Source organism: Ostrea edulis, chromosome 4 (assembly GCF_947568905.1).
Source record: "Ostrea edulis chromosome 4, xbOstEdul1.1, whole genome shotgun sequence".
In the NCBI taxonomy this organism is placed as follows: domain Eukaryota; kingdom Metazoa; phylum Mollusca; class Bivalvia; order Ostreida; family Ostreidae; genus Ostrea; species Ostrea edulis.
In genome coordinates this window covers 64634751-64879750 of record NC_079167.1, presented here as the reverse complement: position 1 = coordinate 64879750, position 245000 = coordinate 64634751, and the positions used below count along the sequence as shown (strand labels likewise).

General features: G+C 36.1%; 9 protein-coding genes and 3 long non-coding RNA genes across 22 annotated transcripts in view; 6 read left to right on the top strand and 6 right to left on the bottom strand.

Annotated features, from left to right (window-relative positions):
* Nucleotides 1-6293, top strand: part of LOC130054260 (uncharacterized) — a 20591-nt gene extending 14298 nt beyond the window's left edge. The window contains exons 3-4 of one of the 2 annotated variants that reach the window (XM_056163456.1): nt 4255-4384; nt 5249-6293. The gene's annotated coding sequence lies outside the window, so the exon portion shown is untranslated. Of the gene's footprint in view, nt 1759-4254; nt 4385-5248 lie in introns of those variants that run through there. The other variant, XM_056163457.1, reaches the window with a different exon arrangement.
* Nucleotides 6294-7339: 1046 nt separating this feature from the next.
* Nucleotides 7340-7999, top strand: LOC125669100 (uncharacterized). The gene has a single exon (XM_048903546.2). The coding sequence runs from the start codon at nt 7340-7342 to the stop codon at nt 7997-7999; it is 660 nt and encodes a 219-aa protein (XP_048759503.2).
* A 5346-nt stretch (nt 8000-13345) lies between these two features.
* LOC125670976 (uncharacterized) lies at nt 13346-18119 on the top strand. 2 transcript variants are annotated; one of them, XR_008802560.1, is made up of 3 exons: nt 13346-16339; nt 16668-16801; nt 17053-18119. It is a non-coding gene; the product is annotated as an uncharacterized LOC125670976 (long non-coding RNA). The 2 variants fall into 2 exon arrangements; XR_008802559.1 differs by having other exon boundaries at nt 13346-16363.
* Nucleotides 18120-22425: 4306 nt separating this feature from the next.
* Nucleotides 22426-42835, bottom strand: LOC125670972 (mucin-22-like). The gene is made up of 9 exons (XM_048906436.2): nt 42726-42835; nt 37980-38125; nt 37573-37702; nt 35208-35374; nt 34656-34858; nt 34216-34551; nt 28183-28269; nt 23633-24238; nt 22426-22720 (listed from the first exon to the last, which is right to left on the bottom strand). Exons 1-9 carry the CDS (start codon nt 42774-42776, stop codon nt 22686-22688), a joined length of 1761 nt encoding a protein of 586 aa, XP_048762393.2. The 5' UTR covers nt 42777-42835; the 3' UTR covers nt 22426-22685.
* Nucleotides 42031-64236, top strand: LOC130054258 (uncharacterized). 3 transcript variants are annotated; one of them, XM_056163433.1, is made up of 6 exons: nt 42031-42147; nt 44124-44213; nt 52231-52345; nt 52553-52623; nt 61143-61175; nt 61358-64236. In XM_056163433.1, exon 6 carries the CDS (start codon nt 61364-61366, stop codon nt 63644-63646), a length of 2283 nt encoding a protein of 760 aa, XP_056019408.1. In that variant the 5' UTR covers nt 42031-42147; nt 44124-44213; nt 52231-52345; nt 52553-52623; nt 61143-61175; nt 61358-61363; the 3' UTR covers nt 63647-64236. The 3 variants fall into 3 exon arrangements, with proteins under 3 accessions (XP_056019408.1, XP_056019410.1, XP_056019409.1); XM_056163435.1 differs by lacking the exons at nt 52231-52345; nt 52553-52623; XM_056163434.1 differs by lacking the exons at nt 42031-42147; nt 44124-44213; nt 52231-52345; nt 52553-52623 and adding an exon at nt 58861-58882.
* A 5785-nt stretch (nt 64237-70021) lies between these two features.
* Nucleotides 70022-161613, top strand: LOC125672416 (microtubule-actin cross-linking factor 1, isoforms 1/2/3/4/5-like). The gene is made up of 87 exons (XM_056163415.1): nt 70022-70582; nt 78174-78235; nt 81557-81604; nt 82413-82502; nt 84561-84638; nt 85053-85145; nt 95114-95277; nt 95632-95747; nt 95882-95988; nt 97478-97597; nt 98612-98707; nt 98801-98931; nt 99427-99684; nt 100018-100222; nt 100445-100573; nt 100723-100800; nt 100929-101090; nt 102197-102229; nt 102988-103092; nt 104027-104392; nt 104638-104792; nt 104904-105018; nt 105125-105299; nt 105618-105769; nt 105925-106085; nt 106517-106655; nt 106852-107036; nt 107284-107443; nt 108282-108365; nt 112265-112486; nt 113700-124532; nt 125283-130424; nt 133048-133194; nt 133480-133635; nt 133926-134108; nt 134225-134308; nt 134421-135731; nt 135853-135976; nt 136066-136221; nt 136675-136910; nt 137196-137325; nt 137437-137636; nt 138000-138332; nt 138532-138694; nt 138867-139033; nt 139146-139475; nt 139683-140003; nt 140283-140489; nt 140770-140883; nt 141002-141115; nt 141759-141971; nt 142319-142480; nt 142888-143058; nt 143185-143511; nt 143613-143697; nt 143826-144049; nt 144253-144459; nt 144584-144703; nt 144845-145171; nt 145432-145638; nt 145820-145939; nt 146046-146154; nt 146302-146528; nt 146724-146948; nt 147099-147200; nt 147351-147521; nt 147663-147818; nt 147960-148283; nt 148377-148547; nt 148712-148867; nt 149026-149232; nt 149422-149541; nt 149814-149980; nt 150175-150334; nt 150550-150744; nt 152106-152234; nt 152703-152846; nt 153011-153199; nt 153377-153531; nt 153723-153867; nt 154119-154281; nt 154601-154830; nt 156069-156186; nt 156775-156807; nt 158225-158406; nt 159483-159639; nt 159917-161613. Exons 1-87 carry the CDS (start codon nt 70468-70470, stop codon nt 160177-160179), a joined length of 31116 nt encoding a protein of 10371 aa, XP_056019390.1. The 5' UTR covers nt 70022-70467; the 3' UTR covers nt 160180-161613.
* A 7996-nt stretch (nt 161614-169609) lies between these two features.
* Nucleotides 169610-191340, bottom strand: LOC125669744 (receptor-type tyrosine-protein phosphatase kappa-like). 2 transcript variants are annotated; one of them, XM_048904475.2, is made up of 14 exons: nt 191070-191340; nt 177054-177245; nt 176739-176927; nt 175218-175925; nt 174931-175021; nt 174354-174639; nt 174087-174174; nt 173321-173397; nt 173087-173123; nt 172047-172147; nt 171584-171700; nt 170557-170705; nt 170211-170346; nt 169610-170122 (listed from the first exon to the last, which is right to left on the bottom strand). In XM_048904475.2, the coding sequence occupies exons 1-14, from the start codon at nt 191128-191130 to the stop codon at nt 170033-170035; spliced, it is 2322 nt and encodes a 773-aa protein (XP_048760432.2). In that variant the 5' UTR covers nt 191131-191340; the 3' UTR covers nt 169610-170032. The 2 variants fall into 2 exon arrangements, with proteins under 2 accessions (XP_048760432.2, XP_056019407.1); XM_056163432.1 differs by lacking the exon at nt 175218-175925 and having other exon boundaries at nt 191070-191300.
* Nucleotides 187859-188596, bottom strand: LOC125667305 (uncharacterized). Its single transcript, XR_007367124.2, has 2 exons — nt 188440-188596; nt 187859-188142 (listed from the first exon to the last, which is right to left on the bottom strand). It is a non-coding gene; the product is annotated as an uncharacterized LOC125667305 (long non-coding RNA).
* A 3303-nt stretch (nt 191341-194643) lies between the features above and the next one.
* Nucleotides 194644-211963, bottom strand: LOC125669487 (receptor-type tyrosine-protein phosphatase alpha-like). 2 transcript variants are annotated; one of them, XM_048904014.2, is made up of 12 exons: nt 211699-211963; nt 211431-211466; nt 207841-207943; nt 204284-204551; nt 204028-204115; nt 203760-203836; nt 203405-203441; nt 201268-201368; nt 198257-198376; nt 197360-197508; nt 197052-197187; nt 194644-196555 (listed from the first exon to the last, which is right to left on the bottom strand). In XM_048904014.2, the coding sequence occupies exons 2-12, from the start codon at nt 211453-211455 to the stop codon at nt 196466-196468; spliced, it is 1194 nt and encodes a 397-aa protein (XP_048759971.1). In that variant the 5' UTR covers nt 211456-211466; nt 211699-211963; the 3' UTR covers nt 194644-196465. The 2 variants fall into 2 exon arrangements, with proteins under 2 accessions (XP_048759971.1, XP_048759972.1); XM_048904015.2 differs by lacking the exon at nt 211431-211466 and having other exon boundaries at nt 211699-211806.
* Nucleotides 204492-209268, top strand: LOC130054266 (uncharacterized). Its single transcript, XR_008802563.1, has 3 exons — nt 204492-204599; nt 205040-205081; nt 209199-209268. It is a non-coding gene; the product is annotated as an uncharacterized LOC130054266 (long non-coding RNA).
* Nucleotides 211964-226158: 14195 nt separating the features above from the next.
* On the bottom strand, nt 226159-235508 carry LOC125670713 (uncharacterized). The gene is made up of 3 exons (XM_048906059.2): nt 234568-235508; nt 229017-229169; nt 226159-227448 (listed from the first exon to the last, which is right to left on the bottom strand). Exons 1-3 carry the CDS (start codon nt 234788-234790, stop codon nt 226931-226933), a joined length of 894 nt encoding a protein of 297 aa, XP_048762016.2. The 5' UTR covers nt 234791-235508; the 3' UTR covers nt 226159-226930.
* Nucleotides 235509-243357: 7849 nt separating this feature from the next.
* LOC125672178 (FK506-binding protein 5-like) overlaps nt 243358-245000 on the bottom strand; it is a 26464-nt gene continuing 24821 nt past the window's right edge. For all 5 annotated transcript variants that reach the window (XM_048908298.2, XM_048908299.2, XM_048908302.2 and 2 more), the window contains one exon: nt 243358-245000. This exon is cut by the window's right edge and continues 709 nt beyond it. The gene's annotated coding sequence lies outside the window, so the exon portion shown is untranslated.

The window sequence follows — 245000 nt, the reverse complement described above, 5'->3', positions numbered from 1 at the left end:
TAAAAATCTTCTTCTCAAGAACCATTGGGCCAAAGAAGTTCACATTTACATGAAAGCTTTCTGACATAGTGTAGATTCAAGTTTGCAAAAACCATGGCCTCCAGGGGAAGGTTTGGGGCCATAATAAGGACTACGGTTTTACATGCAAATAGATATGGAAAATCTTCTGATATGGACCAAGGTGACTCAGGTGAGCGATGTGGCCCATGGGCCTCTTGTTAAAAACAGTCATCACTTATAAAATCGTCTCTTTCGTCTGTCCCGGCATTTTAAAAATTCCCATCAACATATACAGAACCCATACCTTTATATTTACTGATTGAATCTTCTAGTAATTGGAAAATACAAGTATCAATATCGTAATGGTCGTAAAAAACACTCGTGTTCAGGTGGTAAATAACATAAAGCAAAATGTATATCTTTTGTCTCGATACCAGTTTTAACTCTACACCATATAATACTATCATGAATATTTTCGACAATGAAAATATTTGGAGAAAGATGAGTCTTATAATACACAACTATACCGCCACCTTTTATCAATTTTCTTGGGAAAATAAGACTATCTTAACCGTTAATTTCCACAGTATCGTTAGAGTTAAGCCAACACTCGCTAAGGAATATCAAGTCGTAACCGTTGATCATGAAGATTAAGTCTGGATTTGTCAATTTACCACCAAGTGACGGACAAATGTTCCATGATATAACATTAAGTTCACTTACCGGACACCCCTATGCCATGGAACCACCGCGGCCAAGAGGGGGGTTTATAACACGAGACGTGATCTGCAGATCCGGTCCAGCGACTCGGGATCGTTCAGACAGCGACTGGGGGCGGATCTTGCAGAAGACGGTGGAGCCGGATCAGGAACTCAGGTGCGCTTAGAATTCGAATTTGGCACGGATCTTGTAGCGTCACTGTAAGTTCTCGCTGGCTATGCACCATCAACATGCAGCCTCATGCAGTTTCCCATTAATAAAGAGTTTGTCTCGAACTAGTTTCGTTTTCTTTCCTGCTTGTCTAAAGCGTTTCTGAATGGGATACAGCATTCGGCGCCTATCTTCAATTTCCTTGGGGAACTGTTCGTGTACGCCGTGTGGTTTTCCTTGTAGTTTATAAGCGTGTTTCAAGATGTTAATTAAATCGCCATGGTACAAGACGCGAGCAACGATGGGCCTGTCCTTTCCACTGATGTAGCGTCCGAAGCGATGTACATTGCCGAATTCTATGTTCTTTTCAATCTCGAGTTCATAGTATATGAAGTCTCGGAGTTTTCCTTCAGTATCCTCATGAGTGGTCTCTCCACCAAGACCAGTGAATACCAAATTGTTCTTCATGGATCGACACTTCAAATCCAACACTGCGTTTTTTAACTTATCGGACTCATCGCTCACCTCAATTTGTTGTCCCATTCCTTGACTGAGTCCAACTTTGAAATCGTCACGATCTTTTTCCTGTGCTTGTTGTTGTCCTTGTTTAAAATGTTTAAGCTGTATGGACATTTCACATGACAAGTCAGTACATTTTCTGTCAAACTCATCAACCTTTTTGGACACAAACTCAACAGTGTTTTCGAAATCTGACGTTTTCTCTTCTAAAGTTTTGATCCGCCTCTCCATATGCGAAACTCTTCCGTCTAGTCTGTTAATAGCTTCCATAATACTATCCAATGCATCCAGCTTTTTCACAATGTAGTCAAGTTTGTTAACTACATTCGGAGTTGAAGTTGGAGGTAAATTGTCGGTATTATTGTCACTGTTATCACTAGAAACGGGAACATTTTCCAGCGTTATATTTTAATTATCATTGATAATTATCTTAATTGCAAAGTTTTCTGCCTGACGTTTATGGTCTAAATTATTTTGTATTGATGTTGTCTTTTCACTGATGTAATTGAATTTTAGGTGAGTTTTAACGACTAAGACCAATTTACACGAAATTTTCTAACTGTGTTGAAGTGTTTGAGCAAGTGTTAGGGGATCTGACCGAATGCTATATATCATTTAAAGCAGAATTCATGGCGTCATCCGATAGGCTATATAATTCTAAAAAATTATCTGTATAAAGAAAAAATATTGGCCACTTTTTAACCTCTCCTCACGGAGGTCTACACTCTCCATAGTAAATTGCCATAAGAGTTGATTGTACTCTGGGTTAAAAACACGATTGTATCCTGCGTAGGAATGGTTGTATCCAAATAATGTTTGGCCACGGTGTAAACGGGGTAATCCGTAGTCAAAACCAGTATGTCAAGAATGCCTTGACAATCGGTATACATCACGCCAGACAGCATTTGACCCAATGATAGATTGTATTGGCAAACTAGATCATTATAACGACCATAGAGTTTACGAAATGAATATATCTAATTCAAGATGTTGTAAGACATCATGGACCTGACAGTGGGTTTTTTCTGCAGAGTTGTTGAACTTGATACCTGTAGTACATATCTATTACTAACAGTTTGCATGCAATTGGGTGTTATTGACACATGATATTTCGATCAGCGATGCGTTTCATTATTTATTTTATGTGTTTTAAAGATGATTCTGACAGATACAGCGTAGAACCATACACGAGTCAACTTTCACGTTTTACACTGTGTATAGGATTTTATATGTCGTTGAAAAATATCCTTTGTTTGAACAATCATTCTGAATTCATGATAGTTTATGTACATGCTCAATCTAATTAGAATTAGATGTTAGATACTCGTTTACATACTTTGTGTAAGAGAGTGTGTGAACGGATCTAACATCTAATTTTAATTAGAATGTGCACGTTTTGTTTGTGTCAAAATCAGCTGATTGTAGCTGATAAGCTGCAGTCTCGTACTTGGAATATTTTGAATGACATTCCATAGCAGACTGGGTCTAATGTTTGGTCAGAAACACAAGAGATTTGAGGTATTCCCACGAAAATTGCGAGGAAGTTCAGTTAAAGAGGACTCTGAGGTTCGCACCTGAGATTTGGGAGTATTGTCAATTTTTGGGAAGTGTATCATTTATACATTGCCTGTTTCGAGGGAAAAAAGTTTTTGAAATCATTTTGAAAATACTGGCGTTATTACGGAAGCATATAAGATGGGGGTATTTTTATTGAATTAAATTTTTAGTGACAAATTGACAGGTAATGCCCCTTTAAAGGGACTGGTTCACGATTTTTGAGAAAAACATTTTTCATTTTTTAAAAATATTACTCATTTAATGTTGACAGCCAAAATTTTGACTTTCTGAATGCAAGAATAAAAGCAATATTTTAGTCTTAAATCTGTGTTATGTAAACAAAGACTCGAGTCTTTTAATGTATACAAACAAACCAGTGAAACAACAATTTCGTAATATAAAGCATATTAATATTGCAGAGTCACAAATTTTTACTTTTAAATGACACATTTTACCCAAAGAATGGTTGAACTGTGAAAGATATGATAAACTTTGATCAATATCCATTTCTTTTGAAAATTTTGGAAACAATAACATACCACAATCTTTGTTTACAAAAAAAAAAAAAAAAAAATGATAAACTCCCTAAAATAAGATTCTGTGATAATGTATAACATTAAATTTTATGTGAAATCTTTTAAACATATTAGACAGTAGAAATTGAACATTAAAAGTGAAAAACAAAATTTTGGGGGAAATCGTGAATCAGTCCCTTTAACATTCAGAAAAACCAGTAACAATAAAACACACGCTGTGGACATGCAAGGCGCGAATCAAAGTTTTTTTTGCATGGGCGCTTATTATTGGGGGTCCAGACCTACGTGCAGTAGAATTTTTTTTTTATACCAATATGTGGTTTCAAAATCCCCCCTGCCCCCGCTGGATCCGCGACAGAGTGCAAGTGCGCAAGGTACCCGGCGTCACTAATATTGGCAGATCAATTATATATCATGACGTCGCCTGTTTTGAAAACGTCATAGTTATGTTATAGTTATGTTATGTTATAGTTATGTCGAATTTACCGTGGCAGCGAAAGGGTTAACGAGAGCGAGAATTCAATTATAGCTTGAATCAATTCAGCGGAATAATTAACGCTATCAACGCAATAATTAAGGTATGAAGATATCATTAATTGTAATTGAATTGTTACACGCATCAAATGAATTGATGATTTCTTCAAATGATTAAAGATATCTTCAATTATTTGAGTTTATGTTATTATGGCGCTCCATAGACGTCATACAAGAAGTTAATTTCGTATAATTAATAGGTATATTCAGAAATATCTCTATTGTTTGTATATTGTAGAGGGCGAAGCCCAATCTCGGCTGAGATTCGGTTTTGCTTAAAATATTTGAACTGACGCCTTTACAGAATCATGGAGCAGTCCTTCACATTTCTGTAAATTCACATTCAACTTCAGCCGCCTGGTTCTAAGGTGATGCACACTTATGCGATACTGCTGTTCGCTTTAATTAAGTGTTTTTACTATAAAATTAATTCTCTGTTACTATTAATGCGGCAGTGATTACCACCAAGGTACAAAAATCTTTAAAATAATATGAGTCACTAAATTTTCCGTTCAACATGTTCAAATGTAGCCTAGGTCACGCAAGCCGTTTGACTTCCCACTCATTGACAAACGTGTAGGTGACCTAGACTAGTTCAAATGAAGACTCCTGACATAATTATTTACGGTACCTGACCATAAGTCGGTCATCATTTCACGTTTGCTTAATAAATTTAATTTAAAAATACTTTTAAAATAGTTTTAGAAATTACAAAAAAGACGTCTTGCAACTTCTTTTTGTAACTCACTTTTATGGACACAAATATGATATCATAAAATACAAAATTATTTGTAGTTTCCTCACATAAGCTCAAAATAATTTTATCTCTAAGCGTTGTGGTGATATCACACGCCAAATGCGAAATTGAAATTTTATGTGAAGAAATCATGCTATTTTGAGGTTAGAAATTTTCCTTTTCTACAGAGAAGCAGAAAAACCCCCAGATTTCCATTTGTCACCACTACCAAATTATATATGCAGTCATATATTCCTGTAGACTCCAAAAATCTCCCCAAAACACCCACTCCAGAAAGCCTACTCCAAAACACCCACTTCAGAACACCCACTCTAGAACACGTACTCCAAAACATCCACTCAAAAACACCCTCTTAAAACACTCACTCGAAAACTCCCACTCCAAAGCACCCACTCTCGATGAATATTCCCCAAACCTTTCCACTGAAATGTTACTTTTCTCTTTTTATAATAATATTTTTCATTTACTTTTGCAGGGGATCTTGTAAATCCAGCCCGAGTTCCACCCAGTGTAAGCACGAGTCCCACCCAGTGTAAAGTCTAAACACCGTGTATAACAACAAAGAACAATCAATGGAGCAGACGAAATCAAGACTTGCTTGCTCAGAAACTTTATTGTATCAAATGCATTTTTAAAGAAATATGATATAGATGATTCATGGAGATTCTTTATACAGTTATATATTGAAAATTGAAAATTACATTAAGACAAGGTTACAGCAAACATAGTTATAAAGAATTCACGTTTACAGCGAAGTGATTTTTATTACTTGTAGTTTTAAAACAAATTATTAACTTATTGGATATAACGAATTATGTTTCCAAAGAATCAAAATTGTTCGTCCCAAGCACTTCGCCAGAAGCGTGAAATGCCCAGCAGGTTAAACTTTTTTCATTTAGCAAATATTTATCATAGATTTGTATTCACTTTTGACTATTAATCAATTTGTATTCACTTTTAACTATTAATCAATTTCTAATTTTTTGCCCGTCTGTCTGTGGTAAATAACATTAAGATAAAAATGTTGTCCTTAACTTTTGAGATCGAAGATGAAGACCAATACGATTCTTTGAGGGGGGCGGGGGGATGAGGGATTTCTATCCTTCAGTACAACTTCTAATAATCTTTTGATCCCCATAAAGACTTTCAAATTCCGTACTGTAAAACATTTAAATACGGTGGACTGCAACATGGTGTTGTACTGTTGTTAGAGGCTTTCGTGTTTCACATAGTATACCTGTATTGTATCTTGATTTTATATTTTCATTATTTGCCTTTATAACAGATTTCGGTTTTCGTATTTCTGTATCTTTTTATTTATTTTTTAAATCAAGGTGTTTTGAACTGATAATTGGCTTTACTTTTGTCTAATTTTTAATGCAAATCTGTTTACACTTGTAAGTGATACAACTTTTCATTTTTTATAAAATCTATTCATATTTTGGTTTAAAAATTCTATATTGATTTGAATAATGTTGTAAATTGTAATGTACTTCGAAATTAAAACAAAGGCTTCATCACACGTTGTTCATATATAACTATTATTTACTTGCATGCCTCTCATCATTATGACTGAGGTTGGAGATCATATATGGAATTAAATCACGTTTTTTCAGTGAACATGTAATGAACTGCTGTTGGTCTATTGACATATTCCCCGGCGTTCATTTGTACATCATGGAAAATATGCCAACAGAGTTATTGCAGTTAATTTAAAATAATTTCATTCGGAGATCACGTGATACGGGCAGTGAATGGACGGAAAAATTTACCTGTCCGTGTTTTTGATCATTTTCTTTGTCAAAATCAGATATTTACCTGGATTATTTTGACTTAGAGTGTTCCTAAAGGTAAAAGGTAACTATACTTTTTGCTTTTTGCAATTTTTCTAGTAGCAGAAAACTTTTTGAAGCAGATTTCTACCTAGTGACTCAAGTGAGTAGATACTCACATTTGTGTATATTTGTGTTATTACAAACTGGCAATGGCAGTGCCAGCCCAGATGTTGAAACCAGTGTTCTTGAAAAATAGTGAAATACAAAATGATAGAAATAATAAAATCTCTGACTTTGAGATTGCAGTACAATTGTCAAAAAAGATCGATGATGTAAAATGCATTCAATTAGACAGAGACCTGTGGCGGATCTATGTGGATTCTTTAAGCAGTAGATCTAAACTGGTCACCGAAGGATTTGATCTTAGAAGTAGGAACGTACAGGTATATGCAAACAATCCGTTTTCAACAGGTACCGGCAATCCAAATAGCAGGTACTTAAAATTACAATCAAAGGCGTTCCTTTGTCCGTCGACGACTCTGCCGTAAGAAACATGCTTGATCAGTTCAAAGTTTCTCTATGCAGTGAAATAAAATACGAAAAAATAAGAAATCCCAGTACCCTCAGAATGACAGAGATCTTGAATGGAAATAGATTCGTGTATGTTAAACCCTTTAAAAAGGGGGAGTTTCTACCCCGATCCTGCGTGTGCGCCGGGATTCAGTGTTTGTTATTTCATAAGGGCCAACCCTCTCTCAAGCGTTCTCCTAGATGTACAAAATGTTGGAGCAATGAACACTTTACAAATCAGTGTGATAGCGTTCAGTGTTGCAAAGCCTGTAAAAAACCCAGGGCATAATCCAGGAGATGAAATGTGTGAGCTCTATACAGAGGCGGATCCTAATATTATTCCATTCAGTGGAAAAGATGACATCCTTTCAAATTTTCACCTTAACGATATCAAAGTATTCGGTGTTGAACACAAATCATCGGAGCATGCATATCAGTACGTAAAGGCAGTGCGTTCAGGTGACATTCCATGCGCGACGACTATCCAAACTGCACCCACTGCCTTAGATGCCAAACAAATCGGTAACAACATTTTGGCTTCTCAACATTTCATTGATTCTCAATACAACATCATGAAGGAAATCGTGGAAGCTAAGCTAGCTCAAGTTCTAGAATTTTACGATGCTTTGAAAAGTGCACCCCCAAAAGCCTTGTTCGTGGAATCCACCTACGACGATTTCTGGGGATTGGGGCTTAACAAAACTGGTACGATGCACACTGACAAATCTGATTGGCCTGGTGAAAACACGCTAGGTGATATCATTACCAAGCTTTCCAAAAAGGTCAAGAAAACAAAAAATGCACCCGATGCCAGCAAAATGCGACACAGTCGTAGAAATCGGTCACAAAATGAAATCCTCAATTCTGGAGAATCAGATTAGAACTTTAGTGTAATGAATGATTTATCCATTATTTCCCTCAATGCTAGAGGGATGAATAGCTATGAAAAAAGACAAAAAAAATTCGATTGGTTAAGAGACACTAATATTCATATAGCTTTAATTCAAGAAACGCATTTTGTTGAGAAGAATCAATCGAAGTATAACAGCCGTTGGTTCGGCAAATGTTTTCATGCTTTTTCGAATTCACCCCATGCACGGGGTGTTTCAGTTCTATTTAACAATGTAGATATTGATGTAGAAAATGTACACAAAACTCAAGATGGTAGAATTTTACTACTTAATATAAATTTTCAAAATAATGCATACACAATTGTCAATATTTATAGTCCAAATTCAGAAACGGAAAGAGTGTCTTTTTTCAAAAAGCTAAAAGCTTATATTTCAAAATATGCCTTACATGAAGAAAATATAATTCTAGGAGGCGATTTTAATTGTGTTTTTGATAAAACGGATAGGAAAAATAAAACTACGGCTGCAGATAAAAGCACAAACATTTTGATAGAAATTTTAAATAAATTCAATCTTAATGATACTTGGAAAAAAATTCAGGGGTTAAAACCTGGATTTACGTGGTGTAATTCAAGCAACAAACCCGTAAGTCGTATTGATTATATCTTTTTAAGTCAAATCATGTTAGCTAAAGTTCACAAAATACGTTTACAACAAGTGCCAGGAACTCATTCTGATGGAATCAGGTTAAGTGATCACAAAGCTATTAAACTCTCTGTTACTGTAAATGAAAATGAAAGAGGTAAAGGTTATTGGAAACTTAATACGAGTCTTTTGAACGATAAGAAATATAAAATGATTATTAATGATTTAATTCATAAATATAATGTTAAAATAGCAAATTTGAATACTATAAATGTACATGATCTTTGGGAACAACTTAAACAAGAAATTCGTAGCTTAAGTATTTCATATTCAAAATCACTGTCAAAAAGTTACAAAAAGTCTGTCATGGATCTAGAAAAACAAATACAGGATATAGAAGATAAACCTGCAAATGAAATTAATATGAAAGAAAAAAGGACCCTTGAAAATGAACTAACTCATCTGTATGACAAAAAATCAAGGGGGGCACAGATAAGATCTAGAGTAAAATGGATAGAAGAGGGAGAAAGAAATACGTCCTATTTTCTCAGATTAGAAAATTACCATCAATCAGACAATGTGATTAGAAAAGTAACAGAACAAACAAAAAGTGTTTATAATGATAATGATATTTTAAATGAAATATGTTAATTTTATGACAAACTATATGAATCAAAGCACATTGATGATAATGAAATACAAAGTTATTTAAATGAAGTAAATATTGAACAAAAATTAGATGAAAATGGAAGATTATTTTGCGATGAAATGTTTACTCTTCAAGAATGTAAAGAAGCGGTAATGAATCTTAAAGATAATAAATCACCCGGGATGGATGGAATTCCTAATGAATTCTATAAAACCTTTTGGAATGAAATTAAAGACATTTTTTATGCAACTCTTGAATACACTTTTGAAACTGGTAATATGCCCTTTACACAAAGGCTCTCACTTTTATCATTACTGCATAAAAAGGGAGAAAGAGATGAGATAAAAAATTATCGACCGATTAGAATGTTTATTATTAGGAAAGCTTAAAGGAACAAAAAAAAAAAAAAAAGAAATTCTTAATCTGAAAGTAAATGAAAATTCAATTAAAGCATTAGGTATCCACATTGGTCATAGTAAAGAAGAGTGTTTTGAAAAAAACTGGATACGGTATCAAAGAGATATAGAAAAATTATTAGATTCATGGAGAACCAGAAAACTTACAATATTTGGAAAATGCTGCATAATAAACTCTTTGGCAATATCAAAATTAGTATATGCAGCAACTTTATTACCAACTCCTGGTGATGAATTTATCAAAGAAATAAATAAAATAATATTTAATTTCATTTGGAATAAGAAAGACAGGATTAAAAGAAACACCCTGATAGGAGATAAACTAAAAGGAGGAATACACATAGTTGACTTAAAATCCAAATTCAAAGCGCTTAAAGCATCATGGATCCCAAAAATAATATCGTGTTACCATAAATTAAAAGACTTTTTCCAGAGTTTCTGTCAAAGGAATCAATATGATATTTACTATCTATTAAAGACAAACGACTCATTTTTGAGTGAAAGTGGAATGTTACATAAATACGTACCCTATTTTTATAGAGAAATTATTACATATTTCAATGAAGCTAAGGGCAATTCGACAACATTACAATTTTCCCAAAATATTTGGAAAAATAAAAGATTTACTTATAAAAATGAGACACTTTGTTTTACAAATTGGATGAAAAGTGGTGTTTTAAAAGTAGATGATCTGTTTAATGAAATTGGATTCAAGGATATTACTGATTTTTCAAATCTTACAAACAAACATAACTAGTTGTGTGAATATAAAATACTAAGAAATGTTTTTAAAAAAATAAGTCATAAGACAGAATACCATATAGAAAAAGAAAACGTGTTTTTATTTAAAAATGGAAAAATTGAATCTATAATTGGCAAATCTTGTAAATTCTTTTACGACATTTTTGTTGATGACAAGTTTCAAAGATCATATATGGAAAGTATGTGGGAAAAGACTTTTATGTTGGAAAAGTCAGACTGGACTAATATTTATAGAAATAATGTATGTAAAGTTGTTGATAAAAATGTTGCTGAATTTAACTACAAACTTTTGCACAATCTTTTATGCAACAATTATCTACTTAGCAAATGGAAAAAAGATGTTCATAGAAACTGTACATTTTGTGCTGATGTCATTGAAAACAATGCACATTTAATTTTTGAATGTCAAAATGTAAGACAGATATGGAATACTGTTGAAATGGTGCTTGAAATTGACATTCGATGGAAACATATTGTTCTTGGCTTTTTTCATGAAGATAATCCTAAAGTGCATACATTTAACTTTGTGATTTCATATATTGCTTTCAGAATTTACAAAAGTAAAATGATGTTAAGACTTGAAAACAAAACTGAAAGTGTGAATAATCTGTTGATACAGGTTAAATTAAACTGTTATAGAACATACTTAACATTAAGAAAATCAAAGTACGATTTCCTAGATCACAAATTATTTGAGAGACTTTCTTTGTTACTTTAATGCTTTATATTATAACACATGTATTGCAATAATCTGTATGTACTATGTATCTGATATTCAGTTTCCAACAATAGCATTCCACCAGTACTTGAGGGTGACCTGTTCCTCAGTACTTGTTGTTAGGGGAATGGTGAACTGTTTGTGATTGTGTCTTCCCTGCAACAATATGGATCAATCATTGCTTTATATGTATTAAGTAGATCAGATTTTGCATACTGATATAATTTTGACACCTAAATATACTTTGCTTTTTTTTAGTTGAAAAATATTGCTATCTAGCATGTAAATCTTTAAGTGTAAAAGAAAAACAATATTATCAACTATACTGTTTGATATCATGTAGATATATTTCATAAATATGCATACATGTATAGTTAACACATATATATACATATATCCAATCCATGGAGCCCCTGGCACCCTAGGTGAGGATTATTCGGGGGTTTCTGCGGAGACATTACCCCCAAATATCAAATGTATGTTAGCTAGAAATAAAAGATATTGAAAGGAAAAAAAAAAAAAAATTTCATTCACAAATAGTGAAAGGGATTGGGCAGCAGGTAATTTTTATGGAAACGAGGGGTTTATATATATTCAGTCTTTCCTATCCCCCTCGTTTCTGTCCAAGCTTTCATACGGTATGTGAGGAATCCGTCGCGCTTCCGTTTGAATTTATTTCAGATTACATTTGATGTGAATCGTTCGAAAACTTGCATAGCTCAATCCATGAATGGTTTTTCCGCAAGTGAATTCAATTGAAACCATTTAAATCCACACTAAACCGACGATAATCGTCGTCATTTCAATAAATACATGTCAAAGTCGCCTTCATGATAAACATGATGACTTAAGCGCATGCGTCACCTCATTTTGTAAAATATCTTGAGGCCCAAGAGGGATGTAAATTGTCTTACTTTAGTAAGTCGCACAGAAATCTAACTTATATTCAGTTGATTTCTCACCACATGCATTGTATTTCTGTGAATGGACTTATTCTTCTGAATATGAAAATAATGAATTACCGAAAACAAAATAATTAAAAAGGCAATTGTAATTAAAAATAAATAAATGAAAAGACGATTCAAAGTGCACATTGTGTACTGTATTCATGAAATGGGATTAGATATCATTATATTCCTTCATCTTTATTTTCATTTTTTGTCATTATATTTATTCATTTTATTTTCATTTTTTAGAAGGGGGGGGGGGGTATTCTTATAGGGAATTAATTTCGTACCTGAAATCACTTCTGAAGGTACATAAAACCGGCAAGACTAAATCATTTTAATTAATTTCGTAATTGAAAAACAACAAATCTATGACAGAACAACAATCTTTATCTGTTTATACAAACTGTTAAATTGCAAATCAGCATTGAAAGGAGATTAATTTCAGTCTACTTAATATTTATTGGTGGATCTAGAGGAAGTTGCAAGGGTTTTTATTTTGGAGAGAGAGAGAGAGTATTTACATGTATGTGGAAAAATGACAAGCATTCGTCTACGTCTCTCCGACACGAGGTTAACGCTTGGAAACGGAAGTAGTCAGTCGTAAATTCAGTCGTTGCAAAGTGGAATGTTTGTCGAAACTCAATGGAGACATTTTCCAACCTATAACAAATAGTTATGGGGAGGGTTCAAAACCCCTCTAAGTTTATATAATACGACATCGATTTTCATGTACACTTATTATTATTTTCATCATCAAATTTCGTTTTTAAGGTGTAGGAAATGTTAATGAAGACTGTGAATTATTTAGATTTTAGTCAGACATTGAACCTTTATCAATAAACATTGTAAATTCGTTTATCATTTTTAATTCTTTTTTAAAAGGATGTTTTAATCGGTATCTATCTTATAAAACTCCATGCAGACGATGAAAAAGTACAAAACACATATGGTATCAACAACAGTCAACAAAACCCCCCGCCCCCTTGGAAATCTTTTAGATTCGCTCAGGATACTATAATAACCAGTGAGGGTATTTTTTTTAAAGGGCTTATTTTGAGTTATTTTGGACTTTAGGCGTATGCAAGACATTGTTGACGTGCATTAGAAAGATTTGCAACAAAAAATAATTAAATCAACTCATGTAGCTTATTCGGAGGGGGGGGGGGGGTGAACCCAATCACCTGTGATTTCCCACATACTTTATGAAGGCTTGGACAGAAACATGGGGGATAGGAAAGACCAAATATAAATAACACCCTCGTTTCCACAGAAATTAGACAGCAGGCATAGCCTATTTTAGCTTGCCATTCTCAAGTTCTTGCAGTTAATATCATTAAAATCTCTGAAAAGAGTATTTAATGAATATATTTACATCTGTATCTGTATGGGTACGTCGAAGGTAGCAATTCTGGCTGCTTTTCTACGACGGTGAGAGAGCTAGTGTCGGTCTTCTTGACACAGGCTGTCGAGGGCGGTCTTGAATGCCTCGACAGTTTTAGCCCCCACTGTATGGTCTTTCCTTTCGATGTTATTCCTCCAGCTCCATTTCCTTTGGATGTTATTCCTCCAGCTCCATTTCCTTTCGATGTTATTCCTCCAGCTCCTTCTTTATTGGCTCAACATATCAACAAGTAATGGTTATGTGTAAAACAAATAACAATGATAGTAATGACATGGCAATAGTGTTACATACTTATGATAATAGTGACATTGTGTATATACGTGTGTCTGTAAATGACAATTATGGCGGATAACACACACACAAACACACACACAATAATATATATACGAATATATTAACACATAACCAAGTTACAGTTCTTGTTCATAATTAACACCATAAGAATACACATGCGTGTACAAACATGGCCAAACTTACATGTGAACTTTGTCATTACATTCTCAATGGTAAACAAGTTTACGATAATGTTAACAGTGTAAAAGTAGTTTTTGTCGGTTAGCATTTTAGGAATTCTCTACGGTTAAGACAATTAAAGATGAATGACTGGCTCGTATCTACGTATATGCTGTACAATGTAATAAATAATGTTCTTCGTCTTCAATGAATTTGGGTTTGCAGGCATTACAAAAACAATTGCATCTTGGGATGTTTGAATATCTTCTTTTTTCTATAGCGAGCTCGTGAGCAATTATTCTAATTTTGCAGATCATTGACCTATCAAATCTATTTGTTAATTTATCAACATAGTCTGGTCGTTTATTCATGTTATGTAGTTTACTGAAAAGTGTTAACTTGTCAGAGTTGTGGATATTTGCATTTTGCATTTGCAAACATTTAAATAGAGTGGATAGAAGGTTTTACATCACCATCTTTTTAATGAAAGAAAATCCTAAACTATGTAAATTTACAGTAAGGTTTTTTACCCATGGATTTGATATTTTAACTGTTTGATATATTCTATTAACTAAAGATTCATCCTGAGTTTGAATGTGATCTAAGAGTTTCACACAAGACTGTAAGATTACATTTGTTAAAGGTAAACGATTGAGCTCTGATCGGCATGCATCATTAGAAACTTTACAATGAAATCCTAAAATTTCTTTTATAAATTTGAAATGAAAATTTTCATCAGATTCCGATTCTTTATAATTCATTCTTAAAAGTCCCCAATTTCAATTCTATAGAGTAAAATGGGAACAACCAATGGTATCAAAAAGTTTTTCAAGAAGTTTACATGGATTATTGAGGCCAATTACTCTTTTAATCTTAAAGAGGGCTTTTGTTGTTTTGTCAGCAAGAGATAGCAATATCAAAATTTCCATTGAACTTCATAGTAATTCCAAGATACATGTTTTGTTTAACAGTTTCCAATTACATGTATGTGTCCGAAAAATGAAATTTATTTTGATAAGAACCGGAACATGTAAATACAGTGTCATATATTGTTCAAAATAAATTTTCCAGTTATATTTACAATAGATGGCTCTTCAGAAAATAACATGTAAATGAATTTTTGTTCACCATTAAGTGTAGTAAAACATTTTACTGTTTTTTCTATAACATCACAAAAAGATTTTCTTTCATCAACAAACTTTTCACATTTAATCAAAAAATGAATCTCATCACCCAATGAAGTTGCATTTGTTACAGATTCGTTCATTCCTAGTAATACCAGAATATCTACCAACTTCAATCATTAATCCGACTTAACTCACTATGAGTTAAGTCCTGTTATTGAAATGAACAGAACAAGTATTTGTTGTTCAGGCAAAGAAACATAACTCTTGCAATCAATTGAATTGCACGGTTTTGACACTATCCCCCCAAATACCTATTATGACACTTTCCCTCTTTCTAATCCCTGGGTATATATAGTGCGCAAGCGCTAATTGCCGGTCCTTTTTGAGTTGCATGTCAACGAAAATCCAAATTGAACAGATCTGGAATTTCAATTCAACACCATCACCCCGTCCTCGACTGATTCACCATGTATTTGGGTATAGTAAAAACATATCTAAACTGCGGTACGTATTTACGTTCAATTAATTTTGATTAATTTGACAGCTTAACGTTTTTCTTCATGGGTTTTACCACAGGGGCTCAGTTGTCAGATATTGAAGTTTTGTATTATTTGTTCCCGAATAATAAATTATATAAATAAAATCCACCACCAAAATCCGCTTTTTTAGAGGTTTTTAAAAAAAAAAAGGTGTATCATGTGTACTTTAAAAAAAAGTAAAGGGACGACACTCGCCATCTTGGATTTCTAGGGGGCCCTCGATTCACGGCTTGTTTTTAACAATTTCTACTCTCTGCCTACCGGTTTCTGGCGAGATCTATGTTGGAAAAAGATCCAACGACTTCTCCCTATCGTCTGCTTATGTCTACATGCCGTATTAAAGATCCAGTGACCCGAAACATCCTCGATACCTGTCCCTACTTATCGAAAGCAACGGAAGTTTGCATCGAGTGACACGACGCCTACCGGAGCTCTCCATATAATCACTGGGGTGTTCCGAATAGGGTCTGTAAGTCTCGTCATGTGATTGCCGAGATTTAGCGAGATTATTAACTTCCGGGTACATCAACATCTCAGACTGCACTGTGTAGAGAGTGGTATACATAGATATAGCGTTATCAATCGATTATGTGGAGGTTTTAACGAGATAAACATGGGAATTGAAGCATTAGTGGAGTGGTCGAGGATTCTTCGCTTCGTGTTTGACGAATTACGTGTAATAACCGCCAGTGTACAAGCATCGACGAGGGTACGTCTTGCAGATGAAGAGCAGGTTGGTAAAAGCATAATCTATGAACTAGAGAGATGTACGATACGTTTTTATATTCTCAAATCATTCCAATTGAAAGTATATTAATACTTGAAAATAAAAACGGATTATGCATAAAACTTGCTTTGTATTTATACGAACGTACTGGGGAGATCGGAAAAGGGGGGGGGGTTGAATAACGATACATTTAGGCACCTGCAGTGTACAGTTGTATATTCAATAAACAAAGCGCATTAAATATGCCTATCTATATCAGTTACATCACAGATGGGTTAAGATTGTTTAATATTTTAAAAATATTTTATAGATATGCCTTGAATCTGAGGATAAAGGTGTTGTTCATTGTGCAGTCATCATTAATGTGGATGTCTGATGCCAGTATGCCCATAATGGGGCAGTATAAGTGTCGATCTTCATATGACAGCAAATTTTCAAAGGCAGGTACACAATTTAAAGATAAAATAATGTCAATACATGTTTGGATCTATATCTATTATGATATAAGTTTATATGTTGTAAACTTTCTTTCTTTTTAGAAATTTCTTTCTTTATAAACTGTCTTGCTGTTATGCCCTCTGGGCCCAAAATTGGAATAAACTTATCTTATCTATACCCAAAGTAGGTAATAAATGGGTTCGAACTGTGAAGATAAATTTTTTACATGTAGATATACATGTATTGGAATTTTTCAGATATAAGAAGGCAAATAAAACTGTTCAATGTAAAATACGCCAGTAGTTGGATAAAACATCCAAAGTCGGCACAGTCAAAGTTCACAACAACAATGGAGGAATTAACTGCATCCTCATTCCGCAGGGCAACAGGCCATTTTCAGCAACCCCTGAAATTCTTAATTGAGGCTAAGTGCCCATTTTCAGCTCAAACAATGACAATTAAATAGGCCTGTGCAAATGTTGGGATTTCCCTCTTGGTAAGTCAGCATTATAGATTGAACAATTATGTGTATGTGTACCTAATACATATACATTAGCTGTACATATATGTATTCATATATATCACTATGGATGTATCCAAGTTTATTATAATTTTAAAGTAACATTTTATGAATGAAATACAAATACTACTTAGGCTTCATTGTGATATTGAACTGCTAATGTTCTTTATAAACTTTACTTGCATCAAGTTTTGAATACTGCAGTACATCTATGTCAAAATAAGTATGCATATTGCAGTATAATACTTTCACCACTAATCAGAGCACTTGTAAATCATGTATATTTTATCAATACATGTAATGACATTTGCCATTTTAGAATGTGATGCAAGGGATGGTTCGCTGCACCTCAAAACAAAATTTGAATATTGGCATCAGATTCAAGGACAACACCACCTGAAAGACACCCAATGCTGTGATTTGCTAGTGTGGATTCCTAGTGACACTCAAATAATTCACATTGACAAAGATGTATTATGGTCAACCTTTTAAGCGTGATAGAGTTTAATTATAATAATGAAGTATTTTTGCTGTCTAAAATACACACACATAACCACATTGATAGATGCACCACATATACTTTATTATGATATCAGTGGTACATCTATCAAAGTTATGTAATTACATGTATATTTATTGAATAAACATTATAGACAGAGTTTTTCTTATTTTAGATGAACCAAAATACATATATATATAGACACAGTGTCCAGCTTTACAAAAATCATTCAATTACATGCATTTACTAAAACAATGGATTTTACTTCTTTTTTAATAATGCAGATTTGAAAACCTTCAGAATGAGAACAAAAGGCTTTATGTTTGATTGTATATTGTTTAACGTTCCTTTCGAGAATATTTCATTCTGATGGAGACGTTCCAAAGGGCTTTATATTCATATGAATATAAAAGGCTTTATATTTATATAAATATGTAGAAAAGTTATATTGCATATATGGTATTCATTACTTTTAACTTTAAAAATTCAATGTGGCAGGTATGTGCAGATTTAAGGTATATATATACATGCAATTAATCTAATAAGTTTGTAGGATTTATCTGCAATCTCCTTCAAAAGGGGAACCTGGAAATTCACATGATCCACACAAACCTGAAATATTTTGTCAGATCAATATCTATACTATGATAGAATATGGCAAAGGAATTTTAAAAAAAAATTATTCTCTCATTTTCCCATCCAACATGGATTCTGCATCTGGAAATTTTATAGCAAAGTTGTGCATCCTCTTTTGAGAAGTGGGATTTATTTGTAAGAAAGAATGGGATATTAAGTGTCATGTCATTTGGAAGTTTGTCAAATATACAAGATCCTTTGTCCACCAGGAATATATCACCAACTTGTAACTTCTCTAAAATGCCACAATGGTTCACAATTGCCAAATTAGATTTGTATCCAGCATACAGAATGGAAATAAGCTGCATTAGGTGTAATACAAATTAAGGTCTTTTCTTTGTGGCGACTCTTGTCATTACTGCAAGCGAAAAACTGGCTATTCATATCAATTTGGTCATATTAGGTCACTTGTGTTGCATCCATTGCAATCTTCAATTCTTCTGACTTTTATATTTCAGTTGAATGGACACTCCCAACAGTGTTCATGATCCCTTCAAACAAAATTTCATGAATATATGAAAAATATCCACAGAAAATGGTGTATACAGCAACATTTATACCCCCCTAAAATTACTAGGTAATTGAATATTGTGAAATCTGCGCTGACCTGTGAAATTGATAACTAGTCAGTGTATAGAAAGTGCATTGTTAATTTTTCCTTAACGAACCGCTAAAACATACCTTTCCAGGGTCTTTCAATTATGATGTTACCAATTGTCAAGGATGGTTTCCTTTAATTAAGCAGGTATATTTCTCACTGCAAGTTTACAACATCCTAGTCTTCAAGGGAAGCTGTAAGAACAAAAGCAATACCATTATAGTATTTGGTGTGCCTATAAACTTAGATAACACTGAAATGAGAATGAAGAAAATACAGAAAAACCACCTGACACTAAACTTAACAACCGTTGTAACTTCCTGGTTTGATGTACTAGAATACTTGTATCGTGCACTGTACCTTTTTAAATGTTGAGGGTTTGGTGCTGTATACTCGTGATCATGTAGATGCACTTCATTGTTGTCTGGTACAGATATATTGGTAGCAGTATCAACTTCGGTTCCTACATGTACGTTTGAAGCAGATGCTTCTGCTTCAGCAGGTTTCGTAACTTTGTGTCTATGAAAAAAAAGTAATATACCATAAGTTGCTGTTTTTATTGACTTAAAGTGGCTCACTACACAACAAAGTTGTAGTTTCTGAAATAAGCACAGAATATGAGTGTTACAATCATTCTTTTCAAGGTCATGCGTCACTTTTACATAATTATACAATAAAGATATATGCCAGTTCTCTTGAAACACAATACAAAATTTAATCATGCAGAAGCCTATATAAAGGCAAGTAGTATCAAGGGTGTCCTGTCAACCCTTTCCCCTTTTCCTAGCAAGGTTATTTTTTTCTATATTGATACAATAAATAAGTGTTCCTTCCCCTTTTCAGACAGAAGGGAATTATGTAGTAAAAGATGTTAATAAATGTTGAAATCAATAACGAAGAAAAACTTACCCCCCCCCCCCCCATTTATGAAATTGTAGTACATGTAATTTTTTGCTCTTATTATTTTATTTTTATCATTTCGTCTGTCAAAATCTTTTGTAGTAGGCCTATCCCCTCTGAAATATCTAAACAACACGTCCAGTATATTCTATCAGTTTATACACACGTGTGTTAATTTGACATGATTATTCGTTGAATTGTGATATCACGTACCTACATCTTTGTATCCACCGCTTCCTTACTGTAGCATCGACTAGGAACCTAAATAAACTACATGGCAGGGTTTTCCCAGTCTCATGTATGCAGCCGATCGCTTAACAATACACCAAATTACATATTAGCGCCGATTCTCTGTTACGACTTTGTATATTCCACATGTTGTTGTACCCGGAAGTAGTAAAACCGAAAGTGAAACCAAACGAGACTTACAGACCCTATGGGTCAAATGGTGATGATTTTAATTTATTCCATGAACCTATGTATCCATCCCATATTTCAGAATTATATGATAAAATTGATTTTATTGTGTGGTCAGAGGATGAATACTTGTTAATTCCTGTTGCTAAACATAAAAAAATATACCATTTTATATGAAAGTGTGGTATTTCAAATTATGCAAGTATTTAGTGATTATTTTGTACCGAAATTGCAACACACTTTCACAAATATGCTACTGAATACCTAATTGGGCAATACAGTGTACAGAAATACACAGAGAGGGATTTCTTGATATATGCAACACCAGGTAGCGCTGTTCATCTGACACGGAAGCCCGTATTTTTTGACAGTGAAAGCAGTGACTTGGTACAGTACTATTATATAAATGATGTTTTCTACTCAAAACAAGACAATGTAACAAACTCTGTAACCTGGGTAAATTTAATTCCATCACATAAGCTATTGATAAATGCAATCTCAAAATCATTCACATAGAGAAAACAAAACGGGGGACAACCCCTCACCTTGCATTTACTCTGTTTGTAAATGAGAAGAAGTTCGATAACTCAGATTGAATTTTAAGTTACTATATAGTGATTTGATAATTGTAAGTAGTTTACCAGTGATGCCACAGCGTGATGATAATTTGTTTCGATTAACATTATCGAAGGCCTTTTGATAATCAAGGAAAGGTGAGGATAACGAACAGTGTTCAATCTCATAACTCCTCTAATTGCCAATACAACCAATCATTGGGTCAAATGCTGTCTGACCTGTTTCATATCGATTGTTAGACCGTTCTTGGCACACTGATTTTGACTACGGATAACTCTGTTTACCTGACCAAGATATAGGGCTCATGGCGGGTGTGACCGGTCGACAGGGGATGCTTACTCCTCCTAGGCACCTGATCCCACCTCTGGTGTGTCCAGGGGACCGTGTTTGCCCAACTATCTATTTTGTATTGCTTGTAGGATTTATGAGATTGATCACAGTTCGTTATCTTCACCTTTCAAACAGCTACCACACACTAAACGTCTATTGCAAGATAATTGACCTTACAATTATAAAATTCTCAAAAAACAGGAGCCTCCAAAAACACGTCCACACACCTTGAAATCTGTTCACTTTCAAAGTCTACATGCACCTTTAGGGTAGGGTAATAAATGTGAAGGTCATTCATTCTCCAAGGTAAAATTGGTGATAATATAACATGGTCGTGCCCGTGGTACAGAGATCCACAAATACATCGACGCCTCCACAGCTGCTTTGTACCTAGATACTTTACTGAAAATAGATATTAGCGGTAAACTAACAATTCAACTATATGACAAACAGGGTGATTTCATCGTAGTCCGTTCCCTGTGGATGATTTCACCTTGTCGTACGAGTGAAGTCTTACAACGAACTGATCAGTACTCACCACGACCTGAAAGTAATCGCCATGGTGAAAATATTTACATAGAACATATTTATTTTTCCAATCAAGGGCCCTCAATGAGCAGCATGAAAATACAGACAAATACTGTATATATACATGTACCTACAGAAGTAAAGAAAGAAGGGATAACGTAACAGTTGCATGTAAATACAGTGTCATTACATATATTGTTCAAAGTAAATTTTCCAGTTTTTAGAATAGATGGCTCTTCAGAACATAATATGTAAATGAAGTTTTGTTGATCATAGAGTGTAGTAAATTTCTTTCCTGTTTTTTCCCCCTATAACATCACAGAAAGATTTTCTTTCATCAACAAACTTTTCACATTTAATCAAAAAATGAATCACATCATCTAATTACGGAAGCTAATAATTGCCAGGCCATATAATTGATATCAATACTTAACCTATGAACTGGCGGCCGCCACTTAATTTATGTGGCGGCTGTCACTTAATTCATACATAGCGTCTACCAATTTCATAAACAATTTAATTAATATTGCTGAGTGATTGGTTTGGAAAGATTTAGATAGTACGCAAAAACGTAGCATCGTTTTTCAAGGTGTAATATGACAAGAGCAACAAGATAGACACTGGTATTGAAAAATTACATTTTATTCTGAAAATTTCTATACATATAATATATATAATATTCAAACCGGGACATTTTCATTCTAAATGGCCGAATTTAAAAATGGACTAATATGAAATTAAAATTAATTTGTTACATTAAAATAGCAAGATACTAGTTTTTAAGAAAATGTTTTTCTAATTTTGCGATGGGCGAATGTAATTTGGGGCGAAAATATCCCTCCATAGAATAGATACAAAACGATCATGTCTGTAATGTGAACGTATTCTACTGCAACTCTTCTTGCTTCTTCATCTTAATGACTGAAATGAAATGAAAATCAAACTAAGTGAGATTAGAGAGCAAGTTAACTTTAAATTAATCACAGTAGAGGCATAGAGAAATAGTTTTCCTAGTAAAAATTGGAAACACATTACTTGAAAATTTCTGAACACTAAATTCATAACATCTATTTCTTTTGTGGCTTGTTTAATTCGAGTTCAACCTTTCAAGAGATAACACTATATAAATCACGTGGGAGTTTCGGAAAATAACACGTGTTCCTGTGGGTTGTTTTGAAGATAACGTTGCATAGTTGTGAAAGTAAACACTTCTAGGTTTGGCAGTTGCAGAATTGGAAGTACAATCCAGGGTGTGAATTTATCAATTTGAAATTTTTTCGCGAATAATAGGAGTTATGAGATTGATCATTGTTCGTTATCTCCGCCTTTTATGAAGTAGGAGATCATTGTAACATGTACACAGACGTAAACGTCATTGATGTTTTTGAGATACCCATTCTTCCAAATGAAAGGTCGAAAGTGTTCAACGAATTTATATTGTCAGATAAAGGGCTGTATTTTTTTGTAAGTGTAATATTTCCTGGGATTATGAACATCAATTACGTTTGTCGAAAATACTGGCAGATTTTTGTAAACATTACGCTCATTCCTTTACCAGAGTGTAAAAGTATCATTTGTTCCGTCTCGGTAATTATAATTCCAGCATTGGTGGTGAGAAACCTTCATATGCTACTTTGTTTGAGTCTTGATGTCGTCTAAAGTATGTGTGTATGGATGCTGAGATCAGTAAAAGCTAAAATCAAGATCATAACTATGGGCTCAAGATATGATAGTACACACACACACACACACACACACACACACACACACACACACACACACACACACAGAGAGAGAGAGAGAGAGAGAGAGAGAGAGAGAGAGAGATTTTACCAAGAATATTGATGAAAATATTTTCCTGGGAAATCTGAAGGGCAGGTGTTGATGCTATTTTCCTTGTGGTAGCTTTATTGGGATGTGGCGAGTCTGTGGTGGAACTTGATGATTTTGTGATTCCTGGCGTTTTGGTGAATTTTGTGGTGGTAGACCCTCTCTTTGTTTGTCCTGTGGTAGATTGGTGTGTTGTTGTGGGAGATGTTTTTGTTGTCATCAGTCGAGATATGGGTTCAGTCGCTGTTAGTGTAGGTTGTGTAGTGTGTGTTATTATTTCTAATGTTGTAGGTTGTGTTGTGGTAGTTGTTGATTTTGTTGTCGTTTTTTGTGTCGTGGGTTCGCTGGTGGTTGTCGTCTCTTGTGTTATTGTAGGTTGTGTTGTTGATATTGTTGTTTTTTCTGGTGTTCTTGGTTGGGTAGTGGTAATTGTTGTCTCTGCTGTTGTTTGGGTAGTGGGTGTGGTTGACTTTGTTGTTGGTTTCTGTGTTGTCTGTTTTGTAGTTGTTGGTGCCTCTGTTGTTATTGTTGTTGATGGAGGTGTTGTAGTACTAGGTGAAGTGGTCGTTGACTGCATTATAGTGGTGGTTGATCCACAATATGAAGAGGCTGAAAAAATATTAGATTATTTGGTACATGTGTTGTTGAAAAGAAATTAAATGCAAATTAATCCGGACCAAAGTTTGCTACAGCTAATTCATCACCTCTGGAATATATGAACATGTGAATTAACGATAGGTATAAGGTATAAGATTAACATTTTGAATGTTAAAAAAGTTGAAAAGCTTAACTTCAGAACTGGCTATTTGTGATTTTATTTGGCATACACTCTTACATACTTTTATTTCTTCATTCACTGAGACATAGCTTGAAGATGAGCTTCCTTTTAATCTAAATTTTGGGGGATGCATTTATATTTTAAAAGAATGCTAATCAAACGAGAGGTACTGTGAGCAATGCTCACTAAGAATACCCCCCGCTTACCCCAATCTCCCAAAGGGTATTGTTAATAGGTATAAATTACCTCTTTCCTGAGTGTAAAAATATGGTATGCCTTTGTAGAAGAAAATGGAAGATATAGTCCGAACACAAATCCATGGCATAAACCTATAATTTTGACCTTGAGATCAAAGGTCAAGGTCATAAAGAGGTCATGAATGTACATAACACATAGTCTCATGGTGATACACCCATGTCTTATGGTATGACTATGTCAAAACCCTACAATCAATTTTGACCTTGAGGTCAAAGTTCAAGGTCATATAGAGATCATGAAGGTACCCGACACATCGTCTCATGGTAATACACTCGTGTGTCAAATATGGTATGCATATGTCAAAGAACAAAGAAGTCATGGCCCTGAAACGAATCCATTGTAAAAAAAAAAAACCTTTAATCTTTACCTTGAGGTCAAGGTCATATGGAGGTCATGAAGGTACATGACACATGGTCTCATAGTGATACACTCATGTGTCAAATATGGTATGCCTATGTCAAAGAACAAAGACGTTATGGCCCGGACACGAATCCATTGTAAAAAAAAAAACACTTTAATTTTGACCTTGATACCAAGGGTCAAGGCCATATAGAGGTCATGAAGGTACTCGACACATCGTCTCATGGTGATCCACCTGTGTGCCAAATATGGTATGTCTAAGTCAAAGAAAAAAAGAAGTTATGGCCCGGACACGAATCTGCACAGACAGACAGACGGACAGACAGAGTAATTCCTATATACCCCCCTGAACTTCGTTCGGGGGGTATAATTAAATTAGAAAATTATATATGAATGCATCAGAAATATATTTCAAGTACAATTTTTATCTTGTAGGTATAAAACAATTGAACCATGGGTGATTTGTACCCGCAAATAAACTAAAATACTGAATAAGAGCACAGTAGATGCCAGTCAATTAATGGTCCTTCCATTATATTAAACTTATCGTAAAAGTCAAATGTTAAAGGAAACGTTTTAACAAGAGGTGCATCCCACTTGCGATAATTTATTCATTCAGAGAAATATAAAGAGAGTACTTATTGCAGCACCAACAGTGTAAAATAATGTCAAGTCTAAAATTCGATTGGGGCGTTTGCTTCACGGGTCATGAAATGACAAAAACGGATCTTGCACTACAAAGAGATGCTTGTATGTCAATTAGACAATTGTACCCTTGTGATTCCTGAGAAGCCTCTAACACATTCATATGTAAAACTTAATCCACCGTTGTGGTACTATGCTGGCCCCAGAGGTCATGGCTTGAACAAAAATGAATATACATTATACTTGTTCATTAAGAGTCTAGCATAGTTTAAAAGTATAATGTGCACCCTTTTGCTTCTTGAGAAGATTTTCTATTTTGCTCTCATTTCATACAAAATAATTCGCTTTTGTTTTTTAGGTCACCTGAATCATTCAGGTGACCTATTGCTATCTGTTTTTGTCCGTCGTCGTGCGTTAACATTTGAACATTTTCAGCTTCTTCTCTAAAACCCCTGAACCAATTTCAACCAATTTTGGCATATAGCATCTGTGGGTGGAGGGGAACAAAAATTGTGAAATTCGTGGTCCCTGTCCCCCTGGGGCCTGAGGGGTGGGGCAAAAACCATCAAAATGAGTGTAATTTTTAAAAATCTTCTTTACTCCTGGACATCAAGAAGCCAAACTGTGGGCATAATTATAATGAGCGTTGAGCCCTCTACCAAAATTGTGAAATTCATGGCCCCTGGGGCAGGGGTTCTTGTGTTAGGGTGGGGCTCTATTGGTCATATAGTGAAAATGTAGAAATTCTTTGAAAATCTTCTTATATTGGTTTTATCTAAGGAGTAAATAACCCTTTTCTTTATGATGTCTCAGACCTAGGTTTTTTAAAAAGGATTATTGATTGAACATAAAAATGACACATGTACTTCATGACCACATAGCTATTCAATGTTTCTTCCATCCAAAAGTAAAATTCTTATATTTAAACACAAACCTAATTCAAACATTGGAAGGTTGTTACATGATACTCAGGTGACCTATAAGGCCCCTGGGCCTCTTGTTTTATGTTTTCCGCCACACTCAACAATTTTTCAGTTATCTGGTGACGCCCAGTTTTCTGTTGGTGGAAGTACCTGGGAAGAGACCACCGACCTTCCGAAAGTAAACTGGGAAACTTTCTCACTTACCGACGCGAGCGGGATTCGAACCCGCGCCGACCAGAGGTGAGAGGCCGTGTGATTTTGAGCGCGATGCTCTAACCACTCGTTCATGGAGGCCCACTTGATAGCCAAGAGAAGCATACGAGATTCTAAGAACAAAATGTGTATCCGAATGGAAAAAAATTATGTCTATACTGTGGCGCCGCCATAACACCTAGATCATGGTCTGAACAAATCTGAAGTTACACTATGCAAGGTGAAGATAACGAACAGTGATATAAGGAGGTGTTTATGCACTTTTAGCTTCTCCGGGCAAATATTTCTTCATATGAATATTCAATTAAAACACAACCCTATGTGTTTGTTTGGAATAAAGTGGGATGTGGCGCTTTGTTTAAGTAAATTCGAATGTCTTTATCTTATGAATGCTTTGTAGTAAATCTTATTGGTTGTTTTGGAGAAGACGTTAAAAATGTGAAAAGTTAATGACAACAAACGACGAACAAATTTTGATTAGAAAAGATGAAAATACTACAAGAATTTGTACACGATTAACTTTTTTTTACGGTTTTTTCTAGCCTCTAGTCTTTGAAAGGGACTTGCATCTTTATTTGTAAATCTAAACATTCTTACACGTGTAAACCTGGTTGATAATGGGTTGGTGGTTTCTGAGAAACATAAATCTCAAGCTGAAGCAAGCTGTATATTAAAACAGGCAACTCGACGTTTAATACTCATTTATTTATTCATATATGAATTCGATATATCTTAATGTACTCGAAATAAAAGACACCACAGTGGCTTCCACATCTACTTCATACTTAGATATTTTATTGAACATATATGTTAACTTTAACGGCAAACAAACTCAACTTTATTGCGGTATGACTTCAGCTTCTGCATCGTGAACTTCCCATATTTGTGTAGCAATATTCCACTATCACCTGTTTATGATGTTTATATCTCTCAACTGATTCGGTACGCAAGAGCTTGTTCTGCATATGTTCAGTGGCAGGCTACTGATAAATAAGTTGAAGGTTTTCAACAATTTCGTTTAAAGTCAGGATTTCCCAAATTCTATGGTCGTTATAACGACCTTGTTTGCCAATACAACCTGTCATTGGGTTAAATGCTGTCTAACATGTTTCATACCAATTTGTTAGGCCATTACACACTGATTTTGACTACAGATTACTCCGATTACGATATATGAGGTTCATGTGGGAGCGGTTGACAGGGGGTGCGTACTCCTTCTAGGCACCTGATCCCACCTCTGGTTTGTACAGGGGTCTGTATTTGCCTTACGCTTAATTTTGCAGTCTTGATAGGATTTATGAGATCAATCACTGTTTGTTATCTTCACATTTTCATGAAGTATTTATCTATTTCACAGATCATCCAATAGAATGTACCTTTATCACCACCACAACAACAGTAGTATTCCTCCTTCTTTTGTCCATATCTCACACAAGTCCCAGCTCCACATTGGTTCAAATAAGCTGAAACACACTTATTATTTAAAGAATGAATGTCTTCACAAAATATAATATGATATGCTCATGTAGTACTAGTATGACTAGAAGACAAACTAACTGACAGAACTATCACTATGAAATAGAAAGGAGAATTACAAATTGATTGATAGACCAAATCAATAACTGAAAACAGCACATAAAACTCTTGGGAGATATTCTACCAATTCTTACGAACCACACGCATTTTAGGCGTGTGGAATATTTTCAGATACAGAAGAAATGGTTATATGTACAGCATGTACTCACAAACTTACAGAAAATTCACAACACTTGTAGCAGCTGAAGCTGCAATACTCTAGATAAGTTATTCACCAAGGAAAATCAAAACAATTCATTGCAAAAATACCCACCATGATGACAAGAAACAGATATTTCACTCATGTAATTTATGTTTGGATAGTGCCGAAAGTTAATTTGGAATAGATACGCCTCAAGTAATTCTAGCTGATCCCTCACTTTACTAGTTAATACAGCATCCACAGCACGATTTGTAGCGTAAATACATACGTAAACACATCTGCAGATCAATGTACTTAGTCTAGTAGACAGATCAATGTACTCAGTCTAGTAGACAGATCAATGTACTTAGTCTGATAGACAGATCAATGTACTTAGTCTAGTAGACAGATCAATGTACTCAGTCTAGTAGACAGATCAATGTACTTAGTCTGATAGACAGATCAATGTACTTAGTCTAGTAGACAGATCAATGTACTCAGTCTAGTAGACAGATCAATGTACTTAGTCTAGTAGACAGATCAATGTACTTAGTCTAGTAGACAGATCAATGTACTTAGTCTGATAGACAGATCAATGTACTTAGTCTAGTAGACAGATCAATGTACTCAGTCTAGTAGACAGATCAATGTACTTAGTCTGATAGACAGATCAATGTACTTAGTCTAGTAGACAGATCAATGTACTCAGTCTAGTAGACAGATCAATGTACTTAGTCTAGTAGACAGATCAATGTACTCAGTCTAGTAGACAGATCAATGTACTTAGTCTGATAGACAGATCAATGTACTTAGTCTAGTAGACAGATCAATGTACTCAGTCTAGTAGACAGATCAATGTACTTAGTCTAGTAGACAGATCAATGTACTCAGTCTAGTAGACAGATCAATATACTTAGTCTAGTAGACAGATCAATGTACTTAGTGCAGTAGGCAGATCAATATACTTAGTGTAATTAGACAGATCAATGTACTTAGTGTAATTAGACAGATCAATGTAATTAGTATAGTAGTTTCTTTGAATTATAACTACCACAAACGTTTAAAAGTATCCTGGTCAAGCATCCAGTAAAATGGTATCATAAGTAAAACATGGGTCACATACAGCAATTGAAGCAGAGCTTAGTTCCTGATATTCATGCCTAGTTGCATCGTCAATGCTAGCCCAGATAAGGTATGACTTATACTTCCAAAATGATCTGCTGCAAATTACTGCTAACAAGTAGCATGTAACTTATAATTGATAGTATGCCAGGCTTGAGAATGGACCTGTACCTTTAAGTCCTGGGATGTTGACAATAACACCGAGATGTCAGACATAGTAGTAAACTTATATGTATTGAGTTAACTTCTGAGTGATAATAATCAAAACACTTAAACCATGTTAATAAAAGGTGAAGATAACGAAGTATCTTAATACAAACTATTTATAAGAAATATTTTACTTGACTAAAGACTTCTTTAAAAAGGGAAGAAATGAAGTGCGTATCAAAGCTGACATGAATTGATAAATACGTACACATTTCTCATCTTATCCGCCATATTTCTCTCAGGTAGCCTAATTTACTCAACCCGTATATACCCTAAATGTCATTGTCACACCTGAGTGATTTTCTAGCTGGACTCGACCAGTGCACAATTCTGATAGTTATGTATAGGGAATGTAAAATGAATAAATGAAATCACGTTTTGAAACATCATGCATTGCTCAAAATCACAAAATATATTTGTGTATCAGTGAAACATTCTGAAAGTTTAGATAATTTAGACCAAAATGCGGAAAAAAACCTTTTCTTGCATACATGAACTTGCATGCATTGCAAGTATTTGCAGTTTATTATGAAATAAATGCGGAGAAATCATTTGCTAATTATATACTGAGAGAATGGAAAAAGCAAAGAGCATAAAATATATATTTTGCAAAATACAGGTACATGTGCATAATATGTAATGCACATAGCATACTCGCCAAAAACGCATCAAATGCGGACATCTATTCAACAGGAACCAGAGATATGCACTTACCGAAAATGTTAGATTCTCTTTATTCTGATAAATCCACGGAACAAAATGATAAACGTTTGTATATCTACAGAACTTTACAACACGTTGTCATTCCATTATACGGACTGCGACATACTTCGCACGTGCCAATGAGGATGTCTTCAATCAGGGGAGATATCAGAGTCAAATAATCAGAAATCTGGTCATGCACGTACATATACACTGAGTATCTGGTCATGCACGTACATATACACTGAGTATCTGGTCATGCACGTACATATACACTGAGTATCTGGTCATGCACGTACATATACACTGAGTATCTGGTCATGCACGTACATATACACTGAGTATCTGGTCATGCACGTACATATACACTGAGTATCTGGTCATGAACGTACATATACACTGAGTATCTGGTTGAATACATTGCACGCACAATTCAAAATTTTGATCGGATATGTACATATGGGTGAAAATACGGGTATCACATTACCAAAATATTACAGTTGATTACATAAATATATATGTATAAGGGAATATATGAATGAAAATATAATACAGCTTCCAAGATTCATTTTCTCTTTGGGAATCTCATATGTATTTACGGTCACTTTGCATGTACATAGTCATTGATTAAACAGAGAGAGAGAGATAGAGAGAGAGAGAGAGAGACTGTCCTATGTACAATATAATTTCACAGAAGGAAAGAAAATTGATCACTGATATAAATGCAAGCTTACAAGCATTAAAAGAGTTTATCTATTCTAAAAGTGATTGACAATATATTGGAAACCAACAGGAGTTGCATGGGTTGTTATACATGTACATGTAAAACTTATACGGTACCAATTTTGATGCACCAGATGCGCATTTCGACAAATAATGTCTCTTCAGTGATGCTCAAGCGAAATGTTTGAAATCCGAAATAACTATGAAGTTTTAGATCTAAATATAGCCAAAAACAGCGTGCCAAACAAGTGGAGCCAAATTCGTCCAAGGATAAGAGCTATACATGAAGGAGATAATCCTTAATTTTGAAATGTAATTTAATTTACCGTTAGAAATTAAAAAAATATAATTATATTAGTAAGAACTTTACATGTAGAAAATACGGACTCTGTATGTTAGAAAAAAAAATTAGAAACATGTGCTTTCGGTCAGAGCAGAAATGAATTCATTTTGAAGTGCATCTACATGTAGATTGAACGCAAATGTGGGTTTCTTTCTTTTAATTTCATCAGACTCATTAGGACCCCCCCCCCCTCCCGAACTATGCAGCTTTGTTTTTATTGATATCTAAATCAGTATATGAATCCGAATATGAATTATGTAATGTTTTTTTCGTGACCATATAGATATTGATACTATGAGTCAAAAAATAAAATGTTTATAGCTTTATCTTTTCCAAATACCACTTATGTATAATAGTATACTGACATTGTATCATATCAAATAAAACCCCAACACGAATTTCATTAATATCTTTTCGAATACATTTGAATTTGAAATTTCGACGAACAGTGGTATGCCTATTTTCAGTATATATCCATTGGACCAGATCTAGGAAATGAAAATATTTATGCATAAATTACACTCAAGCCTGAAAGTAATCATTATGGCATTTTACAGAAACGTTAAAACACACACATGCTATAGTCCTGCAATGCATGCATGCAATTTTTCTGAATACATGCATTTATACATGTATATTCGTGAATTTTTACACTGTAAATGAAGGAAAACTTGGTAAGGGGTGCAATTCTACATCATACAATCAATATACATGCATGTGTAGCAACGCAAAGTGTAATAACCAGGCATGTATCGTCATTTTCAAAGGGGAAGGGTCGGGGGGGGGGGGACCGAAAGGAAAAAAAATGGAAAATTGGATTCTTCAAAGATTTTGTCATTCAAAATGATAATTTAAAAAAAAAGATGAACAAAACAATGATAAAACAAAACAAAATACCCAAACAAACCAAGATGTTTCGTCCGATGTTCAAAGTCCTAATTCGTGGGAGGGGAGGGTGTGAGTGAAAGAGCCTTTTACTTTGAATGCCTCAATAATCCCCCACACTTCATTGTCCTCAATCGTTGGAGGTTAGGGGTGGGGTGGGGTGAATAGAGTCCTCTACTATGAGTGCCTCATAGTTTTTTTTTTTTTTACCCAATCTTCATTTTCTTAATTGATGGTGATAGTGGGCGTTTTCTACCATTATATTAAAAATTTCATGCTAGGCCCAAGTGGGAGTCACACAATATATATTTTATGTGCATATTACAAAACAACAAATAAACAATTAATAATAAAGGTCCCCTCCCCTTGATTATATGTGTCTGACAACGATGCAGAATATGATAAACTCAATTATTACATTTTGCATTAGTACGATTTGCGTCGAGTTTAACGCAGAATGTAATAAAGCAAAATGTCATAGCTATACAGGATCTATTGAGCGCCAAATTACTGAAGTAATTGAAGATAATTATAGTTTATAATACATTTTGAGTTGTTATCACATTTTGTGTTGCTACATGCTCTTTTTATGAAATGACATAACGATCATGAATTTTATATCTATTTTTACTAAGACATATTTTCTTTTTACAGAAAGTGCAAGGGCATAATACCGTTATCTGCACCGCGATTTAGGCATCGTTTGAATCTCTCTCTCTCTCTCTCTCTCTCTCTCTCTCTCTCTCTCTCTCTCTCCAACCCCATACGCTTGTACAGTGTTGTACAGTATATGCAAACTATATGATCATGCGCAATTTATGATTTGTGTAGCTAAATGATTTCCCGATTTACAAATCTGCAACACTCTGGCCAGTAAATCATACGATGTAAGGATTCATGCACAATTCAGGGTAAATATTCTACTCTGATACTTTTCCTGATTGAAGATAGCTGATCGGCACGGAGTAAGTGTGTCGCGGTCTGTACAAGAAGTGACAACGTCTTTACTATGGAATACAAATGGATTTTATCGTTTTGATTCTTGAATTATGCAAATAAAGGAAATTTTTACTACTACTTAGAGTATTTTCGGCAGTGTACACGTAGATCTGCGGTCCTTTACAGATATTACGAGTAGACCCAGGTAAATAGTCGTCCGCATTCGATGCGTTTTCATGGTCAGCATACATGTCATGTGCATAAGTTACAGTAGTATTTATGTATTTGCATGTTGCTTGAAGTGAATGTAAATGGCATAAATTTTTATGCCCTTTGCTTATTCCATACTATCAATAGATAAAAATATTTCTTAATTTTGACATGTTTACTGCAACTGTACAGATATACATTCACGTAAAGAAAAGCCATTCTAGATTTATTTATACAAAGCTTTTGGAATGATTTACTACTGTATGATATTTTTATTGTAATTTGGAGCACTGCATGGTGTTCTAAAATAGGATTTAATTTCTTTGCCATGCCCTATACCATAGTATCGGAGATGTACGTGTTACCTGTCGAAGTTACCCGCACAGGTAAATCGGAAACACTGAAGTGAAGCGTAGCAAAACGCACCCCTTATATACAATGCAAACGCTGATGATATAACAATAGAATATTCATCTAATGTGGCGGATAAGCAGAGAAATGTGGCGGACACTGAGAATTCTACTATATTTATTGATTCATGTCAGCTTTAACTTTACTTACATTTTCGCATATTCAGAACTACAGTACACTTCTTTTTCCCTGATGATTTTTGATTGATTTCCAGATCCCCTGACATTGAGGACAAATTCATAGGTGGCTGTGAACCATGAAATATGACATCAGTGATATTGCCTTGGTTCATTGTGCCCTGTGTGAGCAGTTGTCTATATCCATAAGTCCCTCTAGTAGTAACCGAGATCCCAGCAAAGGATAAAACTGCTGAGGTGAATATTTCATCTGCATTTCTTGGAATTACATTCATCTGTATTACCTGTGGCGACTCACCTGGGCAGGTGTATGTACCTACCCATAAGCTGGGCAGTAGCTCCGTAGAATCTACGTACAAATTAGAACAGCAATATAACAGTTAACGTATATATTTTTACGACATGGATTATAGAATTATTCCCAATATTTTTTACATGACTGTACAGTCTCACCTCTGTAGAATCCACAGTCTCCCTCTCCCCCCGTGATCTGTACATCACAATCTGTACCCGTCCAACCAGAGTTACAAATCTTCTCTCCTTTAGCCCCACATTTATAACGTCCATTACAACCAAAATTCTCAGCAACACAGTTGATGTCACAGTTTTCTCCATAGTAGTTCTGATCACAGTATGACGCCACACTTACATTCAATCTGAGACCAAGCAATACATAAAAAGTAAAATGTTAACCGTGTGAATTCTGTACATAAATTCCTTAATTTTTCTAATTATTATAATTGTTTTGCTATGGGTTGATTCATTATTTGATATCTTTGTTCTTTAACATACATAATCTATCTCCCAGAATAGATACTCGTGTACTAAGCTTAGTACATTGCAGTAAATATTTTTGCACACAATCAATACCATCACTACTTGTAATGCTAATACATGGAAACAAATACGTACACAATTTAACTCTTTGACGTAGTTAGATTTTCTCAACATAGGAACTCAACTTGAATTATTATTTTTGAAAAACATAAATTACTAAATGCTCACTTGGATGGATGTTGTGTTCTTTCTCCTGTGATGAGATAATCCGTATACTCAATCACTGTGTCGTTATAGTAGGCAGCTGAGTTGAAGACTAAATGGAAGGAGTCGACCATCACTGAGGAATCGCCCGTATCCTGATCTGTCACATTCACTCTTATAAACAAAGGATCCTATAAACACACAAAAATAAACATCAGCAACAACACAAAAAAGAATATTAAAACATCAGAAAAATAAATAAATATCAACTCATTAGCGACAACACAAGAAATGATATTAAAACAAAGCCTAAACATCAGAAAAATAAATAAACATCAGCTCATTAGCATCAACACAAGCACATAAAAATATACTAAAAATAATATTAGAACGAAATCGAAAGATAGGAAACAGCAGGACGTAATGCGAGGTTCATTCAAAACTACGTAGACAATGTCTCTCTCGTATATATATTTTTTGAAAAATAAAATTCAACACATAATGGGATTTGAAATCATTTATTTTATCAACGTGGAATATTTCATCCTGTTTGATCAAATAGTATCCGTGATATATAATTTTTAAAAAAACCCAGTATGTTCTTTCACCACGGAACATCGTTACGTCAAAACCCAACGACACAGCGTCGCGTTTCCCAGTTTCTCAATATATTCTTCTTTACATATTACACAGCCTGTGGTGTCTTCTAGCTTTACCGTCTAAATATTTAGCGAGCTGCAACTCTTCTCATTTCCAAATGCTCAGTAAGAATATTGAAGACGGTGCCGGAGGTAACATCAAAGAGATCTGATAATTCCGCGACAGCGACGCGGCCATCATTTTCCATAGCGTTACTTATTCAACAAGTTCTTCACAAATGATTCAATTCCTACGTTCGTCATCCAATACAGAGTCTCTACCACTACACAATCGTCTGTCATTTGTACACTAAAACACGACTCTCTTTTGACATATAACCCGTTTTTTCCCCAGCATTTTAAGAGTTTCCATTGGATATTTCCGGAGTGCAACACAGAATTTTATGGCCATTCGCTGTTTTTACCTTCACGAAAGATAACTACCTACTTTCTGTAATCGATTTCCATGAAACGAATTGACATATTACGTTAAAACTTCCCTAATAAAATGAAGTAATGATTCTCTACAAGAATGCATAAATTTTATTCTGTTCTAGTGTCATTTTTGATAGATCAGTCGTCGAAACAATTACTTTGTTTAATACCACTCTGATTCCACGCACAAGTACTCTGAAGTTGAATTAAAAAATATGTTAAAGTTCCTCATTAACAATATTTTTGTGGTCTTTAGTGATCAGGTCTTTCAACAGTCTGTTGGAATTCCCATGGGCACGAATTGTGCTCTTTTATTAGCTGACCTGTTTTTATATTCAAATGAAGCAGAATTTATTCAGAAACTTCTACGTGAGAAGAAAAAATATCTTGCTGTGGTCTTCAATTCGACATTTAGATAAATTGACGACGTTTTATCTATCAACAGTAATAACTTTCATTCATATGTCGATTCGATATATCCCTGCGAGCTCGAAATAAAAGACACCACAGAGTCGTCCACTTCTGCTTCATACTTAGATATCTTATTTAAAGTAGATATTAACCGCAAACGAAAAACTCAACTTTATGACAAACAGGATGATTTCAGCTTCTCCATCGTCAACTTTCCATATTTATGTGTGTGTTCAGGGGTCCATGTTTGCCTAACTATCTATTTTGTATTGCTTGTAGGAGTTATGAGAGTGATCACTGTTCGTTATCTTCACCTTCCATGATGCATTTTTGTAAATAACAAAATTTTACCATGGCCTGTGCACTCATTTTTCGGCTTTAAGTTTTAAAATATTTTCTGATATATCGTAACGAAATTATGAAAGGCGAAGATCATTTATTGTCTGATTATAACTACCAATTTTGTATATAATATGACGTTCAGAAAAAAAAGTTAGTCCACGTATTATTTGAATCTTCAAACAAAATCTAAACATCAAGAAATAAGAGCGTACTAGAAATAATGATTGATAAAACAAAATCTATTCGTAAACACATAAGAACGTACTGTTAACACACAGTGTGAACATCAACGCATCAAGGCGTACTGTTAACATATAATGTAAACATGAACACAGCAGTTAATATTTTAACATCAGGACAGCAGGACGTATTAAAGATGATATTAAAGTAAAAATCTAAATAACGTACTAAAATAATGTTAAAACAAAGTGTAGACATCAACACAGCAGCACGTATTAGTAATTTTGTCATACTAATTTTTTTTTTCATTGGTACAATGGATCATTCAAATAGAATTCTTAGATAAACAACGAAATTATAGAAAACGGTGTGCTGCTTGATACCTTCAGGCTGTTTGTGATTGGAAAGCGGAGGATGTGATCCTTGATATCATTGAAGTCGATGTTGTTCAGATTTGGAATAGCGATAATCTGCTTCTTTCCATAGGTGCAGTCATGCCCTCCACGATCTTTTCTATACATAAAGAAATGGACATGATAGGAAATGATGCAATATTTACCGCCATGCACTTGTCATAGAGAAAGCGGGTAATAATTAAAACAGATGCAAGCTATTTTTTAAGGAATGAAGTGCTTAGAAAAGTATTTTCAAATTATAATTCTGGCCGTGAAATTCCCTCTGTTGATTCACAGGAGTAGACAATCCTCTGATTTCATATTTTCCAGGACTCATTTCTGCTATGAGGTAATACTACATGTAACAGGACACCTCTCCCTTGTCCTATACTTACCCTATACATATATCGAATTTAAAATCACACTTGTCCAGTTGACATTTAGCGACATCAGAATCACAGCAGGTTCCATCGTAGTCCGTTCCCTGTGGGTTTTCGTACGAGTAAAGTCTTACAACAAACTGCCCAGTACTCACCACGACCTGAAAGTAATCAACCGGCGTTTAATTCTAATAGGTCGAATATTGGCAATTCACTAAGATGATTAAGTAGATTGTATGTACCGTATGCCAAAGCAGATAACGAAAGTAAACTTTATAACTAAAACAAAAAAATCATCCTTTTAATTTATATTGGTTGAAAGTTCAAAATAAAAGATAGCTACATTAGTAAAATAACTATTTAAAGACATTGATTTACTGTCAAATACCCCACACCATTTCAAAAGTATTTGGATCAATTCACCTACTTTAGAATTGCTACAGGCATTGAGGCAGTAACAAAAATGTACATCAGTGTGAGCGGCAGAAATGTAGCTGCTTGTGAAAAGGAATCAGTCTCTCCCAATTATTCAGAGAGCCACAGTTCTGCCGCTACATCAGTGGTACTTCACTTCAACTGCGACTTTGTCCTGATGCTTTTCTACACAACCTTTCAACATTCGTATTGACTTAGTCACTGATGGATTTGTAATACAGACCAAGGAATATGTATGAAATGGATTGATTGTATCAACTATAGTACTTAGTCGTTATACCCTAGCCAACCATTACGAAAAACTAGCTATATACTTGCCCTTCCGCTTTCCCTTTTAGCTGACACACTCTGAGAAGCCAAGATGCATCAACGTAATAAGTTTGATGGATCTAAGCCACTTCGTATCTGAAATATCTAAATATAGCCATGGAATTCAAAAAGTATATCACAGTGACCTACTTCTTAATTGACACACTCCTAGGACTCAAGATACATCAACTGAAACAGGTTCATGATTCTAGGCCTCTTAGCATTTGATTTAGATATAGCTTTGAAGTTAAAAAAGCAGATCAAGGTGACCTAGTTTATAGTCTGCACACTCCGAGGACTCAAGATACTTCATCTGACAAAGTTTGATGATGTTAAGTAAAACAGTACCTGGAAATGTAAATGTAACTGTCCAAAAGTAGGTCACGGTGACCTACTTTTGGTCGACACACTGAAGACTCAAAATGCATCAACTGACAAGTCAAATAGTATTCAAATATAGCCGTCAAATTCCGAAAGAAGGCCACAGTGACCTACGTTTTGGTCGACACACTCCAAACACTCAAGATGTATCAACTGACAAAGTTTGATAATTGAAGTCAAATATTATCTGAAATATTCAGATATAAACGTCAAATTCCAAAAGTAGGTCACAGTGACCTACGTTTTGGTCGATACACTCTGAAGACCCAAGACCCATCAACTGACAAAGTTTGATGGAGTCAAACACTATCTGAAATATTCAAATATAGCCGTAAAAATAAAAAAAATAGATCATGGTGACCTACTTTTTAGTCAACACTCTCTGAAGACTCAACATACATCAACTGACAAAGTTTGATAATTGTAAGTCAAATAGTGTCTGAAATATTAAATTATAGCCGTCAAATTCCAAAGGTCACGGTGACCTACATTTTGGTCAACAAACTATGAAGACTCAAGATGCACCAACTGACAAAGTTTGATGATCCTAGCTTTCATAGTGTCCAAAATATGCATCTAAAATTGAAAATGTGAAATTTGAACGTCTGCAAAATTCTAAAAGTAGGTCACTGTGACCAACGTTTTTTGTCTGCAAAATTCTAAAAGTAGGTCACTGTGACCAACGTTTTTTTTTTAAATAAATATGTTTCGAAGCCTCTAGACGTATCAACTTACAAGGTTTGATGATTCTAAACCTCTCGGTATCTGAAATAACAACCTAAAATATATTCATAAATGATTAGCCATACAATTCAGAAAGTAGGGCATGGTGACATACTTTTCACATGACGCATTTTAAAGTCCCATGATCCATCAACTGACAACTTTTGATGATCATAAGCTCAAGAGTGTCGAAGATATGCATCAAAATCCATTTAATAATAATTACCTGCGAAATTCAAAAAAGTAGGTCACCATGACCTACTTTTGAGACATGATATCAGGTCCTAGGGTGCATCAACTGACAAAATTTGATGAACCTAGTTCTTACATTTTAAAAGCAAAATAGCAAAGTTTTAACAAAACAAAATTTAAGGTCAACTTTGAAGTGACTTTGAGATCACAATGATGCCTTGAACAATTTTTATCTATAACCTATCCTCATCCTTATGCATAAGTTTGGTGATAATTTGCCCAGTGGTTCTTAAGAAGATTTTTTAGCAACCACTACTTTTGTTTGCATTTTCCTAATTATCTCCCCCTTGTTAAAGGGTCACAACCCTAGTTTTAGTACAAATGAAAGCCCTTGGGCCAAGAATAACCTGTGACAAATTGGACAAAAATTGGCCAAGGGGTTCTTGATCACTGTTCGTTGTCTTCACCTTGCATATAGCCCCTTTTCCAAAAAGTTGATGCACACCACACACCGCACGCCAGACATATGGCCATATGATTAGCTCTTTGAAGAGCTAAAAACTGTAAGGATGGATTCATTAACTTTTAAACAATAAAGGAAGGGGTATGTTTTAAAAAGAATTACAACGGGATTTACCATACGTCACCGTTATGAAAAACCCAATATCAAAAAATGACATTCTAATTAAAAAAACTGTAATACTTAAAAATCATTCCAACGAACCTATTTCAAATCTTCACCAGTTAATTGACAGGTTAATGAAAAGGGTGAAGATAACAAATATTGATCAGTCTCATAACTTCTATAAAGTATACAACATTCAAATTAGGTCAACAAACGACCCCTAAACATACCAGGACAAACCAAAGGTGGTATCTGGTGCCAAGGAGGAGCAAACATTCCCTGTACATCGGTAACATCCACCCCGAATCCTATATCTCGATCAGGTAAACGGAGTAATCCGTAATCAACATCAATGTGTAAATAACGACCTAACAATTGGTTTGAAACACGTCAGACAGCATTTGAACCAATGACTAATTGTATTGATAAATCAGATCTTTATAACGACCTTTTCATTTGCAAAATGCTGACTTTAAACGAAACTGTCGATAGCCTTGTAAACATCAATTTTTCAGTAGCCTACCTCCACTTCAAAACTTACCATGCGCAGAACAAGCTCTTACGTATCAAATCAGTAGATATGCGTTATCATCATATGCAGGTGGTAATGGAATATTGCTACATAAATATGAAAAGTTGACGATGGAGAAGTTGAAATCATTCCGTTTTTCATAAAGTTGCTAGTTTACTGTTAAAATTTATGTGCAATAAAAGATCCAAGCATGAAAAAGATGTGGACGACTCTGTGATATCTTTAAATAGATAAAACGTCGTCAGTCTAACCCAATGTCGATTAGAACACCGTAGCAATTTTTTTCTGATTTAGAAGCTTTTGAATAAAATCTGATTCGTAAGATTTTATAATAAAGGACCACAATTCTTGCCCATGGGGCTTCCAAAACAAGATCGACAAAGAAGGTGAGCATCTTTTAATGTCAACTTCAGAGTACTTGTGTGCAAGGCGAAGATAACGAACAGTGATCAATCTCATAACTCCTATAATCAATACAAAATAGATAGTTGGGCAAATACGGACCCCTGGACACACCAGAGGTGGGAACAGGTTCCTAAGCATCCCCTGTTGACCGGTCACACCTGCTGTGAGCCCTATATCCTGATCAGGTAAACGGAGTTAACCGCAGTCAAAATCAGTGTGCCAAAAACGGCTTAACAATCGGTATGAAACAAACAGCATTTGATCCAATGATAGGTTGTATTGACGAACTAGATCATTATAACGACCGTAGAATTTGCGAAATGCTGACTTCAATCGAGACTGTTGAAACCCCTGTACCATCAATTTGTTTGTCAGTAGCTTACCTCGATTTGTGTGTGGAATCAGAGAACAATATACTCTTTTTGGATAACCGATCACAAAATATGAATATTTTCTATTTCTAGTTTTATTGGAGAAGCAGTTGTCTATGACGTTGGAAAGCCTAGTCTTGAATTTCTTATGAGGAATAGTTGTTTAAAGTGTTGAATGTGAAAAGTTTCGTTATCGTCAATTTGAGAAAGGTTTGTGGTTTCAAATTTACTAAATTTCGTTAGATGTTTTTAGAATCTACATTTGGTATACATATGTCGTGGTACAATACGTATGAAGTTCCTCCTTGACAACTGCTAATATTTTCGTGACGAGGAAAGACAGGGATTTGGTAAAACATTTACTGGATCCAGCAATATATCTCTGTCAGGGTTTTAATGAATAATGATTCCCACTTGCAAGAAGATAATGACCGATAATGTGACGGATTAATCGTAAATGCGTATAAACTGTCAAGTCATTTCTTCTTGAAGCAAAAGACAACATAAGCAATTCTACAAGAAAAAATATGTCTTTTCCTGTTTATCTATTCATTGATGCTATCATTATCAAAATATTATAAGCAGGAGACACAAAACGTTAAAGAAATATACAATATGCAGATGTTTGCAGTTTCTTTCCATATGATATAAATTTGTTTTTTTTTTTTTTCATCCAATATATTTAGAATTTGTTATTTACACCCAATTTACATCCAGTATATTTAGAATTTAATCACTGTATGTAAGAATCAATGCCGTCTTTGCTTTTCTTGATCATGAAAACTTACCTCCAACAAACACGAGAATATGAACCCTTTAACGAAAAAGACTGCCTTCATTTCGACACCACAATCTGAAATGAGTAGTATGTTCGCGGACTATTGTTTTACTATTCCATAATGTAGGAACCTAAGAATGCTTGTAAATATATGAATACATAAATGCTGCGTTCAAACAGTGGGGTTGGTGATAAATACCTCTCAAAAAGATAATTCTTAACTTTATTATTGATTATCAGACTTCAAGTCCTAGTTCTTCGATAAACTGATTGACCACCAAACATTTCCCCCCAATCATAATCTTAAAGCTGACATGAATTAATAAATACGTACACATTTCTCATCTTATCCGGCATATTTCTTTCAGGTAGCCTAATTTACTCTACCCGTATATACCCCAAATGTGATTGTCACACCTGAGTGATTTTTCTAGGTGGATTCGATCAGTGCACATCTCCGATAGTAATATATAGGGAATGTGAAACAAATAAAATCACATTTTGAAACATTATGCTTTGCTCAAAATTACAAAATATGTATTGTATACCAATGCAACATTCCGAAAGTTTAGATAATATAGAACAAAAATTGAAAAAAAGAAGCTTTTCTTGCATACTTGCAAGTGCATGCAAGTATTTGCAGTTTCTTATGAAATAAATTCGGAGAAATCATTTGCCAATTACCTACTGATAGAATGGAATAAGCAAAGAGCATAAAGTATATTATTCATATCAATTCTTGCAAAATACAGGTCCATGCCATATGCATAATATGTAATGCATATGACATATTCGCCAAAAAAACCCCAAAAAACAAAAACAAAAAAACAAACAAACCAAAAACTGTATAAGTACGGACGTCTATTCAACAGGTATCGGAGATGTGCACTTACCGAAAATATTAGATTCTCTTTATTTTGATAAATCCACGAAACAAAATGATGAAACTCCATTTGTATCTCGCTAGAACTTTACAACACGTTGTCATTCCATTATACAGACTGCGACACACTTCACCCGTGCCAAACAGGGTGTATTCAATCAGGGGAGATGTCAGAGTCGAAATTTTTTCCCTGTATTGAATGCTTGTCTGGTCGAGGTTTTGCAGTTTATAGAAATCGGGATTCTAATCATATACACTGAGCATTTGGTTGGATATATTGCGTGCTCAATTAAAAATTTATCGATGATCATATACAAATGTGGATATACAAATAAGGAAATAATGATCGAAAATACACATCTGTTTAAAATTGCGGGTATTACATTTGCAATCCATAATAAACAGTTGATTACACAAAGACACATATAAAAGGAAATGTATAAACGAAAATATAGTTTTATTGTTTCTTTGGGAACCACATAATTATTTACGGTCTCTGTATGTCCATATTCATTGATTGAACAGGAGAGAGAGACAGAGAGAGAGAGAGACTGTCCTACTTCGATGTACAATATCATTTCACAGAAGGAAAGAAAATTGATCAGTGATGTAATGGTAAGCTTACAAGCATTAAAATATTCCAGCTATTTAAAAATTTGTTATTGACAATATATCAAAAACTTACAGGAGTTGATGCTTATAATTGAATTCATTGCAAATTAAAAGAAAATATCAGTTTAAACTGTGCATGTAGAAAATACTGACTTGTTAGAATAACGGAAAAAAGTAAATTGTCAAAAAAGTGGGGAGAGCAGACCAGCCCAGCCTCCCTGCCCACCCCAACCCCTGTATACATGCCTGAAACAACATATTAATTCGTGTTGAAATGTGCATATCTGCATTTCATTAAATTCCAAAGGAGCTCGAAATTATGTGTTCCCTTATTAATCATTTTGTATGCAAGATTCGTTCCCGAATTTAGAATCATGCTTTCAGTCAGAGCAGAAATGAATTCAATTTGAAGTACATCTAGTTTGAATGCAAATGTGGGGTTCCTTCTTTTAATTTCATCAGACTCATTAGAACCCCCTCCCCCAAACTATGCAGCTTTGTTTTTATTGATATCTAAATCGGCATATGAATCCGGATATAAATTATATAATGCTTTTTCGTGATCATATAGATATTGATACTAGAAAATGTTTATACTCTTGCCTTTTGCATATCCTACTAATGCATTACAGTAGATTGACACTGTATCATATCAAATAAAACCTCAACACGAATTTTACTGATTTATGAATGCTAACATCTTATCGAATACATTTGAATTTGAAATTTTGACGTACAGCGGTATGTCTATTTTCAGAATATATCCATTGCGCCAGATCTACGAAATGAAAATAATCATTATGGCATGTTACAAAAACGTTAAAACACACATATGCTAGTCCTGCAATGCATGCATGCGAATTTTCTGAATACATGTATTTATGTATTAGTGAATGAAGTTCCTACGCTTAAAACTATCTTGGCCTTTATGCATTTTGTTTTGTGATTTTGGTTTACCATTCCTTACACTGTGTAAATGAAGGAAAACTTGATAAAGGGTGCAATTCTACACCATACAATTAGTATGCATGCATGTGTTGAAAAGCAAAATGTACATCTAATAACCAGACATGTATCGTCATTTTTCAAGGGGGGGAGGTACAACAGGGAAAAAAAATGGAAAATTGGATTCTTCAAAATTTTTTGCCATTCAAAATAATAATTAAAAAAGATGAACGAAAACAGCAATAAAATAAAACAAAAAACCCAAACAAACGAAGATGTTTTATCCGATGTTCAAAGTCCTAATGTGGGGGTGAAGGGTTAAAAGAGTCTTTTACTGTGACTGTCTCAATAATTTCCCCCTACACTTCATTTTCTTCCATCGTTGGGGGGTGGGCTGGGGTGGTTAGAGTCCTCTACTAAGAGTGCCTCATAATATCTTCATTTTCTTAATTGGTGGTGGTGCAGGGGCGGATCCAGGAATTGTGGTTAAAGGGGGGGGGGGCACCTTATGAGGCAGGGGGTCTGGGGCTCATGGATTTTTTTTTATAGGGTAAGAAATATGTCTCCTATTTAAGTCGTTTGTACTATTTTCTATCATTTTTAATAAGGTGAAATTAGCCAAATGACGCAAATTTTAAAGGGTTTTGGAAAAAATTAAATTCTCCCAATAACGAAATTCAAAAAAGCAAAAGATTTTGTCATTTATTTCTCCGGGAGTGGAAGAAATTATTGCTTCTTTTATCGTTTAGTACATTTTTCTAAACAAGATACCACAATTTACCTTAAATTTGAAAATTTTAGGGGCGCGCGCCGGCTGCGCCCCCCTCCCCCTTAAATCCGCCACTGGGGTGTATGTCTTCTACTATTATATCAGAACTTTCAAGCTGGGGTCAAGTTTGGGGGGGGGGGGTGTCATCCAATATATTTTTTACATGCATTACAAAATAACGGCCTCTCACTTCTGTCGGTGCGGGTTCGAAACCCGTTCGCGCCGGTAAGTGAGAAAGTTTCCCAGTTTACTTTCGGAAGGTCGGTGGTCTCTTCCCAGATACATTGTATCTGGTTTCTCTCTTTCACCAAAAAAAACTGGACGCCACCAGATAACTGAAAAATTGTTGAATATGGCGGGGAACCCCCCCCCCTCCCAACAAAATAACAAAAAATGGATATTGTTATCAAAGGTGGGGGACAGACGCTTGTTCTCTCCCCTTGATTCTATGTACCTTTGTACTTGACCTTTGTATTTGGGAGAGGGCCAACATAGGCTATGCCTTTTGCCCAATCCTGTTGAGTTTCTCAATAAAATATGTTTATATTAAAAAAAAATCTATGTGCTTGATAACTACGCATATGATAAACTCAAATATTACATTTTGCATTACTACAATTTGCGTGGAGTTCAACGCAGAATGTAATAAAGCAAAATGGCATATATATATATATATATATATATATATATATATATATATATATAAGATCTATTGAGCGACGAATTAGCATAAAATGAAGTAATTGAAAATAACATTATTTAAAGATATGTTTAATTTTTAATTATTGTGTGCTTTAAATGAATAAAAAAAATCTGTATTATCAATTAATGAGAGCAATACTGAGTTACTGTTCTCTTATATTGAATTAACGATATCATTTGTCTTAATAAGAGCGCGATTATTACAAGATCATCGTTTTAATCCTCTCTCTCTCTCTCTCTCTCTCTCTCTCTCTCTCTCTCTCTCTCATCCCATACACTCGTGCGGTGTTGTATATATGCAAATTATCTATGCACAAACAATTTATGTACCTAAATGATTTCCTGATTTTTAAATCTGCAATACTCTGACAAGTAAATCATACGGTATAAGGATTCATGCACAATACAGGGTAAATATTCTACTCTGATACTTCCCCTGATTGAAGATAGTTGATCGGCACGGGCTAAGTGTGTCGCAGTCTGTACAATGGATAATGTTGTTTACTGTTGGAATACAAATGGAGTGTATCGTTTTGTTTCATGGATTATGCTAATAAAGGGAGTTTTACTTCTACTTTGAGTATTTTTGACAAGTGTACACGTACATCTTCGGTCCTTTACAGATATTACGAGTAGACCCAGGTAAATAGTCCACATTCGATGCTTTTTCATGGCGAGCATACATGACCATGTCTTCTTTATACATACAGTAGCATTTATGTATTTGCATTTTGCTTGAAGTAAGTGTGAATGGTATAGTTTTGATTATTCCATTTCATCAATAGATCTAGATAATAGATGAAATATTTCTCCGCGTTTTTGTATAGTTTTGACATATTTATTGCAAATGTACGCACATTCACGTAAAGAAAAGGCATTCTATATTTATTTATCCAAAGCTTTTAGAATGATTTACTACTGTAAGATATGTTTATTGTAATTTTGAGCACTGCATGGTGTTTCAAAACGTGATTTCATTTCTTCTTGATGTCCTATAAATTAGTATCGGAGATGTATGTGTTACCTGTCGAAGCTACCCGCACAGGTAAATCGGAGACACTGATGTGAAGTGAAGCGTAGCAAAACTCGTCTCCTTATATACCATGCGAACCCTGATACATATACCAATAGAATATCCAACTAATATGGCGGATTAGCAAAGAAATATGGCGGATATATAGAATTATACTATATTTATTAATTCATGTCAGCTTTAAGACGGCTCGTAAAACCGAAATTTTAATTCATCGTGTAAGAACAACGTTTCTAATGCAAGGTGAAGATAACGAACAGTGATCAATCTCATAACTCCTATAAGCAATACAAAATAGATAGTTGGGCAAACACGGAGCCCTGGACACACCAGAGGTGGGATCAGGTACCTAGGAGGAATAAGCATCCCCTATTGACCGGTCACACCCGCCGTGAGCCCTATATCCTGATCAGGTAAAGGGAGTTATCCGCAGTCAAAATCAGTGTGCCAAGAACGGCTTAACAATCGGTATGAAACACGTCAGACAACATTTGACCCAATGCGAGGTTGTACTGACGAAGTACAGGGCCGTAAATTACATGGAGGCGGAGGAGGCAGCTGCCTCCTCCAACTTTTGAGCCCAAAAAAATTTAAATTTAAAGTTCATTAGAATTTATGTTGTTTCCAATAACTAAGAACATGATACCTCCCTTAAAAAGCATTCCAAATCTTTCTTTTAGAATGAGTTAGTCAAGTAACATCTTAGAAGGCCCTAGAATCAAGGATTTTGCACGAAACGTGTTCAGTGTGCACAAAATGTGCAGACCCCCGACTAATTTCCTGCCTCCTCCAAATTGAAGGTTAATTTACGGCCCTGAAGTAGATCGTTATACACTATAATATCGCTCACCATCGCGCACCATACATCGCGCAGGTTTTTTTTTTTTTTTTTAAATCAATTACCTGTCTTAATGATGAGAGTAGCGTTGCACAAAATGTTCCGGGTCCTATCCAAAACTAATGACGAGCTAAAATCGAGTTTTGTCGTGATAAAATAATTCTGCCGGTGATTACGGATGCAATATCATCAGCCGAGATAAAAATAAGACTATATGCCGCGTTTAAACAATAAAATCTGAATATGTTGCAAACAGGCCTTAGACAGCGAGGGGTATCGTGACGTTTTAATGTTCATCTCTGTACAATAAACCGCTTGTTGCAACGGTATCATTCTGCAAGGCCGAATAAATGATTGTCCAAGATCTGATCCACTGTTTGTATCGACCCAACGAGTGTACACGTACGGACAACGGGATAGGCTTCTGGCTGCTACGATTACATGAACCAAACTATTGGACATCATGGTGGTTGATTCATCCTAGAACAATATCCACAACGCCATGGGGTTCGCTGCAGAAGACATTACAAACAGTTACAAATGAAACTGTATCACCGACGCTACATTGAGCAGTGGGACAGACACATTTCACACAGAATCCAGATTTAATGTTAGTAATACAGATGACAGACCTCGCGTTTACCGTCGTGTAAATTAATGTTATGTAGGCAATTGTGAACTTTAATGTCATGTGACCGATTTAGCCAAGGCAATGTCATGGTCTCGGGTGCGATTTACACGTTATGTAAATGAGACACATTAGTCAAACGGTAGGTAGACGGAATTTCGTAGCGATAGTCAATGTGTTAATATATTTGATGCAACAACATGGGCAAGGGAATGAGTTAATCTTCAGCATCTCAGAAAATAACAAATTCAATGGATATTAGACTTTTAGCTTTAAAAAAGTGTATACCACAAATATTTGTGTATTGAATTAACAGATAACATAAAAATACGCCGTTGCATTATTCAAGTCTGCCAATGTATTTTACGACGATTAATAAACAAGGTCTACAACTTATTTTAATGTTTCTCATCGGCTCGAATATTGGTACTTAGGGGTCAGTGATGTAGGAGGGAACCGGAGGAAACCCAAGTGAACGACCACAGTGCCTTATCATATATAACCCTATTGACCAGCTACACCCGCCGCGAGCGCTATATCTTGATCGGGTAAACGGAGTAGTCCGTAGTTAATATCAGTGTGCAAAAAACAGCTTCAATTCGTATGACAGTACTCTACCAAATGATAGGTTGTATTGGAAAATTAGATCGTCATAGCGACCATATGATTTGCAAAATGCTGACTTTAAACGAGACTGTCGAAACCTCAGTAACTTCAACTCATTTGTCTGTAGCCTGTCTCATTTTCAAAATTCACCATAGGCAGAACAAGCTCTTGTGTATAAAAGGTGAAGAAAACAAACAGTCATCTATCTAATAACTCCTATAAGCAATACAAAATAGATATTTAGGCATTCACGGACCCCTGGACACACCAGAGGATGAATCAGGTGCCTAGTAGAAGGAGTAAGCATCCCTGTTGACCGGTCACACCCGCCGTGACCCCTATATCCTGATCAGGTAAACGGAGTTATCCGCAGTCAAAATCAATGTGCCAACAATGGCCTACCAATCGGTATGAGACAAGTCAGACAACATTTGATTCAATGATAGGTTGTATTGGCAAACTAGATCGTTATTACGACCATAAAAGTTGCGCAATCCTGACTTCAATCGAGACGATTGAAACCCCTGTACCATCAATTTGTTTTTTCAGTAGTTTACCTCGATTTGAAAACTGATCATATGCATAACAAGCTCTTGCATATCGAATCAGTTGAGAGATATAAACACCATATGCAGGTGATAATGAAATATTGCAACATAAATACCGGAAGCTGACGATGGAGAAGCTGAAATCATCCCGTTTGTCATAGTTGATTTGTCAGTTTGCCGTTAATATCTATTATCAGTAAAATATCTAAATATGAAGCAGAAGTTGAGGACTCTGTGATGTCTTTTATCTCGAGCTCGCAGGGATATATACAAAACTTTGAGTAAATTGATTTAAACTTTTTAAAGAATCGGTGTTCTGTTTGGAAAATACCAATTACATTTAATGAATTACAACATTTGAACTAGTTCCAAGTCTCAGCTACTTGTATCATATATTATAAAACTCAAATGCACGTGTACATAGGAATATAAGCAAAGAAGATATATTGGATGAAACAGAGAAACTGTAATATCATGCAGATTCAGAACTTTATGATTAAAGGGAAAGGCAACCCTTACCACATTGTTGCTTTTATGAATAAAGTATTACTTACTGATATCGTAAATGATAGTCTTTAACAAGAAAAGTCCTTGCTTAACGATTAAATCAATATTAATCATATATTTTAAATTACACAGTTACACTAAGAGAGCAGCTATTAAAGTTTAATTTATGACGTCACACCGTCGGTTCCGGTTTATTTCATTTGCATGACAAGTCACAAACAGTTAAGCTTGGAGCCGTATTGATTTGAGCCATTCTTTCACAAGGAGAAATTAAGAAAAGAAGACGTTTAGTCGAGTCGCAGACCAGGCAGACGGAACGTTTCTTGATACAAATGCCTCGAACCCCAACTTGTCATTACGCAAATGATGGATCCACAGTTTACATAGTCTTTTCTTTTCAGATGATTTGGTTGGGTTAGGAATTTGGAGAAAAAAAAGCCCCAACTTTTTTCACCTCTCCCCTTCGCATTAGTCTATTTGACTGCTTGACAGGAAGGCAACAACCTAATTATTCGTAAATCTACCACATGCACATCTTTTTCATCAAAACCGGAATAGACGGTGTGACGTCAAAATGTTTGATTTTTGTGGTCTTGAATACAAAAAAGTTCCACATCATGGCAGCCTGTATAGATGGCAGGAATTTCAATTTCTAACGTTTTCAGGGTTGTCTTTTCCTTTAAACAATTCTTCCGCCACAAAATATAGTCCCTGTAAAAACCCGGTCAAAATTTGACACAATATTTTTCACATGGACAGGGCTCAGTAATAGATGTGTAATATGTTTGCATCAATTGGATCAGTATTGAACCAATATAGTTATAGCATCCGGCGTAGTTGTGCTCAATAGCTCAGGAGCTAACTTCCTTAAAGGGTTGTAAACATTTTAACTATTATAATTTTTGATTGATGATTTACTGAAACGATTTTATATATATATATATATATATATATATATATATATATATATATATATACATATGTGTTGTAATTATGCCATTGTAGAAAATCTTGGATGTAATTTGTAAACATAAAGGCATAATATAAAGTATCCACACTTTCCAAAGAAAGTTCAGGTTGTTATCCTGGTCTGTCCGTCAGTCACATTTCCTCTTCCTCAAATCCCCTTTTTATTTTAAGCAGTAACTAAATAATCTTTTTGGAATATAATAAGCGGTGTCCTGTAGATGTACAATAAGGTTTCGTAATTTTCAATTTTATCCTGGGGGCAAAATGGGGATAAAAAAAACTCCGTTTTTTTTTTCTTTTAAAAAATCCCTGGTTCCTCATACAATTTACACAAAAGCCAAATCATATTTTGTATGTGTGTATGATTATAATCTTAAAATCTTATTTATCTCTCATATTGATTGCATCATTTGATCTTTTGTAACATATATTGTGCATTTTCAATATTTTTTCTTCAATATTTCTATGATTTCAGATCAGTGTGGAAGCTTACTAGATAACTATCAGTGTTCAATCTCATAAATGCTATAAAGAGAACAATGTTGAGAATAGGACCTACAGGGACAGCCCGAAACCCCAGGTGCCAAGGAGTAAGCATCCTTGGTTGGTGAATGATTGCGATATCATTCATATATATCTTGTACATTTGTATATCAGAGAACAGATGTCTGGTTTTAGAATTCATTCAATAGAAAATGCATTAAAATACAGGAGAAAACGTGTTAAAAAGCACAAGTAAATAACATCCATCAGCTAAACGTTTTACATTGGGTTTTAACCCTTTTATTCCTCCATAGAGAGTGCCACGAAAATAAATACATGTACGAAAGCGAAAGTAGAATATTGAGACGTTGAGTGCATGAGACTGGTGAGTATCTTTTCATTATACATAGTTTTCTGAAATATAGATATGTAGAAACATTTCTCTACTGTAAATACGGAGATTGCGAATGATTGATATCGGTTTACATTACTGCTGAACGACTACTCCTTTTACATGGCACTGTTTAAAGCGAATGAATGAATAAGTAGTAGTTACCCCATATGATATTGTTGGTTCTGTGCAGATACCCGATGGGTGTGGTCATAATGACACGAGGGAGCTACGCTCCCTCGTGTCATTATGACCACGCCCATCGGGTATCTGAACATAATCAACAATATTATATGGGGTAAGTGATTTGTACCATAGTTTAATATTATTCATTATATTTTATTATAGCTTTCGGAAGCGCGGTCGCCTGTTTACAATATGATGCCAATTGTTATGTCTTTACATTACACTTTGAACACCATATATTTCTATCATAATGACTTTCTATCACCGAAAAATGTATGTTCATTAATTGTTTTTAAAAAGCCGTTTTTAAAGTGCATATAAATGTTTGGACTGTTGGTTTTGATATTTTTATTTTAATACATATTTTGACTAAATTGGCTGGAAAAACGTTTACATGTATATACAATAGATTTTTTTAAAAAAAAAATGGCGAAACCATAAGAGAAAGAAAAAAAAAAAAGAATTGTAAGACACGAAACCATAAAAGAAACACAAGTCTGATTCACTCTGTCCGCTAAACAAGTTTATCTCTCAAACGTGTTCTTATCACGTGACTGGGTCTTTTATAAAACTCTTTATAAATGATACCCGTATTTCTACTTACACGTGTTTCTCGACTTAAGAAAAATATGGAACTAGAAAGTCTTTGGGACGAGACCATTGACGATATTATCTTGTATCAAGGTTTAAGTGAGATTCAGTGCGAATATCTATAATGTATTTGGAGAACTTAGTCTGAGTCAGTTATCCGTGTTTGATATGTGCAATTTTGATCTGGAGGAACTTCATACAGTGGACAGTGATGTTGTTTTGTTTTTGTTTTTTCGAGAATGTGGGCGGGGTTTGAAGAAAAGTGTGGGTTATGTACAGATAACCCACACTTTTAACAAAAGAAAGCACGCCAAGCTATGGTACAAACCATATATAGATCGGTAAAGTTGGTTACTAGTAACCAGCTACTAGTAACTGGCTACTTAAAAAGAGAAAAGTTGGCTACTAGTAGCCAGCTACTTGAACCAGGAAAAGTTAGCTACTAGTTGCCAGTTACTAGTAGCCAGCTACTAAAAGTAAGAAAAGTTATCTACTCGAAGCCAGCTACTACAAAATATAAAAGTTATAATTAGTGATAGCTCGCTACCAGATAAAGGTTAATGAGTTTGAAAATTATTATCTATCAGATTTATTTCTAAAAAGGACGAGGAGTCGTGTGATATTTCATGCTCAATTATCCCCAGTTACATAACGTTGCAATGCAAAATACGAATAAACTTTTTCAACTGAGTGTTTACTTTAAAAGTGATACGGATTGAATTCAGACCTTCAATCATTTGATATGCCATCGATTTTGAGATATCTGCTACTTTTACAATTTGATTCGAGTTACCCTGAAATTTCAACATAAGTGTGAATACCGTAAGAAACTTTATGTTTGACTTTATGTTTGTATTAGATATCTAACGAATTTACGACTATACATATGGCAAGAAGTGATAGATGGTGTTTTGGTACGCCACGAATATTCAGATATCGCTCTTTAGGAAATCAGTTACTTATACATTTTGATTATCGGTACAATGAAATTTCAAGATCCGTGTGAACACCATAAGGAACTCCGTGTTTATATCATATATTTAACTAACTTACAACGATACGTATGGCGAGTAGTGATATTGGGTATCGTGATATGTCATAAATTTTCAGATATCACGCTTAAGGAAGTCAGCTACATATACCTTTTGATGGCAGGTAAACTGAAATTTCAAGTTTTTCGCAAATATCTTAAGGAACTCTGAGTTTGTATAAGATATCTGACTAATTTACAATTATCAAAGTGAAGAAGAGTGATATTAGGTATCTTGACATGCCAACAATTTTCAGATATCACCCTTAAGGAAGTCAGCTACTTATACTTTTTGATTCCTGGTATCCTGAAATTTCAAGTTTTTCAAAATATCTTAAAGAACTCTGTATTTGTATTAGATATCTGACTAAACTACTCACGGGAAGAGGTGTGATATTAGGTATCTTGATATGCCATCAATTTTCGGATATCATACTTAACGAAGACAGCTACTTATACCTTTTGATTCCAGTTTTCTACCAATATTTTAAGGAACTCCTTGTTTGTATTAGATATCTAACTTAATTTACAATTATCAAAGTGAAGAAGAGTGATATTAGGTATCTTGACATGCCATAAGTTTCCAGATATCACCCTTAAGGAAGTCAGCTACTTATACCTTTTGAGTTCTTTAAGATATTTATGAAAAACTTTGAAATTTCAGGTTACCTGGAATCAAAAGGTATAAGTAGCTGACTTCCTTAAGCGTGATATCTGGAAATTTATGGCATGTCAAGATATCTAATACCAGTCTTCTTCACTTTGATAATTGTAAATTAGTCAGATATCTAATACAAACAAGGAGTTCCTTAAAATATTTGATAAAACTTGAAATTTCAGTTTACCGGCAATCAAAAGGTATAAGTAGCTGACTTCCTTAAGGGTGATATCTGAAAATCGATGGCATATCAAGATACCCAATACCACTCCACTTCACATGGATAGTTGTAAACTAGTCAGATATATAATACAAACAAGGAGTTCTTTAAGATATTTATGAAAAACTTGAAATTTCAGGTTACCTGGAATCAAAAGGTATAAGTAGCTGTCTTCGTTAGGTATGATATCCGAAAATTGATGGCATATCAAGATACCTAATATCAGATTTTGTCATATGTGCATTGGTAAATAAACCAGACATTTAAAACAAAGACAGAGTTCCTTAAAATATTTTCTAAAAACTTTAATTTTCAAGTTACCTGGAATCAAAAGGTATAAGTAGCTGGCTTCCTTAAGGGTGATATCCGAAAATTGATGGCATATCAAGATACCTAATACCACTCCACTTCACATGGATAGTTGTAAATTAGTCAGATATCTAATACAAACAAGGAGTTCTTTAAGATATTTATCAAAAATTAGAAATTTCAGGTTACCAGGAATCAAAAGGTATAAGTAGCTGACTTCGTTAAGTATTATATCCGAAAATTGTTGGCATATCAAGATACCTAATATCATACTTCTTCACGTAGATAGTTGTAAATTAGTCAGATATCTAATACAAATACAGAGTTTTTAAATATATTTATGAAAAACTTGAAATTTCAGGTTACCAGGAATCAAAAGGTATAAGTAGCTGACTTTCTTAAGCATGATATCTAAAAATTGATGGCATATCAAAATACCTAGTACCACTCCACTTCACATGGATAGTTGTTAACTAGTCAGATATCTAATACAAACACAGAGTTCTTTAAGATATTTATCAAAAACTTGAAATTTCAGGTTACCAGGAATCAAAAGGTATAAGTAGTTGACTTCCTTAAGGGTGATATCTGGAAACTTATGGCATGTCAAGATACCTAATATCACTCTTCTTCACTTTGATAATTGTAAATTAGTCAGATATCTAATACAAACAAGGAGTTCCTTAAAATATTGGTAGAAAACTTGAAATTTCATGTTACTTGCAATCAAAAGGTATAAGTAGCTGACTTCCTTAAGGGTGATATCTGAAAATTGATGGCATATCAAGATACCTAACACCACTCCACTTCACATGGATAGTTGTAAATTAGTCAGATATCTAATGCAAACAAGGAGTTCTTTAAGATATTTATGAAAAACTTGAAATTTCAGGTTACCTGGAATCAAAAGGTGTAAGTAGCTGTCTTCGTTAAGTATGATATCCGAAAATTGATGGCATATCAAGATACCTAATATCACACCTCTTCCCGTGAGTAGTTGTAAATTAGTCAGATATCTAATACAAATACAGAGTTCTTTAAGATATTTTGAAAAACTTGAAATTTCAGGTTACCAGAAATCAAAAGGTATAAGTATAGCTGACTTCCTTAAGTGTGGAAATTGTTGGCATGTCAAGATACCTAATATCACTCTTCTTCACTTTGATAATTGTAAATTAGTCAGATATCTTATACAAACTCAGAGTTCCTTAAGATATTTGCGAAAAACTTGAAATTTCAGTTTACCTGCCATCAAAAGGTATATGTAGCTGACTTCCTTAAGCGTGATATCTGAAAATTTATGACATATCACGATACCCAATATCACTACTCGCCATACGTATCGTTGTAAGTTAGTTAAATATATGATATAAACACGGAGTTCCTTATGGTATTCACACGGATCTTGAAATTTCATTGTAACGATAATCAAAATGTATAAGTAACTGATTTCCTAAAGAGCGATATCTAAATATTCGTGGCGTACCAAAACACCATCTATCACTTCTTGCCATATGTATATTCGTAAATTCGTCAGATATCTAATACAAACATAAAATCAAACATAAAGTTTCTTACGGTATTCACACTTATGTTGAAATTTCAGGGTAACTCGAATCAAATTGTAAAAGTAGCAGATATCTCAAAATCGATGGCATATCAAATGATTGAAGGTCTGAATTCAATCCGTATCACTTTTAAAGTAAACACTCAGTTGAAAAAGTTTATTCGTATTTTGCATTGCAACGTTATGTAACTGGGGATAATTGAGCATGAAATATCATACGACTCCTCGTCCTCTTTAGAAATAAATCTGATAGATAATAATTTTCAAACTCATTAACCTTTATCTGGTAGCGAGCTATCACTAATTATAACTTTTATATTTTGTAGTAGCTGGCTACGAGTAGCTAACTTTTCTTACTTTTAGTAGCTGGCTACTAGTAACTGGTTACTAGTAGCTAACTTTTCCTGGTTCAAGTAGCTGGCTACTAGTAGCCAACTTTTCTCTTTTTAAGTAGCCAGTTACTAGTAGCTGGTTACTAGTAGCCAACTTTACCGATCTACCATATATTCCTATATTCAATCGATTTATTCCATGATCAATAAAGAGACCAAAAAAATTGTAATAAAAGAAATGTTTGATTTCGTGTACATAACAACAGCACACATGTATGAGGCACCGTTTCAGTATTTATTACCATTCAATGACATCTCTTCAAATAACAGGTAATATCACTTGGGGGTATCTCCATTTCGAATAGGCGATATAGTTGATTGGTTATTCAGTTTATTGGTTATTCAAATAGTAAACATCAAAGGCGATTACATCGTTTGGATTCCATTGTTAGAGTTAAGGTAATAGAACTCTAAATATTGGGTACCCAAGTTCGCCGATGAAAAAACAAAAACAATAATAAAGCAAATGGTATAAAACTATACTCTATATTCTGATTTATTCATACATAATCAATTTACATCACTACCAAAGTTCATTTCGAAATTCCGAACACTTCCCAGGATATGCAGAAATGAATTCACAAAAATGCCACATTATTTTTGGTCGAATTTAAGCTGGGTCCTGGCACTAAACAGAATGTTTGAGCATTGCAAAAAAGCTATTACATAGAATGTGCATTTTATTAGCATTTGAGTCTCTAAATCGTAGTGGGTTCTTTCATCCTTTTTGAGTAAACTAGTGGCACCGGTTAAAATGGCTGTGATAAGTGAAAGTGCATACGGTTTTACAATTTTCAGTCACTTTGAGCTATTATGGATTTCAGTTTATGAATTGCGGTAAGAAATTAAACCTATGTATATACATGATATCTAATGTTGTGTCTGGAATGGTAAAACAAAATAAATTAAGAAAAACAAACTTTCGAAACGGTACGTCATATTGAAGAATTAATGCATAATTCGTATAGAACCGTGACCTAAAATAATCTCTGACCCAAAACTTAAAAATATACCCCTCACAAAACATTCGTTCATGATCATATGTAGCACCAATCAGCGGGGAACCAGTTTACGTTTGACGGTGAAGATTATATCCGAAATTAGTAATTCCGACAGTTTATGTTCAATTATTAGTAGATACAGGATATGAAATAAAACGATCTAACATGGAGTGCGGTGTACTTATTGATATTGTGATACTGAAATTGCGTTGATCCTTTCCCACCATGCCCCGCCGTTCTTTGGGAGTGGGGTGGCAATAAAAACATTGGGGATTCGCTTTTACCGCAGGGAGGATGAGGTAAAGTTCATTCGTCTGAAAATCAACAGAAAGACAGGCCACAGATTTTTTGTTCTATCTGTAACCAATATTTGAAGGGGCATGGGCATGATTGAGCTGAAAATTTTATTTTTCCATTTGTAGCTCACCTGAACCGAAGGTACCGAAGGTTCAAGTGAGCTTTTCTGATCACATTTTGATCGTCGTCCGTCTGTCTGTCTGTCCGTCTGTCTGTCTGTAAACTTTTCACATTTTCGACTTCGTCTCCAGAACCACTGGGCCAATTTCAACCTAACTTGGCCAAAAGTATCTTTAGGTGAAGGGCTTTCAAGTTTCTTCAAATGAAGGGTCATGTCTCTTTCAAAGGGGAGATAATCACAAAAATGCAAAAATAGGGTGGTGTCATTTTAAAATCTTCCTCTCAAGAACCACTGGGCCAGAAGAGCTGAAATTTACCTGAAAGCTTTCTGACATATTGCAGATTCAAGTTTGTTCAAATCATGGGCCCCGGGGGTTGGATGGGGCCGCAAGGGCTGATCAAAGTTTTACGTACAAATAAATAGGAAAAAACTTTTAAAATCTTCTTCTCAAGAACCACTGAGCCAGAAAAGCTGATTTTTATATGAAAACTTTCTGACATAGTGCAGATTCAAGTTTCTTTAAACCATGACCCCCGGGGGTAGGATGGGGCCACAAGGGGGATCAAAGTTTTACATACAAATATATAGGAAAAATCTTTAAAAATCTTCTCAAGAACCACTGAGCCAGAAAAGCTGATTTTTACATGAAAACTTTCTGACATAGTGCAGATTAAAGTTTCTTCAAATCATGGCCACCGGGGGTAGAATGGGGCCACAAGGGGGGGGGGTGTCAAAGTTTTACATGCAAATATATAGGGAAAAACTTTAAAAATCTTCTTCTCAAGAACCACTAAGCCAGAAAAGCTGATTTTTACATGAAAACTTTCTGACATAGTGCAGATTCAAATTTGTTCAAATCATGGCCCTCGGGGGTAGGATGGGGCCACAAGGGGGATCAAAGTTTTACATACAAATACATGTATATAGTTAAAATCTTCTTCTCAATAACTACTGAGTCAGAAAAGCTGATATTTACAAGAAAACTTTCTGACATAGTGCAGATTCAAGTTTGTTCAAATCATGGCTCCCGGGGGTAGGATGGGACCACAAGGGGATCAAAGTTTGATATATCGACGAAGTTTTGTCTATTAACAATAATAGCTTTCATCCATATGTCGATTTGATATAACCCTGTGAGCTCGAAATAAAGGACACCACAGAGTCGTCCACTTCTGCCTCATACTTAGATATTTTATTGAAAGTAGACATTAACGGCAAACTGACAACTCAACTGTATGACAAACGGGATGATTTCAGCTTCTCCATCGTCAACTTCCCATATTTATGTAGCAATATTCCATTATCACCTGCATATGGTGTTTATATATCTCAACTGATTCGATATGCAAGAGCTTGTTCTCGTATAGTAAGTTTTTAAATCGAGGTAAGCTACTGACAAACAAATTGATGGTACAGGGGTTTCATCAGTCTCGATTGAAGTCAGCATTTCGCAAATTCTATGGTCGTTATAACGATCTAGTTCGTCAATACAACCTCGCATTGGGTCAAATGCTGTCTGACGTGTTTCATACCGATTGTTAAGCCGTTCTTGGCACACTGATTTTGACTGCAGATAGCTTCGTTTACTTGATCAAGATATAGGGCTCACGGCGGGTGTGACCGGTCAACAGGGGATGCTTACTCCTCCTAGGCACCTGATCCCACCTCTGGTATATCAGGAGGTCTGTGTTTGCCCAACTATCTATTTTGTATTGCTTATAGGAGTTATGAGATTGATCACTCTTCGTTATCTTCACCTTTCATCATTAAAACCTTCCATCAGAAATTGTATGTCCAGTGGTCCGTATTTGCCGAACTCTCTATTTTGTATTCCTTATAGGAGTTATGAGATTGATCACTCTTCGTTATCTTCACCTTTCATCATTAAAACCTTCCATCAGAAATTGTATGTCCAGTGGTCCGTATTTGCCGAACTCTCTATTTTGTATTCCTTATAGGAGTTATGAGATTGATCACTCTTCGTTATCTTCACCTTTCATGCAATGACTCGGCCATTATCTGTAGATGAAAGTATATGTAGCTGTAGCAAAGATAGATAATTTGAAAAGCAAACTTTCGTGTGGCTTATTTCAAAATGCCAAAAAAAAATAAAAATCAATTTCTTTTTCTTATGTTTTCAGGAAGTTCGTGAATTAAAGGTCGATTGAAGATTTGTGAGCATACAGTTATTTACTTCAAAATAACTTTATATCACTCTTTGAGCATATCTTTTGATTATTTTAATCATCCTTTTACAGATCGATAAATTTGATTTTTACAGTAGTTTCCATAGAAGTACATCTGTAATAGACATAAACAAAAATAAAAAAGCGTATCTTTCTACCTTCCTTTTCAGTGACAAATGATGGAGAGAATAGATTTTCTACATGGTGTGGTATTGCTAGCAGTTATCCTCTTGTCTCCATTTGTTCTCTCTCTCTATGGATATTTAGATGAACCTACCTACGTTCCGATCTCTCGTGCGAATTCTTTCTATGGAGAATCAACAGAACCCATCCGTCATTTTAGACAATACAGACTGTTTTTAAATGCTGTTTATTTTGTTTTGTACAGTATAGTAGCTTGTCTAGCGTTGGAACCTATATTCAGGAGAGTCTCAAGGCGTCAGACACTGTATTATCGACCTTACTACATTTACCATAGTATGGTTTGCCTAATTCCTGTTGTTATAAGATACGTAAATATGAATGCTGGGATATCAGATGACATTATGCTACAAATTCAATGGGAAAACCTTTTTTTTACTATATCTTCGGTGTTCCGCTTTATTTTTTCTTTTTGTATGGCCATATTTCAAAGATACAAGAAATGGAGGTTGCTTTTGTACCTACTTATTACAGCTTTTCTTGCATTTCTTTTTTCTTACGTATTTTGCGTACTATGCTCAACTGTGGTAGAATTAATAAGCGTAATCAGGAAAAGCAAAGGAGAATTTTTGACAAGTTGGTCTTACTTCGACTATGAACAAGTGCCCGATGAATTAAATGTTAGCAAAGTGAACACAATTCATAGATATTATACTCTGGATCAGGATCAGTTCCTTAAAACATGGGAAGAAAAACTGCAGTCACCAGACAAACATGGAACATTATTTCCTTATCATCGTAAGGTGTATGTTAATAGTATTGGAGAAAGTGTCAGGTTATCGTGTAGTGCCGTCGTTAGTAATTGTGACTCATCAAGTATTAAAGTTGTATGGAAATTTAACGAACAACATTCAGTGAGTAACCAAAGCAAAATCAAGACGGAGTTTGAGAAGATGCGAAACGGATTGGAGTATGTAAGCAGCAACTTGACTATTGATGCTATCAAAAACTCTGATTTTGGGAATTATAGTTGTTTCTTTTGTGATTATTCAAAGGCAGTGACACTCGCACACTTTCACAGATATGCTTCTGAATACCTAATTGGGCAATACAGTGTACAGAAAAACAACGGCAATACCTTCTATATATATGCAACACCAGGTAGCGCTGTTCATCTGACATGGAAGCCGATGTTGTTTTACAGTGAAAGCAGTGACTTGGTACAGTACTATTACATAAATGATGGTCTTTACTCAAAACAAGACAATGGAACAAAATGGAGATGCTCAGCATTGTCATATCTCTATATTCTATATGGGATAGCGATGGAATGGTTTTTTCTTCCTGAATTGACACCATCCTCCTCAGACTTTTTTGTGAATACATTTGGTTCTTATCAATCATTCTTTATCGAGTGTGCTGGGCCCAGTGTGTTTGGAGTTCACAGTATTGAATATTTCCGTCGAATGTACGACGAAAAGACCAAATCATTTGTATTAATTGAAGTAAAACATCCAAACACATTGATTGTTCTTCCTGATCTTCCTTACTTCCTAAAAATGGACAACGTAACAAAGACTAAAAAGAAGTTGATGATACAAAAACTGCAGCAGTCAGATTTGGAATATACTTGGTTTGAAAATACTCATATATGTGTACTAGTGGCACGCGTTTTTGTCGAACTAGTTTTTGTAATTCTCATAATTCTCATTTTAATATTTTGTGTGTGTAAAGTTTGGAAATTATACTTGCTTGCTGTACAACAGCCAATCAGAAATGTGTGCTTGGGAAGATTGGCTTGGAAGACTTCAGATCCGTGCATGGAACTGGGATGTAATAAATCATATACATGTTACATACTCTGTAGCAATGACGATAGGGAGTCTGTCTACAGCAGCCTAGTTCTTCCACTAAGGACGGGAAATATCACAACAGGGTTTAATTTTGAGGAGTGTGATATAAATCGAAGTGGAAAGTCTGAATTCGACATACACTGTGACATACTTAAACAATGTGACCATCTGATATTTTTTATAACATCCGCGTATTTGGAAGAGGAGGCGTTTGTCGGAATTCAACTAGATACTGTTCTCAAGTGTATTCAGATGAAAATCATGCCGGCAAATTGTGTGTTAATTATACGCGCAGATTCTTCGGTTGTAGACAAATTACGATATAATCTACCCGAAGCTGTTATTCATGACTGGATCACAATCACGGATGCTAAAACAAGACTTCGACAAATATTGGAGTGGATAAAAAAAGATAAGGCAGAGAAACAGTCTGCGATAGCGATATCTACAGCATTTTTCGGGTAAAAACTTATTACCGTTAGTGAATATATTTTCTAAACATTTTCATGTAATATCGCTTTCTGATATTGAAGCAATATGATATTCGAATTAACAAGGACTCTGTAGCTGTCTTTTTGTGTGTGTGTGTCGTCTCGAAGCATAATGACACTTCAAGATCTTACTTTGTCCATTGTATGTCCCTCTGTCAAATCCAAAAACTTTATAGCTGTAAGTGATGGATTTTTATTATGTATCATGTATATTACTTATGTGATGGATGTTGGTTGGTTGTATGTTGTTTAACGTCAGCTCGAGAAGTTTTAACTCATATGTAGACGTTACCATTGCCGGTGAAGGGTTGCAAAAAGGCCTACGTTCGGCGCTATGACCTTTGAGCAGAGAGGGATCTTTATTGTGCCACACTTGCTGTGACATGGGGGCTTAATTTTGCGGTCTCAATCAAAGGACCGCCCCATTTAGTCGTATTTTTACGACAAGCAAGGGCTACTGATGACCTATTCTATCCCGGATCCCCACGGGACTTATGTGATACTCATTTAATGTATACCTAATATATAGTAAGAGTAAAATTGCCATTGCAGGCGACACATCTGTTCGTTGGAACACTCTAGTATTTGAATTGCGATGGAGAGGATTAGAGATCATGCCGTATATCGGCTGAAATACTTTTCAAGTTATCTAGCTGTCGTAAACTGTAGATTCAGCGTTACTGAAATCCCAGAGGCAACGTACAAATTACACCGTTGAATATTTATTACCTACTATTGGTATGATTATTTTGGTGATTTTAACCAAAATAATACGGCACTGAGAGCAAAGATCCGGAGGGGTGGGGTGGGGGTAATTGGTTTTAGTCTGTATGTATGCCCTGCTGTTTTGTTTCTTTACATTTCTGCAACTTTAAACGTGATCATCTCATTTGATCTATGAGAGAAACACAGGTGCTTGTGGACAGGACTTCCGGTACCCCCCTTCTTGTATTTTTAAATGTTCAATTCCTTGGATATTTCGGACGTATTTTTGATAAAATATGTAACTTCAGAGTTTATATATTTCAATGGAATACACAAATCTCGCATAGAAACCGTTTTTAAAAATGTCATATCACCGATCATTATGATTATGCACAAGTACTCTAGATTTGATATTAAAAATATGCTGGAGTTCCTCAATGACAATATCTTCGTAGGTCTTTTAACAACATGTTGAAATTCCCATGGGCACAAATTGTGCTCCTTTATTAGCTGACCTCTTTTTATATTCCATATTATATAGACAGAATTTCTTTAAAATTTTACATGAGAAAAAAAAGAGCATTTTTTATGATCAGTTTTAAAAATCGAGGCAGACTACTGACAAATATACTGATAAAATGGAAACTCATAGTAGTACTTTTTTGCCTTTGCAACAACAGCTTTGTATTACATGGGGACGTTCTTGCTTACAATGTTCTTCGTCGGAGATAAAAAGATTTTTTTGCGAGATTATTTCAATTTTAAAGAATGAACTTATTGTTTTGGGGGTAAAAGGCAAATGTCACCTGGTCATTCGTGTAAGATGATGTTACACTATCGTCGTTATAAGGATCTAATTTACAAATACTACCTGTCATTAGATCAAATGGGGTGTGACGTGTTTATAACAATTGTTAGGCCGTTATTTACATGTGAAATTTTACTACAGGCTACTCTATTTACCTGATCAAGCTATAAGATCGTTCAACAGGGGATGTTTACTCCTCCTAGACAATTGGTCTCATCTCTGATATGTCTAGGGGTCCGTGTTTGTCCTACCCGTAGTTTTGTATTCTGTATAGAAATTATGTGATTGATCACTGTTCGTTATCTTCACTTTTTTTGGTGTACATTGATATGAAAGTTTATTTTCCAGAGTGTTGTAGCAGATCATCTTAAAGATCACCGAAGTCGAATTTGAGTTTTCGACAGACTCAAGAATGTGTCTCTGTGTTCTTGCAATGATTTTTAAAGTATTCACCAATATGCCGTATGAAAAGTTGAAGATAAGGAACAGTGATCAATCTCATAACTCCTATAATAAAAAATTATCAGTTGGGTAAATACAGACCCATGAACAAACCAGAGGTTGGATCAGGTGCCTAGGATGAGTAAACATTCCCTGTCGATCGGCCACACCCGTCGTGGGTCTATATATTGATAAGGTAAACGGAGTTATCCGTAGTCAAAATCACAATATGAAGAACGGCCTAACAATTGGTATGAAACACGTCAGACAGCCTTTAACCCAATGACAGGTTGTATTGGCAAACTATATCGTTACAACGACCATTGAATTTGCAAAATGCTGACTTTAAACAAGTTGAAAACCATGCAACATCAACTTGTTTGTCAGTAACCTGCGTCGATTTAAAAACTAATCATATGCAGAACAAGCTCTTGCGTATCGAACCAGTTGAGTTGGTTAGTTGCTTGTAGGTTGTTTTATGTCCCGCTTGGGAAATGTCCACTCATATGGAGCTGTCACCATTGCCGGTGAAGGGCTGCAAAATTTAGGCCTATGCTCGGCGCTTAAGGCCTTTGAGCATGGAGGGATCTTTATCTTGTCACACCTGCTGTGGCATGGGACCTTGGTTTTCACGGTCTCATCCAAACGACCGCCCCATTTTCTCGCCGATTACGATATGCAAAGGTTACTGAAGACCTATAGAGGCCTAAACACTATATGCAAACTACATAAAAACCCTTACAAACAAAGGTACGTTGCTGGAAACAGTAAGTGCTTTACCAAGCCCCTATTTTTGCTCCTCGCGAAAATATTAACAGCTGTGAAGGAGAAACTTCAAACTTACTGTGCGACTATATATGCCAGAAATGTTGTTAATCAAATGTGGATTCTAAAAAATTCTAAAGAACTTATAGTAAACGTGAAATCGCAAAACTTTTCCCAAATCAATATCAAAACCTCTGATTTTTCAACACTATACACGATCATTCCTCACGATAAATTAAAGACTATACTTTTTGAATCATATTGTGATAATGTCCAAAGAATTTGCGCAATTCTGGCTTTAAACGAGACTGTTGAAACCCCTGCAACATGAACTTGTTTGTCAGTAGCTGACCTCGATTTAAAAACTGATCATACGCAGAACAAACTCTTTCGTATCGAATCAGTTGAGAAATATAAACACCAACTGCAGGTGATAATGGAATATTGCTACATTAATATGAGAAGTTGACGATGGAGAAGCTGAAATCATACCGTTTGTCATAAAGTTGAGTTGTTCATTTGCCGTTGATATTCATTTTCAATAAAATATCTAAGTACGGAGAGATGTGGAGAATGTGGTGTTTCAAGTTCACAGGAATATATATCGAACCGACATATCAATGAAAATGAGTATTGTTAATAGATAAAACGTCGTCGATATATCTAAATGTCGATTTGAAGGCCACAGCAAGATATATTTTCTTCTCATTTAGCAGTTTTGAATAGTCTACTTATTCCACCGATTGTTAAGCCGTTCTTGACACACTAATGTTGACTACGGATTACTCCGTTTACCTGATCAAGCTCACGGCGGGTATGATCGGTCGACAGGGGATGCTTACTTCTGCTAGGCACTTGATCCCACCTGTGGTATATCCAGGGATCTGTGTTTGCCCAACTTTCTATTTTGTATTCCTAATAGGAGTTATGGGATTGATAACTGTTCGTTATCTTCACCTTTCATTGACCATATAATGGTTCTTTGAGTTTCGTTATTTCTGTCATGGAAACTATCAAGGTGGAATTTCTTCTTCTGTACCTTTTCCAGATCGATACCTATGGCCGTGTTGTATGCTGTGATAATTCACGTCTGTAGGAGTTATCTGAAGGCAAAGAGATTATTCTAATGAGATGATGTCACTCTTAATTTGCCTCACTTGTGTAGATCCCTAGAAAGATAACGTGACATGAGTTGTATAGAGGACCTCTTCACGATGGAGCTCCAACGTCTCAGGAAGCCTCTAGAAACCGGCCCTATATTTGGGGTGACATTCAGACAAAATGACGATTTATTCACAGTGAATGATAAGAAATCTTACCGGGTACGAGCTGATTTTTGCAACGAGTGCCATCATCTGAGAATAATTACATCATTAATCATCACTTCGCAAATTGTGAATCACCCCTAATTCACTCCCTAAAAGTTAATCATATGAAAGCCAAAAACATTAAACATACAATTTTGCAGTGTAAAACGTGTGTAGATTTTGTATAGTTTTATAGCTAGCTTTGGGGGTTGGGGGTTGGGGGGTTGGGTTGGGTTGGGTTTACATCTTTAACTATCTTTATTCTACTTCTGATCCGAAATTTGACAATCTCTAATGATAATGATAATAATAATAGTCTTTATTTTTCCAGGATGACACAAATTAGCATATATACGTGTAGCTAGTGTTCCTGTATTAAAACATATACACCACATGAAATTAACATCTAAAATTAGTATCTAAACATGAATACATGATATAAAAAGAAAGGGGGAAAAGCATAGCATAATACACACCTAATTAGTAATAAAATTAGTATCATAAATATGAATACAATATATAAAGAAAGGGGGAAAAGGCATAGCATTATACACACCTAATTAGTAATAAAATTAGTATCTAAATATGAATACAATGTAAAAAGAAAGAAGAAAAAAAGCATAGCACAAGACACACTTAATTAGTAATAAAATTAGTATCTAAATATAAATACAATATAAAAAGAAAGAAGAAGAAAAAGCATAGCATAATACACACATAATTAGTAATAAAATTAGTATCTAAATGTGAATACAATATAAAAAGAAAGGGGGGAGCATAGCATAATACACACCTAATTAGTAATAAAATTAGTATCTAAATATGAAAACATGACATAAAAGGAAAGAAGAAAAAATAGCATAAGACACACGCACACACAGAGTCATATCACAACTACATTATTTGAAACACCTGGACAAAAAGAGGAAAGCACGATGTTTAAAAAATGCCAACCGAACCAGAGTTTCGAACATTTTGAGAGACAGTTTGTTTCAAAGAAATGCAGAAGAGTAGCTGTATGAACGCTTATAATTTTCAGTTTTAGCTCTTGGTAAATATAATAAATTAGACATAAAATCATTCGACGTGGTTTGGCGGCAATTCACACCTCTTGTATATTGAAACAAGTTTAGGTAATTTGGCATTTGATTGTTTAAAACTTTGAACAGAAAGTCAGGCAACCTTTCTAAACATAAAATGATCCTTAATTGGCATCCAGCTCAATATTAAAACCTTTATAAGTGCATTTGGTGGCATAAAATAACTCACAGCAAGTTTTCTTAAATTACAGTTTTCTTTGAAATAAACTCCACGTGTGCATCCCATAATAAAGTACTCTCTCTCTCTCTCTCTCTCTCTCTCTCTCTCTCTTACGCAGGCTGTGTTGTCACAAACTAGTACGATTTGTCTTTCTTGGTATACCTTAAGGCTGTTTCTCAAATATTTGTCGTGCAGCTTTTTCCCCCCGCGGTAAGCATATTGTCATTTTTTTTAATCTTCGAAGTATCAAAACAGATTAATGTCCAATTCATACAAAGATAATCAAGTCATGCAATATAATTTAGCATACATTTTCTATATACAGGTAATTAGTTATATACATAGCAAGATGTTTGGATAAAAGTACATTCTAAAATATTCAAACGGAAGTGTCAAAGGAGACGCTTTCTGCATTTGTACTGAATTTTTTCCATTTATACAATTTTATCATCTTTTCATCGTCTCCTCGCACATCTTCCTTCTTGTTCCTATGTACAGTTACTGAAGTGTGGACATATGCTGTTGTTCATTTAAAGAACGATTTAGAATGTTAAAAGGTGCACGCGTCCTTTTGAATAGCTGTAAAAGGCTCTGTAGCTTGAAAAGTTATGTAATTTTGTACGTGATATCTAGTCTATACGTGCACATTTTAATGTATGGCGATTTAAAAAAAAATGTCTGAAAGCTCTTGAATTTAAGACGGTGTTGATTCAAATTATTTGAATCAAGAAATTTTCAGAAGTCCTTGGCCTTTTTGTAATGTTCGAATTAATTAAGGGTTCTAAACTTGAAAAATCTGTCACAAGAGTCACTCGATCTGTACTAACGATCACATTTTGAAAAAACAAAAACATACTTATGGTTTCATTATTATTATTGAGCATATTATCAAATACCGGTGTATATGCACTTCAAAAACAGCCACGCTCATTTTCAGGCAAGAAAGAATACACTGACAAGGTCAATAATTTGTAATAAAAAAACCCCAACAACGTATATGATAAAGATATTATCAAATCCTTGTTTTTTGGCAAGAGTAAGATACCAAAAGTTGTGTAAACATAATGCATGTACATATTATGCAGATCGATAATAGGCGGCTGATACACAGCGACCTGGCGAGGATGACATCACACTGCATGCATGCTGTTGTAGCGGCCATATTCACGGAATAACATGTATGATATCTGTGTCTGATTGAAAAGATGCCTGTGTTGTAATGACCCTAATCACAGAGTAGTGCTCAAAACGTCATTTTTTCAAGCGCCCATTGTTGTCCGGGGAGAAGTAAATTATCTGGCTATTTTTACACGGGAGTCAACGAACAAGAATTTCTGTATGTTTCATGGATTTTATCGTAATTACTGGATGTTTTCAATCGATTTAAGAATATAAACTTGACCAATGAAGGATTCTTTTCAACGAAACATATGATATTGAAAGTTGGACACGACTGAGAGAGGAAAGTGAATGAATACGATCTGACGCATCGATCCGAATTTCCTCGCCATGGCGTCTCATACACCGGATTACTATCTAAGAGAATATGGAAGTGATCAAGTTCCTTTAAGTTTAGGTGCCCTTCAGTTAGAACCAGCAGACCGAGCAGTTTTGAAAATCGCAGGTAATTTGAATGAATTATGCTTTCTATATGATTTATTGACTTTTGATATTACCCCTGTGTTGAATAGAAGGAAAATGCACGTGCACAGGATTAGTCACGAGCAATACACATGGCAAACACAATATAAGATTTATGATTACCTGTAGTTTTTATATGTTAATTGATATATATTATAAGTTGGTTTTATATTTAATAAATCTACCTAAGCCTTTTCCGGGCCGGGGTCTATTCAATCCGAATCGGATGAAAGTTTTACCTTTGAACTACGTCACACAGCTCAGGTAAAGGTGTATATTGGGAGTTTTGATAGACACGCATGGTTTGACCTATGAGTGACATGAATGAATTATTCTTTACCAAGAGAGCAAAAGGAGTTGTTGTGATGGCTTTGAACCTTACCGACAATTTAACGTCGAGGGGATGAGCACCTGTTTTTTGAACTGTTTGGATTTTCAATATCTAGCATTCGTCGACATGTGAAATTGAACCGATATATCGTCCTACTGTTAATGTACTGTGTCTTTAACCCCGTAACGACACTTTCGATAAATAAATCAGGAATTTAACGTGCGGCCGTTTAATTACAATGGGGTTTGTAGTATAGGTGTTGTGTCACGGAGTGTAAAATCATGGCAATAGTATTCTGATAATGGACCAAACCATGTTTAGACCTCGACAGGAGTCCAGCAGTGATGAGCCCCCCTCACCCACTGCAATGGCTCATTATGAGCAAAACAGGAGGAAAGAGACAGGTAAAATAAAACAAAACTATCAACATCAGGTAAAGATGCCATTCTAAATGGTTGATTGCAAATTGAGAGAAAACTTGCAGAACGGGTGTTTTTTCCTTAGGTTGAATTCCACATGCATGAAATTTTCTTTAAATAAGTTTTAATTCATTTTTGTGGGCACATTTTAAAGCGTTTGGCATTTTGTGTGGATAAAAGATTGTGAAGTGTTGAAAAATGTGTCACAGCATGGGTGATTGATGCTTAAAATGCTTTGCTAATTATGAAAAAGGTGTGGATTTATGGGTCTTCATTGGGGACAATCAAATATAAAAAAAAAATTGTAATCCATTTGATAAGATCAGCATTGATCTGTACCCTTCACCCAAACCCTTTTTTGTTGTAGGTATTTAAATAACCCCCAATGATGTTTGTAATGGAATTTAATTAAACATATATAGAGAGGGTAGGTATGATTTCAAAACAGCATTGCTTTTGCAAAGGGAGAGAGACAGCAAGAGAGTATAGTTTTATAGTGCAAATCTATTACTTCACCTGAATGCAAAACTCGCATGAAGTGTCACTGTGATTCTTCTTGGAACTAGTTGTTCCATTTTGTTTTATGTGACAACGAGCTCCTTTGATTTGTTTTAACCTTTCTTTCTTCAAGGAAATGAAACTTAATGCATCAGGCATCTTAAAATGTATATTGTACATATTTTTATTTTCTTAGTGAAAAATACCAAATTTTGGAGAATCACACATTCAGTGGAGCCGCTCACCACAGATAGTGTTTTCACAGCATTTAAAATTGATTGAAGTTCATGGGTTTAAAGTAAATATGTGAATATCACATCAATGGTCTAAAAACTGGTTCCTTGATGAAATCAATGCAGTTTTTTTTTTTTTCATTATGGGACTTACTTTATGCTAGAGTACCTCTGCATGATAGATTGGGTTGAATTTTTTTTTGTTTTTCAAAACTAGAAGCAAACCTGTTTGGCTACATTATATATATATATATATAAAAAACACCAAACAACCATGATGTTTGCATATTTAATGTACCTTAACCCAAAATGTCTTCTAAATATGTAAATTGTTAGAGAGAAAATATGTGGAATAATTTGCATTTTGTTTATTAATAGCATTTGTGCGACAAGCCAGTATTGTATATACTACTTTGATGATACAAGTTAGTATTGCATGTTTTGAATGGTTAAGTGAAGTGGATATTTCTATGACTTAAGAAATAATACTTTGAGTATATATAAAAAATGAATGTAGAAATATCAGATAAAGAATTGCATAACATTCTGCACAAATTCTGTAGCATTATCAGAGGTGCCTTTTCTATAAAGCTGCAGAGTTATGCAATCAGAATTTTAGGTGGGAGGATAATTTATACAAGCATTTGAATTGTTGTAATGAAGTATGATTACCTTGACCTGTAGTCATTTAAATGCTTTGAAGTATTGTCCCTTTTATGCATTGATGTGCTCTTTATGAGTTATATAATTGATACATGAATACAGCATTCTGTGTGCTGAGACATGTTGATGTCATTTTCCATCAAGGTCAAGAACATTTCAGCAACCCTGTTTAGTAAATTTACTAGCATGGTCACAAACTGAAGCAAGTGATTAACAGATCAAGAAAGAATTTTATGTAGCCCAGTCTGAGACATGTTAATTGTTTAATTCCATTCAACATGTACAAGGTCAAGGATGTTGCAGCAGTTCAAACACCAACATGTTGAATTAACAAGCTGAATACAAGTAAATCGCAGTCCAGTTCTTCATGTTGAATTAACAAGTTAATACAAGTAAATCGCAGTCCAGTTCTTCATGTTGAATTAACAAGCTGAATACAAGTAAATCGCAGTCCAGTTCTTCATGCTGATTTGACTTAATGATCATCTTGTTACATGTGTCATTAAAAAAAATCAATGTATTGGTTGTGAGTCACAAGTCCAAAACATTTCATGTGAGCAAGGTTTAACTCGTCATCGCAAACCATGGGTTATAATGGGAGAGGGCCTACATAGGTTCTGTCTGTTGCCCAATCCTGTTGAATTTCTCAATAAAATATGTTTAAATTACGGGTTATATTATATTTCCATTCTACAAATGTTAGTGGAATGGAATGGAAACAATAAGCCTTGGTTTGCGATGATGGATTTCACTTAAGAATTTGAATAAATGTCATTTTTGAATATACTAGAGGGTATGAATTGTGACATTTCATGCCCTCATGAACTGCAACATATTCGTGAGGAAATGGCTATCATTACAATTTGTAGAGGTATATACAAAGGCAAAGACATTGGAAATGCTAATATTTTCAAATAAACTTTTCTTTGCGGGGGCATGCATGTTACATATCAGCCTGGCACATGAAAGTTTGGACATTTTATGTTACTGTATCATACAAGTAGTACGTAGAGAGGACTTCATCGACTTAAAATGTAGTTTTTTCAATTAGGCCCCACAATTTGTTGTCTTTAACATGAACTGCTGCTACTGCCCAGGCCGAATAGAATGAGAACATGGAGACTAAATGAAATGAGACTGGATAGTTATAATGATGAAAGAGGAGTGTACAGTATGAAACATCATCTTAAAAAGTAATTTGAAAGTTGATATATTATGTATTTTTTCAGCTTGAACAAACACCTTTATACAAAGATTTAATGTGACTACAGTGGGAATCCATTAACTTGTTAAATTTTGTATTTAAGATGTTTGGATCTTAAGAAAAAAATCACCCTCCCCACTTTTGGAAAAATGCACACAAATGAGGCCCATGGGCTTTCATGCTCACCTGAGGTCCTTACAACAAGAATCTCTTTTCTTGCAACTATAGGACTATTATGTGTTTGTGGTCAAAATGACAATCATCAAAATACCACTATAATGGCTTATGATAAAATTTATCAAAACCGAAACATTTGCATGTGGTAACCTACATGTACCTCACCCCACCTTGTCCTTAGGGGCAATCATATACTCCTTTCAAAAGTCCTTTCTGAAAACATGTCACATGATCACCTTTCTAATAATTTGATTTTATTGCACTTGATGACCTGCTAATCCTTGGGCAAAGTTTTAAAGAACACTCACCCTAGACCATGAATTTCACAACTTTGTTAGTGGCCGCCTTGCTTATCATGAATATGCACCCTGTTTTTGCCCCATCCTAGGACCAGAATCAGTGACCCTTGGGCAACAAATTTCATGACTTGGGAAGAGGTCTTAATGCTCATTAGTACTGGTATGCAACCTGTCCAAGAGGATTTCAAAGATTTATTGCATTTTCACTGCATGCCCTATTTAGCCCCACCATAGGGTCTGAAGATCTGTGTCACTAAGTCCATGAATTTCACATTTTGGTATACGCCTTATAGCTCATTTTAATTATGCACTCAGTTTGCTTATTCTTAAAGGTAACACAATAGGTAAAAATTAATTCAGTATAGTTACAGGGAGTGAAATAAAAGTTTAAGAATGATGCACAATGGACAATTGACAAATGGGAACGGATAGTTATAGGTCACCTGCATGACTCATGTAATCTAGATATACATGGCAGGTTAAGCCTGGGACTTTTTTCTCCATTTGCTGGACCCAAAAGTGAGGGTTGTTAATCCCATGGTAAATATAAAGATTTAGATACACATGTAAACAGGCAAAATTTTAATTTCTCATAAGGAAGAAACCATGTAACTCATAAGCCAAACTATAATGTGGCCAGTGCATTAAACATCCTTTTGATAAGGATTTTGTCCATTCTCGTACACAAATGAATATTTCTTCCTGTTAACTTAAGTAGATTCCAGCATTAGGGACAACAGTAGTTTAAAAATGTTTATTTTTACAAATGCTGTGAAACCCTTTTCGTCTACGAGGTCAGACTTCTTGAGCAGTCGTGTTATATTTGCACAATTGACAAAACAGCCAGAGATAACAGAAAAAAAATTGTTAGGTTGCAACAGAAAAGACTGAAACTTGAAAAGTTCAGAATGGAGTCAAATGCTTACCGTGGTATATAAATTTTGAAATGAAGATTCAACAATTATATAAGGAAGAACCAGAGATGTCATTCAGACAAATGAGTGGTCAATACATTTGTGCAGATGATTTGAATAAATCTTTTGTTCAATGGATTGGACATTGAAAGTAATGTACATGCATTGGTGGCCCCATCATTGTCATCATGAGCATTGATTCTCCTTCGAATCCTAAAGCAATTTGTGAGGAATCTCTAGCTTCCACATTCAGGAACATCTCTGTTGACATTGCAACTTGATCTGGTTCTCCTGCACTTGTAGAGAGTCTGAGGATACTGCCAGTAAACATCATACATTATATACAATACAGTGTAATACATGTACAGTACCAGACAATGCACCGCCAAACAACGCAACACAACACGGTGCAATTCAACGCACCGCCAAACAACGCAACACAACACGGTGCAATTCAACACACCGCCAAACAACGCAACACAACATGGTGCAATTCAACGCACCGCCAAACAACGCAACACAACATGGTGCAATTCAACGCACCGCCAAACAACGCAACACAACACGGTGCAATTCAACGCACCGCCAAACAATGCAACACAACACGGTGCAATTCAATGCACCACCAAACAATGCAACACAACACGATGCAATTCAATGCACCACCAAACAACGCAACACAACACGGTGCAATTCAAAGCACCACCAAACAACACAACACAACATGTGCAATTCAACGCACTGCCAAACAACGCAACACAACATGGTGCAATTCAACGCACCGCCAAACAACGCAACACAACACGGTACAATTCAACACACCGCCAAACAACGCAACACAACACGGTGCAATTCAACGCACCACCAAACAACGCAACACAATACAGTGCAATTCAATGCACCACCAAACAACGCAACACAACACGGTGCAATTCAACGCACCGCCAAACAATGCAACACAACACAGTGCAATTCAACACACCACCAAACAACGCAACACAACACGGTGCAATTCAACGCACCACCAAACAACGCAACACAACACGGTGCAATTCAAAGCACCACCAAACAACGCAACACTACACGGTGCAATTCAACGCACCACCAAACAACGCAACACAACACGGTGCAATTCAACGCACCACCAAACAACGCAACACAATACGGTGCAATTCAACGCACCACCAAACAACGCAACACAACACGGTGCAATTCAATACACACAATATGATATCAATCTTTGTTTGCAATCATGTAGTCCATGTATATTTACAGAAACTGATTTACGTACTTAAACATGTTCTGTTTCAAGATTTGAACAGTAAATATTATTTCACTTTGAGGGAATACTTTGTGTTGTTATTGTGACAGGGTATTAGGTATGTAAGGGATTTTTACTGACTAACCCAGCTAGTTGGAATCTTTTGGTCGTGTGGTAACGTTCCTGATTGTAATCCGCGTAACCCAGATTCGGTCTTGAATACTGGCATGTTGCACCACGCTCTCTAATTGTGTTGTACATTGTTAATTCGTACTGAGATAGATTTAGTCAACTTGGGTCCTCATCAAAACCGAGGTTGTATCTCTCCAAATCTATAAACGTACTACGTGTGCAAGTTCCAGAATTCTGATTATAAAGATATTTTTGTGCTTGTCAATAGACCCAGGGGAATGAACATGTAAGTTCAGCCATGGTTTGACAAACTTTTAAATCAGTATTTAAAATTGCACAACGCACAAGAGGTAAAACGGCAATAAACAGGACAACAACCTGCCTTTTCTAACAATGACTGCTTATATAGCAGTAATTCACACCTGTCACACTGCCAGGTGCCTCTGTTTTTATTCTGGGTAGATGTCCATGAGTCCCTATAAGAATGACTTCACTCTAGATACATGTTCGTTTTACATAATCCTTTACCTGCCAGTCTTATAATGAAATCTTAAGATAAATACATGCAGTAGTTTTGTGTTTGGTACATATAGTGAATTATATAACTAGTGCATGTAGCGGAGGCTAACATTGAAAATTTTCACCCAGAGAAAACCAGTGTCAATTTGAAGTGCAGCCGAGATTGAGGGTAGTTTTCGAGATTGAGGGTAGTTTTTGAGATTGAGGGTAGTTTTCGAGGGGTGAACGTTTTCAGTGTTGTCCTCAGCTTTATGAACTATTTGTTTTAGTGTTTTGAATGTCATGCATTGATTAGATATGATAACAAAGCACAAAAATTCAACTGAATTTCTTTTTTAGCTAGATAATAAACATGTAAGAAGAATATTTGAATGCAGTGAAAATGATTCAAAACGTTATTTTCTATGATAGTTACATGATGCGGGTAGGCACCAGTATTACCTGACAAGCGACATTTTTCTGAAATCTTTGGTGAACCATTGTCGCGTCAATTTGATGCATGTGATAGTTTTGTATAACACCTAGACACTATCACCCTGAAGAATGTGGCTTTTTACTCCTAAAGGGAAACATGTTTTTTTTAAACATTTCTTGGCCAACCAGATTCGAGTGAAAGTATGATAAATGGAATTGCTCAAGATACTTGCCATTTTGTTATATCACCATGTCATATTTGCTCAAGTGCTTAAAATGAAAGAAAGAGGGTGCACATGTAATTTTGCAGCATTAGCTTGGTATTTTTTAACCTCTCTTGCATCTTTGCATCATTCACTGGTGCATGGTTAAAGGTTTATGTGGTTGTATGTAGGATGTTAACCAAATCACAGACCTTAGGCTGTTTTGCATCAGATGCCTAATTTGTATGTTTGTCAACTCGAGTGGTGTAATATGTTTTTTAAATTTTTGTCATTCATTTCATTGTAGATGAAAGAGATGCTGTACAAAAGAAGACATTCACCAAATGGGTCAACAAACACCTCCTGAAGGTAGATATACCTATGTAAACAAAATATACATTTCTGAGAAATCTGCTTTCTCTCAAGTCAAACCTGTAATTTTATCTTCAATGAAATTAAAAAGCGTGAAATTTACACTACCTGTCAACAAATTTAGTCAGTACATGAGACAGAGATATAAACTTCATTTTATTCGAGTTTATCCTTTGTTGAGCAACCAACCATATTTAAAATGAAATACAATGTGGGATGATAAGTCGTGTTGGATTATGGTATAACCTACAGACCTTGTCTGTTACTTCATACTTTAATTGAAAGATTCACCATTCAATGATTTTGTAGAAAGTTACTTCGGTATATATGAAGGTTTGAATTATTTTATGCTAAAACATTGTTGGGAGGTTACTATCAAAAACTGAGTACTTGTGCTGGATGGCTTTCATGAGTTTCAATGTATAAACACTTATTCTCTTTCCTCTGCATCTGTCTGACAAAAAATTCAGTAATAAAAATGTACATCTACTCATGCACACAACTTTAATTTTCATTTGTAAATGAAATTTTTTTTTACAGAGTGTCAAAGTTGTGATGATGATGGGTTAAATGTTTGCTGGTTTGCCATTTTAATCTCATTTATGCAATAGTTTGACCCGAGTCTATTGAAATCTTTTAAGACTTATTAACGTTTCATTTTAAAATTAATACTGTGCCTTCCATGGCTTTTCATTTGTTATCTTGCCGGAGGTAACAGCCATTTATAAACTAAAGTGCCTAATCAAGATTAGCAAGTACTCTGAAAGTATTTGGAGGAAATTTCCGGGATCAAAGAATGCGAAGCTTAAAACTAAGGTACTGGAATCTCTTGTGAATAAGCAGGTTTACACACACATACATTACTTTTTCCCCCCTGTGAAATATGAAGTCCCATGAAAGTGAACATCTGTAGAAAATAAAAGTCATGATATTCCATCTTTGACCTCAGAGTGTTGTCTAATTCTGCAGCAGCAATGACTGATTGGTGCCCTAGATAATGCAACTAAAGGTAATAAACTGGCACACCAGGCTAAAAAAAAAAAACAACCCCAGAAACTATAACGACAAACTACTGGATCTCGCTAGAACATAGCGAAATATGCTTTTTATTGGAGCCAGGCTATAACTCTACCGTAAATTCCCACTTTGTGCGTTGGTTAGGCAATAATTCAGTTGTCAGATGGTCCACTCAGGTGCGCTGGGTGGACCAGTGTTTTTGTATGGCCAGCAGCTAAAGGCCATCACACATCATTAATTATGAAGGTGCGAGCATTCAGCTTGCAGGTCAAAACACTAAACATACAGGGAGTTTGCTCTTTTTAGCCGGTTTTGTAAATGGGGTGTAAATAATGCCAGTATCTATTGATGCAGTACACATTTAATATTGATTTGAATACAGCATGATATTTTTTATGCTCACAGCAGGGTAAGGTGATGGAATTTAATATGTTATCAACACATAAAAGTATCTGGAGTGGTAGTTCATATACACAGAAGCTTCTTAGCCACAGGCAGCGTTGGTCAAGATTTTTTTTTTTTTTGCAGTGGAAGAGTGATATTTTCTGTTTGTGTCATTTGATGTAAGATGACTACGCCAGATTTATAGACATTTTTTCCCGGTATCTCATCACTTAGGAAAGACTACTTGTGTTGTTGTGGAGTTGTATACTTGTCGCCCACTACCCCACCCACAACCATACTCAACGGGCAGCAATGGGGACACACCCACAACCATACTCAATGGGCAGCAATGGGGACACACCCACAAATTAATGGCTTATCATAGAGCACACTAATTCATTCTCACTTTCCATTCTTCAATCTACAACTGAATATAACACACATACCAATACTGATACAGTACTTTGTACTCAGTAATTAAGGGGGAATGTAGTCACTCCATGACCTATAACCAAGGACTCCTGTCCTTGATGGAATATTTTGACTATCGTAGTCACATGGCCTACTAGATAAATCATTATACATATGTGTAGCTGGTGGGGGGAAAAAAATGAATTACTGTAGCATTAAAAAATGCCAACATATGTTGTCAGTGTACACCTTTACGGAAATGAAATTCAAATATAGATTCAAGAAGTGTTTTCATGCCAATAAGTGGGGGTAGTATACGTCATGTTTGACACAATCAATCAGAATGAAAGGCTGGCACACACCCAGGCACCAAGTCAAAAGAATGTTCAAACATATGGTAAATATGCCCTACAATTCATAAAGCCTTCTGCTGGTGTGGTGCTGGATACAGGAAGGGATATATATAAATGAGTACAATACGATGTAGCATTATTTCGGAGATCCTTTTCTCAGCAGGAAATATTGTTATGGCCGAGTATAAATATTGATGAAGTACACATGACTTTATTGTTACCCCATACAAATAAGTGTTGATCGAATCACTTGACTATTATAAACGTTGGCTGGTATATAATTGATTAAATAGAAATGGGGAAAAAAATTCATGGATCAAGTATTGCAAGCAGTACAAAAAAATGGACCATGTACTGTTTGTAGCATTTAGTATGTATTGTGGTGCGTGTAAACTATATGTACAACTGTAGTGATAGCTGTAGCAGCTAGGTCAACCAGACTCCCACCAAAACATGACATTTTCAGTATTTGTTAAACCTTTTCTATACTTTTGCCATCAAGGGTCTGATAAATTGAAATTAAGCATGTTGATGACATTTGCAATATGTCCTAGTTGTCCGAACTGACATTTTATTAGACTGTCTACGATGCACTGTATAAATCAATATAGAAAGTCAATCCTTAAATAATGCTGGATTGAGAATCTGCATAATGACAATGCAGACTTCATTTGAACTCTGTATTCAAGCAGTTTGTATGACATTCTGGTATCTTGCCACAAAATATAAATTGACTACACCCCCTAAAACAATTCTAGTAATTTGATAATATTAAGAATATGTCATCTTGTTTAAGAGTGTATATTTCACAGAAATGATACACCGCTCTACCATTTTGAGCAGACCCCTACATGTTTAGTAACAAATCCGAGGTAAAACAAACTAATGTGGCCAGTCTGTTGAAGGCTGTAAGTGGTTGTTTACCTCCTTGTGGCCACGATAGCTCTGCTTATTTGAATCATTGCCAGTTAGATAGGAGAAGTCTGTAAAGGGAGGCTACTCTGATAGTCATATTATTTGATAGAAAAAAGTTTTAAAGAGTTGTAGCTCCTTGCAGATTGTATGTAACTTATGCCATTCTGTATTCAATAAGTTATGTATTTAGAAAGTACAGGTTAGGGCATATTAGTACTCTGTATATACTGTTACACAGTGGTCTCCCCTTCCTGTTGACTACATGCAGCATTGGAGATTTTCGCAGGTTTGTTCAATTCCACAGACGTGTTGCATGAGTTGTGTGTTACAACCCAAACATTAAATTGTTCAGAACCATATATATATATATTATGTAGAATTCTTTTGTTATATTGATTGTACAGTGTGTTCATCCATTATTGACCTTACAGATTAAATGAAGTTTTGCTTGAAAATTTGTAGCATTTTTGTTGCTTGTTGTTCAAGAATCTTTTTTAATTTTCATATTTGTTTGCATGTATTATTTAATAGATTCAGGGAAAATTATTTTGAATTCTAAAATATATGAAATGCAAAATTTTCAACTTAAAGAAAATATCGGGTAATGTGGTTTTGAGTCTTTAAGACTTTTCAGCTGATATGTGTATTTTTGAATTACGTAAGGAATGCAGTTGTTTTAGAGGGTCAATTTAGAGTAATTTTCTGTGGAATGTACATCAAGTAAATAGAATTTGCATGATGTGAAGCATGTCCGTCTTTCTGTGTACAATGCCAGTCAATTGTTTTACCTGTGTCGAAATTTGAATATTGTGGTTTTGAAACTATAGTTCACACTACATTTTCATTCATTATTCGTATCCAGTGTTCAGTTTTTCCCATGTTTACAGTAAATGAAAAATTGTTGGAATGTATTTTTTGTGATGCTTCATTTTTGAATCGGATTTTCAACATACATATGCTAATTATTGTGAAACTAGGAATGCGTTGTAATTCTCTGTTTAAAGATTTTACATATATTAAATTTACTCCAAATGAAGTAGTTTTTGTAATGAATAAAGAAGACACACTCTGGAGCATACATTGTTTATTTGCAGGCGGGTAGACGAGTAATTGACCTATTTGATGATCTTCGAGATGGACACAACCTGATCTCCCTATTAGAAGTTTTGGCCCATGATACACTGGTAATGATTATAATTAGATATTTAAAAATATTCATTATACATGTATATACAGTGTATATATATATATATATACATATATTTGCCAATATTTCGTCAGTAATGAACATTTGCTGTTTTATAATGCCCCTCTTCAGAGAAGAGGGGTACATTGCTTTGCACCTGTCGATCTGTCAGTCGGTAAACCACATGTTGTCAGATCAATATCTTGAGAACCCTTCACTTGATCATATTGATATTTCATATGTGGGTTGGATAAGAGTAGAAAAGGACCCCTATTGATTTTCATTTCAATAGGTCAAAGGGTCAATCCACTCTGGACATAGGAAGACACTGTCTGCTCAATATCTTGAGAAATCTTTCCCTGACTGACATCAAACATGCTACACTGGTAGATTGTAAGGAGTAGTTTTGAGGTCACATGGTCTAAGGTCGAGGGTCAATCTAGACATAGGAATATACTATCCACTCAATATCATGAGAACTCTTTGCTTGATGAGACATCAAACCTAGAACACTGATATATCCTAAGGAGCAGATGACCCCTATTGATTATGAGATCAAAGTGGACATAGGAGGATACTGTCTGCTCAATGTCTAAAGAACTCTTTGCTTGACAAACATCAAACTTGTAACACTGGTACATCCTAAGGAGTAGATGACCCCTGTTGATTTTGAGGTCACATGGTCAAAGGTTAAGAGTCAATCCATTCGGGACATAGGGAAGATATTGTCTGTTCAATATCTTGAGAACCATAAGGAGTAGATGACTCCTATTAATTATGAGTTCACATGGTCAAAGGTCAAGGGTAAAATTTGACATAGTAATATATTGTCTTCTATATTTTAAGAATCATTTTGCTTGATTTACACCAAACTTGGTACACTGGTACATCCTATGGAGTAGATGACCTCTATTGATTTTTAGGTCTTATGGTCGAAGGCCAAGAGTCATTCCTTTCCGGACATAAGAAGATATTGTCCTCTCAATAACTTGAATTGTCTTGGCACTACTATTAATCAAATGATGCATGTGTATATCCTTTTTCAGTTTTTAACTGCAGGGGACATATATGTTTTACAAATATTTCTTGTTGTATTATCATTTAGAAATATAAGCACTGACATCTTTCAGTTTGACATCATAGAAAACCTTTATTTATGAAAGAATAATTTACAAAATATGAATGTAAGGAATAAATATCAAATTTGTATTACAGGGCATTTGAAATCAAAGGAAGCATTTAGGTAATTTCTCCATAATCAGCTTTGCAGTTTATGCAAATTGATTCATGCTTCCATTCATTTTATGCCCTGATCATAACAAACTAGACATTCAATCCAGGTTTGTTTTGTTACTGAATCTTTTATGTACATGTAGATAGGTTTTTATGCTGTCAAGTTGAAAAGTGACTTAATTTCCTGTCGGTGTTTTTATGGAGATTATAGTTTAGATATGCAAGTTCAGTACTCTTCTTTGAAGCTTGATAGAATTATATTGGAAAGATAGAATTTTTAAATTGTTATCAATAAGACAGTGATGTGGTCAGATTTAAAGGAAAATTTCAACATTTTACTGAGTTTAAATCATTTAAACTTGAGACAGTTGTAGGCCAGGATGTTTGTTTTTCTGGATTTCAGATAACATTTTTTAGATATTTAACCAACAAAGATTACACAGTTTTTAGACATTTAAATTTGATTTGTTAGTTTATGTTAGATTAGTGACTACATGACATAAAATCCAAGTTGTACAGTGATAATGAGAAGGATATGTTATCTGTCTCCCTTATCTAAATCACTCAGCAAAATGTCATCTCTTATTGAGCACATGAAAAAGTACAAAGTGAAAGTTTAAAAAATTATATGTACATGCAACATTTTCTTTAAAAAGAATGGGTATTTTATTAAAAAGATAATGATTATACGTATAATGATGCTTGAAATCTTCCCAAACTCATAAATAGATGTTTGTAATCCTTACACTTTCACACTGAAAGCTGATATTTACATGAATTGATCAAACAAAATCTGTATGTACAAAATGTCTTTGTGTTTTAGCCCAGAGAAAAGGGTCGGATGAAGTTCCACAAAATCCAGAACGTACAGATAGCATTAGAGTACTTGAGTAAAAAAGGGGTAAATATTTTTACTGTGTATTTTCATACTCTGTCTTTGTGTAATAGGTATAGATTTATTTCTGAGACTCACAGAGTGTAAGTGATACTGCATGCAGAAAAAGTTTTCAATCTGTGTTATATTCGCCCATACACAGTAGAAAATGATTTCGTCTAGTTTTGAATTCACTTGAGGCTGTATTTTGCCACATAGAAGTCATGAATAAAATTATATTTCCCCATTCAGATAATGGTGAAATGGGTTTATTTGTTGCAATAGTATAGATGTTTCAGTCATGTGTATGAAATATTACTGAATGTCTGTTTATGAAATCATGAGAATTTATTGGATTGAAGAATTACAATTTAGTACTAAATGAAGGATTGATTGTAAAATAGAGTAGATTGAGATATAGAAAATCTTTTTATGCAACAGATTCGACTGGTTAACATTCGCTCCGATGAAATAGTAGATGGTAATCCTAAGCTGACTTTGGGGCTGATCTGGACCATTATTCTCCACTTTCAGGTAAGTGTCATGGCTATAATGTTCTCACAGAATGACACATCCTCAAGAAAAACTTTCCAAACACCCTGTAAACAATTAAGACCGCATGTGATTCACATGGGTCTTTTGTCATTAAATCTGGAAAAGTCAAAAGCGAAAGTGAGGATATGAGGAGAAAGTTAGGTATATATAGCAAGACTCTTTATCATGCACAAAGCCATGTAGACATACCCATGCACTTTGTCTTTTGATGGTGAGGGATATCTAGGCTAGGTGTGGCAGAAAGAATGTGATTTTGTCTCCCAAAGATATGAATACCGCTGTGTTTTTGATTAATGTACTAGACTTGGTATAAACATTATATATATTGACATTGGAAGGAATTATTTAGCTGTACAACAAATATACTATTCTTGGAACTTTTAGGATACTGCAGCCAATTTTATTTTTCATTTGCTTTTTAAATTGCTGGGGGAAGAGGCCTAAGGTCCTATAACCCAGGTGCTGGGTATCTGTTGATTTGATCTGTGTATTTGATGTCAAACTATGGAGATAACCACATGTCCTTGATGGTTTTCAATGTTAGTTTTAACTGTTGGTGTGATCTAGAGATGCATCAGTCTGTTTTAAAAAACAACCTGTGATGACTTGTAGAATTTTTGAAGTAGATTAGAAAATGATGACAGTTTTAAGTGTTTTTAGTTTTTCGTTGCAAGCTAAGTGATTGCATAAGATCACACTTGTTTAGTCTTGTTTCTTAGTTTATAGGTAATTTGTAAGGAGATTTGATGTTTATATGAAGGAATGTGTTCCTTTGATCTCAATATATGTGAAAGTGTAAATATCGACCTTTATCTTGGAGGCAATTTTTTGAGTCATTAAATCAAAAACTGGGAACTTTGTGAATCAGTGTTGAGGAAAAATCATATTAATATTCAATTCTTATCTCTGATTTCCTCTGTCAAGTAATTTCAAGAAGGTGCCAATAAAAAGCAGATTTTAGACTCTCCACTGCGAGACTGAGGCTATATGGCTAAGATAGATGCACCAGGATGATATGATTAATGCAGGGGACTTGCTGTGATACAGTCAAATTACAAACCCATTGACTCATCATTTTTAATGACGGATTCAGCAGAGTCTGAGATAGGACCGAGCATGCTTCAATCGATAGCAATTTTACTGACTAAAAAACCCCATGCATTGAATCCATGTGAGTTGTATGTGGTCTTGGTTGCGTGGTGTTTGGAAAGTTTTTCTGCAAGAGTATAGCTGTGTTTGGTATTCCCATCTCTGGAGACAGAAAGTTTGAGCTTTCTGTAAGAAATCTTTATATGATTTTGATTTCTGATGGAGATAACACAGCTGCAGATGATTATAATGTTTGATGGGAAAATGATACATACATAAAAATGTTGGGTGAAGATTTTGACATATTGTGATGATGTACTAGGATGCAAACCCTGCTCCCTTTTCCTCGGGCAGCTGATATCTGGAGCTGATTTCTCCTCTCTGAGTGACAGAGGAAAGATATCGGCTTCCTCTTGTTTGTAATACTTGTATTGTTGATGAAGTTGGTGTCATATAAAATTCAAATAAAAAAGTATAGATATCTCAACATTGAACAGAAGTTGAACGGAAGTCGTAATTGCTAAAACAAATTGGCCACTTATTTTAATGTTGTAAATGTTCTTCAAGTAAAGTTCAGTTTTGAAAAACAGTTGAAAAATAGAATCATGATGACATCATCTTAAAGATCAAAACAGTATTTTTTTTTTTTTTTTCAATAATTAAAATATGATTATATAAATCAACACTTCTTTATCTAAAGTTATACATTTATACAATAGATAAAACATATATTTACAAATTCACAGCATGTGGTAATGTTCAGAGAAGTGTTTTGGTGTAGCAATATCTCACAGCGAATAAATGTTGACCTCTGTGTGTAACTTATTACAAGTACAAATTTTTTTTACAGACATTCATTTCCAATAATTTCAAATTTATGCCTTTGATACCAAACAAAAAAAAAAAAAAAAAAAACCACAACAACAACAAATACATCATCACTATCATTCTTTATCAGAGTGTGATCAGAAGATTTTCATGTTTTTCACCCTAAATGCCTTGATGAAAAATCACCAATTTTTCATCTTCACATTGCTTATCAATGAGAATAGATAGGTGAAACGGTAGGGTCTGGGCAGTGATTGTATAATTGAGCTATCAGAAGGTTGGCTGTGTTGTGTTTTTATCAGTTGATGAAGCATGTGATAGCTTTTCTATCCAGACGCCGCCGTTTTCTCCTCCCCAGTATAGCACCACACAGTTTACTTTCCCCACAAAACAAAAGTTTGGCATGACCCGTAGTAAGGTGAAAAATCCGATGAACAGCAGTCCTTTCCCTTCCCTGCTCCCCCAAAAAACCCCAGAGTCACTGAAACGCTTGACTTTTCTGTGTGCTAAAGTCTGGTTCTTCCATCAGTGATTTGAGTTGGGAGGTCAATGTTTCATTGTTATGGAATATCTCCGGAAGTATTTTCGTAGTGTTAAGCTAATTTTGACATGGCTTTCATTAGAATCTTGAGTTTGTGAAATGTGAGTTTTGATTATAAGCCAGAGATATGAACAACCTGGACAGAACATTTTAGTGAACTTGTATAGAAAGTAAAATTGTACAGTGTGTCAGTGAATTCTCACTGTGCTACAAGTATCGTTTTCATTCCTCACGGATTTCAATGTTTGTGGAGTAATTTAATTTCTTTGACTACTGAATGGAGCCTGTAGGTGGTGCACTGCTGTGTTATGTATAATATTATGTAACCACCAAGCAACTTTATCTTCCGGTACTCCCAAGTCCCTCAGCACTAGATTACTAGTCGCAAAAATACATGTGCTTTCAGCAGACTGGATTAATTGAAAACATTGGATTATTAGTTGTTACCCTGACTTTCTTTACACATGATACAGCTGTCCTTTTATCTCATGGATTGGAATTGCTTATTTTTGAGAAGATGATGAATTTTACCTATAACCTCAAGCAAAAATTCAAACAAAGGTTCTCCAAGAAAAAGGTAATGGTAATGTGTGTTGTCCTTGTTTACACTAGTCACCTGTTGTAGCTGTTAGGATTACTTGAATGTTGTAGTTTCATCAGTATAGCCGTTGTAACATTTTTTGAATCTATTTTACAGTTAAATATATAATATTCTGTTAAGTCTATTTGACAATGGATGGAATCAACATTTAACGTCCATGAAGACAAGTTTTATTCGCATATATATTAGTTACAATGCATCTCTTGTGATGTAAAACTATTTCTAATAGGGACATTCACAGCATCAATGATGTAATTACAATTTGATGGGGCTTTGTGGGTAAGAGGTTACCTTTGTTCTTGAGAATCTTTTGAAGCTGTTGAATGACATTATTTAGATCTGTAAATAATTGCGCCAAATTCTGCAATAGTACATTTGATTCTTCCCCAGATGAAGTATTTGTTTAGCTCGACTAACATCTGTTTTAAAGATTATAGGAAGTACGGGGAAAGGGGACATGTTCTGAGATAAGTTTTTTTTATTGGGAGAGCGCTTGTTTTAGCTTCATAAAATGTTATATTTGTGAAAGAACATGCATTTAGTTATAAAGTCTTCAGCAATTTTTTTTTAATAATGATTGATATTTTTCAAAAACATGAAAGTGCAGCTGTGTTTAGTGGTGTTGGGACTATATATTTCTTATCATAAAGATCACTTACCGATAACTTATCAGCTGAGAATTCATCACTCAAGAATGGCAAAAAGATGGGTATATTTCAGAATTTGATGGATTTTTATGGCCCATTCTCTTTCATTAGATTCTGTATTTTATTTTTGAGTTTGTTGGAAAAACAGTTAAGATAAAGAAATTATGAAATTAAGAAGAAAATTTGGCACCTGATGCACCAAATGTATATGTTCTGTTAGTCGTAATATTTCAAGTCTCTGCTTTTTGGTGTTTTAAGAAATCGACAAGGAAATCATGAAGTAAACATTCCAGTTTATTTTTTTCCTTATGATATTACCTGCCCAAAATGATAAATGATGATACACAGTTTCTCTGCCGCCCCATTAACACAGGGATATAATGAGAACAGGATGATATAATGTTCCAGATTGTTGAGCATGGGTTTAAGGAACAGTAGTAGTGTACCGAAGCATCTCCTGTTAAGTTGTGAATTATAAAGGTTCAATCCAATACGTCTTCTCATCTGACAAGGTCCAGTCAATGTGTGGTTCCAGTCATAGTGAATTGATCCCCAACAGTATGAAAAATCACGATCTTTTGACCCTAAACAGATTTGATGATCACAGCACATAGATGTACATTCACGACACACCTGTTGTTCACAGGTAGGATGCCCTGGTGGAGAATTACTGTTTTTTTGTAAACTTATAACAACCTATTTGGCACACAAAAACAGCTTCTTTGACACACAAAGCATTTATTGTTTTCAAAACGTTTTATCTTATATTAAAGAGAAAACCTGTCTTTGTTGTAAACAAGATAAATATTTTCTTGAGTGAGTTAATGTAAATGATCATACTGTGTAAAAGAATGCTGATCTCTTTCTCACCTGGAAATCCAGAAGATATATAGGCCACGACATGACCCGAAAAACACAAATATTGTCATAAGTGGCCCTAACAGACTATTCCAATTGTCCACGCAATTGTTGTCTATCCCTATGAAGAACTGGGGTATTGTTAAGCCCTGGGATCAAGATTCTAGCCATTGGTGTACCTGAGAATACCTGTAATTGGTCAACTGACGGAGAGGATTACTGTATCAGTGTGTAGTGTTTGTTCAGTACGTACCAGTAAAGCAGCCCACGCCCCATAGTCTAGTTCACACAGCCACAATGTTGACAAAGACCACCTAAAGGAACGGCTGTTTTTGGACTTTTTTCATTAACAGTGTGTTTTGGTGGGGATCAATTTACGCGGAGGGTCGGAATACTCTGCATTGATCAGGCCTCTCTTTAAAAAGCTTGATTAACTGACAATAGAATTGGATTAACTTGCTAATCTGTTAAAAATTCACCGCGGTGTGGCGGAGGGTGATTTATGTGGATCACACTACATTTGGCACCAAATCGGATCATTTGAATACACTAAAAAAAGAAATTGTATATTTACATTTAGCAATGTATTTGATAGACAGATATTATGTTCGCAGGCTTTTGTGGTGTTATTCATGGGTAATTTTGCAAACTTTGAATGGAAATATTTAGCGTGCATGTGAAATTACTTATTGGAGCAGAAAGGACTTATAGGATTTCACGGGGGCACCAACCTGTGCTGAAGATGGTCTTTCTATGATGTGAGGGTTGGAATAAAAAGGGGAGGAATGTTTTCGTGCTTCAGGAAAAAGAAGAAAAAATTAAAGGGGAAACCTCCTTTGGCTGCAGAGGCAGCTGTGTCTGAGAGAGAACCCCCAGAACAGGCCACGCAACAGGTAAAACAAGATCTTTTGTATGCGGAACAGACAAAAGTCCACAGAACAGATCCGTAAAGATTTAGATCAAGTTTGAAGTTTCAAACATGATGTATGCCAAAAATATCGGACATGGTTATTGAGGTGGAAATTTTCTGAAAAAACAACTTATTTTGATCTGTTATTATTTTGCATTGGAATGCAATTATGACTAATTTCCTGGATTGTTTTGTTTTTGCAGCTTGTAAAGGGTTTAGGGTAGAGGGGGTTAGTGTGATCTTTGAGTAGAAGTTTTGTAATGTGATATTTAACGATGAAGGTTTGAATTAAAGTCCTTTACTTTAAAAACTTGTAAATAAATATGAAGAGCTGAAGGCCCTATTTTTCACATGAGAGAGCACACTGTGCTGTCTTTTTTTTTTTATCTGATTACAAAGAGATTTAAATGTTGTCTGTTCAGAACCTTTGTTTTAATATAACAGCCAAAGATTTTCATTCCAAATATTCAAGTCATTGTCATTTTAATTTTGCACCTGGTTTAAGTAAACACAATGTTGAATGATGTTTGCTATGTAAATGAAATGAAAAAAATTCTATAATTAACCCAATTTCTTAACTCTTATTAAATTCTCCACGTCTTTTAGTCAGGTATTCTGATTTTTTTTTATTTGTATTTAAAAGTTTCTCACCTATTACTATACATGTGTAGTGTTGGGTGGCTTTGTGAAACTTTCATCGAATGATCGCCTCTTAGTGTGAACACATATATAGTTAGCAATTGAATCTAATTGAAAAGCAAACTGGTTTAAATTAGTTTTAATTTATCTTCATTTTTGTAAGAGGAACAGCTATTTAGTGACACTTTTTATGTTTTGGATTGCCCATCAATATCGTGTGTCAGACGCTTCACTTTCATATATGTGTGGCTTCTAATTTTAATTACCAGGTTTAAACAGGAAGAATAACTCAGAATCATGTAGCTTTGTGAACACAATCTGCTAATGAGAATTGAAATATACTTAGCATGGAGACCAGATGTTGATTAGAGCTCTGAATAGGTGAAGCAGTCAGAATACAACCATATGGTTCGGTGAAGGAGGCAGTTTAGGTGCAGTGTTTAATGCACCAGGAAAGAAATGAAATCCAAGACGGAAGTTTTTGTTTTCATTTTTGATTTAAAGCAAATTGGGCCAAAATTTGATATGGAGGAAGATTTGCATGTATACTGTTTCTCTATTTAATGAAGCAAACATTAATTGGAATAATGAATATCGTGTAACTTTTCTTAAACGAACCTCAGTTGTGGATAGTTTTTGATCTCTCCTTATCTGGTCCACACCAGCATTTTAAATTAATTCGGTCTCCCAATAAATTGACAAATGATACTCAAGTAGTGCAGTATATCGTCTGGCCTGCTGAAATTATTTGAAGATGATCCTCTTAAGGTCATGGTTCTGAAAATTGACGAATGGTAGCTATAATTATCACAGTTTACTGGGTACTACTGATAAAGTGGGAAAGTGTTCATGATTTATAAAATAGCTGATATCTAATATTGGTTTTGTAGATAGAGTACTTAAATAGCAAGTGCTACCTAAGTATTACCTGAACAGATCAAATAAGTGATTAGAAGAATTCTGCACAAGTGTAAACTCCTCAATTTACCTTTGTGAATTACTATGCCCTCGCCAAAAACGGGGAAATAACCTTTATGTCAACAGAGGGGAGATAACTCAATACCGGTTGTTAACAGAGTGAGAATTTTCCCCAATGATTGGATAAATAAATCCTGGGAACTTGGTGATAACTTCACCTATATCAAGTTAATAGGAGATGAAAGGTTGTTTATGTACTTGTTATGTGTATATAGTGTAAGATTTAAGGAAGGCAGACCAGACAGGGCAATGAAGGACCTTGTAGTAAACATTGGGTGCTCCTACCTTACAGAAAGGTTATGAGAAATTTGTTAATGGCAGTGCAGACTAAAAATGCTTTTTTAGCTTGCCTGAGAAATTATCTGAAACGCTATTGTCATTCATTAATGCTCTCTTTTACACTCGGTGTCATTTGCGGACAGCAGGATTTTCAAATTTTTCATAGGAATGGTCTTTTTTCAAGAAACAACTGACCCTACATATTGTTCCGATTGTGCATTCATGAATCTCTGGATGGCAGACAAACAGTGACCATGCATTCACGATTCTGCATTGTATTGATATTTCCCAGGATTGACTAGACATGTTAAAATTATTTGCAAGTATTCAGAGAGTCCACATCCTAGAATCATTTAACCTTTCATGGTTCAAACTTGCATGTATGATATAGCTATGGATGCACACAACCATCCATGAATTGGATTCTGCATCTGACCTATATTTTCAAGTTTTTGCAGCAGGTCCCTTCCTCTATAATAGTATCTGCCATGCTTTGTTATAAGAAGCAGGTCCATTCCTCTCTAATAGTATCGGCCATGCTTTGTTATAAGAAGCAGGTCCATTCCTCTATAATAGTATCGGCCATGCTTTGTTATAAGAAGCAGGTCCATTCCTCTATAATAGTATCAGCCATGTTTTGTTATAAGAAGCAGGTCCATTCCTCTATACCGGTAATAGTATCGGCCATGCTTTGTTATAAGAAGCAGGTCCATTCCTCTATAATAGTATCTGCCATGCTTTGTTATAAGAAGCAGGTCCATTCTTCTATAATAGTATCGGCCATGCTTTGTTATAAGAAGCAGGTCCATTCTTCTATAATAGTATCGGCCATGCTTTGTTATAAGAAGCAGGTCCATTCCTCTATAATAGTATCAGCCATGTTTTGTTATAAGAAGCAGGTCCATTCCTCTATACCAGTAATAGTATCGGCCATGCTTTGTTATAAGAAGCAGGTCCATTCATCTATAATAGTATCTGCAATGCTTTGTTATAAGAAGCAGGTCCATTCTTCTATAATAGTATCGGCCATGCTTTGTTATAAGAAGCAGGTCCATTCTTCTATAATAGTATCGGCCATGCTTTGTTATAAGAAGCAGGTCCATTCCTCTATAATAGTATCAGCCATGTTTTGTTATAAGAAGCAGGTCCATTCCTCTATACCGGTAATAGTATTGGCCATGCTTTGTTATAAGAAGCAGGTCCATTCATCTATAATAGTATCTGCCATGCTTTGTTATAAGAAGCAGGTCCATTCTTCTATAATAGTATCGGCCATGCTTTGTTATAAGAAGCAGGTCCATTCTTCTATAATAGTATCGGCCATGCTTTGTTATAAGATTATAACCATAAGATAATTACAGATTTGCATCATGTTTTTTAAAATGTGTAATTCCCATTCCAATATCATATGAACCCCATCAGTTCATTCAGGGAGCTTTGGCAGGATTGTGACACATGGACTTCTTTCTCCACCGTTTGTTCGCTGGTGAGCTCTGTTGTCCTCTGACTAGAACACTTGTTATCAATTTCAGATAATGCTGGCATGAACGTGCAGGCATGTCTCATTAGTTTCCGTTTCAGAAGAAAATTTCACAATCAAATCAAAATTATTTCTTCTGCCTTCTCAATTTTCTGTTTTATTTGATAGGGATTAGACCAGGTACTAATTTCATGCTATGATTAATAAAATAAATCCGCAGGACCTAAGTAGTTTCCAAGAAAGTTAACTGTGTTGTGTGAAGAACCTGGAAAACTACGGTTTAGTTGTGAATACCATCAACACAATTGCGGAATAGTCGATGGTGTTCTTGGGCCAAATTTGCTGATGATGTTATGAGTTTATGAGCTTTTGTATGGGATTCACAAAACAGATACTGAGGGACCTACCAGATCTGAGGGGTTTGCTGGTTTGTGAGGTCTATCCTCAGGACTATATATTACCATTTCTTGAATGACATAACTGATGAATTAAAAGTGCACTTTTTCTCTTGGCTAGTGCTGTTTTTTAAAATCCCCAAAATGCTTATTAAAAACATGAATAAATGCTCTTTGAACTCATTTGAAAGGAATTACTGGTGATGAAAATACCTATACAAAAAGAAGATATTGATTTAAATATTTTTTTAACACATTATATTTAAATCTCTTTTGATAAATATTGCGATTGTGCACCAAATCGGTTAATAGAAAGTAATATTAAAGGTGACTTAAGCATGTAATGGATGCTTATCAAAGTATGGTAATTGACTATCGTACGTTAACCAAGCATGAAAAACCCTGTTGTAAGGTTCAGAGTGTAGAAATACTGTGTACTATTTTATGAAGGATTTGAGTTTACAATTTTCAATTATATGAAGCTCGGTATGCATCCATCTTAAAATGTACATGCTCATTAACGATGAAAAGAAATAGGCATGCCGATCAATGTAAATGTCATGGTTGTTAATGAACATACTCCACTGATAAGTTGTATCAGTGTCTTGATAACATGGACTCCTTCGGGTCAGAGGTACATCATAGAAACATTTTGGATGCTACGCTGTGTAGCCACGCTTCAATTGAATTTTTCTGTTTCAGATCTCAGATGTGGTTGTGTCGGGACAAGAGGATCTGTCAGCCAAGGAAGCTTTGCTTCTGTGGAGCAGACGAACAGTTGAAGGGTACCCGGGGGTCAAGGTCAAAAACTTTTCCAGTAGTTGGCGAGATGGACGGGCATTTCTTTCAATCATACATAGACACAGGTACCCAATCATATTTCGGTACAATTTTGGTTAAACTCTCAGGGACAATGTAAGACTAAGCGAGGAGTGATATACAATGTATTCAGTATTCATTCAGTAAATGCCCACCCACTCCTAATAAGAACCACAGTGAGCTCTATCTAGCTTAGTGTAGCCCAGAATTTTGGTTAGTGGCAGAGACAAACTGAACATGAAGTGGTTCATATCTCAAAATTACAGTGCAGCTGGAAAATAAAGGGGGGAAATGTATGGTTTTAAAGAGTATCTGTGGACATAATTTCATTAAAATGTACACTTTATTGTAATTGATGTTTAACATTGAGAACTTATATTGGTACATTTTCTATTAACCAGACCTGACTTGGTGGATTTTCGGAAGGTACAAATAAGCACACCAAGGCAGAATCTGGAACAGGCCTTCAGTATTGCAGAGACAGAATTTGGGGTCACAAGATTGCTAGATCCGGAAGGTATTGCATATTGAAATCATTCTGTTAAAGTGAGTGCAATACTATCAATGAACCAAAGAGAGAGAGAAAAATTTATGAGAAATTTTAAAGATGAATGTGTATGAATTGATTGGTTGTATAATTTGGCGTTGTAGATGTTGACGTCCCAGAGCCGGACGAAAAGTCTGTGATTACCTACATTTCCTCATTATACGATGTCTTCCCAGATGTACCCAGTGTAGAAGAAACTCTCAGGGACAATGTAAGACTAAGCGAGGAGTGATATACAATGTATTCAGTATTCATTCAGTAAATGCCCACCCACTCCCAATAAGAACCACAGTGAGCTCTATCTAGCTTAGTGTAGCCCAGTGAGCTATTGTGAAAATTAGCACTTTTGAGGGTTAAGAATTAGGATTTGTGAGCTCCAGTACCAGTAGAGTTTGGTGTGTTTAACAGACATGATTCTTCTAATATTACAATAAATGACAATTATGAAGTCATGATAGTAGTATTGATTACCATAACAACCAAAAAAAAAAATTAGCACCTTCTGATATAAGGTACAGGTGGGTAGTTAAGAGATTCTATAATGCTTATTAATTCAATTTCAAAACATGCAGTTTGATTGGTGGATGGGCATTCTCTTTTATCATATTTCAGTACTAGTAGTTGTATAGTGCCCCTCTCAACAAGTCCTTGTGGATCTGGGTGAATATGGTATACTTTAACATGTTTTGTCATGTTCATCGATTGTAATGAACAGTGTTTTATGTTTAATTCATGTGTTATTATTTGAAATCAATACATCGAATTTCGACAACATGATATTAACTTGGGAATGATGTGTTAGTGCTATAGAAAGTAACAAGATTTAATTTATGCTGAAATTGGTGTTGAAGATTTACATTTTAATTGATTTTGAAAGTTTGTTTGATATTGCTGTTAAGAAGAAGAGACTTCATACTTTCATGAGCTGTGAATGTTTTCTTCTGAGGGCTCTGCTTGCAGGAAAAACGGAAAGTGAACTTTGCTGTGTTCATGGTTTTGTGGGAAATAAACATTGCACTGATTTTCCATCCCCGACTTTTAAAAGTTTTTGAATAATGAGCACAGTCCACTATTAAAAAAATGATTGATTTATTACAGTTATCATAAACTGGGTTTTTTTGGCCCCTTTTTAAAAGACGTCTTACTACAGCATATAAAACTGTTGAGTTTCTTGAAATGCTAAGGGCCAGGGTCCTTTTGCAGATTTTATGCTGTATAGATAAACGCGTGATTATCTTCACCATGTACGTGCGTGATGACATCACAAATACAGCCACACCCCTGTGTACACAACCCTATATAACTACAGGATTGACAGAAAGCGAATTACTATTGTATATGAATGATAACCAAACCAAGAAACATTTGTCACCCCGTGGGGGATTATTTTGGGGGTCTCCATGTAGGTTTTGCCTAGTAAAATTAGGCACTTGTTTGTAGAAGGTGTATGTATTTGGTACATGTAAGTTGCCTGTCTATTTGGGGAGCACAACTTTAACTCTGTTTTTTTCATAATCAGTCTGAAGATGTGCTCAATGATAACTCATTTAGATTTATCATCATTCCACTAGTTAGACAGTTAGACATTATACTTGATGATTTCTTATTGGAAGCTTCACAGACAGTCCTTTGTTAGCTAAGCCCCCCCTCCCCCTAGATTGTCTGTACATTGTTTATTTTGTAATTCTTTATCTTCATAGGAAAGACAATTGAAGATAGATGAATACAGAGATTTGGCCTCCTCTTTAATTTTATGGCTTCAGCAGACAATAATTGCCATGAAAGAACAGAAACTTCCTGCCACTCTGATAGAAATGAAGGTGAGAGTTTAACAGTACCGGCTGGGTGTGTGGACTGCCCGGTTCTTATTCCTTATACAGAAACAGTGTCTGGTTCAAGTCTGCCTAAAACAGCAATACTCAGTCAATATATCTCATCAAACATTTACGTAACTTGCTCAGTCACTCGTGTGAGAACTGGCTGAATTTGAAGCATTCAGTAGAAGCTGAAAGTGAGTGTGAAGTCATACTTAATGCTAAAGAGAAATTATGCGAATATATCTGTCAAATGTACTGAATAAATTGGAAATAAAACAAGAAGTGCAGATCATTAGAGCTCATGTTAGCTTCTGTATTTAATGTTTGTCTAGTATCTGTCTGTTGCATGACTTTCCAAATTTCTTAACCTACTTTGCCAGAACATTTGGACCAATTTCAGCTAAACTTGGCCCATATTACATTGTTGATATTCAAAGGAGATATCAGCTTTTTACGAAGAGGAGATAAGTGACTGTGAAAATAGAGCATTCTTTCAGAAAACTTTGCCAGAACTGATAGAATGGATAGATACCTCCATAACAGTTTGTTCACACCATGACCTTACATGCAGGTGTGGGTCACAGTAAATACTCAATGTCTTATATGTAGTAAATGAACCAAAAATGTAAGAACTGCTGATAAAAAGCAAGAACGCTACAATCTCAATTCATATGTAAACATGTATGATGAAGAGTAGATTAAAGTTTGTTGGAATGAGGGCCCTGACTTGGTGTGATTTGTGAACAAGGGGACTCTGGTAAGCACTGCAGCCTGTATACCTCTTGTTCACCTCTCTCGTTCACCTTTCTTGTTCACCTCTCTAGAGGAATATCACAACCAATTTTCCTCTAGTCTTGTTTTACTGCAGTCTAGTCATACAATTTGTTATTTCTGAAAAGAATATTACTCAACTGCAGAGTTATATTAATTTGATGTTTAAGTAAGCATACCTTTATGCATATCTTTATGTGTATTCTTTGGTAAGATTTCATCACAAGTTTCTTGTTTTGGTTGCAGACTCTGCAGACAGAGTGCAGTAAATTTAAAATTGAAGAAGTTCCTCCACGGCTGGAAATGAAGAAAAGATTATTTCTCATTTATGACGAAATTCAGGTAACTAATAAAATTCTGTATTTGTTATTATTTGTTTGAAATTCAGAGGTAACTGCTCTGAAGAATAATAATGTGGTGTAATTTTTATTTCAGGGTTTTCAAGGGGGAACAGCATACTTAAACATACCTGAAGAAATTCGTCCAGAGAGTATGAATAGATTCTGGGAGAGATTCATTCTACAACAACAAGAACGTGACAACTATATACAGTCTGAAATCATTCGGTAAGGTCTTCTGTAATGGAATCTGAGTGCATTTTTCTCATTGTAAGTATTTATTGTACATTAGTGATGTGTTTTGTCTAAAGACCGTAAGTGAGTTAAACCATTAAAATGGAGTCTGTACTGTTTGAGGAATTGTTGATGAGTGCTAGGAGAATTAGAATCACTGTTCAATTGAAGGAATTATTGATGAGCTCATCATACAATACATGTTGATGTAAATTTTGTAGATTTCCAATTGTGAAGTTTTTGTACCATTTTACTGTAAATTGTACATTTTTATACGCTGTAGTTATTTCCGCAAAGTCCATGGTCACATAAAATCCGCGTAATGTCATACCAGCAGACTTCTAAGTATGTAAACTAATTTCATGTAAACCATATGTAGCTCAGTGGAATTTCATACCTGTGAACCAAACCAGAAATGATGATGTACAAAATTATGACTCTGTGGAATTAAATACAGCTACAGTATTTTGATTACGATTTTTTCTGTAGACTGGAGAGACTACAAAGATTAGCAGAGAAGGTTCACCGGGACTGTAAACATTGTGAGGACAGTTTGGAGGACATTGGTCCTCGTATCCGTGAGGAGCAGACCCGAGTAGAAAAGATCCACCCACTGGAAGCCAAGCGAAACTGTGATGCCATAGACCGATCTCTTCAGACGGTGGAGGAGACAGCCAGGAGTGCATTCAGAGACATACAGATGCTTCAGGAGGGAAGATTTGCCACTTCTGATCAACTCTACAGAAGGTCAGTAATACTGGCTATAGTTAACACACAAATATTTTTTGTTAAAGGAAGTACTATTTTGAGACATTAAATTTGACAAAATCAGCAAGCTGAAATCAAATTACAAATATTAATAGTCATTAATAACTTATGGCCCTCTTTCTCTAAAGTTTTGAAGAAATTAAAATCAGTTATCACTAGTCAGTTATTAATTGAAAATGATAATCATATATATAACAAAGTGTATGTTTTGTAATAATGTCTAGTAATAATATATTTAATCATGTTTTAGTCTACATTTTACTTTCAACAGACAGTAGTGACATTAAATTCACACAACACCTTATTTTTCAGGGCTTCCTCAATCCAGTCCCGAGTATCTGAACTGAGGACTCTTTTGTTTGGAGAGGTAATCCAGAAACTCATCAGTAAATCGTATGTCGAGGAGAGTTCCACCCTGACCAAGAAGAAGGAAATCGTCACAGAGATCCGTTTGATTGAGACCAATCCTGTCTTTCAACATGTGCAGGAGTGTGTAAACTGGATAGAAAATAAACAGGTGTGTTAGATTTTTTCCTGGAATTTTCAAAGGAATAGACTTAATTATACATGTATTATAAGAGATGTTTTGCTCCCCTATTTTCTCTCTTTAATTAAAGTGTTTGTTAGAATCCACTGTCACTTCTTGGGTACTGTTAAGTAGGTAACAGATTGAAACATTGAATTTTAAGTTTATTAAGTTGTTTTGAGAATTGGAGAAATGTTTGGGTTTACTTTTCAGAAATCATTGGAAGATGCAGAATGTGGAAGTGACCTTGACACAGTTCAGAGTCTGACTGAGGAACATGAGCAGCTGCATCAGGAAGTCCAGGGATTTCGACGAGAAATAGAGAGGTGCATCATGGATGGGGTGAGTGACACAGATTCAGTGACTGAAGGAATCTAAGGGATGAAAATTTACAACTTTTATCTGCCGCCTATTACAGTAGTATTCGTTCACTAGTGAAATACAGACTATTGGTAAACATCTTTCCAAAATGTGCGGACTTTCTTTTTCAGAAATCTCTACCTTTAGAAGAGAAAAAACTATACACTCAATGGTTGTCAAAAGTGGAAGTAGCATATTCCCTGTTAGTTGTAAGTAGTAAATTTTTTATTTTCAGGAAAAGTGAAGTAATATAAGCTGGTTAGGATTTCGCCCATTTTCAGTATATACCTGTACAATGCCCATTGGTACAAAGTCACAATTCAATATTTTATTTCAGAACACATCGACCCGTAGACACAAATGCTTAGAGTCTCTCCAAGACTTCTTACAGTCCGCCACACAGGAACTAGTTTGGCTCAATGAAAGAGAAGAACTCGAGATTAGCCGGGATTGGAGTTCACCAGATGCTGACATGGAGCAGACGGACACAGCATATAAGGTAAAATGGAGGAGAGGGTAAATGATAGAAGATGAAAAAGAGAAGGGTGATATATGGTAGCTGTAGGGCTTATTGGCTTATGATGGTCATAAGCTGAAGGGTGAGGAGAAGGGGGGGGGGGTATTCTGATGAGGTTGCTTAATGGCAGAAAGGTTTGGCTTTCTGTGTTCTCATTTGTTGGAAATTGAGATAGTGTTAAACAAGAGTCAATTTTTCTGATTATCAGACAGCTAAAGAACATTGAATACTTGTGTAGGGCCAATCAGAAATTAGAATTAGAAAACCTGTTAAGAGTTATTTGCAAGTTCAAACTAGAAAAACCCGTTCAGGGTCATTCGAAAGTTTGAATTGAAAAATCGGTTCAGGGTTGTTCAATATGTTCTTGAACGGACAACCATTAACGTTTTAGAACTCACAGTAACATTGAATGACCATACAGTTTTGCATATTTTCAATGAATTGTACTGTTGACAGATTTCATGATTTTTCAATACATGTACAAATATTCTTGTATGTCATCTAATGTCCTAGAATGTATCACAAAATATCACTAGTTGTAAAGCTTTTCCTAGTAATGCTATATGTTGAAATATATTTTTTGAAAATTTTTTAACATTTAGTTAATGCTAATGCCATGCCAAGCCCATAGGAATGAAAGGAGGCAGGGCATGAACAGAATTCAAGAAATATTGCATAGAAATACATAGTGAAAATTTGTCTAAGAGTATTTCTTAGACCCCACCCTATATTCTTTCCTCTTTCTCTCCCCTCCCCCCTCCAATTTCCATAAGTTATCAAACATTTTAGAAATTTGTCAAGTATATAAGTATGTACATACCTCCAAAAACACGGGAGTAGTTTCTGGAATTTAATTCACAGTACACATTTTTTGACCTGCTCTGCCCCCCCCCCCCCCACCCCCCTCCAATTTTTTTTGTGTGTTTTAACTATTTTACAGTTATCAGGGCACATATACTGTAAACTTAAATTTTATTCCTTCTAAATTTTAAATCAAGTTTATATGATTTCTGCAAGCTGTTGGGACATCCTCACCATCTGGATTGAATTTGATTCCTAGTACATGTTATGTGTTTGTTTGTTTCCAGGATTTTTATGGCTATGAGGCACTTTCCAAAGAGGTTTGAAACCTGATACATTATGCTGAATGCATTTGTGTAAAATAACATTGATTGATGATGTTGAATGTCAAAAACATAATTAAGAGGCTGTTTACGAATTTGAAAGGCCTTAAAGCATGAAAATAGACACCATATTGCTGTAACTGTTTACATAGCTTATAAAACACTCATACATGTACATGGTATGACTTGAAATGTGAAGTCTTTTTGCTTGTAACTTTCAATGTATGATCTTCTCATTGTTGGAGAAACTCCAGGTTGATTCCCATATTGCATGGATATTTGGATTCTCCATTTTGTTATCAAAACTGAACAAGAAAAAAAATTAGAATGTAGAATATTGGAATGCATGAGGCAGTTTAAATGTCATGTCAGTGATAGGTTTTTGAAAGGAATCTGTTGCATTCTTGGTCATACTGCATCAGAGTTCTGCGTGGAAAATCAGTAGGTTCTTAATGTTAAGTACTGAATAATGTATTCTCTATTGCATGACCTTGACATATATGTATGTCGTACAACAGACCTACTAAATCACCATATACAGTTGTTGGCATGTTCATTAACATAATTTTTAACATGTTACAATATGTACCGATTGATAGTTTAAAATTTGAAAATGTTATTTATTTCATTTTGAATTTGTGTCAACACATTCTCATATTGTAAATTATCCATTTCATCACCTCCCCTTTAGGTAGTGTTTTAGGAAGACTGTAAAAATGGAAGATCGGAGAATAATCGGTTGCTATTTTTTTTAGACAATTCTGCGTGAGCTGGAGGCGCGGGAAGCCCAGTTTAACTCAGTCCAGGATCGTGGGTCTGCCATGGTGTTGGACAGGCACCCAGCATCAGAAAGCATTAGGGTAAGGAAATAACATCCACTGATGTAGACATGTAAGAAGAAGAGGGGAGCCATGCCTGAGTCTAAATGTTTGTGTTAGACATTACAGAAATATTGACTGGAGAATGTTTGTGTTAGACAATTACAGGAGATATTGACTGGAGAATGTTTGTATTATACATTTACAGGAGATATTGACTGGGAAATGTTTTTGTTGAATAATTACTGGAGATATTGACTGGGGAATGTTTGTGTTGAATAATTACCAGAGATATTGACTAGAGAATGTTTGTGTTGGACGATTACAGGAGATCTTGACTGGGGAATGTTTGTATTAAACAATGACTGGAGATATTGAGTGGAGAATGTTTGTGTTGGACGATTACAGGAGATCTTGACTGGGGAATGTTTGTATTAAACAATGACTGGAGATATTGAGTGGAGAATGTTTGTGTTAGACAATTACAGGAGATATTGACTGGAGAATGCTTGTTTAAAACAATTACAGGAAATATTGACTGGAGAATGTTCATGTTAGCCAATTACAGGAGATATTGACTGGAGAACGTTAGTGTTATACAATTACCCGAGATATTGACTGGGGAATGTTTGTGTTAGACAATTACAAAAGATATTGACTGGAGATGCAGTAATGCACTGTGATGCATGTAATACTGTAATGCAGACAAATGGAATATTTATTGGTTAAAATCCATGAAATTTTGATTCACTTTAAGATATCAAACTGCTCATCTCACAAGTTAAATAGTTACCAAACAGGCAGTGGGTTGTGACTTATTATAACATAAGACTTGGTCAGATATATTAGTACTTTAGCTCTGTGATAGTACTTATACCATTGTAGTTCTATTTGTTAGCAAAGAATGTTGACATATTTGCACTGTTCTGGTTGGTCTACAATTCTATGTCATATTAAGGTAAGCTTGTCATTGCAGGCGTACATGGAGGCCATGCAGTCACAGTGGTCCTGGTTGATTCAGCTGACAGTTTGTCTAGAGCAACATGTGAAATTCAAATCTCTGTACCACCAGTTCTTCAAGGACTGCAAGGCGTGCGAGGAAGACATGGACCGGCAACAAGAGATGCTCTCCTCTCGGTACAGTCAAGAACATCTGGATTCAGACGAGGCCAAACAGAGGGTAAAGGAGCTCCAGGAATTACAAAAACACTTGACTAGTCTACAACACCATGTGGAGGGCCTCCTACACAGGAGTGGGGATGTTCCACCCCTCCAACTTAGGTCCTCGAGGGTCCAGAGTCCAGTTAGGGTCCAGTGCCTGTGTACCTACAGACAACCAGAGGTAATTAAATTTTCTCAACAAAATACTGAGTTTTATTGTTGTGATTAGGCCCGGTAAAATATGTAGAGGTTAGCAGGCTTGACGGGATACTTCACTATACTTATTCCTGGACTGACAGATGCACCAGTGTGTATATACAAGGGAGGGGTTGGAATATGCTGACGTTGCAATAAGCACTATGTTCCACAATGAAGGGATTTAGAATTTCTCATAAAGCAAATGAATGTGGGGAATTTCTTTTGTAGATGATGTTAGAGAAAGGCACAGATTGTCTTCTGTTAGACAACAGTGACAGTGTCCGGTGGACCATCCGTAACAGTAGTGGACAGGAGGGCCGGGTTCCAGCGGCCTGTTTCATCATTCCACCCCCCAATCACAACGCCATCCAGACAGCACAAAGGTCCGACACCTTTACAGCATCAATTCTCATGTGCATTTTTTGTGTAAATTACTGGTATGTCTTCAGAATTTACTGTTGAAAAACATTTATTATGAAAGTGTTTTATTTTAGCTTAAAATCAAAGTTAGAAAATCTGTTGGGCAAATGGAAACTTCAGTATAGAACTATGAGATACAACATGGTGCTCGCAACAATTCAGAAAGTGAAATCATGGGATCTGAAGCAGGTATGATTATCGTATCTTTGGTGAAATTTTCATTAAAAGCGTTGCAATTGTAAACATGTTTCAAGGAAGTTGGACGTCATTATTGAACGATAAAACACAATTTTAGTTTATGCTTTTGGATCCGTCTCGGAGAGAAGCATTTTGGAAAACTTTGAATGATGACACAAATTCCCTGATGCGGGAAGTTGGTGAATCTGCGCCAGAGATGAGGAGACTCCGAGAGGAACTTGCCAACTGCAACCAGATCTTTCTCAGCCTGTCCGCATCGGCCATGGAGTATGGTTAGTAGCTAGCAGTCATTTTATCAAGAAACTTTCAATGAACAGGTTTGTGATTTTTCCTCTTTTCAGAGGAAATCCTCTGATTGGCTAAATTTTTGAAATAATGAAGCCCTCTGGGTTTGATTTAAAGTGGCAGAAAATGATATTATTTTAGGTAGGGTGAGGTGACTAGTCCTCCTCTGATTTCTTAGGAATTCAGTCACAGGCCTGAGTGAATGTACATGTAGATATAACTGTTACTTTTGATGTTTTCAGACAAATTGGTTGATACAATGTTACACGTTGGATATTTATGACATGCTGTGTGTTTATTAACAGAAATAAGCGAGAATCAATCCCCAGAGCAGACGTTACTGCAGGATCTGGATTCTCTGAGCCATGGACTAAAGTCATGTGATCAGTCTCATGTTTCCATGGAGACAGCTGCTTGGGACAGAGTCTCAATAAGACATGCATTAGAGCAACACAAAGTGAGTTGTGGTCATCCAGATTTTTAATTTATTGTATAATTTGATGTTTTGGTTCTTAAACTTCATTTACCAATATACCAGTATTTCTTTAATGCAGAATTATAATGAAATGATGAATACTAGAAAATTGTTTTCATATTTTTATTGTTACGTAGGCGTGGGAGAGAATGTTTCGGACCTATGAGGGAGATTTAGAACGGGTCCGTAGAGTGTATGCCACAATGCCGAGGAGAAGCCATACTCTTGAAGTCAAGTATTCAGATGTCATGCAGAAATGGGACCAAATGTTAGCTGTTGCAGAATCCAATAATGAGAGGTAGCTAAGTGTCCAGTTGAACGTCAGTATGTGAAAGTCTGCAGGACTCGAGAAAATCTTCAAAGACATTCAAGATATCAACATCACAATGATTTGACCTATGTTTGTCTTCAATGCAAACAACTTGATTATCTTTCTATTATGTTTTATGCAGTGCATGTACATGCAATTTCTTTATTAGAATGATGCAAGTATTGTTTGAATTGATATCTTAGTTATCTTGCATCAATTTGATCCAAAGTCTTGAGATTGCTGCAAAACCGCAAATTTTATGCGTCTCTATTCTGCCATAGATCAACTTTTAAGTAAAAGTAGAATCTAATATCTGACGTAGGTATTCAGCTTCATATTGCTGACTATATAAATTGTGGTTCCATTCTGTCGTTCATGTACTGTACATTGTTTTGAAAGTTTATTAAACTTGTCTCTAGATTAAAAGAAGTGGATTCTGTGCTGTCTGGTGTGGAGTCCATGAAGCAAGTTGTAGCTGACTTTGAAATTGCCTTGGTTTCCCAGGATACCATGACCTCTGACCCCTTAAATCTTCATCAACTCAGGGAGGAACTACAGGTAATTGTCACATCTTACAATTAATCATAATTTCTTTTCGAAAAATAATCCAGAAAAATTCCAGTTGTTGTTGGATGAATTGAAAAATATTGTATATGAAGACTCTTGCTAAGTTCCCTTATAACAGATCTAACAAAGTTCCTCACCAGGAATGAGGTCTTGTGACTGTTAAGAATTCAATGCATTTGTATTACAGGACTTGAACAGATCCACACAGCAGCACCAGCCAGTGATAAACACTCTCCAGAAGGAGGTGGTGTCCCTGGCCAGTAGAGAGAGCCACTCCCAGACGCACACACCGTACAACATCGGTCTACTGGAGGAGGAGGTGACAGCCATTAAACAGCGCTGGGACAATGTCTGCAGACAAGTGTCGGAAAGGTATTAAATGGTTACAGGTCATGTATTATAAACGAGTACTTTTCTAGACACATGATTTAACCAATTTTCCATGTAGAAGTTTTACAGTTTGAGTAGATGCATATGACCATTCTACCTACAACAAAAGTAACTAGGAAATATCATGTTTATAGATTGCAGAGCACAGAGGTTGCAGGAGATATGTTATCTAAATATATATGACCATTATACCTACAACAAAAGTAACAAGAAAATATCATGTTTATAGATTGCAGAGCACAGAGGTTGCAGGAGATATGTTGTCTAAATATACAACTGGTGTGCGAGGAGAGCAGACATTTGTTTCAGAGATGCAGAGGGCAAAGGACAGACAGCCATCTTTATCTTTTGAAGTGGAGGAACTAAAAACCTGTATAGAGCCAACCATGGTGAGCTGAATTATTGATTTTAGTATTTGTTGATGTAAAACAAAACTCCAACACAAAGATTATATCGCTGAGTTTTTGCATTTTAACTTTATATTTTCAGAAAGTTTTTTTATTCAAATTAACAATTTAAAGTAGTTCTACCCTCGTGTGACGTCATAAGATTTTGCAAAATCAGTAATTTATTTAGATTTATGCATGACAGGATTTTAAATTTTGTTGGAGTCTTTTCCATTAGTTATTATTAAAAATTCCTGTCAAGCATAATATATTTCAAAAGTCTAAGTTATATATTAATAATCAATGACACATTTCAAATTATTGAATCCAAGGGCAATAACTTTGTTTTCATTGAATTCTTTATCAAATCTATTATGTGATATATTTCCTTTATATTTCACAGACATTTTGTATATTTTTTTAAAGGAAACTGTTTCATGAAATTGTTATGAGTACTATTGTATCGTTTAATGGAACCAGTTTTTGTGAAATTTTTATAATACTGTTTAAGAAAAGCTGCAATTTCCTGAAGTTGATATAAGATTCTGTTTATGTATGTCTTGTATCTTAAAAAGTGCAATGACCTATATATTTTATTGAATAATTTATTATTTTAACTATAATAAATGGAAATAAATACACTTTTCATAGTTTTTATCAGATAAAACTGCAAGTATGGAGTTTACCTTAAGGATAGACTTAAAAGAAGTACTGTAACAGTTTCATAAACAAGTTTGATATACTCCAGATTAATGCTCAGTTCTGATATTAATAAACACTAAGTTATTTAATGGTGGTGCTGTGATTTTAATGAACTGTAAGGAGTTGTTGGTGGTTTCAGGCTATCTACAACAGTCTTGGAGAGGAACAGTATCAGATTGAGGCAGTGAACAGAAATGGAGGACAGTTCATCCGAGAAGCTAAGGTACAGCATAGCTAGCACCCACAATGCATTACAGCATTCTGGCATGATGATGGCATCGTGGCTTTTTCTGGACAAAACTAAGTCGTGGCAACAAAGCTGCCATAGGATTATAGCTCTGTAGAGAGGAGAATAGTTTGGTCTGACTGACCAGTTTACTACTTTTTTAAGCATGAACAGATTTTTTTTGGTGAGAGAGAGAATGAATGAGAGAATGTCCATGTCCTCTTTTCTATGTCACCTTAACACCTAACCTCATATTTCTCTGTCATATGCTTTCCCATCATTTCGTATTGTGTTTTTCTTTCTGTAGTACAACATTCCAGCTTTTTTGCAACCCATTTTTCCTCTTTACCAAGATACTTTTTCATTGAGGTAACTTGGTTGAAAATCTAGACCCACCATTGAATTGCCTTGCATATCCCAGTTTCACTATTGCAATTTTCTTATGCAGTAGAAGACATTTTGTTTTCTGCATAGCTCTCCTGCAACATGTTCATGATATATCTCAAATTGATAATTGAAAATATCTTGCAGGGATATCTCTTCCTCCAACATTTATGTTAATCAGATAGCTCTTTTAGCGCATAATACAAAGCAGTTCAAGCTAATTTTGTCGGTCATTTGGTGAGTACAGAATCTCATGACCTCCATTTAAAAAATCTCATAATTACCTGTATACATGTACCATGGAGCCTACATGACGTTTTGATTAAAATAATGCATTTGAAGTAATGTTAACCATTTAGCACCACTGCACACAGCTACATCTCATGTTAAATACATGAACATGGGCTGCTTGCTTGACTGAACTGGTCTGATCGACAATCCGAAATGAGAAGTAAGTAAACTATGACAGCTTTGTAGTGCCATTAGATTAACCTGCTTGTGGGGACGGGTGCCAAATAGCGGAGTGGTTTCTTTAAACACTCACTCTGTCAGCAATGCTTCCGAAACAGCATTTCATATCTACAGTTTTTTACTTTTCAGAGAAAATTTTTAAAAAGATTTGATTTTTTTGGAAATATCGCCAAGGGTTGATCCAGAAGTTTGTACACTTTGATTATTTCTGATTGAAGAGATGAGATAGGAAGAAATATACATGCATGTAGTTTAAGAAAATGTGCATGCAGGTTAAAAAAGTTGATCTTTCTGTGATTTAACAATATAATATAATATTGCTGATGTACACTAATGTTTGATGATACTACATTCTTTCAAACACTTGTTAGGCAACCTGGGACCCATTACAGCATCACACAATTTCATTAGAGCACATCAATGACATCACAAACAGATCGTCTATCATTCTGTATTTATCATGATCACCAAAAAGCTTCATCACCGTATCAAATACGTCCATGTATCAAGTATTGCTGAACTCGGTTTCAATCTTTCGTGGATGCATAGAATGGCAGATAAGTAATATTTCACGTGATACACACACAGTAAGACTCCATTAAGGCTCTTTACTATACCCACCAAGCGATACCAGACAAATGCAGTTCAGCCGCGACACTCCTCCTTCACTGACTCTCTCCCCTTACAAAGAAATCCTCTGCTGCATCTACATCCAGATTTTTCTTGACGACAATTGCCGAATACATTTGTGTTGGTATATCCCTGGATTGTCACAGATTAATAACCAAATTCCAGTGTTGTCTGTAGATGTAATAATATAAGGGATGCCCACTGTGAATTCATGAAAATAACCTGTAGAAATAGAAACTTAAAAGAAATGATGTTAGAAATTTGAAAAGTGTTTATTGTGTCCTTATTTTAGCTATAAGAAAAGTAGAACTTTTCCTGTATAGTATCGGTCAATTAACTTTATATCGGTCTTGCAGATTTAAACGTTATGATTGATGTCCTCAGCCTGCCAAACATTGGTTCCTATTATAATATTGTATGCCAGGCTGATGAAAATTGTAGTGTAGTTCTATTTATCTGAGACTGATCAATCATTGTTGTAAATATGAAGAATTTCATATCAAAACGTGGGGAAGAAAGTTCTACCTTATAATAAGCAAAGTGTGGGAACATTTGGATCATTTCTGGTAGAAGTTGATAACCTTTCTGTTGACAAATTCTACCAAAATTTGTTTTGTTTTCTAATTGGATTAAAAATTCACTGACCAATTTTAAAAGGGGGCTATTTGTATTTCATAGTGAGTGTTTAAAGACTTGGATGTTGAACTGAATTATAAAGGCATTCAATAGTAATATATTTATCAGATGTGTAGGTGTTGGTATTTTTAAGATTTTATTTTCTACAGTTTACTCCATTTTATGATACATGTAATGATAATATAATTACATATTATATGCAAGATTGCGAGTACTATTTTATTTACTGTTCCAACTGCTGCTTTTATTTGCAGCCATGAGTGTCACATTTCCTTTGTTCTTCTGGGGAATAGAAAATTATTCCAAGTTTTACAATGAAATGAGTAGGTGACTAAAATCAAGTCATAGACAATAGAAAAGTATTTGTGATCTTGCATATCAACAGCTTCACTTCCTGTTTTTATTAGAATATTACTTTAATTGAAGAAATTTAACCCATGCTTTGATTTCTTCAGAGTGAATTGACATTTGCTTTTATTGGGTCATAAAACGCCCATTTTTCAGTCATACAATCATACTAAAATTGAAATTAAAAAGATTTAAAACAGAAGTTTCTGCTTTTTTCCCACCTTGCTTTTCTTGTGATGCCATGCTTGAGTGATGTATGAAAAACTACTAAAAGCATCTTTTGTGTGCTGTATGCTGAATTACTAATAAACTTAGGAAGAAGTATGATTATATGATGGTGTGTTCATCTCATTTGTAGTGGATAAGGGTTTCTTTGAACCAGTTCATGGTTTGGAATTGTGATTGATTAAAAGATTGGAGGGCAAAGTTTACTGTGACAAGTAGAAGTTGTACATATATGTATAGAGGATGAGGTCTCCTGCTGTGTTTGTTAGATATTAAATAGTGCTGTATCATGTAGGGCTTCATAGTCTCTGAAATAGATTTAGTAAATGATTGTACAGAGAGATGCTGAGGGTCCGTGTGGTAGAGATGTCTTAGAGTTGTGTATTTGAGGAAGCACTTAGGGCTGCATGAATATTTCAGATGCAATGTTACTTGTATCGTGTGTAGGTTAGACACGAAATAAAGGCATGTAAATTTTGTAGAGTCAAGGCATATGAAACAATGTGCTATTGACTGAACATGTAGAATAGCTAGCTAAAGTACATGTATTATAGTGGTGAGATGTTATGGGTTGTAGATGATTTTGTCGGTGTAAAATTGATATTGATTAGAAATATTTCATTTTCGGTCACATCAGTAACAAAGCAATAACTCTCAAAAACTTTTGAGTGACTGTTTTTCACTTTGACTAAGAAACAGTTGTAACATAAAAGAAATCTACAAAAATCAAGAACTCTAGATTTATAGAATGTACATTGTATTTATCACACTATGTATCTGCTATTGCACAAAGAGAGTATTTATTGAAGAAGCACCAGTGTCCAAATATGTAACAGTTTTCAAGTCAATCACAAGATTTCCGTTAATGGCAAATGGGAGGAGAATCTGTTGTGTAGTGGGGGTATTTTTGTGGTTGACTGTAATCTGGCTACAGCATGCTTACAGGGGTGCAGTGCTCTATGGTTTACATTGCACTAAACCTGAACTTCAAACTACAAAAAATTACTACATTATATATTTATTCATAACACCAAATTAATAAAAGGTACTCAGATTTTAAAAACTTGCACTCAGATTTCTGTAAATTTTGAAAAAATAGATAATTCAACAGATTTATTTTCCAAGCAGGACTGGTATATGTGACATTTTATCCTTTTTGTTTGGATTTCAGTATCTGTGAGACATATTTTCTTCTTCTTCAGATATATGACAGGCGGTTGAAGCAGTACAGGAGTAGTCTGGAAGACATCGATGCTGCATTAATCCAGGGAGTCAACAAACGATTTAAACGACAAGACGGAGCAGAAGTCATCAAAATAGAACTGGACGAGCTTAACAGACAGTACATTTCACTTGTTCAGTGGACCAAGGATAGACTTAGAGAGATTACTCGCAGGCTCTCAGAAGCCAATGTGAACATTCAGGTAGGAACTATCTAGATTCTTCTTCTTACTCTTTTGTTAGATATGCATGTACTTCTGTAACCAAAATGGTCATCACAAGTATGTGAATATCTGTCAAGAGATTTTGCTATATTCATTCTTAGAAGACCCTGGGGCCCATTACCAGTATATTTCAGACAATTACTGTAAAAATGGATATTTATGCTTAGGGGAAATTTACGTTAATTACGAAATCATGTAATAAGCATGTAAATTTCCCCCATGTGTTTTGTTATAGGTAGTTGATATAATATATATTATATTCAATTACTGCATCTCTCTCTCTCTCTCTCTCTCTCTCTCTCTCTCTCTCCCCCCCCCCCCCCCCATAATGTTTGATGTGGAAAAACGTGTACTTAACCCCCAGCATAAATAATCACTTTTACAGTAAGTTGACAAGAAATTGAATTTTATTTTATGACTGCTGTTGCTCATGTTTCAACCAAGAATAAAAAAAGAAACCCCTACCTCCCTCCCTGTTGAAAATTGCTTTGAGAAACATTTAAGAGGGTGTCCATTGTGAAATCAGGTAGAGGTTGGCACATGCTATCTCTTAGCTGCAGAACTGCAGCTCTCCGAAAAAAAAATTATGTTGACAGACCGGAGAGCTACAGTGCCACTCCTAGTAAAAACTGTATATTTATTGCGCACGAAAAGCTGCCCTCGGTTCTAGGTTTATTTCTCCAACTTCTTACACAATCTACCCAAAAGCACGAAATGAAAAATTCCTCAGACATTTATCAACTACTCTCGTCCCTTTACAAACCTTACAAATGTTTTAAATGGCTCTGATCAGTCTCGGAAAGTCATACGTTCGAACTTTTCGCCTATCGACAGTCATGTTTACTTGTAAGCGAGATCTCGTAAACATTTGTAAGGTTAGTAAAGGGACGAGAGTAGTTGATAAATGTCTGAGGAATTTTTTCATTTCGTGCTTTTGGGTAGATTGTGTAAGAAGTTGGAGAAATAAACCTAGAACCGAGCGCAGCTATTCGTGCGCAATAAATATACAGTTTTTACTATGAGTGGCACTGTAGCTCTCCGGTCTGTCAACATAATTTTTTTCGGAGAGCTACAGTTCTGCAGCTAGCTATCTCTCAGATTTTCAAACAATTTTGGTAGCAAAATGCTTTTGTGCCATATTATATGTATTTTGTTTGATGTATGTGATAATGATTAGTATTTCTTCTCGCAGTTTCAGATGGTGATCGATGATGACATTCCACTACTTAGGACTTTCAGAAGTGAACTAGCCAAACGTTCATCTATACTAATGGATGAAGATCTGCAAGGGTTCTTTGAGGAATTATCCGATTATGAGGGATATACAGGCACTCCTGGTCAGTTCTATGGAGTAACTCCAACACAATTCACCACAAAAGCCACAGCTTCCACAACATTCCACAAGTCGGAAGTACCTGAGCCATTGTCGAGGGTCAAGGTCACAAAAATGGAGATCGAACCTGAAAGACCTGTTCAGAAGCCATTAGAGGTACATGTGAAGAGCCGGATGATTTCTTCAGTCCCAGAGCAGAAGAACAGACTTTCATTAAAACTGGCAAGCATGACTGGAGTGAGAGCCCAACAGCCTACACATGAAAAGAGTTGGAAACCTCCAAAAGTTTCCCAGACTCTTGTGACCGTAAAACAAGAAAATGTGGTACCTACGTCACAATTCCTACACAAACCTGGTGTGTTGAATGTCAAAACAAACACACAGTTGACGTTAAGTGAAGCAATTAAAACTGGATTATTTAATCCTAAAACTGGGTGTGTTTGTGATCCAAGAAATCAAAAGAAATTATCATATGCAGAAGCGTGTCAGTCTGGATTTATCTCAAGAGAACTGAAAGAAGAATTGGGAAAATCATCCGGAATTCGTAATGTATTAACGGGACGTCCATTCACCATTTTAGAATCTATGCAGAAAGGGCTGTTGGATCCTGTTCAAGGAACTATAAGAAATCATTCCACAGGTAGACCGCTAGCTGTCCATGAAGCTGCCGCACAAAATGTTATTCCAGTGGAAGTTGCAGAAAGGTTAATGGGACCTGAAGTTTCAGTGACGACGATCACGCAGTCACAGGCAATGTTTGGCGAAGGCAGCTTGGACTCTATTGATGTTCCATTAAGTTTAGCAGAAATGTTAGAAAAAGGTTTTTATGACCCATCAACAGGTAGATTACAGGATCCAATATCAGGAGCCCAGTTGACCATCATTGATGCAGTTGAAAAAGGATACGTGAATCCTTCCAAAAGAGAAATCAAGGATGCAGTTAGTAATGAGTTTGTTACTATTGTTGAAGCAGTTGGAAAATCTCTTCTTGATCCAGAAACTGGACTGTTCAATGAAAAGTCAGCACTTGCCAAACTTAAGCTTGACGAGGCACATGAAAGGCAGATACTTAACAGACCACTCACTCTCGCTAGAATGGTAAGAGATGGTATCCTGAGTGACAGAGGACAGGTGACAAATCCAAGAACAGGGGAAGTGATGTCCTTTTCTGATGCCCTGGACATTGGATTGATAGATGAACATATGAAATGTGTTGTAAACCCTAAAACAAATGATATTCTATCAGTGTCTGAAGCTATTGAACAAGGTTTCCTAGATTCCAGAGGGTTGTTTGTTCCACCTGGAGCAGCACCAGCCATTTCAATATCTGAAGCTCTGGTTCAGGGTTACTTGAAGCTTGTACAAGAAGAAGTTATCTTCCCGAAACCATGTGTATTAGATGCAACGACTGGGACCAGAAAAACAGTTCCCAATGCATTGAGACATGGTCTCGTAACAAGTTCAGGAGAGTATGTGGACACTAGTTCAAATCGAAGGATTCCTCTAGGGGCTGCAGGAGGTCAAGGCTTCATAGACAAAGATATGGTAGAGAAACTCACCAAAGACACCTCTCTGAAAGATGCAGCAAATAAAGGCATTTCATTAATGCGTGCAATTCAGATTGGAATGGTTGATGTTGAAAAAGGCCAAATCTGTGACTTCAAAACGGGAGACATGTTGAATTTGCAAGAAGCTGTTAAAGAGGGATTAATTTCAAGTGAGGATGCAGAGTGCTTGATGGAAGTCCTAAGTTCTGCAGTCACACATACAACTGTGATAACCAAAGTCCAATCTAGTTCTGAAGAGTCCAGTTTTGAACCAATGACAGTTTCAGAGGCAAAACAGCAAGGTTTGATTAATGAATACACTGGGAACTTTAGGAATCCAAACACTGGTGTAACAATGCCAATTGATGAAGCTTTGAAGAAAGGATACCTCATTCCTGATAGAGAAGAGATGAATGAGTATATTGTAGAAGAAGTGGAGGATGAAAAGCAACTTCAGCCTTTGGAAGAACTGGATGAAGAAGCAAGGTGGCTTAAAGAAGTGTCACAGAAGCAGGTACAACTTTCACCAGGAACTTCAGCTACCGAATCAAAATTGATCAAGAAAGGAGATACAGGCTTCTCGTTCACAACCACAACAGTATCCAGGCCTGCAGTTTCAGAAAGTTTTGTGTCAGAGACGAGACATATTGCTGTACAAAGTGCTCTAGATCCAAGAACAAAAGAGCGAATATCTCCTCAAGAAGCTGTTAAACGTGGTCTGCTGGATATGCAAAGAGGATGTTTTACCCACCCAGCAACAGGCAAGAAATTGACTATTGTTGAAGCCATTAGTCAAGGCTTTTTAACAGGAAAAGATGTGGATGAGGTCGATGCCCAAGAAGGATCTGCCATAAGTGAAGTTAAGGCATTTTCCATCACAGGAGTTATACACCCTAGGACCATGCAGAAGATAACAATTAGCCAGGCAACAAAAGAAGGAATCCTGCACTGTGATAAAGGTCTTTACATTGGTAGAGATGCATTTGGAAGGGAGAAGCCTATGAGGATTAGTGATGCTGTCAGTGCTGGTTTGATTTTAGCAGATACACTCACCCAAGATGCTCCTTCAACAGCAGAACTCATCAGAGAAACCAAGCAATTCACAATAAAAACTGTTGTTCACCCTCAAACACGGAGGCATGTTCCTGTGATTGAGGCTGTAAGAGATGGAATTATAGATGAACACAATGGAATCTATCATGATTTCAGAACTGGAGAGAAACTTACAATCATTGAGGCCATGGAGAGAAAATTAATTGAAGCAGAGTTGACATCAGTGACTTCAAATGCAGAAGGTGGAGGTAACAAGATAATCACTACAAAATTGACAACATTGATGGTGTCATGGGTTGTGGATCCAAGAACTGGAGAAACCATTTCCATTTCAAAAGCTATAGAAGAAGGAATCATTGACCATCAACATGGTTGCTATCATAATCTTGTAACTGGTGAAATATTATCCATGAATGATGCCATCGAGAGGAAACTAGCTATTGCCAAATCTTCCACTCAAGATTCCAGTGAAAGTGGTAGCATTCACAGCATTCACATCACTGACGAACAGGAGTCTTTTGAAGCTACGTTGGTTGAGGATATTCATTCAGAAACTGTGACCTTTAGCATCAGCAGTGTCATTGATCCACAGACAATGGAGATGATTTCCTATGATGATGCTGTGGAAAATAATATCCTTGATATTGCTAAGGGAGTCTATCGTAATCCAGCCAACGGGGAAGAAATACCAATTAATGAAGCGCTGAACAAAGGCCTTATTCATGCAGATATCACAGGTAAAAAGAGAGAGGAAGAATTGATGAGAAGTGCATTTGTAGCTGAGAAGATTGACTTTCCACTGAAAAATGTCACATCTGTCATAGATCCAAAAACAGGAATGGAAATGTCTGCTATCAGAGCAATCCAATTTGGACTGGTTGATTTGGAGGATGGTATGTTCTTGGATACCAGAACATGCAAACGTATTCCTTTGAAGTCTGCCTTGAAACAGGGATTCATCACAATGTCCAAAACAACAGATCCAGCAGAGATTGAAAGATTACAGAATGAATCTTCAGATTCCATCCATCCTCCTAAATTTTCAGAGAATGGCCTTTCACCATCAGTAGTTGATATGAAGCTGGAAAAATCTGGTACTCGAGAAAGTAAAACTTCAGTGTCTTCATATGCAGAAGAAGTACTGAATTACACAACAGACATTGAACAGAGCATGGATGCAAGCTTTAATGATGATTCAACAGATGGGAGGATCATGTTTGATGTTGCTGACAAATTACACATGGAAAGAGGTGCCCAAGGCTTTGGTGTTGAAACTCTGACCTTTCCTACAGGATTCTCATACACTGAAGCTGTGAAAATAGGTTTGGTGGACCCAACCTCTGGGAAAGTTCGTGATCCCTCATCACAGAAGTTAATATCATTGCAAGAAGCCATGATGGCAGGAATCATCAACCCCAAGAAACCAGCATTAGTGTCAAAGACTGGAGAATATCAACTCACTCTGCAGGATTGTATCAGACAGGGATATATAGATCCAAAGACAGGAAAGTTGAACTTTAGTAAATGTAGTGAAGAAGAGATTGTTGTGAGCCCACATTTTACCTCACACTTTTCTAAACCCGGCCCACTGAATTTACTGGATGCTGTGAGAGCTAATCTATTTGATGAAATAACAAACACATTCCTGGAGCCTCTCTCTGGAAACCGATTAACCCTGCAGGAAGCAGTGAATAGAAATGTGATTGATGGAAATCTGGTTACCATAGAAAACTCAGAGACAGGCAGGAGACTCTCCCTTAAGATGGCGTTACGTCAGGGATGGATTGATGGCGCCACAGCAAATGTGAAAGACTTTGCATCCAAAACCACAATTCCTCTTACAGAAGCTGTGGATAGAGGACTGATTGCAAATGCCATTGATGAAATGTCTGGTACACTATATGATACCATATCTGGAAAAGACATACCACTAGAAAAAGCACTGACTTCTGGACAAGTGAAAAAGGATGATGTCATGGTGTTGGACAAGGTGACTGGTGAATTAGTACCACTGGAGACGGCATTCAGGAAAGGACTTGTTCAGAGGACTTCAGGCATGGTCTCAGATACCAAAACTGGAGAGAAGATGAAACCACAAGAAGCTATCAAAATGGGTTTACTTGCAGTTGTTGGTGCCCCTGTACTAGGAGGAATGGCTTTATATGATGCAGTGAAAGGAAGTCTTTCCCAGCCAGAGGCAGTCAGCACCCCAAAGTCAACAATGAAGAAACAAAGAAAATTTTCAGAGAAAGATGACTATCCAAATATTCAGGAACCCAAAACTAATGGCCATACAGAGACACAAACTAATGGCCATTTAGAGAGAACAACACAGAAAATTGAGCAAACACCACTACAAACAACTGTAGTGTTTGCAAAACCAGGAGATAATATTCGACCTTCACAACCAACATGGACATCCGAGAAAAAAGAAGATGAATCATTCACCAGAGGCAACTTGGTAAGTGAGGAACAGATTACTGAAGATGCACAAGAAATATTTAATAGGATGAGAGAAAAAGATACCAAGACAGGAGTTAAATTGCATACTAATCTTACTCCCCTTGCTTCACCTAAATCTCCAGCTTTCAGCTTTCCACCCCCTGCTTCTGAAAAGGTAAAGGATTCTGCTTTTCTTCCCTCTGCTTCTATTTCTGAAACTATCCTGCAAGAAGCCCCTCCTCCTTCTCCCTCCCCTCCACCTACTATTCTTTCTTCTCTCACAATTAAAGACAATATCACTGTTGATTGGCCTGCTGGCAAAGTTATTGTGAAAGACTCGGGCGAAGTTGTCAATGTTACTGAAGCTGTTCAGAAAGGATATTTGGATTCTGAAACTGTTGAAAAGTTGGCTGAAGCTGCACTCGTTGAATCAAAGTCACCTGACATTGAGATAAATTGGAATGATGGAACTATCATTGTGAAGGAAACAAAAGAGAAAATATCCATCGAAGAAGCACTGAAGCGTAGATATATCAATTTGCATATCCATGAGACACTGAAAACTGTAATTGAAAAATTGGAGGAAATCAAGAAGACAAACATTGTATCACCAAAAGAAACAGTAACAAAAGTGAAAAGAAGTTTTGTGACAGCCCACGCAGAGCAGCCTCAAGTGTCAACAGTCAAAACCGAGCGACAGCAATTATTAAAAACAAATGTTTCAGAGATTCATGTTCCACGTGATGACAGATGGCAAGAAAAGACCTCAACAAAAGAAACAGCTTATGTTGTGCACCATCACCCAAGCTCCCCAGTTCCTCAACAAGATTTACAGAAAACTACAACAAAGGAAATGGCTTTTGTTGTTCAGCACCACCCAAGCCCTACCCTTTCACAATCTCGTGAAACATCTTTTAGACACGAGAATTTTTCAGAAGGCCCATGGTCCTTAAATGAGCTGGTGCAGGATGATAGGTGTACAACATTTGATGGAAAGTTTTATGTCCCACATTATAATGCCCCTATCACCATCCAAGAGGCTATAAATCACCACTTTCTGAACATCGATACGTCATGCATCATTGATCCGCGAACTGGAGTTGTCATCAACTTGTGGGAGGCAATGAAGAAGAATATTATCGATGCAGAGACTGGAATCATTGTCCACACTGGTACAGGAGAGAGAATAACTCTAAAAGAAGCAGTATATGAAGGCCTGATTCCACAACCAGGCTACAACTACACATCGTTTAGTGAGGAAGTGGTGGGCATCACAGGTGGATCTTTACATCTCTCTTGGAAAGACGCAGTGGACCAGGGACTACTGAATCAGGAGATGAACACCTTCCAGCATCCCTACACCAAAGAGGTGATGTCTGTTTCATCAGCTGTGGAGTATGGACACATTTACCACCCAGGAAAAGAGAAAGTTACCATTGAAACAACAGAAGTTCAGCTGAAACCGATGAAACTGAGTACCATTAGCTTAGGCAACAATATTTCTTTCACTGATGCCATGCAGTATGGTATGTTGGATTTAGAAAGCAACAAATTCACGGAAACTGACACGGGAACCCAGATGACTATTCAAGAAGCTATTAAAACTGAGAAGATCAATCCATTAGTGGAGACGTCAACAGAAGCTAGGGTGGAGAATATGACCCTCACATATGCCATTGAACATGGGTATTTCAATGAGCAAACCGGAGTATTCACAGACTCAAAGACAGGGCAAACATACACCTTACAAGAAGCAATAAACCATGGATACATTGATGGAGACAGTCAAATTTATGATGTGGAACACAAAAGATTTATGACTGTAAATGATGGCCTGAGTCACGGACAGATAGACAAGAAAACTGGGAAACTGAGATACAAAGAAATAGAGCAGTACTCTTTGAAAGATGCAGCTAAGATGGGGCTGATTGCCTTTGTAGGAGGGCCAATTTTGGCAGCTTCTAAGATTCAAAAAGCCATGACGGGCAAAAGGACAAAATCAAAAACTTCACCTGTGAGTTCACCGGATGGTAAAGAAGAAGTATTTTTTCAGACATTCCCACGAGTTTCTAGTCCTCACATTACTCATGATTCCCAGCATGTTGAACAGCATGCATCAAAACAACTAACTCACTATCCAGATTCTACTAACAGTCTTCCCTTACCTAGAAAAGAAGTGTCCATGAATCTTCATTCAACTGTGATAAATTTCATATCACCCGAGACTTTGGAAATAATACAGTATACTCACCATAAGGATGGTTCATGCAGCAAAAGTACAAGTAGGATGAAAGTGGATTCAGTCAGAGATCTTGGAACAGGCAACAACATACCGCTCCACATAGCAGTTGATAGAGGAATCATTGATACTCATGAGGGAATTTTTAGAAACACATTGACTGGGCGCACTTTCAGCATATTAGATGCACAGCAAAGAGGTTACCTTATGGGGCATACTGTGAGCAACTGGGCAACAAGAACTGAACCCCAGCAGAAGAGTGTGAAAACTGATGTGTTGTTTTCAGGCAGGAAAAGCCTCTCTGTGGTGTCTGTACTGGATACCTTGTCAGGTGAAAGAATAAGTTTTCAAGAGGCTTTGGAGCGTGGAATAGTGGACAGAGATGGTAAAACCTACATAAACCAGAGAGCAGGGGAAATGATGCCCATTACAGAGGCAGTCTGCAATGACTTTGTGATTGTCAGAGATGTTGATGTTAGTACAGCTACTGCTAGACAGACGGACTCACTAATGCAGAATACCATTACCCAGTCTCATTCTTTGAAAGTTGACACAGTGGTGGATCCAGCCTCGGGAAATGAAGTACATCTTCAATCAGCCATCAAATCAGGAGTTTTTGATCCCAGAGCAGGAGTTGTGAAGAACAAGAGGACAGGGGAAGAAATCCCCATCAGTGAAGCTTACCAAAGAGGCTTACTGAAAGGGGAAGCAACCACACGTGAAGACGTTACACAGCCAGTTGAATTTAATGAAGACAGTGTACACATGAAGTCAGTGTTTGACTCGAAGTCTAAACAGTTTATCCCTGTCAAGCTGGCTTTAGAGAAAGGCATAATAGATGTCCACTCTGGAAGCTACAGACAGGAGGATGGAAGAAAAATCTCCATACCACAAGCTGTGAAAGAAGGTCAGATTAAAACTGCAAGAGATAGTAGGGTCCACAGTTTGGGAAGAGTGCGACAGCATGACATCATTGTTGAAAAACCTCACAAAAGTGGGGGGTTTATGCAGTCAGATTCCTTTGATTTTAGAAGGTATAAGGGAGGCAATGAAATTATTGTGGGGTTAAAGAGATGTACAGTAAATTCTGTTTTGGATACCAAGAAAAGTCAAAGGATTACTTTGGAGGAAGCTGTAAGGAGAGGCATTGTCGATCATGAGTTGTGCAAGTTCCTTGACCAAAGGACAGGACAGACTCTCGATATGTCTGAAGCTGTTGACAAAGGTTTCATTATTCTGGAAGGTGCCCCTCAGGTTCCACTCGTGACATCAACATTCCAAGATGTGTACTCTGTGAAGTCAATCCAAGACCCAGTTACTAAAACAGATATTCCCTTAGAAGAAGCAATTAGAAAGGGGATATTCAAGCCTGAAAAAGGACAGGTCTTGAATATCAGAACTGGTCAGATGATGTCCACTGAGGAAGCCATTAGTAAGGGAATCGCAAAAGTTGATACGTCAAGTAGGACAGCAGATGATTCACTGATTGTTAAAGGTCAGGTACTTGAGAGTGTTAGAGATCCAATGTCTGGAAGAAACATCTCCTGCAGTGAGGCCCTGAGGAAGGGCATTTTAGATGTAGAAAGAGAACTGTATTATGACCCTAAAACAGGGGTGTCAATGTCACTAGTTGATGCAATGAAAAGTGATTTAGTTAAATGCAGAAGTGAAAGATCCGGTATCTCTGATAAGACAACAAAAGACCAGAGACAGGTGAATATTGGTCTTGTGTTAGACACATTGACAGGATTGGAAATCCCAATACATGATGCCATTCAACGTGGAATTGTAAATCCAGAAATGACAGTCTATACCAACTTGAGAACTGGAGAGACCTTATCAGTTGAAGATGCCTTTCATAAAGGCCTAGTGTCGGGCAGCCTACAGAGAGTCACCACTACAAAGTCTGAATCTAAGTCAGCTAAGCCCGATACCAAGTACAGTATCACAGGGGCTGTGGATACGTCGACCCATAGGTTTCTTAGTGTGTCTGAAGCACTCAAGTTAGGGATTTTGGACAATCAAGGAAATTATTTGGATCGTAAAACAGGAGAAATCAGCTCTGTTGCTAGCGCATTGAGACGTGGTTTAGTGGTTGGAGAGGATATTTCAATAGTAAAGAAAAGTGTGAGATTCAAAGATGCTCTTCATATGGGATACATTCACACTCCAACTGGAATTTATACAGACCCCAACACCAATAAGATGTACACAGTTGATGAAGCCATTTGCATGGGGCTTTTGTCAGATGACAAGGGAGAATCATACAAATATCTTCCACCAAAATCAGATGGGTCCTCTTTGACATTCCAATCTGCAATTCAAACCGGAAAAATCAATCCAAAAAACGCGATGTTGGGGGACAGGGCTTCGAGGGAACTTTCTGTTGAGGAAGCCCTAGCCAAACAAGTTCTGTCCCCGTTGTCAATCCAAACATTAAAATCACCAACCAAGGAGGCTAGGAAGAAAACTAGGTTTGCCAATGGGCATTCTGATGATAGTTCCCAAAGTTCACATGAGAGATTCCCAAAGGAGAGAAGCATTCCTGTGCAAAAGAGCTCCGTTGTTATTGTCAAAGGAGCAGAAATTCTACCCATGTCTGTGGATGATTCAGTTTCCTCAGAGAGCGTCATCCCTGAAGATGCATTCCGAGATAAAGTGAAAGAGAAATGGAAACCACCACAAAGTGGAATTACATCCCCATCTCCAATTTACTTAGAGGATGCCATTAAACAAGGCTTTGTAGATAAACGCACTGGAATCTTTCATGACAAATTAAGTGGAGATATGTCTGTGGACGAAGCTGTCATCTGTGGATTTCTACAGCTCAGTGATCCAGAACCTGTAGAGGATGACTGTGTCCCTAACCCTGACCCTCCAATGTCTATCTCTGACGCAATTCATAATGGTAATCTGAACATGAAAACAGCAGAATTCACAAACTTTAAAACTGGTTTTGTTCTTCCTATCCAAACAGCATTACAGTTGGGTTACATTCAAGCAAAAATTAGTCCTGAATATGATGAAAAATCAGACAATGAAAATGATTCTATTCAGAGGCTTGTGATAAGTAAAGAAGGTTCTCTTTTCAAACCTGAGGCAAGTATTGTGTTTGACAAGGATGGTAAAGCTATTTCTAGGACACACACAGAGCTGATCACAACATCTGGATCTGCCACCTATAGTGTACCTCCCGGCTACATGGTTGATTCTTCGGGTCATGTTGTGGATCTGATGTCAGGAGACACCATGACGATGGAGCAGGCAGCATCTGTTGGCTTGGTGGAGGTGGATTCGGTGGATGGATTTTCAGATATTCAGGTAGTGGGGACACTCCCTCCCTCCTCCTCCTCGGTGGATGGTGATATTTCCTCCCTTTCATCCTCAGCACTGCCGTGTGTGGATGATCAGGTAAGTGATATCCATGGTAACAGTTTGATCGGGGAGATTTGCAGTGGTCACCATATCCACCTATGTAGGCAGGTTGTGCATGCATAAAATGGTTTGCTATGAGAGTGCATACACTTCTCTATTTCCCTAAAACCCTCTTAATGTTTCTCATCCCACTTACACATGCAGAAAAAAAGAATAATTGTCAAGAAGAAATATTTTTACTACTTCGAGAGGTTCATGCCAATTTAGAATAGGGATGATGCATGTAGAAATTTGAAGTATTAGGTGTTTATTATATATATGTTGCTTGTTTGTAAATATGTGTCAGGGAAAAGGTTGAGTATGTGAACTTTGTGAGTTTGAAATACAGTAATTTTTTTATATTTAGGATGATACTTTTGTCTGAGAATTGTTTTTAAATGGAATAGAAAAATCAATGAAAGAATTACATTTCAGCAAAGGAACTGACCAAGAATATTTGCAAAAGTCTTAATGGTATGATTTAAGAATATCAGGGGAATCAGTCTGAAAATTAATCATTCACTCTGTTGTACATCAAGATATCATCCAAAAGATATATCATCCTAAAGATGTGGAAGTAGGACAAGTTGTTTCAATTGCTACCTAAATGTTTTTTAAAATCTAGACTCAGTAATTCATGAAAATGCTTTTTGACCAACAATTTAGCAAATTGACACAACTTCCAATACAAGGCAATCAAACCGGTTTTTATTGTAGGAGAACATAATCTGTAGAGCTCTTTTGTAGACCAGCCGTGACTCCACCAGTGGAACAAGACAGTGCACCACTCATCCCATGTCCCTGATTCAGTCCGTCAAAAGTGATCTGTTTAATGCTAAATCTGGACACTTCCATGACCCTAGTTCAGGTACTGAATTCTCTTTAGGGGCTGCCGTTAAGCATGGTCTTGTCAATGTAGATAGAACCCTTGTCAGAACATCCAAGAACGGAGAAATAATGGATTTCAATGACGCTGTAAGCAAGGGCTGTGTGGATACCAAAAGCTGTCTGATTTTCAATGACAGTGTTCAAAAATGGATTACATTTAACAATGCTGTTCAGGAGAATTTGATTCTGGAAGTAGGTATGGATTCATTTGGGGATGCATTTCTCAAACAACAGAATTCTCGAAGGAAATTGTCCTACACCCCGAAATCTCAGGATTTTCATAACCTAGACTTTCTGGATAAAAATAGTGGAAAATATGTTTCTTTCAGTGAAGCTCAAAATATTGGAATTGTGAAAGTTTTCAGCATGGAAAATAAAGTTGGAAATCATGTACATATCCAGGGATGTTTTGTAAAAGACAGTGAACCACAGAAATGGCTGTCATTTGATCATGCTTGTGATAGAGGTCTGGTACAAAACAAAGGTGCTGGGCCTAAACTAAGTAAACAGACAAAACATGTCAAATTCTATGATGAGGAGAAAAGAAAAATGGAAATGAAAGCCAAAAGTAAAAGGAAACATTCCATAGACTTGTGTGCCTCAGCAGATTTACCAGTAATGCTTGTGGATGTGATAGAAAGTGGACTATACGATCCTTCAAATAACACCGTGAAAGATGTAGATACCTCAGAATCTGTGTCATTTCTGGAGGCCATTCAGAGGGGTATGGTTCACAAGGATTCTCCCGTCCGCGATCCAGTCAGCAGAGATATTCTGACTCTGGAGGAAGCTATTGATAAACGAATCATTGATCCGCTATCTGGAAGAATGCTTTTGTCATCAGGTCTTCCCATTGCTCTGAATTTTGCACTGGTCAAAGGACTTATTGTGAGATGTAAAGATCCATTCTTCCTGACACTATCTGAAATCATAGATGAGGGACTTTTTGATGAATGCACTGGAATGTTTATTCAGCCATATACAGAGGAGCAGATATCTCTGTCTACTGCCGTTGTGACTGGAATGGTAGATACAAACTCCATTAAAGTGAGGAACACTGTCACAGGAGACATCCACAACTTTGAATCAGCTATTGACCACAATCTTATTAATCTCACGTCGGATGAGTGTGTGGATTGTAAAAGTGGAGAATGGGTTCCACTTATTGATTGTGTGGAAAAAGGCATTCTTCTGGACACCACCAACCAGCCAAAGTATGGGCTGTTGGAATTTGAGGAAGAGTGTGTGAGTGAAGGAGCGTTTCTGGACCCCTCATCTCAATACAACATGTCACTTCTGGGTGCCATGGATGCTTGCATTTTGGATCGAGATGGAGTGCTTGTTCGAGATTTGAAAACTAAGTTTCTGCTGACTATGGATGGAGCTATTAATGAAAATTTGATAGATCCTTCATCTGGAGAATACATTTATACTGATGGAAGACGATTACCATTTAATGAAGCAGTTAACAGAGGACTTCTTATTCAAAATTTGGGAAGCTCAGACCTTAATCTTGTGGATGCCATTCATGAAGGTGTGTACAATTGTGAAACTGGTAAATTCATGGATCCAAGAAATGGAGAACTTTTAGGAATGAAACAAGCTATTGGTAACAAATTGATTAACTGTAGTGACATTGTGATAAAAAGTTCAAGATATCAGAAATTTTTAACTGTTGAAGAAGCAGTATCCTTGGCAATCTTGAAATTACCAACTGGTGAAATTTATGATAAAGATGACAATCTTATTGATTTGAAAACTGCTCTCAATCAGGGTTACATACAGCAAAGGTCTCCTTCTGAACCTGTGACCCTGGCAACTGCTTTGGAAAAAGGAATGTTTAACAGACAGTTGAAGCAATTCCTGGACCCTGTATCCCACATGTATTTGTCTCTGACTAATGCTGTTGAAGTCAGTGTCATTGATCCTCAAAGAACATTGGTGAAAGATTTGAACTGGGATATATATAAACCTATTCAACTGGCTATTCAGGAGGGCATTATTGATGATGCAGACTGTTCAATTCTAGATTTAAAATCTGAAACAAAAGTTGATATTTCTACAGCACTGTCTCAGAAACTTGTGCTGGAAATGCCTGCTGAGGGATTCTGCCTTGTTGATGCAGTTCAGTTAGGATTATTTCAACCAAATTCTAACTCATTTTACAACCCATGGATAAATAAATGTTTAAGTCTGCAGGATTCTATATCTTGGGGACTAATTGATGAAAAGCAACCACAGGTTCTTGTATTTGATAAAGGGATTTTGGCTGTTGGAGATGCTATGGAGCAAGGCATATTGGATAAACAGACTTGTGTCTACCAGAAACGTTTTACTCTCCCTGAAGCCATTTCTAAGGGACTTATATTCAAGGTTGGTCAAAGAACAGTTCAGTCAATTATATCTGTTGTACAGGACTTACTAAAGGAAACAAATGCAAATTCGTCTGCCAGAGCAAGATATATCCTAGATGCTGATTCAGATGCTTTTAAAAGAAGGGGCATTTCAAAGCCATTGCTAGGATTAAAAAGAGCTGTGGAAGAAGGGGTGTTCGAAAAGCACTGCTGCAAAATGTTTGATCCAAGGATTGGATCATCCGTGACTCTGTTTGAAGCTGTGAAGACTTCTCTTATTCACAAGACAAGGTCTCGCATACTTAACCCTGAGACAAAGAAATTCATTTCACTCTCTGAGGCATTGGAAAGAGGGATTGTCAGTGGAAAGACTGGTTCCATTTTAGACAGGGTTCACATGAAGAGCTATCCACTGGAGAAAGCTGTAGAAGAAGAAATGGTTGTGGATGTACTTTTCTCTAAAGTGACATTAGATGAAGCAGTACACTATGGTTTGCTGAACTTGACTACCCTTCGTGTTCAGAGTTTCTACAGTGATGACCGCTTCACTCTGACAGAGGCATTTGAAAATGAACTTCTGGATGTCACCAACACTTTGATCAAGGAACCCTCCAGTGGGGCAGTCATGACATTGAACAGAGCAGTAGAAATGAAGGTGTTTAACTTACAAACAGGAAGGCTGATATCAACAGACAGTCATTCATACAATATTCTGGAGGCTCTACAAAAGGGTTATATTCTGAATGGTAGAAGTTTCTGTGAACAGTTGCCCATTCGTCCTAACTCAATCACGTCTACTGCTCCTTTGGATTTCCAACCAAGGGTCACAGATTCCAGAAAAATGAACAGCAATGAAAAACCACCAAGAAACACAGGAATCGCCTTCAAGGATGCTCTCCAGAGAGGTATTGTGGATATTGAGAGATGCATGTTCAATGACATTTCCAATTCACAAAACATTCCACTAACAAAAGCAATTGATATTGGACTTCTAGACATTTCCTCTCAGTTATTCCATGATGATTTCACAAATACAAACATTCCATTACAAGATGCTGTTGAGAAGGACCTTGTCTCCTTGAATAATGGGAAAACTTTCCAGAAAAGTTGCATTACTTTAGAAGAAGCATTACAGAAGAGGAAGCTCCTAGACTGCTCTGTGCATGTTGCAGCACCAAACATTACCATTGAAATACACAATACAGAGAGTGATCCAGAGCAGGATCTTTTGGCAAGTTCCAAAAGTCTTTCATCTTCACTTGATTCTATTCTCCAATCAATGAAGTCCACTGGTAACAAGTTTCGAATTGGAACACTCCATGGTGCTCTGTTAAGAGATTTAATGGATAAGGAGACTGGAAGAGTTACAGACACTGTCACGGGAAAACAACTGTCTTTGATGGAGTTAGTCCAGAATAGCTTGATTGATGTACATGCCAAAGAAGTTGTGGATGATAGTACAGGTGACATTTTGACCCTTGAAGAAGCACTATCAACTGGAATTATTGAGGGTGCAAGTGGGACTTACAAAGCAAAAATGTCACTTACAGAAGCATTTGATAAGGGCTTAATTGTTGCAAGTCAGTCTGCTGACCAGGAAGCTGCAAGCTCTGTTGAAAACTATGTGCAGGAAATTTTTCATGGTGACACATCCAGAGGAAGGGATAAGCTACAGAAAGCATTTTCCTCTGGTGTTCTAAACCAGGCAAAGTCCCATGTCATTGACCCAGACACCATTCAACCAATCACATTAAAGAAAGCAGCAAGTTTGGGACTGATAGACCTAAGCACAGGGGAATTCAAAAACCCGCAATCTGGAGATTCCATGACTATTTCTGATGCAATGAACAAAGGATACATTTTGAGTCCTAGAGGGCTAAGTTTATACAGTGCTGTTAACCAGGGACTTTATAAAGGTGAAAGCAGAAAATTTGTTGACCCTGCCACAGGAAAGGAACACAATCTCAGAGAAATGATTGACATGGAAATAGTGACTCCGTTACATCAAGAAATTAAAGACCTGTTGCATGATGGGATTATTGTCACCCTGCAGACAGCTATAGATAGAAAAATTATTGAAAGTGATCAGAATGTGTATGTGAATCTGCAAACAGATCAAGTATATGATTTCAATGATGCTATAGCAGCAGGCCTGGTCATCAGTAACAGTCCTAGAGAAGGTTTGCGTGAAAGTGATCATGCATTTGCTGATATCACCATGACAAATGCTAGAAGCCTGGAACACACACGCTTTCGATACATGGCTGACACACCATTCGGTCCCATTATGACTCGTTCATTCACTCTTGGAAACCCGTCGGGAGGTGGGAGTTCATCGGACCTATCAACAACAGATTCTTCCAGCACTGACAAGAAAGACAACCCAGTGTTCACCATTCCTCTAACTTCAGAAATGGTTCGCAATATCATTGCCACTGGCAAATTAAAGAAAGACACTCTGAAACCTAAAGAAACGTCCAGTGATGTAGCATTCAGTACTAATGACAGGGTCATGGAGGGTGGTAGTCCAGAGAATTCTGGGAACACAAGTGTTCCTGAGAATCATGGGGAAATTGGTACCCCAGAGAATCATGGGAAATCACCAGACATGGGAAAGAGATGGCCAATGCGAGGCTGGATACACAAGGTATTCGCTTTGGACTGTCTCTCAGCATGGACTGAATACCCTAGCATGAACTTCTTCTTTATGTTTGCTAGAGGAATGCCAACATTTGACTTTTGATTTCCTTTGTGTGATTACATGATGCTATGAGACTGTGCATTTGCAAAATACTTTTTCATGATATACTAACTTCTTGTGTGTTCATGCCTATAGATAGAAGTATTTACCAAATGAAGAGCTTGATATTTACCAAATGAATAGCTTGATATTTACCAAATGAATAGCTGAATGGATGTATAAGTGTATGTTTTTGTTTTGCTAATAAGTCTTCCAGATATGTTTATAATTCTCATTTGATCATCTCAGCTGTATTTATAGAGGAATATATTTAACGGACTTCCCAGAACATGCAGTATTGTACAGAACACTGCTTTACTTGCTGTTCTTAATTTCTGTAGATAAAATGTAACTATTCTCTGCATGTCTGTGTTAAAACCGTGCTCTTCGAGGGCTTGATTCTGAATTATATAGAAGCATGTGTCCATTGTATAGCGCATTGTATCATATGATACCTAGAGTGTTTGATTGAACAATTGTTTTATATGATACCTAGAATGTTTGACGGAATAATTGTTTTATAAGATATATTTTTTGTTAAAATGAGATTAGATAACGGAGTGCATAATGGAGTACTCAGTGTTTCTCTGATGGGGGTTTGTTTGGGGCTAGGGTTAAGGAACATTCAGAAACTAAAAGATAAAGAAAAGGGATGCTTTTAAGAAACACTGAGTATTTGTAGTCTTTTAAAACTAGTGAAATAGATGTATGATATTAACCATTTACTTGCTGTTTGCATATCACTTGAGTTCTGAACTGAAAGGTTACTGTATACAAGAAATTCTGTTTTATTTTTCAAGCAGAGTCAGAGTCTGAATTTTATATTGTATCTATGCAGCAAAAAAGATTTAAAAGAAAAAGCTTGGGGCAAATCTAAAATAAAACAAAATTGTGTCAGTGCTGCAGGCAAAAATAAAACGAGGTGAAAATTTCATTGTATACAGTTTTCCATTCTTATTGGATATATTTAGCTAATGATTATAAGATATTTATTTAATTCATGTTTATTAGATTTTTGAAGTTGTTTTGTGTATTTTGGCATGAGAGGAATTGATTCTAGATGTAATGGCTAGAATTTTGTAGATCACATTGTGTTTATGAGGCTCATTGTGCAGTCAATATTGAAGTATTGAAAAAAATATTCACTCTTAAAATAACATTTTTGGAAATATTTTGTATGGGTTTTTTTTTATATCATACATGTTAAATTTATATCAAATTTAAGTTGTAATTTCATTTCTTTATTTTCCTTTTTTGCATTTTTTTTTTATTGAGGGGAGAGTTTTTTTTTTTTTTTTTTTTTTTTTTTTTAATACTAGATAGAGATTTTAGTGGAAATCAAGGGGTAATTTTATTATTTTCTAAAATATATATTTGCTGAATGAGCATAAGGCATTAGTAAATATGTAATAAGTGAAATTAAGTCTACATTGAGAAGGTGAATATGTTAATGTCAAACCTCTAATTAATAACTGTCATTTGAAATGGTGTAGTTTTATATTGTACAGTAACAGTTAGCCTAAATACATTATTACTCCTTACTTTGTGGCAACCAGACTTACAGAACTGGTAATGGTCAATGCACCAAACTGTTGAATTACTAATTGTACCCAAAACAAATTTACATTCACCGTAGGTAGAACAATCTATTGCACCGAACATGTTTTCATTGCGTTGTACTTTCAAAAGTCCATTAAATGCATGCACAACTTCTCCAGACCAGACGAAGTGTAAATTTATGGCCAAGCTAATAAAGCTTCTTGTTAAATATAAACTATATAAGCTCAAATTAATGGTTAACAAGTATATACAAGAATATTTCTGAGCTTGCAAAGTTTTTACCCTGGTTTTAAGAAAACCTGTACATTGTACTGCTTTTTCAACTGAATGCAAACATAGTGCTTGTTTGTTGATTGTCTTTTCATTGGATGCTTTTTTTCGCCTATTTTTCAGTTTGGTTTGGTGTTAGTCAAGATGCAAGGCCCATTGAGGCATATTTCAACTCCCACACTTAATTCATTTGGAATGCATTAACAGTACTTGAAGCACTAACACCTCATCCTCCCATTTCTACCGATCCTTCATCTATTCTATATACAAAATATATCCTTGTGCATCTTTCTGCATGTAATCCTGTATACCACTGATATACCCCACTCTTCTGTACTCTCGTGTTTTGTTGTGAGAATGATGTGTGATTCAGAAGAGCTTTTTGAAAGAATTTATTTAACTTTTTATTTCTTTATTTTGGTATGTAATATCAAAATATTTTATGCTAGTGAAGAGTACTTATATGCAGTTTTATATTCAGTTTGTATCATTAACTGAAAGTTTAAAGAGCTGTAGATGGCTGCGTTCTAGCTTTGAATGTGATTTGTCTGTTGTTGCTTGCCAGAAAATTTTATTTGATTTTTTAAACAAAAATACCCAACATTTATGCATTGCTTAAGTTTTTTGCATGAAATATACCTCTGTAACATTATCTATGAATCTTTCGAGTATCTTAATGTGATTTGTGACGGTGTTTCAGGGTCATTTAGTCGATTCTTGTGATAAGCTTATTCAGGACTTGAACAATGAGCTCAACTGGTTATCGGACACTGAACAGCTTCTGCGAGATGATCAACCAATCAGTGATGAGGCTTACAAGGTGGAAAGTCAACTGGAGGCTCAAAGGGTATGTCTGTATAAGAGATATTCAACAGGTGTCAGGAATGTACTCATTGTATTGTCATTAAAGGTCAGAAGGTATCACAAGTGTACGTCAGGCATCACTTGTTGCAGGAAAAATGGAGAATTTAGTTTTCATAATGCAAAGTGGTATTTGTCGTTTCTCGTAGTTCACTATGTTAGATAATGTCTCCTCTGTGAATAGAGATTGTAGAAAAAGCATCACTGGTCTTGATGAACTGAAGTCATTTTTTTAGAGTCAGTTTCTGTATTATGTTCATTTTCTGTTTAGGCCTTTCACAGCGACATTCAGAAGCACCAGCAGCCAATCCTGGCACTGGTGTACCAAACCGAACAACTACTGGAACATCACCAAGAGGAGTTAACTCCAGAACAGGTGGCGCAACTACAGCAGCTGGCAGACAACCTCAAATCTAACATGTCCAAGGTCAGAAATCTAACATGTCCAAGGTCAGAAATCTAATATGTTAAAGGTCAGATATCTAATATGTCCAAGGTCAGATATCTAACATGTCCAAGGTCAGAGGAAAAATATCCTTTTCTATACTTACATGATAAATTTTTTAGATGCATCATGTAATGAAAAACATGTCAACATAAAAGTTTATGATCCATGAATTTTTGTGTAGTTTTACTGTTTTATGCTGAAGAAAGTTGCTAGGATTAAGCAAATTTGTATATCATAATGTATAACTATATTTCATAATTGGAAAATAGGTTCAGAAAACCAGTGAAATTCGTCTAAAACACTTGACAACAGCCTGTGATGAGGTGACCAAGTTCGAGGAAGAATTTGCCAAATTTGACGAATGGTTGGGACAGTCCTGCAAAGAACTTGACCGACAGGAAGAGCTAATTCGTGACCTAGACAACTTCAGCCGAGTCATGGAACAGCAAAAAGTAAGGGGTTGTACACGGGGTGGGTTGTTACCAAAAAAAAAGACATCTTTTGGGCTTACCAGTATACTCTGTGATGCATTTTTTTATATCTTGTTTTTCATCCAAATTGTGTGTAGGAGCTGATGAATGCAGTTATCTCCCATCAAGCTGACACCAGGTTTATGACAATGTCAGTTCAGAAGTATATGGAAGAGGCAAAGGTTTGTAGAGTTGATAGTTATGAGAAATGTACATTGTACGTTGATTTGATTAACCATTTCCTGTGTAGATGAAAGAGTCACTAAATACTGTTCTGGGTTTTTTTGGTTTTAGCTGCATAAGTTGGAAGTTGATGCATTCAAGGCTAACAGGAAGAAGACGTCCCGTTTGAGTTGGATAGGAATGGAAGGCATGGATGCTGAATTGGTGGGAAACAAGCAAAGGGCGGAAGTGGCAAGATATGATGAACTAAGTTCTAGGTGTGCTGACTTTGGTGAAAGGCTGGGAAATCTGAATACCAAGCAGAGGGAATTCAATGACAATACATTCAAACTTCTGTCATGGTTGACAGCAACAGAAGAAAAACTGTCCACATCTAAACAAGAATCAAACACTACAGATCCAGACGTTTTACGAGAACAGTTAGACTTAATAAAATCACTCGGAAGTGATGCTTATTCACAAGGTGTTCAGTTAGAAGAGTTGGAGAAATCAGCCAAGGAACTTGTGTCTGACTTGCACAACTTGTGTGTTGTTCCAGCCCATATTACAAAATTCCAAGACATTATCCAGGACATTGAAGGTAGACATAAAGAGGTAACAAAAGAAATCAATGACAGATCCCACAGTTTGCAGACGGCACTCACCAAGTCCCAGGATGTTGAGGATGCCCTTGACAACCTGTTGACATGGTTGAGAGATACAGAATCTGCCCTGGACAGCCAACGGCCTGTTAGTCTCAGCAGGGACAATCTGCATGAACAGTATCAAGAGGTCAAACTAATCCAAGCAGATGTTGTTAGTCATAAGCCTAGCATCGAGGCCATGAAACATGATGCTCACGAATTGATCAAAACCTGTGAATTAGACATGGCTAAATCCTTAGAATCAAAATTAGAGGACTTGGATATCAGGTTTTCAAATGTGAACAAGAAGTGTCAAAACAGGAATAAAGACATGGATGAAATATCTGAAACTCTTTCAAATTTCCAAGAAACTATGGATAACTGCAAACAGTGGTTAGGTAGAAATTCTGAGGATCTGGAAAGCAGAGAATGGAGCAAGAAATCTAGTGAAGACACAAAGGAGAGGATTGAAGATCTGACCAAACAGAAAAAGAGCAAAGAAAAAGTGGTAGAAGAACTCGCTCAGTTGGGTCAGCTGCTGATAGAGGATCCTCGAACAGGGGAGGTCTCTGCAGTGAAAGAATCCCTTGCAGACCTACAAAGACACTGGACAGATTTCTTGGAGATTCTGGATGAGAGGCAGCAAGAGGCTCAGGAGAAAGAGAAACAAAAGAATGAGTACTCTGATAGCAAGAAAGCCATAGTGGAATGGCTTACCAGAATGGAGAACACTGTGGATGGATTTGAACCTGTAGCAGTGGATATTGAAGTGGCCGAAAAACAGATCGAGGAACTTGAGGTTTGAGGAATATATTGTCAATATACTATCCATGTACAAGTTAAATAACATTTGTGTGCTATTTGGCTTTCAATGACCATGCACTGTACATACTGAAAATTATGAAATGATTTTCTTGTAGCCCCTGCTTGAGGAGTACCAGGAATATGGACCAATGCTGGAGGAAGTCAATGATGCAGGCTTTGCCTTTGATGCCACACAGAGTGAAGGCTCCAGACCTCAGAGTCCCTTCAGAAGAATGATGAGTAAGCTACAAATGTTTGATAGTTAACTTAAATTGCTCTGTGTATGAGATTTCATTATTAAACTAACGCTTCACACACAAATTTTACAGGAGGAAGGCGATTCCAGGGCCTGCTGTCACCTCGACTGGGGAGTACCTCTCCAACATTCCCCTTCCCCTCCTCTCCTACTAACATTCTGAGTCCGACCAGTGACTCCAGCGGAATCAGCAGCAAGAAGAGCTCCTTTGACAACTTCCAGCTGGATGGTACATTAGTTGTTATTTACATCCACTTTATTGTATCGTTATTTACATCCACTTTATTGTATCGTTATTTATATGTACATACATCGCATTGTATCGTTATTTATATACACCGCATTGTATCGTTATTTACATACACTTTATTGTATCGTTATTTACATACACCGCATTGTATCGTTATTTACATACACCGCATTGTATCATTATTTACATACACCGCATTGTATCGTGACTTCCAGCTGGATGATACATTAGTTGTTATTTATATACTCTGCATTGTATCATGATTAATTCAGAGTCATGTAAAAAGAATTCCAGTACCAGCAAAAATACAAAATCTTAATGGGGAAAGAAAAACAATAGATGTACTTCTTATCTTTAAGTGTTAATTAGAGCACGATGGGCTTTGTATAATCCATCACTACAGAAATAATGGGCAGTTGACTTGATTTTCAGACTTGTCCGAGATTCAGCAGGAACTGGTTGACATTAACCAGAGATATGACCTCTTGGGTGAACGACTGGCAGACAGACACCAGGAACTGCGAAACATCGTGGAAAGCATGAAAAGTTATCTACAGAACATGCGTGAACTCCTGACCTGGATTGACTTAAAGGAACTGGACCTAAACATACAGGGAGGACTTCCCACCAGTGAAAGAGAGGCAAAGAAGCAGCTCAAGGAGCACCAGGTAGGTGAACCAGTTTATTGCATGTAAGAAATATGACATATTCTAAAGCATATTTCTGATAATAAAATTTAATGCACATTTAGAATATACATTTTTTAAATGATGATTGGTGTAGTAAAAGCTGAAAACCACCACTGAAGAGTGACAGTTCTGATGTTGACATTTAAAGCTTACTAGATATTAGTTACAATTGATTTACATGTATTTTCAGCTTTGAAGGATGCATATACATATACATGTATTTTGTTAGTTAATCTGTGCTCTCTTTTCTATTTTCTCTCTCAGGAATTCCATGCAGAGCTTCTTGGTAAGGAGAACATAGTTGCTGACATTAGAACTAAAGGACAAGATCTACTGAAAACTAAACAGGGCGTGCCTGGACTGGACATCTGCCAGCAACAGCTTGCAGACCTAGGTGCGTGAGAATTTAGACCAGGAATGGGATTTTGGTATAGCCACCAATCCTAGTTTCCATTGTCAATAATTTCTGGTTTGATGTTAATGTTGACAATTTTATCTCTGACAGATAATAAATGGCTGGATATTAAAGTCCTGTCGGAACAAAGAAGGAGGTCCCTGGAGGAAATGGTCAAGAACATTTCAGCCTTTAAAGATGCAGGAGTTCACCTCCAGAAGTGGATAGCTCAGAAGGAGAAGATGATGGCTGTGCTGGGACCTATCTCTACAGGAAAAGAAATGAACCAGAACCAAGTGGAACAGGTCAAGGTGAGCAGTGTTGTATTCAAAATTAGATCCATAATCTTGGAAAAGGTTTGATACGAAAGGTTCTGTCGATTAAATTTTGCCAGAAAACAAAAACTACAATATTGTAAGTTAGCATTATAAGCCCATGTTGTGTATTAAAAATCCACAAGAACCATCAGTTTTTGTATGATTTGCAATATTACATATAATTCAACTTAGCAATAAGTTTTTAATTCAACTTAGAAATAAGTTTTTCTTGAATAATTTTGTATAAATATGTGTCATGGTGAATTAAGGTAATGTTCTTGAAAATTATGTCTAGTGACATAATCATTGGATGAGATATATATACTTGTTGACAGTGCAATTTTTTATTCTCAACAGTTACTGACAGAGGAATTCAAGGGCCAAGCACCTCTGTATGAAAAATTCATCCAGTCCGGCCACACCATACTGGATCTGTGTGATGCTGACTCCAAGGACGCCAGTCACATCAGCGAGAAAATGGAAGTCATCAGCAAAGACTGGAGCCGTCTGGAGGGTCGTCTGCAGGAGAGAGGCAAGGCCTTGAAATCTGTGGAGGCACTCAGTCTGGAATTCAATGACATCATGAAGACGGTTCAAGACTGGGTGGATGATTTCTCAGACAGGGTTGGAAATATCACCCCAGGGACGTTGTCTCCCGAGGAGAATGAGGCTTATTTACAGGAACTCGAGGTAAACTGAAGTGTTGAACAATCTGAAGTTTTATTGCTGACTGCAGTGCGTGTCATTCTAAACATCCGTGTGTACGTGTTTATGTTCAGAGAAACTTTTATTGCAATTATGAAACCTGATCTCCTTTATCACCTTTAGGGCTTAATGCCTCCAGAATCGGGTTTTTAAAGATATTTTAAAAAATGAATTTTTGTTGAAGGCATTGGAGTCAGACTTGAACAAACAGAAGCTTTTAGCACAGAAAACCAAAGATCTTCACAAAAAATTGTGTGATGCGATAAAGGACCCCAGTACAAAGGCAGAACTGAAACAGAAAATAGCTAATCTGGAGAAACAGCTTGGTGATGCAGAAAAGCAGATTGGTATGTTGTATTCTGGACCAGTTTTTCAAATGAATGAATGAAACTACTGTACACATTCATTGTAACTGACCTTTGTACATATGTACCGTTTACAAATCTCAGGTAATGGATTTGTGACTGTAACACTTTTAACATGACATGATAGATACATGCCCATTTTCATGAATTACAGGTGGAAAGAGGTCAGCTGTAGTCAAAGCAAGTTCTGAGGGCCAGGAGCTGACTGCTAATTGTCATGACATGCTTGACTGGTTATCCGATACCCGGAGTCGACTGGATCACCAGCAGCCTGTGTCTGGAAATCTGGATATTCTCACAGAACAGGCACAGCATCAAAGGGTGACTTCCTTAATCTCCTTGCTATTAGAATAAACTGATTCAAACCACACCTTCCAGTTTAGTATTTGAATCTCCCAAGGGTATGGTATTATGACTCGTGAATTTTTTTCAGATCTTGTTCAAAGATTTACTTGACCACGAGGCAGAAATCAGAGACCTACTCAAAAGATGTAATAGTACATTACAGTCAATACCGCCCTCCAAGGAAAAGCAGGACCTAGAGGACACAGCAGAGGAAATTCAGACTGAATTTGATGTTCTTAAACAACGTGCAGTAGAGCGTGACCATAAGCTTGAGGCTAGCATGAAGCATGCTCAGTGTTTCCAGGACATGCTTGATAAGCAGATGCTGTGGTTACAGTTCAGTGAGGATAAACTGGAAGGGTTCCACCCGACTGAACTTCAGAGAGATGTTATTGCTAAGAAACTGGGTGATGCCCAGGTGAGGGATGATCCATGATAACAGATATATCCATCATTTGTCGCATTCTGCAGTAGAGATCTAGTTCTGTGCACTGATTATCATCATGATATTTTTGAATTTTAAAAATGTTTAGAAAAATGGAGTTAATTTCATTAGGAGAATCTTTTAAATTGATCAGCTGTACTTGTTTTTAAGGAGGATTAATCATTGAATTTTCTATTGCAGAGCTTGAAGTCAGAGGTTGCTGAACATGCTCCTGAACTAGAGAAAACACAGCGTGAAGGTGAGTCTCTTGCTGCCCTTGTTGAACAAGATGGTGACATTGCCAAGGATGCCATCCAAACAGTTTTGGGAAAATGGCGATCGCTGGACAAAGGGGTGACTGACAGGGTGAGGAGCTTGGAAGATCTCATTCAAAAGCTGGATGATTTCCAGTACAACTTCAAGGACTATGACACCAATCTGACCAAATGCGAAGACAAACTGACATCCCATAACAAGATGGGACCCTCAGCAAAGGACCCCAAACATGTAGATACAATCAAGGTATGGAACTTTCTTCATGATTTTAATTGTATTATAAAATTGCTGGGGGTGTGTGTGTGAAAACTTCTTTTTACCATAAAGTCGTAAGGTTACCTTATTGGGAAAATAAGGTTCTCTCAATTTTTTTTTATATAGACATTGTCTGGAAAAGGTTTGAATATTCACATTATAATCACTAAGTTTGAGTGGATCAAAATCTTCTATAACAGTTTTAGTATCTCTATTTCAGTAACCTATCTGTAAATCAGTTCTAATCATCATGTTTCATTCTCCTTCCAGGCCTTACAAGATGATGTGGATGGACTTCAACCACAGATGGATTACTTGGAAGCGGTGATTGAAGATCTGACTAACACAGGACTAGGTACTGGAGAGCTGGAGAGACACCTTGAGGATCAGAAACACAAGCAGGGGAATCTGCAGAAAGACATTGCAGAGCTCCTCACTGAGCTTGATGAAGGAACCGCTGTGGTGAATGAGTTCCAGGTGAGTAAAGGATCATTAAGCCATGCCATCAAGGAAGCATGAGTCAGGGGATCCTGCCTGAGTTAGACTTGTAACACTGTCATTCTTATATAGTTACAAAAATCAACTTTATTTCGCATATCATATACTTGTTGAGATAGTTTTAGTGAGGAAGAATGAAATTTGTATTCATTATTGATAGCAGCCAATGTACACATAATGTGTGGAAAATAGCAATTTTATGGTTACATGGATATTGGGAATGCTAGCTTGTGATGTAACGTTGCCTCATTTGCTATAGGGTGAATTGTCAGCAGTTGGAGCAACTCTGTCTACTTATGAAGGAGACTTGAACTCCATTGGACCAGTGAAGAGAGATGAGAATGGGCTCCAGACTCAACTCAGAGAAGCGGAAGTAAGTCAAGTAGACAAGTCTAGTTCCCTGTATCATTTTGATCACACGCATCTCAAGTGTTATTCATAATGAGGAGGTGTCTTTCCCCGGTTTTATCTAAAATCTTTTGATATTGCAGGAGTTTTTGTCCAAACTAATTTCACTGGAAGACAGAGTGACAGATGCTGAAGAAAAAGGAAAGAACTTAGAATCCTCAGGCTACACAACTGATCCTCAGCTGATCGAGGCACCTGTAAGTTTGCTATGTACCCCAGTTCATTAGTTACAGTAAAAGTGGTTATTTACATGTGTGGGAAATTTACACTAATCACGCTGTCACGTAAATTTCTCTCACACATTTAGAGATAAATATTTGATATAATATATATTATATTCAGTTACCACATAGTTTTCCCCCATGCATAATGTTAGACTTTGAAAACGCATACGTAACCCCCAGCGTAAATAACCACTTTTACAGTAATAGAGACACCTGTAAGTTTGCAATGTAACCCCTGAACAAAATGATGAGAGTAAAAAATGAAACACATAGAATTACTTTTATAACAGACATCATCTGCTATAGTTAAATATGTGTATATACAATCAATGAAGTAACTACTGGACCTTCATTCCTAATATCAAAACAGTCCCTCATGTATTAACTAAACTAACTGTATAAAATTTACATTACATTATCTTCACACCTCAATTCTGAAATTGGTTAGCTTAACGCACTTCAAAGAATTAGCAAAAATAAACAACTACCTGTATAAAAATCTGTAAATATTTCAAAGTGGTACATGTACTTGTACTAGTGCATAGTTTTGAGAACCTCGTCACATTTTCATTATATGAGTCAAAATTCAGCATTGATATCGTATATAAATTTACAGGTTGATGCGCTGAAGACTCAACTTGGAAACCTTAAATCCAAGGCTGAGGCCTGCAAACAAGACATTGAGCAGATGCTTGAATCACTGGACTGTGCCACGGACAATCTCCGGCGAACCAGAACCAGTATTGACAGGGCATCAGATGAACTTGACATGCATGAACCTATAGGAACTGACGTTGCTGCCATCAAACGACAGCAGGATGAACTCCAGGTAAAAATCAAGGCCAACCATTGTGTTTTGCTGCATGTATCACTGAAAATGATGCATTAACTTCAAATAAAGTACAGTGATATATTATTTCATTGAACCTAGGGTATCATCAAAATTCATTATTTACTATTATTATTTCTTATATTCACACAAAATTCCGTTTCTTAGCTTATGTGAGGTGAATATGTTTGAGTGAATTTTACTTCTTGGAAAACTATGTTTACTTTCTATGTTATTCATGAGAATCATTGCATAGTTGTCCAATGTAAAATTTCTAAGTTTTCTTTATGTGTGACTAGTCAAAATTGTGGTTCTTTGTAGAATGACACATACTTGTTTCTTTGTAGATGTTTGAAAGTTCTGTTTTGGAGCCCCTACAGAAGAGGGTGGAAGCAGGAAGCTCATTGGCTGAGAACTTGATACAGACTGCTGCACCAGGGGTCAGCACTGAACAATTAGAGGCGGAGCTAGAGAGTCTGAATGACAAATGGACCAACCTCAAGAAGAAGGTCAGTTGGGTCAAAGATGAAATGTAGATATAGACACTGTATTTGTAAGACATTCTTGTGTATTTATTACATGTAAGTTTATTGACAGTTTTACACACACTGTTTCTGAAAATATACTATGAATTATAATATGAATTGGCATGAATGAAATAAGCATTGTTAGCTTAAAAGATGTTTAAAAATGTATTATTGGATATACTGTACCTGTTGATCTGCAGCGTAAATGATTGTATATCATTGTTATATTTAATTTGTGTATTATTGTTATATTAAATTTGTGTATTATTGTTATATTAAATTTGTATATTATTGTTATATAAGATTTGTATATTATTGTTTAATGTTATATTTAATTTGTATTTTACTGTTAGATTTAATTTGTAAATTATCATTATATTTAATTTTAGGTGTCAGAAAGGAAGCACAACCTGGACAACAGTCTGATGCAGGCAGGTAAATTTCATGATGCGCTGGATCACCTGCTGGTCTGGCTGAAGGAAACAGAGGAAACCATAGCCAATCAGAAACCGCCATCACCAGACTACAAGATCGTCAAATCACAGCTACAGGAACAAAAGGTATACAATTGTAGATCTCTTATAGAAAAGGTTTGACAATTAATAATTACAGGGACATGTTTTGCCTTGCATCAATTTTGCATTGTGTTGATAGTGAATGTATTAGTACGTTTTCTGCTTCTGTAGTTTTTGATGACGATACTGGAAGACAGAAGTCCCAGTGTCAAGTCAGCAAAGAATGCTGCTGAATCTCTGATGAGAGGACTGAGCCCCCAGGAGCAGAAAGGAATACAGAACCAGGTGGCTCAGCTGGACCGCCGCTGGGAAGCCGTCTGCTCCACATCTCGGGACAGACTGGATGTACTGGAGGAAATGCTGAGTCTGACAAAAGACTTCCAAGATCTGCATGAACCATTGACAGCCTGGTTGGAGTCTGCCGAGAAAAAGTTTGCCTCTTTAGAGCCATCAGCCATGGACACACAGGGAATTGAGAACATTATCACTGCACTCAAGGTAGGAAATGTTGCTTCTTTCCTCAAACAATAGTTTTGTTTAAGAACGTGTTTGATATTAAATAAATTTATATTTCAATTTGTTTGACAATTTTGATGTAGGACATGGAGATGGATGTTCAGTCAAAGACCGACCAAGTGAAAGATCTAGCACTTAGAGGAAAAGATCTCCAAGATTTCTGTAAAGGTACACCCAACTCAAATTTATTCTTTACAAATGATGACACCAATTTTTTCAAACTTCCATGTAGTTTCTTCATACATGTACTGTATATTGAAGAGTATGTCTTGGAATTTCAATTTTTTAACTTGTAGGCAATGACGTGAAAGCTGTGCAGAAGAAAATTGACTCAGTGCAGGCAAGATTTACAGAACTGAGAGAGAAAGTGATCGATTCCACAGAACAAATGGAGGAAGCACTACCACTCGCCAAAAACTTCAATGAGGCCCATGCAGAGTTCTTAGACTGGGTCTTGAAAACTGAAGCTCAGCTCCGCACCAAAGAGGCCACTGGTCAGGAGGCTGAGGACCAAGTGCAGGTGGGTCAAAGTTCACAAAGTTTGAAGATATCTTTATAATGACAAAAGTAAGATATAATCTTGCACTGAATTAGTGGAGGTATTGACAATGGCTACTGTAGATACATGTACATTTGTGTGTGTTAAGCTGAGAACTTGAAAGGAAACCATGAAAAAGGGACAATGAAAACAAAACTTTATAATAAACTATTTCTGATTTGTAGAAATTTATGGAGAAGCTGCAGGATGTACAGCCAGTTCTTGAGATTCTGAGGGAAGACGGGGGTAACCTGGCTGATCTGGCCCCAGGGGATGCTGGACTGAAGGTGGAAGAGACCATGAAAAAGGATCTCCAGCGTTATGACACTGTCAGTGACCAAATTCAACGCAGGTCACAGAAAGTCTCCAAATCCAAGCAAAGGTCATCTGAGGTACATGATTAACACTCATAGCTTCATTGCTGCTCAAGAAATGTTTGATTACTGATATCGGGTATGAGCTGTGATGTACATGTATGTGATCATGAGGAATATGCAATATTCGTAACATTTTCAGATCGTTAGTAATATTGCTGATCTGCTGGACTGGTTTGGAGATAAGGAGAAGACTCTAAGGAATTCTCCACCCATCAGCACGGAGCTCGACACTCTGGACAAACAGCTTACTGATGTCAAGGTAATCTGAAAGTAGAAGAGAAATTTAATAGAATATACAGTGTACATGTATTCATTTTAATTTGCAAATCATGGGGGATGTTGCTATCGTATTATGCTTTTATTTTTGAAGTACTTGCAAGTGATTTTTCTTGTTTTTCAGGGATTGAATGAGGAAATTACTGAACAGAAGGGAAAAGCAAGAGACTTGATTACTAGGGGGAAGAAAATGATGAGGGAGAGTTCATTGGAGGATGACCCCAGACTGCGTGAAGCAGTGGAGGATCTTAAAAATAAATCTGACTTAGTGTGGAAAATGGGCCAGGAGAAACAAAGGACACTAGAACAAGCTCACCCATTGGCTAAACATTTCTGGGAGACAAACAAGGATCTATCTGATTGGTTAGAAGAGGCTGCTGTTGTCGTGGCAGACTTAAAAGTTATGTCCATTGATGCAGAACAGGTCAAAAAGCAACAAGAGCAAGTCAAGGTTGGTTGAGACACTTTCATTACAAACATACAATGTAAATGTAGATTGGAGACTTTTTCAAAAGTAGCACAAAAATGTAAATGCTTGATATTTAGAATATGAACATCTTGAATGGTAACATAGAGTGCAATGGTGTTATGAAAACATAATGAGAATTGTTTTCTTAAATATACTTGTATGTAGAGGATGTATTAATTTCAAAATGTTTCAGAATAAGAGTCGTGATAAATATTTAATTGGTAAGATTGCCATCCCTGTAGGTTCTGAAGCAAGAAGTTCAGGACCACAAGCCGGATGTCGACCGATTGAACAAAACAGGAAGTGCTCTCATTAAGATCTGTGGAGAGCAGGAGAGCTGTCAGGTCAGGAAGATCATGGACAATCAAAACGCCAAAATGGAAGATGTTAAAAACTACCTCAAGGACAGGTCACTGTCCATAGATGAAGCTCTCCAACAGTCGGCTGAAGTAAGTTTTGCAGAGTTATTTCCCCTCAGAGGTCCATCTTTGTAAATTTAAAAAGTCCTTAGTGTACCTTCAAGATTCCAAATCAGTTGTCATAGATTTATTTTTAGTAAGCTTCATTTTGAAATTGGGAAGTGAAAATGTTTGTGATCATCTCTAATCGTGTCTCATTTATTCCCCTTAGTTTACCGACAAGCTGGAGGACATTTTGGATACCCTAACAGCCACACATGAGATGGTGGAGAATGCAGAAGCAATATCTGCCCATCCGGACAGAATCAAAGACCAACTGGCTGAAGTCAAGGTAAATCATCACATTACAAAAGCACTAGTGTTACAATATTCACTCTCTGTTACTAAGTTAAGGGGAGTTTTTGCCAGTTAAAATGTTGGTATTGTTTGTTGTTTAGGCCTTCATGGAGGATGTGGATTCCAGACAGTCGGCTCTGGCCTCAATAAAGAACAAGGCAGAGGAGCTGATCAAACAGGCTGGAGACAAGGAGGACACTGCAGTGCAAGGTACGAAAACTGTTAATGTCGTTAGTATCGGAAAGGAGGGGTATTTATAACAGAATAGATGATGCAGAAGACTTAAATGTGGAAATTAGTGTATCTCTGTATTTTGGTATTGCAACTAATTTGAAAATTCTAAATGTCTGTCTATAGATGTGAAGACGAAGTTGTCGGAGCTGGTTGGGCTATATGACAACATCTGTCAGCTGTCTACGTCCCGCAGTAAGGACTTGGAGGATACGTTAGAAGTGTCTGAAAAGTTCTGGGAGGACTACAACAGCCTGTGTAACACTGTCAAAGATCTACAGGATCAGATCACCTCTCAGGAGCTGCCCGCCCTGGAACCTGCCATCATCAGGGAACAGCAGGACTTCCTAGAGGTAGAGCATTCCTACATTACATTAGGTGGATATCTGTACTTGTATAGACTTCCTAAGACAGCTGGAAGAGATTAAAACCAGTGCTTCTTGTGTCACCTTTGTTGTCTGCAAACAGAAAAATATGTGTCATTATATGTACAGTGTATAAATTCCGGAGAAAACTTTTCTGTACTGTGGAAGTAAATTCTTTTCCAGAATCTCAAGGAGGAGATTGAGGCCACCCAGGTTGATTTAGATGACTTCAATATAACCGGAGAACAGTTGATGACAATGGTCGGTGACCCAGAACGACCTGAGGTTCAGAAGAACATGGAAGATGTCAGTTCTCAGGTTGGCATGGTGACAGAGAAGTACGAGCAGAGAGCCAGGACTTTGGAAGCAGCCTTGGAGAAGGCTGTTCACTTCCAGGATGAACTCATGGTATGTATTAGGGAATGCAAATGTCTTCCACTGAAACAACAGGTGTTTAAATGTGCTGTTGTTTCTGATTTAGTCAAAATTTGATCTGCTACTGTTCAAATCATAAAATGATGTTGAAATGTTGGCTAATAATTTGAATTTCTCCATCAGAAAATCCTGGTGTGGCTTCAGAAGCGAGAGGTGCGTCTCAGAGAGTTTACCCCTGTGGGTTCTGATTTTGACACCATCAAAGTGCAGTGGAACCAAGTCAAGGTACTGTAATCACCAATATCTTCTTCACATTACTCGGCATTTATGTACCACATCTTTTAGAAAAATGGTAAAGACTTGTTATCATACAGTGGAAATGCAAAATCTTAGAAAGTTTGATGAACTCTATGGTCTTTTTTTTTCTTCCACAAGGAACTGAAATCAGAAGTAGAGCCCAAGCAAGTAGACATAGAATCACTCAACCAGAAAGGTCAGGAAATGACCAAGGATGCACAGCCGACTGACCAGATAGTGGTGAAGGAACCTTTGTCTTCTGTCAACAGGAGATGGGATAACTTACTGGAGGGAATTGGTGAAAGACAGGTGAGAGAGAGAGGTGTACAGAAATTCTCTGGAATGTACAATGTAAATTTCAAAATAATCCAGAAGTACATGTAAGTTTTCCTCGTTTGTTTTTGGAAGATTTCTTTTTTTAAGACTTTTATGATGGATCTTCTCTTTCAGCGTAATCTACAAATGGCCATGCTTAATGTGGGACAATTTGAGCATGCTTTGAATGAGCTTTTAGCATGGCTGGATAAAACCGACGAGACCCTGGATGATATCTCTACATCATATGGAGATCCTAAAAAAATTGAAATTGAATTGGCCAAACTGAAGGTAAATCATTTGTCTCTCAATGTAATTATATTTTTCAAATTATGTATGATAGATGATATTTTAAGCTGATATGACATGAAAATATGTAGACAAAACACATATCTCTCTGGAATTTTGAAATGTAATTTGTTTTTTACTCAGATTGTTCAAAACGATGTGGATGCTCACCGTGACAGTGTGGACTCTGTGAAGGAGGCGGGAAAACGAGTGCTGGCAACGGAGCATGGAGGTGACACGCCAATTAAACGGAAGTTGGGAGAAGTCAATGAACTGTGGGAGAAAGTACAGCAGAAATCTGCCAGCAAATTCAAAACAGTGAAAGATGCACTTAAGGAGGCCAAGTCCTTCACCGGAGAGTTACAGGATCTGTTGTTGTATCTTGCCGATTTGGAGGGAAACCTCATTTCATCCACTCAGATTGGTGGGCTACCAGAGACTGCGAAGGAACAGCTTGAGAGGTTCATGGTAAGTTTAGTGCAGACCTTGGAATCATTTGCCACAGCTCATTAGCTCAAACTTTGACATGCATTGTAGGATTCACAATTTTTTTGTCTTTAGAACCTGTATGAGGAGCTGAATCAGACAGATCCAAAAATCAAGAAGACTGTAGCAGACGGCGAAAGTCTGATCAGTAAAGGCAAGGATGCCTCCTCCAACCTCATCAAACAAAACTCAGAACTGCTTCAGCAGAGATGGAAGAACATTCAAATGAGAGCTGCAGACAAAAAGGTAAGCCAAGTCTTTACTTTGTTATAGCTTACATTTGGCAAGAGTTGGTTATTTTCTATTTGTTAAAATGAGTATGCTCATTTGGTAGATATAAGCACGGGCTTAGTCATTTGTCTTTTTTACTTTGGATCAGTAATTCTATTTATCTGATGTTTGTTTTTAAGAAAAAGTTAGAGGATGCTTTACAACAAGCTGACAATTTCCATGTGGACCTGAACAGCTTCATTCAATGGCTGACAGAGACAGAGAAGACACTGAACAATTTACAACCTGTTAGTCGTTTGTTAGAACACGTCACACAACAGATAGAGGACCAAAAGGTGAAGAAATCAGCAATTTATTATCACTAACTCAAATTTCAAACCCGACTGCTATCAGCTGTGCTGATTCATTGCAACTTCTCCTATCTTACCAGGAATTCACCTGTGTGGGCAAATGGAAATGGTCTCACTGATTTGTTTAATGATGTTTTACACAGATTCTACAGAAAGACATTAGTCAGAATAGAGAGAGGATGATAGCATTAGACAAGACTGGTACCCACCTGAAATATTTCAGTCAGAAGCAGGACGGCATTCTCATCAGGAACCTCCTGTCCAGCATCCAGCATCGCTGGGAAAAAATTGTCTCCCGTAGTGCTGAGCGCACCAGACATCTAGAGAGGGGCTACAAAGAGGCCAAGCAGGTGGGCCATTCATTGTAAATTCGACAATGAATTTTTAAAACAAGTTTTACATGTAGTTTGTTCCCTCATTTGCATTTTAAAGCTATACAATGATAGTTTTTGGTATGAATGTATTTTCTAAAAATTGTATCTGTTTTCCCGTTGGTGTGATCCATGCATTTTGTGATGTCTTTCTTGGCCCGCTTACAGTTCTTTGTGATGTGGAAAGATATGATGGAGTGGATGCAGCAGGCCGAAACTGTGCTGGACTCGGACACTTCCGTCAGTAATGACCACACGACTATCAAGACACAGATCATTAAACACAGGGTATGAATGTGGAAGTCTTGATAAAGTGACAAGACATTGAACTATCTTCTACATATATACTGCTTCAAAAATAGAAATTTAATGTTTATGTACATGTAATAACAAAAGGTGATTTTGAATTTACTTTTGTTTTGAACATAAACTTTTCATTTTTATAGATAAATTATTGATACAGAAGTTGTAGAAATAACTTTGGTTGCATACTTTAAGATGTCTCTTTTGTGATATATGTTTAATATGGAGGTTGCTAACATGTACACTTTATTATGCAGGAATTCCAGAGGAGTTTAGGTGCTAAACAACCCATGTATGACAGTGTTAACAGAATGGGACGCTCCATGAAGGACAAGAGCCCCGAACCAGACCGAACGGAGATTGACAAGAAACTGGGTACTCTGAAGTCCAAATGGAACTCTCTCTGTGCTAAGTCAGTGGACAGGTAAGATGGATTTTAATACTTGATATATTCGAGAAGACATGCTACACAGAAACACATACATGTATAATTATCTGTAAAGATGACATTTCACAAATACAAATGATTGTTTGAAAAATTGTATCCCTTTGAACTAAAATTTCGTCCAAAACATGGTAAGTTTTCTGTCCCGCTCACTCTGACCTTTGACCTTACAGACAGCGCAAGCTGGAAGAGGCCCTTTTGTTTGCTGGTCAGTTCTCTGAGGCTCTACAGGCTTTGCTGGACTGGCTAGCCAAAGTTGAACCCACCTTGGGAGAGGACCAGCCTGTATATGGAGACATCTTTACAATCAACAACCTCATGGAAATTCATAAGGTCAGTTAAATGTAGATTACATGTTTGTGTGTTTTCTGTCAAGTCTTCAGGGAGCCAGAGTTGCTCAGATAAGAAGATATTAACAGTTTCAGGGTAACAAATAGCATCACAAGATGAATCCAACTAGATCTCATTGATTAATTTGTTGATGCAGTAAAAACCCTTGTTGCAGAATATTTGCGAAACACCCTGATGATTTATTTTTGGGTTTACAGGCATTCCAGCTTGAATTGGGAGCTCGGTCCAACACTGTGACTTTTGTCAGGAAGAGAGCGAAGGAAATGCTGGAGAAATCCGAGCATGACATGACACAGCAACAAGCTGAGCTTATAGAACTCAGCACGATGTGGGACAGAGTGTGCAAGCTGAGTGTGAACAAGCAGGAGAAGCTGGAACAAGCTCACAAGCTGGTCAGTGGCATCTTATTTAATTTGCAAAGATTGCGAAAATTTTCTTCATGCTTCCATTGTTTTGATATAAACAAATGAGACCTTTGTTCCTCATATTTATACCCCCCGCAACAAGTTGTGGGGGGGGTATACTGGAATCGGGTTGTCCGTCTGTCCGTCCGTCCGTCTGTAGACGCAATGGTTTCCGGACTCTAAAGCATTATCCTTTCCACCTACCGTCACCATATCATATATATGGACTACCCATGGGATGAAGATGTTCCCTATCGATTTTGGGGTCAAAAGGTCAAAGGTCAAGCGCAATGGACATCGAAGTAGCAATATGGTTTCCGGGCTCTAAAGTGTTATCCTTTCCACCTACAGTCACCATATCATATATATGGACTACCCATGAGATGAAGATGTTCCCTATCGATTTTGGGGTCAAAAGGTCAAAGGTCAAGCGCAATGGACATCGAAGTAGCAATATGGTTTCCGGGCTCTAAAGTGTTATCCTTTCCACCTACAGTCACCATATCATACATATGGACTACCCATGGGATGAAGATGTTCCCTATCGATTTTGGGGTCAAAAGGTCAAAGGTCAAGCGCACTGGACATCGAAGTAGCAATATGGTTTCCGGGCTCTAAAGCGTTATCCTTTCCACCTACCGTCACCATATCATACATTTGGACTACCCATGGGATGAAGATGTTCCCTACCGATTTTGGGGTCAAAAGGTCAAAGGTTACACGCACTGGACATCGAAGTAGCAATATGGTTCGGTTTGTCATGCCATTTGTTTTTTACACTCAGAAAAGAGGTAGTTTATACCTATTACCAACACCCTTTGGGAGATTGGGGTAAGCGGGGAGTATTCTTAGTGAGCATTGCTCACAGTACCTCTTGTTCAACTTTTTTTTGACATATAAGGTTAAAGGTCACTTGCATGTCAAGGTTTTTATCAACAAATGAAATACAATGAAACAGCTACGGTTTATTATGGTCAGAGTATTAGTGAGTGTAAATATTTAAAGATAAACATGTGTAAGAATTCCTATTGCTGAGATTTCAGTGGGCGTATAACAAGCCTCTGAAATTTCAAAACTATTGGAGAGACATTTTTATCATATGAGGTTATCCAGATTTTGAATCCGGGATGTTTAATTTGAAAACTAAAATCTAGATTTAAGAATTTGCAAGGTGGGATATTGCATAAATCCAAGATGGCTGAAAATGCCTTAGAAACTTTCAATGTAATGCTTTGGATTTGTAAAACTGGATTTTGAATTCAAGTCTGGTTTTATTGCAATTAAACACAGTATAACTATAGATTAAAGATCAAAAGTCATTCCCTGACATCAGATTTATTGTACCGCAGGCTGAAGACTTCCACCAGAAGGGTCAGGCCTTGTTGGATTGGCTGTCGTCTGCTGAGAGACAGCTGAGATACCGAGGCGCCCTCCCTGAGGAGGAGCTACCACTCCTCAAACAGATCGAGGAGCACAAGGTACGTGTAACTTGCACACTCTGTGTCACCTGAAAAAGTGTCTGTTTTGTTTTTGTGTTCTCTGGACACACAGGGGCAAGGTGGTCATGAGGATTTTTTCAAGGCGAGTCATGATTTTTACTTGAGTTCAGAACACCTCCATGGACTCATCACTTGCGGCACCTTTGTATCCCAAATGAATTTTCCACGTATAGGACACAGTCACTGCATTTTTGTGACAACCCTGCAGGATCATTTTATGCTTCACGTTTTCATTGATTCGATTTGATGAGAGACAGTAACTGATGGAGGTTAAGTTCTTGGCAGGTTACATGGTTTCTTTAGATAATTGTGATACGGAGAAGATAAATCTGGAAACAAGGCAATGCTTTGATTTTGTTTGAATATTTAGAGACAACTGTCATTGGAAGTGATTTGTTTATTATAGAATTGATTTCAGAGAATTACACTCTGTGTGTTCTGTTTCAGAAATTTGAGGAAGACTTGATGAGACAGGAGGCTAAGTTGAGAGAGACCCTCAGCATCGGGCAGGATATTCTAAAGAGATGTCACCCAGACGCTCTAACCACTTTGAAGCACTGGCTGTCTGTTCTGAGAGCTCGCTGGGAAGAGGTATGGAGAAGATAAGAGTTTGCATGTAAAGAACAAAGATGGTCTTGAATAAGGATCTTCAACTCAAGAACTCAGAAACCATAGTAACTGTAGCACAGTGTCACTGATGTTTTTGTTTTACTTCCTGTTCATGTTTGGGTGTAATGGCTTTCCTTCTGTTCCAGGTGACTGCTATGTGTAAACAGCGTGGCATCAAATTAGCAGAAGGTCTTCAGATAATGAGACGCAACAACGCGATTTTAGACGACCTGCTGGCCTGGCTGAATTCTGCAGAAGGCACACTGATGGGTCTGGATCAGGAACCGATTCCAGGTGACATCCAGGTCATTATGGATCTCCTTAAAGACCATCAGGTAAGGCTCCAGTCTCTAATAATATGAGACTTGGGATAAGAAGAATATGGAGATGAATATTACGTAATGATAGGTGGAAGAGAAGTTGCACAAATTATTGTGATGAGGATATCAGGTTGAAGATGGTGCAAATGAAGTCTTCATTGTAATGGAATTATTTCTTTTCTCGCGCTGCAGGATTTCCAAAATGATATGTCCTCAAAACAACCTGATGTGGACAAACTGACCAAAGGTGATCGTAGAAGAGGGACGTCAGTATCGGAGCCTGTGTCTCAGATCCCAGTGTTAAAATCCTCACTGTCGGGGAGACACACCCCCATCAGGACTCCAAGGTAAGATTTTATTGATAGATTGAATCAATGAAGAACTTCATCTTAATAAAATATATTACAATGTATGTATTTGAGATGAATCGCCTTTATCCAAGAAAAGCTTATTTTTTGGGCCTTTCTGTGATTCTGGAAAGGCCAGTATTGTTATCTCTTATCCTGCTTGACACAACATTGTATTATTTTGTTTATAGAAAAGACCCTAGTGGAAGGAAAACCCCCGAGCCTGTGTTCAGGAACCCCAGAGTGGGGGCCCTCTTCATGAAATGGAGGACTGTATGGCTGATAGCCATGGACCGAAACAGGAAACTTCAAGATGCCCTTGACTACCTAAAAGAGGTAATACTTCTCATAGTCATCTTTTGGTTTTGATTGAAATTATATTCATTTAGTTGTATCAAAGTACAAATTGATTGGAAACAAGTTCTTTCAGCTTTCTTCTATTCTTTTTTACCCTCTGCAGCTCGACAAAAATTGATGCACATGATGCAGAGGCTTGATCAAATTTTTGCAAGGGTGTTCAAATTGCATATGTACACATATTCCTGTAGACAGTGCCGATACATTATTTGTACCCTGTTGTTTTGAAGGTTGAGAGACTGAAGAACTTTAAATTTGATGACTGGAGAAGGCGGTACCTCCAGTTTATGAGACATAATAAATCACGAATCATGGACATGTTCCGCCGTCAGGACCGAGACCGGGATGGCAGGGTCACCAGGAAGGAATTCATTGACGGCATCACTGCCACCAGTAAGCTGGGTTTCATTGAACAACTATCTACCTAGCACTTAATGATAACAAATGATTAGCTCCATCTAGAATTTGTATCATTTACCTAGACTTATTGTAAAATCAAGAGCTATGAGGGGGGGGGGGGGGTTACAAAAATATTTTCTGTACCTTATGTTGATGTGTTATCTCCATCAATCCACTGTACATGTTTTCAATTTCAACAAAAGAGTCTTGCTTTCTTTTAGGTTATTCTTCCTCATAAATCATTAAAATGAATTACTAGTAGTTATCTCACTACTGATGTAATAAATTATTCATTTTCCTTGTACTTTCCCAGAATTCCCCACAAGTCAGCTAGAGATGGAGACGGTTGCCAACATGTTTGACAGAGATGGCTGTGGTTTCATCGACTACAAGGACTTTGTCAATGCCCTCAAGCCAGACAGGGAGCCACAGAAACCCATCACAGACTCTGAGAAAATTACAGACGAGGTCAAAAACCAGGTGTCCAAATGTACCTGTGTCAAACAGTTCAAGATCCACAAGATTGGAGAAGGGAAATATAGGGTATATACACTGCTAAAATGTCCTATATATGAATTATTGGAATGGATGATTAATACCCTATAATTTAGAAAAAATTGTATGGACTGATCACTAGTGAAATGATTTGACTGAAGTACCATTATTTTACTTCATAGCATGCATTACATCTAGCGTTAGGTTTCTCTTAACAGGCGTTGTAAATGTGTGCATTTCATCTTTATACCCCCCGCAACAAGTTGTGGGGGGGGGGGGGGGGGGGGGGGGGGGTATACTGGAATCGGGTTGTCCGTCTGTCTGTCCGTCCCTCCGTCCGTCCTTCTGTAGACGCACTGGTTTCCGGACTCTAAAGCATTATCCTTTCCACCTACCATTACCATATCATATATATGGACTACCCATGGGATGAAGATGTTCCCTATCGATTTTGGGGTCAAAAGGTCAAAGGTCAAGCGCACTGGACATCGAAGTAGTAATATGGTCTCCGGGCTCTAAAGCGTTATCCTTTCCACCTACAGTCACCATATCATACATATGGACTACCCATGGGATGAAGATGTTCCCTATCGATTTTGGGATCAAAAGGTAAAGTTCAAGCGCACTGGACATCGAAGTAGTAATATGGTTTCCGGGCTCTAAAGGGTTATCCTTTCCACCTACAGTCACCCTATCATACATATGGACTACCCATGGGATGAAGATGTTCCCTATCGATTTTGGGGTCAAAAGGTCAAAGGTCAATCGCACTGGACATCGAAGTAGCAATATGGTTTCCGGGCTCTAAAGCGTTATCCTTTCCACCTACAGTCACCATATCATACATATGGACTACCCATGGGATGAAGATGTTCCCTATCCTATCAATTTTGGGGGTCAAAAGGTCAAAGGTCAAACGCACTGGACATTGAAGTAGCAATATGGTTTCCGGGCTCTAAAGTGTTATCCTTTCCACCTACAGTCACCCTATCATACATATGGACTACCCATGGGATGAAGATGTTCCCTATCAATTTTGGGGTCAAAGGTCATGCACACTGGACATCGAAGTAGCAATATGGTTTCCATTTAAATTCTTTAATGGCTTTTTTCATCGCATGGAGATACTGTGTTCCTAGATACCTTTTGGATCATAATACTGAAGTTTTACCTATTACCTACCCCCTTTGGGAGATTGGGGTAAGCGGGGGGTATTCTTAGTGAGCATTGCTCACAGTACCTCTTGTTCGTTGTTAATTAATGGCAATGATTTTTCTTTCTGACAGTTTGGAGACTCCCAGAAGCTGCGCCTGGTGAGAATTCTACGCAGTACTGTGATGGTGAGAGTAGGTGGTGGATGGGTGGCCCTAGATGAGTTCCTAGTCAAGAACGACCCCTGTCGAGGTAAAGTTTACACCAGATATTGTCGCTTCAAAGTAGATGATAAATATCAATCTCTTTAGTGGAAAATATTCTCAAGGAACTGGGATTTTCTATGAACTGAAAATGTAAACTTCAATTGATGGTTTTTAAGGAATTACAAGTTTTTTTCATAGTAAGTTTCACTTTTGTATCTCTAATGTATTCTAAATGCTATTTTTGTAACAGACATCTACAGTGTATTTGTGATGCAATATCATCATGATTTTGGTTTCATGATTCATATCATGTTTTTATACCAGAATATAAACCTACAGATAGTCTAGGTTAACAATGTGTTAGATATTTTCACAGCCTTTTTTTTCCATAAAGAAACAAATTGTTTCCTTTCGTTACAGGGTCTTGTATTGAAATCACACTATCTAAGTGGCACCAGACATTTTAATTCTTAAACTGACTTTTTGTGTATCTTTCCCTTTGGTTTTTGTAATTGAAACACAGACTCCACCAGCAATATGTGTGTTCGCAATTTAAGTTACATGCTGACAAGTTAAGTGCTTTCTGTTAAAGTCTTGTCATTTTGTTATAATAATAATGAATTGGTTTTGTCAGATTTAAGTAAACATTTTGAGACGTGCCCAGCATGTGAGTAAACACAAGTTTCCGTTGCCAACAAATTATGTTCCTTTCCAGCATCAATTATTTTGGGAACAGAGTTCTGTTTTTATTTCATGGAAATGGGATTCTTTGCATCCTTGTATGTTATATGTAAATATTTTTGCAGGGTTATTTTTCATTTCATTATGTGTATTTTTTAATTTTGATTATTTATTTATTCTGGGTTACTTGAGGATTTTCATGGTCATAATTTTCCCCCCCATATATTCATTTTCAAACATTCACACAAACATCAGTTGCTCTCGTTCATTCGTAATTTTGGTTTTCCATGTGTCTGTCTTTTTTTTTTTGCTATAGTAGGTCTCCGAAGAAGAAACCGTTTTCAGTTTAAGGTTGTCATGACACCAGAACAACTAAGTATGAACTGCAACTGTTGCCTAGCAACCCATTGATGCTTTCTTTGTTGTTCGTTTATTTTTACTGTTGTGTTTTTATCCCCTGTTTAATAAAGCATTATATTGCCGTTATTGCATCATGTATATTTATAGAATTTCAATTCCAGAGAAGGTGTGATTCCCAATATGATGACTTTTAACAATTTGTTGTTTGAAATTTATGTGCATGTACTTGAATAATGTTCCAAACTAGATATATAACTTTCACCCTATATATCTAACAATCTTAAAGTTATAAGTTGTCATATTCTGCTAAAATTTTATCAGTAAGCATAATTATTCAGCTTTGATATAAGACTGCCCTGAAAAGTTAGACAAAGGACTTACTTATCATTTTTTTTTTTTTAGTTTGGACTTGAATTTGTTTAATATGATCTTGTACTTAAATTTGAATCCATCTTTCCACAAGTTAAGCCTTGAATTCACAATGTGAAATACATGCACATGTATGTATTGGTGTATGTTTTATATGATTTAAGAAACACACATGATCATTTACATTTGCATACTAGCTGCCGTTACACTTATCATTACTTATCAGTGATGTATGTTCTGCACTTGAAAACATTTTTATTCGGTTGCAGAATTGATTTACATCCATGTAGTACATATGTGTATTTTTAATTAGCATTTATAGATATTGTCATAGAGAAATTTATACAGGAGTAGAGTCAAGAGAAATAGACAAAATCAGCTGATGTTGAATGATATAGATTACCTTTGCATGCTCCTGAAATTAAGAAAGATGCAAGAATGAATTTGATGTGATTTCCATATTGTTGACTTGCTCTCCTATAACTAAGCAAAGCAAGCATCTTTATCCAAATGTGAGCTTCCCAAGTGCTACAATTTCAATCAAATGTACATGTATAGACATTCTATATGAGAAATACATAATATGAGATTATGTTATACAATGTAACTTACAATACTGTATTAAAGCTTCAGAAATTTCTGTAAATGAAACCTATTATTGATTTCTTTTACAGCTAAGGGCCGGACTAATGTAGAGCTGAGAGAGCAGTTCATTCTTGCCCAGGGTGTTAGTCAGTCCATGAGTCCATTCATATCCAAGAGTCCGAGCGGCAGTTCCCACTCCGGAAGTTCCTCCTACTCAGGAGCTTCCTGGAGCACGCGCTCGCCAAGCTCTGCCACTGGACCCATCACAAAGGTATTCCGTGCAGTTTGTTTACGTATTTTGAAATGTTGTAGGACTTTTCTAAACCAAAAGAAGTCCGTAAAACATAGAAATCATTACTGCGACTTACATTCAACCAGTCGATAAAACAGAAATTACTACCTTCACCTCATCTACAAAACGTACAAATCATGACTGACTTCCCTTTAAACAGTCTACAAAACGTACAAATCATGACTGACTTCCCTTTAAACAGTCTATAAAACGTACAAATCATGACTGACTTCCCTTTAAACAGTCTATAAAATGTACAAATCATGACTGACTTCCCTTTAAACAGTCTATAAAACGTACAAATCATGACTGACTTCCCTTTAAACAGTCTATAAAATGTACAAATCATGACTGACTTCCCTTTAAACAGTCTATAAAACATACAAATCATCAATGTAACCTGCCTTCGCCCAATTAGAAATTTAGGGAGCAGTTTACAATGGATTAATTTAACCTGGATTAATTTTAACCCACAAGATTTAACCCGCATAGTGTACTCTATAATTCTCAAGTGTGGATAATATCTTAACCCACTTCAAAGAATTTACAAAAATAAAATGCAACACACATCTGTAAATATTCTATTTATTTCAATGTTGTAGTACACATGCATGGTTTCCAGAACATCGTCACGCCTGTATGATTTAAGTCAGAATTCAGCTAAATGGTAATAGGTGCTAAAAAACTTGCATTACATTCATACTCACATTTGCACTTAAACCAGGTTAAATTAACCCACTTAATGCCCTAAGCTTGAGAAGTGGTTAAAGGTGTCGTGCAAAGGGGTTGCGAGTTCGTCTACTATTATTTGTGTAGACTTTAATTAATTTTGTAGTGTGAACCGGCCCTAAATTGTCCTCTTCACAAACACAACAGGTTACATTATCTCTAACTTAGTCACACCTGAGGATTTACAGAGTGCTACTCCTACAAGTAGATTGAAGTCGACATTATCTTTGTATGTCTAGTTAATATTTACTTGTATATCTTACTGGACATTGCAAGATTTCTCGAATCATTTGTGCTTCTACATCACGCACGTCATATGATTTCAGATCCGAGAAAGAACAGCTCATGCCACACCATGGCGACAGAACAGTGCCCGGGCAACCCCTGGTCCTGACGGTGAGGTCAGACAGATTATGACCAATGTGGACAGTACACCCAAAAGACCTCGATACATCACTTCCCCTCGAAATGTTTTCAGCCCAGGTGAGAAATTTCCTCAATACATCACTTCACCGCACGATGTTTTCAGCCCAGGTGAAAAAAAATTCCTGCATAGACCTTTAATTCTAAAAATCTTTTATGCATGTCAGGTTTTATGCACATATGTACTACAGTACGACTTATATATTCCAACATAAATGAAAAGTTTGTAATTTTCTTTGAACTTTGAATGATTAATCGCTACAAAAATCAACCCAGTCATGTTTTGTTATTTTAAGAAATAGATAAATGTTTAAGATTTGAACGTTTACTTCACCAGCTGTTCCTGGAAGTGGTCGATCAAGTCGAGCCAGTACCGGAGGCGGCAGCCGTCCCCCAAGCCGAGCTGACAGTGAATGTTCAGAAGTCAGTGAACCAGAGATGTACACGACAGTTCAACACGAAAGTAAATCCTCTGGTGGACGAAATCAAATTGAAGTAACTTACCAAACTCATGTTGTAAAAACAAGAACAGTAGGAGCTCCTTCTCCAACCGTGAAGGGCTCCAAAATACCCAAACCCTCATCTTCACGTAAAAAGTGACCGTGAGTGTTGTGTGATTTACTGAAGCATTCCTCTCCTGTGTTAAACATTACACGACAATCGGCGATACTCACGATAATCAAACAGTGGATTTCATATGCTTACTGTTCAGCGTTGCATATAAATTAAATTTAATATGGTGCTGTGCTTTAAATCGATGTTAAATTCTATGAAAAGCTTTAAAATCGAACTTCAATGTAGAACAGAATTTATCATGCAACTAAAGCATTTTGTGTTTTTGGTAGTTCTGTGTGTCAACGATGCAAAAAATTTGTTTTCTATGAATGTTACATGTATTTTGAATATCTGTGTCTGCCTTTTACACTAGCAGTGTGCATTTATATGTATATATGTGGTTGTTGATTCAACTTTTTCATGTTGTTCAATTTCATATAGGTTTATGTTTTTTTTTTCTAATTTTACACGCACATCAGAGCTGTTACTTTCTGTTTTGTTATTATCTACTTAAAGAATTTTTATACTTCTAATGTGTTGCCATAGGTTTTGTGGTTCTGTGATTCCCTTACTGATCAAGCAACACATATCATTTTTGAGACTTTTTGTACTGGTTATTGTGGTAAATATGTGTTGATATTTTTCACTTAAATAAGAACAATAAGAATTGTATTTCTGTTGCAAATTGTTTTTATGTAATGGTTGATTGCCAAGGAATGCTGAAACAAAAATACTAAACCCGAGGTTGGGGTGGATCGTCTTGCAAGTTTTCTAATTATGATATTTACGTATGGTGATGATATTCTTATGATTATTTTTGTAAAGCAATATTTGGAACTAAGAGTGTTGTTTTGATTATATATGATTTATTTAGTTTTGAAAATCAGAAAAGTAGCTACATGTATTTAGTTTTGATTCAATTGCACCATGGCAGTGCTGCTTTGAAAACAGTGCTGGCAAGAGAGAGATTGATTTCAATTCCCCACATACTGCATTCATTGATACACATGCATGCCATTGTATTCCAATGATCACTGCTTTTGTCAATTATAATCATCTATTTATTAGCGAATTGTGATACAGCTCTATTTTATTATGTATGCAGTCGCAATTTGCAATTTCATTTGTGTTTAATCATACGGTGTGTATTCATCATGATTATAAGATGTTTCATCAGCTATGAGGGGGGGTCATATCAAACTTTTGAACAAAGATAATGATTACTCCAATTATAAAACTTTAGTATTATTCTATGCTAATTCAAAACTTACAAGGGATGGGGAAATATATGTACATGTATGTACTCTGTGTATTTTGAAGTAACCTGTGATTTGAATGAAAAAGAAAATTATCAGTGATTCAGGTCTGCAGAATTCATTCATTAGCAAGACTACACTCTACAATGCTATGAAACAGGTTAGATGTATACAAGGTGTTGCTTAAATGCAAGTATTTTCAATAAAAACATATAGAATCTCATGTGTATTTTAATGTCTACTCTATGATGTTCAATAAGATGAAGATGGGGTTTATTAAACCAATTCTGGGACCCAGAGTTTGATTGGCCTTATTCTGTCTCTGTAAAACAGGAGTATATCTCAAGATTTTTGAGCCTTTAATGCAGAAATATTTATGTTTAAATAGTGTATCCAATCATTTTTGTACCCTACTTTCAACAGATTTGATGTTTACAAGGATGAATAACTTTCTGCTTGTATTTGAAAATCTCTCTCTCTCTCTCGTCGGCGCGGGTTCGAATCTCACTCGCGCTGGTAAGTGCAAAAGTTAACCAGTTTACTTGCGGAAGGTCGTTGGTCTCTTCTTACATGTAGGTGCATTGTATCTGGGTTCTTTCTTCCACCAATAAAAACTGGGCGCCGCCAGAACTGAAAAATTGATGAGTGTGGCGGAAAACAGCAAAACAATCGATCGATCTCTGACTATTTCATTATTTCAGATCAGTAGTGCCACAATCCTGACACAGACCTGACCAATTCCAGGAATGTTTCAGTCTCTATATGATGATGAAATCAGAAACTGTTGTGTAGAGGCCCCGATGAATTCATTTACAACTTCCCAGTGAGTAAGCCTCAGAACAGATGAACCAACTCTGACATTCAACGTAATCAAATTCGCGGCCTCAAATTTCGTATCGGTTGCAGAAACATAAATACCATAAATAATTGCTAATAAAAATATTGTTTCGCGTTATTATACGTTAAACCTACTGTTATTACATTTTGGTCTGCTTACTACGCATATTGTTCGTCTTATTGCGCATTTTCGCCGTTTTACATCCTGCTTCCGCGTTATTGCATGTTTAAAACATCGCACGCATTTGATTCGCATTAGTACGCCTTTGATGACGCAATAGTTCCAAGAGTCCATGATGTTAGAATAGGTCCTTAGTAAAGAAGCGACTAAATGCAAATCGGCCCTAAGGCACAAATATAAGTGAAAGTGCTTGCATTCGAAATTTAACACACACACACTCTCTCTCTCTCTCTCTCTCTCTCTCTCTCTCTCTCTCTCTCTCTCTCCAGTGATATTGGGTTAATAGATATAACTTTTATTTTGGATTCATGCTTGTTAAAATACATAAATCATAGTCATGTCGAATTTGAATTAACCGCCAGGAACGACATTCTGGTTGGCTAACATGGCGCCGATAAATGTAGTCTGAAATACAAGACATAAAATCAGCCATAGCTCATTCAGTTCTCCTTCAATGTGAATGACACTTTGGATATATGTATTTACAGGCATGGACTATTATACTAGAGGTGTTTTTTGATAATACATTTGTGTTTTTGGTACTTTTTTGGGGTGTTTTCGGGAACTACCAGGTGTTTACGGTAATTCCGTGGACCGCTATACATGGCCAACAGAATGTGAAAGATTTACAAGATTTTACATTATAGTGGGGACATATTCCTTGCAGATATTCTCTCTCAGAATGTGAAAGATTTACAAGATTTTACATTATAGTGGGGACATATTCCTTGCAGGTACTCTCTCTCAAAAACGTTTTGTTCACATTTCGAATGTGATAAACTTTAATAAGTGTCTTAAATTAGAAACTACCGGTACCTAAAATAGTACTTTTTTGACTAAACCATGTATTCCATGAGAAAGTCCTCATTAACAAGCTTTCGTCGGATTCTTAAGTGTGGACCTGTTTGGGGGGGGGGGGGTAAAAGGTAAAAATTATAAAGGTCCTATTGTTCAATGTCGCCTGGTCACTTATGCAAGAAACAGTTTCCCTATAAGGTATAATGATGTATATATACTGTTTGTGTCATAAGAGCATTTGAAACATGGACGTATACCCCTTTCATCGCGGAGGACAGTTCTTCAAGATTCCATGCTAAAAATCTTGTTGATCGAAAACGCCATCACACTAGGTATCTTGTGTAACCCGAAATGTTTATCTCCATCTCACGCATTCTCTCCGAACACTGTGTAGCCTATAACAAGAGTACCGCAAACGGTACATCATACGCCCGTCGGACAGTGATGTCAAAATTTCAGTGCATCCATAATGAGAAAAAGTCCAGGAAACGGGCCAGAAAAACTGCATCAATGCAGCTGAAACTTGTATTCCTCCGAGATGAAGCTTGTGACTAAATTTCAAGGGAATTATCTATATCTGCAACGAAGAAAACTCCGGAAAACTGTTTGACCTATTTTTAGCCCTAAAGTAGATCACGGTGCACCACTCCAGCTGAAATGCAATTTCGATCTTACGCTTCTTAGGTGAGAAATTGGTGACGACATTCCAACACTGTATATGAATATCTTACAAAAAAAGTCCGGAAAACATGATCTTGGACGGACTCAGAGACGAACAGACGCACGCTGATATGCAAACTAAACTTGTATTCCTCCGAGAGGAAGCTTGTTAATAATTTTCAGGGCAATATCTGTATCCGTAACGAAAAAAATTTCGGATAACTGTTTGACCTACTTTTAGCTTTAAAAGAGGTTAATGTGCACCAATCCAGTTGAAATGCAAACTTAATCTTACGCTTCTTGAAGGAGAAATAGTGTTCAAATTTCAACGTTGTACATGCATCCGTTACGAAGAAATGTCTGAAAAACATGACCTGGGATGGACACACGGACGGATGGACAGTGCAGTAACATGACCTGGGATGGACACACGGACGGGACGAACAGTGTGGTAACATACACGGACGGACGGGCAGTGCGGTAACATGACGACGGTCGTATAAAAATGGTCTCTTGGAATGGCTCACTGTATGGAATAAGCAGATGATAATTAAGAAGACTGTAACGGGCCCAGAACTCAACCGCATGTCTAATCACACGGACGAAAAAGGCTAAGCATATCATTCAATTTCCTTTGAACTGGACCACGAGGACCTGGCTCCCAGTTCGATGTCACTATGAAATTCGATGGAATCATTTTGTTTTCTTCAGTCTCTTCAATGACCTAGTCGACATCAGTTTTTAAAAACACAAATGTTTACATGTTTTATATATCTTTATGCACTATGCATTCACTTTCACCAACAACTGGGTCTTCATCACATGGTTCTCTACTCTCGTTGTTGCCATTAACTTTTATCTATTAACAGTATATATCGATTCGATCTATCTCAGTGAACTCGAAATAAAATACACCGAAGAGTCCACATCTGCTTCTTACTTAGATATTTTATTGAAAATAGATATCAACAACAACCTAACAATTAACTGATTTCAGTTTCTCCATCGTTAACTTCTCATATTTATGTAGCAATATTCCACTATCACCATCATATGGTGTTTATATCTCTCAACTAATTCGATTCGCAAGAGCTTGTCCTGCGTATGATCAGTATTTAAATCGAGGTAGGCTACTGTCAAAGATGATATTACAGAGGTTTTAACAGTCTCGTTTAAATAGGCATTTCGCAAATTCTATGGTCGTCATAAGGATCAAGTTTGCCAATAAAAATTGACCTTGCCAATACAAATTGTCATTGGGTCAAACCGTCGTAAAATAGCTGAAATATTACCAAAAACGGCGTAAAACTGCAATCAATCAAATCAATCATTGGGTCAAATGCTGTCTGACGTGTTTTATACAGATTGTTAGGCAGTTCTTGGCACACTGATGCTGACTACAGATTACTCCACTTACCTGATCAAGATATAGGGCTCATGGTGGGTGTGACCGATCGACAAGGAATGCTTTCTACTAAGCACCTATTTCTGGTTGGCAAATTAGATCGTTATAACGACCATAGAATTTGCAAAATGCTGGCTTCAAACGAGACTGTTGAAATCCCTGTACAATCAACAGTATTTGTCAGTAGCGTGCCTTGATTTTAAATTCGTATGCTGAACATACTATCGCATATTGAATCCGTCGAGAGACATATAAACCATATCCAGGTGATAATGGTATATTGCTACATTAGTATGGGAAAATTAGCGATGGAGAAGCTGAAGTCATCCCGTTTGTCATAAAATTGAGATGTTTGTTTGCCGTTACAATCTCTTCCCAGGTACATTGTATCTGGGTTCTCTCTTCCACCAATAAAAACTGGGCGCCACCATATAACTGAAAAATTGTTGAGTGTGGCGGAAAACATCAATCAATCAATAAAATATCTACTAGTAAGTATGAAGCAGTATATTTGTAAGAAATACGAGGTGTAGACTTGAACTTGAAAATGTTGGAATACAAGACTGAAGAATGTTGCTTGTAATCTCCGATGTGCATTGACCTCAGAGGTCACCAGTTCGGAAACAAGCGAAAGGGAGGCACTGAGCACGTGTTAGATTTGTAAACAATTTAACATGCCAATTGTATAGAAAATCACTACCAAAATTTCATTTGAGTTGCACATTTGCGTAATTATTACCTTCTAACACTTATAGTACTTCTTGTCATTCATGAAACGATGGAATATTTTAAACAAACGAAACGTGTAGTTATTCACGTCAGTTTCCATCTTTGTATATGTCGTCGGTCTCAGCAACCCGATTATGTTCGGCAATCATCGTTCCCATGTCCGCGTACATACGACGCAATGGCGGTTTAAATACGAAATGCTCATAGCAGGTATGCTCTCAAACAACACTCCCCTCTTTATTTTGCTGAATGTTTCTTCAGATCTTGGTGATTATATCAGTTATGCCGATAGGAGTTAATTGATGCATAATTGAATAGTTGAAAAAATGCCGTCAGTTACAGCTCATATTGCTTTAAGGAACTGGCGGCATGATTTGGAAGGAATATCATTTATGACCCGTGATGGTTTAAAGAGCCTGTGATAGGCAACATCCATAATCATAAAATTCAGTCTATATTCTGGTGTTGTAAAATTCAAGTATAGACTAGCTGTGGATTCTTGGAATAACGTATTTAAAACACTCAATGGAACAGAGTAAAGTTTTGTACGAATATGATGTGGACCTAATTGTCTGTTGACGCAAGGTAAAAGTGAATCAAAAGTGACATCATGCATACTTGGTCTTTTATATTTACGATGTCCATGATTGCGTTTCCGTCTTTGAGTATTTGAAAAGAGTCCCATCACATTGTGGACTAGAAAAAATTCCTACATGGTACATGTATACATTATCATTGCATCTATATGCATGGAGAGTTTTTAAATAGTTTTGCTTATGCAGCTTAAAATCAGAAAATGAAACTATTTCTCTACAACACTCGTATGAAGAGTTCATTTCTGTTGGTCTGCCTGGGTATGTTAATGCATTTATGCATGTTGATTGTTACATAAGAACATTTTGTATCATAACAACATGGCAAATACGTGTACATTTATGTGTTTCGATATGACGTCATAACATGGATCATGAATGTATCTGAATTAAACAAAAAAAATGCTTTCTTTGCTGTTTCATCGGGTGATGAAGGTAGCTAGCATTGCAGAAAAAATCATTACCCGTGTAAGCTGGTTATGTAAATAATTTTTTGGAATGATTGTTACCCTCATCACCCGATGAAACAACAAAGAAAGACATTTTATAGTCTATACTTATGTTTTTATGTATTGTTTTTAAAAATAGCATGTTACGTTAAACGGAGCAGCCAATGCACCCTTTGGTAATGATTACACAGACAGTTGTTAAAAAAACCCACCCGGATTGAACTAGTTTGCAACAAACATACATTCATTATATGATGAAAGCAATGTCAATTTCAACAGAAATATAAGAGAAAAGATTCAGTGAATGTTAATATTAGAAAATGAAAAAAAGATAACTATCATTACCTCAAGGGTAATAAGGGTTTATCAAAAGTGCTGCTAGAATCCTACCACTTTCAGTTAGAAGAAAGGTGAAGATAACGAACAGTGATCAATGTCATAACTCCTATTTACAATACAAAATAGAGAATTGGGCTAACACGGACCCCTGGACACACCAGAGGAGGGATCAGGTGCCTAGGAGGAGCATTAGCCACCTAAACACCAAACCATCTTCTTTTTTTTTACACTATACACCGCGTTCTATAGTTTTCAATGAAATTTTTCCTAGTAGAAAAACCGAACAGCAGTTTTCGTGTACATTTCTTTAAAAGAATCTAAAAGTGTCATATTTTTGAAGTTTACTATAGTGTATGATAGAAGATAGAGGAAAATCTAACCAATATTCTAGACGGAATCAAAATTATGGTCAAATGCTGTCTGACGTGTTTCATACCGATTGTTAGGCTGTTCTTGGCACACTGATTTTGACTACGGATAACTCCGTTTACCTGATCAGGATATAGGGCTCACTGCGGGTGTGACCTGTCGACAGGGGATGCTTGTCAACCGGTCACACCCGCCATGAGCCCTATATCTTGATCAGGTAAACAGAGTTATCTGTAGTCAAAATCGGTGTGTATATCGTGAAAATGCGAATGTCAATACAATAATTGTACATCAAATATTCCTGCGGTTACCTATGTGAAAGGTGAAGATAACGAACAGTGATCAATCTCATGCAATACAAAATAGATAGGTGGACAAACACGGACTCCTGGACACACCAGAGGTGGGATCAGGTGTCTAGGAGGAGTAAGCATCCCCCGTCGACCGGTCAAACCGGCCGTGAGCCCTATATCCTGATATATGTGCATTGTGTTGAAGAAGAAATAGTTATTTTCCCTTTTATGCAACAGATCTGATATATTGCTGAAGAAAACATTAGAAAGTTCATGTGCAGCCTGTTCATCAATAAATATATAGTGGTATTTATAAAAACCCGTTTGGATTCAGATTTCCTGCCACAAGATGCAACCGTTTCGGACGTGCGGAGTATGCTTTTTCAAAATTTATTTGTAATTCTGCTTTGTGATATACACGTGGTTGGGTTTTTTTTTTAATCTCGCGAGATGGGATATCACGTTTGAGTGAGTATGTGTGCGAGTGTATGTAATTCTGAGCTTCTAGACACTCCACAGACATTTTTTGTTTGATTGATTTGATACTCCATATGCAGCTTTGTTATCCAGAGAGGAAGAACCCTAGTGATTTTTGGATAAAAAGTCAAGGTCACTACGGGACTTCATAGAAAACGTTAGTAGGCGTTCATTGTGAGGGGTATCAGTGATTCAGTTTGGCGTCGGCCATCGGCAAATGGCCGAGAAATATTCAAAATGGCCAACTAAAATTCACCAGAAAGACCATTTTGGCCTGTGAATTTTTCGTTATTCCGTCTGTATGGCCGATCGTTTTGAAGTGTTTTCTGGCCACGGGTAAATAACCGCAATCTGTCTTGGTTCGTCATAATTCAAGTACTCAGTCGATTATTTGTAAAGAAGATTTTGATTGGTTTTCGAAAAACTTCCGTCCAATCAAAATTACTTTGAGAAAAATGATGATAAACTGGTACCCCTGTTGATCTCGCTTCTCTTGTTTGCGTGTAGCAGCAATCTGCGGGGAATCAGTTTTGAAGAAAAATGGCTCCGCTGAAGAGAGTCAGGCTTGATGATGGGCATTAAACCCTATGAAACATCGGATTTTCCGGTCGCGGTAGCTGAGTGCTTTGTAACCGAGAGTTTGGGAGTTCGAGTCCTGCTTTCGTGTAAAACCTAAGATGTAAACATTTTTGCAGCATTGCTTCATATTTATTTAGGGCCTAACGTTTCTAACGTTTTCATGGAGTTAGGCCAAAATGGCCTATAATTTTTATATCATTTCAGCCATCTGTCCTATTAACTTGTGGAACCTTTTTTCATTGATTCATATGACGGACATCAGTTCCATGTAATTAATCATCTGTCGGCCACAGTTAGTTAATTTAGAGAATGTCAGTCAGTTAAAATGAATGGGCTTCACTGTGTACACATGATTCCTAGATTATGTTTAGCACGTTTTACTGGAATAAAAAGATTTTTTTTGCTGAAAGAAATTACTATGATTAAACTAAAAATCAGAGTAATCCATTTGTTAATCAATGAAATATAACGTTACAGAAATGAAAAACAAAATCTTTGTTCAAGAGTGCATAAGTTATCAAATTATGTTTAATGATAATAATAAATAAGATAATAATGATACTAATACATATATTCAATCTTCGGAATAAAATGTTAACCACAATGACAAAGGTTAAGATATCCCATTGAATTTTGATGACATGGTATTGATGAACGTTTTGGTGAAGAATATAAAGGTAGCAAATACAAGAACATAAATAACAAAATCCAATGGATATTTTCCTTTTCCATTATTCCATAGAAAAGAACTGTTAATTGTTTGAAGATCCATCTAAAAAATCACTGCCGAATATGACTTCATTAATTTGTATACAGATAAATGAAAACAATTCACAGTATTCTATGTTCTACAAATCTATGCCAAATGGTATGCAGCGATACTTTACACGACCCGGAAAAGGTTAGCAACTCCTGAATAAAACCACTGAAACTTCAGAGTTCATCTACAACGTGATACAGAGATCTTCGTCGTATATTTTTCAGTCCCTGTGCAAGAGCATCATAAAGAAATGTGTACTGCTCCTAAAATGCAATGAAATTAAGATTGTTAATTCTACAAGGATATTCTAGCTGTCTGAAGTTCAATATATGAATAAAAAATACACCGTACTTTAGTTTGTATGGAATGTGCTCTTTGCTGCCTGAGTTTGGAGACACAGTTAATGACATCTACACTTTCTGATGCGGATCCTTCCTCCAGCAAATAATCCAAAGCAATGAATGTCCCAGTCCTGCCGATTCCAGCACTACAAAACACCGCACGAGACAATTAGTGATCGAGTACATACAACTCCCCGTGAAATTAAACACATGAGTAACGCTCTTTTGTCATTCTTCTTTAATCGCCATAACAGTCATCACAAAACATGCACACTACAAACATGCATAAACAACATCGATTGTGCACCAAACAGCAACCCTTAAGACCCTTAAATGGCTTTCCAATTTTGTTATACCTGCAGTGAACAATTATTGGTCCGTCAGATTCTGGTCGGCCATTCTTGACCAGGTCACGGAAACACAAAAGGTTGTCCACATCTGCAGGGACTCCACGATCAGGCCATCCAGTGAAGTGATAGTGAGTAGTTTTTTTCATCTCTTCATCCTTAAAGACAGTTGAACAGTTTTTAGACATATTTTTAACATGGAAAAATGGTTAAGGCAATAATTCTAACTACAGTAAACCGTGCTTATAACGAACACGTTTATAACGAATTTACGCTTATTGTGAAGTGATATCTATTCCCCTGTGAGAGGAAAATGACTTGAAAAATTGTTAATGGGTATAACGAAAAGATAACTCTTACATATACAAGAAAAGTAACTCTTTCTCCCCAAGATGGCGAAAATTCAATTCATCGCCAAATTCGTTATAACGTCATAAATTCAAAAGAACAAAAGGTGGCGGTTTATCGAGAGTTGACTGTACTTTGTTTACATATTGCATATTTTGTTAATTGCAAATAAGAGCATTGAAGAAAAAGTTTACACCATGGGGGCACTAAAATAGTTGTTCCTTTTGACTGTACATGTCCGTTAGGCTCTTATACATACAGGTCAAGAAAATGCTTTCTTGTTGATCAGTTAAAAGGCAAAGACAAAGAACAGTGCTTCTATTTATAGAATACAAAATCAAGAGTAGGGCATACCAAAGGTGAGATCAGGTGCCTAGGAGAAAGCATCCCCTGTCGACCGGTCACACCCGCCGTGAACCCCATCTCATTAAACAAGCAACGAAATTAATTGTGTAACATATAGAAAAGTATTAAATAATTATTTATAGGTGACTCTAAATGAGAAAAGAATCTGATAAGGTAGGTAATTGCAAGGATAGCTTCATACGAAATATTCTCCGTTATCGTGGGTCGCATATTAGAAAGTGTGTGTGCACTGGAATCCCAACTTTAGCTGACTTCCTAATGCCCTAAAACTGATTTTCATTCTGTTTAGTTATGTTTTTCCCATCTGTTCATGTCGTAGTACCTTTTGCACAATTAGATATCTAATCGTGTACATTTCGTGTTCTTCTTGTGATTCTATACTAATCACAAATTCTCCAATCTCAATTTCTTCTTCAGACCAGTATTTCAGACATTTCATCTGCAAAAATATTACAAAACATGAAGAATGAATATTTTCTTTCTTGAATTAAAAAATAATAGTTCGTACAATATTCCCGTGGCTATTGCGTGTAGCTGTTTACCTTGTAGAGTAATACCATGAAGTTTAGATCTAAGTGAAAATATAACCTATCCCTAATCCATGCAAAATCAACACATGAATAACGACTATGAACTCTAGACCTTATAGAAACGCATCGATTCAAGAAAACTTTGAAAATAACGAAGAACTAGTTTCAATATGAATACATGTACAGTATTTATTCCCAAGAACAAATCATGATCTTAGATATGTTACTGCTTTTTATGAAGATAAATGTTCTTACATGGTCCCCCTCAAATAAGTTGGTCAGCATTACAATTCTGGAGGAATTTTCCTGCCATATCATCCTCCAGAAATCAACCAAGGTATTGGGAGTAAACGGTCCTACAAAGTAAAACGATCTCACAAACATGACAATTTATACACACACACACACACACACACACACACACACACACACACACACATATATATATATAAAAGGGTTCTATGATATCATAATAATTCAAAAGCATATTCTATCTACGTACCCAAATCTTCAACATACCCGAGATATAGTTTGATTTCCTTACGTATTATCTAGACAGTTGTATCACAATGGTTTAAACGGGCGTAAAGAGAGAGAGAGAGAGGAACGTACATTGAGAAATATGTTATTAAACATTATTATTAATGTAATAATTTTCTTCCTACGACATAAAAAAAAATAAAACAAGATATACAATTGTATGAGAAAAATGGCTCTAGTTCTAACAAAAAAAAAAAAAAAAATACTGGTTATTCTAATCATCCACATATATAGTAAAACCCGTATATAAAACTGTAGAAGAAAAGGTGAAGATAATGAACAGTGACCAATCTCATAACTCCTATAAGGAATTCCAAAAAAAACACACCAAAAAACCAGTTGGGCAAATACGGACCCCTGGATATACCAGAGGTGGGATCAGGAGCCTAGGAGGAGTAAACATCCCCTGTTGACCGGTCACATCTGCCGTGAACCCTATGTATATCTTGATCAGGTACATGGAGTAATCCGTAGTCAGACTCAATTTGCTAAGAACGGTCCAACAATTGGTATGAAACACGTCACAGTAATTGACCCTATGACAGGTTGTATTGGCAAACTAGATTGTTATAACGATCATAGAATTTGCGAAATAGGAGCGATTGATATTTCTGAATTACATATTTCTCTTGCTTCGTATATATTACACAACCCCCTTCGTATTCATTTACGTTTTCATGAAATGTATTAAAAGTTATGATAGAAATTAAAGCTATGTTTTCTATTTCCTGGTGCTTTGTTTTTCATTTTGTCACCTTGGGCTGCAATGTAAGCATGATCTCCTTCAATACCCTGAAAACAAAACGTAATTTAATGAAAGAGGTTTCAAGGTTGTACAATATAGAAAGATGAAAGGAAAGGAAAGCAGAGCCATATAATATTACAAGGTATATAAGGTCAATTTCATAGAAATACATGATTGTTGAAAAACTGTAATAGTCATTCTCTAAATACGATACACTCAAAAATGGAAGAGCCCTTATCCTAACCTCAACATAACAAGCGTTGATGTAGCCATTGCTTCCCTGTTCTTCGGAAGTATCAAGCACAACTCGACAAAAGTCATCTACAACATAATGATTGCATTTATTAATAGAATCAAACACTTTCATCCCCACGAAATACATTAGAGTTTCATTTTATAATGTATGTTGTATGTTAGCCTCATGATTATTTAAATGCAGATTAATCACTGTTCGTTATCATCGCCTTTCATGGAGTAGGGGTATTTTCACGGGTATGATGCTCTCAAAGATGCGCGTACATTCAAATAAAAACCAATATTTATGTATCTAGCTAGCTAGCGCGATGTCGATAACGACGCTCTTTACTTTCAAGATGCTTCTTTAAAATAAATAATTAAATCAAATTAAATTAGATTAATTAGCTTGTCAAAATCTAGCATATAAGGTCATTTCCATTATGTCAACACACATCCATACCCCTTTATATTATTAATTGTGATAATCCTATATTTTAATTGGTGCCTCCAAAATACTTGATTACAAAAACAACAAAAAAGCCATAAATAATACATGTAATAAGAGTACATTTAGTATTCTGTACAAAGTATCGTATCTTTCAAACATCAATTTCGAATGAGACACGGTATTTGTAATCAACATGAATAAATAGAGTGTCGTCGAAATCGACAGTGAAATGTCGAGTCTTGTAATGACAGTAGCGGTGTTTTTATATATATATATATATATATATATATATATATATATATATCGTGTTAGCTAAGTTACGTACATGGGTAAACATGTCTGTAGCGGTTTTTAGATATGTTTTCTTTCTTTACTGCTTCAGTGTACATTTCCATTAATCCAGTTGCAATTTTCTGAAATGTATGTTTTAACAATCGAGATAATCATAAATGTACACTAACGTACAATTCATTTACATGAAACATTCCAAACTTTATATTTTTCTTTAAATTGAATTGATTTGCGAATATTCAGATTGGAATCAAACCCAACTTTCTTTAATTTGATGAGAAATTTAACCGATGACTTATACCGCAAATTCCTCTTCCTCCAACAGATTGTTTTCCCGTCGAATATTGTGATATTGAATAAATGTATCCACAGGAATCCTGTTTGCTATAGTATTAGTGTACTCTACATCCAGTCTTTGAACCTCATCCTCATCGATATCATCTGCATGTGTTATTTCTTCTAGAAAAATGGAGTTGGCCTCGTCGCCCATAATATTCTGAGGTACTGGTACGTTTACGTACAGCTCTTCAGCTTGCTCACGTGAATGTGTAAGCCCAACTTTCTCGCTCGCCTTTAGTACTTTTAATCTGTTGTAAATGAATGTTTCTTCATCTTAGAACATCATTTGCAAACTATGAAAATCATGGATTCCTATAACTTTGAATAATTTTTTTTTTTGCATGTTACGCATTTCAGATAATAATTAGCATGATAACATCACACATCAATCACTTAAAAGCAAACACCACAAAACCATCTTCCTTAAAAAATAAACACCACACTAAATCATACTGAGCATGCTGAGATTGGTCCAAATGATTACAATTAGTGCTTGCTTGATAATTTGAATTATTGTTTATATGGCCTTTAGAGCATACCTTTTCAGCAATAGGAGGATAAGAAGCAGCACCAATATAATCATTCCAAACAGTATTGTCAACAACATGGTCTCATTGGTTCCATTGTTCGCTATTTTACAAGATAAAATGGGTACATATGTAAAATACAAAATAAAGCTAATTCTGTTACTAGCTGACCATACATCTGTATATAGATACTACATGTAATCACAGTGTATGTGTAACCACAGTGTAACATTAATGTAGTAGCAGCTCATTTCTATTTTGAAATTCTGTGAAACTTGAAGAGGCGTAAACTGACTTACGAACGGGATGACCTTCGGTCGTTAAACTCATTATTTGAGGTGTGGAATTGTGGTAAACGTTGGAGCAATTTTCACAAAGTTCACTCGAATTCACAGTAGATAACTTCCTCGAACATAAGCATGGCGAACCTTCACACTTAGAACAGTTCACAGCGTCCCTATTTATACATTTCTCTCCTTCGTATCCAGTGTCACATACATCACATTTTTGTGCACTATGGCACGCCACACAATTCAATATGGAGTCATTACATTTAAAACAATATGGCGGCTGGAAGAATCCTGTTTTGCATTTATAGCAGTGACCTGTTTCCTTTTCACAACCCCCCTCACATCCACGGGTGCATGATTTGCCGCAGTTCACCCCGTAGCGTCCCGTAGCACAAGGCTGGCAGGTCGAACCGTAGTGTCCCGGATAGCAGGAGTGGCATAACCCGGTGCTTATATCACATTTTCCATTAGAACAGTTGTAGGGACACTGTTTATTGCATGCGTTACCGTACCAGGAAGAGACAGCGCAAGCTAAACAATTACCATTAGCTGAATCACAGCTTTGACAGGAATTGCTGCACTGTTTATTGCATGCATTGCCGTACCAGGAAGAGACAGCGCAAGCTAAACAATTACCATTAACCGAATCACAGCTTTGACAGGAATTGCTGCACTTGATACACGTAAACTCACCCATATAGTGACCGTCAGGACAGTCTGCAAAATATGCAGATGCATTCTATATACAGAAAAACAGAAAATATGCAACGAATAGTTTAACAAGATGCACATATGTCTCCTATCCTTTTTTACATGCCAAATGATACATCATCTGAATAGAGTACACGTACTATTTTTCATGAACGCTAGACGCCATGTAATAATTACACAGAGCATTGTACATAGAGGAGTGCCTATTTTCAGTTTTGTTTGTTTGTCTTTGTTTTTTGTTTAATTTTATTTTGTTTTACTTTCTAGTCGACAAATTTTCGATTATAAAGAGAAGTTAGAACATGAAGTACCGACATTGTTGACCTACATGTATCCATGCGGCTTAATACCATAGTCGTAATGTTTCCTTATCGTTCCGATACTTACCTTGACACACAAGTTTCGTTAAAAAGTCTTAATCAAAAGGCATGTCTATTATGGTGTCAGCCTCAACTTCCCATATTTATGTAGTAGTATCTCATTATCATGTACAAGTGGTCAATTGATTCGATAAATGTTCTGCGTCTGACCAGTTTTTAAATCTAGGGGTATGTGTTTGCTTTTCTGTTAATTTGTATTCTTATATAGGAGAGTTCGCTATCTTTACCTTTCCGTTTTTTCCTAGTATTTCCTAATTTTTTCTCGTAAAGATATCGATCGTATTCTAAGATAATTTTTACAACGATAGCAGAAACGTTTACATACATGTAATTTGAGATCTACTGAATGAATTTCTTTGGATAATTTACAGTTTTACTTGATATCTTGGTAACATGTAATATCATTTCCAATTGATCATTCCTTGAGATAAGTATTTACCTTCAAATTGTACTTCATACAGTCGTAGGGGGCCTTTGTCTCTTCTTGTGATCGTGAACTCAGTCCCTTTCATTTCTTTATTACAACATTTTGAAATATTATGATGAAGTCTGAAGTTTGGGTCTAGTTCAAATTCTGTGCAGTTTTGGTCGACTTGGTCCCTAGATTTGACATTAACGTCATATGATCCTGGAATGAAAAAGACGATCAAGTAACCGAGATTTCGCATTTTAAAAAATCAAATACGAAAAGGTCACATATGACGAATAATCATAATAAACACAGTGCCTTTTGTAGACAACAAATAAAACGCACCTGCACTGACGACAAGTTCAAAACACGAAATGGACCTTTCCTCAAAAAATTCTATGTTCCAAGAGCTACCAACTCCATCGTCCGTTTGAGCAAATGTAAAGGGATCACCGTCTACTGCGCTCTCAGCGGCTGAGGTAATTTTTCTATTTCCGGGGTACAAAGACACTGCTTTATATTTTAAACTACGAACACCTTTAAAATAAAAAATAAATCAATTGTATTATAATATTAAAACTCGTAGCAGGCTACTAAGAGAAAAGATGGCTACTAGCAGGCAGCTACTAGAAACTGGAAAAGTTCGATACTAGTAGGCAGCTACTGCAAGGAAGAAATGCTAAATTCTAATAACAAGCTACAAGAAACAGGTTAATGGGTTGAGTATAGTTATCCATCAGGTTTGTTTGGACGATAAGGAGTTCCTTTCAAGTTGCTGGTTACTAAACAAATTAGTAGCTAACTTTACCGATCTGAAATACTGATTGGCATTGTGTCAGAGAAGACACAGTTGAAATGCTCAAACACTTGCAACTGTCGATTTCCATGAGAAAACAACAAGAATATATCTGTCACTTGCTTGCATGTGTGTTGTCATCACAGGCAATGATTTTGTTTAGGTTCGAATTCACATCTGAAGAGTAAATGTATGAAACTTTTAATCTAGAATACATAAGTTTACCGAGGAAAAATGATAATAAACCAAATGGTATAACATTCTAATCTCTATTTCAGTATATTCATATATGATCAATCTAAATCGCCACCTAGTTCATCTCAAAATTCCATGTAATTAAAGACATGTAGAAATCAATTTAAAAATACCCATTACTTTTTACTGGAATTTTACGTGGGCCCTGCCTTTGTACCACTAAACAGTTCAAGTGAGCTTTACTCATCATCAGTTGTCCTTGTCCGTTTGTTCGTCTGATTGCCCGTTACACATTTTTGACTAATTCTCCAGAACCACTTGGCCAGTTTCAACGAATCAATGTGTATTACAGGTTCAGAATTATTCAAATGAAGGATCACACCCTTTTCAATGGAGGATATGATTAAGTAATAGTGAAATTATGGGGGCGACTTTTGAAAATCTTCTACTCAAGAATCACTGCACCAGAATTGGAAGTTTTATGTGGAAATCTACAGGGAACTGTTTTCATAGAGTAGGAGGACAATAGTTTGTGATATTAGTATGTGATTATTCCTAGCTATATCAGGTAATGGTCTGGGGGTAGGTTTGGGCCACGATACGGTATCAAAAATTTACATGAGAATGTATGGAGAAAATTTGTACATCTTTGAATAAAAATGGGGCATGGGGTTAGAGTGACTGAATTCAGGTATAAAGATTTACATGATACATGATTCATGGATATAGTAGAACATTGGTCTTCCCTAAGTTGTGTAGATTTAAGTTGGATTAAGGCTTGACTCCGTTCGGCAGAAGCTTATCTATAATATGGGTTATAATATTTTCAGGGAATAAAGAATGTTTAGAATATTTTTTGAAACCATATGAAGGACAAAAGGATCAGGTGAGCATTGTGGTCCATTGTGTCTCTTGTTTACATGTATATGAAAAATATCCATGACTACGCTTAGGTCTTTGTGTTGGGAAAAAGTCCCAACTCTTCATTTTGTATTGCTGATAGAAGTTATGAGATTGATCACTGTTCGTTATCTTCACCTTTCATTAACATTATCCTCGTGTAGACTTGAAAGATTTCTTACATCCACTACATTGAAAAAAAAAGACGAACATAACATTATCATTGCATCCATATGGAAAAGCATAGTGCCTTTATTTTCTTGATGGTTACGAAAATTGGCACTTAACATTGGGCAGTTAGTATGATATTTTGTCTGAAATTCTGGACAAAATGAAAGGCTCCGGGAATTGAAATTATAAAAAGTTGATCACTTATATTAATGATTTGAAATCTAAGTTCAAATATTCTTTTATCCAATGGCCCCTCGGTTTCCTCAGCATAAATCTGTCCACAAAAGTTATACTCATTTGCGTGCACAACGTAATAAGACTTGCAGGTCAAATGTCCATAGATTTGAAAATGAAACTACATCGATTGAGATTAATTACTACATGAAAGGTGAAGATAACGAACAGTGATCAATCTCATAACTCCTATAAGCAATACAAAATAGAGATTTGGACCCGCGGGCATACCAGAGGTGGGATCAGGTCCCTAGGAGGAGTAAGCATCCCCTGTCGACCGGTCACACCCGCTTTGAGCATGTAATGGATGAATTCCTATTGATTGAAACATCAGTTTTTGACAGAACACTTAGAGATGGAGCACACGTTGGTCGAAAAAAAAAAAGAGTGATCAAAATGTCTCTTATTGAATCGTTGCATTATTTTTGGATATATGATTGATCATGTTTGTAACTAAACTGGTTGAATTTTTGCGTATCTAAAGTGCAACAAAAGTAATTGTTTATTTCTAATCTAGTAGCAATAAAACTTTGCATATCTATATTGTTAGAAGATATGAGTATGTATCAATTCAATGTAGTGATTGAGTTATGTTAACATTTTTGTTTTTATTTCACCTATACTACCTGCTGTTTGTTGACATGTGACCTAATTTTAAACCGCTGGGAGTTTCATGCCATACTATTTTAACAACGGCGTTTGGAAACGTAAATAAGTAAGGGAGGAGATCAAAAGTTCATCGTCTGGCAATAAAGTAAGTTCGCATAGATTTCATCAAGATCCCCCTTAAAACTAAATATGATGAATGTTGAAACTAATCGATTTATAACAGGTAAAACATATGAGTATAAATAACACTGAATAATTATTCTGCTGTTTATTCACAAATGAAAGTGTGCATTAAAACCATTAAATGTTCATTAAAATGTAATTAACAGTCACTTGTCTTATTTCTTTTCCCACTATTTAAGTGTAATCGATGTCGGATGACTTAAACTTACGGAAGTTTTTAACCCCTCTCCTCCTTACTATTGGAATTCAGATTTTAATCTGTTTTTTTAACTTGCCTTTTATAATTTATAGAAATGAACTCTTGAGGATTTTGTTTTAGTATAAATAGACTGTGAAAGGCGAAGATAATGAACAGTGATCAATCTTATAACTTCTACAAGCAATACAAAATAGAGAGTTGGATAAATATGGACTGAGAATCACTCTGCAGAATTACATTCATTTGGATATTACATTACCTGGCATGAACTTATGTCGAAATTTGGACTTAAAGACCCAACTTTAAGTTAACGCCCCCAAATTTTACCTGTGTGGTGATCAATGATAAGCCACCGGTCAATCGAACTTTTAACAATAGAGCTTAGGTTGATTGACGTGTGCAGAGACTGTGGTCTACTGCTACCTGAGAAAGATGTTTTGATAATAATCAGGGCTAATGATGACTGGCAGTCTTTAGATCTCAAGGAAAGCCCCAGTATACCTGAGTTTTGATAGCATTGACTATTTTAATGGCTAACGTCCCCTACACAATGCAATTTATCATTGAATTTTCTCTCTCCATGTATATACATGTATTATAGATTAAACAATCAGAATAATAATAATAATAAAAAAACAAAACAAACAAACATAAGTTATTGGAATATTTTCTATTAATGATTTATTTTGACGTTATAAAAAAAGGAACAATTCTTTATTGGCGCAGCACATCAACATGTAATGATTATATTGGTTTTGATTTTGACTGCGGATTTCTCCGTTTACCTGATCAGGATATAGGGCTCACGGCGGGTGTGACCAGTCAACAGGGGATGCTTACTCCTCCTAGGTACCTGATCCCACCTCTGGTGTGTCCAGGGGTCCGTGTTTGCCCAACTATCTATATTGTATTGCTTATAGGAGTGATGAGATTGATCACTGTTCGTTATCTTCACCTTGCATTGCCAATGCGTAAAACTGTTACAGTAGCAAAAAAAAATTTGCTTCTGTTTGGGATACCACATGGATTATAAATTACACAATCAGAAATCAAACAATAGTGAAATAGCATAAACAAGTAATTGAGATATTTCTCGGCTTTATATTTAGAGAGAGAGAGAGAGAGAGAGAGAGAGAGATGTAAAACTGTAGCAATAATAAAGATAGATGAAGTAATATGGCATGACAATAATGTTGCATACGTATGACAATAATTACTAATTTAGTCAATGATTGAGAGTAAGGGAGAGAGAAGAGAGACTAGTTATGTGTCAGCTTCTGTTTGGGATACCATCGTTACACAAACACTACGTCCACAGAAACCCTAAAGAGAGAGAGGAGGGCGTGTAGACTTCGTGTCAGATTCTGTTTGGGATACCATACCACCATTACACAAACACTACAGCTACAGAAACCTACAGACGGTCCTTATTGAGGGGTATCTTTATCATTCTTCATTTGGTTGTACATGTACACAGATCTACTTGGATTTATTCATTTTCTCGAAACATGGATATTTTACCTACTACACCCACGACACCGCGAACTCCCAGGACACCAGGAAGTGCCCGGAAACGCCGGGTAATATTATATTTAGGAAATTATTTATATACGATATATAACATTTTAATTAGAAGTTTTGAAAAGCACAGGTTTAGAAATGGGCTAAACCTGTTATCTACAATACATAAATATGACGAAGTTTGAAAGTTTACGGGAAATAGAACTGCGGTATGCATGTAGGTAGAAATTTTATTTATTTATTTTTATTTTTTTGCACAAATCAAGACACTAAGCATAATTTGTGATAACCTGAGAAGTGTCCTGTGTATATCATAAAAATATACACAGCAGCCGATCTCTTGGCCAGGTAAATAACATTGACCATGGATAAGCTCCGCCCACATTCAGTGATCCGTGAAGAAACCGTACGATGTTTTTTTTTGGGGGGGGGGGTCTTTAAGTCTAAGATTTACTCATACCGTGATTGCTCAAATACATGTAGAAAAAAACTCAAACTTAATTGTTGAGATTTTTTTCGAGAAATTCAAGTCCGAGACTGGACTTCACGATCGATTTTGACAGCACTATAAACAGGCTTATTCTCGTGTTTGTATTTTCATTAGATAATCAATGAATCTATATCAAACATGTTGTTAAAGACAATAACTAGTAATTTCTCTATTGTATGTCTATTGTACAATGTTCTGATATCCACAATATATATATATATATATATATATATATATATATATATATATAAAAGCACTGAAAAGGCCACGACACTGTTGGTTATTTAAAACTCAAATTTTCGACGCAACCCGCGTCTTTATCAAGAGACATATATTACATAAACAAATAACACACAAAAACGACAAGTATCGATAAACTACATTGGTGAGAAGAGTGATACACTATTGTACTGAGTGATAAAAATGGTGGTGGTTACGTTGTAAAGCGTGTTTACTGACTATGGTTTAGAGAGTTTGTACCATGGTCGGGTCGGGATGAAAATAAAATTATTCTTGAAAAATTACAGAAATCAGAAAAATTTAGAGGGAAAACTTACAAAACAATGTGATTATGGAATAAAATGGTGGGAAGATAATGATATGGAGTGATTAAGTTCAAAACAATATTAGGTAGTCCGTACCATTGATGATTCGGATATGGTGAACAGCGAAAAATAATGATTGCCAGAAGAACACGATTAAACAACGAAGTCAATCAAAGGACACTGATCTAGCATTAAAATCAACAATCGAATAGGTGAATGGGAGAGAAGTCTAAGGAAAAAGATTCAATATTATTTTTCAAGGTAATATATTTTTCAAGGTCAGACAAATTGAAGCCGCATTCTAGAAATTCTGATATCGCAACATAAAGAGCTATGCGAATCCAAATTTATGTTGATTTAGAATAATGTTTTACCATAGTTTAGAGGTCTTAAGATGATATATTAATAAAATACTAGTCTTCAAGGTCAATACATTTTTTTCCTTATTATCATCCCCCCTTTTTTTATTTTAAAAATGAGAGGGAGAGAGAGAGAAAGAGTTATAAAATTTCATAATTGTAATGATTTCTTATGATGTTCTAACATAATTAGGAAGTATTGAAGGTCAAACAACAATCGCAAATCCTGGGAATCCTCGCTATGGCTAAACAAGGAACTCTAGGTTAAATAAAGGAACTCAAGGTCAGAGCCTTGAAACCGGGGAAACGAATTGTATTTATATTAATCAAACAAAATAAGATATCTTATCGGGTGAATTTTGGCGATTAGGCTATAGAAACTGATTTTAACTAAGGATTTATCCTGGATTCATGCGCGTGAAATCATTCAAATTATTCATTCCACCTGGACGGAATGATTTCAAACGGTGCATCCAGGATTTTTCCGTGCTCTTTCTCTCTGCATCGGTCCATAATGGGTTATGATCAATAACAACCACTTGCATGTCTTGCCAAATGTGACCTTCTTTGTTGAAATGTTCCCCTACGGGTTCGGTCACGCGTTTGGTTTTGATGGTTGATCGGTGGTTGTTGGTCCTAAGTCTGATGTTTGTAGTTTCCCCAACATATATATATATATATAAAGCACTAGAATGACCAACGACATGAACAATTGGAATTGTCAAATTTTCGGGACAACCTGTCCCTTCGTCAGGACGGGAAAGGATTACATTATGGAGAAAACACATAATAAGCACTAAAGCTACACTACAAAACTAGCTAAACACTTTTCCAGCGGATTACATGTTGCAGGCTCTGTTATTAACTCAAAAAAGAATAAGAATCAGAGCGTGAACTCATCATGTCTGGTCACTGTGGTATCAGTCGATAAAGTGTGAAATTCCTTAATGGACGAACTAACTTGGCCGATCAAAAGGTGAAACAATTAATCCGTACATCGTGGTATTCTCCCCTAGATCAAACTATTGAAAATCTAAATTTCAGATAATAGTAAATGAAATTGGCGTAATGTCTAAACTATTGGTTACTTGTAAGAAACTAAAAATGGAACTTGTTGATGAGTGCCAACGATGTTGGCAGTGCTGGTACTGCTATGCATCCAGTTGGTGAAGCAAGGCAATGTATCGTTGGTAATATGAGGGGTAGCATGTCGTTCCGTCCCACAGTCGGTCCGTCCCTAGTCGATCCGTCCCATGGTCGATTCGGCCCATTTTGCTTAGTCGATCCGGCCCCTCCAATTTTTTTTTTATCAAAGATATAATAAATGAATAATTACCTAAGACAAAGTGACGTTTTTGCATATATATTGCAGCTAGTTATCAAAATTAGATAACTGACGATGGTGTTAAGTAGATTTATAGCGAAGACTGCCCAGTAGGGCCCCTGCTATTAGATAACTGCCGAAGTTAGACGTGTAAATAAAATTGTTTATTCAGGATTTATAATTTTTGTTTGAAGTGCGATGGTTATGAAAATGTGTGCTCATTAACTATTGTAGAAACATCGTTATTTAAATATGTATAGCAATCAATGTAAATGTGTGTCCCCTGTCCATTGATCATTGTGAAAACACCTGAATGAAAACAGTTTTATAACTGCATTGTTGTGCAACCGTTGATAATTAATTACGAGCTTACAGTAACCTAAATATTCTTTGTATTGAAAATGAAGCCCATTTTATCGAATATTGTGATGTGTATAATGATCTTTGAAAAAGCTGTCAAATATCAAAACATCATATCATTGTCATCCTACCTGATGACAGAAGATATCAGCGGCACACACACCATGAAGATAAAATACGCAAATGAATTAAACCAATTCAGTACTGTAAATAGCTTGGAAAAAAGTAATTATTTTTTTCTGGGCCGGATCGACTAGGGGACATATTAACTAGGGGACGGATAGTCTAGGGACGGATCGGTAATGGGACTAATCGACTAAGGGACGGATTGATAATGGGACGGAACGTCTAGAAAGCAATATGAGGCGGTACGCATATATCTTAAGAGAAATAAAGTTATGAAAAATAAACCGTTGTCGTTGATCAGAGGGAGAATAACATTGTCATATCAGGAATAGGTTTAGCCAATGTTCATTCTGGCAAAGTCAATCATTTTGTTCATGCCGTTAGGACGGAATGAATTTAGTCTGTGCATCCAGAATTTTTCTTTTTTCTTTCTATCTGTGGAGCTCCAGGTTTGGTTGTGATCACTAACCACGACAGTCATGTCTTCCCATTTGTGGCCATCTAGGTTGAAATGTTCTCCAACAGGCTCAGTGATTCTTTTCATAATTATGTCGTTCAAAAAAAGTCATTCTTTCAAATCTCTCAAAAAACACCACAAAAAAGCCATCAAAACACAACATCGCGTGTCCAACATTCAAACATACATTGAACATAACATTATACCTAAAGGGTTTTGCCTCAATGTCACCCCTAATATAGGGCCAGTATCTAGAGGCTTTCAGAGACGTTGGAGCTCTATCCTGAGGAGATGTTCTATGCAACTGATGTCACTCTGTCTTTCTTGGGATCAGCACAAGTTAGGGCAAATTGAGAGTGACATCATTTCACTGGAATCATCTCTCCAACTGGATACCACCCCAACTGAATTTCAGGAGGCTTCTAGAATTATAACCACTTATAACACGGCCTTGACTTCCGATCTGGAAAAGGTCCAACAAAAGAAATTCCAGCGTGATGGCATCCTTGATAGAAACAATGAAGCTCGTACACACCATACTGAACGATCTTCTACTACCATCAAGAAGAATCGCTCGAGACGCTTCAAACGAAGGAAAACCATCACTATTAACGACAAAAACTCGACTGACATATGCCCGGATTTAAATGTTTCCAGTGTCACTCTCTCGAATTCTGAGACTTCTCTTCTTTCCAAGGGCCTCAATTTCTGCCCTACTCCACGTGAAGTCAATGATCAACAAATAAGAGAGGACACTAGAGCATTCTTCTGCCGACTACGGCTTAAGGAACATTTCTCCCACAAGGACTCCAAAGATAACAGTGCCTCCCCATCCCAAGATGCTATTGACATTTTAGAGAAGCATCCTCTCTACAGACCCAAAAGCACTTGGGAACCACCTCCAGGCAAATGTGGAGCTTTAGAGTCTTACATCGAGGCGGTCGAGGAAGAAATAAACAAAATCCTTTTAAAGCCGGATTCAACCCGAGATAATCTCGGCAAAGACGAAAGGTCGGCAATGCAAACATTAAAAAATCGGGATAATATTGTAAAAAGACAGACAAAGGTTCTACTGTTGTTGTCATGGACAAAGACAAGTACCTAAACGAGGCTCATAGACAGCTCTCAGACGAACGCTTTTATAAAAAGTTACAGTCTGACCCCACCGAAGAGTTCTCTACCAAGATCACCGAAACCCTCCAGCAAATGTACAAGGGCGAGATCAGTGACAATATTTTGGGAGCGCTTTGTCCTAACAACTGTAGACCAGGACTATTCTATCTACTGCCTAAAATTCACAAAAAGACATGCCAGGCCGTCCTATAGTCAGCGCCATCGGACATCCCACGGAGAAAATCTTTGAATTCATTGATTTACATCTCCGTCAGCACGTAGAAGATTTACCATCATACTTGAAGGACACCACTGATTACCTTAATAGAACACCCTCATCGGGCCTGCCAGACCATTCCCTCCTTGTGACCATGGATGTTACTTCACTTTACACTAACATTCCACATGACGAGGGTACCGAGGCGTGTAGAGAGGTTTGGAACAATAGGGTAATTAAATGTCCTTCAACCGAATCACTCATTCAGCTTTTTGAACATGTCCTCAAGTTCAATAAATTCATGTTCAATGGTGAACACTACCTGCAAATAAGTGGCGCAGCTATGGGAACAAAAATGGCACCATCGTATGTCAACATCTTTATGGGGAGACTGGAACGTAGACTTCTACATTATTCACCAGTTAAACCTCTCAGTTGGCTACGTTTTATTGATGACATTGAGATGAAGTGGGTTAACGGTCGTGAAAGCCTGGACGATTTTATCGAGATGGCAAACTCTTTCCATAATTCCATCAAGTTTACTGTGGAAATTTCCACCTCAAGTAACACTTTTCTGGATACCACAGCCACATTTAGAAACGGGGAAATTGAGTTTAATCTCCACACCAAACCCACTGACTCTAATTTATACCTTATGCCATCTAGTTGTCATCCACCCCACACTTTAAAAGGTGTACCTAAGGGTTTGGCTACGCGAATTTTTCAAGAACAAGGAACAATCCTCAAAACTAATCTCACTAACAGAGGATATGATCCTTGCAAGGTACAATCCGCGATTGATGAGATGTCACTACAGGACAGACAGTCCCTCCTCCAGTATAAAGAAAAACCTCAGAATGACAGGGTTCCATTGGTCACTACGTATCATCCCGCCCTCAAGAACATCAACGGTATTCTGAAGAAACACCTGCCCATTCTGCATGCCAACAAACGAATGGCTGGTGTTTTTAAGGAACCGCCGATGGCATCCTTCAGATGTCCCAGAAACCCGAAGGACATGATAGTAAGGACCAAACTGGATAACCCTTTACCCAATGGAGGTTTCAAAATATGCTCAAAATATATATATATCCTGGTGTGACCGGTTTTCGATAGTGCAGTACTATTTTTACATATTTAATATATTCAGCAATTATTTCTCACCTGAATTTTATCTGTTCTAATCAATTAACTCTATCTAATGAATATATGCTGTTTTTTGTTTAAAACTATCAAAATCCAGGTAGCATTTCAACTTTCGTTAGATCCGCCATAATCAAATTTGTTTTGGCTGACGTCACCTATTTTCGATAGTAAGTATGGCGCGCTGTTAGTGTTAAAACAACATTAAATAGAATGATTCTTTTATTCTGATTTTTTCGACCAAATTGATTACATTAAATAATGAACAAATAAAGCAACTTCAAACAATTTTCAATAGTGGTGAAGGTCCTGAAGACACACACCCAATGTTATTACGCCCATTTATCATATTTTAAAGTTGTCTAGGGGACTTGAAACATTTGGCAGTAACAATTCAGCATGGACACTCATTCCATATTTTACCGACTGGAAAGCATTGCCCAAGGCCTCTGGATCATCATTCTTATAATTTCCTCTCTGGATGGAAAATATCTGCAAAGAAATAAACAAGAAATCAATAAAAACAAATTTTAAAACGGAGAATTTTTTAAAAAACGTATGGTATTATGACTATAATGCGTTTCCATACTGTTCTCTTGAACCGATAGTTCACCCAAAGAGAGGCTTATCTATTTTTAGAACACAGCTTTGAGTTTATTATCAGACGACAGCATAGGTGAATAGGACGCTGTTTTCGACGGGAAATAATCAGATTTTCATTGTGGTTTTTTTTTGGCATTGGGAAAAATGGCGTTTTCAGAATATATGCATACAGAATTGTAGTCTTACCTCTTTGAAAAGCGTAATTCTCGATCTTTTTGGCTATCTGACACTTCTTGTTACTGACGCTGATTTTGGGAAAAACATTCCGAAAAATGACATTACAATTATCGAATGATCGTTAAAAATAATAACCTATCGAAATTAGTATACTATCGAAAATAGGTAACGGCACAATATATATATATATATATATATATATATATATATATATATATGTGTGTATATGTATATATATATATATATATATATATATATATATATATATATGTATATATATATATATATATCCAATAATAAAAGTAAAGAAACACGAAACTCGAATAACATTTCACTGTTAGCGCCTTCGGCTTTAATGCCTCTTCAGACAGTTATAAAATGAAATAATATTGCTAAGTAACGTCAATATATCACGACGTAAGTAATTGTCCTTTGTGACGTCATAATAAACTACACCAGTAGCGGTATAATACACACAATATTTATAGGTTATAGACTTTGTATGGGAAAATATGACGACCGAGTTTTTTGGCGCGTAGACGGACCGAGCTTGTGAGGTCCGCCCGCGACAAAAAACGAGGTCGTTATATTTTCCCATACAAAGTCTATAACCTTTTTATTATATACTTTCAATTTCATTTAGAAACTTAAAATAATTTTATTTTAACAATTTCTTTATTGGTTTAACCGAGTAAAAGATGAAAAACACGAAAAATTTGAAAAATAAACGGCTTAGTGTATTGATTGTGACGTAATGTTTGCGGGCCGGAATGTTTCCGGGCATATATCGTGTGATATATGCCCGCAAACTTTTAAAGAAAAAAGAAGAGATGAAATCGAAAGTATATAAATTGGAAATCAATTACAGAGTTCAGTTCAATTTTACACAGTTATTTTCTATCAAGTTTGGGATTAAACAATTTTATAAAGTATTCCTCCTTTGTAACTCTGGAAATTTCGCAGTCATTATACATTTTATAAAATGGAAATATGTTGAAATCTCCATGACCACAATTGTCAAAATGTTCGGAACACGGCGAATTTCTGATACTTGGATCGCGAATTTGCTGCTTGCGGACGCGCACACGGGCGTTCACTGGCGTTCAGTTTGTTGGTTTGTCCGATATAGTTTTCCTTACAGGTAAGGCAGGTCATACAATATATTACATTTTCGGATTTGCATGTCATGTTAGAATTTGGTGTACATTTTTTTGCCGCATTTAAGAATTTTTTCTCTGCCTTCCTCTAGATGATTACATGTACCGCAACGTGAATCACCACATTTTTGCACGGATTTGGAATTTTCCGTAGTAAATCGGGCGCGCGTTAGAATTCTCTTCAGATTAGGAGCCGGTCTTCTGCTGTTTTTTTTTTATTTGAGATTCTTTTATCAGGTTTTTGAGATTTTGGGATTGTTCTAATATAGGAAAAAAAAAAATCTTCTAGCTGTTCCAAAAATATTGTGGTTGCGTGGGTTATGCGTAATTACAAAAGGAATATCGTTGTTTACATCGTTTTCTTCGTGTCGGGAGTTTCTTAAGATAGATATAGGTGTGTTCCGTGCTTTGGTAATTCCGTCATTAATGAAGTTTTCCGGATAATGTTGTCGCCGAAGGTATACTTTCAATTCCTCCAGTCTTTTTGACCGTAATGAAGTATCCGTAATTATTGTACATATCCGTCTAGCCATGTTGTATGGAATGTTACGTTTAGTATGGGAAGGGTGGCATGAATGGAAATCCAAATATTGATGTGAATGCGCGAGTGAGGGTGCACAAATAACAAGTAAAAGATCCTAGTGTGCGGAACACCCCATGTAGTGAACATTTTGCGGAATGCGGGGGTGGTAAATATATATATATAATTTTTTTGCATGAAATAGAAATTTTTGAAACTGTTGAAATAAGAAAAATTTCCATTTTAATCAGTTTTATGTATTTTGTATCCTTTTGTTGACTGAAAATGTGATATTTTCTTATTTTGACAAGCTCGGTCCGTTCGCGACAAAAAACGAGGTCGTCATATTTCCCATACAAAGTCTATAACCTTTTTATTATATACTTTCAATTTCATTTAGAAACTAACAATAATTTTATTTTTAACAATAACTTTATCGGTTTAACTGAGTAAAAGATGAAAAACACGAAAAATTTGAAAATTAACAGCGTAGAAATTTGATTGCGACGTAATGTTTGCGGGCCGGAATGTTTTTATTTATAAAAGTTGTAAAAACTTTTAAAGAAAAAAGAAGAGATGAAATTGAAAGTATTTAATACTTCTCTATATTTATTTCTAACGTCTTTTCTATGATTATTGATTAAATCAAACTACATTGTATATTCAATAAAAATTAAAGCAGTTTTTTTTTTCTCACTTTAAACTATCAATAATGAGAATTTAAATGAGGATGGAGCTACCTTAAATGAAATAGATCTATAAAACATTTAACACATATCGTACAATTCAGAAGTTCTATTCAATGAAAAACATTGACCAGATTCCAACAACGTAAAACGTACATGAAATCAATTTTGTAAAAATTTGTAAAATTTATACCAAAGCTAGACTTTTCTCATTGTTATGACATTGGTATGTGGTTATTATAAATCAGTAAGGATTTGAAAAACCCCACAACTTACCAGTACTGTTAATGGAAAAAATTAGAACTAGGAAACACATTGCTGCTCCTTCTATTTCCATCTTAATAAAACGATACACGATGGATCCGATAAACGCAAAACACGACAGAAACAGAAAACCCGATAAACGTTTCCCGATCTGTATTTAAGTTTAACTCCCACAACTTTATGTAGAACAAGGAAAATAAAATCCCGGAAGTTTCTCACTTTAGGGATAGATTATGTCTTTATCAATGAATGAAACGGAAAGCAGGGATACCGTGGTACAGCTATGCTTATTTTTCAAAAATGTTCTGGATCCTCAACAAGTTTCATATGGTCTGAGAGGAAGATCCGTCAAATTCTAATTATATCTCAGCAAATTGATGATCAAATGGGGCCAAATATAAACATTATTAATTACGGCAATCAAGAAGTCATGTTACAAAAGAATCGGGTCACTATTACTTGTGAAAGTTATAGGGAGTTGAGCGAATCTGGAGAACAAGCTTGCATAAGATACACTGGGAAACAGGAAAACAACAGATGTTATGCTTGAGCATTTAAAGAATTTATTTGATAGGAGTTCGGGGTATTTAGAAGAGCAGGACAAGACTGCTTTTAAAAAAATATATCTGCTTACCAAGTATCAGAGCATTTTTCACTTACATTAGATGACATAGATAACTGAACGGGTGAAGCACAGGCTGAACACTGGCATCGCTGTGCCACTTAGACAACCCTCCAGGCGACTTCTCATAGCAAACTGAGTTATAAAGAAACAAGAAGTCGAGAAAATATTACAAATCGAACTTTTGCCTAGCCCCTGGACCTCAAATATAGTACTTATAACATGGAAAAAAGGCTCCAGTAGGCTTTGTATAAACTATAGGCTACAAAATGATGTAACCGTTAAGGATGCATATTCATTGCCGAGGGTAGATACATGTTTGGAAAAGATCAAATATTGCAACGTTTGACATGCCATAAGTTTTTGGTCTTTGTTCGTATTATCGGCGATTTATGAAAATAGTTTTTAAAAACCATCTCTTCATACGTTCTCCGAAAAGAATACCAAATTTGTATGGACGGAGGCTGCAGACAAGGTATTTACAGATTTCAAAAGAAGCTCTGACTTCAACTCCTATTCTAGCATACTCATTACCTGACTTGACGTTTATCCTACACATTGATGATTTTGACTTCGGATTACTCTGTATACCTGATTAAAGTATACGGCTCACGGCAGGTGTAAGCGGTCGACAGAAGATACGTACTCCTCCTAGACACTTTATCCCACCTCTGGTATACCCAGGGGTTCGTGTTTGCCTAACTCTGTATTTTGTATTACTTATAGGAGTTAAGAGATTGATTACTGTTCGTTATCTTCACCTTTCATGCTAGTCACAAGTCAATCGACTCAATACTTTTCTCAAGTTCAAGACAATGTACGCGTATCGCATACAAGAGCAAGTCGATGAACAGATACGAAGTATTTTACTACATAATGAGGAAGGAGCTACTTGCAGTAATTCAATCATTGAAAACATTTCTTTAATATTTGTATGGACAGAAAGTATAGCTGAGAACTGATAAAGCTGCAGTATCAAGGATAAGGAACTTAAAGAAACCAACTGGACAGGCAGAAAGATGGTTGAAAGAATTTCGGACTTAGAATGTAACAATCATTGTAGACCTGGACGTAAACACAACAATGCGGACGCCTTCTCAAGGGGGTCATGTTAATCGTGCTCAAGACAGGAAAAAGAAAATGAAAATAGTAGTGACGATGATAACAACTTAAACGATACTTCAAATATCAACAAAGTTATACAGTTTGTACCAGAGGAAGTGACAATCACATTTTTAGTACCCCACGTGGTTTCATTCTGAATGGTTGGCAGTCGGACCAAATAGGACAAGCGCAATTAGATGACCGAGATATAGTTTTGGTTCTAGCTTCTATAGACGATCATGACAGAGTGTCTCATGGTATATCAAGTTTAAAGAAATTATGGAGGCAATGGGATATACTGCAGATAGAGAATGGAATCCTTTACATTTTCAACAGTGACATTGTATCCATTGAATAAAATTGTTTGTTTTTTTTTTCACTACTGAAAATAACATCTCTTGTATATTACTATACAACATTTAAAATTTTTAATCAACATGTTCTAAAACCAAAGAAAATGTAATGAACAGAAAATTAAATGCTTATTTCACTATTAAGACAAAAAAATTTAAACTAAATATTATCACTTGTGCTTCGCATTCATGAATATAATTTAAAAAATAATGTCTTACTCGTGAAATAAATTCCACATCGAACTACAAAGCATTGACTGTCTTCTATTTACAGAAATTTCTATAGTGCAGATGTAGAGAAAAGGTGTCTTCAACTGATAGTCCCAAAGAGACTTCAGTCATCAGTGTTAAAGACCTTCAATGGCCTTCCATCAGCTGGTCAACTAGGAGCAGGCAAACTGAAAAGTAGGATTTAACAAACTTTAATGACCACCCACCAAATCGGCCATTGACGAGTAATGCAAGAGCTGTGCTATATGTGCTGCTCGAAAGCCTTTACCACAAACTGAGCTCCAGAGTCTTCATTTTTGTTCGCGGATAATAGATACATTTTCGTTGTTTGTGATTGCTTTACTAGGTGGACAGAGGCGTACACAATGTCAGACCAAGAATCCAAAGTCATTCTGATCAAGGTAGCTCATTTGAGGCTTCGCTTTTCCAGAATCTTTGCAATTTTCTGCATTGTATGTGCATGTAGTACGGGTGTTCAAATGGTGTTCCTGTGTGGAAAGCAAGGTGAAGATAACGAACAGTGATCAATCTCATAACTCCTACAAGCAATACAAAATAGACAGTTGGACAAACACGGACCCCTGGATACACCAGTGGGATCAGGTGCCTAGGAGGAATAAACATCCCCTGTCGACCGGTCACACCCTCCGTGAACCCTATATCTTCATCAGGTAAACGGATTTATCCGTAGTCAAAATCAGTGTGCCAAGAACGGCCTAACAATCGGTATGAAACAAGTCAGCACGAGATTTAAATATTCCTCGTATATTTTTGATCTATTTTACAAAGTTTTTAGTTCTTCCTTTTCATATTTAGCCTATCATCTGACATGATCTTTGGTAGAATTCATAATAAAGATGAAGTTCTATCGCCAATTCAAGGATCGAGGTTCTCTGAATTTCAGATCTTTCAAAATACGTTAAGTGGCTTTAGGTCGTCATTTTCAATCATACCGATATCACCAATAATGACATGTCCAGCTGGACAATAGTTATAGGAAGAATATTTAAGAGGATTTGGTAAAAAGATGTTCTATATCTAGGCACTGTAAAGTTTGTTTCTAATTAGAAAATGTGGATGCAATGGTATATTTGAAAGAAATACAGGTAAGTGTAGACTTAAACTTTAAATATACGAGACAAACTTTCTTATGGCCCACGCAATTAAGTTTAGGCATTGTTCTATAATGATATATTGTACTGAAATAATGTTTTACCATTTTGAATATGTTCAATTATTGATCAGTATTCAGGATAACAACTTAGAAAACAATGGCAATATTTCTGTCTTTCTTTTAATTCAATTCTCATCAACATACACAAAGAATTAAGAGTACCCTACAATTTGAAAATCGCAACATTTAATGCCGCGTTTGTTCACCATACCCACGGATAATAATTACTCCCCTGTTCCTCATAGCGTTAATGTTATTTTGTAAAAACCTGTAAGGAAGGTTATTTAGAGTGCTTATGGGGTGAAAGTAACGAACAGTAAACAATCCCAAAACTCCTACAAGAAATACAAGATAACGAATTGGGCAAACACGGATCCCTGGATATACCAGGGGTGGGATCAAGTGCCTAGGAGAAGTAAACATCCCCTGTCTACGGGTCACACCCGCTGTGAGGCATTTGTCTTGATCATGTAAACAGTGTAATCTGAAGTCATAATCAGTGTGCCAAGAAAGGCCTAACAATCGGTAGGTGTGAAATACGCCAGACAGCATTTGACCTAATGATAGGTTGTATTGGCAAACTAGATCGTTATAAGGATCATAGAATTTGCGAAATGCTGACGTTAAAGGAGACAGTTGAAACCCCTGCAACATCAATTTGTTTGTAAATAGCCTGCTTTGATTTAAAAACTGATCATACGCAGAACATATTCTGACGTATTGAATCGGCTTTCTACCAGATTGTGTACAATGAACGAAAACAAACCTCTGAAGTGCGTCTAGCTTTGATCATACCAACAGCTCTTGTACATTTTTGTGCTTGCATGCGCCTTATTTCACTCTAGAAATTTTTGTTTTTCGTAAACAATTGAATATATAGAACACAATAAAACAAGATCTTTGATAATCAATCATAAAAACGAATCAAAAATGTGTCATGCTTTTTAACATATCCAGTTCCCGTGCAGATCCAAATATTTGCCGACTTGAAACGAACGAAAAGCATTCACAAAAATCAGACGATATTGTTATCTACAAGTTACTGTAATAATGTTTCTGAATTATAAAAGTGGTGGCGTTAGAAAGTTTGAGTAGATAATGGAAACTGGAATGATAAGAAAACAAGCAAAACACATCCGTATGGTTTTGTTTGAATGTCAGATACATTACAAAATCATTTCAAACTGTAAAATTGTTATAATTCACATATAATGATCAATAGTATTGACTCAACAATGGGGATTTTGACTTAGAATTTTAAAAATCATACTTCTTTACAAATCATGCAAGAAAGATAAGGAAATTCATTGCAAAATCTATTATTTTTGGTTACCACATCTTCTGAATGATATATACAATGAACTGTTCCTTATTCATGTCATTGACACCAAACACGATGTAATGTTATTCCTAAAATCATGACTGATAAATTCTTCAGCACTCGAAAGCAATATATATATATATACAATCTACAGAATGATTTTGAATCACAAATCAAGACAAGTTTTTAACAATTATACACATTACCGATGTCCTCAAATGATTTCTTTGCAAAGCTACTTTTAAGCATTTATGAAACACGAGAAGAAACAAATACAACTAGTCAACAAAAATATTAAAACACTGTACAAAAAACTGCATTGCTGTGTAATTACATCGCATGAATTGAACGATTCAAAGCAATCGTATAAAATTCACTTTACATGAACAATTTGAAACAAATAAAATAGTTCTTTGAAGTGTCAAACTTCAAGTCATACAGATTTCAAACATGACACACGGTCACTTGTTTGGATTCTTGATTCTGTAAACATGAAAGATGATGGTTTTGAATCGCCAACGTTCTTTAAAAATCAAGTTTCAGTTACGTCACTAATACTTTGCCCTTTACTGGTCAGTCGCCGTGGTTTACATCTCGTGGCGTTTACATCTCGTCCACTTTATGAAAAGCAGCCGTTAAGTTCTGATGTGTAAGGGCATGAACGATGGCCTCATGAAGGAACGCGTATTGCATCTATGAAAAAAAGTATCGAGATTGTCAAAGTAGAACATCCAGAGTATGATAAAGCAATTAAAACAATTGTTAAAACCATTGATATCTTAATTTAATGATACTGTGGTGAATAAATTGTAGTGATATAACAGTCATTACGAATTAATGAAAGTGCCTTTTCACGGACTGAGAAGTGTTTTGTGAACAGCTATTGACACTTAATGCTTTCATGTGAACCTTTTAAACTAGAAATTCTTAAATACACCTTTATCATCCACTTTTGAGAAAAAAACATTCTTAATTTGTTTGGATGATTAGATTACATGTATGCCAAATCAGATATCTAGTGTTGTATCAACAGAGTGATATTTTTGAAACATGTTGATGCGTTATTCAAGTTAATTATAACATGCACCTCAAATAATGATATGCTCTTTGTCATTTATCTTATGTACACTTTATATTCATTGTCCCTTTTTTGAAATTTCTTGGCAACTAGACTAACAAAATGGCTTACGTCTGTTTGGATGGAAAACGCCCTCTGTTGGCGAAGTTTAGAAACACAGTTGATGACGTCAATGCTCTCATTCGCAGATGCTTCTTTGAGGAGTGTATCTAGTGCTATAAATGTTCCCGTTCGACCAATACCAGCACTGAAAGTGGTAGTACATTTGTATACTCTCTAACTTTAATATGTGCATATACTGATATATATATATATATATCAGCACTGAAAGTGGTAGTACATTTGTATACCCTCTAACTTTAATATGTGCATATACTAATATATATACCAAAGATATTTAACCATCTATCAAACACTACCTGCAGTGGACTACAATTGGTCCTTCGTCAATCGAAATTCCGTTGATGACAAGGTTTCTGAAGTCCAGTAACGTCTCGATGTCATCTGGAACACGACAGTCTGGCCAAGCAGTGAAGTGATATTGTGTCACTCGTTTCTTCTCGTCTCCCTAAACATAGATAATAAACGCTAGATACCATGTTATCTATCATCACTCGCCTTCATTTGTCTTCCTAAACATAGGTAATAATCGCTAGATACCATGTTATATATACCGTACTCGCGCTTTCATTTCTCTTCCTAAACATAACTGATGAAAAAAAAATGAAGATAACGAAAAGTGATCTATCTCATAAATTACATAGATAATATCAAACTCAGAATACGGCATATATGGATTTCTAGAAACACCAGAGGTAGGATAAGGTGCCTAGGAGGAGTAAGCATCTCCTGTTCACCGATCACACCCGTCGTATGTAGACTTAAAATCAGTGTGTAAAGAAAGGTCTAGCAATTGGCATGAAACATGTCAGACATTATTCGACCTAACGACAGTATTTGCAAATAAAGTTATTATAACTAAAATAGAATTTGCAAAATGTGGACTTTAAAACAAATGTTAAAACCATTGATAGTTCACCTCATTTGTCATTGACATGTTTCGATCTAAAAATGGACCATATAGAGAATCTTAGATATACCATCTTTTGTTTTCATAATCACCCACTTTTCGTTTACAGAGTTAACAATTATTTGATACCATTTGTTTTTATATTTTCATGATGTTATTCACAAGAATTTTGCCAATCTGCCTGCGTTTCAATTAAGAAAGTCAATATCATTATTACATTACGTATTGGTATGTTCTATTAAAGTTCGATGTGATACTTCTTTTGATACCAGCGAAAAACCTTCACCTTTTCCACAATGATTCGTCTGATGGTGTACTGCTCAAAGATGTCCTGGGAGTCTGGTCTAATCATGAACTGACCAAAGCGCATGATTTCTCCCTCTGGCCAATATTGCAGACACTTCATCTGTTAAAATAGGAACGAGACAGTTTCCTGTGATGGAGCTCAGAACATATTAACTGATTACGAGTCTGTCATGAATGAACAATTAGATGTCGACATACTCCTTGACTGTTGCAGAAATAGCAAAAATCGAAATGACCAGGTTTGCCTACAGAAATAGAGAAATAATCCGGTTCTTCAACAGAAATATTAAAATAATCCCCATAACATAAACACAAAAATATAACCTATCAAAATAAATAGCATGATATGCAATTTTGGCCATGATAAATGATACATCTGTCTGGACCTTAGTTTTATTTAAGTAAGCATTATCATTTCAAAACATCTAGAATGGATACAAAAATTTTCCTCAACTAAACTTTGATTACCTTTCAAATTATTGCTACATAGACTCGGGTGGAATAATTAAACATGTCTATTTTCTTATTTGTCCAGAATTTAAAACCTTCGCTTCTACCCGAAAAAATAGTCTAGGTCACCTACACGTTTGTCAATGCAGTGTTTTACGAGTGGTGAGTCAAACGGCTTGCGTGACCTAGGTTACCCGAAAAAAAATGAAGAGGAAGTAGAAGTTTATGATAGTAAAAACAAAACCTCGTTGCAACTAAAAATTCTCCGGAATAAGCAACTGTCAATATTTATTCTGGCTTAAATAACCTAATTTATTGTTCAGCAATAAATTATATTATCTAACTATATGAAATAAAAGTAAGGAGTAATACAGAAATAAATATACCAGCTTATAAATTATAAACACAAAGGCAATGTTTTCATTTCAGTCTTATAAGAAGGGACCCACGAACCACGTGGCTTTTAAAAGCATCGACTTTTCTTCGTTATGAGTATTACACTTGTTGCTACATTGATTGTTTGCATATGAATTTGACAAATATATATCTTGCGGTTCTCAAGAGGAGTGGTTTAATTGATAATTCCAATACATTTGAAGGCATAAAATAATTGTAACCCTCAATTGTGGCCTTCCAACTCAACATTTAGTTATATTGACGGCGCTTTTTTCCATCAACAATACTCATTCGTATTCATATGTCAATTCGATATATCCCATTTAACCCGAAATAAAATACACCACAGCTTCTTCCATACCGGTTTCATATTTAGATATTCTATTGAACATATCGGTAGATGTTAACGGCAAACTAATAACCCAACTTTATGACAATGATCAATTTCAAGAATACAAAATAAAACCTTGAGAAAACTGATTCCTGGACATAGCAGAAGTGGGATAAGGTAGTTGGGAGGAGTAAACACACCCTGCTCACCAGTCACACCCACCATGGGCCTTGTATCCTGATCAGATAAACTAAACAAACCATATGTAAAGAACGGTCTAACAATTCGTATGAAACAAGCCAGACAGCATTCGATATAATGACAGGTTGAATATTCAAATAAGACCAGTAAAACGACCAAAACCTCTGCAACATCAACATATTTGTCAGCTTGACTCGTTGTAAAAATCTATCTCACGTAAAACAAGCTCTTGTATACAGAATCCGCTGAGAGCCATAAAACTATTTACAGGTGATAATGAAATACTGCTACATCAAATTGGGGAAGTTGATGGTGGGGAATCTGAAGCCATACCAGTAGTCATACAGTTGAGTTGTTAGTTTGCTGTTGGAATATATTTTCAATAAAACATTCAAATATAACGCAGAAGTGAAAGACTGTGTTGGGTTTTTTTTTATTTCGACTTCAATGAGTTTTATTGAATCGACATATGAATGAAAATGAGGATTGTTGATAGAAAAAACGTCGTTGATATATCTAAATGTCGCGTTGAAGGCCACAGCAATTTTTTTTTCTACTCCGGTAGAAGCTTTTGAATACATTTCTCATTAAAATATAAAAGCAGGTCAGCTAATAAAGGAGCACAATTCGTGTCCATTTCAATTCAAATAGACTAATAAGAGACCACCAAAACCTACGTAGATATCGTCAGCGAGGAACCCCAGCATTTTTTCCACATCAACTTCAATATTATTGTGCGTAGAATCGGAGAGATATTTAACAAAGTCATTCTATAGATGACTGATCTTAAGACGTGCATATTCTTATTTTCCATGTTTATTCACGGAGCAGCTGTCTGTGATGCCTAAAGGACCAGTCTTTAATTTAGAGTGAAGTGTGGTCCTGCAAACTTTTGAAATATCATACGTTTAAATGCTAATGATTTGGGTTAGGCTTTTGTGATTTCAAATTTACTAAACCTTTTTAAGATTTTTTTTTATAATCCAGATTTGATTTACACCACTTCTAGCATGTTGTGGCACAAAACATCTGAAGTTGCTTCTTCCCAACAGTTAATATTTTTGTGAGGAGCAATGATATGGGCTTGGTATATCATTTCATGGATCCAGCAATGTATCCCTGTTTGTAAGGAATTATGTTAAGTTTTGGAATCCAGTATCGGTACGGAAACTCATACTCATTCGTCCCATTTTCTAAATGCTTTTAAATTGAAATGCTATTTTGAAGAACTTCATCTTTTGAAAGAGAACCTAGTTTTTAAGAAGACGTTTACAATAAGCGACCCTCAGATCTGAATTATGTTGAGACCATTCCCATTGGAGATGGGGATGATGCTTTCTTTGAACAACTTTGAATCCCCTCTATCCCAAATGTTCTTTGTTTTATGTTTGGCTTAAACAAAAACCAAGAAGCAAATAGTCTTTCTGAAATTGTAAATATGAAGGGTTCACGTCAAATAGATGCAATGCTAGTCATTCAAGTCAAGACGTGATTTAAATAACCTCTTTTAACACTAAGCCCGAGTGAAATGATGGGCTTCCATATTCTACAATTCCAAACAATATGTACATGTATATGGAATTTGATTTGGGGTAAATGATCAGACAACGAACCCGATCTCCTTCGAACAGATTTGTCAGCATCACAATTCGTGTACATCGATTCTGCCAGATCATCCTCCAGAAGTCAATCAGTGTGTCGTTCGTGAATGGACCTTGTAAATAGAAAGTCATCAATTCATACTGTGTCAAACCACGTGATATATAAGTTTATTTATAAATAGAAAAATCATCAATTCATACTGTGTCAAACCACGTGATATCTAAGTTCTATTTATAAATAGAAAAATCATCAATGCATACTGTGTCAAACCACGTGATATCTAAGTTCTATGTGATATCTAAGTTCTATTTATAAATAGAAAAATCATCAATTCATACTGTGTCAAACCAGGTGATATTTATGTTCTATTTATGTTCTATCAATATTAAAATAGAAATATCATTCATCTATACTGTGTCAAGCCAAGTGACATCTAGGTTCTTTTAAAGACTATTATTTTGGAAGTCATCTTTCCGAGATTATCTCACATTGTACCTTTCCATATGTTATATAACCCTGCAGCGTAGTCCCTGATGCTTACCCAATTAAATCAATCCCAATACTAGAATCAAAATTAATGTTTCCAAAGAAATAGATTAAAAAACACAACTGACCCCGGGGCCATAACACTTCGAGGAGCTTACGTTTGATCTGCACTTACGTTTGATCTCGGTCTCACTTTCATAATAGGAACATATTGTAAAAATGGGACTGAGATCTAAGTACTTCGTTACTAGCTTGAAAATACGGATGTATATTTAATTGCTGTTATAAAATTTAGAAATTCATTTCAAAATTAAGGATTATCTCCCTCATGCATAGCTCATATCCTTAGACGAATTTGACTCCACTTTTTTTGGCACGCTGTTTTTGGCTATAATAGCTCTAAAACTTCATTGTTATTTCGGATTTCAAACATTTCGGTTGAGCATCACTGAAGAGACATTATTTGTCGAAATGCGCATCTGGTGCATCAAAATTGGTACCGTATAAGTTTTACATCATAAGTGAGCTTGTCTACATTGTACATGCATGTCCCCGGGGTTAGTTGTGTTTTTAAGAATCGATTTCATTGCGATTTGCATGTCTATAATTGACAATTGTTTTATCAGAAGACGTAACCCACTGTAGTTGAATTATACAAATAAATGGTAATAGAATTACCCCTATATTCTCATCGCCATATTGTCTACACCGTCCCTCATATACATGTACTAATATTTCCGTATGTGGCATAATTTTTATGAACTATTTCCGTGTATATTTCCCACGTAAAACCACAATCTTCAAGGGACATGAATTCTGTAACATATAGTTATAACATTGATATGATACAGATTGCTATATCACTTCTAATGCTTTTCAGAAATAATAACAGTTTGCTGTCCGCCTCATTAGCTACTGACAGTGACCAAAGTCATGTTAGGCTTTGTAAGAAGGTTCGTAAAAAGCATGGGCAAGTGCCGTTTTACATGAAACCGGATAGTTTAATGTTTGATTTATCAATGACAATGAAATAGTAGGAAAATGGCCTTAGCTCTTCAAATGAAATAATTCTATGAAACAGGTTGCTTGGTTGTATAATGCATAACGTCTCGGGGATTTTTCACTCATATGGAGACGTCACCATTGCTAGTGACGGGCTGCAAAATTTAGGCCTATGCTCGGCGCTTATGGCCCTTGAGCAGGGAGTGATCTTTATCGTGCCACACCTGCTGTGACACAGGACCTCGGTTTTTGCGGTCTCATTCGAAGGATCGCCCAATTTAGTCGCCTGCTAGAACAAGCAAGGGGTGCGGAGGACGTATTCTAACCCGGATTCCCACAGGAATTCTATGAAGTAAGCTAAATCTCTATAATCAAATGTAATACAATCATTCCAAGATTTCTGTGGATTTTTCAGACTGACTTTTGCTGTTTAAATTAAAGACATTTTACTTTATTGTAATGTATTTGATAGAAGAAATTAAGTACATGTACATATAATGTATTATTGCATAGCATCACTATATCATAAGATTTCATTTGACTTTTATTCATGCAAATTATTCTTAACAAAAATATGTTCATGTAGGTTGTATATATTCATAAAAATTTCAGAATCGTTTTACAAGATCGGACGAGATTAGGATTCCATGGTCGCATTACCTTGTGCCGCAATGTATTCTTTATCGTGGTCATATCCCTATTCGAACAGAACAAGAAAATCATCAACAAGTATATATACATAAAAATCACCAAGTACTAGACATAATGGTTTGAACAGGTATTCTATCATACAAAGGTTTTATTAATTTTATTTCGTCCTTAAAAAATATCTCTTTTTGGAATAGGAAAAATAATCTTCAGCTCTTAAAATGCCGTCATTATATTGACAATGTTAATAAAAATATCACATACATTTATAAAAGTTTCCTGTTTACATTTTGTTGATATCAATGTTCTCATAATTAAAATGTTAGCGAAAGGTTGAGAAGGAACTTAATTGGTACTTCGTACTCACATGTACGAAACAAGCGTTCACATAATCTGTACTTCCGGTTTTGTCGCTCGTATCCAAAACAACACGGCAATAATCATCTGCAAAAGGGAAAGAAATATTTAGCTTGTTCCCCATAAACAGGCCCTGTTGCAATGTAGAAATTGAAAGGTTGAATTTATATTTAAAATGCCGGTATATTCAGATATACACTTTATATTTCATACATTTTTTACTTCATTTGACTTCCTACATAGATATAATGAATTTCAATAAATCGTTGAGAACTTACATGGATAGACTTTCTTGTACCTATTTCTGGATTTATTTTCCTTCCTCAGGGCAGCAGAATGCAGTTCTAACAATCCATTAGGGATTTCCTAATAAAGACATTTAAAAACGGCATTTTTTTTCAGAAATAAGTTTAACATCAACTGTCATACTGACACCCCCCCCCCCCCCCCCCATTAAATCATATAACACTTGAACTTCTATGTAATCATATTCAGGTTGATATGGTAAGATATTTTCTCTAGTATTAGCCATACTTTGAATTCCTCACGGAAACTATCGTTGTCCCTTTTTTCATCTACCTCCCTGATAAACTGATCGAGTAGTACTCGGTACGACTTGAGATTGCAGTACTCTACAACGACTTCCGGTATTTCATCTTGTTGCGGAGCAACGCTGTGATCGATTTCTTCCAGTACTATGGTGACACGGTCGTGTATCAGGGGAGTCTGGGTCTCGGGAATGGTTAACACAGGGTTTACATACCGTACTACCGAGGCACTCTTCTGTCGACATTTCATACATCTGAGAAATATGAAAAACACGTGGAATCACCAGACAAAGATCATGAAGGTTATTCAGTAAGATCTCGCAGCATCTCTATCAAAAGAGCATATCTATATTGACCTGAAACATTTATGGTACATTGTATTGAAACTTAACACTCAAGATATATTGCATATAAAGAGCCAATCGGATTAATTGTGTTAACTCACTGAAATCGTTACTATGAGGATTGTATTACCGAATTGAGAATAACAGGTACATGTTTTCAGTTGTAGAAAGTTGCCCTTGACGACAATATATGACATGTTATTTGATTTATGACTGTAAGTTTTGATAATTGGAAATTTTCAAGTAGATGTTCATCAGAAAACTACAGAGCAACAAATTTCACTTAAAGCAATGACCAATTTTATAGCATCCGGGTTTAATGAACAGAACATCTTAAACTGCTTAGGCGAGGGTTGCACCATCTAAATAATAAAATGTTTTCTTTGTTGTTTCATCAGGTGATGAAGGTAGCTAGCATTGCAGAAAAATTCATAACCCGCGTAAGAAAAACATTTTATTATTTATATTTCCATGCATTGTTTTAAAATATAAACAAGATTTAAGTACATGTACTAAAATTGCATATGGTTGACCCATTTGTTACGCTAAACATTTGTTCCAGCCAATGCAACCTTTGACCTTGATGACGCTCCATATTTGGTAATGATTACACACACAGGGGGTATCAAAAAACCGGATCGAACTAGTTTGCAACAAACATGCATTCATTGTCCCAAATGAAAGCAATGTCAATTTTGATAGAAATATAAGAGAAAAGATTTAGTGAATGTAAATATACGTCCATAAAATGAATTCACTGTACCGAATAGTGCTGGAAATGCGGTATATTTATCATCATAATTTAAAGAGTCTTAAATTAGAAACTAGCAGGTACATGTACACGTTGTGGACAAAACGTCAGTCCGATGAACTCAAACAAGGGTTGGTCAGTCAGTGGCTAAATTAATGATGAACAGTATCATGAATGTAGTCTTTCATTTCGAAAGAGGAATCCAGATAGGGCTTGATCAACCGGAAGGACATAGAATTATGGTCGATGCAGTTAAAAGTACCAAATAGCAAACTAAGCAAATTAACTGTTCTAAGCAACGAAAGAATCTTGTTATAATGATAGAACTAGCAGTCGTTCTTGGAATGAAATCAAACTCGTCAATTGTTTGGTGGATACAGACGACCGTATGAGCATGTAGATTAACAGAAAAAACTTGAAATTAGCCGCCATCTAGCTACAATTGTATTATCCAAACGTGTCCACTGCTCTCCTCTGTTTAGTTGATCCTCCTCTATATAATTCGTAATTAGGAACTTGTAAATCTTCAACTAGAAATTCAGAACAGAGCTATTGGTCACTTCATTACATCTAAGCCTCCCTCCCTATGGATACTCATGATTAGGGATTTGTACATCTCCCGTATCCGGAGTTGAGCTGTTTACTACTCGTATCTGGCTATTATTGTAAAAGTAGCTGCAGGGCTGTAGCTCTCTGGGAAAAATATTGGGAAAGACCAGAGAGCTGCAAAGCGATCCTTTATAAAAAAAAAAACTTTCGATTTACGGCGCAAAATATCTGCGCACGGTTGAGACCTCGTGTTGCTGTATTCTGACATCGCCGTTTTAAACATTTAATGTAAAAATGCTTCTAACGTATTTTCCCACTATACTATAACCCTGTGGTTCACGGTGCAAAAAAATCTGAGCACCGTTGAGGTCTTTGTAGTCTTTCATAATAAAATTAGTATAAAAATACCCTAACATATTTCCCCACTACCTGTGGCCAAACATACCTTCAAACATTCATTAAAGCTACATGTAAACCCCAAATCCACAGCTTCAAATGATTTGGTCGTATATGTAACCATGTAAGGTAGCCACTGGCTACCAATCAGTTCGAACCCCTGTTCATTTCCCATTCTCTTTCTCTTTATGAAACAATGTTTGTGTGAACTAATATCCCGATGAATATTTTACTTTTAATTTGCATGACTTCATCCGAGTTCAGTTAAAATAATTGTTTAAAACGACTTAAAATTAGTCTGATTCCCATCCCCGCCTCTCTCCTTTTACACTTCGCAATTGAAAATGGAGCGACAGGGCGAAAACCAGACTAGGCTTTCATAGCATATCAGGATCACTTCTCATTAATCTAGAGCGTATTTCACGTGTTGAGGAAACTACCTAACATGGATACGTCATCAAACGAAATAACATTGGGCTGTAATCGGTGTTTGAAGGTATGTATGGACACAAGTAGTGGGAAAATGTGTAAGGAGATTTTTAGTATTAAAATTTTGAGACGGCAATGAAAGAATACAGTGATTTAAGACCTCGACGGTGCGTGGATTGTTTGCTCCGTGAATCACAGGGTTTTTTTTATTTAAGGTATGTCTCCATATTTTCCCAGAGAGCTCCAGATCTGTAGCTATTGTAAATATAGGTCAGAGAGCTCCAGATCTGTAGCTATTATAAATATAGGTCAGAGAGCTCCAGATCTGTAGCTATTATAAATATAGGTCAGAGAGCTTCAGATCTGTAGCTGTTGTAAATATAGATCAGAGAGTTCTAGATCTGTAGCTATTGTAAATATAGACCAGATAGCTCCAGATCTATAGCTATTGTAAATATAGACCAGATAGCTCCAGATCTATAGCTATTGTAAATATAGACCAGAGAGTTCTAGATCTGTAGCTATTGTAAATATAGACCAGAGAGTTCTAGATCTGTAGCTGTTGTAAATATAGACCAGATAGCTCCAGATCTATAGCTATTGTAAATATAGACCAGATAGCTCCAGATCTATAGCTATTGTAAATATAGACCAGAGAGTTCTAGATCTGTAGCTATTGTAAATATAGACCAGAGAGTTCTAGATCTGTAGCTATTGTAAATATAGACCAGAGAGTTCTAGATCTGTAGCTATTGTAAATATAGACCAGAGAGTTCTAGATCTGTAGCTATTGTAAATATAGACCAGAGAGTTCTAGATCTGTAGCTATTGTAAATATAGACCAGAGAGTTCTAGATCTGTAGCTATTGTAAATATAGACCAGAGAGTTCTAGATCTGTAGCTATTGTAAATATAGACCAGATAGCTCCAGATCTATAGCTATTGTAAATATAGACCAGAGAGTTCTAGATCTGTAGCTATTGTAAATATAGACCAGAGAGTTCTAGATCTGTAGCTATTGTAAATATAGACCAGAGAGTTCTAGATCTGTAGCTATTGTAAATATAGACCTACCTCCTGATGAACAGGATTATGAGAATGAGTAGAAGGATGATGATGGCAAATAAAGCTGCAAGGAGCATAGGATCTGGATTTTCCTCAACATCTGAATCCATATCTGTTGAAAACATTGTTTTAGAAAGCAGTTTGGAATATACACATGCATAGGAATCTTAACAGAACATTTAGTTACTATATTTCTAGTAACGTCACAGGGTATTGACTCAATCTTGACCTTGGACTTTTATCTATATAAGTTAAATCATTTCTTCATGCGATTTATAGTGGTTCTTAATAAATAAAAAGACATCTTTTTTAATATCTGTGTTTTTGTTCGTCCCATTAGAGAGTGTTTCACGCATGTAGATAGCTAAAGTGACTAACGTCTTGACCTACATCAGGGCCGTAAATTACATGGAGGCGGAGGAGGCAGCTGCCTCCTCCAACTTTTGAGCCAAAAAAAATAAAATTTAAAGTTCATTAGAATTTATGTTGTTTCCAATAACTAAGAACATGATACTTCCCTTAAAAAGCATTCCAAATCTTTCTTTTAGAATGAGTTAGTCAAGTAACATCTTAGAAGGCCCTAGAATCAAGGATTTTGCACGAAACGTGTTCAGTGTGCACAAAATGTGCTCAGCGTCTGGGGGCCTGGGCGGCCCCCAGACCCCCGCCTAATTTCCTGCCTCCTCCAAATTGAAGGTTAATTTACGGCCCTATACATGTATATACATGGCGCTTACCGCCTAAAGTGTCTAACGTCTTGACCTACATGTATATACATGGCGCTTACCGCCTAAGTGTCTAACGTCTTGACCTACATGTATATACATGGCGCTTACCACCGAAGTTGTGTGGACTCTTTATTGCGTCAATACCTATCGTGGCATAGAACCTCCATTATTAAGGTCATGTTAAAAAGATTTGTAATTGTCACTTCTAATACCGGGAAATGAGGGGAGGAACATTCACTATGCTTGCAAAAGTCTTATGTTTGACGCGGGACAGGGATTGAGAGTCAAACACGGGGCCTTCGCTGCAAAGCCCTACACCGTTAGGCTACTGCGGTCGGTAGGTCTCTGAGTAGATGGTCCAAAATAGGATAAAATGGATTTTTCGTCTACTTATTGTAATCAATAATCGTGTATTTCTTGACTTGCTCTTCTTTTCATAGCTGTGATGGAAGGAGAAAATTTACAACTGATGCATCGTAGTCACCTTAATCATACCCCCGGCTTCTTTGTCAGTACCAGATGCGGGGAGGGTATATTCAGTACACCGAGAAACCATATAGAAGATCTACTAATGTGCAATATTACGGTTTTATTATATAACTAAGAATTCTTTAGTAATAAAATGTTCCTAACTTATAGACATAATAGGATCCACGCCAAAAAGTTCCGTGTATGTAAACGAAGATCGGATGATCAGATATCGTTCAAGGTAAGTTTTAGTACCCGGTTTCGATATTTTATCAATTAATTATCATAATATTTCCACTCTGATTTACTGGTAAAGATAAGGAAGTATTCCTATTCATAATTGGAATATTTCACAAGCGTTGATCGATGAATTTGGATGTCTGTAACAGGCACGCGTTACGTGTGAATGGGAGTGCCAATAATGTTTCATTTTGTTAAACTTAACGAGAAAATGAATGAACAATCAACATAAAACAACTATATTGAACTTATATCAGTGAATATTCGTATTCATCGGGTGTGAAATTTTCGCTCACAATTTCGCAAATTTTTCGAACCCAACTCGCCAATATTCACCAATATAAGTTCAATGACCCTATAATAGATAGTAAGTTTTGACATCTCGAATTATAGAAGTAACTATTAGATTACCTGTGAATATTAGATTACCTGTACATTATAGAAGTAACTATCAGATTACCGGAGAATTATAAAAGTAACTATTAGATTACCGGTGAATTATAGAAGTAACTATTAGATTACCGGTGAATTATAGAAGTAACTATTAGATTATCCGTGAATTACAGAAGTATTTATTAGATTATCCGTGAATTACAGAAGTATTTATTAGATTACCTGTGAATTATATAAGTAACTATTAAATTACCGGAGAATTATAAAAGTAACTATTAAATTACCGGTGAATTATAGAGGTAACTATTAGATTACCGGTGAATTATAGAAGTAAACTATTAGATTACCTGTGAGTTATAGAAGTAATTATTAGATTACCTGTGAATTATAGAAGTAACTATTAGATTACCTGTGAGTTATAGAAGTAACTATTAGATTACCGGTGAATTATAGAAGTAACTATCAGATTACCGGTAGATGTATCTATTAGATTACCGGTGAATTATAGAAGTATCTATTAGATTACCGGTGAATTATAGAAGTAACTATCAGATTGCCGGAGAATTATAAAAGTAACTATTAGATTACCGGTGAATTATAGAAGTAACTATTAGATTACCGGTGAATTATAGAAGTATCTATTAGATTATCGGTGAATTATAGAAGTAACTATTAGATTACTGGTAGAAGTAACTATTAGAGTACCAGTGGATTATAGAAGTAACTATTAGATTACCTGTGAATTATAGAAGTAACTATTAGATTACCTGTGAGTTATAGAAGTAATTATTAGATTACCTGTGAATTATAAAAGTAACTATTAGATTACCTGTGAATATTAGAAGTAACTATTAGATTACCGGTGAATTATGAAGTAACTATTATATTACCGGTGAATTATAGAAGTAACTATCAGATTACCTGTGAATTATATAAGTAACTATTACATTACCGGTGAATTATATTATACAGTTATTGACGGGGTTCAAGGACAACAGCTGTTTTGTTTGACCCGAGAACGGGTCTGTTGCCCGAAGCCGTAGGCTGAGGGCAACCGATCCGTTCGAGGGTCAAATAAAACAGCTGTTGTCCGAGGACCCAGTCAATAACTGTTTTGTTATACATCTTCATTTTTAGGTTGTTTTTACTAGATGAACATGGTTTGTTGACTTTAAACAGGACAGTGTGATTGCGTACATTTATCACCGATTCCACTAGTTTAAAAGAAAACATACCCAATATCCTAATTGATAATTATATATTTCGTGTATCTGCTCTGCTTTTCATCAACTAAATTCTGTATTTCATCACCAGTCAGATCAGTGAACCTCGCCATTACGTAAACAAATCAGCAGACCCAAGAATCATGTGACTTGCGTATAGCTTTAACACGAATAAAATAAAAATAGGTAAACTTCATCTTATACAATTGATTCTAGAAAATGAACAAATAATTTTTCTATATTCTTGCTGTCCCTACTTTGAAGAATTAAATGAATTTCATCTTCCGTTGCTATCGCAAAATGTGAATCCGCCATTTCTCTTTATCCAAACGGCACGAAAAGATAACTCGAGTTAGCGCCATATGACGTCATCGGTCAACAGTCTTTTTTAACAGTCGATTTTAACAGTTCCCGGTCCAACAGTCGCCAGAACAGTCGAAATGTTGGACTTATTTTTGTAAGGAGTTATATAGGAACTGTTTTATAGGGGTATAACAAAAGTAACTATCAGATTACCGGTGAATTATATAAGTAACTATCAGATTACCTGTGGGATGGCCCCTTACGGTCATAGTTGGATAATCTATAAGTTTAATACAGAATATGAATTCACTTACTACTAAATATACTTATGTACATAAGTAAACAAAAACTGTAATTAAAATAAAAGGTTTTGTAGCTGGTATTGCGGAATATTAGAAACAGCAGTGCCATATTTATATAGGGTTTACTTAGCCAGACTTTAACTGTATAAAACATAGTGACAAGTCCAATCTTTTGATTTAACTGCTAAACATTTTGAAACCGTCACTTACCGCTTTATGTTTTGTCATCAACCACCAAACACCTATTCTGGCATGTAACTAGCTCCGATGTGATGAAAAAAGCAAATCAGGAAGAATTCGCTTTTACGATGAATTGTTCAGGACGGATGTGAGCGATCCAGTATTTTTGTTTCCTCTTTAATCTACATATAAATGTTCATATCAACATTATTGGATTTATCGATATATAACTTATCTTGTTTTAAATATTCCCACTCCTAAAAATGATGTCTATCATGTAAATTGTATTTGAGATTGTCCACTTCACGCATTCAATTGCCCTATATACCAGACAGCCTTGTAATAAGCGTAAGCTTATCATTGGTATAATGTTGCTTTTGATTTTGACGATGTTTGACCTAACTATTCAGTTAATCTCTTTTTATCGAAGTTTTCCCGGTGTCTATACTAAAATATGGATTTAGGGGGTCTTTAAAGGTTTCATGTGGGGTTTTTTTTTCTGTGCCAGAGCACCCTGTTCGTTTTAACTCATTAAATAAACATTATGTAAATGCTCAAGCACAAGTGGGGGGGGGGGGGGAATAAGGAAACATTGCACACGTTTAAATACTGGCAGATGGTGACTGTGTCTGGTTTCAGACGCGGAAGAAATTCTGGATGAGACCTTAATCACGTGTTACAATAGGTGTTGTCTCTCTTAAACCATCACTGAATCATGTTAATCACGTGTTATAATAGGAAAAGACCTATATGTGAAAACTTCACGTTTATGCTCAGAATTTATATGTAAACACAATGCCTAATCACAGTCCTGGTTTCGAACAAAAGTCTCCTGGGCTCATGACGAGACCACAGAAGAACAAAGGTTTCCTGGGCTCACGACGAGACTACAGAAGAACAAAGGTTTCCTGGGCTCACGACGAGACTACAGAAGAACAAAGGTTTCCTGGGCTCACGACGAGACTACAGAAGAACAAAGGTTTCCTGGGCTCACGACGAGACTACAGAAGAACAAAGGTTTCCTGGGCTCACGACGAGACTACAGAAGAACAAAGGTTTCCTGGGCTCACGACGAGACTACAGAAGAACAAAGGTTTCCTGGGCTCACGACGAGACTACAGAAGAACAAAGGTTTCCTGGGCTCACGACGAGACTACAGAAGAACAAAGGTTTCCTGGGCTCACGACGAGACTACAGAAGAACAAAGGTCTCCTGGGCTCACGACGAGACTACAGAAGAACAAAGGTTTCCTGGGCTCACGACGAGACCACAGAAGGACAAAGGTTTCCTGGGCTCACGACGAGACCACAGAAGAACAAAGGTTTCCTGGGCTCACGACGAGACCACAGAAGGACATTTTTTTAAAATAAAGACAGTTATTTTGGAATAATGAAATATTTCAAGAACTCAGAGACCATCAATCAATGAGGAATTCGTGAACTTGCTTTGCTAAGTTGTGTTTGATTCAGGTGGCAAATGGTTTGTATAGGAAAATTCCTTGTTAGCGATAGCACCCTATTGTCGTGTAGTTGGTTTAAAGTGTAGGTCCTTGAGAAGGGTATCCACAGTTTTCTCACATTTTGTCCTTGCCCCGGAGATTCTTAATTCAAACAAATAGAATCTAAACTACGTGAGAATAAATACAAAATTTATTTGACAAATGATGTCTGTGCATTTCACGAGAAGACATTTCTAAAAGGATGTCCCTATATTTTCTGATGTGAAACTTTAAATTCCTATTCCGGCCTTGCCTAACTCCTGGGAGACATGGTGTGAAGAAACGTGAAGGCTATAACACACGGATATGAAAAAAAAATATAAATATCAGCCACATTTATATATTCATTCTAAATTTGATTGCCTAGCTGGGTAGCTCAGTCGGTAAACCTGTCAGCTGCTGATCTGTAGATCGCAGGTTCTACTTCAGTAGGGATTTTAATTTTTTTTCCAGATTACTTTCTACTAAAACTACATTTTTTGACTAAATAAAGTAAATTTTAAAGTTTTAAACTTCAAAATATTATTGTACATAACCTCATACATTTTCATTCATATAAAATTTCTCTGGTGTGTTACATGTATCCTTCCTTCAAAACAAACACTTTAAGAGGCAGATCACTCAAACTTTAAAAAAAAGTTTCTTCTGTATTTCCGGTGTGCTGTATACCGGAAATTGTTAACATGATTTCTTTGCATACACTGCAAACCATGTCAGGCGCTATTTAATGTTATGTGGTCCTATTTTTCTGAGATTGATTATATCCACATATTGATATATCTTATATTTGTGTAATTTTCTTTTTTATATATATATATATATATATATATATATATATATATATATATATATATATCATCTGTCCTGAAATAACCAATAGCGAAGTTTCTTTTTTATTTTCAAGGACACACGAAGTCACGTGATATCAAAATAGTACCGCAGCCAAGGCAATTCGACAGAGCTACATGTATTAGAGAATGAATGGTATTGCAGATGAACACACACACACACACACACACACACACACACACACAAACCAGCCTCTTGACATCGAACTACTTTCAAACATTTACATATAATACACCTTCAACGAACTTCATCCATCACCAACCTCGACAATATAGTATACTGAATATTGCATATAGCTTAAAGTTTCTCTCGAGAATCTTTCACTCATATGGTGATAATGTAGTAACAAATAATGAAGGTACAGGCAAAAATGTAGAAAAAGCGAGAGATGCATTTCTGAAACATTGCAACATCGAGACCACTAAATGTAGAATAGTTCTAAAATATCTGCTATGTGGAGCAGAATGCTAACGATTGACTGAAGAATGCATTAATAGGATATCCAGCCCCCCCCCCCCCCCCCCCCCTCCAACAGTACGGCTGCCTCAGAAAGATCAAATGAATATTCTGTTCAAAAATCCAAACAAGAAGTTACATGATGGAGATGGATCAGGGAGCATACCAACCATTCTCAAATAGAGACATAACAATTTAACAAATATACTGTTCAGGAAACCACCGATATATACAAGTAATTGCTAACTTTTAGAATTGCTGTGGTGGATCAGACTCAAAACGTCTGGTTAAAGTGAGGGACGACATTTTCAACGTTTCGTTGTGTATACTAATATATTCACCAAGACTTTATTTGAATATTTCACAAGTGTCAAAATAAAAAAAAACTTTAATTCAAAAAGTTTGGAAACTTTTTTACTTTAGCCTATGATAGTATGATGTATATGGCCTATACAATAGGTGCAGTTTTATTTCACAAAAGCAGAGGTCAATTAAGTTTTATTTACATTGAGTGGAAACACATGTAATAATTTCCTTCATTACTGAAACCAGTCGCGGTTGCCTAGTAGTTAGGGTGTTCGCTATTCTCTTTAGAGAAGTGAACAGGCATAGCCTACATGTACAACCACTTTTCTTCGCAAGCCTCCCAATCGTAACAACTAGGCCATTTCCGTAACCGTGTCGGTTACGGAAATGGCCGCGTTGTTACGATTGCAAGCCTCCGTGTTTTTGTTCTGGAAAACGTGTAAATGTCGGAACCGGTGACGGTTTACGCTTCGACCGACGTTTCGACTCAAATCTGCCTGGATTTACGTAACAGACATGTTATTTCCACAACTTTAACATTAATGAATGCACCTGCCATAAGGAAATTAACTCTTACTCGCTGTTAATCCATTCCCACATGTTCCCTGTCCCGGGATTGGATTGTGTTTATTCAACTCTACCCAGAGTTATCATACTTTACACATTACTTTACACATGTACCTCTGTCAACGTCTAGAGAGTTTTTCAAGATTCTTGTAAAACGGCAAAAATGCTTAAAGAGAATTTGATTTCAACTTTAGTTGCAGACATTTACATAAATAAATCAGACCTCAAGTCTTTCTGTAACACAAGAAGTATTGAATTGTGTTGAGGCGCGGATATTGTTCCATTGCAAGTTACACGTATATAGGTAGATATGTAATGGGGGGAAAACTACAATAAATCTATTTCTTTACGTTTTACATTTGTCATTTTTCGTTATTTTCGGTAAATACATTTCGCGGGTTTTTGAGCTCATGCACTAGCGCTTTAGCACATAGTATATAAACTACTACTGGTCAGTTTTCGGGCAGTGCGAGGTTCGTTACAAGCAACAAAGGTCGCTTTTGTATTTCTGTGCCTTAATACCCAGCCCATTTTCAGTTTTGAATTCATATGCTTTCATTAGTGATTTTTCAGCTTTGTCGATTTGATGTTTTCTTATTAAAAGCGATCTTGTAACGAACGCAACCAACCTATTCACTTTTTCTGTTTTGTTTTATTATCAAATAGTCAAGAAAATATTTATTTTCGGACGAGGGCACCGAGGGAGAAAATAAGTTGCTTGTCCTATATTTTCCTGATATTGCATAACTATTTCTCAATTTTCTTTCTTTTTATTAACCGGGAAAAGTGGATTTACATATGGAATAACACTGCTAATTCGAGACGTTGACGGAAATGCATTTTGATTCTTGAAAAAGCGTTTTGTCTTAATAAAAAGATTATTCTTGTTTTAAATATGTGCAAATAAAAATGAAATGTTAAAATTTCCGTGATATGATGCGATTTTACGTTGGGATGTAACTTAGTAAATATGGTTTCATTAAAACACCATATACAATTTCTATACATGTATTTCGTTTTGGCTTGAAATCCGTGGGATATGGGTACCCACGAAATCCACGAAAACTGAGTCTTACGAAATTTTATGATTCTACAGTACTTAAGGGAAGTTCGTGTCCAGTTCAGCCAATGAGATGCTGATGGCCAAATAAACGTCTTTAAATACCTGTTTTAAAATTTTCGACAGCAACATGGTATTAAAGTCAAATGTGTCTTTTCAAATACAGTGAAACTCTCCAAACCGGCCCCTCAGAAAACCGGTTCTCCCTGAATATCGGCCAATTTTCAAAGTCCCGGCAGAAATCTTAACATTTCCTTACAAAGAAAGTCTTACAAAACCGGCCACCCCTGAAAACCGGACATCGACCACTTTTTAAAGTACATTTGTTAACAAGCATGTGTAATTTACCCTTAACATACTGGCCACTTTTTGAAGACAAGAAAAGTTTGGCCAGAGAAAGATCAAGATCGTCCAGGTGTGAAAATGGACTGACCAACTGGCCAGGTGGGAAATTATCGACCGGAGGTGTGAAAAACACTAGTGGCCTCTTTATTTTCTAATGCTTACCTGTGCTGTCAAGGGTGTTAATTGACACTTAGCTAATCCAAGAGACCCTTCCAAATTCTGTACAAAATGTAAAAAACAGTTCGGAACATATCGAATGAATACAGTATTAGACGCCATATTGTTACACTACATTACCGTATGGATATAAGCGGTAGTTAATAAAGAACAAACCCATGACTGTTAATGATAATTATTAAAAGATAGATTAATTTTCTTGGTTTCCATAGACTTAAAATTCCAAAGAAATATTCAAATTACAATTTCATTTTTACTACTGTACTTTTTAAAAACGTCAAAACAAAATTGTTAATGACATAAGCGATCAATGTAAACAGAGTTTTTATAGGTAAAAGGAATTCCAATAATAGGCCTCTGTGTTTTCTTTATGTATCCTGTTATAGATTTTCAGTTGAAAATTAGATGATTTCAGCGAGAACATTTCGTGTAATTCATAACTACCTTTAGGTACAAGCGGACTAATTTAATCTCCACCGATAATTGATCATAGATCACCAGATGAAAGTGAACAGTACCTACTTTGTGAATATTGAGATAAAACGTCTATAATTGCTAAATTCTCGGTATACCGGCCATCCCTCTAAACCGGCCGTTTTTTCCAGTCCGAGAGCCGGCCGGTTTAGAGAAGTTTCACTGTACATCTATTCTGTAGTCAGATGAGATAAAAATAGAAATTTTTGTCGATTTTTGTCGACTTTTGTCGAATGCCTAAAGCACTCCAATGTCTCTATATATGCAGATGATACATCTCAGGATGTTTCACATCAATCTATTGATGTTATTGAGCAAAGGTTACAAGATAATCTTTTAAACTCTATGAAATGGATGGAAAGTAATAAACTTACGATGAATTTAGAGAAAACACAATGTATGTTGATTGGCACTGCACAAAAACTCTCAAAGTGTAGAAAAATGTGTATCAAAATAGGAGATATTGTTTTAGATACTGTTAAAACGGCCAAACTTCTTGGTGTACAAATAGATGAATGTTTAACCTGGTCTGTACACATTGATTCTTTATGCAAGAAACTTTCACAGAAAAATAGGCATTTTTCGTCGTCTGCAAACTTTTCTGTCAAATGCAGCATTATTGAAAATTTATAACACTGTTATATTTCTTCATTTTAATTATTGTTGCACAGTTTGGTGCTCAGCCAAAAAAACAGGGTTTTTATTGACAGACTTTTTAAATTACAGAAAAGGGCAGCCAGAATTATATTGAAGGTGAAAGTAACTCGGACTTCTACAGCTGATATTTTTAGTGTTCTTAAATGGATGCCTGTTCATGATTATTTCGTATGTAGAAAACTAGTGCTTGCTTTTAAGGTTCTTAATAACATGACACCAGAATATATGAACGTTTTTAGTTTTGTCAGCCAAGTTAGTTCCAGAACAACAAGAAGTAGCGATAGTGGCATTTTATATTTACCAAAAGTTCGAACTGAATATTATAAACGGTCTTTTAAGGTATCCTCCACAATTTTATGGAATCAGTTGCCCGAGTCTGTCGGAAGCTGTGGTTCTATTACATCTTTTAAATCAGTATATTTGCAGCATTATTACTCACATAAGTGATATATAGATATGATGTATATGTTTATCCCCCCCCCCCCCCCCAGTGATATCGTGTGTATATTTTATGTATATATTTTATATTATGTTATCTATTTTTCTATTCTCTCATTTATCTGTCTGTGAATAGGTTTTGTACAGGACCACAATGTAAACTAGTCATTTGTACTAATTGTGCTATCCTGTCTAAATAAAATAATTTATTATTATTATATTATATTAGAATGAAATGATTATGCGTTTCCCGTGTTTTCATACGCCCGTCGTCATACGGGACGTATTTATAGGTTATAGACTTTGTATGGGAATATATGACGACAGAGTTTTTTGGCACGTAGACGGACCGAGCTTGCGAGGTCCGTTCGCGACAAAAAACGAGGTCGTCATATTTCCCATACAAAGTCTATAACCTTTTTATTTTATACTTTCAATTTCATTTAGAAACTAACAATCATTTTATTTTTAACAATAACTTTATCGGTTTAAGTTAGTAAAAGATGAAAAACACGAAAAATTTGAAAATTAACGGCGTAGAAATTTGATTGTGACGTAATGTTTGCGGGCCGGAATGTTTCCGGGCATATATCGTGTGATATATGCCCGCAAACTTTTAAAGAAAAAAGAAGAGATGAAATTGAAAGTATATAATAATATGCTATACAGCTGTCCGTGCCTCCGTCCTTCTGTCCGTAGTGACGTTAATCTGGATCATCCCGACGTTTGTGTATACGCCCACATTTGTATACACAAACGTCGGGATGATCCAGACTATCGTCCCGTCCGTCCGAGGTAATGTTTTCCTGACTTTTCCCAACGGATGCATGTACAGCATTGTAATTTGATCACAATATCCCCCTCAAGAAGCATAAGAGTGAGTTTGCATCTCAGCAGGATTGGTGTACCTTGACCTTCTTTAGGATTAAAGGTAGGTCAAATAGTTTATATATATATATATATATATATATATATATATATATATATATATATTTTATTTTATTTTTTTTTTACTTTTTCTCATTATGGATACAGCTATTGCACTGAAATTTTGTCATCGCTGTCCGACGGGCGTATGATGTACCGTTTGCGGTACTCTTGTTATAGGCTACACAGTGTTCGGAGAGACTATGCGAGTACTCTTGTTAATGCTTAGTTTAGTTGTGTCTAGCACTGAACACTATAAGCTATATTTTAACATTTTTATGAATGCTGTGTGTTTGTATAATGGCCTTTACCATTTATCGCAAAAATGATTTTGAATAGCCATACCATATCGCAACATTTACCCACCCGATGTAAATCTACAATCATTATGTTAAATGTATAGTGTTACACAGAAATTGTGCTCGCCTGACGAAAATCTGATAGGTAAGCTCATTGGTCTAGTGCTTTATTGAAAAATAAAAAGACTGCATGTAGTCCCTCATTGTATAATTTATGTTATCTCGTACGTTTCAATAATTGAGTACATGCGAGGGTATCTACGCAGAAAATGGGAAAGGGAATATTCCCCGAGTTGTTCTGTGATCTCAAAATATTAGCCAGTTATGGTCACGCCTGCGACAGTTTACATCGTACTACAAAATTCATTTTCTCCATTATCAGAAATAGCATCAAATTCATCCATAGAAATTCCTTTTGTTAACTTTAAAAATATAATCCTGGATTCGCAATGGCATGAAACGTCAAAATGTGTTTCTAGTGATCCAACAGAAATTACAAGATTGGATAACTTACTTTACTCAGGATATGTGCATTAATATAAAACCTTATGCATATAGGTATTCATTAATTTCAAATTGAATTGTTTTAAAAGGTGGCTCATTACACTAAACTTTTATACAATGGTTCGTTTAAACACCTCGTATGATGCATGCTTTTACCATCGAAAAAGTAATAAAAGCTCTCAATTATTTTATACGATTTTTTGTGCGATTTTTTCCGGAATGATATTGAAAGATTTTTTGTTCGCAAATAAGATATTCTAGAGTCCAAATTTCGCTGTGATATGGTGCATGATAGGAATTTCTAATAAAACATGCCTAAACGATCGATAAAAACGTCCTGAATACGGCAAAATAGGCGCATGCGTTGCAGATGAATCCCCTGATGTGCTAAAGGAAAAGTTAATGCATCTCATGACGAGCAGGATCGATCTTAAAACTTTAAAAATCTGGAGCATCTTGATGGTTTATTGATATGTCGTCTGCACTTGATGCAGGTAAGATGAAACAACATCGATCGGCTATAAATGGTATTCATCACTGTGTAATTCACGATTCTAAAGATCCACATTAGAGGATTTTTCTGGATATGCCATTAAGAAGCGATCAACGCCAAACAATAGATGATTGCATGTACATCATGTGGGAAACTGGTGATATAAAACAATCATATTAGATTTTCCCCACTTTGTCAAATAGATAAAGTTAGTTTTAATCCGTGTTCGGATGCTTCAGACACTTTGGTTGATGTCCTCCGCCACAGATAGTTATTGTGTGTGCATGAATCGCTGTGTTCATTACGAATCTTTCATATGAATAGAATGGTTATAACATGAATCATTTGCATTAAAGCGCTCAGAAGATGCACATACAAATGGCCAAGGTTATGTTTTTAAAAATGAAGAAAATATTTTCCAACTCCAAAAGGAATTCAAGCTTTTAGCATATATTATATTCGTGCAGCTTTTTTCTGTTGTTGAGTGCATTGTGCGTGTGTTATTTACTCATGGTCTCGTGTACTTTGCACAGATTTCGATTTTCTCTAAATCCTTGTTGTCCTCCAGCGACACGAACATGGTCAAACTTTGGAGAATACTCCATGGTACTCAACTTTTTATTTGTTTTAAAAATAAACAAAACGACTTAAATCTTCCTCGAGATATGAATCTATATAAATTCAGTGAAGCCTGACAGGTCCATTGTCAGTAACAGTGCGGTTCACAGTACGGAGATGATGTTTCCATCAATTCTTTTTAAAACTTGTAAATGTATACAACATTTTAATGTCCCATGTATACTGTTAGGTATAGCCCGCTCGTGCAAACCTAAGACCCAAAGATAGGTAGTGATTGCGCCTTCGCAGTAAAGATAGGCAGTGATTGCGCCTTCGCAGAAAAGATAGGCAGTGATTGCGCCTTCGCAGTAAAGATAGGCAGTGATTGCGCCTTCACAGTAAAGATAGGCAGTGATTGCGCCTTCGCAGTAAAGATAGGCAGTGATTGCGCCTTCGCAAAACGTTAGGCACCTAAGGGTCCCTAGGATATGACTTTATAAAAAGGAGGTCCCATGTCGCGGCAGGCCTTGTTACACCTAAAAAAAACCTCACTGATACGGTCGTAAGCACCATGCATGTTTAAATGTGGCACTTCCCTACAACTGGTGAAGTTTCAATATGAGTGAAAAATTCTCGATGGAACGTAAATGCAATCAACTATAATGTTCGTACTGACGTCATCTCTCCACTTAATGGATTGAAGCTTCAAATGTGAAAATGTTTTGCTTTTGTAAGTTCAAGTGGAGTAAGATTAATTACAATACTGCGATATTATCAGTCGCAGTGATAAATTATCAAAATGTGACAACGATTACTGAGGAAAACGATTCAATACACTGCGACAGTGTCAGTAATAATCATACAATACTGGCGGCCGTTTCACTAAACGATCGTAGATCGTAAACGTAGACTTAAATGTGAACGTAGCACGTACGACCGTTTCACTAAAAGTTACGATTTGCGATTTACGATCAGTATTGATCGTAACCCAACGAGTGGTCTAGGGCTATCGTAAGTGCTCCTACATGCACGTAAATGAGCAATATGGCCGCCATGCTGGCCCGCCTGGGATCATTTTGTGGTAGTATTTAACTGACTGAGTTTGTTCATACTTTGTAGGAAGAAAACAATCACAATCACGGGCACTGGAAGTTAATGTAAATATATAGTATATGCATGTATAAAATGCACATACTATATATTTACATTAACTTCCAGTGCCCGTGATCACAATCACTTGCAGTCTGCTTTTGCACAAAAATATTGTACAGTCCGAGCCCGAATCTTAAATCAATTAGAGTTGTCCTTCTTTATTACGCGTCAGTCTCACAGGGGTCAATTCCGTTTTGGGTCCGGGCTCTGTGATACCACAAATATAGTAAATTCATTGTATCACAGAGTTCGGGTCCAAAACGGGCCTAGCCCCTGTGACCAGTCTGCTGAAATAAATGTATAGGCAATGCATCAATTCATATTTTAACAAATGAGGAGGGGGTGGGGGTTAGTCAATATATCAAACTTTGCATGTAATAGAAATGTAATAGGGGGGGGGGTATTGCTACATTTGCCTGCATCACCGTTAGATTACATGTATATTTAACATTAGGCAGAATTCAAGACATTAATATTCTCATAGACATGTTCAGAAATTAAGTTTCTTTAGTAACAGTTGATTTAAATCCGAGACGTTGCGATTCGACGTACTCAGCTATTTTTTTCCCCCGTCAGATCAATACCTTTGATGCAACTGACTAACTGCATAATACATGCACATTTTAAGGAAAAATATGATAATAAAATGATTTGGTAATGGGAGAGGGGTTAAAATCCCAATTTTGCAAGTGGATCGTTTCTGTAGTTTTATGAAGGTCGTTAGAAATTAAACATACAAACTAGACCTATATGTATACACAGACAAGGGAAGGGTCATTATCGGACCCTTGGGGTTCCGACCCCTTGTTATAAAGTGCACTCCCGTGGGGATCCGGGTTAGAATAGATAGGTCCTCAGTACTTCTTGCTTGTCGTAGGAGGCGACTAAATGGGGCGGTCCTTCGGATGAGACTGCAAACACTGAGGTCCCGTGTCACAGCAGGTGTGGCACGACAAAGATTCCTCCCTGATCAATGGCCGTAAAACTTGCAGCCCTTCACCGGCAATGGTGACGTCTCCATATTAGCGAAAATTCACGTGAGGGACGTTAAACAATATAAAAATCAATCATCATAAAGTGCAATATCGATAATAATTTTTAATAAAAGATCTGGATTATACACCATCACGTAAAGACGGAAGTTAGCGTATGCTTACATAAAAAATATATATAAAATACAAACGTATGGGAAAAATAAGCCCATGATTTGTTTGAAATTTATACAAATAAGTGAATAGATATGTCATTAGTGTTACATCGTATTTTACAACAATGATTAAACGCCGGAGTACATATCCATGGTTTGATGCAGGATAAAATTTCCTATACTTGTGTGCAATTTTATTTTCATTTTATTATTTCTTTTTATCAATATCATTTCATTAACTTATTTATTTTTTTTAATCTTGAACATAGTTTACTTTTTGATGGAAACTTGGCTCACATGAGCAGATCGATACATGACATTTAAAATTCTAAAATGTAAATCTTTTATGTTATTTCTTGTATCATCCCCCCCCCCCCCCCCAATTTTAGTTACATGAAAGTTAATAAAAATTATTCTATCAATTGTTTAAACATTCTAGGAATTTTCTTTACGTTACACTAGAGATCGGGCTCAAAATTTCCATTATTTTTGTTGACAACTTGCATGGGTTACTGCAGACGATGAGGATAGGTAGCAGGGGACAGTTTGGCACTATAGGTCCGGTCAACTTTTTCAAAAAATGGAATTACCCCGTATTTGAAGTGATATTACATGTGTAAAAATGTATACAATAATTTTAGGATGCATGTCAAATGTAGCTGAGTGCTTAGTAAAAATGTTGATATACAACACGTAGGTGTCACCATGATTCCTAGCGATGGGTGCAAATACGAAACTAAGACACGTGATCAGTTGCTGAAGAAATTCCGGTGAAAACATGCAGGGTCTAGCAAAAGGTCTGTAGCTGTGAGGGAAGGTGGATGGCCCCATATGAGAGGTAGATTTTTGAGAAGGGCAGATAGGGTTCTTGATTGTGCACAGTGTCTAAATCCCCATGTTTGGTACTGTGATGGTGTGGGGGTGGTGCGGATTTAGCCCAAATGAGGGAAAATCAAAGCAAAAAAGGGGAACCTGCTCAGAGCATGTTTTGTGCACCAGCACCAGTATTTATAGATTACATGTAATTTAGGGTCATAATTTATTAACTACACTAATATGAAATACAAGTATTGACATAAAAGGGAAATATGATTTTTCATTTAATAGTCTGTCATAATCTGACTTTGGTGTATACCCCCTATCCACATGTTTCAAAACCAAAGAAACTGTCCCCTGCCACCTTTAAAAACCATGAGGAAATAATGAATGGATATTTCTTTCCATGGTAGGATTAATTTTAAATCTACCTCTATAGAGAAAAGAGTTCTAAAAAGTCAGACGTAAATCGCAATCGTAAGTGTTACGACTACGATAGGTTTCGTGAAACGCTCGTATACGTGCGAGTCAAATGATCTTAAACGTAATCGTACGTTTACGATCTACGATCGGTTAGTGAAACGGCCGCCTGATTTTAGGCCGTACCGTCTACTGACTGCGACAGTGTCAGTAATAATTATTCAATACTGATTTTAGGCAGTACCGCCCACTGATCACGCGGTGCATTATTCAATACCGATTTTAGGCAATATCGCCTACTGATCACGCGGTGCATTATACAATACTGATTTTAGGCAATATCGCCTACTGATCACGCGGTGCATTATACAGTACCGCCCACTGATCACGCGGTACAGCGGCTCGTGGTTTAGTATTCGTATTTCATCTACTGTAGCAAACTACGAGCTTTAAGGAGATGTATACAAAATCATCATAATGGCCGATTTCCTTTCAATAAGGAATGTAACACCAGAGATTTGATATGGTTGAAAAGTTGAGGATATTGACTACATTTTGAAATCGAAAATTTTCAAATTTACTTTATTTAGTCAAAAAAAGCAATTTTAGTAGAAGTCAATCTGGAAAAAATGTAAGACCCCTGCTGGACTCGAACCCGCGACCTACAGTTCAGCAGTTGACGTGCTAACCTACTCAACTAGGCAACAATCTTTGAAAAGAATAGACAAATATTGCTGATATTTATATTTTCATCCATGTTTTAAAAGGAAGTCAACCATTATGACGATGTAGAGTACCTCCTGAAAACAAGAATGAAAATTTAAATATCAGCAATACTTGTATATTCCTTTTAAATTTGATTGCCTAGCTCTGTGGGTTAATATGTCAACTGCTGATCAGCAGATCGCTGGTTTGAGTCCGGCAGGGATTTAAATTTTTTTCAGATTGCTTTCTACTAAAACTGTTTTTGATTAAATAAAGTATTGTATTACTAGTATTTTACACATCCTCCACTTTTCTTACTTACTGTTAGGTCGTTCTTTACATATTGATTTTAACTACGGAATCTGATCAATATATAGGGCTCACGGCGGGTGTGACCGGTCGACAGGGAATGCTTACTCCTCCTTGGCACCTGATCCCACCTCTGGGGTCCGTGTTTTTACCCTACTCTTAATTTTGTATTCTTTACAGAAATTTTGATATCGATCGATGTTTTATATATTCATTTTTTCATCCATATAATTTTTTCTGGTGAGTTATCTCCCTTAGAAGTACATAATTATCTAAAAACTTATGCGACCTCTCGAGTCTGTGAACAAAATATGCAACGATCAAAATCTGGAATAGTATGGTCATATATATTTTATTCAGTAATATATACATATGATTTAAAATAAAATGTACAAAATGTATATAATTATCATACTGCACGTGAATACAATATCACGTTAAATTATGTTTTAAATGTTTGATTTTGATGGATAGATTCAAAGAAGACAAGCAGAGATGTCTTGCTTTAACAACGTGTATTTGTAGCCACCCAGTAAATCAAACAAATGAAATGATAACAACCATATAAAGCGACAGGTTTATACCCAAAAAAAAGATGGTTATTGTACACTGTACATATGCTACACGTTTCCCCTCACTTCCTTCCTCCTCGTGTTATGTCGGTTTTCCGCATTCAGTACCACATTTCATCTTATCTTCCATGATTGATGCTATTGTAAAAGTTCATAATCCCCAGTCGATTGTTCTCACTCAAATGGATTCCCCAAATACATTGAAGTGGTGGGGTGCCAACAAAATTCCCTGAGTACAACCGTTAGGCGATTTTGCACTGCACTTACACGTAGAGTTAGGTTTTGATTTCGCGGAAATGTAGGAGATTGATGGTTAGATTGAATAGACAAAGTAGCCGATGCTAGGACCGGCTGTCCACAACAGATAGTAAACGGAATGCATTTCTTCACTAGTTTACAAATCAGAACACGCCAACGACCTTATTATACCCGTTGAAACACATATACATCGGTGTTTTGAATTTTTTGTTTTTCAGATTATGGCAAATAACTTTACTCTTTCTGATTCCTTTGAAAAAGCATATCCTAATATCCTAATATCGAGAGGGTGCTTTATTGTATGGTCGATACATGTTGTCGTTTCTGTAGGGATACTCTTGTTTGGAAGGATAGTCATTTCTAGAGTAGTCGTTCCTTGAGCTACTATAGTCATTTCTAGAGTTGCTGTAGTCATTTCTAGAGCTGCTGTAGTCGTTTCTAGAGCTGCTGTAGTCGTTTCTGGAATCATAACCATACTTCTGCGAGCTAGGAACGACGTAGTCATTTCTCCTGTCGCTTGTGTACGCCTGGTTGCCATAACCACTTTTGCTGTAATCATTCATTGGATATCGCGGATTCATGTCGTCATCATCATCGTCATCCATATTATTCCACGTGCATGTTGCAATGGCGAGACAAATAAAAGCAATGAAAAGGATGAAACCACCGAGTCCAAAAGAGAGAATGGAATACGGAAATACTTTGCCGTCTATTGCCAGGTAATCAGACAGGGAGACGTAAGTTTGAACGTACACGAACGCAAAAGCACCCACAGTCAGTCCGGAAATAAGAGCTGAAATAGAAGGATTGAATTACCTACAAACGATTTCGTATAATACCGTTGATGAAATTGACAAAACTGCAGTATAATTAAGAGCTGAAAATATAAGACTGGTTCTTATATCATAGTAAAATAAATCAATGGAAAAGGAATTTTACAAAAGTGCAGAAATAAGAAAACGGGTGGTTTTCGTTTTGTTTTTGAAAAACTCGGTGTCATAAAATGTAGAAATACGAGTTGAAAATAAAAGATTACATATATTATTCAATCATCTTTTTTGCCTATCAGGGAAAAGAAGTTTAACAGAAGGCATGGGCCACATCGCTCACCTGAGTCACCTTGGCCCATATCTGAAGACTTTCCATATATATTTGCATGTAAAACCTTAGTCCCTATTGTGGTTCTAACCTACCCCTGGAGGCTATGATTTGAACAAACTTGAATCTGCATTATGTCAGAAAACGTTCAAGCAAATCTTAGCTCTTCTGGCTCAGTGGTTCTTGAGAAGAAGATTTTTAAGATTTTCCCTATATATTTCTATGTAAAATTTTGATCCCCTATAGTGGCCCCAACCTACCCCTGTAGGCCATAATTTGAACAAACTTGAATCTGCACTATGTTAGGAAGCTTTCATGTAAATCTTAGCTCTTCTGGCTCAGTGGTTCTTGAGAAGAAGATTTTTAAAGATTTTCCCTATATATTTCTATGTACAAACTTCGATCCCTTATTGTGGACCCAACCTACCCCCGGAGGCCATGATTTGAATAAAATCTGCACTATGTTAGGAAGCTTTCATGTAAATCTCAGCTCTTCTGGTTCAGTGGTTCTTGAGAAGAAGATTTTTAAAGATTTTCCCAATATATTTCTATGTAAAACTTTTATCCCCTATTGTGGTCCCAACCTACCCCCGGGGGCCATAATTTGAACAAACTTGAATCTGCACTATGTCAGGAAGCGTTCATGTAAATGTCAGCTTCTCTGGCCCAGTGATTCTTAAGAAGATTTTTAAATGACCCTATCCTAATTATGCATTTTTGTGATTATATCCCCTTTGAAGGGGGCATAGCCTTCATTTGAACAAACTTGAAAGCCTTTCACCCAAGGATGCTTTGTGCCAAGTTTGGTTGAAATTGATCCAGTAGTTCTGGAGAAGAAGATGAAAATGTGAAAAGTTTACAACGCCGACACCGACAGACAACGGACAAATTTTGATCAGAAAAGCTCACTTGAGCCTTCGGCTCAGGTGAGCTAAAACATGTACTGTAGATGAAGAACCGTAAATAAGACAAAGGAAAGAATGTTGTTTAATACATTATACATCTACATTGTACATGTCAAACATATACCATTAATTGTCAGTGAATTTTCGCAGGACTACTACATACTTATATCAGTATTTTATTTTTTATTTTCTCAACATTCTCGTGATACATTAGAATAACTTCGAAATTGGGACTTTCAGAGCCCAACATCTAAATCTAATATTCTTGTTAAGACTGCAGCATCTAGTCACAAAATGATTCATTTCACACACAAAAAAAAAGAAGAAGAAAGAAAGAGAGATAAAAGTAGAAATATACCTCCGAAAAATTGAAATATGGCTGCTAGCACATAAGGACATTTGCTCTTCACACTTCCGCATGCGCCGATAAGGAGAATGAAGCTGGCTAGTAGGGTAAGCCCTACCACCGATGACGTAATGATCTGCAGGACGACGAAGAGAGGCAGTTCAGCTGAAATATGTAAAAGACGTAAGTTTAACATTATCATTCAAGCAATATATATATATATATATATATGTGTGTGTGTGTGTGTGTGTGTGTGTGTGTGTGTGTGTGTGTGTGTGTGTAAAAGACGTAAGTTTAACATTATTATTCAAGTAATATATATATATATATATATATATATATATATATATATATATATATATAAGACGTAAGTTTAACATTATTTACACGTAACGTTTATCAATCATCTGTTTATGTAAACGTTTGGTTATTTGTTCTTAGGTAGAATCTCGTCGATACATTTCAAGCTGAAAGAAAAAGTACAATTAACACGGAAGAACCAGGGCGCCTTCCTCCAGTGTTATGATTACATTCACGTGCCTTCCTCCAGTGTTATGATTACATTCACGTGCCTTCCTCCAGTGTTATGATGGCATTCACGTGCCTTCCTCCAGTGTTATGATTGCATTCACGTGCCTTCCTCCAGTGTTATGATTGCATTCACGTGCCTTCCTCCAGTGTTATGATTGCATTCACGTGCCTTCCTCCAGTGTTATGATTACATTCACGTGCCTTCCTCCAGTGTTATGATTGCATTCACGTGCCTTCCTCCAGTGTTATGATTGCATTCACGTGCCTTCCTCCAGTGTTATGATTACATTCACGTGCCTTCCTCCAGTGTTATGATTGCATTCACGTGCCTTCCTCCAGTGTTATGATGACATTCACGTGCCTTCCTCCAGTGTTATGATGGCATTCACGTGCCTTCCTCCAGTGTTATGATGGCATTCACGTGCCTTCCTCCAGTGTTATGATTGCATTCACGTGCCTTCCTCCAGTGTTATGATTGCATTCACGTGCCTTCCTCCAGTGTTATGATTACATTCACGTGCCTTCCTCCAGTGTTATGATTGCATTCACGTGCCTTCCTCCAGTGTTATGATTGCATTCACGTGCCTTCCTCCAGTGTTATGATTGCATTCACGTGCCTTCCTCCAGTGTTATGATTGCATTCACGTGCCTTCCTCCAGTGTTATGATTACATTCACGTGCCTTCCTCCAGTGTTATGATTGCATTCACGTGCCTTCCTCCAGTGTTATGATGACATTCACGTGCCTTCCTCCAGTGTTATGATTGCATTCACGTGCCTTCCTCCAGTGTTATGATGACATTCACGTGCCTTCCTCCAGTGTTATGATTGCATTCACGTGCCTTCCTCCAGTGTTATGATTACATTCACGTGCCTTCCTCCAGTGTTATGATTGCATTCACGTGCCTTCCTCCAGTGTTATGATTACATTCACGTGCCTTCCTCCAGTGTTATGATTGCATTCACGTGCCTTCCTCCAGTGTTATGATTGCATTCACGTGCCTTCCTCCAGTGTTATGATTGCATTCACGTGCCTTCCTCCAGTGTTATGATTGCATTCACGTGCCTTCCTTCAGTGTTATGATTGCATTCACGTGCCTTCCTCCAGTGTTATGATTGCATTCACGTGCCTTCCTCCAGTGTTATGATTACATTCACGTGCCTTCCTCCAGTGTTATGATTGCATTCACGTGCCTTCCTCCAGTGTTATGATTACATTCACGTGCCTTCCTCCAGTGTTATGATTACATTCACGTGCCTTCCTCCAGTGTTATGATTACATTCACGTGCCTGTGCATCGCAACAGTGTTTTTCACACCAATTCCAAAAGCTAATTTGTGACCTGTTGATTAGGGAGAAATCATCAACATATATTACACTTGGCGCTTTCGCCGTGTAGTTCGGCTCTTCAGAGTGTAACAATTTTTACTCTCTTTTGTAAAAATTGTTACACTCTGAGTGGTACACGGCGAAAGCGCTAAGTGTAATTCATTAAATGTGGATCATGTGTACTTAGTCATCGTTGGATATATATATTTTTTTACTTATTACCTATACCATGGACTTTTTCTGCAATGTTTACTATATATATATATATATTTGTAACTATAGCCTTGTATTGCAACCTTCTCACGTTATGCGACATGACATGCACGTAATAAAAATCAACATTATACTAAGTTCTATAAACGCTTGATTAGATAACGATATCATACAGTTACTGTCCAATATCTACGCTGTTTTCATAAAGTTCAAATGAAGCCTTAATCATTTAATCTTCTTGGGGAATTTTGGTACCATGTTAGGGAATTTTGGCACCATTTTGGGAATTTTGGCACCATTTTGGGAATTTTGAAAGTGTTTGTGAGTGGAAACTGTCTGAACAAGGAAGTGATTTTTCTGTATGAAAAACACTGCGTCATTGCATATAGTGTTATTAGTTTTTCAGTTTTTAATAAATCTAAATTGAACAACGGGCAGATATAGGGCATTAAATTACATGGTAAAGCACGCTGTATAAACCTTCCTGTGCACAGCAAACTCTGATTGGGAATGCTTGTTACTTGTATAAACCCTGCAAGTCATATCCTTCACGGGGTCCAATACTATCGCAGGCCTGGGATTTAGCATATAATTTAATTACGTTTTAAAGAAGATTTTAATTCTCAATAAACAATAACATACTAAACATATTTGAATTATCAAAATATTTTTCAGAAAGGCATTATGATGAATTTAAATTTCTAATTCAGGCGTATACAGACGAGTGGTATTCTTTTTTTTTAAAGATTTTGTTTTTGAAGTTTTCTACCGCAAAACTGAAACAGCTTGTTATACTGAGTAAATCGATCTTAGTAAAAATCTGCCTGCACACACTTTTCATGCTACAACACAAAATATGTAAATGTTATTTTAAAAAATCTGTATACGATGTTTGAATATTATCCTTGTAAATTTAAATCTATCGTCACTCTTCGTGCTCGTGAGGCAACAAGATGCACCAAACTCTGTACAGTATCAATACCCGCTCCAAATAATAGATACTGGATCTGTAACGTATCGCAATATACGGAGCTGACCGGAGCTTTGTATCGTGATTGGCATTCGACATTGAGATGAAGTTATTGAGAATTTTACGACTGTCTCTATAAGCACCTATGAATGTTGATATTTCCTTTTAACTTTCTGTCTCTAAATCAATCCTAAAAATCACAAAGGGTCTGTCTGAAATGTGTGGTGTGTGAGGAAATGTCATATCCACACTTCAGGACAGGTGAAATAGGATCTACTACCTATGTGTTGAGCAAATTAAAATCATGGCGCTCCCTTTGTCCACACCTGTTACAGCATACATAACAGAAGGGTGCACGTTCTTTACCAATCTATTCAATATTTACCCGTACCCAAGCCTATTCACGTTAAGGTCAATATATTGCGTAATGTTCGCGCTTAGAAACACAACTTATTACGACATACCAATGTGCGCTGAGCGAATTGTTTGATACCCTATGGCGGGACAAACTCTTTTTTAAACAGACCCATGTTGATTATACAGAGCATGGAAACACACCTAGGATATCACTTGCACACAGTGAGAAAGCATACCACCAAAGGGCTGGTTAGTGACATTTAGTAGACACTTCAACATGCCGGAGAAAACATGGTCACATCTTTGTAAGTTTGGGTTAGAACCTACAAGAATATTGCTGAACCACTTTACGGAAAACTTCCCCCTTGCATTGTAGTTTACTTTCAATTTAAATGAAAGATGATAGTATGTGTGGTGTGTGAGGAAATGTCATATCCACAATTCATGACAGATGAAATAGGATCTAATGTGTTGAGCATGATGGATCTTATCCAATGATTTCAGTCTAACCGCTTTCCAAAGTTTAAAATGTGTGTATGTAATGATAAAATATGTTCAAATAAAATGAAATAAAAAACAAATATGCGAAAGGTGAAGGTCACTGGAACCAAAATATTCAAATTCTGAGATTATCTGCTATATCATTTCCACCACCTCTCGACGTTTTAGATATATATAATAAAAAATAATTGTCTTCCTGTAAACAAATCATTCTCGTGAATATTTTGTTGACAGGAAGATATTTTTCATCATGTATATTTGAAACGTCGATTCAAGCCTACTCCAACTTACAGAGAGATCTGGGTACCTTTATACTTTCTCGGGTCATTGGCAAATAGTTTTGAGAATATGCCCCGTTTCGAGGGACAATTCTCACTCTATATACCACTCATCATCAAATCATGAAAAGCCTACCCCACGTGCACTCTTTGTCCCTCATTTATAAATGATAGAGCGAAGATTGGAAACCAGACCCCTTACTTAATATTTAATTATCATGCTTTATTGTCCAGTTTTCAAGTTTATTTAGTTCATGTTTATCCATCTACTGGTAATTGTAGGACTCAATGAGCACAAATAATGCTATCAATATGTATGTTCCCACCACCACAAAGCCCCTCCCTTTCCATAAAAACGGGAAAAAGACAATTAAAAGTTTTACATTTAATCGACAGGCCGGTGTTTTGTCTATTTGAGAGATGGCGGACTGTCTTTCCCCTTTCTGAATACAAATTGATAGGATTTAATTTAATCATTTGGTAGTGCGTTTTCTCAAGACAGATTGTAATATTCCATACCAGGAGTTTGCATATATTTCACGCGTCACTGAAACACATCATGGGCGATGGCTGACACATCGTCATTCTACTTTTTATCAGTATCTAGTGTCAGTGGTGGTCAAGTGATACAGTGTGTATGCACGCTGTCTGATAATGTGGACGTTGTGTGTTTGAGTCACTTTGAACACCCTTACTATTCCCAAAGTTTATTTAGAGAAATCAAGTTTTGATTCCAACAAGCACCAATACCCATATTTTAATTTGTAATTTCTTTTTGATGGGGATAGCCTATCACAACTAGATTGTTTGCCAAAAAATATTTTGTTTAATGTACCAAGTCTCGTTCAACCAGCATTGTGACTATCTACAGATTCAAACAGGCATCGCATGAATGGAGGTTCTTTTTATGTTGAAATCTAAACATAAAAATAAAAGGGATTTACATGAATTAAAGTATTTTTATTGCCACAGAGGGTCGTTAATGTTAGATGAATTACTCCTATTATAAGGGGTGTTTTTTTATTTTGTTTTTAATACCACATTTTCACGGTTACATGTGCATGTTTCTAATCACATTTCACTATTACATGTGTATCTTGTTATATATTTCGGTTTGTTTCGATATTATACATTTATTCAGATGGCAGTTTACATATACATCTAACCAATAGTCTACAGGTGAAACAAACAATGCATGTGCGCCTTCATTGTACCAGCCTGTTCTTTTTATCAACCATTGTAAAATAAGCATGAACATTCTCACATATGTAGGGGGGGTGGGGTGTTATGGTGTGTGGGATGGGGTTGTTCTGGGGTAAGGTAGACCCGTATTGATCACATCATTTACCCGGAAGTACCCCTGTATCACACATTAAAATACTCACCCAGTGAATAGGCGGAAGGGCTGGCGATCTTGATGTCTTGGTAGGAGAACACCGTACAGTTTCCACCGCTTATGTCTCCAGGGTAACAGACTAGTCCGTAGAACACACCCAGGTAGAAATTTTTCCCCACAAACCACCAGGGCAGGACATATCCCACAGCAACAAAAAACAGTGCAAATAAAGTCAAAGCAAACGCCACTTTTAACACTCCTGGCCAAGCCATTTTGTCACTTAAAATGATCTCAAAATTATTCAAATTTCTCAAAATTACAGAAGCGTAAATATCAGACCCAGTCTGAGAGTCAGAATCCTAAAACATCATTGCGACAATGGCTGACGAAAAATAATTCGAAAATGATGGCCGGGTCTTGATAGACCTGTTCCCGTGTTATCAGCCTTCCTATCTTCTGTACACACAAGCACTGGCTGTAGGTGAAAGCATACGCCCTTCTTGTTTATAAATTAAACGGCCTCCAGTCCAACACGTCATTGAACTTACTTTTATGAAGGGGTTGTCAAGCGTAACGATTTCACAATGCACGCTTTTTTACCTGTTCAAACATGAATGGAATTAACCAACCGTGTTCACATTGGCAAGAATCGAATTTAAGTCATACTGTGTGTAGATCAAAAATCCCCGGATTTTTGTATGACGATCATTCTAAAACTGAAAAACCCTACAAAGAAATAATCTTCTGGTATTCATAATAATTAAATGGAGACCCACAGCTAGACTCGAACGGAATTAATTTTCATGATAAAATTCCATACGGTATATTTTACATTCACCGAGGACACAAGAAAAGGAAAAAATGGAGTCCGGTCCATGAATTAATGATGTAATCTATTGTCTCTTCACAGGTGGTGGTCTGAACGGCTCCCAGGTTAATCAAGATTATCAAAATTATCACCTATGTTTACCTTACGGATAATCAGATGATCCGATATACCTGTAATATTACGCAATCATCAAGTTAGACTTTAATTAGGGATTGTGTTTGATTTTACTGTTTAAGATGCAAGTGAAAATTCTTCATTGTGAAAGAAGGTTATCAACAAGTCTCATTAATATTTATAAGCGCTCCTTTATATACCGTATTTTATTTGAATCGCTGCTTAACGATCTATTCTTTCTTGCATTTCCTGATGGAGCAAACAGCCCATCTACACAAATAAACACGTCGTGGCATATTTAAATATTTAAACAGTAGGGCTAATTAGTTTTATACAATGTAGTATTACATGTACATTGCTGCACATGATATCATTGTCTTCAGAATTCCAATAACATATGCACCCCTTGGACTATTTAAGAAAAACAAAAATACTTCAGATCTTACCCAAAAAAAAAAATCCTCTGAAGTTCCTTCTGGTCTACTTTTGATGAAATTAAAAGGACTGATCTCAGAAATATTCATAGAATCTTCTGATAATTTTAGAAGAAATTTTTTTAACACGAATTTTAATTTTGGAATACTTATTCCTCATACAAATATATGTACTTTTCGAATTAAAAAAAAAACTCTGTGTCGGATGAAATTGTTATATCTTTACAAATTTTGTGAATGAATCGTTAAATCTCTGCAAGATAATGCATTGACAATTTTAAGAATTACGACAGCAAATACTACCGTTTTTATAATTATAGTAGGTTTTTTAAAAATCAAAATTAAGTAGCAATTGACTTTCAGGGTGGCTTTTGGAAAAAGGATTTTTTGGATGCAATATATAGCCAACAATTTACCGTATTTTAATTAGGGGGGGGGCATTTTTGTCACGCAACTGTTCATACCAGTAACCCAGACTACTAGGTGAACCGTGTGTGCCTTCGGCAGGGAATCTTTCGTGATGTCGGCCCCTGTCATCATTTTACACCTACTACAAAGCGTTATAAAACTACAGAGGTACGAGAGGCGATGCAAACATACACAATATGACAGGTTTCTGACCATACCTCCCTGCAGATGTTTTTAACAATTAATCAAGTATTCAATGATCATATAACAAGTAAGCAGTAACGAGTTTGTGTAGAAAATGGCAATATATTTTTTCAAGAGAGAAGGAGTAAGGAGAGAGGGTTTTAAAATTGTCTAGGTCACCCATTGAACTACAAATGTATGAAGGTGTGAATGTTGACAGGCCCTGAGTTATCTGATGACAGTGAAAAATAATCTTCTCCTCGCCATTACGATCTTGTTTTCTTTCCTTCAGATATTGTAGTCCCACCCGAAAACTGGACAGTGATTTAATCTCATTTCATTTTATTCAGGTATAAAATATTGCAGAATGTCATGGTTATAAATCTAAAAATAACCAATTGAAATCTGACATAATCTAAATCATCATGTAGTTATAACACTTACGCTGTAAAGAAAAAGTAACTGTATGGATGACATGACATATGATGATATAATAACTTAAGGAGAACTCTTAAAGCTTATAAAGTGGCTTATATTTATATAATAATAATAGATATGATCAACAGACAAAAAATTACAAGACTAACAATTGGAATTTTGGCAGATTTTGATTAATAGTTACATAATGACAAGCTTCAAATATTTTATTATAGAATGCTAAATCTAAAAATAAGTATTACCAAGAGTGGATCTGTTATCTTGTTCTATCCCGTGTCTTGCTTTCTAATAGGAAAAAAATGCTTAGTTGTCAACTCTTTTGTATTTATAGGCACAATATTCCAATAAGCATGCTAGAGTTCATCGTTGGTGGTGTCTTCTTGGCCTTTGGTAGTCGGGTCTTCCGGCGATCTGTTGGGGTTCTCATGGGCATGGATTGTGCTCCTTTGTTGGCTGACCTATTTTTGTATTCATACGAAGCAGAATTTATTCAAAACTTCTACGTGAGAACAGGGGTTTCAACAGTCTCGTTTAAAGGAAGAATTTTGCAAATTCTATGGTCGTTATAACGATCTAGTTTGCCAACACAACCTATCATTGGGTCAAATGATGTCTGACAAGTTTCATACCGACTGTTAGACCGTTCTTGGCACACTGAGTTTGATTACGGATAACTCCATTTACCTGATCAAGATATAAGGCTCACGACGGGTGTGACCAGTCGACAGGGGATGCTTACTCCTTCTAGGCACCTGATCCAACCTCTGATGTGTCCAGGGGTCCGTGTTTGCCAAACTCTCTATTTTGTATTGCTTACAGGAGTTATGAGATTTATTACTGTTTGTTATCTTCACCCTTTATATCAAATACATAGTTAAGTTTTAATTGAGTAGCTCTGTCATCCACTCTTAACATGCCCAAAGAGTCTGGAATTCACAAGAAATGCTTGCTCTAGGGCCTAGATTTAAAATAAATCGGACGACTTTGTTTTGGGTTACTTGCAAGTTTTGCCAATACCACGATACCAAGATGAACATGTGTAATCAAAATAGTATTGTATTAAAGCAGAACATAAGGTCGTTCTTGACTGTATTTAGGCAAGATGTATTTTTGTACAAAAAATGAAGTCTAGCGTTTATCTTTTGTATGATGCTTGAAACAATATTTTCACACGACAGAATTTTATCTATACACATGCACCTAAATATTGAACACTATCTGATCATTTGAATTCATGACCATTACATAGAATTTTAAAACTTGTAAAACAAAATCTGTTTTCGGGATGGTCCAAATAAAATAGTTTCTGTTTTGCCAAGGTGAAGAGGGAGTATAAGCCATGAAGAGCAATTTTACATAACATTTCCTTGTTTATGTGTGTGCAATGGCACCAGGATCTCTATGAACATAATATACAACACTATCGTCGGCATATAAAATCGATTTGCAGTCTTTATCAATATTTATATATCAATACTTATAGACATATCATTGACATAAAATAAGAGTAGAAGAGGGCCTAAAATGCTCCCCTGAGGTACTCCACAATCTATCTGAGTTAAATTTGGATGCTACATTATTGACATGAACTTGCTGCTGTCTACCAGATAGATGCATTTTGTAACATAGACTTTGTAACGTAGGTAGAAGTGGGTGGTTTAGTCATAATTCAATAGTCGGGACGGTTCCCGAAAGAAGAAAAAGACTGTCATTGCTCTTTTTTCAACAATACATCTACAATACACCTTCCTGACAGAATTTATCCACGTTAACTCACTTTTGCTCTATATACTAATAAATAGACAATTTACAAGTAAAAACTTACTTATGATACATGTATGTGAAAACAATTTCTCTGTGCATTTTCATCTTCACAACGAGATCGAACACATTTAAAATGTATTATGTTAAAGGACGTTATCTTCCGTATTCTCGTGTTCTTTTCTTTAGACACTTACAGTAATATCACAGTTAGAATTAATAGATGCTGATTTTCAGCGAACCAGCGAACACCATTATCTGTTCACACCAAAAGGTCGCCGACTAATTAATCACGTGGATGGTCTTCGCCCCTAATATACCGTTGGTTGCGGACGAGTTCATCGCCATTAGTGGCTAGGTGGGAATAATGACCATTAAACAATATACATGTTATATTAATGTCCAAACGGTCCCGCCGAGGTGTAATTAATTGTTTAAAAATGGTACAGAGGAGCCCACGAAATTTTTAATGTCAGGACATTAAAATATATGAACGGGGTGAAAGTAGAACTATGAAATAAAAGTACAGTTATTTTTATTGAATACCATTATGTTGTAAACGAATTTGCTTTTATGCATTGTTTAGTTTTGTACAAGTTTCTAACAGTCTTATAACCACAGGAACTCGCTTGGCGCCGTAAAAAAGTGATTAGAACAACAAACCGACTTCGTTTATTTAATGTCAAGACACGCAGGATTTACTCAACAGAACTCATACGATTCTGTTCAAGGACAGCATCAAGGTCATGATACATATTCAAATTTCGGTAAATCAAACACAGACGAAGCTGACGATAAAAACATAAAATCGCACCTAACAAATACGCTGTATCAAATTCCTAAGTCTTGTGGTAGATAAAATATTTTTAAACAGTTTAAATAAATTACCAGTTTATCTGCTTAAGCAAACAACTAAAGGGGTAATTAAGCTTATGTGGTATTTACTATAAAAATATAACTCCGGGAGAGTCCAGAAAGGGAAGCTAACTACACTGTATATCAAAGTTGTCATGAAGAAAAAGTGACCGGGCCCGAACTGTATACAGAACGTTCCAAACGCGTAGACGATCTGTTCAGGTTCCGAGGTCCATGCCTTCTTTTGATTCGAATACTTACATTGGGAAACTCCGGTGCTAGTTCCTCCATTTCCTGATCAAGTGAAGTTTGTCCGACAGAGCTTTATCTACACAATACACCATGCAACACAGTGTTCCGAAGGGTTTTGATGAACATTTCGAATTCGTGGTCAATGAACAAAGAATAGCCACATCAAGATAGCGCTTTCCAGAAACTCAGTATGATGTTACGTCAAATGTTGTGGTCTATCATTATTCACACACAATTATTCAATACCTCTTTACAGTACTCAGGTGTGAACATGGAGACTAAAATACAGAAACTTTCTCAGTCTCAACATAGTTTTAAACACAATGCAGAGAAATACATTATCAGCTGGCGTACCACTATTTAAGTATGTTTTTTCTTCTTCTCGTAAATAACTTTTATACATTTATGTCTTTTAATCGTAATCTGGAGTATTAGACTTTGTGATTGTTTATCATTGTTATTGAATTATATATAAGTGAGAAATAGACTGAAATTTGTTACATACTATTGTGTGAATGCTTTTGAGAATTTGTTTTAAGTGATTATTTGTGTAGATAATTGTATGTATCAACTGGAAGGCCCCCGGGGAGGATAGTGCGTGCACTAATCAGGCCACATTTTTGAAATAAAGTATTATTATTATCTGTACCTATCCAGAAGCTCATATCACAGGTGACGGTGGATCTTTGGGCGATCATTAGTCTGTAATGCGGACGTTAATGGACAGTCGGCTGGTCAATGGACCGAATGGGATGTCCAGAACCTGGATAAAGTGATTCATGATGAGGATATAGTAACCCTACAAATGGATGACATATGGAGATTCCATTATGATTGTAAACAGCTCATGCTATCAGAGCATGATGGGAAAGAAAAAGAATTAAAACACAGCAGACAAATTCCCAATTTTAAAAGAATATAGGTCTAGAAAGTAACCTAAAAGAAGACCGAGAGTAGAACACAGCACAACATTAGTAATGGAGCATTTAAACAACTGAAAGAGTATTGATCAGTACCACCAATATCGACTAGATGCACCATGCTTTTGGAACTCCATATGGACGATTTTCTATCTTGACTAATATCAATACTTTACGAAGAATGCAATCGTCCGACTGAGAGAAAGCACTCAGTCTGTAATCGAAGTTCTTTGCGGTTTATTGGAATACAACTGGTAAGGAACTATACCTAACAACCTTTTCTGGTCCACAATGACCGTAAACTCAACATTTTAAAACTTTAAATATACAATGTAGATAGATTACAATTTTATTGCATTCTGTCTGGTTCTGAGTTTCACATCATTTGTTTCTGATATTTACAATCAGTTGAAGCACATGACCTCAAAAGTAATACAATTTCTAAAATTTACCCATATAGTTCAAATGGTAGTTTTGGTGAAAGCTTCATTTTCCGGATGCAGCTTTGGATTAGAAATTGTTTACATATGATAAATATGACAGAATTTTTGAAATTTCCCCAAACCAACGTTTGACGTTTTATGAACATGTGTTTGTAAGCTGCTTTTTATCCCGTGAGGATCCGGGTTAGAATAGCTCCTCAGTACCCTTTGCTTGTCGTAAGAGGCGACTAAATGGGGCGGTTCTTCGGATGAGACCGTAAAAACCGAGGTCCCGTGTCACAGTAAGTGTGGCACGATAAAGATCCCTCCCTGCTCAATGGTCATAAGTGCCGAGCATAGGCCTACATTTTGCAGCCCTTCACCGGCAGTGGCGACGTCTCCATATGAGTGAAATATTCTCGAGAGGGACGTAAAACAATATTCAATCAATCAATATTCGAGAATATTTGACTCGTATAAAGACGTCAGTAGCTGTAGGTGAAGTGCCACAAACTTTGAATCTACACATGGTGAACAAGACTGCATATTTAAAAGACCTGTGTCTCTCCCCTCTAATGCCAGGTGCTGGTACACGTGAAACGTCTTAGGTTTGATCGGGAATCGAACCCAAGACATCCCAGTTACGAGGCAAGCGTCCTAAGCATTACACTAAAGCGACTGATACAACTGCATTAAGAATAACCCTTTCATATCAAAGTACAGAAAATAGCGAGAAAACGTCATCTTTTAAGTGTCATAACGTCAAATCTATGTCATTCTCATTACAAAAAGAATTTTATGATAAATGAACTGCATCTGCACTTTCACACAAAACAATGATTTTCAAAGAAATACCTGGATGACAATTTTGGTGGGTAAATAAATCCTAATCATATGAAAGGTGAAGATAACGAACGGTGATCAATCTCATAAATCCCATAAGCAATACAAAATAGATATTTGGGCAAACACGGACCCCTGGACACACCAGAGGTGGGATCAAGTGCCTGGAAGGAGTGTGCCAAGAACGGCCTAACAATCGGAATGAAACACGTCAGACAGCATTTGACCCAATGATATGTTGTATTGACGAACTATATTGTTATAACGACCACAGAATTTGCAAAATGCTGACTTCAATCGACACTGTTGAAACCCCTGTATCATCAACTTGTTTGTCAGTAGTTTGCCTCGATTTAAAAACTGACTATACGCAGAACAAGCTCGAATCAGTGAAGAGATATAAACACCATATGCAGGTGATAATGGAATATTGCTACATAAATATGGGAAGTTGACGATGGAGAAGTTGAAATCATCCCCTTTGTCATACAGTTGAGTTGTCAGTTTGCCGTTAATGTCTACTTTCAATAAAATATCTAAGTATGAAGCAGAAGTGGACGACTCTGTGGTGTCTTTTATTTCGAGCTCACAGGAATGAAGATAACGATAAGTGATCAATCTCATAACTCATATAAGCAATACAAAAATAGAGAGTTCAGCAAGGTGGGATCAGGTGACTAAAAAGAGTAAGCATTCCCTGTCGACCGGTCACACCCGTCGTGAGCCCTATATCTTGATCAGGTAAAAGGAGTTTTCCGTAGTCAAAACCAGTGTACCAAGAACGGCCTAACAATCTCATGATACTCATTATAACATCAATTTATTTGTCAGTTGTCTGCCTCGCTTTTAAAAATTGGTCATATGCATAACATGCCCTCGCGTCTCGAATCAATTGCGAAACATAAACACCATAAGAAAGTGATATGGGAATTTGACGATGGAGAAGCTGCAGTCATTTCGTTATAAAGTTGAATTGTTAGTTATAACAGTTTTCATTATGGTAACATAATCCGTACAGTATCGTAATCATACGTATACATAATGTACTGTAAACGTATTGAATTTGGCGTGTACGATATTTGGCGGAAATCGTTTTTTCAACAAGTTAGCGTAGATTTGATTTAGCGCATTCCTGAATTACTTTAAACATCTAGATTTACGGATGGCATTTAGCGATGTACTTGATTTAGCGGAAGCTGCGTTCCGCCAAAGTCGCTAAATAGAACACACAGCCAAATGTAATACATTTACAGTATTTGATAAGGTCCCATAACCCTAATCTAGCTTATGGTGTTATATTAAGTGGGCAACGAACCTGATGTTTTTTGTGGAGTAATGTTTTGCGTTATTCGTTAGTGTGAGTTGCAATAAAAAGAAGAATACTATTGAACATCATTGTTTAATAAACATGCATGTTGTACAATGATTTAAAACGTATAAAAGCAATTCTATAACTCAAATCATTAGTTTCATCCCATTTCTTGTCCAAAAAAGGAAATGGACAAACAAATCAAAGTGGATTTAGCTATCACAGTGCTTATTTTTTAAATGCTACACACACGTGACATGACAACCACATAACAAATATTGTGCTAAAAATCACAGCTTAACACAGAAAAACCCAACTTTATGAATACCGCTATCTACAACACAAATTAATGGTAAATTTCCATGTGATAAACTCTGATAAAGATATTGCTGCTATACCAAATGCATAAAACAAAGCAAATAACTTCAACACGTCATGCAATCTTCGAGGGGAATCACCTTGCAAGTGATTAATTTGTAAAGGATTTGTTTTATGAATATAATAGTATCAGGGTTTTTTTTTTATCTCCAGAGTGCTGATGAGAATGTATGTAATGATAATAAAGATTTTGAGCGTTCTAACGTGTTTTAACACAACTACAATGAATCACGATACTTAGCACACGAGAATAATGCATTAAAGCGTATTGTTATAATTAGGGGCCATAACTCAACACAACCAAATCATACAATATATGACTAGCATCAAAACAGTAATGTGACACTTACACAGTATAGATGGAGAAAACATACTGACATCTTATACAAATCATATAGCTTGATGGGTAAGTACAAAAGTGCTTCGAAAATATTCTAACATTCCATTTGATGGCAGAACAAAGTTAAATTGAAAACATTACAAGTATTTCTTGATGGTATATATCAACAACATAAACGTCCTAAAGCAATGGGGTATAGATGTAAATATCAGAATGAGGAATGTCATTCTACAATGGAGACATTCAAACACCGTTACTGCGATAACATAAAGTTTCCCCATGGCAAGCAGCAACACTGAGATTAAAAACTTACCACAGAAGGAGGACTACAACATATTCAATTCACAGCAGAGGGCTACAAACATCGATGCAAGGTCTATGGCAGCTTTATTTCCTCAAGAATGAGGGTTTCATTCATCAAATCTACAGTAACACACAATGGATCACAACAGTTTGAAGATTACAAATTTTGATACCACTGTAATGCCTTATCATAGTCAAGTGGAAGTATTACAAATTCTATATCTATAACATATCTACAAATCACACTTACAAAACATATTGCACGACACATCAAACATTCTAGTCACGTGTTCATAATAACAACAAGATGTATTTGTGAAACACAAATGCCCCCGATAATGGCCAATTCCGAAGATGGCCAAGGTCACAAGGACAAACATCTTGGTACCAGTAGAAAGATCTTGTCACAAGAAATGCTCATGTACAATATGAAAGCTCTAATATTTACCATTTAGAAGTTATGACCAATGTAAAAAAAAAAAAAAAAAAAAAAGGCTGCGTCGATGATTACGTCGTTTTCCCCCCTATGACCTTTGACACGCATATATAATTAGGTAATTAAATATGGCGGCACCGAGTGTGCAAAACATCTATTGTGACGGCATCAGTTTCAGAGGATACTGATACGGAATCAGAAAACCAGTGTGGTGATCCGGAAAACCGGATCACACGCTGTGAAATCCACAGTATCAA

Coding starts and splice junctions, on each gene's coding strand:
- LOC125669100 (XM_048903546.2), top strand. CDS start 7,340: ATGAACACTTTACAAATCAGTGTGATAGCGTTCAGTGTTGCAAAGCCT.
- LOC125670972 (XM_048906436.2), bottom strand. CDS start 42,776: ATGAAGGCAGTCTTTTTCGTTAAAGGGTTCATATTCTCGTGTTTGTTG. Junction 35,375..37,572: donor CAATCACAAACAGCCTGAAG/GTATCAAGCAGC, acceptor GTGTGTTTATAG/GATCCTTTGTTTATAAGAGT. Junction 22,721..23,632: donor TATTTTCATCAATATTCTTG/GTAAAATCTCTC, acceptor ATTTCATTTCAG/TCATTAAGATGAAGAAGCAA.
- LOC130054258 (XM_056163435.1), top strand. CDS start 61,364: ATGATGGAGAGAATAGATTTTCTACATGGTGTGGTATTGCTAGCAGTT.
- LOC125672416 (XM_056163415.1), top strand. CDS start 70,468: ATGGCGTCTCATACACCGGATTACTATCTAAGAGAATATGGAAGTGAT. Junction 107,037..107,283: donor TGCAGACAAGTGTCGGAAAG/GTATTAAATGGT, acceptor TCATGTTTATAG/ATTGCAGAGCACAGAGGTTG. Junction 158,407..159,482: donor CCACTGGACCCATCACAAAG/GTATTCCGTGCA, acceptor ATATGATTTCAG/ATCCGAGAAAGAACAGCTCA.
- LOC125669744 (XM_048904475.2), bottom strand. CDS start 191,130: ATGGAAATAGAAGGAGCAGCAATGTGTTTCCTAGTTCTAATTTTTTCC. Junction 173,124..173,320: donor TCAACGCTTGTTATGTTGAG/GTTAGGATAAGG, acceptor TTTTGTTTTCAG/GGTATTGAAGGAGATCATGC. Junction 172,148..173,086: donor TGCTTACATTGCAGCCCAAG/GTGACAAAATGA, acceptor TTTACTTTGTAG/GACCGTTTACTCCCAATACC.
- LOC125669487 (XM_048904014.2), bottom strand. CDS start 211,455: ATGACCGTAAGGGGCCATCCCACAG. Junction 207,944..211,430: donor CGTAAGGGGCCATCCCACAG/GTAATCTGATAG, acceptor TGTTTTCAACAG/ATATGGATTCAGATGTTGAG. Junction 203,442..203,759: donor TGAACGCTTGTTTCGTACAT/GTGAGTACGAAG, acceptor CTGTTCGAATAG/GGATATGACCACGATAAAGA.
- LOC125670713 (XM_048906059.2), bottom strand. CDS start 234,790: ATGGCTTGGCCAGGAGTGTTAAAAGTGGCGTTTGCTTTGACTTTATTT. Junction 229,170..234,567: donor CCCTTCCGCCTATTCACTGG/GTGAGTATTTTA, acceptor TACATATTTCAG/CTGAACTGCCTCTCTTCGTC. Junction 227,449..229,016: donor CATATTTCAATTTTTCGGAG/GTATATTTCTAC, acceptor CTTCTATTTCAG/CTCTTATTTCCGGACTGACT.